The 282,163-nt window shown below is 40.6% G+C and overlaps 3 protein-coding genes, 1 long non-coding RNA gene and 3 other non-coding genes across 10 annotated transcripts; 3 read left to right on the top strand and 4 right to left on the bottom strand.

Moving 5' to 3' along the window:
- Positions 1 to 13,319: 13,319 nt before the first annotated feature.
- Vcpip1 (valosin containing protein interacting protein 1) lies at positions 13,320 to 39,763 on the bottom strand. Its single transcript, XM_027398871.2, has 3 exons — positions 36,923 to 39,763; positions 25,481 to 25,567; positions 13,320 to 16,060 (listed from the first exon to the last, which is right to left on the bottom strand). The coding sequence occupies exons 1-3, from the start codon at positions 39,627 to 39,629 to the stop codon at positions 15,189 to 15,191; spliced, it is 3,666 nt and encodes a 1,221-aa protein (XP_027254672.1). The 5' UTR covers positions 39,630 to 39,763; the 3' UTR covers positions 13,320 to 15,188.
- LOC113833804 lies at positions 21,424 to 21,527 on the bottom strand. The gene has a single exon (XR_003481954.1). It is a non-coding gene; the product is annotated as a U6 spliceosomal RNA (small nuclear RNA).
- Positions 39,764 to 80,083: 40,320 nt separating the features above from the next.
- On the top strand, positions 80,084 to 80,188 carry LOC113833809. Its single transcript, XR_003481958.1, has one exon. It is a non-coding gene; the product is annotated as a U6 spliceosomal RNA (small nuclear RNA).
- A 16,759-nt stretch (positions 80,189 to 96,947) lies between these two features.
- Positions 96,948 to 213,453, top strand: Sgk3 (serum/glucocorticoid regulated kinase family member 3). 4 transcript variants are annotated; one of them, XM_035440021.1, is made up of 19 exons: positions 96,978 to 97,077; positions 132,393 to 132,500; positions 133,252 to 133,379; positions 174,694 to 174,913; positions 179,148 to 179,231; positions 180,694 to 180,766; positions 181,314 to 181,389; positions 183,070 to 183,157; positions 186,106 to 186,155; positions 189,055 to 189,112; positions 191,942 to 192,025; positions 192,126 to 192,257; positions 194,322 to 194,434; positions 194,528 to 194,564; positions 196,619 to 196,705; positions 198,511 to 198,606; positions 200,844 to 200,999; positions 202,967 to 203,056; positions 211,569 to 213,453. In XM_035440021.1, exons 4-19 carry the CDS (start codon positions 174,818 to 174,820, stop codon positions 211,737 to 211,739), a joined length of 1,491 nt encoding a protein of 496 aa, XP_035295912.1. In that variant the 5' UTR covers positions 96,978 to 97,077; positions 132,393 to 132,500; positions 133,252 to 133,379; positions 174,694 to 174,817; the 3' UTR covers positions 211,740 to 213,453. The 4 variants fall into 4 exon arrangements, with proteins under 4 accessions (XP_027254667.1, XP_027254670.1, XP_035295912.1 ...); XM_027398867.2 differs by lacking the exon at positions 133,252 to 133,379; XM_027398866.2 differs by lacking the exons at positions 132,393 to 132,500; positions 133,252 to 133,379 and having other exon boundaries at positions 96,948 to 97,077.
- Positions 213,454 to 223,592: 10,139 nt separating this feature from the next.
- Positions 223,593 to 256,524, top strand: Mcmdc2 (minichromosome maintenance domain containing 2). Its single transcript, XM_027398865.2, has 14 exons — positions 223,593 to 223,690; positions 223,781 to 223,911; positions 223,984 to 224,043; positions 227,040 to 227,235; positions 227,861 to 227,983; positions 228,090 to 228,194; positions 229,718 to 229,843; positions 231,304 to 231,541; positions 236,474 to 236,679; positions 243,446 to 243,612; positions 244,860 to 245,039; positions 247,711 to 247,853; positions 252,228 to 252,337; positions 256,328 to 256,524. The coding sequence occupies exons 1-14, from the start codon at positions 223,597 to 223,599 to the stop codon at positions 256,492 to 256,494; spliced, it is 2,046 nt and encodes a 681-aa protein (XP_027254666.1). The 5' UTR covers positions 223,593 to 223,596; the 3' UTR covers positions 256,495 to 256,524.
- Positions 256,230 to 258,707, bottom strand: LOC103163253. The gene is made up of 4 exons (XR_003481926.2): positions 258,579 to 258,707; positions 257,387 to 257,502; positions 257,106 to 257,163; positions 256,230 to 256,951 (listed from the first exon to the last, which is right to left on the bottom strand). It is a non-coding gene; the product is annotated as an uncharacterized LOC103163253 (long non-coding RNA).
- On the bottom strand, positions 257,246 to 257,326 carry LOC113831028. The gene has a single exon (XR_003481961.1). It is a non-coding gene; the product is annotated as a small nucleolar RNA SNORD87 (small nucleolar RNA).
- Positions 258,708 to 282,163: the final 23,456 nt, after the last annotated feature.

Below are 282,163 nucleotides of genomic sequence, written 5' to 3'. Positions count from 1 at the left end.
CCCCCAAAATGAATAAGTGTGACAAGGGGAAGACGTTATCTGCAGACTTGCGTGGAATAGCAGAGGAGTGGTGCTCAAGAAGCTTAACTACGTACTCCATCTACAAAGGGGGTGGGATGCTAGGCGCCGTGGGCGGGGGGGGGGGTGAAGGAGCCGGGAGCTCCGGAACTGCCCCGGAAAGCTGCAGGAATCTGGGAATCTTGCATAAGGAAAGGAGCTTCTTGCAGTTTCAACTTCTCTAACAATTATGAATTACACGGTTAAAGAAGCACACAGGAGATTATTAACTACAGTAACTATTAGACACGGTGAAGAGCCCAAATTTGCAAGGCACCATGCTCTACTGCATAGAGTGCTGACCCACAGGTTAATATTGTAACAAACTGACAGTTTTGCTATTTTGAAACCGTACGCATCGTCTTTGCAAATCAGAGATACAGGTGCAAATACAAATCAAGATGAGCTTGCAGTTTGTTACCATCAGATAGATAGCACTTGCTTTAAACAAAACCAAACAAACAAAAACCCTTCCTTTTTCCCCAGGTACAGATTCTGGAAAGGAAAAGCACTTTAAAAATATTATCTTCTGGGTTACTTAGTAACTTCTAAAGAGAGAAACTAATTTAGAAATTAATATTTTTGAGGTAAGGTGTTGTTATGTAGCCCAAGCTGACCTCGAACTCACTGTGGAGCCCAGGCTGGCTTCATGATCTTCCTATCTCAACTTCTGTCAGGGCTAGATTATGGAGTGCGATGGCAAGCTCCTCCTCTTAGTCTTCAAATGTCATTTGGAATCAGTGCGTTCGTATTTCCTCTTGGATCACACATTATTCCATTTATATTCTAATAGGAAGCAAAACTGATATGTTTAAGTTATGATCCAGTTTTAGACCCTCAGACTACCTTTGTAAAACTTGGAGGCAAGTGTTTCAGATTTTGAAGTAAAATTGATTCCCATCGTTTTTTATAGAGAAACGTTCTAAAAAAAATAGTATTACCTTTGTATGCTATTATAAAATCTATTTTTAAAAAATCTAAAAAAATACAAAATCATTTAAATCTTATAAAATTGGATGAAGTATGAAATTAAAATAGTTCACAGCCATTTGTATACACTAGCTCAAATGTATCAAACAGATTTGAGCGGTTTTCTTTAAAAGTAAACATCTAGCCGGGCATTGGTGGCCCACGCCTTTAATCCCAGCAGAGGCAGGTGGATCTCAGTGAGTTCGAGACCAGCCTGGTCTACAAGAGCTAGTTCCAGGACAGCCTCAAAAGCCACAGAGAAACCCTGTCTCGAAAAACCAACAAAAAATAAATAAATAAAAGTAAACTTCTAGGGCTGGGAAGATGGCTCAGTGGGTAATGCCCTTGCCATGCAAATGTGAGAGAGGACCGGAGTTCCTATCTCTAGAACTTATGTGAGTCGGGATCAACGAGTATGTGTCTCCGTAATCCAGAGCTCCTATAGCAAGGTTGGAAGTAGAATACTTGCAAGTTCTCAGGTCAGCTAGACTGCTTTCATGTAGTGGTGAACAAGACTCTGCCACAAAGTGGAAGGCAAGGATCAACGCCTAATGTTGTTATCCTCTGACCTCCACATTCAAAGTGTGGTGCACACACAAGCTCACATGCACACACACACACACACACACACACACACACACACACACACACACACACACACACACACACGATTTTAAAAATAAACATCCAGGGGCTGGAGAGATGGCTCAGTGGTTAAGAGCACTGACTCTTCTTCCAGAGGTCCTGAGTTCAGTTCCCAGCAACCACATGGTGGCTCACAACCACCTTGAATGAGACCTGGTGCCCTCTGCTAGCATGCAAGCAGAAGACATAATAAATAAATAAAATCTAAAAATAAATAAACAAATAAACATCCAACACACGCATTCCCTTGGACGACCTGCCCTAGGCATCGAGGAGAAAGCACGACCCTGCCCAACACCTACCCTTTCAGAGCCAGGCAGTTGGGCACTATTATGGTGAGCAAATATATGGTGGGGTGTGAGAGAGGTAGGGTGGAAAGCGGCAGATCTGAAGAGGTGAAGACATTGAGGAGCGAGGTGACTTACGTGGCCTACTTGCCACCTTGAGCCATGGTGATGTCTGGGTCTAGGCTGCTACCAAGGGCCATGCCTGGGTCCGTGGCCCTGCTGCAGTCATGGTCTGTTTTGATGTTCATGGCTCCTGTTACCACCTAGAGGTTAGGGCTGCACAGAGTTGTCATCACCTCTCACTGGCTCCAACTCTAGGGAGAACTGGCCCCGCCCCTCACCGGCTGCTGCACTCGGGAGAATGGGCCCTGCTCCTTCTCACCTGGGCAGCACAGTAGAACTGACCCTGTCAACGGGGGGGGGGAGGGGGGGATGAGGATGGGCAAGGGTGAGCTGGCCTCGAAAACGTGAGCGTGAGAGAAAACTGGCCATACAGCCGTGTGAGCAAGGCAGCGATGCCCTCTCACCGCCACCTCTGACTACTAGCAGATGAGAGAGCTGGCCTGGAGGTCAAGAGAGCAGGAGAGCTACCCGTGCCCCTCACCAGCTACAGCAAAATGACCCCTGCACCTTGCCGTTATTGCTGGCCCTGGTGATGTAGGTGTGAGTGAGTCAGCCCTGAGGAGAACTGGCCCCGCCTCCACCCCTAGCTCTTTGCTGAGTAGGGTGAATTAACTGTAGCAGTGCTGGAGAGCTCACCCTGGTGGTGAGGTTGGGGGACAGCTGGCGGGCTGACCACCCAAGCCCAGAAACAGGGCTATGAATTGGCTCACCCCAAAATCCACCTCATCTATGATCTGCTGGAGTACATGAAGGGGCAGCCCAGTCCTGCAGACCCAAAGCTGCAGGATCTCCATGACACAGGGCAACAACAGGATATCCAAGGGGAGTTCCAGTGAGGGCCCAGCATCAATAGTGTAGCAGAAACCAAAGGTATCAAACAATAACTCTGCAATGAACACTTGAAAGTAAAGATGTATGAACTAAAAGATATACTGTGTGACTCACTGTATTTTTCACTTTTTTTTTCCTTTTCTCTTAAATTTTATTTTATAGAGGGGTGGCAAGGGCAGAGGAAGTATACGAAGGGATGGGGAGATGAATAGGATGAAAATGAATACTGTGAAAGACACAAAGAATAAATTAAAGTTTAAACAAATAAACATTCAGGGATTTTTACACTATTAAAGAACTCTCAAAATGCAATGAGAAGAATAAAGCAATTAAAATCTACAAAAGATGACTAGACCAGTTTGACAAAAAAGATGTAAAAGTGAGCTGAGTGTGGTGGTTGTAATTTAGGAGTTGGAAAGCAGAGGCAGGAGGATTGGGAGTTCAAGACCAGCCCAGCCTGAGCTAAAAGAAACCGTGTCTCAAAAAGAAACAGGTTAAAAAATGAAAGAAAGAAAGAAAGAAAGAAAGAAAGAAAGAGAAAAGGGGGAGGAGAAAGAGAAAAGTAACAAGCACATATCAATGTCTCACTTCATTAAATCATTAGAAAACTGAAAATTTCAACCACAGAAAAGCCAGAAATGTACCCCCAAACTAAAAAGGCCAAGGCAAAAGGTTTCTGAGTTCTAAGCCAACCTGAGTTACACAATGCAGCCTCGTCTAACAATATGTAATAAAAATACAACCACAATGAGCTACTACTATCAAAAAAGAAAGGTGCTGGTGAAGACAGAACTTGCCTGCTTTGCTTGTAGGAATGCAGACAGTCTAAGCACTCTGGAAGGCGTTTATAATGTCTTCATTTATACTTTTTTTTAACAAACTGGGACTGGCTCCTCTTCCAGAGGTCCTGAGTTCAATTCCCAGCCCACATAGCAGCTCACAATGGTTTGTAACTCCAGTTTCAGGCCTGATGCCCTCTTCTGGCCTTCATTGACATTGCAGTACAGGCAGAGAGACAGAGAGAGAAATGCCAAGCATGGTGGCACATGCTTATGATCCCAGCTGAGGCAGAGGATCTCTGTGAGTTCAAGGCCAGCTTAAACTACCTAAATTCCAAACCATCCTGAGGTACACAGTGAGACTGTTCAAAAAACCAAAACAAATATTAACACAGGAGATCACTTTCTTACTTCCTATTCCTCAACAGCTGACAATGGTTTGGACAGACAGCCAATAAAAAGTCCTTCAAGCTATCTACATACTCACATTCCAGAATAAATTTGTTGTTCATCTTCTCTGGGAATTTTTGTTGTTGTCATGGTGGCTTTTTGAGAGAGAGTCCTCATAAGTTGGGCTGACCTCTGATTGCCTCAGCCTTCCCAGGACTGGGATTGCAGCCTGGCAGACATTTTTATTATGAAAATAGTGTTTAAATGCTTTACCAGGGCTCAGAGCATAGTTCACCTACAGAGCAACTGCTTAGAATATGTGATCAAGCCGGGCGTTGGTGGCGCACACCTTTAATCCCAGCACTGGGGAGGCAGAGGCAGGCGGATCTCTGTGAGTTCAAGGCCAGCCTGGTCTCCAGAGCGAGTTCCAGGATAGGCTACAAAGCTACACAGAAAAACCCTGTCTCGAAAAACCAAAAAAAAAAAAAAATGTGATCAACCTTGTTCCATCACTAACACACACACACACACACACACACACACACACACACACACACACAGTACAAGCTTTACTAATTCCCTTTCTTGTAATTGTTAAGTCAATTCCTCCCCCAAGAAGATGTACCAATAACTTAGGTGCACCTTCTTCCCATCTTCTGTGATGAAAGACCAACGTCACCCAAGATTTGCTGGTTTGAAAAGCTGTGGTTAATGTAGTACCTACAAGGCTAGACTTCCATTTCTGTGAGGAGATCTTTGTGTTTTATTTACAGTTAGTTCCTCAGTCTTTAAAATAGGAACATACCCAGCTATCAATAAATGAAATTAATGAAGACAAGTAGGTGATAGTCAAGCATTTGAATATGGATGCACATAAGAATTGATAAAATATAAATTAAAGTGCATTTGAAATGCCATGTTACAGCTACTGCAGTCCAAATTTTCCCTAAGTTATGAGAACAGCATTTAAGTAATTCCCTGATAGTGGTATTAAAAACTTATATAATTCTTTTAGAATGCAATAATGAGCAAAATCCATAAATCATGCACAGCCTTTGACAGATATTTTAACTTAAGGGCACAATTCAGTTGAGGAAAAAGAAGATGCATCTGAATATTTATAGTAGTGTATTTCATTATAACCCCAAGTGAGGAACATTCACACTTAGAGACTAGCTTAAATGGTTGTTCAGCCAATAAAAGTCATATACAATTGAGATTCTATTAAATTCCCCATCTAAGTCCTTTCCCACTATTCACATGCATTTGTCTTGGATAATCATAACAACCCCAAGAAGTGTAGGTATTATTATTTTCATCTATTTTATAAACCTGGAAAATTGGACACCCAAAGGTTAATTTGTGCAAGGGCATCCAGTGGCAGACTAGAATGAGAGCCAAGCTTCCACTCTTAATACTTTAGCATATATGGGTGCTCAGCTATAAATATAGTGCACATGAGGTACAAAGATAGCAAGGGGCAGTGCAAAGGGATAGAAACGGGGCTTACAATAAGTATGGTATCATTTATATAAATACACACTCGTGATGTAGTGAGCACATGTCTATCATGTAGAAAACGGTCTATGGACTACATAAACTGTTAAAGGTATTTAACTATGGAGAAAAAAATCAAATAAAGCAAGAGAGGCTTTAAAGTTTTTACTGTATTTTTTATATCACCTTGCTGAGCCAAAAATACATAATAAAAATATAACATTTACTAAAGAGCCAAATAACATTTCATAAGAAATATATGATGATAATCTTAAATTGAAAAGGAATTTCCTAAATGAAACTTAAGTCAGACATTTTGTTACTAGTTCACTGCTTAAGAAAAATAAGAAAAGGTGAGAGACACTGGTATGGGGCTATAACTGAATGTCTCTATAATCCTTCTATACTCTTTCTATAATGATGATGAAAGAAATCAAGAGGTGGTTTTCTGGACTGGGGATGTTGACTGGCTGGTAGAACAATTGCCTAACATGCATGAAGCCCTAGATCTAATTCTCCAGCACCACATTATAAGCAGATACATGCCTGTAATCCCATTACACAGGTGGTAGAGGTAGGGCAATCAGAAGTTCATCTTTGAGGATATAGTCTGAGCTACATGAAACCCCATTAAAAAAAAAAGTAACACTGAGGGTTGGGTTCCAATCCCTAATTTGATTCTTGCTTTATGTCTTTGCTTACATGTGTGGTGGGAATGTGTTTGCATGTATATAATTTAAATACATTGGATATATTTAGTAACAGAGATACATTTTGATTCCAAAGCTCATGTATCTGAGTTTTCATACACTCAGTAAAACTCTCATTATCTGCTAGTTTTCCTTTTCCCTAGCAACCATCTTATTACTCATTTATTTATTCATGTGTGTATGTGTGCAGGCCCACGCATGCATGGTCCATGTGCCAAGTTCAGAAGACAAGTGGCAGTCCATTCTTGCCTGCCATGAAGGTCTCCTGGGATTGAATTCAAATCATCAGGCTTGGCAGTGTGCAGCATTCCCACCGAGTCATCCTGCTGGACCCTAAAGATTGGATTCTGACAAGCCTTTCAAAATTCCCATCCTTCTCCATTGTCACTACCTCCTTAAAGGAAGTGATGGGGTCTACAGTGTGGCAAACAAAAGCATCCCATTTTGTAAAAATAAAAAAAAAATTAATTGTGGGAGGGGGGTATGTTTAGTGTCTGTGGAAGGCAGAAGACAGTAAGCCAACAAGTATGGGTGCTGGGAGCCAAACACAGTTATTCAAGAATAGTACCCATTCTTAACCTCTGAGACAGCTCTCCACCTAATTCCACTTAATGTTGCTTGTTGGACTGGCCTTATAATTCTTTGGAAGTGTTCATTCTTTAAAAAAAAAATTATGCATACAGTGCTCTGCCTGCATGCATGTATACCTGCACACCCCAAGAGGGTGCCAAATATGATAGATGGTTGTTGGGAATTGAACTCGGGACCTCTGGAAGAGCAGCCAGTGCTCTTAACTATTGAGCCATCTCTCCAGCCCAGAAGTGTTCATTCCTGACAGTTTGCTTTTTAAGTATGATAATAATTCTGTCTCAGCTAACAGATCACCTCCCAGGAAGCATTCTCTAATAATTAGCAGGTCAGCTTAGTTCTTCCTGTAGTATACCACAGCATCCAGCTCTTCTTCGAGTCCACTTGTTTTACTGTGTTTTTCCTTCACTAAAAATGTGAGCATAAATTAGGGAGTGCATATGCTCATACAAGCTTATTATTCCTTGAGTCTTTTTTTTTTTTTTGCAGACCAGTGGTTCTCAACCTGTGGGCCCTGACCCCTTTGACAAACATCTCCAAAAATATTTACAATTCGTAACAGTAACCAAATTACAGTCATGAAGTAGCAACAAAAAAAAAATAATTTTATGCTTGGGGGGTCTCCATAACATGAGGAACTGCATTAAAGGATCACATTAGGAAGGTTGAGAACCACTGTTCCAGACAGGCTGGCTTCACATACATGATGTAGCTGAGAGGCTTGTAGTTCTGATCCTAATTCCATCTCCCAAGCATTGGGATGACAGGTGTACACAACATGCCTAGTTTTTGTGGTGTAAAGGATGAAACCCAGAGCTCTGTGCATGCTAGAAAAGAACTCTACCAACCAAGCTACATCCCCAGATCTATTACTGTTTTTGCACAGTACCTGACATGTGATTTCACAGGAATTCTAGAAGAACATAGAGCATACAAACTACACTTTGAGAAACACAAGTTTTGGAGAGCCTTCCTGCCAAAGCAAGTGACCTATCTAGCAAATCAGTAATTAATCTAGGACTTTTGAAATGAAGGTGTTACTTTTATCTCACTACTGATTCCCAAATTTACCCAGATTAGTCACTAGTTCTTTTTCTATAGAACTTCCACATTTAGAGGCAAGAAAATAAATGCAAAATAGGAACTCTTTAGTAGAAAATTGGGCTTCAGAAAGTAAGCTAGCAGGAAATGAAATTAAAGCCATGTTCTGAACTTTGAAATGAGTTCATACTAGATTGGTGAACACAAAATTAAGCTGGATTTAAATAATGTTTAAAAGACTAGAGCCATTATATCTTACTCCTTTGCTAAATTATGAATGTAGCATTGAGAGTAAGAGCTGTGTAGTCATAAACATTTGGGTTTATTCTAGATGCTACCCAGTTCTGCCACTTAGCTAAAACATTGTTTTGTGACTTTTCCTAGGGGGATGTGAAAAAATACCTATTAACTGCAAACAGCACCAACGACAGACCTAAGAAAGGATTTCACCCAAGTCTAGCTTGGTGAAGAGAGTCCTTGGGTTTACTTACAGGAGCATGGGTGAGAAGTTGATTACAGGAGCATGAGCCACTATAAATGCTTGCATAGCCTCAGGGAAGGGAGTGGCCTTGTGTCCTCCATCACACTATCTCAAGAGCACCTCTTGGGCTTCAGTCAAAGCTTTGAGACCCAACCAATTTCTATGAGGAAGCCAGACTTGTAAGGATTATTTCAAGACAGAACTGACCATGTCATGTCCAGAGACACAGTTCCACAACTCTTGGGTAACCCACCTAATCTGTGTAAGCTTGACTGCCAAGCACAAAGGACTAAGTCAATTGTTGTGTGCTAAGTGTTTAAACTATCATCCAAATCCAGTTATAATTGTGGTCTTTACTTGACTGCACCATTTACTTGACCATAATCACACAAGAACACATGGAATTTGTCTTTCAGAACTGCTTCACCAGTTCATAGAGAAGTGTGGTTTTTGACAAATACTTGTTTTGAATTAATGGTTATAGCATGACTATACAATATCCTAATTCCACAAATCAAAAATAAAAATTAGTAATTTTACAGGCAGACCACATTTCATCTATGTAAAACCAAAACTGGTATAATCACACACACACACACACACACACACACACACACACACACACACACACACACACACACACAAATGCATACACACACGCACACACACAAGTATAAGTGAAGACTGGTTTCATTCCAAAGAGCATGAATTGGAAGAACCTGTTTTTCACTTTCCATATAGCATAGTGTAGAAAAATCAATTGACTAACTTCAATTTTTCTCTGTACACTTTTAATTATTAGAAACAATCAATTATTCAGTCAGATTGTACTTCTTGGGGAATGACAGCCAGTCAATAAAAATAAAACCAGTAATGAACTATCTTAAGTGGAATGTTTATCTTACTTTATTTACTGAAGGTTTTGAAAGCACTATCTTGATGGTTGGTGACCAATGGCATGTACATAGAAGACCTCAAGTCCAAGTGTGACTGCAGCCTCAGCAGAAAGCAAAGGTAATTATTAGTTCCCAGTGCCTGCTGCACTAGCACTACTCTCAGCAAGTGCAGCTATGGTCAGCACAACATAAGGAGGAACAACTGTAAACCCTCAGGTTATGGCAGAAATGGGCCTTTAGGATCTCCATAGCTTGTCTCTGTCACAGTACAGAATGTCAATTCTCCAGATTCTCGGTAGTTGATGAGATCATAAAGCCCCAGAGAAATTTAAGGATGTAAAAACATCCAGTCTCTACTCATTAGTAACATACCACAAATGCAACAAATTCTAGATTTAAGAGAATAAGTAACACACATGCCCTATATGGAGGGCTGCACTTCACTCCAGTGGCAGGTGAACTCTATCACAACTTTGAAGCATACTCACAGCAAGTGTCTGAATGTACACTTGCCAGGCATGGTTTTCATGTTTAGGTAGTAAGTCATCAATCCTCACAACTCTAGGAGTAAACACCATTATCATCCCAAGAAGAAACTGAAACAGGTTACACAGTAGGCAGTATGCTAAGACTTGCACCTGAGTCTGGTGTCTAGGGCAGTTTTAACCACTGTGACACAATAAATAGTAAATAAGCTAAAACTTAAAAGTAAGTGGACAGTTGACAGGTAAGCTACAAAAATAAGGAACGTAGTGCTATTTTCTGTATTTTCTTTCATTTCCTCATCATAATAGTACTTTTTCAAAAACACAAACTTTCTATTAGAACACAACTTGTTTTTGAAACATTTAGTAAGCATTACAGGCCCAACTTTCTAAAGAAACTTTGCTTGTTTTTTTTTTTTTTTCCTAATTGGATCCATTTCATCTAATACTAAAATCTGCATTAAGAAAAGAAATTACAGTTCCTATGTAATTCATATACGGACATTTAAAAAACAACTTTATTATGTTAAGAATTTTCTATAAAACCGAACTATTCGTTCATGCATTATGATATTAAAGTATAATTCGAGGAAACTAAAGAACATTACTTTAAAAAGCCAATGTGAAGTTGAGGGAGAATCAGTAATATATTATTAACTTAGTTTTATTATTAATACAAAACTTCAAATACTGTACAGTGAGGTGTGCTCAAGAACACTATATTGTTATACTGTTACCAATTATTCATTCTCAATTGTAATATATACAAACAATCGTGAAATCAAAGTGATGTCTAACAGCTAGTGCCTTATGGATGATATAGCATCTATAACACTTCACTGCCAAGTTAAAGTACTTGCTAGGTTTTTTTTTTTTTTTTTTGTCTAAATATTTACACTATTAGTGCTTGGTTTTAGTCTAAGTAGCATTTCCCTCCACAAAGGAAACTCTCCAATTTTTAGGACTAGTGCTTAAAGTCAAACAACCCTGAAAATACTGACAAGCTTTTCAGTCCTTTATTGCTCTACAACAGGCGTAAAGGCTCCAGGAGGGAGTTCTGCATTCTAAAGAAAAGTATGCAATAGCTTAAATTTTAAAATACTAGTAATTGATACAAGCAGATAACATCAACTAAAACTTTTTCTTTACTAGTTTTTCCTTTTCTTTTACAAGAGAATAGTCATTGTATTATACTACTACAAAAAAAAAGTCAACTCCATAATTAAAAACTTTAAATGTCAGATATACAAGTAATGGCATTTTATCCAATAATTCACAATTTTTTTTTTTTACAGTTTCTGCTATTTTGGAACAAACGTTAAAATTTCCACGATTTGAGTATCATTAAATATGATCTGAAACACTTGGCATCTCAAAGAATGGCAGAACTTGCAATTAATTCTGTGATGTTAGTGATCTATCTCCCCTTTACTATTTTATTCTTTAAATATACTTTTCACCACTATGGCCTATTTTCATGAGTTGTTCTTGTTTGAAAAAAATAACTGAATTGTGAAAAGCCTCTGTATTGTACAGTTTTGTTAAATGACAGTCTTGGAAAGCAGAACATCTAGCCAACCTAGAACATACATCTATTTCTATTATAAAAGGTAACTTTAAATATACTTTAAAGTGAGTGGGATTTAAAGCAATTTTGCAAGAGCTCCGATTTTATAAGAATCTTAAGGTGGAGACCTTGCTTTTAGATCCAAAAACAAAAAACCACAAGTTTTGCACACTTGAATATTTTAAGTTTGAGCCAATCGATTGCTGAAAAATGAGGATAAAACTTTATTAATGCTCTGAAATAAAAAATATACTATCAGTATAGTGACAAGATGAGTATAACTAAAGACAGAACTTAGAAGTTTATTTCATATCTAAATGTTACTTATTAGTAAGGTCCTAAATATCTAGAGAAATGTTCAGCAGCAGACAGCAGGTAACTACATAAAACAATACTTATTTGCATTTGGTAGCTAACATGTGATGTGTCAAAATAATTCTCCAAAACTGTTCAATAACAGGAATTGCTAGTAAACGATCTTCCCTGAGGTAAGAGACCCTATGTAAGACACTGTTAATATCCAATTAAGATAATCCTTAAAATAATGACAATAAAAACCTGTAAGAGCAAGTTCCAAGACAGCCAAGGCTACACAGAGAAACCCTGTGTCAAAAAAACCAAACCAAATCAAAAAACAACAACAACAACAACAAAAACAAACCTGTAGCCAGGTGGTGGTGGCACATGTCTTTAATCCCAGCACTTGGGAGGCAGAGGCAGGTGGATCTCTGAATTCCAGGCCAGCCTGGTCTACAGAGTTCCAGAACAACCAGAGACAGAGAAACCCTGTCTCAAAAAAAAAAAAAAAAAAAAAAAAAAAACAGAAACAAAAAAACCAAACAAACAAAACAAAGACCTGTATGACCTGTAGGGCTAGTCTCACAGGTACATTCCAGAATGCAATCTCAACTGCAAGTAGTAAAGCTTAATTGTAAAAACCAAATTAAAAACCATAGGAAGGTATAAAGTAAATTTCAAACATTAGCATTTGCTAAATTTCTCAGGCCTTTCCTAATGATTTCCAGTAAACACCTGAAACATAGTTTAAGGGATGGGAGAGGAATGGGCTATCTAGGCTTGCTCTTCAGTTCCTGAGTAACCATTCCCTTGGAGCTAATTGTATACTAGTCATAATAGTTGGCAGTGTCTTATTTCCTTTCATTTGAACCATTGTTCATTACCAGCTTTCTGGACATACACTACCTTTAACTGCCTGGACTTTGGGTCATAAACTCAAACTTGGTATGATTACAGAATGGATTACTGAAGAAAAATATTTACATTTCTTCAGTGGAACCCTGAAAATATAACTCAACTGGTTTGAATTATGTCATATGAGATCACAAGCTATTGTGCACCACTGAAGCAATACAGTGGTATCACAATGGTTAAAAAAAAAAATCAAAAAAAATCATCTACACTTACATAAATACAAAGATGGTATTTGACACAAACTCTCTCAGAACTTACCCCAAACCACTAATTATCCCATTCAAATTTCAACTGATTTTAAAATATGTTCAAGTATTCTAATGAATTCTCAAGCCTGTTTTTTGTTTGTATTTTTTTAAATCAAGGGAGAACCCAAATTGTTACTTATACCCAGTTAAGTTTTAACTCTAAATACCAATACTGTCACTAGAGACAATGAAGTATTGTCAGAGATTAAGCCCATCTTCTAACGTTCACATGTGCATAATTTACACTAAATTCAAGTATTTACTAAGGAGATAAAATTTGTTTCTAGCCAGGCATGGTAGTATATGCCTTTAGTCCCAGAACTTGGGAGGCAGAGGTAGGCGGATCTCTGTGAGTTTAAGGCCAGCCTGGTCTACACAGTGAGCTCCAGGCCAGCCAGGGCTATATATAGTGAGACCGTGTCCAGAAAAAAACAAAATTTGTTTCTGATATTCTAATGCTTTGAGATCCTGCCAGTTATTAACTAAACATACCAAGCCACAGAAGAGCATCTGTTAAAGCAGGGCAGTTATATAATTTATTTGAAGCAGTACATTTTCTGTTTATTGAACAGTTTTCTTGTACTTAAACCAGGAAAAAAATTTTAAAGAATATTTCAGTGGCTTAATAAGCCTAAATGATGATAGTGGTGAGTGAAGTGATGGGGGAAGTGGTTTTCGATTTTAAAGCACAGCTAATTGTTAAGAATTTGATAACTCTTTTACTTCATGCAAAACTAGTATACAATATAAAAGTTCTAAATTTTCCTAGTATTTTGATGTGTGAAAGTAAATTTAGAAATGGATGGAGATAAAATATTGCAAAGCATGTGATATGATAAACAGTAATCCAGAGGGGTGTGTGTGTGGTGTGGTGTATTGTACATTATCTTAACTTCAGCTACATTTGTAAAATATCTAGAGTTTCCATTCCTTTCTTTTTCAACAAAGTGGGGTAATTAGAAAAGACCAAAACCTCCCTTTATCTAGAAAAAGTTAAAAGTACAACTTACATCCCTTTCAAATGAGCAGGTAGAGATTTTTAAACACCTGACAATGTATTTTCTGACATATAGTTTTGTAGAATTGCAAACAGTTCTGCATCTGTTACATGTGCAAACAGAGACAGCCAGGCTTTGAATGCTCTAAGAGATTATATTAACATACATTTGTCTTTCATTCATTCAAATTCAACTTAATTTCAGTAAACAAAAGAAGATGATGGGCTGAAATACATTTACAAATACAGATCTGCAGAACAGAATACAATAGTGCAGTACCAATCTTAGGAGTATACACTCTTCGTTTAAAGAATAAGCATGGAAGCTGCTTCACGGAAACTGGCACTGAAGAGTTAATGAATGCAATGTTTAAGCAAATGCTCAGTTGCTCATGGTATGTTGCAGTCAACTATGCACCCAACCTCAAGTGAAGCCAACAAAAAGAAAATCTAAAAAAAAGGAAACATTTTTGGTTCAAAGGGACTCAGAGACATTTAGCATATACAGGCTTAAATACCACTGTGTCAAAACTGTAGAACAATGTAACCCATTCATAAAGATAAATTCTCTATTACTCTGACATACTTGGAAAGTTAAAAATTAACTACTACTACCATTATTTTTAAATTTTCTAAAACAAATTGTAATTCTCTTTTATGCAAGATTTAAAAAATAATAGGTGAAACTTGACAAGGCCAGGATTAAAAAAAATAATGGCAACATATTATCACCAAGAGCACACAAGTGGCCCTATTGGCTCAGACCAACTAACTGAATCACACTGACTTTATCATACTAGGATAGATCATTCTTCCCCAACTTAGCTCAAACCAGGAAAATGTTGTATCATTACACTCTACTGTCAGGATATTTTTGCCAACAATAGCTGTCTCTATAATATTATAACTTTTTAGTCTAATTAAGTATTTTATGTATCTTAAGATACATTTAGTTCAGGTAAACTTGAAATTGACATTCTTATGACACGTAGGATGGCTACCTTGATGACAACATGTACAAACTCTCATTTTCTTTTCAATTCTGGTCTTTGCAGAAACCAAACATTTAGCAAGAGATTTTTCATGTCTAAAAATTAAGACTTTCATGGAATTAAAATGACAAAGAACTTCCAATGAACCACATATATGGAAGAAACTCTTTCAACAGATCTAAACTAATTTACAAGAATTCAGAGCCAGCCTGGGCAGCAGTATATTAAAAGCTATTGCCAATCACACACTTGCTATCATGCACTGAATAACAAGATATAATCTTTGAATTATATACGTACAAGATTTTTAATGACTACTCAAGTTATGTGGCCCAGCCAACAAATATTACATATTCACAATAAACATTCTGCCTTTATTAGCCTCTAATTAAATCAAGAGTGATCCATTGGCTCAGTTGTGTTAGTCGTCTCAGCATCTTGACTATCCATCTCTTCAGGTTCCTCCATGGAATTTTCTTTTTGTGCTTTTGGCCTTGTGGCAAATGCTGCTCCCAGTGAATCTGCCACACAACTATCAGTTGTTTCAGTATTCAAATTCTCCGTGCCACCAGTTATAGAAAAAGATTCAGGCAAGCCAGTCTGAAGACTCCCGGGCCTCCCAGAAGAACTCACAACTTCTACTTTCCTTTGAGAAAGATCAGATGGTGTCTGCTCTGTACTTTGATCCCGCAAGTGCTTGTCCATTGAAGCCTGAATAGAAGAAACCATTTCCTGCAATTTTTTTCGCTGGGCCTCAACCACATCAGGATCAAGCTGCCTGCCGTCTCTCATTGTTACTACTCCAGGAGCTATTCGAATAAGCTCACTGTTACTAGGAGCAGCTGTGAACACAGGAGGTTCTGTTTTAATGGAACTATTACTAAAATCTGTCCCTGTATTATGCTTTCTTACAGCCAGAGTTTCCCTAGCTCTGGGATCAATGTGTGGGTTACTGGATGCAGTTCCTAGAGAATGCCCCTTTCCCTGAAAGGCAGTTACATTGTGAAGTTGCTCAGATTTCTTTTTCACTACTCCACCACTACCTAGTTTTAATAACCCATGGGAGGGGCTTGATTCCCTACTTCTTGTAGTAGACTCTGCTCGAACCTGACTTACAGCCTCTTTAACTAAATCTTCAACATCAGGACCAATGGGGAAATGTCCTGCAGCATCGACACACAACTCCAGTCTATCTTCAGAAGCATTATAAACAAAAGTTTTGCCAGGTAGATGTGGAAAAGTACAATGTTTGCCATCAGCCATGCCTAGAGAAAAGAAAAGACATTTAACATATTAAGATCTTATTTATAATACTACCAAAAGCATAACAAAGATATTTATGGCCAAAATAGTGAATTTCTGACAGCAAGAAATAGATGAGCAGCTTTCAAAAATTATTTGCTTGAAAATAATTTATTTATTCTACTATAAAAAAACAAAAACAGTAAGACCTTAAAGTAATTCTCCCAGAAAATGGGGAATATATACATGAAATTATTATCCTATACCAAAGTTAGGAAAGGAAGTTTAAACAAACATGTGAATTACAAAAACCAGCTACAATGTAAGCCAATAAGAAAATGTAATTTTATTTACTAAAATTTAAATTATTTCAATCAAATATTAATTTCAATAGTAGGCAAACTGTCAATTAATAAAAATCCAGGTAGAAATTTCTCTTGATATGCTTCTGGCATCATCAACTTGAAGAAAAAAAAATTGAAGGTGCCAGCCCTATTATAACTCAAGAGCAGGGAGCTGCCACCAAGTACATCCTCAGGTCCTGCCAAACCATACAATGAAAGAAAATATTCAAGTCAGAGATCTGGTCTAAGTGGCTTTTTAAAAAAAACAAAAACAAAAAACAGTGTTCGTGCCTTTAATTCCAGCACTCAGGAGGTGGAGGAAACAGGAGGATAAGGTGTTCAAGGCTAGCCTGAATGAACTTCCAACAACACACTAATTCACCACTTCTCCCCACTTTCATTCATGTGGACTACACGTGGATATTCAGAAATGAAAGAGCTACAGGTCTGTTTAGGCATTAAAGGACAACAGGAAATACTATAAACAACTTTATTCCACTACATTTGACAACATGGATGAAATGAACAGATATGTTGAAGAGATAACCTTAAGTGTACTACCTGTTGATGCATAACATATTGCCATTATTGCTCTTTTTATATAAATATATACATATATATAAGCTAATTGAAACTCAAATATATGAATCCAACGTGTTTCAGTGAATGCTCACCTGTGCATGCAAATTTGATTTCATCTTTAGTAAGTAGTAAAGTTATATGCTTGTCAAAAACAAAAAAAGTAAGTGACACACTGGAAGACAAATGTCACACAATTTCAATTTTATGTGTAACCTAGAAATGATGAACTTATGGGAACAGAGAGCAGAATTGTGGCTATTAGGCTTCAATGTGGGACTTTTAACAATGGGGAAACGATTGGTTTAAGGATATAAAACTGCAGTTGGACAAGAGGCATGGACTCTGTGATGTCTTGAGGTCTACTGAGAGCATGATAAATATGGTTGATAACAATATGCTATATTTTAAAAGTTGTGAGATAGTATACTTTAAGTGTTCTCAAAACAAAAATGATGAGTATGTGTGATAAAACATGTTAATTGGTTTAATTTAGCCATGCCATTGTGAACATACTGTATTGTATATCATAATTGTGCATGACTTTATTTATGAGCTAAATAAAAGAATGGGGGAAAAAAAAAAAGAGAACTACCTATTACAGAAATTAAATTCACAGTAAAAACCTGACCAACAGGAGGCTGGAGAGGTAGCTTAAGAGCTTAGTGTGCTTTTTCCTCTTTCAATTCCAGTGGCTCCATTCCCCTGTAATTCCAGCTCCAGGGGATTCAACATTTCTTCTAGCCTCGGAGAGCACCCTTACATATATGGCATGCACACAATGAAATATACACATATATGTAGAAAAATTTAAAATATACAAAATAAAGTAAATCTTAAAAAACAAAACTGCCCAAGGATCCCTTCTTGCCTCTTCAATACACGTGTTACACATGCATGCATGCAAGCATTTTAGTAACTTAAAAAAAAAAGTAAATCTCTGTGTTTCATTTCTAAATTGTCTATACATTCACTGAGATCACAGGAAAAAAATTCCAGCAGATTTTTGTTGTTGTTGATATCAATAACCTGATCCTAAAGTTTATATGGATTAACAAGGACCCAGAATAATACCCTCCCCCCAAAAAATTATTTTCAGGGAAAACAAAGGAATATTCACACTGATTTATTTCAAGAATCACTATAAAAATACAATCAAGTCATGGCACTAGAAAAAGGAGAGACAAAACACAGAAAAAAAAAAATCCTCTACAATTAGACCTACAGTCAATTTGCTTGAGTTTTTGTCTGGTTTTGGGTAATTTGATGGTTCTAAGAGCTGAACCAGGGTCTTACTCTAGGCAGCTGTTCTACCACTAAGTTATAGTCTCAGCCCTTTCTAATTTTGAGACAAGGTCTTGCTAGGTTTCCCAGCTAGGCTCTGAACTTGCAGTAATTCCTGAGTGCCTCAGCTTTGAGCAGCTGCTGACTATAGATCTGTGCCACCACACTTGGCTTCAAGTGACTTTTAAAGCAAATTTACCAATATAATTTACTCTTTAAGGCATCAAAATAAGCTAACATCTGTTCAACGATGTTCACAGCAGCACTATTTGTAGTAGCCAGAAACTGAAAGCAGCCTAGATGCCCCTCAACAGAAGAATGGATAGATAAAATGTGGTACATTTATACAATGGAGTACTACTCAGCGGAAAAAAGCAAAGCAATCTTGAAATTTGCAGGCAAATGGATGGAACTAGAAGAAACCATTCTGAACGAGGTAACCCAATCATAAACAGACAAACATGGTATGTACTCACTCATATGCAGATTTTAGACATAGAGTAAAGGATTACCAGCCTATAATCCACACTGCCAGAGAAGCTAGTAAACAAGGAGGACCCTAAGAGAGACATACATGGTCCCCTGGAGAAGGGGAAAGGGTCAAGATCCCCTGAGCAAATTGGGAGCATGGGAAGATGGGGGAGGGAGCTAGGAGAATGAGAAGGGGAGAAGGGGAGGGGTGCAGAAGACATGAGGGAACAGAAAGGTTGAGTCAGTCGAGAATAGAAGATAACAAGAATGGAGATATCATAATAGAGGGACACATTTTAGGTTTACAGAGAAATCAAGCACTAGGGAAATGTCTGGAGATCTACAAAGATGACACCAGCTAACAATCTAAGCAACAGAGAGGCTACCTTAAATGTCCTCCCCTGATAATGAGATTGATGACTGACTTATATGCCACCCGATAGCCCTCATCCAGCAGCTGGTGGAAGTAGAAGCAGACACCCACAACTAATCACTGAACTGAACTGGAATCCAGTTGCAGAGAAGGACCAGTGAAGAGCAAAGGGGTCCAGAGCAGGCTGGTGAAACCCACAGAAACAGCTGACCTGAACTTCGGGGAACTCTTGCTCCCCAGACTGATAGCTGGGATACCAGCGTGGGACTGATCCAGACCCCAGGAACATAGGTTTCAGTGAGGAAACCTCGGAAATCTACGGGACCTCCTGTAGTAGTTCAGTACTTATCCTTAGCATAGGTGTGGACTTTGGGAACCCATTCCAAATAGAGGGATACTCCCTGAGCCAAGACACTGGGGGTGGGCCTAGACCCTATCCCAAAGGATATGATAGACTCTGATGACCCCCTATGGACGGCCTCACCCTCCCTGGGGAGCAGAAAGGATATGGGATAGGTAGGGTTTTAGTTGGGGGTGGGGGTGGTGCTAGGGAACTGGGATTGACATGTAAAACAATCTTGTTTCTAATTCAAAAAAAAAATCTGCAAAGACAAAAAAAAAAAAAGAAAAAAAGAAAAAAGAAAAATAAAAGAAAAAAGAAAAACCAGATGCTAAATGGAATAAAGGGAGTGGTGACCTCCATGGTGTTTCAAATGTCAGGGTCATGGGATACCTGCAAAAGAAGCAGCAGACTGGGCATGGAACCAGTCTAAGGGAGGTTAAGTGTATTGCAGTCAACAAAGCTGAAAGGAGTTTGAGATCTGAAGAGGCCTTTGACATCAAAGAGATACAGAATTTGGAGTTTGCTCTGCTGCTTTTCAGTCTTGATTTAGTCTAGTATTTTCTCACTATGCTTCCTTTCTTTCCTTTTAGAATAGCAATATATATTTTGTAGAATTATAAAAAAAAATTTGCTAACCACTCATTAATGATATGTACATAAAACAGTAAAAAATAAAAACCATTTAACATTGAGAGGGAAAAAAAGAAGAAAGCAAATACATCAAAGGATTAATCAATGTCACTTTATTTGAGAAATGCAAATAAACTACTGTGGGCTCGTGCTATAAGTGTATTAAAAGTTTTGTTTTGTTTTCTTAAGAACAAGAACTGAATCCAATGATACAATTTCATCTTAGTGTGAGAGGCAGAGACAGCAGATCTCTAAGTTTCAGGCCAACAGTCTACATAGCAAGTTCCAAGTAGCTAGGGATATACAATGATACCCTGTTTCAAAACAAACAAACAAACAAAAAACAAAAAACAGCTGGCACTGGAGATGGCTCAGTGGTTAAATGTGAGTCACTCTTGAAGACCTGAATTTGATTCCCAAGACCCTTGTTAGGTGCATGTAATTCCAACTCCAGGGGATTGGAAGTGTCTGACCTCCTATGGCACCTGCACACACATGCACAGACCCATAAACATGCACATAATTTAAAATAATAAACTTTTCAATTAAAAACAAAAACTGGTAGTGCTTGCCATCAAGCATTAGGACCCAAGTTTGAGCCCTCAGAAACCATGTAAAAGAGACAGGAATGGTGGTGTACTCATATAACCCAAGCATTAGGGCAGCAAAGACAAAAGGATCCTTGGGACTCACAGGCCAGCCAGCCTAGCCTATCTGATGAAAGACCCTATCTCAAAACTCAAGGTAGGCAGCTCCTGAGGAACAACATTTCAAGTAGCTGTCCTCTGGCCTCCACATGCAAACACATGTGAACACATGCCCAAACATACAGTGTACCTCACATATACACAAACACAAGCACATACAGACCCACACAAAAGTGACACTACCAAATGCCAACACAGATCTAAAACAAGTGGAATTTTCATATAGTGCTAATAAATGAAAAAATAGTCTAATCACTTTGGAAGATAATGTAGAAGTGTGTGTGGGTGTGGGGGGGGTGGGGAGTGGGGGGTTGCACACGTGTCATGTGGAAGCCATAGGTCAACACTGGCTTTCTTCCTCTCATTCTCACCTTGTTTTTTCCAGATAGGATTCATTCCATTAATCCTACAGCTCACTGATTTGTCAACACTGTCTGGCCAGCCAGCTGCAGAAATACTTCTGTCTCTACTAGGACTATAGGCATATGAGTTATGCCCTGTTTTTTACATGAGTGCTGGGTATCTGGACTAAAAGTCCTAAACTTAACTCATGTAGCAAGTACTTTACACCAACAGAGCCATTTCCCGAGTCATGGAAGTTTCCTTTTCTTTTTTCTTTTTTAATTTAAATTAGAAACAAGCTTCTTTTACATGTAAAAATATGGAACGCTTCACGAATTTTCCTGTCATCCTTGTGCAGGGGCCATACTAATCTCTGTATCATTCCAATTTTAGTATATGTGCTGCCGAAGCAAGCACGGAAGTTTCTTATAAAAGATATATACTTACCATGACTTTATAGTCCATTAAGTATTTACCAAAGAGAAATGAAAAACTTGCATGGAGCCAGGAGCAGTAGCGCATGCTTTTCATCCCAGCACTGGAAAGGCAGAGGCAGGTGAATCTCTGAACTCAAGGCCAGCATGGTCTACAAAGCCAGTTCAGGACAGTCAAGGCTATATAGAGAAGCCTCATCTCATAAAATAAATAATAATAAATAAATAAAACAAAAATATGTAAATACAAAAACTTGTACAAAAATGATAAATGTTTATAGGGACTAGATTCATGGTAGCTAAAAACTGAAAACAGTTCAAACATCTTTTGGTTGAGGTCTTTTTTTCAATTTATGTGTATGTGTCTGTGACTTTATGCTCCATATATAAGGAAGGGTGTTTGTGGAGGCCAGAAAAGGGCAACAGATTCCCTGGAGCTGGAGTTACAGGCTTGTGTGCTCTGCCCAAAGTGGGTGTTGGGAACTGAACCTGGATCCTCTCCAAAGAGCAAAGAGCATTCTTAATCAATTGCTGAGCCATCTCTCCAGACCCAATTATTAATTTATTATTTAATGTGCTACATACATTCAACCAGTGAAATATTATTCAACAATGAAAATGAAATTAGCTTCTAATACTAATACACTAAAACAGAAATGAGACACATACATTGCCCTTTTTTTTTTTTTCTATGCTATGTCCTACACTGCCTTGGGGCTTTGCTAACAAGATGGCTATTTGACCTCCATATGCAAAATAAAAAATCCCTTATATAATTAAAAAAAAATCAGAAAAAGCATTTTTCTCCCTAAAGGACAGTGTGATAAATATTTTAATTATAGTGAGCTGTAAGGTATCTGTTACTATTCAGTTCTAGTACTGTACTGCAAAAAGAACAACAGGTAGTATGTGGACATGAATCTACATGCCAACAAAACTTCACACCTAACAGATGTGACATGTCCCTTGGGCTAGTTTACCAACAATGTTAGGCAAAAGGAACCAGGCACAAAAAGTCACCCTGATGCAATAAGAAAAAGGAAAATAAATGAACTCGGAAAACAAAACAGTGGTTGCCAGTGTGTGGGAACTAAAAAATGGGGGTTGGCTAAAAATCTGATGTAATAGAAAATATTCTGTGTTTTTAACTAGGTAGATGCATGACTGCTTATTCCTCAAAATCCATATACAGGGTATAGAGTGAATATACAGGTTCTGAGAACTTCTAATCCAACAATCCAAAATCCATAATGTGTCAAAATCTGAAACTTTCTTTAGCACAAAATAATGCCACAGTAGAAGATTCTATACTGCGAAACTGGCTTTGAAACACAAAATGACTTATGGACATTATACAAAATTATCTGCAGACGATGTGTTTAAGGCAGGTATGAAACATGAATTTTTTACTTGAGTTCCGTTAACAAAATAGCTCACTGTGTGTGTGTGTGTGTGTGTGTGTGTGTGTGTGTGTGTGTATTGCATTAGGGACACTTCTCTAAATCCCCCCAAATCAAAAAATGCTTTTGGTTCCACATATTCTAGGTATATGATACTTAATTTGTACCTGTATCCCCATGAAATGTGAATTTTACTCTGTATAAAACATGTCTCAACAAACCTGTCTCTGGACTGACAAGACGACTCAGCAGATGAAGTGTTTCCCAAACAAGCTTGACAACCTTAGTTCAATGCCCAGGACCCAATGACCCAATGTGGAAACAAAGAACTGACTCCTGAAAGTTATCCTCTGACCACAAACAAACAAGTTGTGACATGTGACACCGTACACACTTAAACACACACTCACTCTCTTTCTCACACACAAATCATATACATAATAGTAATAAAATTGTTTATAATACTAATAATTCTGTCTTTTTTAAAAAGATATTCTTTGCTTCAAATGAACTGAAAGAAGAAAATATTTGCTTGATATTTAAACACTGACAATTTGGGTGAAATTAAAATATTTCACATTATATATACACATTAAAAGTATTTAATTATGAAATTATATATCAGAGATTTACTTCAAAATAGTCCAGTCGAGAAGAGAGTTGAGACATATTAATAATTGTGGAAGCCAGGTGGCAGGCGCATGGTGCCCATAGAAACACTCTTGCTACTTTATATGTCTGAACATTTCTATAACAGCCTAGTTTGGATTTGTTTTGCTTACGTGAACACCACAAAATTTTGTACTTAATGTCTATAAGGCTAGGTAAGAGAAATCATAAGCTAAACCAGAGTGATAAATTTGAAGCAAAAAGTACTCATGTTACATTTCTGCAAAAATATAGAAGCCTAAATATGCCATGCCAACTTCTCTCCCAAGTTATTAAAATCTGATAGGTATAACTACACTAACATAAAAGTGTATTTATTTTTATACACAAAGAAGTTAAATGTAAAAACAAGCTGTTTCCCAAAACTTAGAAAGCAATGAGATTTGCCAATCACTACCAAAATCAAACAATCAAAATACTGTATTATCTAGTTCTAGGACAGTCACAAGCAGTATAACCAGATTCACTTCTTGTGGATTTCACAACTTGTATTCTTTAGTCATTAAGGACCAAAACAGGAGCAAGAAAGCAATACAAAAATTTATGGCACCTGCCTTTAATCCCAGTACTCAGGAGGTAGAGGCAGGTGGATCCCTGTGAGTTCAAGGCCAGCCTGGTCTACAATGCGAGTTCTAGGGAAGGCTCCAAAGGCACACAGAGAAACCCAGTCTCTAAAAACAAAACAAAATTATTAATTATACTGCCGAAAACATACCTGACTACATCAGGATAATAACAAGGCACATGGTAAAGAAAAATATTGTATTTAAAAATACACACACATGGGGTATGGGACAATGCATCAATCAGTGAAGTTCAATCCCCAGAACACACTTAAAATACCAATGCTGGGGAGACTGAGATAAGTGGATCTCTGGTGCTCCCTGACCAGCTGGCCTACTTAGTAAATACCAGCCCATAAGAGACCTTAGCCAAAACAAACAAACAAAAAATCACTGTGCCTATAGCACCTGAAGAATGATACCTAAGACTCTGCTCTAGCTTTCACTCACGTATATATGTACCCTCCTCACACACAAGCATGCATATACTTATACACAAGGCTGGGATGTAGTTCAATGGTGGGATGCTTACACATGCACACACCACATACATGTGGCTCAGTGGTAGAATACTTGCCTAACATGTGTGAAGTCTTTCGTTCAATCCTTAGTACAAAAGAAGAAGAAAAAGAAAGAAAGGCCTCTCGGGCTGGAGATGGCTCAGTGGTGGAGATCATGTACTGTCTTTGCAGAGGATCCCAGTTCAGTTCCTAGCACATATGTCGGGCAACTCAAAGCCCCCGTAACTCCAGTTGAGGGGATCCCAACACCTTCTTCTGTTGTCTGAGAGCACCTGTACTCATATGCACATACACATGTATATATACATAATTTAATAATAAAAAGTGGGTGTGCCTCATAATGTTGTTCAGGCTGGCTGAGAACTCCTGGGCTCAAGCAGTTCTCTTAATTATCAACACCCCAACTTGGACTATAGGCATGTGGTACTAGGCCCAGCTGTCAAAATATTTAATACGATGCCCAGGTGTTAGTATCTTTAAGAAAATATCATTCGACTGTTCTTTTAAAGTATTATTACATTTTACTTATTTCATGTATATGCATGTGTGTACATAGGTACACATGTGCCATGGTGCAAGTGTGGAGGTCAGAGGACAACTGTGGGAGTTGGCTCTCTCCTTCTACCATGTGGGTCCCAAGGATTAAAACTCAGGTTGTCAGGCTTGGCGGCATGTGCCTCTATTCACTGAGCCATCTCGCTGGGCCCCTATTTGAACATTCTTCATTTTGTAATAGCTTAAATAGAAACATTATTCAAGAATAAAGTCAGAATTTAACTATACCCATAGTTTTCTTCATAATATTGTAGAATACACCACCCTGTTGGAACATGTGAGGAAGTCCCTTTGCATAAGACCATACATCTTCTCCTGAAAGACAAAAATAGATAAAATGTAAGCACAGACAAAAGAATGCCATCTTTGCCTCAAACAGAGATTGCAAGGCCAAGATCCAGAATGAGTATAACACAGATAAGATACAATGGCACACTAGAAAATGGATGGACTACATGAAAGTGGGAGCTATTACCAAATGCTGTCAACAAAAGAGCCTAGTCCCTGTGTTTGAAGGCTCATGTCACTTTTCAAGACACCATAAAAATCTAAATTTTTAATAAATTCCTTCAGTTTTTAAACATAGGAGCTAAGAAAAATAACTTTAAAGCTGCACAAACCAATACTGAGTATATTAAACAAAATATATCTGAAGTCTCAGAGTAGCTCAAGAGAGACTTGCTTGTAAACTCTGAGCAGGAACAGAAAAATTATTTTAAATATGCATTTTTAACTAGAATATAAAATTGTATGGTGTGTGTGTGTGTGTGTGTGTGTGTGTGTGTGTGTGTGTATTAAAAGTGAATAAAAAGAAAAAGAAATGGCCAGGGAGAAAAATAAGTAGGCAGACGGAATATAATTAACTTTTGTTATTCTAATGCTAAATAAAAAAAACAGAAATTTAAGGGGAAAAATATTAAATGTACCCAAAACACTCTTTAAAAACCACAAAATATTAAAAAACAAACTACTATTCATAAAATAGATCAAGAGGTTTCAAATACAAAACCAAGAACAGAACTGGAGTGCAATTTACAATAAAACACACACTTAGCATGCCCAAGGCTGAGGTTAATCCCTAGGAAAAGGGGGGGGGCATGGGGGGAAAGATTTTTCACATTTGAAAGCATCAAAGAATGAAGGAATAAAAGGTCATTTTTGTTTGTGAAGTATGGCTATGCCTATGTACTGCTTCTTTATGTTTTTTCTATCTGCTGAAGAACACAGGATTTCTTTACCAAGAAAGTTAGTTCACTTTAATAACAATAGCAATAATGGGTCACGTTTGTCTTTCTTACTAGAAAATTATACTATTGGAATTGAATTTTTTATGGAATGCACTGATGATACATACTAATTACTTACATGTTTACCATCCTTTCCCATACCATAAAGAGGGAAATGAAGTTGTATAACAGCTAAAGTTATTTTCAGAAAACCAGTTAAAACATAAAATTTTAAAAGCCTCGTTTTGTCATTTGTCTTCAGTTAATCAGAACATCCAGTTATACAAATACTTTATTTACTAATACAATACTAATCAATTCCCCCAAATACAAAAATATTAATAATTCTGGTAGAAGCTACTACACTGGTAAACTTGCCAAACTTCATATAGAAAAATTATTTCTATGGTGATGACCTTTCATTTAATTATAGTCATTTTTATCCTAAATGATCATAGTTTTTCTAAAATACTCAAGGGTATTAATTTAATTAGAAAACATCAAAAAGTATGGGGTAGCAGAGTTTGGGAATAGTTTTGTTTATTAGTGGGATTTTTGCCTAGTTTTGCTTTTTGTTTTGGGGGGTAAGAATCTGAACATGTGCCAAAGTGAGCTCCTACACACAACACTAATGAGAAAAATGTCACATTTCTTAGCATTTCATACTCCAGACTATGTCTTATTTCAGCACACCATGTATCTGTTTTCATCATCTCCCTATAAAGGCTATACAGACATTATTTTCCTAATCAGCCCCACTCCCCATGACATTTAAATAGCATAGATACAATACTGTACACACTATACTGTTTATGTAGTATTAGTGTCAAATTTTGTACATTAAGGGTAAGGTTTTTTTCACTAACGACCAAGAACTAATTTTTACCCCATTAAGAGAAATACTGCCCCATCACTGTTTGATTAAATAAAGTATAAATGCCAGCTAAGCCTCTATTATCTACCTATCTCTGAGCTGAGAAGTCTTTTTTTTTTTTTTTTTTTTTTTTTTGAGACAGGATTTCTCTGTGTAGCTTTGGAGCCTATTCTGGCACTTGCTCTAGACACCAGGCTGGCCTCGAACTCACAGAGATCCACCTGCCTCTGCCTCCCGAGTGCTGGGATTAAAGGCATGCGCCAACAACACCTGGCGAGAATTCACTTTTATAGTTTCTTTTACTATCATCTCTCTCCCTCACAAGCAAATAAGCTTAGAACAAAGCTTACATAATTACCCCAACATCACACAGCTAGTATGTGGCTGAATCCTGTGTATCAATCCAAAGTTTATAATACCCCTAAAATTAAACATCCATTAAGAGTTCAAATCATGTTAAGACAAACATCATGGCACTTCACAGTTCTGCTTATAAATGTGTATGGCATCAATTAGCTAAAGAAAAGAGACAAATTGCTTCCTTTAGTATATGAATACCTCCAATCAGTTATCTTTATTGGTTTTTAAAAAAAAAAAAAAAAAACAAAGGAAGGGGACTAGAGATCAGGATCTTTGTACAAGTCTACCACAGTCTCATAAAGCACTCCATGGCATCTTCTCCATCTATATTACTACTGTCTCTGTCTCCTGCCTACACTACTACTTTTCAACTATTCCCTTCTCAACTGGTTTTCTTTTGAGTCTTGTCCGCCCCAACTCCCTTGTTCATGCAGTGTTAAATCACACACTGAAGTGAAGCAGTCCAAAGATAATCCTCAGCTACACAGAGTCCCAAGGACAATGTCTAAATAAGAAAAAAAAAAAAAAAAAAAAAAAAACAGAAAAGAATATAGGTCAAAGCACAAGATCTCCTTTTCTATAATACAAAAGGCAGTCCTTCTCTACCAATCTCACACCAGACCTTACCTTGAACTTTTGTTGTTTTAAGACAGGTTTCACCATGTAGCTGAGACTAGCTTTGAACTCCCAGTCATCCTTTCTCTTCTTCCATCTCATGAATGCTGGAATTACAGGCATTCACCATCAACCTCAGTTACCTCTACCCTGACTTTTATGAAGCAACATAAAACTGTTCCAGTTTCCTAAAGGACAATAGCTGTTACATATTCCTTAAAAGGCAATTTAAAGAATAAATTTAAAATTCAGTAATAGTTCATCTGGTAAAGGCACAATTAATAATAAGCTGAGTTCAACCCCTGGGCCCACATGGTGGGAGGAGAACCAACTCCCCCAAGCTGTCCTCTGGCTTCCACACATGTGCTGCAGAGCATGTGCATGGTTGCACACACACACACACACACACACAATAAAAATAAAGAATAAAATTCTATTTAAGTGACACTTCTCTACAATTCCTCGATTTCTTCTTCTAAACGAGAAGGATTTCAGATTCAGGGAAAGGTCAGTCAGTGGCCTATCAGACTTTCTATTTCCAGGCCCTGGCACACAGCTGAGCAACTGCATTCCTAATACTGGTTGAGCAAACACATTGAATGAATACCACAAATGAGGCTTTTTTCTGACTGGAGAGATGGCTCAGCAGTTAAGAACATTGGCTCCTCTTCTACAGGACCTGGGTTTGAATCTCAACACCTACTTGACAATTTACAATCAGCTGTCTCTAGTTACAATGGATCTGACACCCTATTCTGGCTTTTGTGGGTACCAGGCACACAAGTGGTGCACATATACATGCAAGCAAAACACTAATGCGCAACATTGGGGGTGGGGGGTTTCCTTTTAAGCAATGCCTAAAAACAATTCAGAGGGGGAAAAAAATTGAAGTAGGGTAACTGTCCCTCTGGGAGCACTGGATCTGTAAAATGTAAGCAAGAGCACTACCTGTTTTCAAGATTCTAATAAGTCAAACTTGGCGAAAACAAAAAGCGGCTCCATCTCATTAGAGATACTCTCGAGGAGTATTGTGGTGAATCTGAATCTTCCATTATATCAACACATTTTACTGTGATAGTCCTCCAACTAGCTTTAGAGTCAGCTATTTTTCACACTACAACAGTAAAATATTTCTAGTTGATGTATTATATGTGAAGACACAAAAGTGCATACACCACTACAAATAACCTCTTTCCACAGTCTTCTGGAGTCCTTCCTACAGCCTTCAGTTCTCCTCTCTAAACAGAAGCTATATGTATTATAGTATGGTTTTCTTCTCACTTGGATTTTTTTTCCTATTTGAGAGATGATTTTTAATTTTTTAAATTTATGTTAAAAAGATGTTTTAAGAATATATATTCCTTTTCTTTTTCAGATTTATTTATTTACATATATTAGTGCTCTATCTACATGTAAGCCTGCATGATAGAAAGGGAATCAGATCCCATTATAGATTTTTTTGAGCCACCATGTGGTTGCTGGGAATTGAACTCAGGACCTCTGGAAGAACAGCCAGTGCTCTAAACCAGAGCCATCTCTCTAGCCCCAAGAATATATATATTTTCTAACAATAAAACAGAGTTGAAATGAATTTTTAAAAGGTTATAGAGGCCGGGCATTGGTGGAGCACGCCTTTAATCCCAGCACTCAGGAGGCTGAGGCAGGCGGATCTCTGTGAGTTCGAGGCCAGCCAGATCTCCAGAGTGAGTGCCAGGATAGGCTCCAAAGCTACACAGAGAAACCCTGTCTCTGTCTCGAAAAACCAAAAAAAAAAAAAAAATGTTATCATAGGCAGGCAAAATGGCTCAGTGGCTAGAGGCACTTCCAAGCCCAAGAACCTGCATTTGTTCCTGGGACCTACATGGTAGAAGGAGAGAACTGACTCCCGCAATCTGTCCTTTGACCTCCACAGGGACACAGGTGCACACACTAATATAATTTATTTTGAAAAATCATCATTCCAATTTTCTAACTGTAAATATTTCTGAAGGCAATTTGGAGGAAAGTTGGGAAGGGAGGGATACAGATAAAATAGCTACTAGGTATTATAATATTGCTGGACATGAAGAATAACTTTTTTAAAAAGTTTTTTTGTTGGGAGGCAGAGGCAGGCGGATCTCTGTGAGTTCGAGGCCAGCCTGGCCTCCAAAGCCAGTGCCAGGATAGGCTCCAAAGCTACACATAGAAACCCTGTCTTGAAAAACCAAAAAAAAAAAAAAAAAAAGTTTTTTTGACCCAGTTTGGCTTAGAAATCTCTATATAGCCTAATCTGGCCTCAAACTCACAGAAATCCTCCCACCTCACCTTAATCGTGCAGTGACTGTAGGTGTGCACTTACAAATGCCAGGCTTTAAGAGGAATAACCCAATATTCTACAGTATGGCATAACTATGTTTGACAACAACTAACTGTTTATTTCAAAATAATTAATAGAGAAGTATTTTAATGTTCGCAACGCAGGAAATGATGTGTCTGATGTGATAAATACACCAATATCCCTGATGTGGTCATTATACAGTGATAAGATGCACTGAAATATTACATCTTACCATATAAATATATTCAGTTACTATGCCAGTTAAAATTAAAATATATTAAGTAAAAATTTGAAGTTTCTCCTTGCAACTTGAAAACAAACTGAAAACTCTATCATATGAGTTACACACACACACACACACACAGACAAACACAGACTGCATGGAGGCCATGTATGTGTGCAGAGACATGGAGGTCAGAGGAGGACAGCCAATGCCCTGCTCTATCACTGTCTACCTTGTTCCTTTCAGACACTTCTCTCACTGAACCTAGAGTGTAAACAATCCTCGGAGCTCCACCCACCACAGCACTGGAGTTATACTGAATATTCTTACCCACCTACTCACCTCCCATATAAAATATATTTTAAAGACCCAAAAGAAATACTTAAAACTCTGAACTTGAGGTGGCTCAGTGGATAAATGCATTTGCTGACAAGCCTTCGAACCTGAGTTTAATCGCTGGGACGCACATGGTAGAAGGAAAAAAACAATTCACACAGGTTTTCCTCTGACTTCCATATGTACCCAGTAACACATGCACAAAATGAATAAATGTAATAAAAAAATTTTAAACTTAGTGAACTGAAAATGAAGCTTTTGTTTATTTTAGAGACAAAGTCTCATGTCACCCAAGTAAGCCTCCAACTCACTACACAGCTGGAGATGACCTTTTATTCCAGATCCTCTTCCCTCCACCTACTCAGTAATGAGCTTACAAACCAGGCATGCACCAGCACACTCAGTTTTATGCATTGCTGAGGCTTCACGAATGCTACACAAGCATGTTATCAACTGAACTATATTCCTAGACCTTAAATAAACAATTTGAGTAAATCTGAATTAGAATGAAGTTGCTTCTATTAGAGAGAATGCTCTCTTGCTCCTCCTAGGGATCCTCCCATTTAAACATTTGCTTTTATCAACACTCAAAACAATCTCTAAAGGTTATGTTTTGGTTGTTGTTGTTGAATTACAAGCATTTAGTTGAAGGGCAAGGTTTCAAAACCTACAGAAAACAATCTTCAGCATTCAGTTCTCTTTTATCAGTTGCTGAACGAGGATCAAACTCAAGTCTTCAGGCTTGGCAGCAAGTGCCTTTACCTGCCATCTTGCCATTCTAGTCAAAACTATTTCTAAGAAACATATCCCTGTTTCTACTTAATTCTCAGTCCCTTAAGTAAATCAAGTTTACCATTAAGTGTTAAATGATGTATTTATAATGCACATACATGGACCACAAACCCAATCATGTACAGGAATGTGCACACACACAGGAGTCTGTGTGGATATAATGATTAATTAATTTTTTTTCCTGGAAAGTACATATGTTAAGGACTACCAAATCTTACTTTATATACACTGGAACTCTTTAGAAGAAAATAACTAAATAAAATATATCAGTGGCTAAGCAATAGAAAGTGATTACTCTTCAAAGTATAATTACATAAATCATCACCTGTATTGTATAAAGACATATCTATATACATCAACATCATATTATGACTATTCTTACTACAAATGTACTACATATGAATAAGTAGAACCATCCAATGGCACATGAGGAATAACAATATAAACAAGCATGATCTAGATTTTAAACTTTCACCCAGCATTTGAAGAAAAATATAAAGAAAGAATATAGAGATCCAATGTCACCTTAAAAAAAAAAAAAAAAAAAAGCAACTGAGTTCTCTTTTGATTTTGGAAAATCCTGAGGTATTACGATGGACTTATATCTAAGCAGAAACATGTCTGCTAAGCATGCATGAGATCCTAGATTCAGCCACCAGTACCACCTTCATCAATACATTAAAAAAGAAATTACAAGTGTTATGAGGTTTTTGGGTGCTGGGGATTGATCCAAGTGGGCCCTAAATTTTAAAATTCTATAGTAAGAAGTCACAGTCCAGCCAGGCATTGGTGGCGCACGCCTTTAATCCCAGCACTCAGGAGGCAGAGGCAAGCGGATCTCTGTGAGTTCAGACCAGCCTGGTCTACAAGAGCTAGTTCCAGGACGGCCTCCAAAAGCCACAGAGAAACCCTGTCTCGAAAAACCAAAAAAAAAAAAAAAAAAAAAAAAAAAGTCACAGTCCTTTCAGGAAGAAAAGCAATACAATAAAATCCAACAAATGTTTCCATTTCTCAAAAGTTTGTAATAAACTGACATAAAATCACATTTTAAGTGAACTACAGACAAATCTTGTTTTTCACCTAAACCTATCTTACTTTGTGATAAAGCCATGATAATCAGAAAATAAAATAGAATACTAAGAAAAAAGAATTCTGGTAGACCATAGCTACCACAAAATGGTACAAATAACTAACTGGTCTACAAGGGAATATAGTAACATATTTTACAAAGCCATAATTGGGTTGATTTAAGCACTAAATGAAGATGGCTGCCTGTAAAAATTAAGTTCAATAAACCCCAGTGGTCTGGATAAAATGGATTAAAAGTACATATGAAATATCGCAGGAAAAATATTAGTGTATTTTATACTGGCATCATGATTCAAGGCAAATGTGACTAGTCCCATGAATTCCCCATACTGCAGACTATTATTTTGTTGATATAAACAATACAAAATCTATTTAATAACTATTGATCTTAAAAATAAAAGGAGGTAAGGTCCTACATTCAACCCTAGCACCACAAAAACAATAAAAGCTCAAAACAGTCCTTTTCTCTGCCTCATGACCTCCATGATATAAATTGTTGTGCCTTAACACACCCTCCCCACCGTGATAAATTGAACCATCGGAAGCTATGAGCTAACAAACAAACAAAACCACCCTCAAAAAAAGAAAAAACACATTCCTGGCTATAACAAGTCAGCACATTTCACCAATACAATCTCCAAATATATGTATGCTTTTTTTTTAATGCTATGTTATATATCTTTGGGGTTTATCATTTTTATGTTTTAATGAAAGCTATAAAAGCAGGAGGCTCCCTCAGCAGATACCCTCGTGATGATTTGAATGAGAATTGTCCCCTATAGTCTCTAGCATTGATAGATTGGTTCCCAGTTGGTGTTTCAGTAAATTTAGGAGGTGTGGCCTTGCTGGAGGAATTATGTCACTAGGTAAGGGCTCTAAAATTTCAAAGCCTCTTCCTGCCATTCCCAGTGAGCTTTCTACTTCCTTCGGGACATCTTAAAATGTGAGCCTAGTAGTGGTGGTACATGCCTTTAATCCCATCTCAGCGCTGGGAAGAGGCAACTGTGAGTTCAAGGTCAGCCTGGTTTACAGTTATTTCCAGGACAGCCAAGGCTGTTACACAATAAAACCTTGTCTCAAGAGGGAAAAGAAAAAAAAAAAAAAAAAGTGAGCTCCTGCATCCTGCCATGATGATGATGGACTCTTATCTCTCTGAAACCATTCTATTAAGTTGCCTTGGCAGGTGCTTTACCACACAGCAGCAGAAAAATAATACATAAGTTCACAGAAGGCAGGAACTGTGTCTCATTCATCTTTGTACCTCTGACATAGTCTCAGGCTCACAGCATACATTCATTTTGATGAACTAATCTGTGTTCATTCACTCAGCAAGCATTTGCTTGCTATCATACAAAGTAAGGTATTCATTAAAACAGGTTATACTGTCCATGTTTGTAAACTTCAAATCCAGTGCAGGGAGGAGCAAATAAATAAACAAACAAACAAGATCATTAAGTTTATAATATGTGTTATAAGGAAAATGAGGAGGATACAAAAACAAAGGGGCTCTACTTAGAATAGTAAACAAAAGTCTCTCAAACCTTTAGAGGACATATTCAAGACTACTAGTGAGAAGATACATAAGTAAGTACTGTAAAGCTTGATAAGCTATTTTCTAAACAAATATAAAGGCAGCTAATTTCTGCATTTTGAAATTTGCATTTTCCAAACAGCTCCTGTTGTTTTCTAGCATCACCAATCTAAACATCGAGTTACTAAATACTCTCTATTTTACATATGGTCATATGATTTAACTATTCCAAAACTAGTATTTTTACAAACACATTACTTTTAAAGAGTACCTTCTCTACATAATTAAAAAACAATCAGAGACAGATGAGTACTATTTAGACAGGAGCAGCTACTGTCATAGTGCTTTGCTTGTTTTGGGTTTTGATTTTGTTGTTGTTGTTGTCAACATTGGAGACAGTGTTGCTATGTAGTCCAGGCTCAAGAGAAGCTCATGATCTTCATACCTTAGGTTCCAGAGTGCTTGGAATGCTAGGATTACAGGTGTGCATCCACATACCAGGTTTGTGTTATTTTTTAAAGCAGAAGTAGCTCAAATTAGCAAAATATACCTATATACTTAAAATTCTGTGTTGGCAATAGATATGTACATATAAAAAAATCTGATGGATTGTGGATAACAATGTAAATATTAAAAGTGAAGAGGATTAGAACAGAAGGTGGTATCTTGGGAAACTCATTACAATCTAAACAGTTCTCAGAAAATTGGATGCAGGAAGCTTAAATCGATTTTTTAAAATAATTATAAACTGATATTTTTAATAATTTTCATTATAAAATATATTACCAGTTTGGGTGGTAGTGGTGCACGCCTTTAATTCCAGCACTCAGGAGGCAGAGGCAGGTGGATCTCTGTGATTTAAGAGACCAGCTGGTCTACAAAGTGAGTTCCAGGACAGCCAAGACTACACAAAGAAACCCTGTTTTGATAACCAAAAGAAAAAGAAAGACATTATTATCCTGTTTTAAATTTGGGAAATTGCCAGTCTTAAAATGTTTTCTGTAATATGTAGTTTTATCCATTTTGTGAGGATGTTATTTAATTTTTTCAGAGTTCTAAGAATACTTTACCCATGCTCATATCAACTACAAGAGATATTTTCTACATGAAAGCATCTGAAGTACTGGGGAGTTTGCATGAAATCACTAAGTAAGCAGTAGGACCAAGAATCAAATTGTGTCTTCTGATTCCAAAGATCATACAGTCATTCCTCTATTCCATGCAGTTTCTTAACAACCACGGCATCAGAAATATGGAAATACCTAGGTCTGCCTGCCAAACTAATTCAACAATATCAACTTGAAAGTCTGTACAGTTTTTAGATCTCCCATTAACTAGTAGGCTCCCAACTTAATAAACCAGTAATAAGGAATCTTCATTATAGTAACCCAAGGCCAAACTCACTACTATTTAGTAGTCTGAGAAAATAGAATCAAAAGCCAGCACCTTTCTAGCTGAAAGTTTAGTCTTAGAAAAATTAAGGCCCCTCTAACATTTAACATTTAAATTTTACTTCATGCTTAAAAACTTGTGTAAAGCATGCTAACACCGACTCAAAAGACAAAGGGTAAGCAAATAATGGAAGAAAAAAAAAAGAAAAGATGCACCTATCCCAAGTCATCTAAACATTGAAATTATGTATTTAACTGATAGTGTACTTTCCTTCAATTTATACTAAATTATTAAAAAGCAACTCTTAACCCCATTTCTATCTTTGTTTCTTATGAGCTATTCACTGCAATTATGGCAGTGTCACTGGACCATGAAATTAAACACAACCCAGTGTACACATAAGGAAAACATGATGAAGGAAAGGGAGAACAGGAAATGGAGGAGATAGGCTATTAGGTGGGAGTGCAGACTATAAACACCAGAAACTGCAATTCATCAAACAGGAAGTCCTAAGATCACATGACAGGCAGGAAAATGAAATTAAAACTAAGTGAAAAAGGATCAAAATATAAAGGCCTAAGAGCTCAGGCAAGGAGAAAAAGAAAGGGCATTACATAGATACATTTGTTTTTTAAACAATTTTTAAAATAAATGCTATTTAAATATCTTGATATATTTAAATAAATAATCTGGGGACAACTGAGGAACTACTTTCATTTTGCAGTTATACTTTCCTAATATTCACTCAATAATCATATTAATATCTACTACCAAAACACTAACGAAAATAATTTTCTCCTAATGTATAGAATCAAGGATTTATGGTAACCACAGTTTTTTTCTCCCCACAACAAAAAAAACTCAGTATTTTATACTTGCACCCATGACATACCATCAGACTTCAATTGCTCTTACCCATTAATGTTGCTAAAAGACACAAGGAGTACATTTCTTTGTCAGCTTGCTCCTGAAGTTCCTTGGATGACAGTTTGCCAGTAACAGCAATCTCATCTTGTTTCACAGTGTGGGCTGAGTGTGCTGCAGCGGACTGACCACCTTCTGCTTTGCCTTTTAAGATCTCTATTGTAATTCTGTCACCGTGCTGTAAAGGAACTGGCTCCTTTTCCATTCCTGCCTGGGGTGGCACTAACTCTTTAGGAGGAAAGCCATATCGAATACACTGTAAATACGGAGGAATGTTGAACTCTCTGGCTATACTTTCCTGAAGTTCAAAAAAGGTTGTTGAAGACTTAAGGGTAACCATGGACTGTCGTCCGTCATTAGTTGTTATCCGAATCTTCTTCTCCTTAGAAGTTGTAGGTGAGTAGGGAGCCTTGGTGGGGGTGGCAGGTGCAGATGATGGCCCATCACGAATAGTACTTGGAGAAACAGTTCTGGGCTGCCCCTTTTGCTCTTGTTTTAATTTCTCTGTTTTCCGTTTCTGCATTGCAGAAGCTTGTTCTGTGATGTTCTGTTGAATAGTTCTTTCAGTTTTACTCATGTTTAGTTCTTCCTTGTGCAAAGTTTTTGTTTTCTGTCCAGTAAGAATAATTTTAGTTGGTAGCTGAGATTCTAATTCTTGTCCTTGCACATCTCCAACTCTCTGAGCATGAGCACCATCTATATTTACAGGAGTGTAATCGTCAGGATTCTTTTTTGCAGTCTGATGCAATATAGTGTGGACAACTTTCTGAACTAGGATCTCACTCCCAAATTCACCTGGAAAGTGCTTGGTAACAAGTTTCATTGCAACATCATAAACATTACTATTCAAAGATGGATCACTTTCATACTGGAACCAATATACTGTTTCTCTGACTACTCTTCCTCCCCATTCCAGAGTGATAGGAAAAGCTTCTGGGAGGTTGTCATATTCTTTCCCTTCCCAAAAGTGTTTGAATCCACAACCACATTTGCCACCAGTAGACCTGGAATTAGTTCTGTCTCCATCCAAATACACGATAGAGCCATCGCCTCTGACTCTTCGCACAGATGTGCCATGGCACCAATTACAGGCTGTTAGATTACTCAATCCATAGTCTGGTACCAGAACATCTTTCACTGGATCATATGAACAAACCAAATTGTTTAAGGGAAAGCTGTAATTTTTGTCAGGCCTCAGCTGCCCATGAGTACTTTTTGCCAGGTTATACAGTTTCCCTCCTGGAGCCAACCACTCAGGAGGGACATGAAGTTCCGAAAGCGCACCACAGAGCAAACACTTGTGAAGGCGATTATCCATTACTGCTTTTTTAGCAGCTGCTGTAACTTCCTCAGGCTGAACTCCTATCACTCCAGTCCTTCTGTAGAAATATTGATGTACATCAGCAACCAAACTAGGATGGATACCATGTTTGTCCATAAAGACTTCTTCCATAGCAGCAACCAGCCTAAGTAAGTACTTATCTTGCAAACTTCTGTCTCCTCCAATAACACAACCACCATCCTCCTCAAGTTTGATGTACTTCTTAATAAGATCCTGAGGCACACCCCATGCTTTAGGAAGCAAATTCATGGGCAGTTTGGGCAAAGCAGTCCCTTTTATGCCTACCAAGGGAATATAATGGTTTCTACCGGAGCTACTCCAAGCAATACAGATTGGCTTGTTCAAATGGCCATCTCTCCCAGTGCATTTTTCTGCAGGGATGAGCCCAGGTAGAAAGGTGGCTGAATAATCACCAGAGCTTCTCATGCCACTGAGAGAATCTAAGAGAATGATGGGGCGATGTAACACATTGGCAAGGCCAAATATGTGGATGTTCCTCAGGCCTAAGGGGACACCTTCAGGTGGCACAAACAGAGGATCACACTCATTGATAATGTCCTCCCACTCGGCAGCATCAATGAAGTCATGAAACAGGGCTTGATATTGCGCCAGGTGCTGCTGAAAGTGCTGCTTAAGATTCTCCCTCAGGGCATGCCAGAAGAGCTCTCGGCCTACTAGAGCCCGAGACACAGCATGCACCAGGCAGTGTCCATCCCCATCCACATGCACTGGAATGAGGCATTCCTGACTTTTATTGGCCCGTTTGATATCCTCGAGAGTGTCGTGCAGATACAGGAGGCTTCCGGAGCGGTCCTTGCCGTAGCCCACTGTGTTGACGTGCTCTGGTTCGATGAGGAAGGCACGATCACCCAGTAACGCGCAATCGAACAGTTCGCCCTGGTTCATGTCCCGGAGAAGCTTGGCCCGGCCCGTTTGTTTGTCCATTCCATAGCGTGCCAATATGGGCGACAATAATTTGCAGTGGTAGTTGGAGAGGCCCATCACCTTTACGAGTTCCGTGTTCTTCTTGGGTGCTCCCGTCACCCCGAGCAGCGCGTTCCGCAGCAGATTGTGCAGCACCACGTCCGGGTCGGTCACCTCCTCCACTCCCAGCAGCTGTTGCTGCTCGTGCCGCTGTCCGCACTCGGTACACTCGATGCTGACAGAACCGGAGGCCGGGAAGAACAGGCGCGCCTGGCACTTGGGATCCGGGCAGCTCCCGGAAAGGATCCTCCGGTCCCTTCGTTTCGAAAGGCCCCCCGGAGTGGCCGCCGCCGCCAGCGACGACGAAGTCTGCGGAGCCTCGGGGGGAGGAGGCGGCGGCGGCAGCGGAGGCGGCGGCGGCGGCTGAGACATCGCGCTCGGCTCTCGCTCGGCGTCCCCAGCGACCCTCAAAGGCACATAGCCAGACCTCGGGCGGCCCGAAGAGGTCTAGTGCAGGCCCAGGGCAAATGGCTTTCCTCTCCCTACCAGTTCCTCCTCCTCCTGGGCGAAGGCGGAAGCGCCGGACGTTGTTTCTCTTCTCACTTCTCCACTGCCTTAGCCGTTGCCCCGAACGTAACGGCCACCACCCCACCCCGCACTCACACTCACTCACTCTCGCTCTCTCCCTCAGACACAGACACACACGCCCTCACGGAGACTGCGCAGGCGTCGCTTCCTCTCTGCCCTCTGGGAATGAGAGTCTTCCGGCTCCTCTCTCGAGAAGGAGTGCTAGGAGCTTCCGTCCAGAAAGAACTTCAAGTACCATGATGCAAAGCGACGTGGTGCGCGAGGGGGAGGAGGAAGAGGAAGGCATCGGAAGGTGGGGGCAGAAAGGAAGATGATGACGCGCGGGGATTGCCGGTAGTTGTATTTTTAACTGGGTTTCTTTTGTAGTTTATTCCCCGTTCTGTGGCCCAGGCGAAAGAGTCAAAGAGACCACATTTCCTAGGATGCTGTGCGTGGTGTCCCGCTGCTCTTTCCCCTTGGGCAGAAACGAGTTTGCTTGGTGAAAACAAGAGTCAAAAAGAATGGTGTGGTAGAGGGTCTGAAGTCCACAACCACTTCAAGGGTTGGGGAGTGGAGAGGCTATAGGGCAAGAAAGGAAAAAAACAATCCCAGTGGTATGCGGGGCTAGGAAGTGGAATTAAATGATTTGTTTAATCCAGGATAGAGGTCCTGGATTAAATGGGAAAAGGATTAAGCGGGGAAATGAAGCTTTCCATGGGGCTACTGGGTTCTTGTTTTGTTTTTTAGTATATTAAATTTTCAAATACTCTCACGAAAATCGGTAGTATAATCTTTTTCTTGTAAGATTTAACTCCAAAAGGTTAACGTTGTCATCTTTATCATTATTATTACCACCTAGCTAGCAGTGCGGTAACTGAGCTTCACCATATTCGTAGTTACGTACTCCGCTGCTATAAATTAAAGCAAATTAAATAGAGAAAAATAACAAGAAAATGAGAATCAACTGACCAGTAGCAAAATCTGGCCTTGTTGGTTAGGCCACGAGGAATTTAACTTAACCTATTTTTAAATATGCATCGTTTGGACACTGAACAGCACTTCACCAAAAAGCTAGATTTTAAGGTGTTAATATCAAGTCACCTTGAGACAGATTACCTCCTTGGCTCCAGAAAACATTTGTTTTTCTGAATCATCAGTAATTGGGAAAACAGTTGCTTATAGTGCCCTGGGAAGGCTGACACATGGAGACGTCCATCACATGGCCAACCTGGGCTATGGAACAGGAACTTGACAGAACAAAACAAAACCTTTATAGAGAAAGTATATTCAAGAATAAATGAGGTCTTAGTGAATTAGACTTGTAGAGTACTCTGGAAAAGATGGACAGTCTTTATTACTGTATAAAGGTAAAAGGGATTAATAAGTACATGGTAGTTCCAAATTTAAGCAACCAACATAATCAAAACCAGCACTCCAGAAAGAGCATGTTTGGGGGCAGCGTGGAAATTTACATTCTGAGCAGGGAGTCTGGCTGGTGAGTCTGGTGATGGGAGAATGAAAGCTTGAGAATTACTGCTTGCCAACTTGAAAGGACACTTTTTAAAGAAAGCATCTTATTGTATTTGTCTTTTTTTGTTTTTTTGTTTGTTTGTTTGTTTGTTTTAGAACTCACTACATAGACCAGGTTAGCCAGGAATTCACAGAGATCCACCTGCCGCTATCTCCTGAGTGCTAGAACTAAGGGTGTATGCCACCTGCCTGGCTTCTTAAGTATTAAGAGAATGGCTTGCCATAGAATGTTTAGAAAATAAATCTAAAAGAAAGGTCAAGTGGTCTGTTAGCAGTTACAGATCACCATCATTAGGTTTCCTATGCATATGTAATATATATGTATTATATATTATATGTACTATTTTTTTTGAGATAGAGACTCATTAGCCCAGGCAGACCTCAAATTCACTATAGTAGAGGATGAACTTTTTGTCCTCTGCCTACACCTCCCAAATGCTGAGATGTAGATACCTAAGTTATACAGTGCTGAGGACTGAAACTGGGGCTCACATATGCCCACCCTTGCTCTCTTTCAAATTCATGATTTCAACTGATGCATCTTTTAAACTGTATGTTCTTGATGTTAAATAAATATATAATTCTTTTCTCTGATACTCAGGATAATTTTTACTCTATGTTTATTTCTGCTCACTTGTTTTCTTGAAGTTGTCTGATTATTATTTCAATTAAAAATAATGTAAAAAAATCGTGGCTTCTTTATTCATTAATTACTGTTACATAATATATTTATATACACATATGTTTCTAAACACACAAATAAAACCTGGCCAGCCTATATAATGTTATTGTATGTATCTTTTCAAGGCTGACCATTTGGTATTGGATATCCAATCAGTGTACTTTTCCCTAGGGAAGTTCTTTCTCTTCCTCTCCTCTTCCTTAGTTGCCTGTGGTTCCTTGTGTAGGCTTGAGGTCCACAATGCTTATTGTTATTTTTAAAGAAGCCAAAATTGTTTAATGATAATAATAATAATAGCTATTAGCATCTTTTTCCTATTTTATTAATTAAAATCTTCGTTTATTTTACATCTGATCAAAGCTTCCCCTGCCTTCTCTCCTCCTGTCCCCCCACCTCCCCCTCTAACCCCCTCCCCATCCATGCCTCCTCCATCTCTATTCAGAAAGGGGCAGGGCTCCCATGGGCATCAACAAAGCATCATCAAGTTGAAGCAGGACCAAGCTCTTCCCCTGCATCAAGGAGCTCAGGGACTCTATTTACCATCAACTGTACATTAGTCTTTCCATGTATTTAGTTAACATTAAAATATCTTTGAAACAGATACTATTATGATCATTTCTATTTCAGAGATGAAGAGACTGAGCAACAGGAGGTTAAGTACTTTACTGCTCATAAGGGGCATAATTAGGGTTAAAAGCAAAACCATCTGCTAAAAGAGCCTGGGTATCCAATCACACACATTTAACATAGAAATAGGCATGAGCTGGAGAGATTGTGTGGTGGGTAAAGGCACCCACTGGCAAGGTTGAGTTTGATCCCTGAGGTCTCCATGGTTGAATGTGAGAGCAGACCCCATAAGTTATTTTCTGACTTCCTTATATATGCTGTACACGTGCAAGGTTAAACAAATGTAATAGGAGTTGTTTCAAAGCTGTATCTTTTTCTTTATTTGTAATGCTGAAAATTGAACCTAGAGCTCCATGAATGCTAGAAACAAACTGTACAACTGGGTTTTTGTTTTGTTTTGTTTTGTTTTGTTTTGCTTTTTTGGTTTTTCGAGACAGGGTTTCTCTGTGGCTTTGGAGGCTGTCCTGAAACTAGCTCTTGTAGACCAGGCTGGTTCAAACTCACAGAGATCCGCCTGCCTCTGCCTCCAAAGTGCTGGAATTAAAGGCATGCATCACCAACACCCAGCTGTACAACTGGTTTGTGACCCCAGGTTTCTTTTTACTTTTTGTTTTGAGACAAGGATCATGTGATCTGGAACTCATTCTATAGCCCACACAGACCCTTGAGCTTTCTGTCTCCTGCCTCTGCCTGGAGATGCAATTACAGGCTTGTGCCACAGTCATAGATGAGGGTTTTTGTCTTGTTTTCTTTTGCTAAGACAAGGTCTCACTATATAGCAGCAGACCATCATTCTTGACCCTCTAGCCTAGGCTGGCCTCAAACTCAGTCTTTCTGCCACCACATTGTGGGTGCTGGGATTACAGGTGCAACATATGGCTGAAGATGAACCCCCACCCCCACCCCCCCACCCCCACCCCCACCCCCACCCCCCAAAATAGATTCTCTCTGTGTGGTCATAACCGGCTTGGAATTCAGTTTGTAGATCCTCCTGCCTCTGCCTCCCAAGTGCTGGGATTAAAGGTATGCACTATTGTGGGGGGCTTGAAGTTGAATCTTTAAAGTTTATAAATTGAACAGTTTACAGTTCAAATTAGCATTAATTCAAATATTGAGGGTAAGTAACCAATGCCACAGGGCTGCTTGTTGCTGCACTTGTATTAATTTTCCTCTTCTCTTTCTTCCCCTTTATAGAGACCCTAACGTATACTTTCATAAGAAAAGAAAATAAGGTTTAAGAGTTCATTTAACAGGTGCAGCTTAATTCTAATAATAATCTTGAGTTTTTCTCGAAGATCCTCGTTTCTCCTCCCTCCTCCTCCCTTCCTTCTCTTCCCTCCCATTAGCTCTGCTCCTTAAACAGTATAGTATGTTCTTCTTTTGCGATTATTTAAAATCACAGCAAGATGTATTTCACACTTTTTTGTATCTATACTTGCATAAGAAATATTTTGATGGATAAGAGCACAGGTATAAGCCCAAATACATTTAACTCTGCAATTAATGTAAATCCTTTTATATTATTTTATTTGTTTATTTATTTATTTATTTATTGGTTTTTTGAGACAGGGTTTCTCTGTATTGCTTTGGAGGTTGTCCTGGAACTCTCTCTGGAGACCTGGCTGGCCTCGAACTCACAGAGATCCGCCTGCCTCTACCTCCCGAGTGCTGGGATTAAAGGAGTGCAGCATCAGCGCCGGGGCCTTTTATATTATTTTAACATTTGAAGTATATCATAATGATGATATATCAGAAGTTATGTGCAGTTTTGTTATGTGTTATTTGGGCATGCAGCAAGTTCATAGAGAACCTGTGTATGTCTTGGTTTACAGCATCAGTACCAAGTCTCAAAGGGTTAAGTCAGAGAGTGCTTCCAATAGAGCTTCAACCGGTAAAATGACAATACAGGGACTTCTTTTGCTTCTTTCCAAAAGAACTGCACTTTCTTACTCAAATATTGTTTTGTTTTGTTTTGTTTTGTTTTTAGGGTGTGCACCATGAATCATATGGAGATTGGTAGGCATGATGCTGAAGGAAAGATTCTGTAGTCAAATCAAACTAAATTAGTGTGGGAGTTTGAAAGAGAAATGCCCCCACAGGTTTGGGTAATGGAACACTGGGTCCCCAGTTAGCGGAGCAGCCTTGCAGGTGCAAGTAGGTTCCTGGGGACAGGTGTTGACAGTTTATAGCTGACTCACACACACTTCCAGTTTGCGCTCTCTGCTTTGTGTTAATGGTTGATTGCTCAGCTTTCCTACTCCTGCCACTATGTCTGTTTACAGCCATACTGCCCCCTTGTCATGATGGACTTTTATCCCCAGCCCAGCCCCCTCGCCCCGCCCCGGACCGCAATCCAAAATAAACTCCTTTCTTCCATAGTTGCTTTTAATCTCGGTGTTTAATCACAACAACCAAAAAGTAACTAATGAAATTAGTTCTGTTTGTTTTCCACTGTAGTACTTCTCAGAACCTCTCTGTGCTAATGAATTTTGACTTTGCAGAGAACAAGGGATGACTCCAGGATGTCTAAAGATAGGTGGCTGTCATGTGTCAGCTTTAAGAAGCCAGGCATGGTGACTTGGTCTATAATCCTAACACTCTGAAGGCTGAGGAAGGAAGACATTGAGTTCTAGGCTAGTTTGGGGTATTTAGAGAATCTCTGTCTCCAAAACAAACAAAATAACAACAGCAACAAAAATAGTAAAACTGCACAAGGGTCTGCATAAGATACTGGACCACGTCCTACAGACACATTTGCTATTTGTGCACATTGTTTAGAGTGTATATTTTATGGCAATCTTGGGTTGCTGATAGGTATAGATAATTGAGGTATTAAAGTCTAAACCATTTCTTGGCACGAATATTGGTAAGTAGCGTTCCCCCATGTCTTTGGCTCTAGAGCTATTTTGAACTCACATCAGAGGCACACATTTGGAAAACTAAATACAAATTGTGTCCTTTGTGCCAAGATCAGTTCATGCTGGCTCATATTTTCTTGTAAGTTACATGAGAACTTTTTCCATTAATATATATTTTTTGAATTTTTGAGACAGGGTTTCTCATTGTAGCCCTGGCTGTCCTGGAACTCTCTCTGCAGAACAGGCTGGCCTGGAACTCACAGAGATCCACCTGCCTCTGCCTCCCAAGTGCTGGTATTAAAGGTGTGCATCATCACCAGCCTAGTTTTGTTTTCCCTTTTAATAATGCTGCGCAAAGAGTTTGTTATCACCAAAGTTGCTTTTGTAATTCTGTTATGATTTAATAACTATTTTCTATATTCAGTTCCTCGAAAGACACCTTTAAGGAAATAGAATTTTAGGGTAAATTTCCTAGAGAATTTAAAAGCTTATATTTTGTGATGTTTTATAGAAAGAATGCTTAAATTGGCAGTTCCATCTTGCATGCGAATAGGAGAGCAATCATTCATATCTTCCTTGGCACAGAAGAATAATTTAGAATACATTTTCATGACTGGTATGTTTAAAAAAATCATACTTAAAAGTGAATTCATCAATTTATCTCTTTGTTTTATGTATATGTGTTTATATCATTTTAGTTACAGCAAGTTATTCATAAATGACATTATTGAAAAACTGGTTGTGTTCTATAAGTATTAACAGATATCATCTGCAAAGGTTATAGAGATTGAACAAACTCCAAGATGTCTACTTGGAGAAATACAACGTACTTTAATAAATTCTCTTGAAGTATTAATTTCAATGGTTTGATATTGAAAATTCTAAAATATTATGCAAAGAACAACAAAGAATAAAAAAATCAAATAACTGCAGTTCCACCCCCTATGTGAATCTACCTTCACAGATGTCTTCTCGATTTGGGAGACAGAGCAAAATTGATGTGTAGGACAAGTGTGGAGGGGTGGCTCTGGCAGCAGAGCGGGTGCCACATGTGGTGATTAGAAACCCTGGCTCTGAACCCACCTGTCTGGAGTCCTGGCTCTGTCATTTAGTGCCCAACTGAACTAAGGCAAACTTGTTTGTCCTGCCTGTGTCTCATCACCTTCATTGATAAAATCCGGCCTGTGTTTCATTATCTTCATTGATAAAATGAAGGTGTTCACTGTGAGGGTTGCAGTGAGTATTAAGTCAGTGAATTCCTGTATAGTGTGCTTAGCACAGAATCTGCACTGTGTTGAGGCTCAACCATCATATGGTCATTGTTGTTAGATGTGTGTGCAGAGGTGGGAGAAGAAAAACACTCATGAGTACTCACTGCATATCACAGACCTTTATGATTTCCCCCTGATCTTAATGAGGTAGGACTTCTGTTTGTTTGTTCGTTGTTCGCATTTGTGTGTGGTGTTGTTTGAATTGCTTTCATTCCAAGTTTTTGGTTTCCTTTTTGTTTTGGTTTTTCAAGACAGGGTCCCAGTGCTGGGATGTTAGGCCTTTATTATTTCCTTTTTATACAGACAAAGAAACTACAACCAGGGAGGTTACATATTGAAGAGCAAAGTTTCTCATTAGATCAGTTTCTAACAAATATCAAATACTAAAATTGCCTGACCAGGAGACAGCAGAATACAGGAAACAGCTGGACCCGGTAGCAAATAGCCATAAATCTGGCACCTGAGAGGCTGACGCAGGAGGATCATGAGTTCAAGACCAAACTCAGCTACCTAAACTGTACCAAAAACTAACAATAAAATGGGTGGGACAGAGGTGCTTGGATGCAAGTCTATAAAGCACACGCTCTCCCAGAACCGCTTCATGGCATTTAAGATGCAAGAAAATGTGAGCCCAATCAGCCAATCCAACTGTTTTAAGTGTTGATTTTGGTTTTTGCAGATGTTCCTGTCTTCTTTTGTATACACTAAAATTATTACTGACCTATCAGTTTGTCTCATTTGGGTTGGGGGAGCATAAAGGGCTCTTTAGCTGTCCTATTCTGGAAATTTCAGGGAGACTGTGAAGACCAGGTATGCTGGCCTTCAAATCCCAGAATACCATGAGGTGGCTAACTGGAGAAGACCTTCCCCAGGGGATTTTGAAGTTTCTGCTCTAACCTTGAGAAGTTTTGAGCGTTTCCTACAGGGTGGCTTTTCACCTACTCATCTGTCCGGCATGACTCATCCCCATTCAGCTGTGCTCATCATCGGCGACACAAAACCTGGTGATGTGGATTCAGACAGAGAAGGCAAATTTCAGCCTTATCACTCACTAGGTGTGCAATGTGGAACAAATTGTCTTCTATTTGGGTTCACCACCCTAGTAAAACTGGATAAATGAAACCTTTCCAGAAATGAAAGTGAAATGAGGCAGCAAAAGAGAGAGGGAGCTGAGCATAAAGCCACTGACAAATTCATTCCAGGCCCTTTTCCTTGTTGGGTTGTGGATTTGGAGTAAGTGTTCGCTGTGTCTTTATCTGATTATTTATTCAGTGTGTGTGTGTGTGTGTGTGTGTGTGTGTGTGTGTGTGTGTGTGGTGTGTAGGCATATTCGTACCGCAGTGCACATGTGGAAGTCAGAGGACCACTTTCAGTCAGTTTTCTAGCCATCACAGGTTCTGCATCAGACTAGGTGGCCAGGCTTGCGGGGGCAAGTGTCCTTAACCTGCTGAGCCACCTCATGTCCCTTTTATTCACCTTTAGAACCTTTCTGAATTAGTGCAGTACTTTGCTTACAGTGAAATGTGTACATCTTGGCTGCACTGGCATACATGTGCAGGAACTGAACAAGTAAACATGTCTTAGAAGTTTTCTTGTAAGTGTTCATTATCTCTGCATCCTGTCATATAAATAGAGAAAAAAAAAAGCCCCTGTTGTTTACAGATAATAAGTCATTGGGCCAGAGCTGCAGAGCTGGACGGTTACATCCAGCTCCTGAATCCTGTGTGCTTAATGCCTTAGGGAGGAATGCAGGCCTGAGGGTACTTTGTCCTGTCCACAGGTGACCTTGTGTGCGGTGAACAACAGCTCAGCTCTCCTGACCCAGTGATTCCTTTTAAGGACACCTGGCTAGATTTATTTTTTCCTTTTAAAGCATGTGATATTTAAAACATAAGGGGGATAATAGAATACCTATTTATCTAAAATTAAGATCTTGACTGCATGAATTTTAAAATTTTTGACACACATGGACATAGAAAATTTTTTTTTTACTTAATTTCAAACTTTTAGAAAAATTGGAATAGGGGCCAGAAGTGGTTGTGTAAGTAAGTAAAGGTTCTTTCTGTACAAGCCCAACAACTTGAGTTCAGTCCCCAAAGTCTTTGTAAAAAGAGGATAGCATGGTTACACATCTATAATCCTAGCACTTCTACACATGATGGGAGGTATCGAGCAAAGAAAGTTCATGGGCCAGCTAGCCTGGATACAAAGCACATCGAAACAGCAAGACACTCTGCCTAGGAAGCAATGTGGGAGGAGAAAAGGGGCTCCAGAAAGTTGTTCTCTGACCTCCACAGGCATACTGTGGAAGATACATACCTACACACACACACACACACACACACACACACACACACACACACACAGTATACATTTTTAAAAGAAAAAGTAATATGATGAAAGCTTCCCTTATATCCATCACAGGTTCCCTGGAGTTAGTGTTCCCCTGTTTATTTTGTCTTTGTCCCTACACCATATGTGCAGACCTTTTCTGAACCACTTAATTTACAGGCATGATGGATTCTACTACTACCCTAGTCCTATTTCCTAAAACAAGGGTATTCTCTCTATAATCGTAGACCCAGTTTTTAAAATCCAAGAAGCAAATGTTAATAAAAGATTTATCTAGTCTACAACCTCTTCAGATTTCCCCAATTGTCCCAATAATGTATTTCATGGCTACAGAAAGTCCTGGCTCATGCATTGCTTCCTATCCTGTGTCTTTAGTCTTCTTTCTTCTGAACAGTTAGCACTTCAGTTTTTATCTTTTGTGACCATTGACCTTGTGGTGCTGGTGGTGTTTGTTTTGAGACAGAGTTTCACTGTGTAACTCAGGTTGGCCTTGAATTGGTAATCCCCTTGCCTTGGAGAACAAGGCAAGGATGTGTGTTATGTACATATCTATGTGTGTATGTATTAATAAATAAATATATATATATAATATAAATATATATTTAATAAGTATAAATATATATTAAATAATACATTATATTATATTTAAATATAAATATATATATTTATATATATGTATGTATGTATCACAATGCACAGCCCAATGCCAACATTTTTATAATACTCAACAATTACTTTTGTAGAAAGTTCTGATTTCTTTCTCTCCCTTTCTTTCTGCTCCCTTTCTCCCTCCCTCCATGTCTCATCACTCATCTCCTGTCTCATGCCGTATTTCTTTTCCTTTGTCAAAGAACCTGCTATCTTATGTGCTTTCATCCTTTTACCTCCATGTCACTAGATTTACCATTATTGAATTTTGCTGTAGATTGAGACTTGCTATGTGGCACTTTTCTAAATGTTCCATATAATCTGGGAATTAATATGTTCTTTTTAATTCTTTAAATGAGTTCTAGTGTCTTCTGCATACATACTATGTATGTAGTGTTGAGTTTTGAAAATAAATAAGATTGTGCAATTCTACAAAAGTTTATAGTTAGACTTTAATTTGTTAACCATCTTACTAGAATTTTGTATGTATTCTGTGTTGAGAACATGGTGTTCAGCTCTCCCCATATTGTGCACTGAAACACTTTTGCATGTCTCCTTAACTCTGGGCTCCCTAGCTTCACGTGAGAGCCCCATGCCCCTCATCTGCCTCCTGTCCCCTGACTCCTTGGCCCAGTAATGAGGGACTGTGATTCCTTCTCTGCACTTTGAAGAGCTAAACTGCAGGTTGGGCACTAACTGAACAGATGGGCATCACAGACCGAAAAATTAATTCAGACACACAGAGAACCACTGTGGTCACCTAATGGCCTATTAGTGAGTATTCACTTAGGAACCTAATTGCCACTTATTTCCCTCTGGTACTTCTTCCAAACAACTCTTCCTTTTTCCTCAGCCTTGCTTCTTCTAAAACTAGAGCCAAACTTTTGGGTAGCATTCACCAAATTCCCTCTTCCTAATACTTCAACAAACAAACAAACAAACAAACAAACAAACCTTTATTTTATGTGTTTTGGTGTGTGGCTGTCAGCTGACCTAAAATTGGAGTTACAGACAGTTGTAAGCTGCAGTGTGGGTGCTGGGGATTGAACTCAGGACCTCTGGAAGAACATCCAGTGCTCTTAAAACTGAGCCATCTCTCCAACCCTCTTCCCAATACTTTTAAGCTACACTTCCAGTGTTATCTTGTGACACAGGATTGGAAGCTTAGTGAGCTGATAAAATGGAGTGTTGTTGGCTGTCCTGAAGTAAATAAAATATACATGGAGATTCCAGACATGAAACAAAAGGACAAATTGTAAATGGTGGTGCATGCCTTTAATCCCAGCACTCAGGAGGCAGAGGCAGGCAGATCTCTGTGAGTTTGAGGCCAGCCTGGTCTATAAGAGCTAGTTTCAGGATAGCCCCCAAAGCCACAGAGAAACCCTGTTTTGAAAAATCCAAAAAAGAAAAAAAAAAAACATTGCTGATGAAAAGAGCTGGACTGTAGAAGGAAGAAAACAATGGGTAGAGGAGGGTGTCTAAGAGAACATCATGACCAGCACAGGGAAGGTCACGGGCCTAAACAGACCTTGGCCTCTGAAGATCTGAAAGAAGCCAGCAAGGCTAGGCCAGAGGCAGGAGGTAGCAGAAACAGCCAGCTCCCACAGGAACTTCTAGTTATATTTCAGAAACTCGGATCCCTTGAAGGATTTTAAGCGGAGAGTAAGACAGCAGGATTTGTGTTTTTTAAATGTAACTGTAGCTAGTAGATGGAGAACGACCTTCTCTGGGTAGAAACAGGCATTCAATTTAGGGCAACTTTAGGAAAAAAATTTGAATAACTTTAGATTGTATGTCCTCATTGTCAGGAAACGTATAGTCATAGCAGCAAGTGATAACCTTTGCAAGTCAGGTGTGGTGAGGCATATCTGTTATCCCAGGACCTGGGGAGCTGAAGGAGGAAGCCAGCCTGGGCTATGTAGCAATACCTTATCTCAGAAGAAAAGAATTTTCTTAAACATTTTTTTTAAATTTTGAGACATATAAGAACTCTGATTGCTTTGATTCCTAGTATTAAGTGTGCAGACGTTGGCTTCACCTGCCTGCACCATCTTTGTCCTTTGTCAAAACACTTCAAAGCACATCCAAGATACATGTAATTTTGTCCTTTGCTAAAGTAACCATCCGTCTCTGAAATGTGATGATCTTCTGGGCCTTCGAGGTGGCCCAGTAGTGAAGAGCACTTACTGCTCTTTCAGAGGACCTGAGTTTGTTTCCCAGCACCCACACCTGGCAGCTCACAGCACCTTTAATTCTGGCTCCAGAGGACCCAATAAATAGCCTCTCCTGATCCCTGGGGGCACCTGCAACTTTCATGCATATGCCCACAAACAGATATACACATACAGTTTTTAAAATTTTTTCATAAAATATGAACAATTTCTTATATGACACAATAGTGTCATAAAACTAACTGATTAGTAAGGTCTAATAGCCAGTTTTTGTTTGGATTTTTTGGGGGGGGTTCAAGATAGGGTTGCTCTGTGTAGCTTTGGAGGTTGTCCTGGAACTTGCCCTTGTAGACTAGGCTGGCTTTGAGCTCATAGAGATCCGCTTTCCTCTGCCTCTCGAGTGCTGGGATTAAAGACGTGCGCCACCACTGCCCAGCTATTGATTTTATTTTATGTATGTGAGTTTTGTCTGCATGTATGTATATGTACCACATGTGTACTTGGTGCCCACAGAAGTCAGAAGAGGATGTTGGATCCACTGGAATTGTAGTTTCAGATGGTTGTGAATCACCATGTAGGTGCTGGGAATTGAACCCAGTGTTCTTAACTGTTGATCCATCTCTTCAGCCCCTGAAGAAAACTTCTTCAATGGCTTTGAGGGGAAAAATGGTTTAAGCCATGACTTAAATTAAGAACTTAGGGCAATTAAAAGTATCACCCAGAGAAAGTCTAAGGTGGGAGCCAGAGCTCTTGACCACTGAGCTATCTCTCCTATCCACAACCAAATACTGGTGATTCTCTCAAAAAAATGTCCTTTTATAGTTGTTTACTCTGGATAAAAATAAGTCCATAGATATTTTAATATATTTAACCCAGTCCTCTCATCTATCTTAAAATTTGTATCATTGACATAGAAACTAAAGTGTCCTGTAAAATGTCTCAACACTTCATAATACAAGATCTTAATTTAATGAGCTATAGAAATAGTCCCTGAAAGTATATATAGAGAGAACAAACTTTGTTCTAAGTTTGGGTCTTAGCTTGAAACTGCCAGTAAGTTAGACCATTTCCGGAACATTCTTTGAAGTATCTGGCATACAACACTGCCAGCCCTGCCTAATGAACCATAAAACTCACCACACTTGGCAAAGCTGTTTAATAAGAATATGCCTAGTGCTTTAATACTTTTGAGACAGGTTCTTATGTGATCTAGGTGGACCTCAACCCCCAAGGACAATCTCTAACTTCTGATCCTCTGCTCTACCTCCCAAATCCTAGGACCACAGATGCACACCTCCACACAACATTTCCATGGTACTGGAGAATCAACTGAGAGTTTTGTGCACACTAGGCAAGCATGTTACCCATGAGGCTACATCCCCACACCCTAATGTTTTAATGATGTCATCCACTCTTCTTGGCTTCCCTGACCTGCTTACTCACTGTGGTCTATAACTGTTATTAAATACCAGAGTCTGAAAATAGCCCACAGCTTCACGAAGCATCCTTAAAACATTAAGATGATACTTCAGTTTGCTAACTGTGGTCTTCTTAACCTCTGAAATTAGAAAATTAAAAACAGTTGAATTGGGGGCTGGAGAGATGGCTCAGAGGTTAAGAGCACTAACTGCTCTTCCAGAGGTCCTGAGTTCAATTCCCACATGGTGGGACACAACCATCCACTATGAGATCTGGTGCCATCTTCTGGTGTGCAGATATACATGGAAGCAGAATGTTGTATACATAATAAATAAAAAATTAAAAAAACAGTTGAATTGAAGGCAGTTTCAGTGAAAACCAAATTATTTTTCTACTTTAAGAATATACATACAAGCTGGGCAGTGGTGGTACACGCCTTTAATCCCAGCACTCAGGAGACTGAGGCAGGCAGATCTCTGTGAGTTCAAGGCCAGCCTGGTCTACAAGAGCTAGTTCCAGAACAGCCTCCAAAGCCACAGAGAAACCCTGTCTGAGAAAAACAAAACAAAACAAAAAAATAAAAAAAAATCAAATTGATTCAATAAATCCAGATTTAATAAACAGAACAAAGCAAAGAACACTCCCAGGCGACTCCCAGAAAGACCGGAGATACAGCATGTGGCAGATCTATGGGCCAGCTCTTAAGTACCCCGTGAGCAACCTTGAGCAGTTCCAGAGGAGGAACTGCCAATCTGACTTTCTCAGGGATAGGGTCTGGAATAGGAGTGGAGCTGGATGGAGCTTTCCAACACCCCTACAGAATGAGTTCCAGGATAGCCAGAGTTATATAGCGGAAACCTTGTCTTGGAAAGGAAGGAAGGAAGGAAGGAAGGAAGGAAGGAAGGAAGGAAGGAAGGAAAAAAAGAAAGGGAATATACATACAAAAAGAAACTAGCCAAGCAATGTGTGACATCTTCACCTCAATAGATGTCCTCCCTAAGATTGTGATTGCTTTGCTGTGATTGGCCTCTGTAGCCAATGGTGTAGGACTTCATGCAAGCAGTAACTAGAATCAATGCAAGGGTTTTGGCTCTATTGCTTCAACACATTGTCATATGATGAGCACTATTACAAAACTAAAGTAAAGGAATTTCAAAATAGCCATTCGTTTCATTTACCAATGTGTTGATTCAAAGCAAGGATTTGCTTATAAAGCAAGTGCCGAGTTTACAGAGAACTGGTTATTTATCTTCCATTGTATTATACCCAACACATTCTGGGGTTTGTCTGGGCTCTACCACTTCCTAGCTGTACGGCACAAGACAAATCATTTAAATGCCACAATATCTGTGTTTTCATGTAAAATGGACATAACATAGTTATATATAGGCCTTTGGAATAATAGATGAATGATGGATTTATAATGTGGCTTAGGGAATGTTTGCTAAATCAAAACCTAAACCTTGTAGTAGTTTGAATGTAATTGGAACCCATAATCTCATAGGGAGTAATACTATTGGGAAGTGCGACTTAGTTGGAGTAGGTGTGGCCTTATTGGAAGAAGTGTGTTACTGTGGGGGCAGGCTTGAAGTTTTCTATGCTCAGGATAGTGCACAGTGTCTCAGTCTATTTCCTCTTGCCTGCAGGATGTAGGCCTCTCAGCTATTGTCTGCCTACATACTGTCATGCTCCCGCCATGATGATAATGGACTGAACCTCTGAAACTGTAAGCCACCCCAATTAAATGTTTTTCCTTTGTAAGAGTTACCGTGAGCCGGGCGTTCATGGCATATGCCTTTGATCCCAGCACTCAGGAGGCAGAGGCAGGCGGATCTCTGTAAGTTCGAGACCAGCCCTGTCTATAAGAGCTAGTTCCAGGACAGCCTCCAAAGCTACAGAGAAACCCTGTCTCAAACACCCCCCCCAAAAAAAGGGTTACTATGGGATATTAAACATAAAGCAAAGGATAACCAGGCTACAATCCACAGCTCCAAAGAAGCTAGGTAACAAGGAGGACCCTAAGAGGGACACATGGATCACCCTGGGAAGGAGAAATCGATGAGATTTCCTGAGTAAACTGGGGGTAGCAGTAGAGGGGAGGGAATAGGGGATAAGAACATGAGATATTAGGATGGCCAAGTTGGGGGAGGGACAGAGGGCAGAGCAATGAAGGAGATATCTTCATAGAGAGAGTCATTTTGGCATTAGGGAGAAACCTGGTGCTAGGGAAACTCCCAGGAATCCACAAGGATGACCCCAGCTAAGACTCCCAGCAATAGTGGAGAGAGTGCCTAAACAGTCTTCCCTTATAATCAGATTAGTAACTACACTAATTGTCATTATAGAGCTTTCATCCAATAACTGATAGAAGCAGATGCAGGGTCCACAGCCCAGCACTGTGCTTGGCTCTGGGTGTTCAGTTGAAGAGAGGGAGGAGGGATTATATGAGCAAAGGCAAGGTGGGAGGGTCTAGATCATGACAGGGAAACCCACAGAGACAGCTGACCAGAGCTCATAGACTCTAGACCAATAGCTGGGGACCAAACTAGGCCCTCTACATGTAGGTGACAGTTGTGTGGCTTGGTCTGTTTTGGGGCCCCTAGCAGTGGGACCAGGATCTATCCCTGGTGCATGAGGTAGCTTTTTGGAACCTATTCCCTATGTTGGGATGCCTCCCTCAGCCTTGATTGGGGGGGGGGGGAGGCTTGGTCCTGCCTCAACTTGATAGCAATGATTTGTTGACTCCCATTCTGAGGAGTGGATGGGGGTGGGGATAGAAAAGAGGTTGGGGGAGGGACCAGGAGGAGAGGAGGGAGGGGAAACTGTGCTTTATATGTAAAATTAAAAAAAAAAAAAAGAGTCGCCATGGTCATGGTATCTCTTCACAGCAATAAAACCCTGGCAGTATTTTATAATTGCACATTTGCTATTTTGAGGTAAGATACAATTTGGAAGCTGGGTTCCTTGAATCCTGCATCAGTCTATTACTCAGCTCTCACTGTGTCATGCTGGAATGAATTTGGCAGCCATTGTATGACCTTCCCTTATCCAACTGATAGTCACTCCCACTACCTGAGCTCTTTAGAGTTATCATACCCTGCCTTGTATTACACTTATCTGTGTGCAAATATATACCTCCTCCTAAACTCTACTTTTAAACATGCATTTGCATGCATTTATGGCATGTATGTGGAGATCAGAGGACCATCTATAAGCATCAGTTCTCTCCTTCTATCTTGTGAGACTCAGGGATCAAAAGGTCATTAAGTGCCTGTTTGCTTCCTGTTCCTTGATTTAAGAAACCCTGACCAAAGGCAACTTGGGGGGAAAGGTTTTATTTGTCTTACATATCCCAGGTCACAGTCCACTGGAGGAAGCCAAGGCAGGAAGCAAGGGCAGAACACCGGAGGCAAACTGAAGCAAAGCCCATGGAGAACTGCAACTCACTGGCTTGCTTCTCATTCCTTGCCCAGCCTGCTTTCTTATACAGTCCAGGACCACCTGCCTAGGAGTGGCACCACCCACCCGCAGTGAGCTAGGCCCTCACACATCACTTACTAATCAAGAAAATGCCCTATGGACAGCTGGGCATTGGTGGCGCACATCTTTAACCCCAGCACTTGGGAGGCAAAGGCAGATGGATCTCTGTGAGTTTGAGAGGCCAGCCTGGTCTCCAGAGCGAGTGCCAGGATAGGCTCCAAAGCTACACAGAGAAACCCTGTCTCAAAAAAAAAAGGAAGAAAGGAAGGAAGGAAGAAAGAAAGGAAGGAAGGAAGGAAGGAAGGAAGGAAGGAAAAGGAAAAGGAAAAGGAAAAGGAAAAGGAAAAGGAAAAGGAAAAGGAAAAGGAAAAAAGAAAGAAAATGCCCTTTGAGCTTGCCTACAGGTTACTACAGGTCAGTTTGATGACAGCATTTTCTCATTTGAGATTTCCTCTTCCCAGATAATCTTAGTTTGTGTAAAGTTGACATAAAAACTAACCAGAACCAGGCCACTGGCCTTGGGAGAAGGCACTTGTAATTGCTGAGCCATCTCTTCAGCCCTACCAAAGTTATCTTTGAGAGTAGAGGTCACATCTTATTTATTTAATTTCTTGGGATTAGAACAGAGCTTTTTAATACAATAAAAATTAATGTTTATTTAATTAGATTGGCTGATGTCTCTTCATCCCACAATTATCATAGAATATGGGTCTAAACTGAATGTTTATGTATCTACTCACCAACCATTTCCTGAGAAAATCATATATGTCAGATATTATTCATAATGCAAGACATTGCCTCTGCTCCCATGGAGTTTGTGGTATTTGTTGTATTTAACTTACAGATCATCTTCGATAACAGTGTTTGATGATTTGGAGGTTGCAGGGGTCCTGTGGGAAGGACAATTGCTATGATTCCTCAGAAGTCAACTAGGCCAGGAGCTAGACTAGTGCTCTGCTTCTGCATAAATGAGACCCTCACATTAGTCCTCTTTACAGATGAGGACTTAAAACTTGAAAAGATTAGGTAACTAGCCTAGAATCGCAATGGCTAGTAAATGAAATAAGTCAGTCTCATAGCTTTAAGCAATATTACTCAATAGTGGATCAGCAATGGAAATTGTGACCAAATATTAGAAAACATGTCTGATAAATTATAAGAACCTCAATGACACAATTGCACAACTCACAAGATATATAAAAATCTTCCAACAGGACTAGGTAGGGCTTGGGAGATGGCTTGGTGGCTGAGAGTGCTTGTTGCTCCTCCAGAGGACCTGATTTTAGTTCCCAATTCCCACATTGGGCAGTTCATAACTACCTGTAACTCCAGCTCCTGGGGATCCGATGCCCTCTTCTGACTTCTGAGGGCACCTGCACTCACATACCCCACCACCATCACACACACATAATTTAAATAGAAAAATAAAATCTGTTTGTTTGTTTGCTTTAAATGGGGACTGGATATCGCTTAGTGGTAGCGCACTTGCCTGGCACATATGAGATCAAGGGTTCAATCCCCAAACTGAAAACAAACAAAAAACAAAGACAAAAATTGTTTTAAAGTTTTGGGGAATACTGATTTCTGTACTCTTGTGACAAGTCTGGTTCACCATTCTGGAATAAAATGCTGACACTGTCCACATCTGTAAATCCCTAGATCTTTCCTTCTAGTTCCTGTGGTTTCCCTTCTTGTCAGTAGTATTTACACAATATAATTTTAATGGCAATGTTTCCAACATTTTACCTCAAATGTTGCAGTCAAAAGTAACTTCCAAATAAATGAGAGACAGGGGCAGATAGATGTGTTTGTACATTCAAGCACATGTATGTCATTTCCCAGGAAGGCCATCAACTTTCATCAAGATAGGGTCTTTCTTGGACCTGCAACTCACCCAATTAGACTACACTGATTAGCCAGCAAGCCCTACTTTTTTGTTTGTTTGTGTGTTTTGTTTTTCGAGACAGGATTTCTCTGTGTAACAGCTCTGGCTGTCCTGGCACTCACTCTGTAGACCAGGCTGGTTTTGAACTCACTGAGATCCTCCTGCCTCTGCCTCCCCAGTGCTGGGATTAAAGGCTTGCACCACCGCCTCCCAGACAAGCTAACATTCTTATGTGGGTTCTGGAGAGGAACTTGGATCCTCAGGTAATCTGCCAACTAAGCCATCACCCCAGTCCTATATTTTAGTGCCATGTTTTAATTCATGCGGGGGGGTTTGTTTTTATTTTTAATTACATGTACGGGGAGGGGGGGTATGTGCAGGTGCCTGAGGAGAGCAGCTTCATTGGATTGATCCCTAGAGCTGGGTTCCATGCAATGGTGAACCACCTGGGAACTTAACTTGGGTCCTCTGCAATAGCAGCAGGTGCTCTTAACTGCTGAGTCATCTCTCCAGCCCCCTTCATTATTTTTTAAATTATGATAAGGTACATGTAAAACTAAACTTATTGGCTTAACTTTAGAATTTGTTTTTCAGATTTATTTTATGATTGACTATTTTGCCTACCTGCATATATGGGCACCATGTGTATGCCTGGTGCCTGTAGAGGTCAAGGGAAGGTGTCAGATCCCATGGAACTGTAGTTACAGATGGCTGTGAGATACCATATAGCACTGGGAATTGAACCTGAGTTTTCTGCAAGAACATCAAGTACTCTTTTTTTTTGTTTGTTTGAATTGCAAACAAGATTGAATTAACATGACAATCCCAGTTCCCTTCTCCCTCCCTTCCTCCCCTACCACACCCCCAACTAAAACCCTACCTATCATATGTCCTTTCTTTTAATCTTCACCTGACTCAACCTTTCTGCTCCCTCATGACCTCTGCATCCTTCCTCTTCTTCCCTTCTCTTTCTCGTAGCTCCCTCCGCCCTGTTTCCATGTTCTCAATTTGCTCAGGGGAACATCAAGTACTCTTAACCACTGAGCCATCTCTCCAGACACTGGCTTAACTATTTTTAAGTGTATGGTTTAGTAGTAAGTACATCCCCAGTTTCCGGAAAAAAATTTTTTTCAGTTCACTAAACTGAAACGTTATAGCCACTGAATAACAATCCATTCTCCTCTTTCTCCCAGCCTCCTGCAACTACTACTCTACTTTATGTGCCTATGAATGTGACTGCTCTAGGACCACATACAACTACATACATACTGTATTTGGCATAGTGACTAAATGCAATGTGGTATTCTAGACTGTATCTTGGAAGAAGAAAAGAACATTAGTGGAAAGAGTGGTGAAATCTGAATTACATCTGTGGTATACCAACATTAATTTCTTTTGTTTATATACCATGACTAAATAAATTGAACAAAGGGTATGACAGTTAACATTATCAACAGGATCTAGAACAGTGGTTCTTAAACTGGGCCACAAATCCTCCTTGGGGTCCCATATCAGATTTATAAATTATGATTTATAATAGTAGCAAAATTACAGTTATGAAATAACAATGAAATAGTTTTGTGGTTGAGGGTCAGCACAACATGAGGAACTGTATTAAAGGATCACACAGCATTAAGAAGGTTGAGAACCAGTGTTGTAGAATTACCTAGGAGATAAGCACACCTGTGAAGGATTAGCCAGTCTCTGGGCACACCTGTAAGGTAACATCTAGATTTTATCAGTTGAAATGAAAAGACCCACCCTGATGTGGGCAACAGCATTCCATGGGTTAGGATCCTGAGCAAAACATAAAAGAGGAAGCCTGCTTAGCACAGCACTCATCATTTTCTGTTTCCTGACTACAGGTGCAATGTGGCCAAATGACTTAAGCTCCTGCTGCCAAGACTGTACCCTCCAGCTGTGAGCCAGAATAAGCCCATTCTCCCTTAGGTTGATTTTGTCATGGTATTATATCATACTGTCTTAGGGTTTGTATTGCTCAGAAAAGACACCATGACCAGACCAACTCTAATAAAGGAAAGCATTTAATTGGGTGGCTTACAATTCAGAGGTTCAGTCCATTATATTCATGGTGGGACATGGCAGCATGCAGGCAGGCATGGTGCTGGAGCTAAGAGTCCTACACCTTGATCAACAGGCAGCAGGAAGTGAACTGACTCACTGGGTATGGCTTGAGCAGCATATATGAGACCACAAAGCCTGCCTCCACAATGACATACTTCCTCCTACAAGACCACACATCCTAGTAGTGCCACTCCCTTGGGGGGTCGTTTTCTTTCAAACCACCACACAGCCACAGGAAAAGTAACCACTATAAGGGGCATGTGGAAACTGTACTATTTTACAACCCTTCTCTAAATTTAAAACTATGTCATAGGCCAGTGGGATGGCTCACCCAGTAAAGGTACTTGTCACCAAATTTGGTGAACTGAGTTCTATTTTTTGAACCCATATGGTAGGAAAGACCCCTGAATATTCTGAACTTCACATATGTTCTATGTTTGAGCACACACACACACACACAGAGAGAGAGAGAGAGAGAGAGAGAGAGAGAGAGAGAGAAATAGAGAGAGAGAGAAATAGAGACAGAGACAGAGACACTAAATTTAAAAAAATTTTAAAACTTTTTTAAAGATTTTTTTTCCCCTTCTGTGTTGAGGATTAAACCCAGGGCCTTATTATGCATATGAAGCAAGTGCTCTACCACTGAGCTACACCCTCAGTCCTAAAGGAAAAGCAATATTTATTTATTTATTTATTTATTTGGGTTTTTCGAGACAGGGTTTCTCTGTGGCTTTGGAGGCTGTCCTGGAACTCGATCTGTAGACCAAACTGGTCTCAAACTCAGAGAGATTTGCCTGCCTCTGCCTCCCAAGTGCTGAGATTAAAGGTGTGTGCCCCCAGCTGAAAAGTAATTTTTTAAAATTAATGTTCTCTTTCTAAATTTTTAAAAAATTTCTTCTTGGTGATTATCTAAAGGAATTTTATGGTTATTCCATTATGCTGTCATTTCTCAAATTGATTTTAGTTCCCTTCTTTTGGAATTGTCTTCAAAAGTCCAAAATTAAGATTGTAGTATCAGGGGCTGGAGAGATGATGCTAAGAGCACTGGCTTCTTTTCCAGAGGTCCTAGTTCTATTTCCAGCAACCACATGGTGGCTAACAGCCATCTATAATGAGATCTGGTGCCCTCTTCTGGCATGTAGACATACATGCAGGTAGAACACTGTATACATAATAAATAAAACTTTTTTAAAAAAAAGATTGTATCAGAGCAGAAGTCTGAGAACTCATTCATGCCCATAACCTGGCCATTTCAGGGTTGTACCATGTATGTAATTTATTTACTCAGTTTCAAGTGATTATTATTTGAGGTATGCTCCAAATGTCTCTTTCATAAAGCTGATGTGTATTTCTACCTGGCTTCATTTGGGGAATATTTCTGTACTTTAAATTTCAGATAATGGAATTACTAGCTGGGTGTGGAGGGCCATGTCTATACTCCCAGAACTAAGGAGGCAGAGCCAGGAGGACTGCTGCAAGTTCAAGGCCAGTCTGGTCTGCATAGAGGGTTCCAGGACAGCTAGGGATGAATAGTGAGAACCTGTCAAAAATAAATAAGTAGGCCAAAGAAAATACATATTTAAAATATTGATGTAATCCTTCCAGCATGACACCCACAAAAGATGTATGATTCCATAAACAGCTGGTGGGTGCACACCAACATCAGATGCAATTTATCCTGTACAGTTTGTCATTCGGCAGGCAGACCAAAGTGTAGTGACTGGGAGTGGACCTTCCCAGGGGGGAAGTATTTTACTGTGCACACATTTCAGAATTGCTGGAGAATGGTGATCAGTTTCATTTACTTTAAAAAAATTCTCTGAAGCAAAATGAAACTTATCACCCGCCCCATTCACTTCTGGTCACCCACTGTACTGTGCCTGTGTCCCTCTGGTGTACCTCTGGGGACCAGTGAAGGAAGCAGTTTTCCTCAATTTCTGTTTCTCTGATCAGCACTGATGTAGGACTAGGCTTATTTGTGTACTGACCATTTGTTTTCTTAGTGAATCTCGGAGGTGGTTTGAATGAGAATGCTCCCATAGGCTCAGATATTTAAATGTTTGATTCCCAGTTGGTGGACTGCCTAGGAAGGATTAGGAGGTGTGGCTTCGTTGGAGATGTGTCACTGGGGGTGGGCTTTGAGGTTTCAAAAGCCCATGCCAGGCCCAGTCTCAATCTCTCTCTGCCTCCTGCCTTCAGATCAGGATGTAAAGCCCTCGGCTCCAGTGCCATTCTTGCCTGCCTGCTACTGTGATGCCCACCATGATGGCCAAAGACTTTTTCCCTCTAAAACTAAAGCAAATCCCCAATTAAATGCTTTTTAAATAGGCTGCCTTGGTCATGGTGTTTCTACACAGCAACAGAACAATGACCAAGACAATTGCCTGTAGTACGAAGTTTTACTCTTTGGCCTTTTGAGGGGACCCACCACCCAGCTCTTAAATAACTCACACATGGAGGCTTATTCTTAGTTATGAATGTCTGGCCTTAGCTTGAGTTGTTACTAGCCAGCTTTTTTTAATCTTAAATTAACCCATCTACCTTTTCCATCTGGGCTTTTATCTTTTTTTCTGTATATCTTACTTTCCTTCTTATTCCATGGCTGGTGGGTGGTTGGGTGGCTGGGTGGTTGGGTGGCTGGGTGGCTGGGTGGCTGGGTGGCTGGGTGGCTGGGTGGCTGGGTGGCTGGGTGGCTGGTCCCTGACATCCTCCTCTCCTTGTTCTTTTGTTGCTCTGTTGTTCTTTCTCATTTCTCCTTCTATTTATACCTTCTGCCTGTAAGCTCCGTCCATTTAGCTCTTTATAAGACCATCAGGTGTTTTAGACAGGCAAAGAATCTCAGCTTCACAGAGTGAAACAAATGCAGCAAAAACAAAAGTCACACACCTGAAAATAATATTCTCCCACAATTGCCTATTCATACCTTTGTCCCCCACACCTTGGTTATTTTCTCGTTTTATTTTTTAAATATATTATAAATAATAATCCTTTGTTACACACAACTGCAAATATTCTCTTTGTATACCATTGTTTTGTTTTGTTTGAGATATAGTAGCCTTGTCTTGCCTTGAACTTGCTGTGTCGCCAAAGATGGCCTCAAATTCTGATATTTCTGCTCCTCCCTCCCAAGTCTCGGGAACACAGGCACATGTCACCACACATGGCTCATCTTAAAAACTATTATTATTTAAGATTTATCTTTATTTTTTGTGTGTGTGCTTGCTGGCTGTGCCTGTGGACAGCAGAAGAGAGTATGGGATTCCCTGGAGCTTGGGGTGCCAGAGCCTTGTGTTGACAAGGACTTTGGGAAAGAACCTGATCCTCTGAAAGAGCAAGTGCTTTTAACCACTCATCTCTCCAGCCCCTAGTCTGGCTTTCTGAGGCAGGGTTTTGTCTTGTGGCTTTGACCAGCCTAGATATCCACCATGTGGAACAAGATGGCCTGAAACTGTCAGCATCCCCATGCCTCTGCCTCCAGGCGTGCACCACCACACCCAGGTGTACGATGGTTTTCCTTCATTGTGCTCTCTTTTGCCGAATGGAAATTATATTGGTGGTTAGGGGAGGGTATGGATGAATTTCTTACTCCATTTAATTCATTTTAAAATATATATATAAAAAAACACTATGTGGGAAATCTCCAAGAGTGAAGTCCTCTTTTCTTCTCTGGGTGTGAACTGATACCCAGGATCAAAGCAGAGGAGAAGGAAGTCCACGGGACCCTCCCTCCCATCCTGTCCAAGCTGTAGTTCTTACATATTGTTGTTGCTGCTCACTGTTAGCCTCTGGGGCTCCTAGGGGAAAAGAAAACAGGTAAGGCCCGGTAGGTTTGAGCACAAGATGTTACATCTCTATGTATCCAGCCCTTCTGTCATTTCCTTGATGGCCTCCTGCCAGGCTCAGAAAGTTCTTCCCTAGCCAACATTCATTAAAAACTATTTGTTTCTATACACTTCATAAATAATTTCAAGTTTTTTTTTCTTTTTGGGTTACAGGAGACATTTAGATTTTTAAACCACCAGCAATTTAAAGAATATCCAGTTATCTCTGAGATGTTTTATCTCCCACTAATCTGAAATACCACTTTAAAAAGATATGAGGTGTTTGTTTTTTTTAATGTACATTAGTCTTGGAATATTTTCTGGACTCTGCCCCATTTCCTACTTTTTCCTGTCTTAAAAGCCAAGACTTGTTTCATAGTAAGTTTTTAAAAATTGTTTGTTTGTAGTTTTGAGACAGGGTAGCCATGGCTAGCCTGGAACTCACTATGTAGACCAGGCTGACCTGGAGCTCAGAGGCCTTCCTCTGCCTGCCAAGTGCTGGCCCGCTATGTTCAGCTCATGAGTTATTTTTCACAACTTTATAGATTTTTCAAATATGTATCCTCCAGGTAAACTAGAATAATCAACTTTTTGTTCATTTGGGTTTTGTTTGTTTCTATTTGTCTCCTGAATATTGGGTTTAAAGGCAAATACCACCATGCCCAGCCTAGTAATTAACTTTTCAAATGGATTGTGAACATTTCTTTTATTAATTAAAAAAATCTTTTACATTTATTTATTTTGTGTTTGTGGGTGTGTGGTAAAATTGTGTCATGGTACATGGGTGGAAGTTAAACAACAACTTGCACAAGTCAATTTTTTCCTCCCACCACTGCTTCTGGGAATTGAACTCAGGTCATTAGGCCTGGCAGCAAATGCCCTTACCACTGCATCTTGTCAGCCTCTAAAGATACCCAAGGGAGGCAGGAGGATCTCAAGACTAGGCCTGAACATAGTGAGATCCTGACTCAAAAAAGCCAAAGCCAAAGCCAAAACACTCCTGCTCCTGTCCTGGTTATATTTTGACAATTTGATACAAACTGGTGTTATCTAAGAAGAACCTCTCTTGAGACTGTGCCTCCTCAGATACCTGTAGGCAAGTCTGTGGGGGCATTTTCCTGATTGGTGTTTCATGTGGGATGGTCCAGGCCACTGCTTAAATAAACCCTTTCCTCCCCAAGTTGTTTTTGGTCACATTGTTTATCATAGCAATAGAAACCTTACCAAGATACCCTCCACCACCACCTCAAAATAAACAAACATCAGAAGAATGTTTCTGAAGAAAGGCAGAAAGTTTGTAGGGACTCTGTTTTCCCCATATCAAATGTTCTTGGGTTTTCTTGCAACCAAGGCTTCCTTTTCTCTATTTATTCTAATTTGTATCTACAGTAACTTATTATCAGCCTGCATAAAAGTATGTTGAGTTTGTGTTTACATTGACTGGCTTTTTGTCTTTAATGACGTAGTTTTATAGTAAATCATCATGGCTGCTCTAAAAAACCAAGTTGTCCAAAGGTGAGGACATTGTATACGTAATCTCATTTAGTTCCCATTTACATTCCAATGAGATAGCCAGACATGTTGATACAAATCTATAATCTCAGCATTCAAGAAGCTGAGGCAGAGAGACAGGGAATTCAAGGCCAGCCTGGGTACATACTAAGACCCTGATTCAATAAGAAACATGACAATAATACAGTGAAATTTGGACATTTGCAAGCACTCAAGTTTATACATTTGTTTACAGAAACACAGTAACAAAAGGAAACCTGTCACATTCCAAATCAGCCTTTTTGTTGTTGTTTTGTAGTCCAGGTTAGCCTCAAACCCCCCTAGTCCAGCTTCAGCCTCCAGAGTTCTGAAAATTTGAGTGTATGCCATCCTACCTACCTCCCTAAATTTTGTTTGGGAAAAAAATGTCTTTATCATGTTAAAAAAGAAAGCATCCATATGTGTTCATTTATTTTACTTTTTATTGAGACATACTATTCATGATTTTTGCACTTAATGTATGAAGTTCATTATCCTAATTTATTACACATATATAATGTATAATAATTAAATCAGAGTAATAGGTATTTCTAATTCTTAATTATTAAACTCCACTTTTTCAAGGACTTTAAGTTAAAAATATGTTTTAAATTTTTTCATCAAATATTAATTTATTCATCTTTGATGATGTATGTTATTTTATTTAAATCTTTTGGGGAATTTCATACACAAGCTCTGGGTTTACAGCACACTGTAAGGAACTCTACACTGTAGCAAGCTGGAGAGCTGTACGCATTGGCACTCTGGCCTCCAGGGGGCACTCTTTCCCTTTTAATAGCGTCGCTCAAGCGCTCAAGTCCCTGGAGTACTGATGAAACCAGGAAAAATACTCACAGAGTGCTTCAGACAAATCGACTAATGAGTACAAAGAAGCTCATACAGCTGGATAATTTGGCACAATGAATGCAGTGCAGGAATTTGACACTGAAAAAGAATTCTTCCCTCCCTTTCTTCCTACTACATACACAAACAGAAGTGTACCCACCCCCACCCCCAATCCCACTCACCCCCAAGTTTAAAACCCTCATAATGTACCAATAACGTCTTCAACCAAGTCAGTTTTCCACTCACTGGCTCTCACTCACTCAAGATTTAAAAGTCTAGTTTCACACGAGAGTGTCCAAGCTCTGGGTTCCATTTCACTATCTGCCTCCCTCTTAGGCAGCAGACCTTAAGCATGCCAGTTCCCCTCTCTGAAAAGACTACTAAAGTCTGACCTACAAAGGTTGCATTGGAATCTTTGAGAAAGAGAGAGAGAGAAAGAAAGAGAGAGAAAAAGAGCACAGTTCCCTGGGTAAGAATAGGCTAAGCTCACTGCTTTCTCACTTGTGTAGAAGCAATGTGCTCCCGAAACTTAGTATTCCCACACTGTGAAGCAAACCCACTGTTGGTTCATGCTATGTCTCCCCTGAAGTCCTGGGGCAACAGAGATGGACACCAACATACCAACACTCATGTTTTGTTGTTTTGCTGTGCTACGAATAATGAAATTCCTTTTCTGACTCAGGGAACTCCCGTTGAAATGGAAGGAAAGTGAACTCTGTAGCTTCATTGCTTTCAGATGTGTGCTTGTGTGCTTTCAGTTGACTTGAAAAAGTGTTAATTTTGGAGGTCACATAGCTGGGCAGTATGTCTAGCCTCCCACAATTCCACAGTAGACAACACCTTTGACATTTTTGTTATAATGATAACAGTGGCCTTGATTACTTCTCAGGGACTAGAAAGCTGTTTGTTTGGGCTAGAAAACACTTTATTTGGGCTTGCCTAAGTGTCTAATACCTGCAATGTGATGCCAGGAAATTACTGACTGCACCCTTGAATCATGCCAACATCACTATTTTCTGAATGTGCATACCCTGGGAAGCCAGGAAGCTTGCTTGCTAGCACATTCACAGACCACCTACTGCTTTGCTTCTCTGCCAATTTCCAAGAGTCAAGCCTTCAGCTGTCACGCTTGTCTCATAAGTGTCCCCACCCCTATCCTCGAGGACTTGGGTCTACCCCTTCATGCTCAGCTGTCCTAACAATAAACTTCCTTTTTCACCAAACCTCATTGTCTCGGGGACTGCATACCATGTGGCCTGGTTTGATGACAGTGTCTTCCACTATCATCCATGAAATAGTAAAAGGCTACATTGTGGGCTTGTAAGTAGGATGTAATCAAATTCAGACCTGATACTCTGATTTAGCCAGTGACCTCACCAGAAATGTTCGAGACCTACATGCACAAAAGAGATCCACATACATACTCATTCTATGGGAGGAACTTACATGCCAGTTATAATTCTAGGGGTTTTTCGAGTATACATTCACTTATTCATGAGATAGAAACTTCTAAAATTCCCATTTCACAGATGGGATGAAGAGGCACAAAGATGTTACATTTGCTAGACTGTAGCTTTCCCAGATCTCACAGTCCATTAAGTGTCTGAGGCCCGGTTCCAAAGAAAACAAATACCCACAACCTGGACCCACAGCTTCACTGATCCACTGACCTGCTCGCTGTATTAGCAGTTGGGGAGGAAGAAGAGAAGGTGTGTGTGAGTGTGTGTGTGTGTGTTGAGGTGGAGTTAATCCTCAAATATTTGAGATGATCTGTTTCAAACTTTTAATACCTAGTTCACAATGATACAGTTTTATTTTATTGTTCTTCTTTCCTTCCCGCCCCCCCCCTTCTTTCCCCTCTCCTTTCTGTGACAATGTCTACCTTACTATTTAAGCCCAGGCTAGTAGGCTAGTCTTGGGCTGTCTATCATCATACCCAAGCTTCCAAATTGGTGGATTTATAGGTATGTGCTACTCTACCTGGAATTCATCATTGTGTGTGTTTGTGTGTGTGTGTGTGTGTGTGTGTGTGTGTGTGAGAGAGAGAGAGAGAGAGAGAGAGAGAGAGAGAGAGAGAGAGAGAGAGAGAGAGAGGTGTCTCACTGGCTGGAACTTGCTAACTAGGCTGGTTGGTGAAAGAGTCCCAGGGATCCTCTCATCTCTATCTCCCTAGAACTGAGATTACAAGTGAATGCCACTGTGCCTGGCTTTTATAAAGGTTTGTCTTTTCACTGAGTATGATGACTCACACCTTATAATCCCAGCACTTGGGAGGCAGAGGCAGGCAAATCTCTGTTAGCTTGAGGCCAGCATGGTCTACAAATCAAGTTCCAGGACAGCCAGGGATGTTACACAGAGAAACCCTATGTTGAAAACCAAAAAAACACCAAAAAATGTTTTTCTTTTGGGGGACTGAACTTAGGTCTTAATGCGTGCATGACAAACACTTTACTGCTGAGCCACACTCTCAGTCCTCACTATATTTTTACAAGAGCAACACTTTTAGTCATACTAATAAACGCTTTGGTTTGGCATGTTGTATTTGGCTTATTAGGATTTAGTTGAGAAAACTGGCACCTATATTCAGACTATATAGGCAAAAATGCTTTCTCCATACAAAAATTTGCAAAGAATATTTAAAGCAGCCTTTTATGGTTTGAATCTGAAATGTCTCCCGATATATGTTCATGTTTTAAACTCTTTTTCCCCAGCCTATGCTACTATTTGGGGGAGGTTCTGGAATCTCTAGGATGTGGGACCTAGGCTTGTGGAAGCAGACCCCTGGGAGGGCTGTTGAAGGCTGTAACCAGCTTTTGTTTCTGTCATCCTGTTTCCTTGTCCCATGATTTTAATGGCCCCCACCACATGCTGAGACTAGACCAGTGGAGCTGCTGCTCTGGGCTTTCCTTGGCCCAGGGGACTGGACCTTTGAGCCACAATCAAGACTTTTCTCCTCAGCTTCTGTCAAGTTTTTTGGTCACAGTGACATGTTATTCATAATTGCAGAAACATGGCAACCTCCAGGATGTCCTCGAGGGGGTAAATGGGTAAATAAACGGTGGCATGTCCACAGAACAGAGTATTTTTCAGTACTGAAAACAAATGAACATTTAAGCCATAAAAAGATGGGGGAGGTTATATCTTAACAAAGGGAAAGTAGCCAGTCTGAAAAGGCCGAGTACGCTATGGATCCCAGTGTATGGTATTTGGATCTGTAGGGACAGTAAAAAGATTTCGAGCTGAACAGAGGGAAGGACAAGTAGGTATGGAAGGGAAGAGGTTTAGTGAAGCATGGCTATTTTGCATAATGCTATAACAGTGGGTACATGCCATTATACATGTGTCCAAAGCCATAGACTTCATAGCACCAACAGTGCTCTTGAATGTGAAATGTGGGATCTGGGTAATAATATTTCAATGTAGGTTTATCAACTGTAACACATGCCCATGATGGTGTAAACATTGATATTGGGGGAGGTTGTGCCTGTGCTGTGGGGGCCAAATGTGTATGGGAATGAGAGTTCTTTACCTCCTTCAGTCTTGCTGGGCGCATGACACTCCTAAAATAAATAAATAAACAAACAAGCAGATAAATAAAATGTGCTTTTAAATGCCTTAAAACTGCAGAGTACTTTAAAACTTTGCCAATGGTGTATGTTGAGCTTTTGCTGTTCCCACTCTGTGTGTTAGCTCTCTGCCTCATTCCCACAGTGCTAGCACGTGGACGTGTCACAGCTCCCACTTGGCCTCTGTTACTTTGCTCCATTGTCCTTTTTGGAGTGTCTCCAGCCCCGTTTCTACTTTTCTGTTGTGCTGGGGTTTAAAACCACGGGGTTGCCCATGCAAGGCAAGTGGTCTACCACTGAGCTAAACCCCCAGCCCTCCATGCCAGTTTCAGTCTAGTATTTGCCTTCTCCATGTCCTCGTTAGGGCACAGAGCTTCTGCTGGAGAAGGGTCGCGGTGCTAGCGATGACGCCTCCCGTACAACTTGCAGTGCTAAGGATCACAGGTCTGGCGGTGATGCCTCCCATAGGACTTGTAGCGATCACATGCGCTCATCCATCATCTTCCAGGTAGTTCTGTGTTTCTCGGACCAGAACTTTCTCCCTCACAGATCTGCAAGTGTTTTACTTTGTTTGACTTTCTTTTCTTTTGAGTTATGGCCTCTTTATGTAGCCCAGACTGTCCTTGAACTTGCAATCTTTTCACCTTAGCCTCCCAAGTGCCGGGACTGCAGGCATATGCTGCTATATTTAGCCTCAAGTATGTATAAATTCTATCTGAAATCTTCTTTTTGGTATTGCCTAATTTTGAATGTTTCAAAATCTTATGTCATTTCTTCCTAAACGAGGCTTCACATTCAAGCCCTAACATGGTGAGAAGGGAAAACAATTTTGGTCCATTTTTCCCCCTCTTCTGTTTTTTAGCAGACTTACAGACTATTTTCTGGATTAGTACTAATTCTTCCTTGTTCCCCGTTAGTGGTCTCAAATAGGTAAATTGTCCTGATAAATGTGGTTTGTTTGGCCTACACAATGTTCTAAGAAAAACATGGACTAGTTCTTTGCATTTTGAAATGTTTATATAACAATGTACATTTTTGGCTTTAATTGAAAAATTAGTAAGCATGGTGTGATGGTTAATTTTGATAGCTTGAGTGGAATTTGAGTCACTTAGGAGATGCAGTCTGAGCATGTCTTTGAGGGCATTTCCAGAGAGGTTTCACTGGGCAGTGAGGACTCTCACCTCAATCAAGGCCCCAGCATTGGGTAGAATCCTAAGCTGAACAAAACTGGAAAAGGAGGAAGCAGACCAAGTAGCAGCAGCATCTGTCTCTGCTTTCTGACCCCTAACAAGATGAGAGCAGTTGACTCGTGTCCTGCTGCCAAAGCTGACCTGGTCTTACCACCATGCCCAGTCATTACGGATTGTCTGTCCCTCTTTTAATTAAAAAAAAAATCATTGCATTTAGCTATTTACATTTATTTTCTCACTGTGTGTATTTTGGTAAGGGCATATGCATTCCATGACACAGTGTGTGTGTGGAAGTCAGAGGACAGCTTTCAGTCAGTTCTTTCCACTTTCCACCATGGAAGTCCTCAGTATCCGAGTCAGTTCAGCAGGTCAGGTTCAGTGGCAAGTGCCTTTATTCACTGAACATCTTGCCTGCTCATCCTTCCTTTCTTGAGTTGCTTTTGTCCAGCATCTTGTTGAGTATTTTATAGCAACAAGAAAAGTAACTAATATCCCTGGTAACAATGGGTCTATGCACTTCCACAGTGATAATTTGCTGCTAGCTGTTTCCCCAAGAGAAGGTGTGAACTTTTTGTTTTTCTGTAACCCCCCCTCATCCCACACAACTGCCACTTATTGAGACTACTTGTCTAGTTAGCATTAACCATCTCACGTTTACCTCTCCTGACACTAGGACTAAGCAGTGCCTTCCATGTGTTTTGAGTCATTTAAATTCAGTTTATAAACTTTTCTACATCCCTGATGGGAAGCCTTTTGCCCAGCATAGCTGATTGCCATGGGAGGCTCTGGGGTTCCATGGAAAGAGCAGAGCTGCAGGTAGAATGGATGTCACTCTGGTGCTTCCCTTGTGTGTGACTGACTTGAGTAAGGTCCTTCACCTCTTTGGTCTTCAGTTTCTTTATCTGTAAGATGAGGATAATGGTGGGGTGGTTGTGAGGGTGAAAGGACAATGGTGAAGGGAGGCAGGAAGCACCCAGAGAGTGAGAAACTCCTTTCACAAACCCTGAGATCTCAGGAAAAGGCAGGGTCACTCCTGTTAGGCTTTGGTGCCAGCAGCTCATAATGCATGCATAACGACACGCTCAGATGTCTGGATACACGTAAGGAAAAGATACTATGCTAGATATCACGTAAGTAGATTTCATTTTCTATAATGGTTAGGTCCCTCCACCAAGCAGCCATTATGGGTTGAACTGTTTGGTAAAAGCACTTCTGCTATTCTTTTGTTTAAGCTGCAGCTGCTGATATAAAGAAAGGAACAACGGATAAACAACCCACGTGGAGTTTATTTACCAGAAAAGGGGGGAGAGGGGGATGGGTAGTCAGCCAACCCAAGAGGAGCCAAAAGGAAGAGGGCGAGGGATGGGTGGCAGGACCTTTTAAAGGAAAGGTTGCATATGCGCACTGGGGTTTTGCACCTCACAGGTTGCAATGCATGGCGGGTGAGTGCCCCGTTGTTAGGGGGCAGGGGCAGGGTCATCCAGGTGTATTGTTCTTACAACTTCTACTACTTGGATGGCAATCTTATGCTATAACAGGTCAAATTCTTACAATAATATATATTTTAAAAACAAAATATGGTGACTTCTTAATGTCTCCCACTCTGTGAAATGTTTAAAGACATTTTTCTAGTGCTGGAGAGATGGCTCAATTGGTAAAGTGCTTGCAGCAACATGATGATCTGAATCCAAAATCCCTGCACACACATAAAAAGCCAGGCACAGTAGACAGTGCCTATGATCCCAGGGAAGTGGAGTCAGGAAGACCAAGGGACTTGTTGACCCAGGAGTGTAGCCTACTTGATTTACTCCTGGCTCTATGAAACACCCTATCTCTAAAAGAAGATGGAGAGAGGAGGACACTTAACATCATTCTCTGGCCACCACATGCATGTGCATAAATGAGCACACACCCCAACATGAACGAGCATGCTCACATAACACACACACACACACACACACACACACACACACACACACACACTCTTAAAGAAGGATTTCCATATTATTTTCACTTGTCTACACCTTTCAAAGGGCTTCTGGTATATATAAACATACACATTGACACTACTTTGTTTTCTATTTGTCACAATAATGAATGGCCACAAATGTAGAGGCTTTAAACAATACCAATACTAGCAAATACCCAAACCAATAGTACCAATAGTCACCGATCTTACCAACAATGCCAGTCTTACAGCTCAGTAGGTTATGGTATGTCTGGCATGAGTGTTCTTGAACTAAAATCAAAGTGTGTTAGGGCTGTGATGGGGGAAGTGCTTTTGTGTATGCGTTTGTCTTATTGGATGATAAAATAAAGTACTGTTTGGCCAATGAGGCAGGAAGTTAGGCAGGACTGAGTCAAGGAGGATTCTGGGAAATGTATTAAAGAAGTGGTGATCTAGGCAGGAAGTGACATAGCAGAGAGACTCAAATATAAGCAAGGGCAAGAAGGAAGTCATCCCCCTTTTCCCTTCTCTCTTCCTCCTGGTCTCTGCTCTGGAATCGCCATCTGATCTGCTGGCAAGAGAGGGCACCAGCAGAAGGTGTCCTTGATAAGATGTCTTATAAAATATATAGATTTATGATAATTAAGACTGAGCTGCTGGGCAGTAGTGGCACATGCCTTTAATCCCAGCACTTGGGAGGCAGAGGCAGGTGGATCTCTGTGAGTTCGAGACCAGCCTAGTCTACAAGAGCTAGTTCCAGGACAGCCTCCAAAGCCACAGAGAAACCCTGTCTTGAAAAACAAAAACAAAACAAAACAAAAAAGACTGAGCTAGCAGATGAGAAATCCTAGCCAAGCAGCATTTGTACCTAATATAAGTGTCTATGTGTTACTTGGGACTTTAACATGATGGCGGGCAGAACTCAGGCGGCCTGAAAGAAAGCACCAATGTGGTGGCAGGGCTCTGGTGGATGGAGTAAAGACTTACTGTAATAGGGCTGCACTCTTTTATTGAAAGACCTGGGAGTGAATTCATTTGCTTTCTCTATATTTTTTTTCCTTTTTTCTTTCCTTAAACAGCCCTCACTCTCTAGCCCTGGAGGCCTGGAACTCTCTATACAGTCCAGGCAGACTTGAACTCAGAGAGATCCGCTTGACTGCCTCTCCAGAGTACTGAGTTTACAGGCATGTGCCACAACATCTGGCCATCTTTCTAGCTCCCTGATATGTGACCCAATTCTCCACCTTAAAAGGAAGCAACTCTCTGACTACTCTTCCTTAACTTTTATATTTTTTTCTTTATAAAAATGTGTGTTTCAGCTGGGTGCATGCCTTTAATCCCAGCACTCAGGAGGCAGAGGCTGGCAAATCTTTGTGAGTTTGGGGCCAGCCTGAAAGAGAAAGTTCCAAAACAGCCAGGACTACAAAGAGAAACCCTATCTTGCAACAAAACACACACAGATGTATGTTCTGAGCAATTTTCAAGTTTTCATGCCAAGTTTTGGGTTCTATCATGGCATCCGTTACACATGTTATCAATCATTTTGCTTCTTCGATGCCCTCTTCTTTCTTCCCTCTGTACTCTCGGCTGATGCCCTTTATTCCTCCTGTGAGTCCATCCTGTCACTTTCCATGTGTAATCCATCATCTCCTATGTGTAATCCACCACCCCTTATGTGTAATCCATCACCCTCTATGTTTCTTACCCTCCTTAAATCTCTTACTCTTCTTCATCACAATCCCTTTTTCTAATTTTCTCTCTCTGTGTCTCTCTCCATCTCTGTCTGTCTGTCTGTCTGTCTGTCTGTCTGTCTGTCTCTCTCTCTCTCTCTCTCTCACACACACATACACACACACACACACACACACACACACAAATTTAGGTCCTACACATGAAGCTAAACACATGTTGTTTGTTTCTCTGAAATTCATTTATTTCACTTAATGATTATTTGCAGTTGCATTAATTTTCCTGAAAATGCCACAACTTGATTTTTCTTTGTGGCTGTTCAAAATATCATAGTGTATATGGCCACATTTTCTTTATCCATTCATCTGCTGATGGACAGCTAAGCTGGTCCCATTTCCTTTTTTTGTGAATAGTGAAGGTATAAATATGGGTGTGCAATCTATGTTACCTTGGAGGCCTTTGGGTATATACCAGAAGTGATAATACTGGGTCATATAATAATTCTATTTTCAGGTTTTTGAGGAACTTACATACTGATTCCCATTGTGGTTGCACAAGTTCGCATTCCCATCAGCAGTGAACAAAGGTTTCTCTTTCCACATATTCTCACCAGCATTTGTTGTGATTTGTTTTCATTATGATAGCCTTTCTGACTCAGTGAGATGGAATATTGTTTGTTTGTTTGTTTGTTTGTTTTTGGTTTTTCAGACAGGGTTTCTTTGGGTAACAGCCCTAGTTGTCCTGGAACTCACTTTGTAGATGGGGCTGGCCTGGAACTCAAAGAGATCCGCCTGCCTCTGTCTCCCAAGTGAGTGCTGTGATTAAAGGCGTGCACCACCACAGCCTCCTGAAATGGAATCTTGAAGTACTTATATTGCATTTCTCTATTGCCTGAGGATGCTGAATAATTTTCAAGTGTTTACTGTTCATTTGTACTTCTTTTCAGAACTGTCTGTTCAATTTATGGTCCATTTACTAATTAGATGATTTGGATTTTGGCAATTAATTGTTGAAGTTCTTTATATATCTTGCATATTATCCCTTGTGTGATGAGAAGTTGACAAAGATGTTTTCCCTCATTCTGTAGGCTGGTTCTTCATTTTGGTGACTGTTTCCTTTGCTGTGTAGAAGTTAATTTCATGTCATTTGTCAATTCTTTTGTTTGTCTGTTTTCTGAGACAGGGTCTCTCAAGATAGTCCTGGCACTGCTACGTAGACCAGGCTGGCCTTAAACCCACAGAGTTCTGCCTCTGCCTCCCAAGGGCTGGAATTAAAGGCAAACACACCCAGCTGGCTGCATTTGTCAATTCTTTGGATTTTTCTCCTGTGTTATTAGAGTCCTGATCAGAAAGTCTTTGTGCCTTTATCTTTTTTTCTTTATATTTTAAAAATATATCCTGATTAGTTCCCTTCTCTTCACTCTTCCTAGTTTCTCCCCACCTCTCCACCCATTCAGATCCCCTCCCTTTCTGTCTCTCATTAGAAAGGAACAGGCTTTTAAGAGACAACAACCAAACACGGCAAAACAAAATAAAATAAGATAAAACAGAAAACCATCACATTGAAGTTGGACAGGACAAACCAATAGAAGGAAAAGAGTACCAAGAGCAGACACAAGAATCAGAGACCCTGTTTACATACTCAGGAGTTGCACAAAAACACTAAACTGGGCTGGGCGTTGGTGGTGCACGCCTTTAATCCCAGCACTCAGGAGGCAGAGGCAGGCAGATCTCTGTGAGTTCGAGGCCAGCCTGGTCTCCAGAGTGAGTGCCAGGATAGGCTCCAAAGCTTCACAGAGAAACCCTGTCTCAAAAAACCTAAAAACAAACAAACAAACAAACAAAAAAACCCACTAAACTGAAAGCTGATAGATAGATAGATAGATAGATAGATAGATAGATAGACAGACAGATAGATAGATCGAGCACCTGGTGCAGACCCACGAAGGCCCTATGCTTGATGCATCTATCTCTGTGAGCTCATAGGAGCCTTAGCTCAGTTGATTTAGAGGTCCAATTTTTTTTCTGGTTGTCCTCTATTCCCTCTGGCTCTTACACTCTTTTTGGGATTCCCTGCGATTTGAAGGGATTTGGTGGAGACATTCCATTTAGAGCTGTGTGTTCCAAGGTCTCCCTCTCTGTGCAATGTCTGACTGTGGGTCTCTATATTTGTTACCATCTGCTACTGGAGGAATCTTCTCTGATGGCCTAATAAGGCACTGATCTATGAGAATTGTACAATATCATTATGGGGTCATTTTACTGCTTTTTGTTTCTTGTTTTTTTTTTTTCCCCCCCCCCCGGTAGTATTTGGCTTTACCCTAAGTCTCTGGCCTATCTGGCCTCTGTTTCTTGATCACCCAATGGTTCCCATCTCATAGTGTGGGCCTTAAGTCAGATCATACATTGGTTGGTTACTCCTACAAGTTTTGTGCCACCACTGCCCTTGTGTATCTTGCAGACAGGACAGATTGTAGAACAAAGGTTTTGTGGCTGGGTTAGTGTTTGCATTTCTCTTTTGGTAGCCTGCAGAACACCTGCCTGTCGTGGCCCGGCTTGTCTCAGCTTTAACCCGAGACAACCATGAAGTGGGGGTGTGTGAACTTGGAAGCTTCTAGGAACGCAACAACGATAAAGACCAAACACAGGCATCTTATCATCTTTAGAGAGCTCTCAGTTCCATGTTTTGGAACTAGAGTCATTTGTTTATTAGCCATCTTTTCTGGTGTCCCTTAACCATCCTGCTAGTGAAGGAACCGGCTTCCCTTTTGGCAGCCATAACAGCCGAACACGTGCTTGCCATAAACCTGCCTTGGTCACATAGAGGTCAGATGCCTGTCTCGTGACAAGGAACCCATCAGAAGTTAGTCACTAGAAAGTCAGATGCCTGTCTCGTGACAAGGAGCCAATCGGAAGTTAGCTGGTGGCGCTATGCTTTACGACCCTGGGTGTGCTTTACGGACAAGCGCACGACAATGACGTAGAGAGCATAGCAACCACCCTGGGAGGGCCTATGAGCCATAACAACCAGTTGACCAATCAACACAGGGCAAGCCCTCCAAGCCTGGAGGCACACCAATCGTGAGCCTGTGCGTACCCCTAGACACTCCCCTTACGCTGCCCTATAAGATCTTTTGGGAGACGCTAGGAGCCGTCTTTTCTAGCCGTCCGCCATGGCGGGTGGGTGAAAGACCCGAGCTAACATGGGGTTAGTTCGTTAAATTACAATAAAGCCTCGTGCAGTTTGCAGCAAGCTCTCGAATCCGCCTGGTGATTGGGGTGACCGCGAACGTGGCCTGGGACCCCGAATACTTGAGTTTTCGGGGGTCTAACACTAGTACCACGAGGCAACCATTTCTCCTTTTTTCTCCCTCTCCCCATAGCCTGCTGGGCTCCTAACCTTCGGTCCTAACTCCCATACCACCCTCACCTCCTCCCAGGCGAGGGCCTATTCAGATGCTTAGGCACATACAGATGCAAAAAGGAGGCACATTACCCTCAGGCCAGGTAAACAGTTACAGCCTGGTGTTAATTAACAATACAATAGTGGGCCGGAGTTTCCTGGCCCAATATTCGGTCCCCCATACCTACCTGTACCAAAGACACTAGAACATAAGGGAAAAGGTTCTAATTTTTACATGCATTATGTGTTTGTGTGTGAGTGTGGGTGCATAAACATGTCACAGCACATGAGAGGTTAAAAAACAACTTGTGTGAATTTGTCCTCTGCTTCTGTAATGTGGGTCCTATGGAATCAAACTCAGATTGTTAGGCTTGGTGGCAAGTGCCTTTACCGAGATGTCCTAGAGTGTCTACATGTTGAAGTCTTTCACCTCCAACAGTTCCAAAATTTTAGGTTTACATTAAAGTATTTGATCCATTTTGAATTGATTTTTTTGTGCAGGGTGAAGAGATGAGTATCTAATTTCACTCATCTATATGTGGGAATCCAGCTTTTCTAGCACCATGTTTTTTCCTTCATTGTGTTTTTGACATCTTTGTCAAAAAATTAGGTGGCTATAGCTGTGTGGTTTGTTTCTGGATCCTCTATTCTATTTCAATGGTCTACAGATCTGTTATTGTGCTTGTACCATGTTATTTTTGTTATTGTAGCTCTATAATGTAATTTGAAATCTTATATTGTGATATTTTGAGCATTGCTTTTTTTATCAAGTGTCTTAGCTATTCAGAGCCCTTTGTGCTCCCGCATGAATTTTATGATTGCTTTCCCCAGTGCTGTGAGGGACTCATTGGAAGTTTGATGGAGATTTCTTTGAATCAGTAGATTGTTTTCATTGGCATAGTAATTTTCACGACACTACTTCTGCCAATCCATGATCATGGGAGAGTTTTTCATCTCCTACTGTCTTCTTTACATTCTTCTTTTCATTCTCTTAAAGTTTTCAGTTTTACCAGGTGTTGGTGGTGCATGCCTTTAATCCCAGCACTCGGGAGGCAGAGGCAGGCAGATCTCTGTGAGTTTGAGGCCAGCCAGGTCTCCAAAGTGAATGCCAGGATAGGCTCCAAAGCTACACAGAGAAACCCTGTCTCAAAAAACAAACAAAGCAAAACAAAACAAAAGTTTTCAGTTACAGAGCCCCCTTTCTTCCTTGGTTTTATTACTATTTTTTTAAAAGCTATCGTGAGAGGGACTGCCCAACCCCCAATTTCTTCCCTGTTTAGCAAATTAGCTGTTAGTATATAGGAAAGCTACTTATATACTTGCTTTGGCAGCACATATACTAAAAGATTGGAATGATACAGAGGAGATTAGCATGGATGGAGTTCAAGAATGCAGCAAAAATTCATGAAGTGTTCCATATTAAAAAAAAAAAAAGAAAGGAAAGCTACTGACTTTTGTATATTGCTTTTTTCTTCTTCTTTTACAGTGGTGGGGATTATACACAGGATCTCACACAAGTTAGGTTATGACATCTCCTTTTCCTGGCCCTTAGCTCCCTTTCCCATTTTTTTTCTTTCTTTCTTTCTTTCTTTCTTTCTTTCTTTCTTTTTTTTTGGGGGGGGGCCTTATAATCACTGGGACCAGGAATAATATCTTTCTTTTTTTCTTTTTCTTTTTTGTTTTTCGAGACAGGGTTTCTCTGTAGGTTTGGAGACTGTCCTGGAACTCTCTTTGAAGACCAGGCTGGCCTTGAACTCACAGAGATCCACCTGCCTCTGCCTCCTGAGTTCTGGAATTAAAGTCATGCACCACCACTGCCCAGCCAAGTTTTTGGTTTTTCAAAACAGGGTTTTTCTGTGTAGTTTTGTCTGCCCTGGAACCCATTCTGTAGACTAGGCCTACCTCTGCTTCCCAAGTACTGGGATTAAAGGCATGTGCCACCACCTCCCAGCCTAATCTTTCTTTCTTATTGACAGCTGGTAGACAAACTTAAGTTCATATGCATCTTCTCGTTCCCCATCTAAAGTTTCTGAACTGTTAGTTACTGCTTGCCTTTAAGGAAGATAAACTGGCCAGGCATGGTTGTACATGCCTGTAAACCCCTCCACACTGGAGGCTGGAACAAGAGGCTCAGGAATTCTAATTACACAGGCAGACCTGGCTTTTGAAAATAAGTAAAACTAGCACAAGTTCTTCTAAAGCTGAGAACTTGGGCTTTGCTTATTTGCAATCTAAAAGTAAACAAACCACAGGAAGTCGTGTGGTCAGTCTCTTGCCTTAAATACCCCCAAACCACCACTTTTCATTGCTATTTAGGGAGAAATACAGGATTCCACTGTGATGCACAAAGACCTGTGTTCAATGCCAGCCTGGGTGATATAGGGAGTGCAAGGATTCTGCTTTGGGCATAGGTAGAGTGTTCTTTTCAGTGCCTTAGTTTTCATTCTTGTCCACTTTTTCTCTCAGATGACTGCTTTTCAGTGCAAATAAGTAGAAATAGAATATAATTTGCCTGTTACAGACTGACATGACACGTGAGCAGACAAAAATCTAAAAGAGGTAACAACCACCAAAGAAAATGCCATAAAACCTTTAGACCATGCAATACCAAGCTTGAAGTGACAGCACACAGTGCGAACAATGCAATAGTTAGAAATACAATGTAGCAACAGCTACTCTCGTAGAAGCAATCCTCACACCACCAGGGGAAACTGAAGGTGCTTTCTACATTCTTTCAGTTGTTTTAAGCTGTGTGGAGGACCTAAAATCCCCTTAAGACTAGGAATGTAGCTCCGTGATAGAGTACATGCTTCGTACATACAAGGCTCTGCATTCAATCCACAGCACATAAGGAAAGGAAAGAAACTCCCTCGAAAACACAGTGCATCGCTGAGTCTTGCAGCTTTTCTGTCTTAAGGCATTGCTTTGCAAAGGAAATGCTTGTCCAATCAGCAAAGTTTCTATTCACACGACTGCCATACGTCACTTTGAGGATACCTGGAAGGAGAAAAGGTCATAATGCTTCTTTCAGACTATGTGAAACTAGGTAAGTGTTCAAATGATTAGTTTCATATTCAAATCTTTGAATTTAAGTAGCAGATCCTTGCTGTTTAAAGGGCTGTAAATGGAGCAGAGGGAGGGGCACATGAATCTGTGGAATTTGGTTGTGAGTACAGTTCCTTATCACTCATACTGAACAAGATGTTAAGTACGGTTTGAAGATAATTATTGTACTTTTTATTTCTTTTCTTTTTCTGAACCTAAATCAAGTCTCAGCAACTATTGATTGATAGACAGTACAAAAGACATTGCAAGCCGGGCATTGGTGGCACATTCCTTTAATCCCAGCACTCAGGAGGCAGAGGCAGGCAGATCTCTGTGAGTTTGAAGCCAGCCTGGTCTACAAAGAAACCCTGTCTGGAAAAACAACAACAACAACAACAACAACAACAACAAAACAAAACCAAAAAACAAACTTTATGAAGATGATGGAGGTCTGTAAAGAGTAAAATTTTTTTTAAATCCTTTAAAGAAATGGAGGAAAAGACAACCCCAAAAAAAAAAAAAATGGAGAAAATCAATAAATCTCTTAAAGAATGTCAAGAAAACCAAGAAAAAACAGTTGACAGAGACAAAACTGTTCAAGACCAGAAAGTGGAAATAGAAGCAATAAGGAAAATACAAACTGAGGGAATTCTGGAAATGGAAAACCTGGGTAACCAAACAGGAATTACGGATGCACCATCAAGATATAGAAGAGAGAGTCTCAGGTGTTGAAAATACGATAGAGGAAATAGATTCATTGGTCAAAGAAAATGTTGAAACTAAAAAATTCCTGACATGGGCTGGGTGGTGGTGGCCCATGTCTTTCGTTCCAGCACTTGGGGGGCAGAGACAGGCAGAGCTCTGTGATTTCAAGGCCAGCCTTGACTACAGAGTGAGTTCCAGGACAGGCCCCAAAGCTACAGAGAAACCCTGTCTAGAAAAAAAAATTCCTAACATAAAACATCCAGGAAATCTGGGATACTATGAAAAGACTAAACCTAAGAATAATAGCAATAAAAGGAGAAGAATCCCTGCTCAAAGGCCCTAAAAATATATTCAACAAAATCCTAGAAAAAATTTCCCAAACTAAGAACTTACCAATAAAGGTATAAGAAGCTTACGGAACGCTAAATAGATTGGACAAGAAAAAAAAAAAAAAAAAGAGGTTCCTACCACCACATAATAGAATCAAAACATTATCCACTTATGAGTGAGTACATACTATATTTGTCTTTCTAGGTCTGGGTTACCTCACTCAGGATGATATTTTCTAGTTCTGTCTATTTGCCTGCAAATTTTAGGATGTCATTATTTCTTACCGCTGAGTAGTACTTCATTATGTAAATATACCACATTTTCTTTATCCATTCTTTGGTTGAGGGTCATCTAGGTTGTTTTCAAGTTCCAGCTATTACAAATAATGCTGCTATGAACATAGTTGAGCAAATCCAGCCTACAATCCACGACCCCAGAGAAGCTAGAATCCTCTTCCAGAAACAGATGCAGAAATCCACAACTAACCATTGGGCTGAGCTCCTGGAGTACAATCGACGCAAGGGAAGAGTGATAATATGAACAAAGGAGTCAAGACCATGATGGGGAAACCCACAGAATCAGCTGACTCGAGCTCTCGATAGATCACTGACTCAGGTCTGACAAATGGGGAATCTGTATAAGACTGAACTAGACTCCCTTAATATAGGTGACAATGGTGCAGCTGGGGCCACTGGAAGTAGGTCCAAGATCTAACTCTAGTGCACAAACTGACTCATTCTATATGGAGAGATACTGTCCTGCCTCAATGAGATGATGGGACAGATTTAGTAGACTTCCTAGGAGAGGCCTTATTCTCTCTGAGGAGCAGATGGGAGGTGATGGGGGGGGAGTGGAAGGAGCAGGTGGGGAGGAGGGGGCGAACTAGGATTGGAATGTAAAAAATAAATTAATAAAAAATGAAAACACTAAACATACAGAATAAAGAAAATCAAAGGTTGCAAAGAAAAAAAGGCCCAGTAACATATAAAGGCAGACCTATCAGAATTACACCTGACTTTTCAATGCAGACTCTAAAAGCCAAAAGAGCTTAGATAGACTCTTGCAGACTCTAAGAGACCATGGATGCCAGCCCACACTAGTATACACAGCAAAACTTTCAATCATCATAGATGGAGAAAACAAGATATTTCATGATAAAGTCAAATTTAATCAGTATCTATCCACAAACCCAGCTCTACAGAAGATACTAGAAGGAAAATTCCAACCTAAGGAAGTTAGGCATACCCACAAAAAAGGTAATAGATAATACCACACCATAGGGAAGTACACACACACATACACACACACACACACACACACACACACACTCTGCTACCACCACCACCAACAGGAATGAACAATCACTGGTCATTAATCTCTCTCAGTATCAATGAACTCAATTCTCCAATAAAAAGACACAAGCTAACAGAATGGATATGAAAACAGGATCCACCCTTCTGCTGTATACAAGAAACACACCTCAACAACAAAGACAGACATTATCTTAAAGGATTGGAAAAAGATTTTCCAATCAAATGGACTGAAGAAGCAAGCTGGCATTGCTATCCTATTATCTAACAAAATATACTTCAAACCAAAATTAATCAAAAGAAATAGAGTGTCAGCATTGGTGGCACAGGCCTTTAATCCCAACACTTGGGAGGCAGAGGCAGGCAGATCTCTGTGAGTTCGAGACCAGCCTGGTCTACAAGTGCTAGTTTCAGGACAGCCTCCAAAGCCACAGAGAAACCCTGTCTCGAAACATCCCCCTCACACAAAAAAAGAGAAAGACATTTCATATTTATCAAAGGACAAATCCACCAAGATAATATCTTAATTCTGAATATATATGCCTCATATACAAGGGCACCCACAAAGAAACATTACTAAAGCTTAAATCAAACATAGAACCCCACACATTAGTAGTAGGAGAACTCCATTCTCACCAATGGACAGGTTGTCCAGACAGAAACTAAACAGAGAAATAATGGAACTAGCAGATGTTACAACTTAAATGGACCTAACAGATATGTATAGAATGTTTCACCCAAACACCAAAGAATACACCTTCTTTTCAGTACCTCATGGAAACTTTTCCAAAATTAACCACATACTCAGTCATGATGCAAGTCCTAACAGATACAAAAGACAATTGGACTAACCTCCTGTATCTTATCAGATCACCATGGATTAAAGTTGGAGTTCAAGAATACAATTGCAGAAAGCCTACAAGCTCATGGAAACTAAACAACTCTCAACTGAATTACCACTGTGTCAAGGAAGAAATAAAGAAACAAGTTAAGGGCTTCCTAGAGTTCAATGAAAATGAATGCACAACATACCTAAACTTATGGGATGCAGTGAAAGTGGAGTTAAGAGGAAAATTCATAGCACTAAGTGCCCAAATAAAGTATTTGGAGAAATTTCATACCAGTGACTTAACAGCACACCCAAAAGCTCTAGAACAAAAAGAAGCAAACTCACTCCAGAGGAGTAGAGGACAGGAAATAATGAAACTGAGGTTGAAATCAATAAAATAGAAACAAAAGAGAACAATAAAATAAAAAGAATCAATGAAACAAACGGTGGTGGTGGAGCATGCCTTTAATCCCAGCACTGTCAGTTAGAGACCAGCCTTGTCTACAAGAGTTAGTTCCAGGACAGCCTCCAAAGCCACAGAAAAATCCTGTCTTGGAGACGCCCCCCCCGCCCCCCCAAAAGAAACAGTTATTTGAGAAACTCCACAAGACAGACAAACCTTTATCCAAACTAACCAAAAGACAGAGAGGGAATATCCAAATTAACAAAATCAGAAATTAAAAGGAGGACATAAACAGACACTGAGGAAATCCAGAGATAATCATTAGGTCATACTTCAAAAACCCTTACTCAACAAAATTATAAAAATCTAAAAAAAAAAAAATGGACAAATTTCTTGATAGATACCACATACCAAAATTAAACCAAGATCAGATAAACAATTTAAATAGGTCTATAACCCCCGAAGAAATACAAGTGGTCATTAAAAGTCTCCCAACCAAGAAAAGCCCAGGCTTCAGCACAGAATTCCACCAGAATTTCAAAGAGCTAATACTAGTATTCCTCAAATTATTCCACAAAATAGAAACAGAAGGAACATTGCCAAATCCTTTCTATGAGACCACAGTCCTGATACCCAAACCACACAAAGAAAGAGAATTACAGACCGATTTTCCTCATGAACATTGATACAAAAATACTCAATAAAATACTGGCAAACTGAATTCAAGAGCACATCAGAAAGATCATCTACCATGATCAGATGGGATTCATCCCAGAGATGCAGGATGGTTCCACATAAAAAGTCCATCAATGTAATCCAACATATAAACAAACTGAAAGAAAAGAAACATGTGACCATCATTAGCTGCTAAAAAAGCCTTTGATGAAATCCAACACCCCCCTCCTTGATAAAGGTCTTCAAGAGATCAGGGATACAAGGAACGTACCTAAATATAATAAAAAAAAGCAATAAACAATAAGCCTACATCAAATTAAATAGAGAGAAACTCAAAGCAATTCCACTAAAATCACTCTCTCCATATTTATTTAATATAGTGCTTGAAGTTCTAGCTAGATCAGTAAGACAACAAAAGAGATCAAGGAGATATAAATTGGAAAATAAAAAGTCAAAGTATCACACTTGCAGATGGCATTATAGTTTGCATAAGTGACCCCCAAAATTCTACCATCTGTACTCCTACAGCTGATAAACACCTTTAGGGAAATGGTTGGATATAAGATTTATTTAAAAAAATCAGTAGCCCTCTTAAACACAAATGATAAAAGGACTAAGAAAGAAATCAGGGAAATAATACCCTTCAAAATACCCACAAACAATATAAAACATCTTGGGGGTAACTCTAACCAAGCAAGTAAAAGACAAGAACTTTAAGTTGGAATAAAGAAATTGGAGAAGATACTAGAAAATGGAAAGATCTCCCATGTTCATGGATTAGTAGGGTTAACATAGTAAAAATGGCCATTTTACCAAACAATCTACAGATTCTACACAATCCCTCTCAAAATTTCAACATAATTCTTTGCATACTTTGAAAGAACAATACTCAGCTTCATATGGAAAACCAAAACACCCAGCATAGCCAAACAACCCTGTACAATAAAGGAACTGCTGGAGGTATCATCAGCTCTGATCTCAAGCTCTACTACAGAACTATAGTTATAAAAACAGCATTGAATTGGCATAAAAAGACAATATTGATCAATGGAATCAAATCAAAGACCTAGACATAAATCCACACACCTACACACACCTGTTTTGTTTTGTTTTTTGTTTTTTTTGTGTGTTTTGGTTTTGGTTTTCGAGACAGAGTTTCTTTGTGTAGCTTTGGAGCCTATCCTGGCACTCGCACTGTAGATCAGGCTGGCCTCGAACTTACAAAGATATGCCTGCCTCTGCCTCCCAAGTGCTGAGATTAAAGGTGTGTGCCACCAACACCTGGCCAAACACCTGATTTTTGACAAAGAAACCAAATGATACAATGGAGAAAAGAAAGCATCTTCGACAAACGGTGCTGGTCTAACTGGATGTCAGCATACAGAAGAATGAAAATAGATCCATATCTATCACCCTGCATAAAACTCAAGTCCGAGTGGACCAAAGGCCTCAATATAAATCCAGATACACTGAACCTGACAGAAGAGAAAGTGGGAATACCCTTGAACACATTGGCACAAGAGACCACTTCCTGAACATAATACTAATAGCACAGACACTAAGATCGACAATAAATGGAACCTCATGTAACTGAAAAAGCTTCTGTAAGACAAAGGACATTTGTCAATAGCACAAAACAGCAGCCCACAGAATGGAAAAATATCTTCACCAACCCCATATCTAACAGAAGGGCTAATCTCCAAAATATATGGAAGAACTAAAAAAACTAGATATTAAAAAACCAAACAATCCAATTTTAAAATGGGGTACAGTTTAGGCAGAGTTTTACATCGTGACTGATGGTCACCTCTGTCCTGCCAGCCACTCCCAAATAACCACACAGAGACTTAATATTAATTATAAATGCTCTGCTGATAGCTTATGCTTGTTCCTAATTACCTCTTACAACTTAAATTAACCCATTTCTATCTATTTACTTGCTGCTGAGTGGCTCATGGCTCATTGCCTCATTTTGTTCACATTCTGCTTTCTTCGCTTCTGGCTGGTGACTCCAGAGACTCTTCTGATTCTGCCCTTCCTCCTCCCAGCATCCTCTCTCCCTGAAAATCCTGCCTAGTTATAGGCTGTCAGCTGTTTATTAGCCAATCAGAGTAATATACATAGTCATACATATTCATACATTTGTACATATTCATGCACAAAAAGATTGTTTCACAGCAGTACAGACCTAAGCAGAGAATTATCAACAAAACAATCTCAAATGGCAGAGAAACAGTTAAAGAAATGTTCATCATCCTTAGCCTTCAGGGAAATGCAAATCAAAACTATTTTCATCTCATGCCTCTCAGAATGGCTAAGATCAAAAACACAAATGACAGCTTATGCTGGAGAGGATGTGGAGCAAGGGGAACACTCCCGCATTGCTGATATGAGTGCAAACTTGTTCAGCCGCTGTGGAAATCAGTGTGGCTATTTCTCAGAAAGTTGGGAATCAATCTACCTCAAGACCCAGTGATGCCACTCTTGGGCATATACTCAAAGGAGGCACATTCACACCACAAGGACACTTGCTCAACTATGTTCACAGCAGCTTTAGTCATAATAGCCAGAACCTGGAGTTAACCTAGATGCCCCTCAACCAAAGAAAGGATAAAGAAAATGTGGTACATTTACACAATGGAGTACTACTCAGCTGTTAAAAACAATGACATCAGGAAGTTTGAAGGCAAATGAATAGAACTATAAAAAAATCATCCTGGGTGAGGTAATCAGACCCAGAAAGACAAACATGGTATGTGCTCACTCATATGTGAATATTAACTGTAAAGGATAACCAGGCTATAATCCACAGACTCAGAGGAGCTAGGTAACAAGGAGGACCTAAAGAGGGATGGATGCATAGATCTCCCTGGGAAGGGGAAATAGAGGAGATTTCCTGGGTGGGCATGGGAACTTGAGGAATGGGTGGAGGAGAGTGCTAAGATAGATGATTGGAAAAGGGGGCTTCTGCCTGACCTGATGCAAGGGAAATTTCCATAAGTCTACAAGGGTGGCCCCAGCTAAGACTCCTGGCATTAGTAGATGCCTAGCCTGAACTGGCCATCCCCTCTGATTGGAATGATGACAATCCCAGTTGTTATCTTAGAGTCCATCCAGTGACTGATGGAGGCAAATTCAGAGACCCAAGGTCAAACATTGGGCAGAGCTCTGGGGAATCTCCTTCCCTGCTAAGGAGAGGGAAGAGGGATTATAGGAGCCAGGGGTGTCAGGGACATCACAGAACACAGAAATGGCTAGCCTGGCTCATGGGAAATCAGAGTCTGAACCAACAACCAGGGAGCCTGCATGGGACAGACCTAGGTCCTCTGCATATATGTGACAGTTGTATAGCTTGTTCTATTTGTGGAACTCCTGACAATAGGAGCAGGGGCTGTCCCTGGTGCTTTGGCTGGCTCTTGGGAACTTATTCCTCATGCTGGCTTGCTTTTCCCAGCCTGAATTCAGAGGGAGACACTTGATCTTAGGGCAGACTGATAATGCCATGCTTTGCTGATGCCCATAGTAGGCCTGCCCCTTTCTGAGTGGATACAAAGGAAGGGTAGATTGAGGGGAGGGAAGGGGAAGTGTGGGGAGGGAGTGGGAGGAGAGGAGGGAGGGGAGCCTGCAGTTGCGATGTAAAGTAAATAAATGAGAGAGAGAGACAACTGCGAGCGAGCAAGAGAGAGAGAGAGAGAGAGAGAGAGAGAGAGAGAGAGAGAGAGAGAGTGCATGCACACACCTATGTGCATTTATTTGTTGGGTAGCATGTTGCACACAGGCACTATCACAGAAAAGGTAAAGAAATCTGGATTGCTTGGATTTTTTTGTCAGAGAAAAATGCATAATTCATCTTGAAAGTCAAGTACTCTTTTTAGTAATAACAGCTAGAGCTTATGTAACACTTATTATACAGAGATTTCCATATATTGCTGTCTCTCTGTATCCATGGAAGATTGGCTCCCGGACCCCCATGGATACCAAGATCTGCAGATGCTCAACTCCCTTATAGAAAATGATATTTAAAATAGCACTAAAGTGGCATAGCTGGGCATGGTGATGCGGTCCTGTAATCCAGCACTCAGAAGGCTGTAACAAGGGGATCCTGAATTCAAGGCCACACTGAGTTACATAGGGAGTCCCTGTTTGAAATAAATGCAAGGACTGGAGCTGACGCTCAATGGTCTTGTCTAGCACAAAGGTCCTGGGTTGATTCCCAGCATCACATTTTTTTTAAAAAGGTATAACATTTGTACATACACCAAATGTATGTTAGCATATACTTTAAATCACCTCTGTATTACTTGTAATATTAAAACAATGCAGATAGTTGTTATATTTGGGTAATAATAAGAGAAACGTCTTCATATTTGCTGCAGGCAAAATCTATTTTCTCAAATATTTCGAACAGAGGGGTGGAAACTGTAGACATGGAAGACCCGCTGTATATATTAATTCCATCTTCAGAACAACTAAAATTAGTCCATACCATTGTTATCTTCACTTTACAGATAATGATCTGAATGTGATATTGGTAATTTTCCTAGGAATTCATAGCTGGTGATGGCAAAAATTTAGTCAAAAGGTCTTCTCTCATAGATTACATCCTGACTATAGTTTCGCCTCCCCCCTACTCCTACCAGCCACCCCTCTACCTTCCTTCTTTCCCAGATCCACTACTCTTCCATTTTACTTCAGAAAAGAGCATACTTCCCTGGAAGATATGAATCTAACATGGCATAACAAAATATAACAGGTCTAGATACAGGTATCATGTCAGGGTTGGGTGAGACAACCCATTAGAAGGAAAAGAGTCCCAAGAACAGGCAAAAGAGTCAGACAGCCCCACTACCACTGTTAGAGCAACACCAAGCTAACAACCATAATATATATGCAGAGGACCTATGTTTGCTTTGCTTTAAGACAGGATCTTGCTATGTATCCCAGGCTAGTTGCAATCCTCCTGCCTCAGCTTCTCAAGTGCTGGCTGGGAGTACCATGCCCAGGTAGTTGCTTTGTATTTTTTTTTTTTTTTACTACAAATGCCTTGAGTATTCTGCTGGAGATAAAGTTTTCATGATTGTTTTTCAATCTCACCATGCAGCCATTAACATTTTAATGGAAAGGTCTCATTTCTACAAAATTAAGCATATCGATGCACTCTTGTACTACATAAAATGGCAATGAATGAAGGTACCCAGTTCATCTCACCGCCAACCTGATTGGATTAAAAAGTATCCGGAGGCATCAATGAAGCATACCTATGGATCTGTCTGTGAGGTAGTCTCCAGAGAAAATTTCTTGGGGGAGGGAAAACCCACTGGGAATGTGGATGACACTGCCCTATAGTGGTCGGGAGCTCTGTACTTCATAGACGGAAGAAGCCAGTTGGGACAACGCTGTTCTTTCTCTGCTCCCTGGTCTTCCCCACTGACCAAGCTACTACCTCTGCATGGCTTTCTCTATTACCTCTGCATGGGTTCCTCGCCATGGTGGATTATATTCCTCTAAACTGTGAGGCCAGATGAGAACTGCTGTCTCCTCAGCTGCATTTTATCATGAGCCCAGTGACTAAAAAAGTAATGATTACAGTACCTCATTAAACCTTTCAAGTTGTGTCCTCAAGTCACCAATATAATGTGGTTGACAAAGGCCTGTGAAGTATGAACATGCTAGTGTGAACAAAGTGTGTTTCAAGAATGAAGCAGCATTTCACTTTTGTTTTTGAATGAAAAATATGCATTGCCATACATCCTTCCTGAACTGCAGTAGACTGTCTTGTGCACCATGGAATGTGCACTTTCTGCTTTCCACCCTGGAAGAAATTTGCTGAAATTCTTTAGCAAACATGAAGAATATGAAGTAAATTCCAGGAAAACACAGCATTAGTAAAATAGGTGCAGAAGAACTCAATGGGTTAATCAAAACAAATTCTTTAAAAATAATCTGAAAAATGAAAGGTCAGAAGATATAAAAATCTGACACTAATGAAATACAATTGCAAATGCAGTATGAACACCCTCAACTTGTAAGCATAAGGAACTATCCAAGTATTTACAGAGTTCCACATCTTATACTGGACACCCCATTGAAAATTAGATAGGAATGTGGAGAATTGGGAAAAAGTTATATGAGAGTCATAAAACATAAAAGCTGTGAGAGATGCCAAAAGAACCAGTGTTCTGGGTTATCTTGGCAAACCTAGACGACTTGAGAGTCTTCCAATGTACAAGAGTTATAATCTCTTCAGGTCTGCTTACATCCTTGATATATCTGGTTGACAGACAGATTGCTCAGAGAACTGGCTGAGGAAGCAATGCATCTCTTTCAAGCCAGTGATTATTAAGCCTTGGTTTTGAAATGGGTTCACTCATTCATTAGACATAACTCAACATAAATAACTGAGTCACTAAATGAACAGTATTTAAGAAAAGCTATTATTTCCCACTGATAAGCAACTAAAATAATAGTTATCTTCAAAGTCCACCTGGCAGGTTGGAGCTCGGGACTAATAATTCTTTGAACACAAAAATGCTGACAGAATGTATGTAAATAAGTTACTGCCAACTATTAACAGACACTTCTGTTCATGATAGCGTAGTCAAATGGAACAGAGAGAATAAGGGGAAAAGGAATCACTTTCTTCTTGATACTCAGAACAGATTAGAAGACAAGATTTCTCTAGTAGGAAAATATGATAGTTTTACTTTAGATAATTGTTAGTATAATTTAAAGTAACTTCTTTATTCTATTTATTGAAAACTTGACATGAGCAGTTTAATAGCCCTGAACTTTTAGCACATCCTCTTGGGTTTTTTTTTTTTTTTTTGACTCTAAATACTACAGAAAGAGGTTCCTGTGAACCGAAATGCCTTAAAATGCAGCATTTCCTTAATTACAAGGCATGCTTAAACTTCAGACACTTCCCATAAAATTTTGAGTTTGAAGCTGGCTAATTTGGTCTAAGAAATGAGAATGAACTGTGGGCCTCCCATCTGCATCCTTCAACTCCAAATTAGCACTCAGTGAACCGTTTTCCAGATCAAAGAAAAAGTTAACTCAGCTCTGTTCCGAGGAGGCACTAACAGGTTTCCGTTCCCTTCCCATGGGTCTATGGGTTTTTCTAGCTATGTCTTATGTTGCTTTATGTTATATTAAAACTGTTTTTGCTCAGAAAGCTAATGAAGTCCTCGTTTTTCCTTCTCCATACTTACTCCATTTTACATCAGGCTTTTCTTTTATCTGTATTCAAAAGAAGTTCATGGTTAGGACAATGTCTTAAACTATGCCCCCCACAAAGTGGTTTTCTTTTATTTGAGGCTGTGGGTGCTATAACTGGAGAATATACTGGAAACTACAGCAACAACTCATGATGACCGACCCACTTCAGTAGATGAGTCTGTAAGAGGACTACAGAAAAGGGACTCTAAAAGCAGTGTAGACAACAGCACTCAGGACATCATTGCTCTTGTAACTGTTGGTCATGGTTACCTCTTGACTGGACATTCATCTGCCATAGAACCAACATTGGCCCCAACTTCCAAAACCAGTTAACTGGCAAAGAGAAGTCATTCAGGTCCTGTAAGCCATTTAATCAACTGTCCTCCCTAAAGGAAGTTATTTTTCTTCTGTTGAAAGTCCTAAACCTCTTCAAAGGTTATAACAAAAGAACTACAAATACTACAGGGCCTTTTGGAATATAAAGATTAACAATCCTCTCAGATTAGGAATCATTTTAGAGAAAGAAATGATGAAAACCCAAGTGATCATTTCAATAAAATATATTTTAAAAACCTCTGAGTAAGTAGTTAAGGTTTTAAAAAATATACAGGTTAACAATTCAAATTATTATCAGTTTAATTTTCCAAAATTCTGAACATATCTTATTATTTCTATTTTCTACTAGTGTAAAGGAACACCAGCCAAGCATGGTGGTGCACACCTTTAATTCCAGCAGTTGTGAGGTAGAGGCAGGTGGATCTCTGTGGGTCCAAGGCCAGCCTGATCTACACAGTGAGTTCCAGTCCAGACAAGGCTACATAGTGAGACCTTGTATCAAACAAAACAAAAGACCCTAAAACCACAGAGTGGGTACTGAACAGACATCTACTGGGCTCATGGCTCTGTAGCTGGTACACCCAAAACCGTGGTGTCAGAAAGTGGTGAGGACCTTTATGTTGTTTCATTGCATAGCAGAAAGTGGAAGGGAGGAAAAGGTGCGAGCAAGAGGCTCAAACTCACATTCATAACAAATCCACTCTCAAGATAACTCACTCTCAGGATTGATAGGAAGTCAACCATTCATCCATTCATAAGGGTTCATCCCTGTGACCTCATCACCTCTATTAGGCCACCCTTATCAACTAACTGTACAGTGTTGAAAATTAAGTGTCCACCACATAAAATTGAAAACCCCTGTTCAGCTGTATCAATCAATCAATACTAGGCTGTAGACATCATGATGCACTGTCATATCTGTTTTGAGGATGGAAAGGCACCATCATCATCTAACTAATGAAACAAAAGGTGAATGATTTGCCCAAAGTCCAAAGTGAAAAACATAGGCATTAAACCTGGGCCTGATTCCAAAGTTTGTTTTTATAATCTCTACTCTACAGATAAAATAGATAAGCAAAATATTTGCCTCATGTGCATGAACAGAGCCATGTTTCCAAAGAAAATATTAACACCTACACTTTGAAAAAAATCTTTGCCTATTTTAAAATTTGACTTACATAAAACCTTTTAAAAAGACAGAAATATCATCTAGATATTTAACCAAATAGTCAACAGCTTTCATAGTTTAAACTTAAATCATTAACATAATGGACAATGGGAATGAGATCTATATCATTAGAAGAGAATATGATTAATTAAAGGGACAGTTAAATAATTTTTAAGGGCTGGGAATGATCTCAGTGGTGCGCCAGTGTGCACACAAAGTCCTGGACTTCATCCCTAGCACCAAGTCAAAAAGTTCATTTTAAGGGTAAGAAACATGGCTCAGCCAGTAAAGTGCTACGAGCATGAGGACCCGATTTTGGATCCCATGCACAAGGTCAGCTGTGATGGTACATACCTAATCCCACTGCTGGGGAGGCAGAGAAGGGACCTCACAGGACAGCCAGTCAAACCCACCAATGGTGAGCTCCAGGACCAGCTAAAGACTCCATTTCAGAAACCAAAATGGAGAAAAACCGGGTGAAACAACTACTGCTGACTTCCAATCCATACACAAGCTCTCATGTGTGCCCCCTCCCCCACCAAACACAAACAAAAACAGTTAAGTTGAAGTGAAAAATCTTAATAGTTTGATAATATACTTATCTCTTCTTAGTTTTTTGAACAAACAAGCTTTTAGATTGCAGATTTCAGATTACAAAGGCCCATACCTGACTTCCTGTCAATCAAATGTAATTCTTCCTCTTTATTGTCTTAAAAATGTTGTCAAGAGTGCTCTTGCTCCCTCCCACACCCTCAGGGAGTGAGTGTGTGTGTGTGTGTGTGTGTGTGTGTGTGTGTGTGTGTGTGTGTGTGTGTGTGTGTACTAGTTCTTTATAGCAGGAAGACAAATTTGTTCTGGAAATGCTATAATGGTTTCCATATGTGTTTTCTTTTTCTAACGTCAAAATGTGGTGATAGTTAGGTATTTATCTTTTAAGTGAGAATGATATCATTCCCCTTGGTGTTTATTGACACAAAACTTCCTTTTGTCCAAGAAAATTTTCAGTATTGTGAATATGGCTTTAATTAACAGATACACTGATCACTTGTTCATCTCTTCACAGAGAAAGTCTGTACTTTATTGTGTGGACTGCTTTGTGAGCAGACCATAGTGGAACATAATAAAGGACCACTGGTGACGTGTTGTGTTCTGTGTACTGTACTTTCTTGTCCATTTCCGAATGCCACTGAGAATCACTGTTCAGTAAGTTCTGTGGAAATAGTACGTTTCAAAGTATAAAGGAATTTGGATTCACAACCTATTTTAAGAAGGAAAAGGCCACATTTCAGCGTGGGCAGTACACATAACTAACTATTCCTACCTTTATTCCTGAGGATAAATCTTTTGAGTATCATTTTGAAATATAAGGAATTGCCCTTTGAATTTAGGGAAGTCACTCATTGATCTCAGTTCCTCTAATTATTTGTTCACAGATTTGTGGCAAATTTTCTGGAATCGTACGATTTAAAGTATAGGTCGATGCTGCAAAATTCTGAAGCATGCAATGCAGATGCAATCTTTACACAGTTGTTGGGGTTTACTGGTATGGGACAAAACCTAAATTACAGTGGTGGTGTGGGAGGGCACTCTAGTTCAAAATCTTTACTCCACAAACACCGAGTCGTGTAATTCTTAGTTCCCCATTCACAAACGACGTTTAAAAACGTAGCTTCTGTCGTTAAGTGGATAAGCGCCAGCAGCAGAATGTGTTGGCCAGATTAAAAATAGTCGTTGATCTAAAATGATGCAGAGAAAGGCAAGTTCTCGGTACACAGGACCTGCCAATTTGTGAGAGCCCTCGTCCATCTATACACACAGGTCAAAAATCTGCTGACTTGGGGAAAGTGGAGAAAACTGGCCAAATAACGCTAAACGAAGCACAATGGCTCTCCACGTCGTTCGGATACTTCTTTGGCTTCTGCAAGCGCCCGGCTTGTAGCAAGACGCAGCCTCCAGTCCGTCTCGCGACGGTCCTCCGTCGCTCGGGCTCCCGGGGTGGGCCAAGGTCACTTTCTTGGCGGCCCTCGAGCACTCGTCCGCTGAGCTCAGAAGCCCGGCGTCTCCTCCTGAACTTTGCACCCCGCGTGACCAGCGCGGACCGGCGAGCAGCTCGCTGCCACCCGCGCGGGTCCCGGTCGTCCCCTCGCGCCGCCCGCCCGCCCGCCCGCGCTCCGCGGGAGGAGCCGCCGTGACGCGGCAGGGAGGAAACGCCGGCGCCCGGCCGCGCCGCCGGGAAGGAGGAACCTCCAGCGCGCTGGGCTCCGCGCCCGGGCGCCCGGACGCCGCGCAGTCCGGTAGGTGCAGGGCGGGTGCACGGGGCCGCGCTGCGGGGTCTGGGCCAGGCTCTCCCGGGCGCCTGGAGCCCGCCACGGCCGGGCGCGCGGTCTTTGTGTCCCCGAGGCGAGTTGAGCGCCGCTGCGGGGAGCCCAAGCGCGTGGGTGGACGCGGGCAACCCGCGCGGCCCCTGAGCTGGGTAGCGGGCGGGGAAGACTGGAGAGCCCACCTGGATGCGGACGTGGGTTACCTGCGGGAACCCGCGTGGGGCGCCTGGGGCCCGGAGGTCGCCGGCGGGATTAAGTGGCCGTTCTGATCGATCCCACAGGACTAGAACGCATCGCCACTCTTGCAAGTTCTCAGATTCGAACCCTTCGGGTTTGTTTTCAACTGGTTTAATCCCTGACATGTGCCACCTTAAAAGCGCCCTGAGGTTTTCGGTGATGGTTCTTTGATGAAAGAATAGAAAAGAGAAGGGATCCGTCTCGTGAAACAGTCTTTGACTTAATTGTTCACCGAATGCTGAACATCTGCAGGAAAAGACTATGTAGGGTGTACTTGATATTCAGGAATAAGTACAGAGCACTCAAGCCTCAGTACTTTTTGTCGGGGTGAAAAACAAAACAAAACAAACCCCCAAACTGCCTGTTAGGTATTTTTATTCTTCCCTCCTCACTAAGTTGAGTGTTTACCCAACAGGCCTGGAAAGTGCCTGCTTTATTTACCAAACACAGCTCTTACTATGAATTGGGCTGTTTCCTAAGTGCTTTATAAATATTACCTCAAATTCTTGACTCAAAATGTTAAGCGATAGCGGTTGTAGTCACGAAGAGGCCGTGCACACTTTAGTTCCTTCAATGTCATAGAAAGAACTGGAGACATTAGAGGAAGTTTCAGACATATTTTAGGAATGGGTGTGCCTTCTGCCCCCTAGGCTACCACTCCCCTAAGACAAGTTATTACCCCTCATTCCCTGTGGGTGCAAGCTTGGAGACCTGCTAGCAGGTCTCAGGCCAGATCCCACAGAGCTTCAGAAAGGTGGTCTTTGCCCTTCACCATCCTCAGGCCAAGGCTGACAACTCAGGCATCAAAAGTTCCCTTTCTTTTAACTGCCATGGTGCTGAGCCTAGTTTGTTTTTAAAAGGAGCTTTGTTTCAAATTTGTTTGACAATTCATGTGACCGTGGCTGAGATGGGCGCATCTGTGTATGTTTTTGTTTGTACACATTAACATAAACAGTGTTTGTCGATTTTCTGCAGTTCATTGTTGGTAGCACTGAGTTGGTGGATGTGTCCCATAAGGTGTCCATTTTGTGATTGCAGCTTGTATATAAAAAGGATTCCCCCCCCCCGGGGTGGGGGGGAATAAAATGACCTTTTCAAATGAGTTTTGTAGGCCTGGTGTCTAGATAGCAAAGGCCTAGAATGGAGAATAAGTAAGGTTGACATAGTTTTTGTCATTGTGGTATTATAAATGTAATATCAAAATCTTTTTATTGTGCTCCCTGTCTTTTGGTTCTTTTCCTTCTTGTAAATTTTCATTTCCTGAGAGATAACTAAATGAGTTGACAATGAAGTGTCAACTCCCTCCTCTGATGTGATTTGTGGTAGGTATCACAGGACATTGGTGGTGCTTATGAATTAACTTCAGCCAAACACCTAACAATTGCATGGTTTGCAGAGTGCCTTAGACATCCTCATTTGTCTTCAGAGAGACCTGTGAGGTCAGTAGCCACTTTAAAAAAACTCCCCTTTGCACAAGTAAAGACACCCAGGCGGAACACTGTTGATTTGCTTTAAGCACTGTTTGCAGAGCTGATGGGAGGATGAGCTCAGATGAGTAGGTGTACAGCCGGACAAAGCCTGGCACGTGCAGGCCTGTAATAAATATTTGTGGAATGAATGTCTTCAGATAGCTTGCTCTTTCAAAACATACCTCCCAAAATGCCGTTGTCATTGATTTGTGCTGAAGTGATTTCCAGGTCTAATCCAGCGCCTGTCTTATTCCAAATAGTATCTGATCCAGTACCTTTCCTATAAAAGGGACAAGGGTGTCACTTAGACTCAGGATTTATCATCTCTAGTTTTTTTTTTTTTGTTTGTTTTGTTTTTAAAGAAATTAGCTAAGTGGTTGTTTTTCTTTTCTCTTTTGTCAAACACCCTTCCTGATGTTTTCAGTTTCGAGGGGGTTTAGGTTGGACAAATGGTGTTAGTGACTCTGCCGACATCCTTTTATCACCTGTCTCTAAGCTACTCGGAATTTTGATTGAGTTCAAATACAGTGATCAAAGGTATTTCTCTCTCTCTCTCTTTGTCTGAAGTGTTTGATATGGTGGATGTTTTTATGCTAACTACTTTAGTATAAAGTGTCTTTTTAAAAAGCCAAAAAAAAAAAACCTTCATTTATTTACATCCGTTAAACATGGCCCTTGGCATCCTAAAGTATGTGGTCGCCAGATGGGTTATCTTCAGTTAGAGAGGAAAATATGGCGGTTACCTAGTAGTGGACTTGAGAAGGGCAGTGGGATGACGTGAAATAAAGTGTGGCCTTTCCCACGGGAACATTAGGTAGAAGGAAAACCTTAATGGAGCTGATTGAAGTCGGTAACCTGTCAACCCTCTGTGTGGGAGTGGGATGAAATGCTTCTCAAACCTGCCTTGTTTAGAAACCACCATTACCTTTTTCAGCCTTCATGTGTTCTCTCTTGATGTAAATTGCGGACTAAACTGCAGATTCATGAAAGTCGAGTTATGTAACGTGTTATTACTGACAGAAACAGCTCCCACACTCTTTTAAATGAAGCAGTGTCTCTGTTTTTCTTTACCTGTTCCAATCCTTATAGTGGAAGCTGTGGTCCTGGTTCACCCTCCCCCAGCCATTTCTCTGAGAAACATGATAAACCTAAGAACTGCTGAGAGGCCCCATCTTTTAGTTGACAGCAGTGCACTTTTAACACTAGCTCTGAGTTAATTGCTGTTTCTGAGAAGATGTAGAATCATATGTTGAAGGCCAACTCGAAGTGTCAACCTGTGTGAGGCCAAGGCTGAGGGCTTCCGAAAGAATTAGGGCAGTGTATAGCAAGTCATGCCTTTGTTCAGTTTCTCAAATCCATCCCTTTTTCCCAAGGGTCCTGTAGATAGTCCAAGTTTATCTCTGTGTTACCACAATTCTCTTTAAAACCAAACTGTATATTGCTCAGTTGGTAGAATGTTTGCCTAGTATTCTGGAGGCCCTGGATATGATCTCCTTTGTTGTCAAACAAACAAGCAAAACCAACAGTAAAAGCCTAGTAGGGCATGGTGTCCCATGCCTGTGAAGACTGGGCATTTGAATCCTCAGTTGTTCCTGAGGGCAGTCTGGACTACAGAACTAGACCCTGTGTCAGAACCAAACAAAATAAACCCAATGCTGTTTTCCTTGTGTGGGATTATGGGTGAGTTTAAGAGGCCATGGTATGAAGGCAGTTGTTCCAGGGTGAGAGAATGATCTTTTGTAAGGTGGAAAATAGGTGTGTGGGTGAAATACGAGATATTAGTGAGACTTGAGGGGAGATTCCTGTGAAGTACAGCTTGGTTTCCACCGTGGTAACAAATATAGGAAAGACCTAAAGGGTACTGACACCTGGGAAGTGCTACAAATGTCTACTGGCATGGTAAGTTTTCAAGGGGAGAGTTGCTATAAGGTGAAGTGTTCTTACAGGTCGGTAGCTCGCTCTCTCTCTCTCTGTCTCTCTCTGTCTCTGTCTCTCTCTGTCTCTGTCTCTCTCTCTCTCTCTCTCTCTCTCTCTCTCTCTCTCTCTCTCTTGGTTTTTAAAGACAGGGTTTCTCTATGTAATAGCCTTGGCTGTCCTGGAATTTGCTTTGTAGACCAGACTGGTATGGGACTCACAAAGATGCGCCTGCCTCTGCTTCTTGAGTGCTGGGATTAAAGGTGTGTACTACTACTGCCTGGTTAGGTAGTTCTTTCTTTAGGTCATAAAGTGAGGGCTTTGCAGATAATTTGAAAATGGCTTGAAACATAAGATTGAGGGTGGATCTATATTTTGTACCTTTTTAAGGGTTTCCTTTTTGAGAATGTCTATCCTGCTGAGATGTCATTGTTTGCCCTGTGAGTTTGCACTGATTTTAAAGAAACAGCTTTGCTTACACAGCATGAAGTAACTAGTATGGTTCAGGTTAACTGCTTCATATGTGTATACATATTGTGTATATGTTTGTGTGTGTGCAGGTACATGTATATGTGTGTATGTGTGCATGAGGCTAGATGCCAACCTCAGGTGTTATTTCTCAGGAGATGTCCACTTTGTTTTTTAGACAGGGTCTCTCACTGTGAACTTGCCTGTTAGGCTAGGTCAGCCAGCCAGTGAGCCTCATAGAAGCCACCTGTCCCTAGGGCCGAAATTGCAAATGCATGCTCCCATTCCCTGCTTTTAACATGGATTCTGGTCATCAAACTCAGGTTTTCATGCTTGCAAGGCAAGTACTCTACCAACGGAGCTATCTCCAACCCTGCACCCCCCGGTTTTGTGGTATATTTTGCTAAGTGAGCTAATACCAAGCATTCTGTTCTCTAGCTAAAATGTATTTTATAACACTCATCTATAAGACATGAGATTCTGGGGTTGGAGAAATTGACAGGTACTTGCTTTATGGTCCCGAGTTCGAATCCACCCACATAAAAATGTGGACATGGATGCACATCCCTGTAACTCCAGCTTTGAAGACAGGTGGATCCTGAGACTGGATGGTCAGCTAGCTTACCCAGAAAGGCTAGCTTCCAAGTCAGTAAGAAACTGGCTCAAACTAAATAAGCAGAAGTGAGAGAGAGAGCCTGGCTCAGGCCTCTGTGTGAATGTGCACAAGTACACAATGTCACAGATTCACATCCATGCAACACACACACACACACACACACACACACACACACACACTCTTGGATTCATGGTTGGGACTGTATTAACCAGTCTCCACACTCTGGGATGTTACTTCCTCCAGTTCAGTGGTATGTCATTAGGACTGGTGTAGTTTGCTTGTTTGAATTGAAAATGGGAAAGAAACTTATTGCTGTCATTTGGCCTTTTACTTTTTATTTGTTTTTGAAATGGAAGGTCTCACTATGTTGCCCAATGGGGCCTCCAGCTCCTGGCCTCAAGTGATAATCCTGCCTAGGCTTCTTGATTGCTGGGACTTCAGTCATATGACCACCATGTCTGACATTATTCTGGTTTTTAAATAAAAGTAGATTAAAGCTGAGCCAGGTGTGGCAGAGCATTCTTGTTATCCCAGGGTTTGAAAGGCAGAAGAAGCAGGTGAATTTCTAGAGTTGCAAGCTAGGTTGGGCTGTGCAGCTGTATAAAACTGAGGCTACCTAATTTTAAATTTCTGAGTTTCCAATTCAGCATTTACACATGTAGAGAAACACGTAGTGTAGGGCAAGAGTATAAGTAGTACACTCATGTATGAGATGTAAGGCATATGACCAGCTTGGGAACTTTGTGAGATTTCCCCCATGCACATAGGCATGTCAACTGGTATGGTCATTAGTTAGGTTATTGACTGAGAAATAAAAGGGGCTTAGGATAAAGATAACCTTTATTAGAAAAACACCAGCCAAAAGCAAGTCAGAGTGTGCTAGGGGCAGCAAGGCAGGCAGGCCAGAGAGAAGGGACTCCCATGTGTCTTGCAGCTCCTTAAAACCCTGTCATGCATCATCCTGACCTCACCTTGACCATGCCCTGACAGGCGTGGTCAGGCACACCTGTAGCCAGCTTCTAGTAGGTGTGGCTTACACTGTCCCCTATAGTAGGTCTTGCATATGCAACCATATTTGGAGAATTTATAGTTACAGCATCCCAGTCATGTCTAGAGGACACTGTCTTACAGGTAGCACCCAGGTCTTCTGGCTCTTATAGTCTTTTCATCCCTCTTCCACAATGTTCCCTGAGTCTTGGGTGTTGAAATTACACATTGTAGATGTACCAATTGTGGCTGGGCTCCCACAGTCATTTATTCTCTGCATTTTGACCAGTTTTAGATCTGTGTAATAGCCTCCATTTGCTGCAAAAATAAAGAAGCTCCTCTGGTGAGTGGTGAGAGCTCCATTTATCTGTGGGTATAAGTATTTAGACATTTAGATATTGATTTAGGAAAATAGTAGTGATAGGTTCCTCTGGGATCCACAATTTCTACAGCTACAGGTTGTTGGCTAAGTTTCCAGTCCTAGGCATGAATTCTCATTTATTGAGTGATCCATAAATCCAATTAGTGAGCTGCGGTTACGCTCAAGATATAAATGCTACTACTGAACCATTGGGGATATCTAGCTGGGTCAATGCCATAGGTTGCAGGATTCTTAGCTGGGTCGGATAGCTTTTCTTCCTTGGTAGTTTGCATGAACTTCTGACACCTTAAGAGCTAGTTCTCAGGGAAGTGGCTTCCAGCTGGCTTCCTCCAAGTCCTGTGTCTGAAGTATGTGGTGTCTTCAATAAATTGAGACTTACCTTTAAGTTCTGGGAGGCAAGCAAGAATAATGGCAACAGCCTACTTTGTTTTGGGAGTCTCTTGAGCCTCCCCTCCCCCATCACTTTGAAGGGAGGTTTTCCTTTGCCTGGCACTGGAGTTGGATTTTGTTTGTTTTAATTATGTGTATATGTGTAATATGTACACATGAGTCCTGCTGCCTTCGGAGGCTAGAAGCATCAGGTCTCCGTGGAGCTAGAGTTACAAACAGTTGTGAGCCATCCGTGTGTGTGTGTGTGTGTGTGTGTGTGTGTGTGTGTGTGTGTGTGTTGCGATCAAAGCAGGTCTTTTGCAAGAGCAGTACACAGTGCACTAGCATGTTTGTTAGATAATCTATAGCTCTCTGGGGAAGAGGAATTGTCACCTGGTAGTGTGTAACTCCATTTAAACTATATATTTACACACACACACACACACACACACACACACACACACACACACATACACACACACACACACACACACACACACACACACACACGCACACACAAACACCCAGTTAGGCCCTTGCCTTTTTCCTGTTCAGAGCACCTGTGTCCTACTAATTCCCTCTCCAGAGCTACTTCTCTTTCTTGCCCCATGTTCCTTTTTTCCTTTGCGGTAAGAGAGAAATAAGAGAGAAATGCAGCATTTGTCTCCCTGGCTCTGAGTTGCTTCTTTCTGTATAATATTTTCCGGTTTTGTCTATTTACCTGCCTATTTTGTTTCATATTTTTTTATAGATGGATAGAATTCCATTGTACAAGTTCACCGGTCGATGGACATCTAGGCTGCCACTCCATATCCTAGCTATTGTGAATAGAACAGCAATGGACATTCCCCAGAGAGTGTCTCTGTAGTAGGATATAGAGTCCCTTAAAAAATTTTTTTTAGGACCAGTTGTTGGTGGCAGAACATAGGGGAAGTTGTATTTCCTCTAATGCCCATCTTCTCCTTTCTCTCCCCACCCCTGCTTCTTTATTCTATACTGAATTCCTCGAGCCTCCTCTTTTCAATTCTTTTTTTCCATATCTGAACTCTCAAAGATTTCTTTTTGAAATCACTGTGTGGTGAAAATGGCTGATCACAGTGCAAAAACTGGGTCTTCACTAGACTCTGTGATCTTTAGAATAGGTCTATTTCTTTAAAGCAGATTCTGAGCTCAGTGGTTTGAGTGCTTGCTTTGCCTAGCATGTACAAGGTCCTGGGCCAACCCCTAGTACCATACCTCCATACAGATCCTCAGCTTACTGATTTTCCATGCTCACTGTGACCTGGATCCCGTAGGGCTGGCTGCCACATGGATACTCCACCTAAAACCTCTGCACAAAACCCTGGAGAGGGAAGGTGATGGGGGGCGGGGGTGGAGAGTGGAGGAGTAAGAGAGCCGAGGAGAGGGGTGGGACACAACCTCTCAGCGTCTACCTTCTCTCATAAATTGTTATAGTTTCAGTTATGGCTTCCAAAAACACACACAGAAATCCTAACTCCTAGAAGCCGTGAATGAGATTTTCTTTGGAAATAGGGTCTTGGCAGACATGATCTAGTCACAGTGAGGTCATACTAGAGTTGAGTAAGCTGTCATCCAGTATGACAGGGGTCCTTCTAAAAGGAGAGACATGAGGAATATGATGTGAAGACAGTTGGGGGGCTGCCATGTGCTAGCAGAGCAAGAGAATGCGTGGTGCATGAGCACAGCAAAACCAAAAAGGTGTGTGTGTGTGTGTGTGTGTGTGTGTGTGTGTGTGTGTGTGTGTGTGTGTGTGTGCGCGCGCGCATGCGTGCTTGTGTGTGAGTGTGTCTATCCTGGAAGTCACTCTGTAGACCAGACCAGGCTGGCCTCAAACTCACAGAGATCCACCTGCCTCTGCCTCTGCCTCCTGACTTGCTGGGACTAAAGGCGTGTGTCACCATGCCTGGCCTAGGCTTTTATTGTATGTGCATGCACATACATGTTTTCTGATATGTTTGTGTTTTGTTTTGTCTGACATTCTAACTCCATAGCTCAGGTTGTTCTGAAAATCCTTATAAAACCAAGACTAGGCTTGAATTCAGGATAATTCCCCTGCCTCAGCCTCTCAACCTCTCAAGTGCAGGGGATTCCAGGTGTGAGCCACCATTCCAGGCACTCGGCACCATTTTAAAAACATTTAAACAGGCTTGTCTTGCTGGAGAGAGTCATGCTTATGTAGCAAGTGAACGTCAGAGATTCCATACACCTTTGCATCTGTTACTCACTGTGTTTCCTGGCCAGCTGCCATGCCCCAAACCTGGCTGACATTCTTGGAAATTTATACTACTGCTAATACGGAGAATGAGTGGGAGTGTGTGGACGGATTGACAAATCCACCCAAAGTAGCCTAAAATGCACGTCCTCGGATGGGTCATAGGTATGTGTTATGAGTGCATCTAAAACATGTGATAATTAAGAAAAGCAATGATGGAGTATCTACAGATAATTTACTGTAATCACTAAGAGAAGCAGAAATGGATGAATTTGAACCAAGGAAAAAATGGCTGTTCTGAGGTTATTAGAAGGGAAAGCAGCTGAACTTGAGCTGTTTAAAATGTTCTTCTAGCCGGGCGTTGGTGGCCCACGCCTTTAATCCCAGCACTCGGGAGGCAGAGGCAGGCGGATCTCTGTGAGTTTAAGGCAGGCCTGGTCTCCAGAGCGAGTGCCAGGATAGGCTCCAAAGCTACACAGAGAAACCCTGTCTTGAAAAACCAAAAAAAAAAAAAAAAAAAAAAAAAAAAAAAAGTTCTTCTAAGCATAAGCACATTGTTTGAGGTAATTGGTCTGACAGTGCTGCCATCATTGGTGGAAACACATTACCTTTGCATTTCTTATGATCCTATATGGGCTATCTTGGGGCTCGGGGGTGGGGTGGGGTGGGGGGTGGTAACACCTAGTAAAAGCTCATGCACACATCTTCCTCTTTGCATACTGACACCCTTAGTTTTTCGAGACAGCATCTGCGTTGACATCTCTTAACTTCCTTTTCATTCTGCCAGTTTGTGTCCAGAGTGATCCACACCTGCCCCTCCAGCTCCTGTGTCTTCCTCTTTGCTCAGGGTTCTGTCCCTGCCTTTCTGTCTCTCTCTTCTTCCTTTCTCCTCTTCCTAGCTTTTGCATCAATTGGTTCTCTCCACCTTCCTTCTCCATTCACTCTTCATTTTGATCTTGGGCAAAAAAGATGCTAATTACAGGGGGATGTTTAAGAGAAGGTCTTTAATAAGGAAAAGGAAAGCTTTTAGTTTGCAAGGAAAGGTAGACATTATGAAGAATGAGTGTTTTCAATCTTCAAAGATCCAGATAATACCCAGTAATTCCTTTCAAAATACCCATACAAGTTTCCTACCTCCTCACCACTAAATAAGCTGTTTTTCTGTAAGCATTGACATGAACTAAGAAATGTGAAACTATTTATAAATTTTTCTTTAAATCATGTTACTGCAACAACATCAGTTTGTGAGGTTTTTTTCTTTATAAAAAATGTCAGGCGTTGGGGCTGGAGAGATGGCTTAGAGGTAAGAGCACTGACTGTTCTTCTAGAGGTCCTGAGTTCAATTCCCGGCAACCACATGGTGGCTCACAACCATCTGTAATGAGATCTGGTGACCTCTGCTGGAATGTAGGCAGAAGACTGTATACATAATAAATAAATAAAATCTTAAAAAAAAAATGTCAGGAGTAGCTGGGCGTTGGTGGTGCATGCCTTTAATCCCAGCACTCCGGAGGCAGAGGCAGGCAGATCTCTGAGAGTTCGAGGCCAGTCTGGTCTACAGAGCGAGTTCCAGGACAGGCTCCAAAGCAATACAGAGAAACCCTGTCTCGAAAAGAAAAAAGAAAAAAAAAAAAAGCATATAAATGGGTCAAATAGAGTGTTTGGTTTGGAAAGATAACACCATGATACGACTCATGTCTATTTAGATAATACATCCAAAGTTTAAGTATCTGGTTTAAAAACTACTTTCTTTGCTGTTGGTTTTCAAATAAATTGAAGATTAAGGCTATCCCAGACCAAAGGATATTTAACTTTAAGATGTGGTATATCAAGTTTCTGAACACTTGCCCTCCAGATTTCCATCAGTACCTACATACAGGTGAGATCTTGGATCCACCTGCTCCAGGTCCTGGCTGGAGACTTGCACGACTGCAGGTGGTGACCCAGACAAGTAGCTGTTTGCATTCTGGCATCAAGTTGCCTGTAAGGATGCCTGGGCCAGATGTTTGAGGTCCTTCTCCCAAGGCGAAGCTACTTAAACTGCACAAGAGTGAAGACTTACTTTTTATAAACATTAGTAGATTTTAGAAGTAGCAACTTACAACCCACACTGCTAGAGAAGCTAGGAAACAAGGAGGACCCTAAGAGAGACATACATGGTCACCTGGAGAAGGGGAAAGGGACAAGATCTCCTAAGCTAATGGGGAGCATGGGGGGAGGGGAGAGGGAGTTATAAGAAAGAGAAGGGGAGAAGAGGAGGGGAAAGGAGGACATGAGGGAGCAGGAAGATCTAGTCAGGGGAAGAATAGAGGAGAGCAAGAAAAGAGATACCATCATAGAGGGAGCCATTATAGGTTTAAAAGAGAATTCTGGCACTAGGGAAATGTCCAGAGATCTACAAGGTTGACTCCAACAATCTAAGCAATAGTTAAGAGGTTACCTTAAATGCCCTTCTCCAATAAAGAGATTGATGACTACCTTAAATGTCATCCTAGTCCTTCATCCAGCAGCTGATGGAAGCAGACACAGACACCCATAGCTAAACACTGACTCTGGAATCCAGTTGCAGAGAGGGAGGAGTAATGAGCAAAGGGGTCAAGACCAGGCTGGAGAAACCCACAGAAACAGCTGACCTGAACAAGGGGTTGCTCATGGATCCAAGACTGATAGCTGGGAAACCAGCATAGGACTGTTCCAGATCCCCTGAAAGAGGAAGTCAGTTTGGAGGGCTGGACAATCTACGGAGCCACTGGTATTACCCCTAGTACACAAATGAACTTTGGGAGCCCTCTCCACATAGAGGGATACTCTCTCAGCCTAGACACACTGGGGAGGGTCTAGGCCCTGCTCCAAATGATATGACAGACTTTGAAGATTCCCCTATGGAAGGCCTCACCCTCCCTGAGGAGCAGAAAGGGGTTGGGATAGGGGGTTGGTGGGGGGCAGGGGAGGAGGGTAGGGAGAGGGAACTGAGATTGACATGTAAAAGAAGCTTGTTTCTAATTTAAATTTTAAAAAATTGATAGATTTTGAAAAGATGTTTTGATGCAGCCTCCCAACAGTGTGCTACTAAAAATTGAAACATGAACTACTTGTTTGGACTGGGGCATTGTAAGAAAACATTCAGAACTAAGACTACTATTTTTTATGGATCCTATCTTTCTTTCTTTGAAAAAACTTAGTTATGTGTGTGTGCCCACCCACACATGTGTGCACACGTTGTGTGCCATGTGGATGTCAGAGGACAACTTGCAGGAGTTGGTTCTTTCTTTTTGCCTTGTGGGACCTGGACTCAAACACATAATATCAGCTTGGCATCAGGCACCCTTACCTGCGGAGCCATCTCACTGGCCCTGTGTGTATTAGCTCCTTCAGTGTTGCTGTGAACAATATGCTGGACGGAAATGATGTGAAAGAGGAAATATTTGTTTTGGCTTCTGGTTTCAGAGATTTTTGGACCATCATAGCCGAGAAGACATGGAAGGAGCATGTATTGGTGGTCCAGAAAGCAGACAGTGCAGCTGGAGCAAAAGGAGGATATAACCTTTAAAGGCATGCCCCTTGTGAGCTACTTCCATCAGCCAGGCACCATGTCTTGCATACTCCACAGGCTTTGGAATAGCCCCTCAAGTTGGGGGCCAAGCATCATCTAAGACATGAGTGTAATTGGACATTTCTTGTCCCAACTTCCTGTTCCCAAATACCTGGCAACTGCTTCCCAAATTACCACACAGAGGCTTAATATAAATGATATATGCTTGGCCAATAGCTCAGGCTTATCACTAACTAGCTCTTACATTATAAGTTAACCCATATTCCTTATTTACGCTCTGCCATATGACATGGCACATTCATCTCCTGTTCCCTATGCATCTGGCTGGTGACTTGACTCCACCCTTCTTCCCATCATCCTTAGTTTGGTCCCCCAACTCTGGCCTAGTCTTCCTGCCTGGCTACTGGCCGATCGGCATTTTATTAAACTAATAAGAGTGACAGATCCTTGCAGTGTACAAGAGGTTTATCTCACAGCACATGAGACTCCAGGGAGCGTTCCATATTCAAACCATGGCTTTGTTTCCCTTTCATGTTTTCAAGTGCTGTGTCTATAATTCGTTGTGAAGCCTTCCATTCTGATACTGCAAATAAGGCCAAATGTTGAGTTATCATTAGGGTGTTAAAGGAAGCATTTGATTGACATCTGCACTATTCTGCTGACTGTGTATTTACTTGTTTCCTAATATAGTTAGTAAATACACCAGCATAAATAGTGAAAATATACTTTATCTTTCTCCATGATAGCTGATGTTATTGCCATGTATATAGTTTACCTACTTAAGAATATGTAGGTTTGGTGCCATAGGAAAATGAAAGCCCTTTTATGCTTATTATTTACATAATTCTTCTTCCCCTTTGAATGGTATACACTAGGCCAAATGTTTTCTATCATCACAATCTTTGTAATTTTATCCCTTATGGTCTCTGTATTCCACCTTTCAGAGAGAAAAAAGAAGGCAATAAGTGTTTGCTGGGGGCAGAGCAAGATCATTTTATTAAAAAGCCACAATAGGGCTGGACAGATGGCTCAGTGCTTAAGAGAACTGGCTGCTCTTGCAGAGGACTTGGGTTTGTTTCCCAGCATCCACACAGTAGCTCACAACCATCTGTAAGGACAGTTCCAGGGGATGAAACTCCCTCTTTTAGCCTCCACTAGGCACCAGGCATGCACATTCTACATAGATACACTTGCGGGCAACACAGCCATATACATTTTTATGAAACTTAAAGTCACAATAACTATGGGTTTGGTAAATAGTTTTATTTATAGATCGACACACTGGGCATAGCAAGGACACAAAGGCTGCGGCCCCTATTGGCATGGGGCCAGAGCCCATCCCTGGTATCAGCATCCCTGCGGTCCTCCTAGCTTTATTCCTTGTTCCCCTGTGCCTGACAACAGGAGTAAAAGCTAACCCCCTTCAGCATAACAGGCAACACTAACCCAGAGATGACCTAGATGACCTTCTTCTGATGAGGTATCTAGTGGGTTTGAAAACTCATTCTGTATCTTTATTATTCTGAGATAGTTTTAATGCTTTAGTTAAGAAATAGGCAGGATTTTAGGAACTCTGACCAAAGATGTATTAAATATATTATAATTTCTGTCTACTAGAAAAGGACTTAAAATTCTGTATTTAAAAGCTGGTTATTTGATACCTTGAACTATCAGAATTTGAATGCTATTTGCCAAACATTCAGACTCTATTAGTAACCAATGTCTGTTAAACTTGAAAACAACAAATACCTTTGTGTTCTGAAACCACTCAGGTACCAGCATCACTTATATTAGTGATCACTTTGACTTTTTGGTGGGGAAGGATGGCCGTTAGCTTGACAGATATGAGATGAGCTTCTAACATGAAAAATGATAAACATTTTAGGTCCCAAATCTCCTGTACTTTGATATATAATAATTCTGTCTAATAAGACGTGTTTGCATTTCCGGGTCAAGAGGGTACTGATGTCGTCAAATTGTATCCCAAAGTTGTGGATAGAAAAGTTAATCCTTAAGGCAATGTTTTTTTTTTTTTAATTTTATTAGTTCAAATTAGGAACAAGCTTGCTTCAGATGTCAATCCCTTCGCAATGTTTTTTTTTGGGGGGGGGGGAGATTTTTAGGAAGAGGTGTAGATTGAAGGACTCTGTCCTCTCAGATCGGATTAATACTGTTTTAAAATAGTACATGGAAGTGGATTCGTGCTTTTCTCTCCAGTACAGATGGAGGGTTGGATCCTCCCCATCCTTGTCCCTCTCTGCTGCATGGTAACATAGCAAGCGGGGCCCTTCGGATACAGGCATTTGGACTTGGACTTCAGACTCCTAAAATAGTTACAGTTCTGTTCTTTACAATAGGCTCGATTTCAGATATCCTATTATGATGGTACATGGCTAGCAGACATGAGGAGAAAGATGCTGAGAAAATACAAACCATTTCAAAAGCTTGGAAAGATGTTAGAGTAAGTAGAGGATGGTGGTGTGTATTATACCCACTCTGTAAAAGTGGCTTCATTTAGATATAGTTCACATGCCATTAAGAGTATCTTTCAAACCACAATTCAGAGAGCCAAGGATGGTTGTACCTGCCTGCAACCACAGCAGTTGGGAAACTGAGGCAGGACAGTCTGTAGTTCAGGTTAGTTTCTGCTACACAACAAGTTAGATGTGACCTGTGCTACCTGAGACCGTTTCTCAAATGACAAACAACAGTAAAAGCCCTCAGCCAGTGGCTTGTTCAGAAAGTTGTACAATCATCACCTCTACCCAGTTCCAGAACTGTGGTCCCCCAGGAAGAAACCTGGACCCATTGTTCTTAGCCCTCTCTCTCTACACCCATAGATTTTCCTGTGCTGGCCATTTCATAAAAAAATTAAACCATGCAATATTCTGTGTTCTGTTACTGGCTTTCTTCACTTAGCACGACGTTTTCAAGGTTCATCCATGTTGAAGCAAGTGGCGCTTAATTTTTATTGCTGAAAATATTTTGTTGTGTAGATACACTTAACTATGTTTTGCTTATTCGGTATTCCACTGGAGAGCATTTGGGTGGTTGCCATGTTTTAGCTGTTTGGAATAAAGTCGCTGTGAATATTTATGAGTAAATCCTGTGTGGCCATATGTGTTCACTTTCCTCAGATGTATACTAAGAGCTGAATTGCTAGACCATATGTACTTCTTTGTCTAACTTTTTAGAGGAATTCACAAACTATTCTCCAGACTATCTGTTTGACTTTATAGTTTTCTTGTTAGTGTATAATGGCTCAGCATTCTTTTTTAAAGATTTCATTTATTATTAGTGTGCGTGCGTGCGTGCGTGTGTGTGTGTGTGTGTGTGTGTGTGTGTGTGCGCGTGTGTTCCACAGTATACAGGGTGTGCATGTGAGGGTTAAAGGAAAACTTTGTGTGGTCATTTCTCTCAGTCTACCTTTATGTAGGTTCCAGGGATGGAATTCACGATGCCAGGCTAGTGTGGCAAACAGTTTACCCACCGAACTGTCTTACAGGCCACAGGAGTTTGGATTTCTTCACATGCCTCCAACACTTGTTACACAAGCTCCTATTTTAGTGGATGTGAAGTGGTATGGTGGTTTTGGTTTTCAGGGCCGTAATAACTTAAAGCTGTGTGTCTTTTCATGTTTTGCTTCAGCCAATTATAAGTTTTCTTTGGAAAAGTATCTATTCAGAATCTTTGTTCATTTGAAAAGTTGGGTTATTCATCTTTCCACTGGATTTTTTTTTTTTTTTTTGAGACAGGGCCTCATCTAATTTAGTTTTTAAAACCATCAGTGGCCCCTCATCCAGTGGCTGATGGAAGCAGAGACAGACATTCACAGATATACACTGAGCTGAAATCGGGAATTTAGTTGAAGACAGGGAGGAATGAAGAGCGAAGGGTTGGAGAAACCCACAGGAACAGTTGGCCTGAACAAGGGAGAGCACATCGACCCCAGATGCTGTCTGGGAGGCCAGTACAAGACTGATCCAGACCCCTGAACATGGATGTCAATAAGGAGGCCTCTGCACTCCAGAGAGCCTCTGGTGGTGGATTAGTATTTTTCCCTGGTGCAAGGAGGGACTTTGAGAGCCCATCCCATGTGAAGGATTACACTCTGGCCCTGGACACATGGGGAAGGGCCCAGGACCAGCACAGGAAGATTTGTTAAACTTTGCAGAGCTCCCGTTGAGGGCCCTACCCTGCCTGAGGAGTAGTGGGTGGATGGGATGGGGGGTAGGGTGGAGGTGGGGGAGGAGGGATGGGGGTGAGGGGAGGGAGAGGGAGAAAGGGCTTACATGTGAAACAAGCTTGTTCCCTAACTAGAACTAATAAATAAATTAAGAAAAAAAATCAGTGGCAAGGCAGTGGTGGCACATACCTTTAATCCCAGCATTTGGGAGGCAGAGGCAGGTGGATCTCTGTGAGTTTGAGGCCAGCCTGGTCTATAAGAGATAGTTCCAGGACAGCCAGGACTACACAGAGAAACCCTGTCTTAAAACAAAAACAAAAACAAAAACAAAAGCCCATCAGTGAAGACATTTGTGTCTGGACTTGTCTTTGTGTAGGGTTTCTCTGATTCCCAGTTCAATCTCTTTCCTTGCTCTGTCTTGTTTCTTCTTGAGTTAGTTTTGCTAGTTTGTTCTATTGATGTGTGCCAGTTATCTGACCGGTTGTATGCAGTTGCTCATGGCCTCCTTTTTAAGCTTCTTTTATTCCTCTGAGACTGGCAGTGACATTCCCTTTTCCTGAGTAGCCTGCTCTTAGTGAGGTAACTCTTCTCTATTCTTTCTGCTCAGTGTAGCCAAAGGACCCGACCCCCCCCCCCCCACTGGACCAGCTTTTCTTTTTTTTTTAATTTCCCCAAGACAGGGTTTCTCTGTATTGCTTTGGAGCCTGTCCTGGAACTCACTCTGTAGACAAAGCTGGCCTCAAACTCAAGAGATTCGCCTGACTCTGCCTCCAGAGTGCTACGTTTAAAAGCGGACATCTCGACCTCCTAGCTCAGGCCCAACTTCTAACGTTTTTGTTTGTGATGTTTTTACCTCTCTTTCACTGATTTGTGTTCTCATATCTCAATACTTCCATCTGTTTACTTTCGGTTTAGTTTACTCTTGTTCCTTCATTTCCTTTTTTGTTTTCTTGAGATGGAGGTGTTAGACTGGCCCTGAACTCCTGGGCTCAAACGGTCCCCTTGCCTGGGTCTCCTGAGTAGCAGGGACTGTGGGTGACTGGTAATACCCCTGAGTCTTTTTTAGTTTTTTCTTTTAAGATTTACTTTTATTTTGTGTGTTTGCGTGTTTGCCCCCATGTGTATATGTGCACCACACCCGAGCCTGATTCCCACAGAGCTCAGAGTGGATGTCAGAGTTCCCTGAGCCGCAGTTACAGATGGCAGTGAGCAGCCATATGGGTGCTGGGAACCGAAGCCAGGTCCTCTGCAAATGCAGGAAGTGCTCTTAATTGCTGAGCCAGCTCTCCATTGCCCTGTTTAGCTTCTGAAGCTGGAGAGTTAGGCTACTGATTTGAAATATTTTTTTAATACAGGAATTTATAGTTACATGTTTTTCCTATGAATATATTATTAACTCATCACTGGAATTTGTTGTGATTTAAAATATTTTCTAGCTGTCTTTATGATTTCTTCTGTAAAACAATTGGTTGCTTAAGAGTGTGTTTAATGAGTTTACCTTATTTTCTCTGTTGTTACTTTCTGATTTAATAACACTGCTCTCTGAGAACACACCTTGCATGATTTTTGGATTTTTAATTTTTGGAATCTATTTATGACCTGACATCTGGACTGCTGCGGAGGCTGGCAGGTGACATGTTACATCCCCTAGGTCTAGCTGGTCAGTCATATCTTTCCTTGATGATCCTCTACCTCCATGCTTCCCTTACTACTTACGACAAACTGTTTTAATAGTTCATGTTGATTCAACTGTTAAAATTCACTTTGAAGATAAAAGGCTCAAATGCAGACTTAACAATATTTCAATTAGCTATTTAATTTTTTTCTTTTTATTTATAGCTGGGTGGTGATAGTGCGTGCCTTTAATCCCAGCACTTGGGAGGTAGAGGTAGATGTATCTCTGTGAGTTCCAGGCCAGCCTGGTCTACAGAGCAAGTTCCAGGCCAGCTAGGGCTACAGAGAGAAACCCTGTTTCAAATAATAATAATAAATAAATTTTACATTTTTGTTTTTGTTTCTCAAAACAGGGTTCCTTTCTGTAGCCTCAGCTGTCCTGGAACTTGCTTTGTAGACCAGACTGGCCTGGAACTTACTGCCTCTGCCTCCCTAGTGCTGGGATTAAAGGTATGTGCCACCACACATGGCAATAAATTTTACTTTTAAATATTATAATTTGACTGCAAATTAAATTTGGGCTGTTTGTCAGGTCTATGGTTATTCTGTGTCTGCATTATAAGATTTGTTAGTAAAATACATAGGAATTGTTTTAAGCAATGTTGACCCCATCTCAAGTAAATTACCATTCTTATGTTGATCAACTTAATTTGAAGTATTGGGAAATACATTTGCTAATGACATTTCCAAAGCATAATATCTTCATCCTGACTAAAGTTAGTAAATAATTAAATTGTCTTACTTGCTTCATTGTGATATTGTTTGGTTTGCATCTATGAGAATTCTATAAAATAGATGTCTTTGAATATTCAATGGTAGAAAACCTTGTATGAGATCTGGCTGTTAGAAATGATTTATCAACATTGAGTACAGTAAATTTTTTTTCTCGGCCAAAACTGTTTGGATATGTCAATGTTATGGATAATGCACTTATAAAAACAATATAATTTGACTTTTTCTTCTATGACACAAGACATATTCTTTATTAAAAATAAACTAGTGTTTTGAAAGTATAAAAAGTTAAATATCCACATTTTGATTTTGTAAAAAAAACTGTATATGTATTTTGCATGATCTTTCCGTTAATAAGTTATATCATATAATAATATTCATTTAGAAGGCCATTGGCCTGAGGAAGAATATGGAGTCACAATATAGAGACAAAATTCTAGAAGGCCTATATGGAATCTACAGCTGGAAACATCATATTGTTACCTGGGATGAAATAATAATGTAGGAGAAAGTATAGATACCAGACAGCACCTGTAGAAGAATCAATCAGGATCGAATTGTGGGGGAAAGAATATAGAACATGAAGAAGGAGTTAGCTATAGAAATCTTTATAGGTCTTGGCAAGGAGGCTGTTACTAAAAAATGCAGTTCCAAGCAATCTAAATCTGTTTCCATCTCTGGAAGGAAAATGTCTGAGAGAGAAGTTGGCTGTTGACACACATCCTTTTCACTAGTGTGGTTACTACAGTAACTGAATTACAGCTTTCCGTTTAGATCACACAGCAATACTCTTGGCGGCACTGAGTGTCTAAAGGAGTGAATGTGATTATAACTTAGGAACTGACCTATGAAAGAAATGATGGCTGTGAAAATGGTTGGTCCAGTGAAGAGCTTGCAGATGTTCCCTGACAAATGCTGGTGGATATAAACCTGTCTGCTGTTGCACATTGCATAAAGCCTCACCTGGGGAATTCAGACGGCCTGGGCGCTAGTATTTGATCTGCCCCTAACTTGTAACCTTTAGCAAGTGACAGTTTTTTTTTTGTTTTGTTTTTTGTTGTTGTTGTTGTTTTTTCTATAAATAACTCAAACTTTTTCCACCTCTCAAATTCTATGGTTCTGTTAAATTCTTATGAAAAAACAAATGTGAAAGATTATTCTTTTAATAAAGATGGAAGTTTGTTGTTGTTATTTTCAACTTTTGCAGTTTTAACTAGGCTATGCTGCATGAATAAGATTCTTGATAGCATTATCTAAAGCCAAGCAGTGATTTATTTGAAAACAAAGGGTTTCTTTGCAGTGTCATTTAGCTTGGCATGGCCATGAATCCAAGAATTATTCTACAGGAACCAGAGAACAGTAATGCAGTTGTACTTAAACCAGAGTTCCACACAGCCATTCACCAGAAATGAACTGAGGGGAACGGCTACTTCTGAATTTGCAAAAGTTCTAAAATGTACTGGTGGGGCTTGCTGCAGGAATCACAGTAAACAGGCGTTGGGAAGTGTGGTTCTGATCATCCAAAGCTGTCAGAGAAACTGCTGCATTTGTTGTGTTTACTTGGGGCAGTGTGGTCTGTGTGATATTAAAATGCCCACGATGACATAAAGGTTAGAATTTTTACTATTTGAAATGTGTGTTGTGACAGAGAATGGATCAACATGTTTGATGCCCTTTACTTTTTTTTTTCCCCGAGACAGGGTTTCTCTGTGTAGACCTAGTTGTCCTGAAACTCTCTCTATAGACCAGGCTGGCCTTGAACTCATGGAGATCCTCCTGCCTCTGCCTCCTGAGTGCTGGCATTAAAGGCGTGCTCCACCACCACCCAGTGGCCTTCACTTTTCAATGAATGTCTTCAAATGACAGTTGATGGATTCTCATATAGGTAGTATGTTTTGTTAAAAGATTGTTGGAGTTGTCAGAACAAAACATTTGTTATCCATTAAAAGAATTCACTTTTAAGTCAGGTGTGGTGGCACATGCATGTAATCCTAGCACTTGGGAGGCTGAGGCAGGAGGAATGACAGCTTGGAAGGCAGGCTGAGCTTCTTAGTGAGGAGTTTGCGCTTCATAGAAAGATCCCATCTGGGAGAAAGAACAAGACACATTGAGCACGTCGCAGGTGTCCTGGGCAGACCAGAGGACAAGCTGTCAAGTGTGCTGGGTCATATTTCTGCATGGAATGTTTAAACAGCCCAGCCCTTTTATTTTGTAGCTGTTTTGGCAGTTGTTTTGCAATTGAATACAGGGTCTGCTACTCAGGTGTTCTGCTGCGCTGTCTATCATCCTGTCCCCCGCCCCGTTTTTAAAGTGTTGAACCCGGGTCACATGTAGCCCAGGCTGGCCTCAAACTCATTATGTAACCCAACATGACTTTGAACTCCTGATTCTCCTGCCTCCACTTGGGAAGTACTAGAATTTAGGTTATGCAGCACCATGAGTGGCTTTATGTTCAGCTTTAAAAAGAGGAAAATGGAAGCCAGGAGTTGGTGGCCCATGCCTTTAATCCCAGCACCTAGGAGGCAGAGGCCCGTGGATATCTATGAGTTCAAAGCTGGTCTGGTCTACAAAGCAAGTTCCAGGGCAGGCTCTAAAGCTACACAGAGAAACCCTGTCTCAAAAAAAAAAAAAAAAAAAAAAGAAAAAGAAAAAAGGAGGGGAAAATGGAAACAGATTGTAATGCATGAATTTAAGTAAGGAATAGTGGCTATGAGACATTAGCATTTTTTTCACAAGCATGCACAGATGTAGAAGAACATATATAGCCCTCCTAAAAGGCCAGCTTTTCAATCCTTGATGGATAAGATGGCATATATTGTTTCCAAGGAAACTGGTTCCAAGACTTGCTTTGTTGTTGTTTTTATGATTTTTTGTTTTATGTGTATGTGTGTCTGCATGTGAAGAGTATGTTGGATCTTGGTGGCTGGAGTGACGGGTGGTTGTGGGTGCTGGAACCAAATTCAGGTTCTCCTGAAAGAGCAGTAGTGCCCTTAACCATGGAGTCACCTCTCCAGTCCCAGACCTAAGACTTCTTAATGGCTACAGAACCCTAAAGAACTCAAGTCTCATATATAAAATGGCATGATATTGCACGAAACCTACATACATCTTTCTATGTGCTCTATTTACTTATTATTGACCAGGTCTCATGCATTGCAGACTGGCCTGAATTCACTGTCTTGGCAAGGATCAGCTTGAATTTATTGTTCTCTTATCCATCTTTACCATGGGATTACATGCATGTAGTAATTTTACAAGTGTCAGGGATTGAACTAAGTGCTCTACAAACTGAAATATACCCATAGCCTCCATGTTATGTGCTTTAAATAACCTCTAGGTTGTTCACTGATAATATCTAATGAATTCACATATGAAATAGTTGTTATGTTATATTATTTAGGGATTGATGACAAGTATGTAAAGTCTGTAGATGTTCAATACAACATTGATTTAACCATGATAGGTTGAACTATAGTCTGCAAATGAAATATTAAATGATCAAAGCAAGAGGCTACAACAGGGCGAGTTTATGCATTACTTCGTTTGGATGGTTTCAGCATTATGTTTGGAAGTATAGGAAACAGATTGTTTTTTGGAAGTTCCTCAGGAGTGTGAGGGGGGTGGTTATGCACATTTGTGCTGGAGGTGAAACCTTGACTTGTATAATAGACATGTGCTCTTCCACTGAGCTACATCTCAGCCCTCTGGTTCCAACTTTGATATTTCTGTCTCTAATGAAAGAATGAATCATTGGGGGCTTGTGATGTCTCAGTGAGTAAAGGCACTTGTCACCAAGCCCGATAACATGAGTTTAATCCCTGAAACCCATACTGTGGAAGGAAAGAACCAATTCTTGAAAGTTGTCCTCTGATCTCCACATTCGCTGCCTGTCATGAGTGTGCCCACCCCACACATATGCATACACATACCCCAAACAACGTAATGCATTTTTTAAAAAGGAATGAGTCTTTGGACTGTGACACTTAAAAGAACCTTTATCCAAACATTGGTGTAATCATATGTAAACCCAACACACATTCTCTTTAAAATTTATATACTGTAAGATGACCCAAGTAGAGTGACTGTCATTGGCAGGAGGTGCTATGTATAAATGTGGCCAGGTTGGCTCATGATTCGTAACCTATTTTTAGTTCCTCTGAGAGATTATCCTTAGCAATAATTAAGAATGGAGGTATACATTTGCCAAGATTTTAGTTAAGTGATGGCTCACCCATCTCTCATAAGTTTATTCACCTATAGAATGGACACAGTAATGTGACAGGCTGCACAGGAGTCTTAAGTTTAAGATTAATATTACTTGGAAAACATGAGGTAAGTGTTCAGTAAATGTCAATAATAGTCTTGATTTTTCTTTGTGTGTTTCTTTGTGTGTTCGTGGGTTTACACATATTGTGGGTGCCATTTTACATGCATGTGAAAGCCTTGGGTATTGTTCCTCAGGAACCACCACATTTGGGAGATGTGTATTTGGGTGTCTGTGGGTGTATGAATACATATGAGTGTGCAAGTACACGTAGAAGCCAGAGATCATTCTTGAGCACCAATCCCCAGGTGCTGCTAATTTTTGTTTTATAAAGCAAGGTCTCTCACTAGGTCTTGATGATTAGGTGAAGCTAGGTGTCTAGCCATCCCCAGAGATCCTGTCTGTTCACGCCCAATGCTGGAATTACAAGCATGTGCCACTTTGACCAGTTATTTTTACATGAGTAAATATGTAGCTACTACCTTTTTATTGCTCAGTTTATTTATTTAGGAAATGTCTTGGAACTTGCCAAGTAGGCTGTGCTGGAATCTACCTGTTCCCTCACTCCAGGGCTGAGATTTACAAGTGTGTACCATAATGCTGGACTTTTAATGTTTTTTAAAGATTTATTTATTTATTATGTATACAGTGAGTGCTCTGCCTACATATGTCTACCTGCAGGCCAAGGAGGGGACCAGATCTCATTACAGATAGTTGTGAGACACCATGTGATTATTGGGAATTGAACTCAGGACCTTTGGAAGAGCAGACAGTGCTCTTAACCTCTGAGCCATCTCTCCAGTCCTGCTTTTAATGTTTATAAACTTGGTAAACAACTTACTGAAAATTATCTTCTCAGCCTGCCACCTCCGTGTGTGTGTGTGTGTGTGTGTGTGTGTGTGTGTGTGTGTGTGTGTGTGTGCGCGCGCGCGCGTGCATGTGTGCGTTCCAGTGTGTGTGTGTGTGTGTGTGTGTGTGTGTGTGTGTGTGTGTGTGGTGTGTGTGTATTGCTGAAGATCAGGCTCAGAACTTTGCTCATCCTGAGCAACTACTGTACCACTGAGTAACACCTCAAACTCCTAATAATATTTTGTATTGTAGGAGAGAGTTAAAACAGGATCTTGCTTGTATTTCTGAGTGCTCTGGTGCTCAGTGTGTATCCAGGATGGCCTTGAATATACAGCAGTCCTCCTCCTCCAGTCTTCTGGGTGCTAGGATTACCATTCCCAAGTTCTTAATAATACTGTTTTGTTTTGTTTGAGATATGGTCTCATGTAGCATAGCCTGACTAGTATTCACTGTGTAGCCAAGTATGTCTTTGAATTTATTCTCTTGCCTCTAGTTCTCAGGAGTTAGGATTCCAGGCACAGGCCATCATACCAAGTTACCTAATAATAATTACTGTTTGTTGTATTTCCTGCCTTAACATTGTTGTTCTGTTAGTTGTTTCAAATGAAGACATAACACAACCTTTTCCTTTTTATGTCCTATTAAGGTGTAAGAAAGAATTTTGGATCACAGGAAAGGACAGCACTTTCTTTAAGATGAGTTCCAACCTAAACATAAACATGGAAAGACCACATCCCCTGATGTTAGGTACCCAGGTGTCTGTTCCCTCTCTTTGGACTGTGTTACCTGTGAATAGATGATTAACACTATTCTGTGAATTTACCTGTATCTTCTGCTAACTCCCAGATCTATGTACCATGGTTGGTATTCTTTATCCTTCAGACTGATGTGCCAACTACCTACTACTAGATAATTGGCTATATACAGTGCAGCCTCACAGGCCACTTACATTACTGTATACAACAAAAAACAGGTTCTGCGATGGTAACTTAGTTAGGACTGTGCTTGTCCAGCAAGCACAGAGCCCCGAGTTTGATCCCGGATTTGAGGGATGGGGGACATGAGACTCAGAAGTTGGGCTATCCTACATAGCAATTTTGAGACTACCTGGATTGCATGGGACCCTGTCTCAAATTAAAACAAAATGAAACAAAACAAAACAAAACAAAACACAAAAAAAACAAGCAAAACCAGGGCCACATTAAACGAATATCTTCAGTGTGGGAGATCTTTGCCAACTACATAATGGAGGATTGTCAGGATCTATAAAGAACATCAGAAATTAAATACCAAGACCCCAAACCATCCAGTATATGAAAGAGTTAATAAATTGAATAGACAGTTCTCAAAAAACAAATGCAAGTGACCAATAATATTTAAGATGTGTTCAACATCCTTGGCCATGGGAAAATACAAAATAGAACTCCCTTTGACAACCCATCTTTCTCCAATCTAAGTGGCTATTATCAAGAGAAGAAAAATAACACATGCTGCCGAGGCTATGGGGAAAGAAGAGCCCTACTCACTGGTGGGAATATAAGCTGACAAAGCCACTATAGACCTTAGTGTGGACATTCCTTGAAGAGCTAAAAAATAAAACTTCCTACGTTCCAGCTGTAACATGCCTAGATTTCCATCTGTTCTCTTTCTACTATGATTTCTTGAAACTCCCAGTCTTCTGCATCTTGCAGAGGCTCCCTCGAAAGAGATTTCTCCATATCCAACTTTGATAACTCCCCATTCATTCTTCATTCTAATTTTAGTAAGCTAAAATGAGGATTTGACTATTGCCATTCCTACATACAAATCTTAACTTCTTCAATATCAAACCTAAGGTTCTTAGCCTGGCTTGTCAGGGTTATTGTGATCCTTTCAAGTTTGCTTATCTGTTAGTCCTAGGCTCATATCCTCAGCTTAAACAATAGTAATTACTTCCACATACTCTATGCTAATGATTGTTTTTTATTAGTCTATAAGGGCAACAAGAGCCACCTTTCTTGCTTCCTTAACTTCTTTTCCTCCTTTCTTTGCCTCCTAAAACTGAAACCCTTGCCCCTCTCTAGTTAGTATCTCCACTGTAACCACTGGGTGTTTCTATCCTTCTATACTGTTGTATTGGAATTGGAGCTTTCTGATGTGTTGGTACCATCAGAAAGAAACACATTCAACAGACTTACGTCTAGGAGTGGAAGTCTTGGTTGTCATTGAAATTGTTTATTTATTCCGAAGCACTAACAGAGAAAGGGGACTAAGAAAATATGATTTGGTTCAATGAGACTAGTAAACTCAGCCCCTTCCAGTGCATTCCCTTCTGTTTTAAGCATTCTATATTTCCTTTACACTATGTGAATGCTAACACTATGTCATGGGTCAGCTCCCAAGGCTTTTTATTCCTTTCATTATGAGTCAAGTCACAGTTTATGGGTTTTATTACTGTTGCTGCGTTTATTTTTGTTTGTTTTTGGGGCTTTTTTTTTCATGCAGGGTATTGAATCCAGGGCTTCATGCATCAAACCCTCTCCCTCTGAGCTATACCTCCAGTCTCTGAAGTTCTTTGATTGTAATAACACAACACACAAAACATAATAAACCCCCAAAGACACTTGTTAATAAATACTACATTTTACCCTTGCAAACTGAGCATTTGTGGTGTAGTCATCTGTTCACCCCTTAAAATGCATGCTAAAAAAAAGGAAAAAAATTTTCCATTCTATCCTGCGTTCCAGTGGAGACTAATCTTCTTAAAGCTCTATATTAATTGCATGCCTATGTTTCTTAACTGACAATAGCTCTTTATTTGTTCAAGCTGAAAGTCTTCACTGTACCTCACCTTTTTATAATTTTATGATCAGCCCTTCTACAGAGTCCATCTGCACTGTTAGGTCAGTTTACATCATAGAGACTATAGATTGGTTCTCTGTTAGAACAGACTCTGACTGTTCAAATATAGGTTATTAGGGTCAGGAAGCAGATTTTAACATTGTATTTTTGTGCAATGAGCATAAGCTTTATATCTAGGAAGTATTTATTGAGTGCCCACCATGTACAGCACTTTATCAGTGAATGGGGGCTTCAACCATAATGAAAATCAGCCTGTATTATGATAAAGTGTGAGGGGAACCTTGGTGGATCCATGGCAGGTGAGGTTGACTGAGGTAGGGACCAAACAAGTCAACTTGACAGAGCTTAATGAGAAGTTGTATCAGACAGGGAAAGTGGCTGGGGGGGGGGGTGTTAAAGAGACACAGAGACAGAGAACAGAAGAGAAGAGGGAGACAGGAAAAGTCCTGTCTGCCCCAGGGAACAGCAGGAAAGAGAAAGGGAAGGGGAGCATAAGTGCCTGGGGTCTTTTTTTAAAAAGGGTCCTTTGCATCTGCATACAGACTAGTAATCATGAAACCTGGGCTGACCAGAGTACTGCCTGAGTGCATTCTGCCAGGTGACTGGGACAGGCCAGCCTGAATAATGCCTGAATCCTTACTGCCTGGCCTCTGCTGTCTTCATAGTTTTCATCTAATTGTGTAGGGTGTGTGTGTGTGTATGTGTGTGTGTGCCTGTGTGTGTGTGTGTGTATGTATGAGCATGTATGTATGTTTGTGCATGCCAGTGTGCAGTTCAGTTGTGTGTGTATGTTTGTGCATGTGTGAGCGTGTGTGTGTGTGTGTGTGTGTGTGTGTGTGTGTGTGTGTGTGTGTGTGCATGCTTGCATGCATGCATGTTCAAATGTGTGTGAGCACTCTCGTGTGAGGAGGCCTGTTGACATCGGGTATTTTCTTTGATCAAGCTCCATCTTCTATATTGAGACAGGGTCTCTTGCTGAATCTAGGGCTCAGCAGCTGAGCCCAGAGTTCACTGTTTCACACAGCTGGTTGTGTAGCAAGTGACTTGCCCATTGAGCCATTGCCCTAGCTTGGTTTTGATCTAATTTTGAGGGCAGATAAATTAGGCTTAAAATGCTGGAAAGTGCCTAAGGAGCCCATAGCAAGAGTATGTACCTAGAACTGTGGCACCAGGGTAGCTTCTCAAGTTTTTTGACATTTAGTTTGCTATCATTTGTCAGGAAGTACAATATAGGTTGAAGGACCAGTGTGTCCAAAAGTCTAATGTGAAGGAAGCCTGGGCCCCTCAGAAAAGTGAAGGAAGTCTCAGTCTCTCTCTCTTTCTCCCTCCCTCCCCCTCCCCCTCTCTCTTTCTCTCACTCTCTCAAAATGTATTTTTAATTATAAACATGTGCTGGTGGAGCCCAGAGGTGTTGGCTCCATTGGATCTGGGGTTATAGGCAGTTGTGAGCTTCGCCAGGTGGGTGTTGGGAACCAGACTTGAGTCCTTGTCAAGAGCAGTCCAAGCTTGTGGCTGTGAAACCCTCTGTCCAGGCTGGATGCCAGGTACAAGGAAGTATCTTGGTTACCTTAGTTTGATAGTGAAGAGTATGTCTTCTCTGAGGGACACACTTGCTTTGACATTACCCAAATCAACTCATCCTTTACCTCCGCACAATGTTTAGGTGACAAAAATTCAACAGAAGAAAATGAACTTGAGTTGGTTTGCCAATTATTCAGCTTTATTTCTAGCTTCATGATATGTTTTACACTTAAAACTTAAATTTATGTAATTTCCATGCACATAAAATTCACGAATAAGTGATCATGAGATGAGTGCTGAGTTTGCTGGCAGCCTGCACCTCACACTCCCTGGGCCTTACCGCTCGCTGATAGAGCAGCCTCTTGAGTGCGTTTGTCTCCATTTCCTTCCCCTGTCGTCTCTGCTCTTTATTGCAGTATGAACTTGGGCCTCCTGTTCTACCTTTAGTATACCTTTTGTCTCTCTGGTTTTGAACCTTTACCCATCCACCCTTTACCTGTGTCACCCTTCTCCCCACTCACTGCCTGTCAAATATGATTGTTTATTGAAAGCTCCATTCAAATGCTTTCTCTGATGTCTATAGTTTCCTTACTGTACATTTAACTCTTCCTGTTCTCTACCTTAGTATATTTTCTTTTTGATAAAATATGACAGTCTTTTGCAGTGTTTTTAAAAATACAGATCACAATTCATTACTGAGTCATGAGATCAATTTAGGAGTTTGGACCGGTATTAAAAAGGCCTGAATTAGATAGACCAAAGTAGAAAAATGTCAAAGTTTGGTATATATATGCTCTCATTTCATGGTATTTCATCCTTGGGCTGTGTCACCCTGTAAAATGTTTGCTTGTGTTACTGTGGGGCTCAACAAAACAATTGAGAAAGACTTGGGACTAGCTGTGGACCAGTGTGGCCCACCTCTTCGGCTTACATGTTTAGGGACAGAGACTCATCACTGAGCCTGTCCACTTCATGTCATATCTATTCATCCTAAGTGTTCATTTTCTTTGAACTTGTATCTCTTTCGAAATACAGTTGTAATGTGCCATGCCGTCCCCCACACGCCTAGGAACTTGAAGTCTTTCAGTTCTATTTCTAGGAAAGCTTTCTCTGAGAATACCCATCTTCCAGGTCCTGTGTGTGTGCTGTCCTCCTGTTGTCATCTAGAAAATTCTCAGCTTCCCACCGCTGCTCCCTTCGCTCATCCTGTTATCCTGGGTTGGGCACATAGTCTGATGGCTTCCTCAGAACGTGTGCATGGGAAGTAAATGGTTTTGTATGTTCATACTGGGCATAAAGTCCAGGCTTCACTCATACTGGGCAAATACTCTACTCCTGAGGCTTACTGCTGTTCCACTGTTTTCTACTTCCCACTGTTGCCACTGAGAGATCATACCATTTTTATTTCTCAACTTTTGCATGTGACAGTTGCTTCCTCTGTGGAAACTTAAGATCCCTCTGTACTTTCTATTCTGAATTTTTACGCTGAAAATTTTCTATCTTATGATGAAGAACATTTCTTTGCCATTATGCTGGAATTCATGTTGCTCTCATCTTGGAAGTTTTGACAATTTTATGCTTACCATTTGATTAATTTACAAGAGAAATCTCTTTCTTTCCATAGTTCATGATAGAAGTTGTAATTTTTTTCTCTGCTGTGTCTTCTTTCCCTGTTGTCCATCTCTGGGTATTTTTGTTGTTTCCTGGAAGACTTCCTCACCTTTACCTTCCATATTTTCTGTTTTTTTTTTCTTAATTTCATTATTAATTCCTAAGAGTTGTTATTCTCTGTACTTCTTTATTATTTCATTTGTAAAATTCTCTTGTTCTTTTTCATGAATGTATCTTTTATTTCTATTAAGAACACTTCATCAGTTTCTTGCTGGGATCATGCTAATAATCCTCTTTGTATGATTCCAATTTTAACACATGTGCTACTGAAGCAAGCCCAGCTTTTTTAGTTTTTAAGAACGAAACTTTTGAGGACTGGGGAGATAACGCAATAGTCAAGTGCTTGCTACTGATGGGGACCTGAGTTCAGATCCCTAGCTCCCAAGTAAGGAGGGCCACCATAGGATACCCTATAATCCTAGCACTGGGGAATCAGAATCAAGCAAACCCTGGGGCTTGCTGGCCAGCAGCTTAGCCTACTCCTTGAGCCCCAGGTCCCAAGGTAGAACAGGTCTTAAAAAACAAGGTGATGGCTCCTGAGAAACAATACCAGAGGCGCGCACACCCACACACACCCACGTACTTGCCCACACAAAACAACTTTTAGTGTTTTCTAGTATTGTTTCTTATTCATATTTTAGGCTCATGGTCATCAGGGGGTGAGGCAGAGGGATTAGCAAAGGTTGAGCCAGCTAGGGAAACTGAAACTGTAGTTGTTTGAGTCAACAAAATTGAGAGGCCTTGTGATAACTGGAAGTTGATTCAATGTAGAGGCTTATTGAAGCAAAAAGATCCCAAAAAATCCATGATGATAGAGCTGTAACGAGACAAATGCCAGAAATCATTTAGGACTTGATTAGAGAAAAACTCATTCTTCCTTGTGTGGAACTGGATCTGCACACGTAAATGGATTGCTTTTCCTTGTAGCTAGCAAACTGAGAAATATAATTGAAGTTGCTTCAAGGTATACCTAACCTTTTAAAACACACACACACACACACACACACACACACACACACACACACACACACACACACAAAACTGTATTTTGTGAATAAAGCTTTTGAGATAAAAATAGATTGATTTTATTTTTTGTGTATGATATTTGTATGTATATGCACCACGGGCATTCCCGGTGCCCACAAGAGTCAGAAGAGGATGTGGGATCTACTGAAACTATAGGTATGAATGGTTGTAAGCCACTGTATGCTTACTGGGAATGGAACCCAAGTCCTCTGGAAGACTAGTAAGTGCTTTTAGTAGCGAGCCATTTGCAGCCCTGTATTGTATCCTGTTTTATTTATTGTAGCTTGTTTATTTCATTTGTTGTTAGTGGTTGGGTTCTTTGGGTTGGTTTTCCTTGGGTGCCCAGGTGGCATTCTTAAGAATGACAGTCTAAAAGAATGTGTTGAAAACTTAGTAGAGGCCTTGTGTTTCTGAATAGTAGCTTGTTTTAGCCAGTTTCATGCTATTGTAACAGAATAGTGGAGATTGGTTAATACAGTTCTGGAGTCTCAGCGTCTAAGAATAAGGCTCTAGCCACTTTACTGTCTGCCGAGTGTCTGGTCTATGCTTCCAAGACAGTGCCTTGAATCCTGTATCCTCTGGAGAATAGGGACAGTTTTATAAACAGTTTAAGCTTTGTGTTTTGAGACAGTGTTTCCCTGTGTGGCCCTGGCTGTCCTGGAATGTGCCCTGTAGACCAGGCTGGCCTCAAACTCACTGAGATCTGCCTGCCTCTGCTGCCCAAGTGTTGAGATGAAAGGCATGTACCACCATGCCCAGCCTTTTGTTTGTTTGTTTGAGGCAGGCTCTTTCTACACAGCCCAGGCTGGCCTACAATTTGTGATCTTCCCGCCTCCATCTCCCAAGTCATAGAGTTTATAGGTGTGAACCACCAGCGTGGCAGCCCCTTCTTTCCTTCCTTCCTTCCTTCCTTCCTTCCTTCCTTCCTTCCTTCCTTCCTTCCTTCCTTCCTTCCTTCTTACCTTCCTTCCTTCCTTTTTTTTTTCCAGTTCTGGGGACTGGAGCCAGGGCTTCACGGTGGTGCTAAGCAAGAGGCCAGCGAGCTATAGCCCCAGCTCCAGAACTGTTGTTCACTGGCAGAAGAGTGGAAGGGGGTGAGCCACTCAAGATTTCACCTCTGCTCTGCGCCTTTCTCAGTCTTCCATCAACTGCCTGCTTCAAATAGCATAGCTTTGTGTCTTTGTATGTGCGATGTGACTTTTAAAAAAATATTATTGTTATTATTATTGCTGCTGTTAAGTTTATGGATGTTTTGTCTGCATATATGTCTGTTTACCACATGCATACCTGGTGCCTGCAGTGGCCAGAAATGGGCATAGGATCCTCTGAAACTGGAGTTACAGATGGTTGTGAGCTGCCATGGAGGTGCTGGGACTTGAACCTTGGTTCTGTGAAAGAGCACCCAGTGAGCTATTCTCCAGCCCATGACTTTTTGAGGAGTTCATATCTGGTTATCCCAGATACAAAGGGCAATGACAGACCAAAATGCTTCTGCCCATGTCCAGCTTGGCAAATCAGCCAGTTCATCAGTGTTCGTTATGGAAGCACAGACAAGCGACAGTCCAGCTTGCTGCTGACGGGGCTCTTCTCCCCAGCAGGCATTCGTGCTGCAGATGCCCAGGAGAGCAGAGAGGCCTCTTTAGCTTTCCTCTTCCTTCTACCTGAGAATGTTTTTAGGCCCAGTGTCAAGAATGTCCTTGAGCCGGGCAGTGGTGGCGCACGCCTTTAATCCCAGCACTTGGGAGGCAGAGGCAGGTAGATCTCTGTGAGTTCGAGACCAGCCTCTAGTTCGAGGAGCTAGTTCCAGGACAGCCTCCAAAGCCACAGGGAAACCCTGTCTCAAAAAAAAAAAAAAACAAAAACAAAAACAAACAAACAAAAAAAACCCCAAAAAACCAAGAACGTCCTTGAGTGTAATCATAGCTCTGACCCTGGAGGGTACAGCCACACAGCGTTGGTTTCCCATTTGGAGAGAAGCTTTGAAAGGACAGAAGAGAAGTCCCTCCTTAAACTTTCAGTGGGCAGGTTTCTGCATAGAGCGCTCAAACAAGCAAACAAAAAAAACAAAAACAAAACAACAACAAAAAAAAACAAGGGAAGTGGAGAATGCTGAAACCTAATTAACAGACATCCATGTGCTTCTGAAGGTGAAGTCTTTGTAGGGTATTCATTGGTGTGCCAACGGACACAGAAAGAGGCTCACATAGATGAAAGTTCCACAAAAGCCAAGTTTGTTTTTGTCCCTGTTGTTTGGATTTTGACAGGCCAGTGCTTGTGGGTCTCCCAGGGCTAAGTCACATACTGGGAGCTGTGAGATCAGGGGAGGGCTCTACTTGAAACACACTGAATGTGGCGTTGTGTGTATTTTGAGTTCTCATGGTATTAAGGTGTGATGCCTGGTTTAAAAATAGACTGTTTTCCTAACCCCTAATTTTTTTTCTTTATGAACATATGAGCAAAGTTTTCCATCTCAATAATTTCTATAAACTTCGTACAGAGGAATTACTTACAAGTAAAAGGCGATCTTTGTAAACAGCTTCAGTTTTCTTAGTGCACAGCAGAGTTTTAGAAACAAGAGCTGATAGGACAGTGTGTTACTGAAGAATATTGTGGTGTGCATCTTCATGTTCTTTCTCATGTCTGTTTACCATAAAGCTGAAACATTCCTTCATATTTTAAAACTTTAGCCACTTATAAACTTATTTTTTGTGTTTAGATTTTTTTTTGTTAAAAGTGAATATAAGATACATGCTGTGGCATAGACCTATAATCTTAATATTGGAGAGACTGAGGCAGAATGGGAAGTTCTAGGCCAGTCTAGGCTACATAGGAAGACTGTGTCTCGACAAAGCAAGTCAGCAGTGTGTGTTTTCAGCACACAGCACACAGGACACAACAGTATGTTCTCAGCACAGCACACAGTATACAGGACACAATAGTGTGTTTTCAGCACAACACACAGCACATGGGACACAGGACACAACAGTGTTTTCAGCACAGCACACAGGACACAGGACATAGGACACAACAATGTGTTTTCAACACAGCACACAGTACCCAGGACATAGGATACAACAGTGTGTTTCCAGCACAGCACACAGCAACAGATAGGATGCAAGTCTCTATGTTGGTCAAGTCTGAGCTCCATACCTGAACTGGGTTTACTTGCTAAGGACATGAGTTTGGACAAGTTACCTAAAGTTTCACTTTCTACATCAAAGTACATGAGGATGTCCTCAGAGAACCCGAGGAAGGTATGAATGACTTCCATGGTCCTTTGCACCAGTCTTGGCTCTTTATTATATGCAAAATAATCAAACACAGTGACTTTTTTATCTGATGTAGTATATTCTGCTGCATCAAAGCTGCCTGCAAAGTCAGGTCTAGTGGCTCACATCTGTAATCCCCAAACCTTGAAGAGTAATGCAGGAGGGTTGCTGTGAGTTCAAGGCCAGCTCGAGCTAAAAAGAGAGACTTTGTCTCAAAGAACAATTAAAGAAAACAAGCAAACAAAAAACTATCTGTAAAATAGTTACATGATCAAAAACATTATGAGTCTTAGAAAATTTAATTTAGAAATAATTTTGGTAAATTTGAGAAATGCTGCCCCTGAACTAATGCTTGCCTATGCTGAGGGATTTCTAAAGAATTGATTCTTGTCTGTTCTGAATGATCAGTCTACAGAAACAACAGTGAGTTACTGGAGGGAAATTCCAAATTTCTGAAGTAATTTGTCCGCTAAGGCACTCAGACTTTGGGTGTCACTGAGGGAATTTATAAATGTGCCAAGCTATGATGGATTCTTCCTGCTTATGGTAATGGATTGTCAATATTCCTGCTCATACTGGGCAGTGTGTTTTCCCTGCCATTATTGCAACCATGTCAGCATCCAGGGACTTGCTTCCTGCTCACTCTCTGGCAGGGGAGGGACCCACAGGACCAGCCCAGTGGCACTCTGACTTGCATTTACCTCCACCAACACTGATACTGAGATCAATAAGCTCTGACATGCAGAAGGAGCATGCTCATCAATTTTAATTTTGAAAATTGCCCATGTCCTGTTGTCATCAATTTGTCTGGATTGCTTTTACAAAGACAGTAGACTCATCAATTTGAAACATGTCATGTCAGTGTTGGCAATCAGGGACTTCTGATTCTCCACTAAATTATTTCTTGAGAAACTCTAGATATTCCAATTGTCATTACAGAAGAAGGTGGCAAAGAAGGTGTGGGAGGTGTAATACACAGGTTCATTTGCTATTATTCAGAAAGTAATTCTCTTGTATGCTTTTGCAGACCACCACTTTTGATAACCCTATGGCAAAATAGACAAAATTTGATTCATGATAGAAGAATTCTTACGAGTTTCTTGCATTTGGAACACCGATATTCTAAACCGCAGTGGTAAATATTAAGTAATTCTATTGCTACATGGGTCCTTTTTATTTTTTAAAGTATTTGTGTTTGTGTGTGTGTGTGTGGGGGTACCCAAGGAGAAAGAAGAGGATGCTGTATCTGTTTTGGTTTTTTTGAGACAGGGTTTCTCTGTATTGCTTTGGAGCCTGTCCTGGAACTTGCTCTGTAGACCAGGCTGGCTTTGAACTCACAGAGATCCACCTGCCTCTGCCTCCCAATTGCTGGAATTAAAGGTATGTACCACCAATGCCCTGCCAAGGATGTTGTATCTTGGAAACAGAATAACAGGCTGTCACCAAACAACCTGCTTTGGGTGTTGGGAACTCCTGTGCTCTTAAAACTGGAGCCATCTCTCCTGCTTCTTCTATTGATACATGTTTTATTCAACTAAAAATTCCCACTTGTACTTTTTAAGAGAAAAGACTTAACTTAGATTTGTATTGTTTAAAATGGTTTTGGGGGAGTTGTTTTGTTTTTAGACAAGATCTTATTATGTGACCCTGATTGTCCTGGAACTCACTTTGTAGGCCAAGCTGGCCTTGAACTCACAGAGATTCACCTGCCTCTGCCTCTGCCTCCTGCATGTTGGGGTTAAAAGGGTATACTACCAGGCCCAGTTGTTTAAAGTGTTTTCAAGCGCTGTTTTTGCAAATTTGTTTAATTTTAAAATTTTACATATAAATCCTAGTTCCTCCTCCTCCTCCTCCTCATCCTGCTCCCTCTACCTTCTCCCCATCAGCGCTCCTCAGAGAGGGTGTGGTTTTCCATGGAGAGTCAACACAGTCTGTCCCATCACCATCAAGAGGCCTGACCCATGCCCTTCCCCAGTTTGTGTACTAGGGGTAGATCCTGGACTTACTGCCTCAGGTCAGTTGTTTCTGTGGGTTTCCCCATTATGGTCTTGACCCTTCAAGTTCACTTTGTAAAAACTCTTATAAAACAAAACCACAATGAACATTCACAGTAAATATATACAGTACAAAGAATAATAAAACACTCATCCACCCACAGTCTGAGATACAGAACATGGCCAATATGTTAGAATCCCCATGTACCTTTGACCAAAAAGGTTTTCAACTTAAGCAACTAGCCTAGCAGTTTCACTGTTATGTTTATCAAGGGATAAGTATCAGAAGTCAGTAGCTTTTACTAGTCAGAAACCAATAATGCAACTGTACATAAAGAAAAGTATAGCAAGGTTAGTAGTGCACAAGTCACACACACACACACACACACACACACACACACACACACACACACACACACACTGTTAGCCTTTCAAGTTTATTACACTAGTGTGTATAATGGTTGTGCACTCTGGATTTCCTCCTTTTTCTCCTACATAATTTATTTTCGCCCCTATCTGGGCCACACATCTATTTGTTTCCCTGTTAACAATGCAGTAAGAGATGAGATTCAGTCTGACCCTGAAAGAGCTAGCGTTCAGTGCAAGGCGGTCTACGGTCTGCGTACATAAGCGGTTCTCGGATAGCCTCCTTTGTTATGCACTGTTCATGTTTAGTCTTAGGAAATGAGAGAATGGAGGAAACACTCTGCTTTTGGTGTGTTAAAAACACCCTTCTTCTACTTTAAAATACAAAGTAAATTTAAGTAGTTTATTTACACGTTGAGTTTAGAGGTTGTTTCTGTACATATATTCTCAGAGTTTAAAAGAAAAAGAAAATTTCTTGTTTGGATTTCATTTTTTTTTAAATAAGAGGTGTTTTTCTTATTGTCTTAAATGTTTTTTGTTCATTTGGTTTGGTTTTTGAGACATGGTTCACTATGTAACTCCGCCTGGCCTGGAACTCTCAGTGTAGACTAGGCTGTCCTTAAACACTCAGAGATGCACCTGCCTCTGCTTCCAGAGTGCTGATATTAAAAGTGTGTACCACCATATCTGGCTCTTAAAAAATTTATAATGAGTTATCTTTCCTTAAACTTTTATTCAGAAAATATTTAGTATCATACTTAGATTTATGCCAAATAAATATATATATATATATAATATATATATATATATATATATATATCACAAGTAATCTCTGATAATCAACTATCAATTATGGTGAGGTTCTATGAGTACCAAGTATCCGATAGATTTGGCCACAAGGAGAGCACTATGCCATATACCAGCAGGGTAGACATTGATGTCACTGTGAAAGAGTGAATGATGGAGATGGAAGAGAATTCGGCTGGGATGGACTCTCCACTGAATAAGTCTTTCTGAGCATACAGTATAGTGACAACCCACCTAAGACTGCAGGAAATTTTCAGGACTTGAGTCTTTGGATGTTAGAAATTATTCAGTGAACAAGCCGGGGTAATTAGACACATATGTATCAGACACTTCACTAGGCTCTGAAGATGGAACGGAAATAGATGTGCAAAGGTTATTAGGTGACAGTGTGTGTCCTATTTGCTTTCTGTTGCTGTAGCAAACCACTCAGCCAAAAGAAAGCAACTTGGGAGGAAAGGGCTTATTTTATTTTACACTTCTGGGTCACTATCCATCATTGAGGGAATTCAGAACAAGAAGCCAGGGCAGGAATCTGGAGGCAGGAGCGATGGAGGAATGATGTTCACTGCCTTGCTCTCTGGTACATGCTCAGCTAGTTTTCTTACAGAGCCCAGGCCCATCTGTGTGGGGAAGGTGCTGCTCGCAGTGGTCTGGCTCCTCCCACATCTGTGGTCAGTCTCTCATAGACATGAATGACCACAGCTCAGTCTGATTGAAGCAATTCTTTCACTTACCTTCCCTCTTCCCCAGGGGGAATCTATATTGTGTTAAGCTGAAGTAGGGTAGAAGTGACTTAGGGGCCACTGGGAACCTCTGTGTGGAAGGTGGTCAGAGAGAAGACATTGGGAGAAAGTGAAACTAGAAATCAAAATGTAGGCATGGGGGTGGGGAGAGCAGCTCAGGCAGAAAAATGGGGGGGGGGGGTCAGGGTGTGTGGTTTTTGGAGAAACATGGTGGCCCTTTTCAGAAAGCAGAGAGGAAGTAGCTAAGGGGGCCTGCTAAGAGCCAGGTGTCTACACCACAGCTGTGTGGGGATGTGGCCTCTGTGAAATTGGGATGTTACTGGGGGAGGTAGTGGAGGAAGGCCTGTGGGGAGTTGGAGAAGAGTGAGGAAATCACAGTTTTTGAGGTGATCAGATGAGATCTAATTAGGTGAAAAAGATCTGAAAACCATGAGGCAGTAATCATACAGATGGCATCACTGGATGCATCCGCTGGCTTAGCTGCTGATTATATTATGGGTACCGAATTTAATTATCACAACCATCACAAATGTAGGTATAATTATTCTACAGTATTCCCATAAACCCGAAGCATGAGTCAGTTAGGATACATAGTTCCTAAGAGATGCAAGCCAGGATTCCATAGATCCTGCAATTCTCCAGGCTCCTCTCTTTCCCTTTGTGTTTAATACATTTCTATGTGACCTTTTGTTGTACACTATTATGATGTGTGATGTTTTACTTTTTTGCTTTTTGGGAGGCCCACCACCCAGCTCCCAAATAAATCACACATGGAGACTTATTCTTAACTATGAATGCCTGGCCTTTTTTTTTTTTTTTTTTTTTTTTAAACCTAAATTAGCCCATCTATCTTTTGCCTCTGGGCTTTTCCTTTTCTATTCTTGTATACCTTTCTTTCCTTCTTACTCCTTGGTCTTGCTGTGGAGCTGAGTGGCTGCCCCTGCTCACCTTGTTCTCTTGCTCCTCCTCTTCCTCATTTCTCCTTCTATTTATCCTCTCTGCCTCCAGCCCCGCCTATCCTTGCTCCCACCTCGATATTGGCCATTTATTAGACTATCAGGTACTTTAGACAGGCAAAGAATCACAGCTTCACAGAGTTAAACTAATGCAGCATAAAGTCACGCATCTTCACATCATTAGACAAATGGTCCACAGCATAAACAAAAGTAACACACCTTAAAATAACAGACTACCACACCTGAATTCAAATCAAAGCCTCGTCTGGCCGCCATATGAGTGCATTTAACACACATATAAATAAATATAATAAGCATAGGAAATTATTTTCTAGAAACCAAAAATACTTGAGTTAAAAACATGCTCAGTGTGTACTCCAAGGATTTGATACCCTCCTTCAGAGACACTTGCTCATCCATGTTCATTGCTGCTCTATTCATAATGGCCAGAAATTGGAAACAGCCAAGACAGGCATGTGCCCACTGATGAACGGATAATGAAGATGTGGTAACACAGGGGAACATTATTTAGCTGTTAAGAAAAATGAGTTATGAAATTTGCAGGTAAATGGATGGAACTGGAAACAATTATCCTGAGTAGAGTTACCGAGACCCACAAAGACAAAAACATTGCATGTTTTCTCTTTTGTGTGGATGTTTAGACTTCAGATATGTGTGCTTCAATTAGAATACCCACAGAGCTAGGTAGCTAGATGTGGGGGGGCGGGGGACGGACGGGACGGGGGAGGGGGGAGGAATGGGACTCTTCCAAGGAAGCAGAAGTAGAATAATGTTATGGAGAGACAAAGGGGAAACAATAGGAGGGTTAAATAGGCAGGGAGGACAGGGTAAGGGACAGAATATGCAGAGCAACAACTAACACCAAAAGCCATTTGAAAAGACTTTTTTTGTCTTATTGATCTTTTGCTTCTTTATTGTGATTTCCATCTTTGTGGGTCTTGTGTGTGTGTGTTGTTAATGTGTTTTGTTTGTTTTAAACAGAGAAAATGAAAAGAACATAAAATTGAGTAGTTAGGGAGAAGCTGGGAGGAATCGAGGGAGGGAAAAGCATGATCAAAATATATTGCCTGAAAAAAATCCTTTTTTATCAAAATATGTTGAGAGTTAAGAAATCTACAAAAAGGAAAAAATGGCCTCATTGCTTGTTAATATAAACTAAATTTTATGGAAAAATAACTGTTACAAAGCTAAAAGAAATTAGTGGTTAGTTTTAACATTTACAAATCCCTTTAATATCTGCTTATTAGCTACTACTGAATCCTTCTTGATATTGTATTTACAGTACTTCAGTGTGTTGTTTGGACTGGGGAGCATAAAAAATGATCATGCCTCAGAAGATGTAGAATTGGAAAAGCTATTTTAAAGGCCTTTAATAAAATTGTAGCTATTTTCCCAAGGCTTGGTAAGTGGTAGACTTTTGTTGTTGTTATTGTTGTTTTAATTTGGTTTTTTCCAAGATTTGTTTTTAAGTGTTAAGTGTGGGTGCTGGAGGAGGCCAGAGAGAGAGTTAGATGCCCTGGACATGCAGTTACAGCTGGGAACCAAACTTGGGGCCTTTAGGAAAGCAGCAAGTCCCCTTAACCATTGAGCCATCTCTTCAGCCCCATTATTCAAATTTTTTTGAGACAGAGTTTTGTTATGTGAGTCCAACTTACTATGTAGCCAAGCTAGTTTTGACTTCCTGCCTCTGTTCCGAAATGCTAGGATTACAGATGCCTACCTAATAAATAGTATTTTCTTAAAATTAGGAGCTACAGCCAGGCAGCTGTAGTGGCTCACACCTTTAATCCTAGCACTCGGGAGGCAGAGGCAGGTGGATCTCTGAGTTTGAAGCCAGGCTGGTCCACAGAGTGAGTTCTAGGACAGCTATGACTACACAGAAAAAATCCTGTTTAAAAAGAAAAAAGCAAGCAAACAAAAAGGAAACAATATAAATCATTAATCTATGTAAATATTCTCTTACTCAGTCACATTAAGGTTACTGGCCATGGTGTTAATTTTGTAGTAGTACCATTAACAAATCAAGCCAACCTGGGTGACTTAAAACAACTGACATTTCCTCTCACACTGACTTTACTATATTGTTTGTTATTGTTCTATTGCTTCGAAGAGACAGACACCCTGGCCAAGGCAGCTTAGAAATGAACGCTCTACTGGGAGCTTTCTTACAGCTTTGGAGTTAGTCCATGAGTATCCTGGCGGGTTGTGTGGCAGCAGGCAGGAAGACCGGCATGTTGCTGGAGCTTACATCCTGATCCATTGGCAGGAGATAGAAAGAGTGAGACAGGGCCTATCCTGGGCTTTTGAAACCTCAAAGCCCATCCCCAGTGACACACCACCTCCAACACCACTACACCTCCTAACCCTTCCCAAACAGTTCCACTACCTGGGAACCAAACATTCAAACATGAGACTAGGAGGCCATTCTCATTCAATCCACCAACACCTGTGCACACATCTGTTCAATCTTGAGGTCACTTGTAGTGTTCAAAGGTTAACATTGAGATACCTCAGTTGCTTCCTCTCCCCTCCCTGTTTTTTTTTTGAGAAAGGGTCTCTCACTGAATCTGGAGCTCATGGCTACAGCTAGGTTGCCAGCTAGCCAGCTTCTGGGTTCCTCCCATGTCTTCCCCAGCTCTGGTGTTACAGTGACCTTGTCTGTGGATTCTGAGGATGTGGACTCATGCTCGCACAGTAACCACTTTATTCACGGATCCACCCGCCTTGTCCCTATTCTCTTACAGTTCTGCAGGCCAAGGAAGCCTGAACTCAACAACTGAGGGATGGCCTATTCCACTTTTTCCAGTGTCTAGTGTTGGCCTTTCCTCTGTGTTTCTCTGCCATCTCCTTTTCTACTCCTTGTAAGGACACTTGTCATTTAGGTAATCTGGGGTGTTCTCATTTTCAGATCCCTTTGAGGCCACCATACAACCTATTAAGTCACTTGTATTTTGAGTGGATACTGATGCCTGTGTGGTCTTATAATTCCATGCATTAGTCATCTGGAAAGTATTAGTTCATTGATTTATGCAGATCTTTCCAATGTTGATATATTTCATTGAAAAATACTTTTAAAACCACTGATTTTAATATCACTGAGTGTATCAATACATTTCTCTTGGTGGGGTGTGGGGGAGCAGATAGGATCATGGTGGCAAGAAACAGATTTTCCAAAACACTAAGTTTTGCTGGAAAGCTTGAGCAATATCTGCCATTGCCAACAAACACATTATTTCCCTTGATGTGACAGTCTTCATTTGTTCATTTTCAAGAAAATATTTGCTAAATACTAGTTGGCAAATGCCATTGTCTGCCAGTCATCTTTTCAAGTAAATCTGGGGTTTTATGCTGAAGTAGTTAGTTCAGCTTGCCCACAGTCACGTGAGGGCTTTTCCTGCAGTCAGTAGACCTCAGTATGGAGTAGAAGTATGTTATGTGCATGCCCTGTTTTGTCACACAGAATATTAAGATCAAGGTTAAAAATTAATAATTTACATTGCTCTACTTGCAACATTCTTTTTCTCTTTCTTTCTTTCTGTCTGTGTCTGTGTTTTAAGATAGTGGTGCTAAGGATTGAAATCAGGGCCTCATATGCGTCAGGCAAGCACTTAGCCTCTGAGCTTTAGGCCTAATACCTACCTTTTAAAAAAGATTATTTCATTTTTAATGGTGTGTGTGTGTGTGTGTGTGTGTGTGTGTGTGTGTGTGTCCATGTGTCGAGTGCTCGTGCCAGCTTGAACTTGCTTACGTGCTTGTGACTATGTACACATGAGTTCATGTGTTTCTGGAGGCCACAGGAGGGTATCAGACCCTCTAGAGCTGGAGTTGAAGGTCATGGTGAGCCACCTGATCTGACGATCTGAGTGCTGGGAACTGAACTTGGACAGTATGTGCTCTGAACTGCTGAGCCGTCTATTTAGTTCCAAAACCCACCCTTTTTACACCAAGTATGTAGCCAGGAGGAGTGCAGTGACTCTTGGTGGGAAACCAGAAGTTCTTATGACTGTTGTTTTACCATCAGTGGAAATGTAACACAGTAAAAAGGGCAAACAATGTCTTAGAATTACTAAAAGATAGCTTGACTTTACAGACTACCTGAAGAGGTCTTAGGGTCTTCCAGAAGTTTGTGACAATATTTTGAAGATTGCTTAGTATTATATTGTTCAGTTCAGAGCTAAATCATATGTTGTTTATTTACTTTTTAACAATTATGTGTATTTTTATGTCACTAATAGGGCTGCTGTCTTAGAAATAAAATAAGTACATGGCTCAGATCTGGTGGCTAATGATGGCAGTCCCAGTGCTAGGGAGGCCGAGGCAGGAGGACTTCTGAGAGACCGAGGACCGTTCCAACTACAGAGTGAGACCCTGGCTATGGTTTTGTTTTAAGGAAAAGTAAATAAGATATATGCATATTTCTAAAAATTAAGAAAGAAAAGCTTGATACAGGTGTGCTTAAAATGAAAAGTAGTTGTCTGCTATCTTACAGGAAATCTCAAACATTGGAAAAGTAGTCTGAAGTATATAATTAACTCTGTAAACCTACTGCAATTTTAACAGTGATCTAAATATAGCTGCTTCTGCTAATTGTCCTCCCCACTCCCTGCTCCCTACACACGTCATTTGGAAACTAATCCAGACATTAGTTATTTTTCACCCATGTTTAAGCATTATCTTTACATTCTACACTCTTAAAGAAACAGTGCCACATTAGAAAATCATTTATTCTTGCCGGGCGTTGGTGGCGCACGCCTTTAGTCCCAGCACTCGGGAGGCAGAGGCAGGTGGATCTCTGTGAGTTCGAGACCAGCCTGGTCTACAAGAGCTAGTTCCAGGACAGCCTCCAAAGCCACAGAGAAACCCTGTCTCGAAAAACCAAAAAAAAAAAAAAAAAAAAAAAAAAAAAAAGAAGGAAAGAAAGAAAATCATTTATTCTTAATGTCACTGGATGGATATCTAGTCATGTTCAGATTTCTCCCAACTGACTCATATTTTATGAGCTTTTGTAGTCTGATCAATAGCCGAATAAAACCACATAATACAAGCAATAGCTCTTTTTAAGTCTTTTACACAATTCACTACCTTTCTTTTCTCTTTACAATTTGCATAATGAAGAAATGAGGTCATTTGACCTGAATTTTCCACCGAATGTTTCTGTTCATATCCCTGTGTCATTTTCCTTTGCTTGTGACCCTGTTTCCTATAAAATGGAAGATAAATCTAGAGTCGTAATGAGATTTAGGTTCAAAATTTTGGGAAAGAGTATTTATAATTGATGTTTTATCCAATTAGGAAGCAAAGGTGTTCAGTCAGCTGTCCTTTTATGATGTTCGTAGCCATTGGTGATCACTATGTACGCATAATAATTAGTACATTAATTTAATGGAAAGGGTTTTATTTTTGTCCTTTTTGGGTACCTGTGATTGGGCCCAGGGGCTTACTGATGCCAAGCAATGCTTTACCATTGAATTCTATCCAGCCTGTCCCTCTCTTCTTTATTCACTAGCTGCAATTCTTTTAAGAACACAAACCCTCCTGTTGACATTTTCTTCATGTGGCTGTCTGCCTTGGGCTGCACTTTTTTTTTGTTGTTGTTTTGTTTTTTGTTTTTTGGAAACAGGGTTTCTCTATGTAGCTTTGGAGCCTATCCTGACACTCACTCTGTAGACCAGGCTGGCCTCAAACTCATAGAGATCCACCTGCCTCTGCCTCCCGAGTGCTGGGATTAAAGGCGAGCACCACCACCACCTGGCGGGGCTGCACTTCTTATTGTAAGGCAGAATGGAAGCTTGATTCTGCTTTTTTAAACCAATTTTCAAAATAACTATTTAGTTCCCTAATACCATCTAAAATTAATTTCTTAGTTGTTTTCTAAGTTTCTTAGCATCTTTATAAACTTCTGAATTTATTCATTTGTTTGTCAGAGGCAGAGTCTTATGTAGCCTCAGAGCTGTCCTTCGAACTACTAACCTTCCTGTTTTCAACCCCAAGTGCTGGGGTTGCAGAAAGGCTTCTAGTGCCAGCTAAAATGCCTGGTTGTAGGACATCAAGGTAGTTATGTACTTTTTTTTTCTTTTGTGTTTGCTGATTTTTTTTTTTTTTTTGAGACAGGGTTTCTCTACATAGCAATGGCTGTCCTAGAACTCACACTTTAGACCAGGCTGGCCTTGAACTCACAGAGATCTGTCTGTCTCTGCCTCCCAAGTGCTGGGATTAAAGGTGTGCTCCACCACTGCTCATAATATTTTCTTAGCCTATAGGACAAACAAGTTCTCTGTATGATAATAACGCTATCACCACACCACTAATGTGGTTACTTAAATAGAACTTAATAAATGTGCATCTTATTTTTTGGAAGTCTTACTATCGTAACACTGGCTGCAACTCACTGTGTAGACCAGGCTGGCCTTCATCTCATGACAGTCCTCCTGCCTCTGCCTCCTGAGTTTTGCAGATTATAGTCATATATCTATTTTTAATTCATGCACAGCCTATTTTTAAGCCATTTAAACGAATCCTTTAATTAAGTCTGTCATAACAAAGTCCCGCGAGGAGAATTCTGAGTACTAGTGAGAAAACTCCAAGAAAACAAAGCAAGAGTCTCATGACCACATTGGGTGGTTGTGTCTGTAGTATGTCTCTTTTAATAAAGTCTGAATATACAACATTTTAAAAAGGAAGATGAGTAACAGTTAACCATGAATTAAAAACTACTGGCCATATCATGTAAATCATTTTAGACAAATTTAAGCCCAAGGGTCTACCCTAAATTCCAGTATCATATAAAATTACTCAGTACATTGTGAATACAGCACATTTCTGTATATAAGATTAATAGAAAAATAACTGATTTCCTAGGGCTAGATTCCTAGGGCACAGATTCAGTTGGACGTCAAATTTAAAGATTTGTGTTTCCTCCCAAGAGCAATATCTAATTGTTTATCAAATTTTATTTCCTCTGGACCACTGCTAAATGGATCTGGAATATAATTATAGTATCTCAGTAATTCTATTTATAGAATTCAGTCTCTTCACTGTAATAGTAAAATCTATGTATATCAGCATACATTTAAAGCAGTGTACATATATTATTTTTATAGAAATTATTGAAATAGTAGAAAGTAACATCAAGAAAATTATATTTTCAGAATTCTTTCATTACAAAATTTTCTGCATCTTTTTATTGAGCTGCTATTACAACCAGCTTAAAACTATGGACTGTGGGAATGATAAGATGAATCACATATGGCTGTTGATGACACTTGTCTAAGAGAGGGTAAACAATCACAGATCACTAAGGTGGAAGGCAAGAGATGCAGTTAAAATGTTGATAGGAATGAGGAAACCTCCTGAAGGTGACTGTATTTAAATTATAGCTTGATGGCTGAGCAAGGCTTTCATTTGCAGACAACTGAGAATTATTTTGTATATGAAGGAAAGCTGTGTTTTGTTTGGAGCCTGCTGTCCATGCAAGGAGTAACATCATGTTGAAAATACAGAAGAGGAGACTGACATGAGAGATTCCTTTTTCAGCCCTCAGTGGGATGTTGTTAAAGTATTTCTTTGTTTCTTTCCTTCTTCTTCTTTTTTTTTTTTTTTTTTTTTTTAAGATTTATTTATTTATCATGTATATAGTGCAGGCCAGAAGAGGGCACCAGATCCCATTACAGATGGTTGTGAGCCACCATGTGGTTGCTGGGAATTGAACTCAGGACCTCTGGAAGAACAGTCAGTGCTCTTAACCCCTGAGCCCTCTCTCCAGCCCTCTTTCCTTCTTTTGTGATGGAGTCTTATGATGTTGTCTATGCTATAACTCCTGGGGTCATGTAATTCTCTTGCCTTTCAATTTCCCATACAGCTTGTATACTATAGATACACAACTCTGCCCTCAGCTAATGTGTGTGATTTAAAAAAGAAACCCAATTTTTAGATTTGTTTTATTTCATGTGTATTGAATCTGTACATTACTTTTGGTAGGAATGCCATTTTTACTATGTTGACCCTACCTATCCAAGAACATGGGAGATCTTTCCATTTTCTGATATCTTCAATTTCTTTCTTCAAACACTTGAAGTTCTTGACATACAGGCCTTTCATTTGTTTGGTTAGAGTTGCCCCGATATATTTTATGTTATTTGTGGCTATTGTAAAGGATGATGTTTCTCTGATTTCCTTCTAAGCCTGTTTGTCATCTGTATATAGGAGGGCTACTGATTTATTTGAGTTAATCCTGTGTCCTGCTACATTACTGAAGGTGCTTATCAGTTGTAGGAGTTCTCTGATAGAATTTTTTGGGGTCACTTATGTATACTATCATATCATCAGCAAACAGTGAGTTTGAGTTCTTTTCCAATTTGTATTCCTTTGATCTCTTTTTGTTGTCTTATTGCTCTAGCTAGAACTTCAAGTATTATGTTGAATAGACATGGAAAGAGTGGACAGCCTTGTCTTGCTCTAGATTTTAGTGGAATTGCTTTGTGTTTCTCTCCATTTAGTTTGATTTTGGCTGTTGGTTTGCTGTATATTGCCTTTATTATGTTTAGGTATGTTCCTTGAATCCCTATTCTCTCCAAGGCTTTTATCATGAAGGGGTGTTGAATTTTGTCAAAGGCTTTTTCAGCATCTAGTGAGATGATCATGTGGTTTTTTTTTCTTTCAGCTTGTTTATATGGTGGATTACATTGATGGATTTTCGTACGTTGAACCATCCCTGCATTTCTGGGATAAATCCTGCTTGGTCATGGTGGATGATTTTTCTGATGCGTTCTTGAATTCGGTTTGCCAGTATTTTTGCATCTATGTTCATGGGGATATTAGTCTGTAATTCTCTTTCTTAGTTGTGTCTTTGTGTGGTTTGGTATCAGGGTAACTGTAGCCTCATAAAAAGAGTTTGGCAATGACCCTTCTGTTTTTATGGTGTGGAATAATTTGAGGGGTATTGGTATTAGATCTTATTTGAATATCTGGTAGAATTCTACACTGAATCCATGTGGGCCTGGCTTTTGTTTTTTTTTTTGTTTTTGTTTTTGTTTTTTTGTTTTTTTTTTTTTTTTGGTTGGGAGACTATTGATAACTGTTTCTATTTCCTTAGGGGTTATAGAAATATTTAAGTTGTTTATCTGTTCTTGATTTAATTTTGGTATGTGGTGCTTATCTAGAAAATTTTCTGTTTCCTTAAAGTTTTCCAATTTTGTGGAGTACAGGTTCTTGAAGTATGACCTGATGAGTCTCTGGATTTCCTCAATATCTGTTGTTATGTCCCCCTTTTCGTTTCTGATTTTATTAATTTGGATATTCTCTTTCTGTCTTTTGGTTAGTTTGGATAAAGGTTTGTCTATTTTGTTGAATTTCTCAAAGAAGCAACTCTTTGTCTCATTGATTCTTTGCATCGTTTTCTTTGTTTCTATTTTATTGATTTCAGCCCTCAATTTGACTATTTCTTGCTGTCTACTCCTTCTGGGTGAGTTTGCTTCTTTTTGTTCTAGTGCTTTCAGTTGTTCTGTTAATTCACTAGTTTGTGTCTTTTTCCAGCTTCTTTATGTAGGCATTTAGTGCTATGAACTTTGCTCTCAGCGCTGCTTTCATTGTGTCCCGTATGTTTGGGTATGTTGTGTGGTTATTTTCATTAAATTTTAGGAAGTCTTTTATTTCTTTCTTTATTTCTTCCTTGACCCAGTGGTGATTCACTTGATCATTGTTCAATTTCCATGTGTTTGTGGGCTTTCTGAAATTAATGTTGCTATTGAATTCTAACTTTAAGCTGTGGTGATGTAATAGGGTACAGGGGTTTATTCTAATTTTTTTGTATCTGTTGATGTTTGCTTTGTTCCCAAGTATGTGGTCGATTTTTGAGGAAGTTCCATAGGGTGCTGAAAAGAAAGTATATTCTTTTTTGGTTTTTCGAGAGATAGGGTTTCTTTCTATGGGTTTGGAGGCTGTCCTGGAACTAGCTCTTGTAGACCAGGCTGGTCTTGAACTCACAGAGATCCGCCTGCCTCTGCCTCCTGAGTGCTGGGACTAAAGGCATGTGCCACCATCACCCGGCCGAAAGTATATTCTTTTGTGTTTGGGTGGAATGTTCAGTAGATGTCTGTTAAGTCCATTTGAATCATAACCTCTGTTAATTCCCTTATTTCTCTGTTAAGCTTCTGTCTGGCAGATCTGACCAGTGGTGAGAGGGGGTGCTGAAGTCTCCCACTATTAGTGTGTGGGGCTTGATTTGTGATTTAAGCTTTTTTTCTTTCAAGACAGGGTTTCTCTGTGGCTTTGGAGGCTGTCCTGGAACTAGCTCTTGTAGACCAGGCTCGTCTCGAACTCACAGAGATCCGCCTGCCTCTGCCTCCCGAGTGCTGGGATTAAAGGCATGCGCCACCAACGCCCAGCGTGATTTAAGCTTTAATGTTTCTTTTACAAATGCAGAAGCCCCCTGTGTTTGGGACATAGATGTTCAGAATTGAGATTTCCTCTTGATAGATTTTTTCCTATGATGAATGTGAAATGCCCTTCTTTATCTTTTGGATTGATTTTAATCTTTTTTTGATTGATTTTAGTTTAAAGTCTGTTTTGTTAGATATTTAGGATAGCTACAACTTTTTTCTTAAGTCCATTTGTTTGGAAATTTTTTTCCCAACCTTTTACTCTGAGGTAATGTCTGTCTGTGAGTTTGAGTGTGTTTCTTGTATGCAGCAGAAGGATGGATTCTGTTTTCGTATCCAGTCTGTTAGCCTGTGTCTTTTTATAGGCGAATTGAGACCATTTATGTTAATAGATATTAGTGACCAGTGATTGCTAGTTCCTGTTATTTTTGTTTTTGTTATTGGTGATGTCATTGTGTGTTCAATTCCCTTCTTTGGGATTTGCTGCCATAAGATCATCTACTTCCTTGGAGCTGGGCGGTGGTGTGCTCACCTTTAGTCCCAGCATTCGAAAGGCAGAGGCAGGCAGATCTATGTGAGTTCATGGCCAGCCTGGTCTATAAGAGATAGTTCCAGGACAGCTTCAAAAGCCACAGAGAAACCCTGTCTTGAAAAACAAAAACAAAAACAAAAAGATCATCTACTTCCTGTGTTCTTGTGGACGTCGGTGATTTCCTTGGGTTGGCATTTTCCTTCTAGTACTTTCTATAGGACTGGGTTTGTGGATAGGTATTGTTTAAATTTGGTTTTATCATGGAATATCTTGTATTCTCCATCTATGGTTATTGAAAGCTTTGCTGGGCAAAGTAGTCTGGGTGGGCATCGATGGTCCCTTAGTGTCTACATAACCTCTGACCAGGACCTTCTGGCTTTTGTTGTTTCCATTGAGAAGTCAGGTGCCTTTATATGTTACTCAGCCTTTCTCCTTACAGCTCTTAATATTCTTTGTTTATTCTGTATGTTTACTTTTTTAATTATTATGTCTATCTAGAGGAGACTTTTTTTTTTTTTTTTTTTTTTTTTGGTCAAGTCGATTTGGTGTTCTGTAAGCCTCTTGTATTTTCATAGGCATATCCTTCTTTAGGTTGGGAAAGTTTTCTTCTGTGATTTTGTTGAATATATTTTTTGTGCCTTTGAGTTGGACTTCTTCTATCCCTATTATTCTTAGGTTCTGTATTTTCATGGTGTTCCAGATTTCCTGCATGTTTTGTTTGTTAAGGATTTGTTGGATTTAAAATTTTCTTTGATGAATCTGTTCCCTCCAAATTATCTTCAATGCCTGAAATTCTTTCTTCCATCTTCTATATTCTCTTGTTTGTGCATGCATTTGTGGTTACTGATCATTTACCCAGACATTTCCAGAATTCCCTCTGTTTGTGTTTTCTCTGTTGCCTCTATTTCAGATTTCATTCATATCTTGAATTGTTTCCTTCACTTTGTTTGATTGCTTTTTCTTGGTTTTCTTTAAGGGGTTTGTTGATATCATCCAATTTTTTTGTTTGTCTTTCCCTCCATTTTTTAAGAGAAATTTTCATTTCCTCTTTCATCTCCATAAAGTTATTTTTTATGTTGTTTTCTTCTACTTCGTCTGTGTTGGGCTTTCAGGTCTTGCTGTTGTAGCACCACTGGTTTCTAGTGGTGCCTTATTGCTGTTTATATTGTTGAGTGTGTTCTTACCTTGTTGTCTATGCATCTCTTCCTCTAATCAGTATAGGTGGAGTTTGTGCTTCAGGGGATCTCTCTTTCTCAAATTGGTATAGTTGGGGGCTGTGGCTCCATTGACCACTCTTTCAGGCACAAGTAGAGCAGAGCCTCTGGTGAACACTCTTCCTGGTGGAAGTGGGCCCAATACTCAGGTGGTCACTCCTTGATGTACAGGTGGGGCTACAGTTCCGATGGATGCTCCTCCCACTGGAGGTGTAGGTGGGGCTGAGGGTCCAGTGGTCAATGTAGTAGTGGGGTATCTCCAACTGAGAAATGGATGCTGGCTGGGACACAGGTGCTCTTTCCCAGAGGAACTTTTTGTGATAGTTTCTGGAAGCTACTGCTGGAAACCATTGCTGTCGTTTTACCTGGTGATCACTCCTCGCTTCTGGGCCTGAGGCTGGGGCCTCTCTCTGACACTGCTCTGAGGTCTAGGGCTCATGGCTCCCTTGACACTCACTGCTCTGGGCCTGAAGCTGCTTCCTGCCTGGGATTCGGGCTTCTCACTGATGCTGCCCTAGGCCTACCTCTGATAGTGCTGCTACAGGTCTGAAACTCAGGCCTTCCTCTGTCTGATGCTGCTTCTGGGCTCTGGTGCTGCTTGAAAGAAATTTTTTTATACAAATTCTCTCATTTTCACTGCCTTTCTAGGGGTTAGGTTTACATACATGTTTCATCCTCATGCAATTCACTTGAGTCACTGCACATTACTTCATCAGGACACTCACAGTGGCTCATGTCCATCATTCAGGACACTCATGGTGGCTTATGTACATTTCTGCCCTTTCAGCCTTTGTGCCACTAAGATCAGACATTTTGTTTAGTTATCTGCTATAAAGTCCACAGTAGATTATTGTTATTTTAAGACAGTTGTTGCCTTTATGGGAATTAAATTTTTTAATATCACATACACTTATCTCTGTTGCTATTGTTTCTGGTGGTTTTCATTCCTGTAAAGATATGTGCTTCCAAAAGTTTGGGCTCCTTTTCTTTGTGTGAAGGGATTTCTTGAACTTTCTGTATGAGTCTGTTAGCTAAGAATTCTTCCAGCTTTTGTGTATCTGTATTCATTGAGTTTGGCTTTCATCAAATGTGGGTAGGTGTCAGCCACTGTTGCTTCAAATGTCAGCTTTGACCCCCTTCCCTATTTCATCTTTTGCAGGGCATCTAACTATAGGTATCCAGGCTGCTTATTAATGTTACCCACACTCTTTAATTCTATTTTCTTACATTTTAATTCCTTTTCTCCATGTGGTTCATTTTAGGAAGTGTCTCCTGTCCAAGTACGGGCTAATCCAAGTCACTACTATTTTGTACTGTTTCAGTTCTAAAAGTTAGATTCTGAAATTTATTCCTTCCTTATTTCTGCTGAAAATTTTTATCTCTATTACCTTTATAAACTCGTTTAATATCTTATTCCGTTAATTTGAACATTTGTACAGTGTGGCTCTGTTTGAGTGGCTGGCTTCTCTCATCATCATGGTTTATACTCTGTGTTTCTTACAAGTCTTATAATACTGGATTCCAGATACTTAATATTGACTATTGGATGTCAGATATTGTAAATTTTGTTTTATTGTGTGCTCGTTATTTGTATTTTTGTATAATTGTGCTTGAATTTTAATGGGATATGGAGTTAACAATGGAAAGCAGCTTGTTCCTTCAGACCATACTGCTATGATTTGCTTATTAAAAATGAGAACCAAACAACATTTGGATCAGGGCTAACTCCTCCCTGGAATTAAGGCAAGATTGTTCTGAGTACTCTGCCCCACTGAGCTGTCAGGTTTCTAGTTGGACTGATTAGAAGAGCCACTATTCCTGGCTCTCTGAGTGACCAGTATGTCTGAGGTGCTCTGAGTTGCTGTGTTTAGTCCAGCCCTCACATCTCCTCACACACTTTTATCATCTGTACTGTGAAGGGCTCCAGGACCTCTGGGGATTCTCTGTCCAGTTAACTGGATCTTATGCTTTGTCGTGTGAACTCTGCACATTCTTCCCAATTTATGTTTCTAGTTCCTCAACTCAAGGCATGTACTTGAATGTCCCTACTGGCCTGTGAGGTCTCAGAGCACAGTAAATTGGAATAAGCCCTGCTTGTTTTTCTTCCCTGAAGGATTGTGTGCCTTCATTGCCTGATATTAGCATCTTGGAAGCTACTAGTTTATATATATTATCTGCTCTTTTTCTTGTTGGCTCATGCAGGAGGGGTAACCTGGTCCTTGTTAACCTATATTAGCTTGATTCAGAAGCTCCCAAAGCTCCACTCTTAATGGTCACCTTGCATTTTGGTAAGAGGAAAAGTTCTAAGAGTTTGTGTGTGATACCTCTGTATACTCATGCTCTAAACTGAAGGTGACTTGTAACTCAAATTAATAAAAGACCCAGAGACTGATATTGTTTTTTTAAGGCAGTTGTTGCCTTTATGGGAATTAAATTTTTTAATATGACATACACTTATCTCTGTTGCTATTGTTTCTGATGATTTTCATTCCTGTATAGATATGTGCTTCCAAAAATTTGGAATGAAGATCAGGGATGCAAAACAGCTGGCCACTAGCTTCTTACCTCTACTTCAGGCTGAATGAGCTAATCCTGTCTCCAGGAGCTCTCACCAAGCCTCAGACTATAACCTCTCCTCAGCATGGGTGGAGAATGAATGCCTCTCCAGACTACTTGCTCGTGTCTTTCATACCCCTCTAGTGCCAAGATTAAAGGTGTGAGCTATAATTCTTTCTAAGACTGATTCAATCTTGTGTAGATCTGGGTGGCCTTGGAGTCACACAAATCTGTCTACCTCTTAATCCAGAGTCATAGGATTAAAGGTGTGCATCACCACCTCCTAGCTTCTCGCTGCTGGGATTAAAGTTGCGTGTCCCCCACTGCCTGATCTCTATAGCTTGAAGCTGACTTTGCTTTTCTGAATCCTCAGTCAAGCTTTAATATATCATAAATAATATATAACCACAGTGACTGCTGTCAGATTACCTGTTTAATACTTCTTAAACCTCCAGAACATTGTAACAGTTTGTTGTTAGTAGTGACTTTTGGATTATTTGGACCAGGCTTCAGAGCTCAGAGGACTCCTTGTAAAGTGCCAATGACATTTTTAAAGTACAGGGGACCATTGACAGGTTGCAAACCAGTTTTCACTCTTGCTTGGTAGTTGGTTCCACTTCTGTTGTCACCTGGGTAAGACTGCAGTTAAGGAAATGTACTAACAACCATAATAATACATAGTGTTCCCTGAAAAGGGGAACTGTAAGTTTCATTTCTGGAGTGTTGAAAACCTTCCTGGTCCAATTCTGAGACATGCTGTGTGATTTTTATTTTAGCCTTGAGAATTTTGCTGAAATCAAAAGGGGATGACATCTTTATCTTACTTGCATGGGGAAATAAAAAAGATCAAGAGTTGAATTACAGCAAGGGAAAAGAGAAAGCTTAAAGAATGTTGACAATAATCATTGACTGACTGACCCATGCTTTTGAAGCATTTGTGATGGTTATATCACTTGTTCGGGTCATGGAAAGGAAAAGTGCATAAAGCATTTTCCTTTTTTTGCTGGGTGTGGTGGCACATACCTTTAATCCCACACTTGGGAGGCAGAGGCAGGAGGATCTCTGTGAATTCTAGAGCAGCCTGGTCTACATAGTGAGTTCTAGGACAGCCCGGGCTATGTAGAGAGACCCTGTTTCAAAACAAACAAACATAAAAGAAACCCAAACTATTTTCCTTTTTTTGTGCCCTTGCCATTGGAACCAGCTTGCACACTACCACTGCTTTTTATTTTTTATTCTCTCCATGAATCTCAAGGATTTAGTCTTCAAAACAAGTCTTATTTATTGCTTGCTTATTTATTTATTTAATTGCGTTGGTGTTTTGCCTGCATGTGTGTCTGTGTGAGGATGTCAGATTCCCTGGAACTGGAGTTTCAGACAGTTGTGAGCTGCCATGTGGGTGCTGGGAATTGAACCCTGCTTCTCTGGAAGAGGAGCCAGTGCTCTTAACTGCAGAGCCATCACTTATTTTCCCAATTTTATATAAGTCAAGCATATACTATTGACACTCTTAGCTTTTGGTTACTGTGATATGACTAGTGTTTCAGCATCATACTTTTTAATAATGACAAATAGAGAATCTTGTTGCTAGTAACTTGAAAAATTAAATTGTAGTTGGATATAGAATTTTAGTTAGGCCTCTTGATATTGAAAATCAAAACTTCTATCAGCATTTTCTGGGGTCTGGAGCCATTTGCTAAATAACTTACATTTTAGTTTGGAGATAAACATTTTGAGTTACAGAACAATACAAGGCAGCCCGATGACTACTGGGTTGAACATTGTAGCAATTATCCTAGGTCTGGAAGTTAATTGTATCAGGACAAAGAAGATTCTCTGGGCTAAGAGACTGCTAAGGTCTATTAGCTACATGCTGTGGGTATTGTCAAGGAGCCAGTCTGTCACTGGCTGATGTATATACAAGACAAAAGCTGGGGATTTGCCAGAAAGTAGATTAGGTTCAGAGCAGAGTGGAGACCTTGAGTTACCTGAATTTGTGCTTTTTACAAACATGGCGGTGAGAATGGGGAAAAGTCATTGAAGACACTCTGAGATGGGGGAAGTTGAGGATGTAGAGACCTCTGTGAAGAAGACAGAACAAAGGTTTGATCTTGGACAAAAAAGTATCATTGTTATTATCACACAGGAAATTCAGGATACAGCCTGAATGGAGTAGATCCCAGAAGCTGCCTGGTTTATTCTGTTTTTAAGTGTCACTTACTTTATGAACACTGATGGGCCATTCCTTCTATTCATTCTTCTTAGAGTTGGGCCTAGTAGGACCAACTCTGTAAGGGCATTTAGAGATCATGAGGCCAACGTCATTTTATTGATATGCAAATTGAGGGCTTTGTATTTTGTGACTTCCCTGTAGGGTACTGAGTGTGGCTGTCTTGGCATTCATTTCTGAAGTTCTTGAAGTAGAGATTATTGTGTGTCAGTTTCTACTATTTACAGTAAAGTGAACCCCATTTTGCCCTGCATTTATTCAATTGCCATCAATCGAATGAGTTGATTCATGTCATTTTTAAACTTAGATACATGCTTTCATACTTAAGACAATTGAAAAACCCTTCCTTTCTTTTATCCATATACCTAATCAAAAACCATATAACACATTATGGACATTCATGCTGTCAAAAAAAAAAAGAAAAAAATAGGTGAGTGAGCATTTGGATTGTGGTTCAGCAACAAAGCACTTGTCTTGCTTGCATGAGGCCCTAGGTTCAGTCCCCAGTACTGAAAAATAAATGCACTTATAGATCTTAATTTGCTTTTACTTTACTAATCTAGACTTGAGCCGCACTAAGTTCATAAAAGGATTGTTCGTTCCAGTGAGCCCAGCAGTTTTTATAGCCAGAGCAGGGCTGAAAAGGGGGAATCACAGAAAAGGGGGATTAGATATTTTTGAAGTTGCTTTCCTAATATGGTGGGCACGGGGAAACTGAAGATAGAGTGATAACTGATTGATTAACAGCAGGTCACTTAAGATTAATCTTTATAACAACTAAAGGGTTTAAATGGCAGAAGGATTATTGGCCTATTTTTTCAGAAAATTTCTGTATTTTTCGTTTTCCTGTCTGAGACGGTGAGATAATTTTAGTGCCATTCAGTGAGTACATTTGATTTTTAGTTCAGTCTTTTGGTGCCTAGTACAGGAGCTGAGTCTAAGACAGTTCTCTGGCAGATTTTATTTAACTAAGCCAAACTTGGTTTGGGTGTGGCAGGTCTGCCCTCTTACATGTGCCCGAGATTAATTTAAACTGGGGGTGATGACTCTTACCTGTGGCCAGTGCCCATAATTCCTTCCTCCCTTCTTTGCTTCTCCTAGTCCCCCTTGCTCTCCAGGGTGCCCTTGAACTGGTTATGTAGCAGAGGATGACCTGGAATATGATCCCTTTGCCTCCACCTCCCAAGTCTACTCTATCTGCCCATCCACCCACCCATCCGTTCCTCCATCCACCCATTTACCCATCTACCATCAGGGTCACAGGTAGTCGAGTTTGTCCTTTAACTCACTGAGTAGACAAGCCTGCCTCAGCCTCTTGTAAGTGCTGATTGCCGACTGCCTGTGCCACCATGCCCCCCTCCCTTTATAGTTTAAAAGGAAACAGGAGATCCTGAGATGGAGATTAGTAACGGAATTATTTTCTTTGCCCCTCTGAATACCACCCTTCCCCAATGACTCTTCGCACGTGGAACACTGAATTCGCGTGTGCCTCCTACTTTGACCGGGTGGCTAAGTGAGCCTTGTCACTCTAAAGTCTCACCTTAGCTGGACCCTGGAGAAAGAGCTTTGTCTTTTCCACCCCAAGCCTCTTCACTTGAAACCTGTAGGACTTTCTTCTCTTCCCTGGTCTTGGGTTCCTCCCTTCCTTCCACACCACCCTACATCCCCAGGTTCAACCCCCCACAGCGGGGGGAGGGGAGAAGAGGGAGCAGCAGGCTTTATTTACTTGGGACCTCTGGTGATGCGGTCTGCGGAAACCTTTGTCAGGCGCCAGGTGACTGGCGGGGGCGGGACGCGGATGTGGGCGGGGCGGTGACGGGGGCGGGACGCCCGGCGCCCCGAGGGCAAGCGTTGAGGCCAGCCGGGCTAGGGTGGCGCAGCTGTGTGGCGCTTCCAGCTTGCCACGCGCTAGGGCTGGGTTCCCGGAGGTAAGCGTGCTCCGGGGAGCACAGTGGGAGCTGGGTGGGCCGGGTGACCGCAGGTGTGTCCAGGCTGTCCCCCACACCCCGGACTTGCATGCGGGACAGGGCCAGTGGGCGGGCCCTGGAGGGACTGGACGCAGACCTCCCACCGGTCCTGCGGGAGCTGCGGCTCTGGCCACCGCACTTGCTCCGGAGGTAGGAGGCTAGAGTGCTTCTACACACGCCCTTCACAAGCCCCCAGAAACCTCAGGTAGTGTACAGATATTTGTTCCTTAAAACACACGGCTGGGGCTCGGTTCAGGACTTTTGTCTTGGGGTTGCCCGCCGGAACGGAAAGGTGCGACTAATAAGGGACTGTTAAGAGGACCCCAGGGTTCCAGTAGGGAGCAGGACTTGGAGATTAGCGCGCAGGCTTCTAAGTTGGAATACCTGAGCTCCGGTGTACTTATTAACTAAAAAACTTGAGCAGTTTGCTCAGCTTTTGTGCGCCGTGGTTTTCAGGTATGTAAAATGATGGTGCTGTTACTTGTAATATTCCTGGATTGTTGTGAAGATTGGGTTAATACTAGTGCCTGGCAATGCATATTGGTTATTTTCGCTCTCTGCATTCTGATGAGCATGAATCTGTAAGGTTGTCGTTTCTGGGAATCCAAGCCTCTCCTCACATCTGTTGTCTGAAGTGCTTGGTAGATCCCTTTGAGGCAGTGTTTGTGAACTGAGAACTGAAGGTTCTTTTCTCTAGGACTAAGGGTAGTCTGATCACTTTGTTTCAAATCAGCTCCTCCCTAAACGTTACTAACACCTCTTTTTCTTCTGTTGTGGTGCTTGGAATGGAACTCCCCTCACCCCTCACCCCCCACCCCCAACATGTCTGCCCATGAACCAAACTACACCTCCGTACTCGTAAACCTTAGTTTTGAAGACTATTCTAAAGGAAGGATGGAAGAAGATACTTTTTTTAGGGTGAGTGCAGCCTCATTTTGAGAATCGGTAGATTCGTTGAAAAGCAATTCTTAGGACTTGATGCTAAACTTGCGCTGTTTGGGACGAATGCTTATTTTGAACTGTGCTATTGCAAGAGTGTATAAACCAGAGCACCCAAAATAGGTGCTCCATCGTCCAAGCAATAGATTAACACATAGAAACAGGATGGAAAGAGAGCTGGAAGCCGGATGTGGTTACAAGCGTGGGCTTGTAACCTTTGCACTTAGGAGCCAGACAGGAGGATAGCCATCTTGGGCTTCATAGTTCAAGGTAAGACCTTGTCTCAAGCAAAACAAAACAACAACAAAAAAAAAAAAAAAAAAAGGAAAAGAAAAAAATTCTGAAGTCAGTCCTGCTGGTTTTTACAGATGAGGATGTGTCCAAAGACAGACCCAGAACCAATGAATGACAGAGCTTAGATCTCAGCCCTGCTGATCAAATTATAATACCAAAGGAAGATTGATCCTCACAGTTCTCATGGCAGTTACTGTTTTTATTTTTGACAGTTTTATGGTGCTGTGGATTTCTTCTCTCAGCAACATCCTGCTTGGTAGTTTAATTGCATGATTCATAATCATTCTTCAGCACCTTTGATTTAAATCACAAGTCTGGAAGTTGCTGCATCAATTATTGCTTGGAGGACAAGATGATTGTCTGAAGCTTTGTACAAACATGTTCTAACAGTGCTTTTGTTTTTCAAAATGCAGTTCGTTTCTCTGTGTGCAGAAGCTACAACCAACTTAAATAAACTGACCTGGTTGACAGTTTGTTATCACTGTTATTGGAGAAGTTTTCTCCATTGGGTAGGATACAGTCAGGAAGTGATACCCATAATGCTAGCCCTGAAATGTGAATGGAGAGGTTATGTGGCAATGTAGCTGCTAACTTCAAAAGCCTTTCAGAGTAAACTTATTTTGAGATACGATGTGTTAGTTGCTGACTTCCCGGCTCTGTACATTGCTCACTCCCTCACCTCTGGGTATTTGTTCAGATGTTCCCTTCGTATTTAAAGCTGCATCCAGCCCCACATTTCCTATAACATATACTTACCTGCTTATATAATTATGCATCTGCTGTCTGCCTCTAGAGGTTCCATGAGGCTAAGGGTGCTTCCACTTGTGTTACCTGCTTTGTCCCAAGTGCCTGGAAACAGTACTTGGCCCAAGAAGATACTTCCAGCACAGCTTAAAATCACACCAGCTAATACACCGACACTTGCCTTGCCTGCCCCTCTTCTCTTCTTTCAGTATTCCTCCTTGTTGCCCAGGAATAAACCCTGACACAATGTTTAATTCCCCCCTACCTTGCTCATTTGTAGCTATTAAGTTTTTTCCAAACAAGCCACTCCCATTGTTGTTGAGCCCTCTGTTCTGTTCCATCTAATACACCTACAGACTTGAAGTTCCCCTTTTTGAAGGCTTTCACTTCACTTTGCACAGTGAGAAGTGAAGTTGCATTCATCTTCCTCCTACATGGCGATCTCAAACACACTTTTTCAGCCTCTGTGTCCTACAGATAGATAAAAACAGTGATCCCAACTTAGGCTTTTAACTATGCAGTAAGGTTCCGGTGGCAATGCTTTGTAAAAATCCCAAGATGAGTATCAATTGCTTTGTGATGGTTGTTTGTGTTAATGACTTGGTTGCTTTTCTCAATGTGAGCAGGCATTCAGAAAAACTGATTTAGTAGTTCTTCCCTGGTTGCGCTGAAGACCTCTGCTGCCCTTTCTGTTTAGAGTGCCCCGGCCCCTGACCAGCCCATGCCACAACACCCCCAGATACTGGATGAGTTTAGTTGGAGTTAGTTTGCCCTTTCTCACATTTCTGGTGGTAGCTTTCCCAGAAATTGAACAGTCTTCTGTGACTTGTGATTCTTTTTAGTGTTTTTCTTTTACTCTGTTGCTGTATCGAAACAGGGCATGATGTATGCATAAAGAGTTTCCATATCTTCTTTATATTTTTCCAGTTACCTTTAAAGGAAACAAGAAGCCGGTGTATCTGCTTTTTAAGTAAATGTGAACTCAAGTTCTAATAGACCTTCAAATCATTAAAGATGGAGCATCACCACTTGTTTTGCAAGTAGGGTCTTGGAAAGATGGCAGGGAAGTAGAGTAGGAAGTAAAAAAGATAGTAATGAAAACATTGTAGGTTTTTAAGGGAGTGAGTGTAGGGAGAGCAGTATGCTTTGGTGCATAACAGGCAGGCAGATGTTTTTAAAAATGTATAGTGCTAACCTCACTCAGGAAGTTGTTGGGACAGGGCAGACTGCATAGGGTACCATCTGCAGTTTTGGATTTTCTTGTGGAGTATTTTGTTTTTCTCTCTCCAGGCACACATAGTCCTGTTTCTCTGCTTTGTTTTCTGAGCTGGGTGGGATGGAACATTCTCTTCTGTTTGGCTCTGACTTAACACAACGTAATATTTCTCTGTGTCTGGCTGTCTCCTTCCCACCCTTAGATACACACCTCTGTGTAGTCTAGGTTGTGACGTTCCAGTCCTTCCGTTCCAGCCTGTGAGTGCTGGGATTACAGGCACACTGTGCCTGGCTTTGTTTTTAATCTTAAAATATGTGCATACCTCTTTTTAAGTCTGTTTTCCTATATGTTTGGAGAAGATACATCCCAGAGTTTTTAATGTTATTGAAGGAGTGTGGTCGCTCTGGGTTTGTTGTTGAAGCTTACAGTTTTTGCTTGATATCAGCATTTGGTTTAACAAAGTCGTGCATGATTATACAGTGAAAATGTGTCTGTGTACATATTCCAGTTGAGTCATTGTTTTTATTTTACTTGTGATACTTTCAGAAATAAACTTGATTCAAGAATTTATTCTAAAAGCTGAGATAGGAGGATCTGGATTTTGTGACTAGCCTGAGAAAGACCTTTTTTTTTTTTTTTTTTTTTTTTAAGAACTTCAAACATTTCTGCAATTCAATTGTTATCTCTTTCTGTTGTATCCCAAACTGAGCTGGGCTTTTCTGTGTTGGGGTATGCATTAGCCTAACTTTGTTCTTGAGTTTTAATATGTAAGCAGACATAGGTCTGAATTTATTTCCCCATTCCTAGAATGAAGCTTGCAGTTACTAATGCAGAAAAGAGTTACTAGGGAAAACTATGTTGTAAAGGTCTTAGTTTAGACATTTTACAGCTTTAAGCTAAAATTTTATGTTTTGCTTTTGCTAGTGGTATTAGTTAGTAGGTCAGGACTTGGATCATGTGCTGTAATTTCATTAAGTACTATAATTTAAACATGTAATTGGTTATAATTAGTGTGCTTTTGGGACCATCTTCAAATGTGATAACCAATAAAGCTTACTTTCAGGAGAAATTTTAAAAGAAGATTACTCGTTCTGGAGTAAATTTGAGGCCACCCTGGTCTATGAGTTCCAGGACAGGTTCCAAAGCTACAGTGAAACCCTGTCTCCTCGAAAAACCAATAAATAAATTAATAATACTACCTAAGCGTTTGTGTTCATCCAAACACTCCTTGTTTCTGAGATGTCTTTATTAAGGGTGTGATGAACGAACGATAGATTGAGGCACACTCCAATGAGACATCTAAGGCACACAGGAAGCACATGAAAGTATATCTTGAGTTTTGAGGGAGTTTTATTAAGATACCACAGCCTACTGGTGTGTATGCTGAAGGGAGTGATGGAGTAAGGAGGAACAAAGTGCTGATTCAGAAGGATGTCCAAGCACTCACTTACAAGGTTATGGTTATTAGAAGATCTCCCAGCCCACTGTATCAGCCGGAAATTCTGGGCATATCTCAGATTTAGCCGTGAGCTATTGTGGGAGGAGTGGGGTGGAGGCAGGTTAGAATTGAAGCAGAGATAGCAGAGAAATCTCAACTGGTAGTTGTTGAATTTGTGGTGTGTGTGTGTGTGTGTGTGTGTGTAGTGGTAGTTGTTGAATTTGTGTGGTTTGTGTGTCAGTGTGTCTGTCTCCTCTGTCTAAAATCTTCCAGTTTCCACAGTCACAAACCAGCCTTGTTTCAGTCCTCCCACTCTGCCAGTGGTTGCTGTCTTCCAGGTATGTCCTTGAAGTTCTGTGTGTGTTCACATATGCCTGCAGAGCATCTGAATGGAAAGGCTTGGAAGAACAGTGCAGCTCTGTTGTAACTGGGACCCCAAGACACAGTGACCTTGGGAGGCTGAGAAGGACAGGGCCCAGCCTTGCCACCACTGTCACAGTTCCCCTGTGGGTTCTGGATCAAGTGCAGGTTGTGCATCATGGAGAACCTTAGAGTCTTCCTTTCCTGGCAGTTCTGATTCTAGCGAGGAATACAAAGGGCCCTCAGTGGCTGCTTTGCTGCCTCTCTCGACCTGTCTGTAATAAAATAGTCAGTTTCAGGGAGTAGGCAGGCTCATGTGGCTTCCGCTGAGGCTCTTGGACCCTTCTCAGATTGGTAGATGCATACTTTTCATTGTAGTTCCAACTCTATCACTTTTCACTATCAAAAATCAGGATGAATAAAGTTGCCTCTAAGAAAATATAACAAATTTAGGTAAAAAATGGGACAACTCTGTGATTACAGAAGAGGGGAAAGTTTGAGGGGGTGGAGCAGGCAAGGGAGGAAGGATGTGTTAGCAAGGAAAACAGGAAAGGTTGTAACTGATTCATCCTGCCAGCCCTGGGAAAGGGAGAAGGTTACTATGTATCTTTCATCAGGATCCCGTTAGGTTTTAAAATCTCTGCTGGGCAACCTAATTTACAGATGTGACAAAGACTGGCTTTGTTTCTGTGGAAACATTTCAGATGTGTTTGGAGCCAGCATCCTCAGAGGCAGAAGTACATAAAAAACATGTATATGATTCTACAGTAGACTTTAATATAAGTAACCAGTCGGTTTGAGGTTAGAGGGTGTTTTAAATGTAATTTTAAAACCATTGATCTTGTTTCCTACTTAGGAATAATCCCTCCCCTGCCCCCAACTTCCAAGGTAAACTAGTGTATGCTATATTTTTCAAGTCTCTCACCTTCCCTGTATCCAGTTTTAGCTTCCTAGTCAAATTAGGAGGTAGTATGGAGATTTGTCATTTGCCCCTAGCCATCACGTGTGCGCCCCCCCCCCATTATTACCATCTCACACTACCAAGGTTCACTTATCAGTTGATGAGCACATCATAATCACCCAAAGTGGGTACATTAGGGTTTCTCTTTCAGTATATCTTGTATGAATATGTACAAGTTGTAATGCTGTTTTCCGGTTTAGTGTCATACAGATTACACCTTTAAAATCCTGTACTCTGTCTTTTTCTCATGCACCCTGTTGCCCTTGTAGCCACTTACCTTCTTATTGCCTTGACTTGGATTTCAGTTAGATGAGACCTCAGAGAAAGGGGCCTTTCAGTCTTGCTTTTCTTGGTGATGTGTGTTTAAGGTGCCCCCACCCCGTTCTGTTTAACTTCAGAGCTCATTTGTTTTTAGCACTGAAGAATATTCCATTGTCTAAATGCATCACTGTTTATTAATGTGTTTAACCACCAAAGGATATCTTGCCTCTTAAGTTTGGGCAGTTATGAATAAAGCTGTTCTGACATCCATTCATAGGTTTTTGTTGTTGTTGTTGTGTGTGTGTGTGTGTAAATTTTGAACTCAATTAAGTTTTGTTTGTTCTTGTTTGTTTGAATGAGGTTGTTTATTAATCTAGCATGTTTTCTCTCACCACCTTGTTGTCAGCTGCCGCCTATTCTATCCAGATCCCTCTGTCCCCAAGGTGTTAGTTTATGGGCTCCATCGTGGTTCTTTTCTAGTATTTTCAGCTCCTGGTTGGGCCACACCCCCAAGAGGCTCTACTGATGTCCTTTCTGTTGGTCATGGAGCTAACTCTAGCCTGCCCTGAAGGTACAGGTGCTGCACTGTGGAAGCAACTCATGTGTAGAACCAGTTTTTATCATGGGAATAGAGCTCTTTATGCTTGGCCAGCTTGACCGTGCCACCCATTTTGGGGACTTTCAGCTTCCTGGACTTTCTGAGAAAGGCTTCTGGTCTATGTACTCTACAGTGATTTACAAGTGTCTGCTGGTTCTTGTCTTTTACATTCATTGCAGGCATTGTGTGGCCTCAATGCTGCCAGCCAGGGAAAACGGTTGGGCTTTTATTATTACTATTAAATATTTAATATGTGTGTGTGTGTGTGTGTGGTGTCTATGCACATGTGTGTGCAGCACCTAAGGCCAGAAGTGGATTCAGGTCTCTTGGGATTGAGGTTTTGGGCAGTGTGCTGGAAACTGAACTCGGGTCCTTTACAGGAGCAGCAACTACTCTAAACCATCATGTTTTAGTCTTTTAAAGACTCCATTGGAGTGTCTTCCAGAGTGGCTCTGCTGCTCCTCTTCCCCTCCAGCAGAGAATAGGGATGCCTGTTCTTCCTCACAGCATTTGGTGGTCTACAGTTGGCCATTCTAATAGCCGTGTATCTTTTTGTTACTTCTTCTCCCTTCTACTCCTCTCTCTTCTCCTTCCTTCCCACCCCTCTGCTATAGTGGGACTGTATGCAGGGCCTTGTGTGTGCTAGGCAAGCATCCTCTCCCCACTGTGTCCCTAGGATCTCTTGTTTTAAACTTGTATCTTTCTGACAATACATTATTAAGAGCATCCTTTCAGGTGCTTATTTGCCATCTGTAAATTATCTTTTGTTTTAAATTATCTTTGTGTGTGCAGTGAGGGAAGTGTTGTGTGACGCACTGTGTATGTGGAGGTCAGAGGATAGTCTGTAGGAGTTCAACCATGTGGGTCCCAGAAATGGATCTAAAGTCCTGACATCATGAAACTTGGCGTCAAGTCTTGTTGACCAGCGTGTATCATCTTTAGTGAGAATGGATGTTAAGGTCTTTGATCCATTTTTAAATTGTATTTTTTAAAAACCCCTTTTAGGCACTCCTTGAATAGCTTTTCCAGTCTGGTGGCTTGCCTTCAATGTCTTCATATTCATTGGATTTGACCTGTCATGTTGTAGCTACAGAGTCCTAACCATATCAGAGGCCATCTAGATTTTCTTCCAGGACTTTCCTTGTTTTGCATTACACATCCAAGGGTTTTCTTTGGTACCTTCCTGTGTCTTTTAGCTCCTACCTGTGACTATCATGGTTTTCAAATACCAGTTCCCTGTTCTGCCATGCTTCAGACACTCATAGCTTTTCAGTCTTAATCCCTTGCCTTTACAAGACTCTCAGTCTCTGACCTCCTGCTTTATTATTTAAGAATGGATGCTGATAACTCATGAGCGTGTCTGCCTTTCAATATGGTATGGTTTGCTAGGTACTGAACCAGTCATTAAGATCCATGAAGAAATAGGCTTCAGAAACTGCATTAATGGTGGGGTTGGGGTTTCTCTAGCCCAAACTAGCCTCAATGACCTTGACCCTCTGATCTTCCTACATCTGCCACAGGAATGTGCCGGGGAAGATTGAACCCAGGACTGCACAAACACGAAGGGCAATCAGTCTACTAGCTGAGCCACAGCCCCTAAAACTATGCTCATGTAGAGGTAAAAGTAGAACCACCTTTGATCTTTTTACTTAAGAGACTTTTGTCTTACCTCAAACAGAAACAGAGTGGTCCAGGACAGTCATTAGCATATAATAGACAAGAAAATGGAGACTCTGGAGGGAAATGCTTTAGAAGCATAAATGAATGTCCATATATCTAGGCACTGTTTAGATGAACAAAATTTTAACACAGAATTTGAGCATATTTCTAGTATAGAGTTTCACCCATATGTATATAATCTAAAATAAAATCTTTAAAATAAATAAATACAAATAAAAAGATAAACTACCTCTGAAGATGGAGACTCCTGTTCCATCTGGTCCCACAGCCATTTAGCCCCAGATAAACACATGGACACTATATTAATTATTAAATTGTTTGGCCAGTTGCTTAGGCTTCTTATTGGCTAGCTCTCTCTTAAGTTTTATTAACCCATTTCTATTAATCTATGTATATTGCCAAGAGGATATGGTATGTTACTCCTTTGGCAGCATGGCATCTCTCTTGTGGCTTCTCTCTGCCTCTCCCCAGCCTTCTCCTAGTCTGGTAGACCCACTTATGCCTCCTGCCTGGATACTGGCCAATCAGTGTTTTATTCATCAACCAATAAGGGAAACTTATATACAGAGAGTACCCACACACACACACCAGACCTCTCCTTTACTGAAAGCATATAGCTGGGTGGTGTTGGCGCACTCCTTTAATCCCAGAACTGGCAGTGGGGGGTAGGAGGGTTGTGGGGGGGGTGTAGAAACAGACAGATCTTTATGACTTAGAGGCCAACCTGATCTACAGACAGGGCCAGAACATCCAGGGCTGCACAAAGAAACCCCCTCTCAAAATAAAAAAACAAAACAAAAAAAGAAGAAAAGATAATATGCTTTTGCTTTATACTTATTTTTAATTTTTAATAATTTTATTGAGAATTTCATATATATAGTATATTTTGATCATATCTATGTCCTTCTTTTCCTCACCCCCCAACTTTCCTCAGACTCTTCCAAAAACTTGGGTTTTGTTTGTTTTGTATATTTTTTTAATCATGAGCTGACTACAATTAGTGCTACCCAACATACACATGGATTGGGGCTGACCACTGAAGTATGGACAGTCTATCAGGGCCGTACCACCAAAGAAAAATGACTTTTATCTCAACAGCCATCAGCTACCAGTGGCTCCTCTGCTAAGGATGGGGCCTCATGGGTTCTACTCCATCTGTTGACTGCCTTGGTCTTGTTCAGGTCTTATGCATAAAAACTAGGGCTGCCGTAAGTTCATGAGTGCAGCGGCAGCCTTATGTCTAGAAGATGGCACTTCAGAGACTTTCCCCATCCTTCAGCTTCCACATTCAGGAACATGCTAAGTCTGTCCACTCTCTCCTCAACATTCAATGTAGTAGTTGAAGTCTTAGCTAGAGCCATAAGACAACTAAAGGAGAGGTCGGTAGTAAGCTTCATTTTATGCTGTGATTTGGCATCTAATGACTTAGTCTCAATTGAGTCATGTCTCATTTGCCAGGGCAGACCAGCTGCCCCCAAGAACAACTGCAGGATGGTCTTCAGCCTTTCTGGCAGAGTGAAGGCACATCCCTTTCCTTACTGTTGTTGTTATTTATTGTTGTTATTATCTGAAAAGCTACATACTGTTGAACTTCCCCCAAACTTGCCATTTTTTTTAAAAAAAGGATTTCTTTATTTGTATTTCATGTGCACTTGTGTTTTGCCTGCATGTATGTCTATGTGAAGTTGTTGGGTCCCCTGAAACTGGAATTACAGGCAGTTATGAGCTGCCATGTGGGTGCTGGGAATTCAACTTGGGTCCTCTGGAAGAGTAGCCAGTGCTCTTAACTGCTGAGCCATCTCTCCAGCCCCCAAACTTGCCATTTTTATTCCCACATGACCAAAATAGCTTTTCCTATTCTTTGCCAGTTGTGGTGTGTGTTTGCTTGTCAGTTTCCTTGTCTGTTTTCATTCTACTCTGTTCAGTGTGTGATCAGAGGGTGCTTCTGTAGAATGTTAACTGCTTGACTTTTATGAAATAAATAAGAGTTAAAGCCATGCAGTGGTGGCACACACCTTTAATCCCTGTACTCTGGAGGCAGAGGCAGGTGGATCTTTGTGAGTCGTGAGTTCCAGGACAGCCAGGGCTACACAGAGAAACCCTGTAAAGGAGCCTTGTCTCCCAGCAGCCACTTCCCAAATTACCATGCACAGGCTTATTGTATTAATTATAAATGCTCTGCTGATTGCTCAGGTTTATTGGTAACTAGCTCTTAGATTTCAGTTAACCTATTTCCATTAATTTATGTATTGCCACATGGACTTGGCTTTACCGGTCTGCTGGCATCTTGCTTCTTGGGCTCTCATTTCTTCTGAAGCCACCCCTCTTCAGTTTGATTGTTCCGCCTAACCTTATTCTGCCTTGCCATAGGCCAAGCAGCTTTTATTATTAACCAATGGAATTAATACATATTCACAGTGTACAGAAGGATCAGATAACAGCAAAACCCTGTCCCAAGAAACCAGAGAGAGAGAGAGAGAATTAAATTCATAGTAAAATTAATGTTACTTTTTCCTAATTCTACTTTTACTACTTACAGGTAAGTTCATGAAAGACAGGCATGGAGGCATGCTCCTGTGGGCCCAACTACTTAAGCTGAAGTAGTAGGATCACTTGAGCCCAGGAGTTCAAGACCAGCCTGGGCAACATAGCAAAATCCTGTCTCAAACCAAAACAAGAAAACAAACAAAAAGTTCGCAAGTCTTTTCTCCATTAGTTCCTGTAGGACACTGTGGACTGTATGTACATATTGTGGAGACAGTGTGATAGGTAGATAAAACCTCCAACATCAACTGGGTTTAAATCCTAACAGTTACGAGTGGAATTTACCTCTTATAAAACTGCACACGAACTTGGGCCATCCAGACTTGCCCAGAATCATTTTTGCCTTTACCATACCAAGTGGGATGCTGCTGCACATACATAGTGGTTTGATTTGGTGACTCAAATAGTGCTCCATTCATTTCCTGTTCCTGTTCCAGTCTCTTGGATGTTCACAGAGAAATGTCTAATCTCTTTCCAGGCTGAGTACCAAGCCGAGAGCCAAACAGGCAGTAGCTGTTGACAAATCCTAAGGACCAATAGTTCTTACTCTTCTCTTGATGCTTGTCTGAGACGCCTTAAGTCATCCTTGCCTGCTGTGTCATTTCTAGCTCTGTTAGAGTGTGACCAGATGCTCAGGAGCTAGGGCAGCTTTTATCGTTACAGTACCTTATAGAGTAGATGTAAAATAAAAACTGGCAGCCCTCTGGGTTTCTGAGCAAGTAGGACAGAACAGCATATCCAGACATGAAGTCTGGGTTGTTTGCTCATGTCTCAAAGGAAGCAGTGTAGTCTCTCACTTGAGACAGGACATCCTGCCTCAGAGCAGTGACATGCTAGAGAACCATCATCATAGCAGATCCCAGAGTTTCTGGGACATTTTATCCTATGCCCTGTGTCTGTGGCTTACATAGATACCCAGAGTGTTTGCTATTTCTTGTTCACTGGGGCCAATTAAGCTAATATCATCAGTGTGGTGGCCTTTGGTCCCTCTAGAGTCTCTACCATATGATGACAATGATGCAAATGTAGCTCTCTGGTATGACAGTGAGTGGTAGGGACTGCCGTTTCTGTCATGTGATAGCAAACTGTATCTCATTGTCTTTACTAATGGCGTTAGAGGAACATTTACCAGGCCACAAGCCATACACTTGCTATCAGGGGTTCTCCTAACTGTCACCATCCCAACATACCTCATCTCAGGTTGCCTTTGGAATTTGTAGCACTACCTGTTTAGATTTAGACAACCATAGTCATGTTCCAAGATTTGTTTTGGCTCTGGCCCAGGTAAGCAGGCAGTTTAAGTGGGGATATGAAAGGATTCAACACTTCTGATTCATCAGTTTTTGATAGCGATGCTGATTTCTGAACTTAGAAGGGATGGGAGTGGAGTATTCTTTGTTGCTTTTTTAGTGAGAATAGAATGGTCAACCCTGAGGGTTGTGTGCCAGGAACAAAATGGGCAGTAGCTGCTGAGGAACTCTAAAGGTCAGCATTTTGCTCCTCTCCGGGTGTTTGTCAGGGATTTTGCCAGGGCCCAGTTTGTATCAGTCCCACGCTACAGAGGCTATCTATTCCGGAATGATATCTTTGGGGCTGCGATCAGAGCCAGCCGAATAGCCCTGGGTCCATCCCTGAGTCAAGGGTGGAGGGGTACTTGACCAGGAAACTCCTAGCTACCCAACAGCAATAAAGATGAGACACAGACATTTGTCAACTCAGGAGGGCTCTCAGTCCATGCTGGAGTCTGGAGTCCATGGTTTATTCAAGCATCCTTTTAAATAGCTTTCCAACAGTGGGAGTGACCACAGAAGACATCTGCTATCGTGTGTAAAGCTGATATCAAATATTTCCTTTAATCCCAGAGGCACCCCTAAAAACTGCACGTCCTCATCAGCTTCTCACCAGTCCCTAGGCATGTATATAAGCTCTCAGAACAGGTGTGGGCACACCTAGGGCCTAGGTCTGTTGTTATGCAAACTAGGAGACATTCTAAAGGACATCTAAAGACAATGTGAGATTCTAGCTCCTGGGATAGAGTTTGAGGCCTGCATCTGAAATACCATAATTGATATTTTTTGGACCCTGACGGGATTTCCACAAGGCTCTTTCTGCTGTCATAGCTTTTTGACAAGGGTCCATTAACTGGGATTTGGTTATACATACTCTTATGTATGTTTCTAATAAAATTCTAGGACTAGGGAAATAGACAAAAGGTAAATATGTGGTTGCTTTGGAACCACTGAGATTCAAGGGCCAATGTCATCTCTTCTTGTGCCATCTTTAGGAGCCCCAGTCTGACTAGTGGAGCACATTTTGGGTCCCCAGAGATTAGTGTCAGTTCACAGATGGTGCTCAATAACATTTGGAAGGGTTTTGTCTTTCCCTTTCTACAGTCTACAGTTGCTATAAACCCTGAGGTGGTGGCAGGTGACTCTTGGGAAAGGCCTTGAAGAAAGATCAGCAGTGCACACTTAGGGCCTTTTTCTTTTCTTTTTTTTAATGTACATGAGGTTTTTACCTGTGTGTTTGCCTGTGTGAGGATGCCAGATTCCTATGGAACTGGAGTTACAGACAGTTGTGAACTGCCATGTGGGTGCTGGGAATTGAACCTGAATCCTTTGGAAGGGCAGTCAGTGTTCTTAATTACTGAGCCATCTCTCTAGCCCTGCTTGTAGCCTTTGGATGGGTCGTGATAATCTTACATTGAATTCAGTGTGTTCTCAATTTATCTTAAGCTTCTTTGTGAGCTCAATTGGGTTATGTGATAATAAAGAACAGTGAGAACATGAGTGAGGGGATTGGTATCTCCTTGAAGAACAACTCAAAAGGGCCACATGGATCAATGGGGATGGGAGACACTGGATATCTGGATGTCCCTAGAGGAGTTCAAGTAGCTTCACTGAGCTTCGAAGTTCAGTTCAATTCAGATGGCCTACAAACCTGTGGGATTGTAGGCCATCATTCTGAGTCTCACTCCTGTTACTCAAATGCTTACTGCATCCATCACCCAAAATCTGCTTTGTAGCAAGTGCCCTGTGCTAGCATCTCAGACTGCAAGGTTGCATGTTTAATTGCTCTTCACCAGTTACCATTACATTCTAGCTTTTATTCTTAGTTCTATCTGCTGGCAGTTATAAGAAATTAAAGACTATAAAGCAGCCACGTTCAACTAGTCATTTGGTTTGTGCATACCTTCAAGGACAGCCGGAACTAACCCCAGCCCTTGTTACAATTTCATCAGCCACTTGAATTTCTAGTATTCTGTCATCTATCTGTACCTGACCTGTGACACCTCACATGTCATTGTGCCATCTTCTCCCTCCATAGAAAGGCTATCACTTATTAATATGTGTCCTAATTTTTATATCTTTTCCCTTTTTACTAAACATAGATTCTTTTATCATTCAGTGTTTCTGCATTGCAGTTTCCCCTCCCTCTACTCCTTTCAATTCCTTCTCCCCTCCTCTCCTCTCCGGATCTACTCCCTTTCTGTCTCTCATTAGAAAAAAGAACACGCTTCCAAGATAACAGCCAAACATAACAAAATAAAATATAATAACACCAAAACCATCACATTGAAGTTGGACAAGGCAAACCAACAAGAGGAAAAGAGCCCCCAAGAGAAGGCACTAGAATTAGAGACCCACTCACTCCCACACTCAGGAATCCTATGAAAATACTAAACTGAAAGCTATAATAAAAACTCAGAGGACTTGCTGCAGCCCTGTGCTTGCTGCTTCAGTCTCTGAATTCATAGGAGGTTTGCTCAGTTGATTTTGAGGACCTTGTTCTCCTGGTTTCTCATCTGCTCTGGCTCCCACACTCTTTCTGCCTCCTCTACTTCAGAGTTCCCTGAGCTCTGAGGGGAGAGAATTGATGGAGACATCCTATTTAGAGCTGTGTGTTCCAAAGTTTCTCTCTGCATGTCTGACTGTGGGTCTCTGTATTTGTTCCTATGGCTGCAGGAGGAAGCCTCTCTGATGATGGCTGAACACATCACTGATCTGTGAGTATAGCAGAATATCATTAGGAGTCTTATCACTACATTTTTTTCTTTTGACTAGTAGTATTGGGTTTTACCCTAAGTCTCTGGGCTATCTGGTCTCTGTTCCTTGATCACCCAAATGGTTCTGGGTATGGTTTCCATCTCATGAGGTGGACCTTAAGTCAGATCAGACACTGATTGTTCACTCCCACATACAAACTTTGTGCCACCATTGCATATCTTGCAGGCAGGAAGATTGTAAATCAGAGGTTTTGTGGTTGGCTTGGTGTTTGCATATCTCTTTTGGTAGCCTGCAGAGTCTTTTACCGTACTATAGACACTAGGACATGGGAAGGTTCTGTGTGGGCACCAGACTGATCACTTGATGTTCAGTAAGTTGTGTGTAAGTGCTGTCTTCAGCAGTGGGGCCTTGCTGTCAGTTTGTGGAGAGCAACTTACTGTCTTGGCAACAGACTGGGTTGTTTGGGGATTTCCATGTAACCCATTGGCCAGCAACTCAATTGAATGTAACCCAGTACCAGTACTGGAAGCTTCGTTTGGTGGCAAGAAGTGGCCGTCTGGGACTCCATTTCCCTCATTATTTAGAGACTTTATATGTTAGGAATGTCCACTATACTAGGTTTCCATACCACCCGCAAATGCTCTTCAATACTAGCTGTCTGTCCCTGCATTCCCTCCCTCAATGCCATCTCCCTTCCCCCTTCCCACCGGATCCTCCTGTTCCTATCTGCCCCACCCCTCCCCCAGTCCACCCATAAAATCTATTCCATTTCCCCCTCTCAGAAAGGTCCATGTACATCGCCTCCCCACCCCCAGTCCCTTCCTCTATACCTAACTTCTCAGGGTGTATAGATTGTAGATTGGTAATCATTTATTTAATGGTTAGTATCTACATATGTGAATACATACCATATTTATCTTTTTGGGTGGGTTACCTCATGCAGGATTTTTTTTTTCCTAATACCATCCATTTGCCTGCAAATTTCATGATGTCATCTTTATAACTGAGTAATTAATATTCCACTGTGTGAATGTACCACATTTTCTTTATCCATTCTTCTGTTGAGGGACATCTAGGTTATTTCCAATTTCTGCCTATTATGAATAGAGCAGTGGTGAACATGGTTAAGCATGTGTTTCTATGGAAGGATGAATCATCCTTTGGATGTATGCCCAGGAGTTGTGTAGCTGAATCTTGAAGTAGATTGATTTCATCTTTCTAAGGAACCACCATATTGATTTCCAGAGTGGCTGTACAAGTTCGTACTCCCACCAGCAATGGAGGAGTGTTCCCTTGCACCATATCCCCTCCACTTGTGTTTCTGATCTTGGCCATTCTGACAGGTGTTAAGATGGAATTTCTTTTTTTCTTTTTCTTTGGAGACAGGGTTTCTCTGTGTAGCTTTGGAGCCTATCCTGGCACTCGCTCTGGAGACCAGGCTGGCCTCGAACTCAGGGAGATCCGCCTGCCTCTGTCTCCCAAGTGCTGGGATTAAAGGAGTGCGCCACCAACGCCCAACAAGATGGAATTTCTTAAGTTTTGATTTGCATTTCCCTGATGGCTAAGGATCTTAAACATTTCCATAAGTGTTTCTCAGCCATTTTAGTTTCCTCTCTTTAGAATTCTCTGTTTAGATCTGTGCCCCATTTTTTTATTGGGCTTTCTGGTTTTGGGGTATCTAGTTTCTTGAGTTCTTTATATATTTTGGATATTAGTCCTCTATTGGATGTGGAGTTGGAAAAAAGCCCTTTCCCAATCTGTAGGCTGCCACTTTTGTCCAAATTATGGCGTCCTTTGCCATGCAGGAGCTTATCAGTTTCAAGAAGTTCCATTTGTTATTGTTGATCTTAGTGTCTTTTTTTGTGTTCTGTTCTCTTAGTCTTCCCTGTGCCAATGCATTCAAAGCTACTCTTCACTTTTTCTTCTATCAGGTTCAGTGTATCTGGTTTTCTATTTCAGTCTTTTTGATCCATTTGTAGTTGAATTTTGTACGTGGTGATAAATAAGGATCTGTTTGTATTCTAGTTTGTATTTCTGGCATTTTGTCAAAGATCAAGTGTCCATAGGCATTGAATTTATGTCTGTCTTCAGTTCAGTTCCATTGATCAACATGTCTCTTTTTATGCCATTACCATGATGGTTTTTTAATTAACTGTATCTTTGTAGTACATCTTGAAATCAGGGATGGAGATACCTCCAGCAGTTCTTTCATTGTTCAAGATTGTTAACCTGTTTTTTTGTTTGCTTGTTGTGTGTGTGTGTTTGTGTGTGTGTATTTCCATATGAAGCTGAGAATTGTTCTTTCAAGATCTGTGAAGAATTGTGTTGGAATTTTGGTGTGGATTGCATTGAATCTGTAGATTGCTTTTGGTCAATTGGCCATTTTACAACTTATACATGAGCATGGGCGTGTAGGACGAATAATAAAAACCCAGAGACAGATATTGGGGTTAAAGCTAAAGATCAGAAAAGCAAACCAGCCAGCCACTAGCTCTTCACGCTACCTCAGACTGAAAGGGCGATCCTGTTTCCACAAATACTCAGATTGAATTCGACTGCATCTGTCTCCACCAAACCTCAGACTGCAAAGCTGTGAGCGCCTTTCTCCTCCCCCTTAATATTCCTGTGTCTGCCATATCACTCCTGTCTCCACCTCCCTAGTTCTGGGATCAAAGGTGTGAGCTCTGTTTCTCTTTTAGACTGATTCACTTTCCTGTAGCCCAGGGTGGCCTTGAACTCACAGAGATCCATCTGCCTCTGTCTCTTGAGTGCTGCGATTGATTACAGGTATGGCCACTACTGTAAGGCCTCAATTGCTAACTAGTGTGGATAGCTTTGCACTCTGCTCTTCAGGCAAGCTTTATTTGTTAGATCATAGACAAAATGTCACATTTCCCTTTTTTGTCTAAAATAGAAAAGTATAACTAATATAAGAAAAACTATATATATACAGGCAGTCCATTTGCATTTGACAAATTCAGAGAAAATACTTCATATCTATCATTTCTTGGTGAGTTCAAAGGGTTGTACCTAATTCATTTTCTATTCTAATTTGCATTAGCAAATTATCTTAATGTCTCTCAACCTTTTACAATTTAACACCTCTTTAGTAAGTTTCTTTTCTGAGTCTGGTAAACAAGGAAAACTGTAACTGTAATATCTAGTCTTCAACTCCCTCAGAGACCTGAGAAGAAATTAACATTAACTGAGTGAGTAGGAAGTACAAACAAGCAACTTCCAAAAAAATGTGAGAAATGACAGAAACAGATGGATGCCAAGGTTCTTCTGTAATATTGGGGCATCCATCTTCAGCCTAAAGGTCTAGAATATTTGACAGACTTTTCTGTGAAGCAGGGTTTTTGAAGGACTGTCCTACCTTATCTTGGCAATGATTAGCAGTCACTCTGTTTTGTGTCCTGCTTGTCCAGTTTGGACAGCATACTGTCAACAGTCAAGGCACTTCTTGCCCAGTGGCTTACTTTTGCCATAAAGAACATAAACTCCATGTGGAGTTTCTTCAGAGCCCATCATCTTCTCTGTAGTATGTTGGTGCTGCCAAGAGCAGACATGTCTCATTGTCATAAAAAAACAAAACCCACATGGGGGATCTTTCCATCTTCTGATATCTTCTTCACATTCTTTCTTCAAAGACTTGAAGTTCTTGTTATACAAGTCTTTTACTTGCTTGGCTAGAGTTACCGTAAGATATTTTCTATTATTTGAGACAATTGTGAAGGGTGTAGATTCCCTGATTTCTTTCTTAGAAATTAGTCTGTCATTGTACATAGAAAAACTACTGATTTTTTTAAAATCAATTTTGTATCCTGCCACTTCACTAAAGGTGTTTATCAGCTGTAGGAGTTCCCTGGTGGCATTTTTAGGGTCACTTATATATACTATCATATCTTTTGCAAATTTTATCATGAAGGGGGGTGGATTTTGTCAAAGGCCTTTTCTGTATCTAGTGATATGATCATGTGAGGGATTTTGTTTTTCTTTCAGGCTTGTTTATATGGTGGATTATATTTACTGTTTGTTGTGTTTTGAACCATCCCTGCATCTCTGGGATGAAACATACATGCATGCATGCATGCATACATACATACATACATACATACATACATATGTGTGTTATTGTGTAGCGTGTGAGTGTTCGTGAAAGGTCAGTTGAGGGCATCTGATACTCTGCAGCTGGAGATACAGGAAGTTGTGAGCCAAGCTGGTATTAAGAACAGCCAGATCTCTTGACTGCTGAGCTATTTCTGTGGCCTCATAATGTTATTTTTTTTAAAGAGTTTATTTATTTATTACGTATACAACATTCTGCTTCCATGTATATCTGGACACCAGAAGAGGGCACCAGGTCTCATAACGGATGATTGGGAGCCACCATGTGGTTGCTGGGAATTGAACTCAGGACCTATGGAAGAGCAGTCAGTGCTCTTAACCTCTTAGTCATCTCTCCAGCCCTCATAATGTTATTTTTAATTGGTTTGCTAATTGTGTTTTTTCCTATTGTTTAAGGTTCCATGATGGAGTTTGAACATTACATCAAGAGGCTTCATATTTTGGATTAGTTAATTGTATTTGCCCTCTGCTGAGGACTTTGAAGCTTCAGATTTAGTTTCTGTGTCCTTCAAAGCATTAAATGCAGAGCGATTGTATCATGGACTGCAAGGAGAGCTGCCCAAGCGTAAGCATCCCCAGCTCTGATGAACATAGAGAGAAAAAGAAGAGGTTCACGGTAAGTGTGTGGCCAGAAGTCTAAGAGAGTAAGCACAGTGAATGTTTCCACTTCACCTGTGTTCTTCCCTAGCCAGGAATCCGCCTCCTCTCTTCCACGTGTCCATGTTTTACTTCTTTTGAATGAGCTATCCCCAAAGCCCTCTTGGCTACTGTAACAGTACTTGTCCTTTTTTAGTGCATATTTGTGCCTATTTACCTGTCCCTTTGGAGAACTTTATGAAACTCACACAGCCTCTTGTCATTTGAGTACATCTATCTATGTATGTAGACACTGTCTGTGCACTGTTAGCTTTGTACACACTGTCAGGTGTGAGTCCATGTTAAGGATTGAAATTTTCATAGTGTCTTATGGCATTTAGTTACTTTCCACCACATTTTAAAAATGTTTCCCTCTTCTTTTTTCACCTTAAAGGTAAAGAAGGCATTTCTTATTTTGTTTTTTAGTGCCACAGTATTTGCTGGAGGGCTTTATAAACAGTAGGTACAATGAGTATGTGCTTGTAGTGCTATCAGTGACTGGTAATGGAAAAGAAGCTCTTTAAAATCTTTATTTGCATGTGTATGTGTTCATGTAGTATATACACACATATGGGCCAATAGAGCACAGAAGTAGTAAGGAATCCTCAGGTGTCTTCTGTTACTCTATGCCTTTGAGGCAGGGTCTCTCCTTGAACCTGGAGCTCATGTTTTCTTGGTTACTAAAAGCCACATTACCAAAAGCAAATCTATCTCTGCCTTCCCTCAGAGCTTGGATTACAGATGTGTGCAGAACACAGCCTGCTACATAGTTCTATGATCCAAACTCTGTCTCCATGATTGCATAAGCAGTCTTTTCAGTTGATTTCCAGTTTCTTTGTGTGTGTGTGTGTGTGTGTGTGTGTGTGTGTGTGTGTAAGTAATTTATATATAGATTATAGTTTGCTTGCATATATGTCTGTATACTGACTTGTGTTTAGTGCCCTCAGAGGCCAGAAAAAGGATCCCCTAGGATTGGAGCTACAGATGGTTATGAGCTGTCGTGTGGGTGCTTAGGACCAAATCTGGGTCCTCTGGAATGACCTCCCATGCTGAGCTGTCTCTCCTGCCCTACAGTAGGTCATCTTGACCTCTGAGCCACACACCCAGCTGAGAACAGGCATGACCTATTAGTATAGCGAGACACACTATTGTGCTTGGTCCCAGTACTCCAGGCAGGATATGTAGAGATTTCCTGCCCTTCTCTCTCTCTGATATGGTCTTCCCTGTAAGTCCCCAGTTGCTGTGTGGTGTGAAGAAATTTGTTTGATGTTAGCTCTATTTAGCACTTAATTCCACCCAGGTGAAAATGCCCAGGCTGTCTTACTCTGTCACCTTTCTTGAGCACACAGTCTTAGGGGATCTACATTTTGGTTTATAGAAGGAAGGATGTCTACTTTCAAAGTGTCTGTTGAATAAATATCTCTCTGGCTTCCTTCTTGCCATCCCTGTATATCTGTGATGTTCTAGTTGTTGACTTCCAATTCTACAAATTACCTATGAGTGATGTGATACAGCCTAGAATTCTAACCAGTGTTTTATTTAGCCTGCCTCTGCCATTGCTTGGGTGATGAGACTATCTTCTGTTGGTATCACTAGGGCCTCCTTGGGGCACTCCACTATTACAGAGCCTTTGTTCTCAGTAATGCTCATAAGACCCCTTTTGGACCATCACTAATCTGTAATGAGTGGGTCACTGAATCCTTACCACTTGAGCCCTGTGACAAGTGACTTTCAGCTCAAATCCATGTCACATGGGAGTTGAGAAGAGCTTTTTGTTTGTTTGTTTTTTGGTTTTTCGAGACAGGGTTTCTCTGTATTGCTTTGGAGCCTGTCCTGAAACTCACTCTGTAGACTAGGCTGGCCTCGAACTCACAGAGATCCATCTGTCTCTACCTCCCAAGCACTGGGATTAAAGGTGTGCACCACCAACGCCCTGCAAGAACAGCTAAAATGTTAAATACTCTGACTACTATATCCCCCTTATTAAGCTGCAGAGGTAACCCCAAATGGTATCTCTCTCTCAAGGCCCTAGATGTGGAACAAGAAACAGTTGCCTGCCCTGTTCTCCCTTCCTAAATACACATTCCTGCCTTGATAGAGAGATTGGAGTGTGTATCTGGCTGTTTATCTCTCCCCAACCTCTAGGTTGCGAAGTGTGTGTATCTGAGTGTGTGTGAGAATGTGTGTTTTAACAGCAATATCTTAAACAGTACATACTTGTTAATACATTTATATAAGTGTATTTTTAGCAATGCCACCTTGAAGGTCAGCAAGGACTATTATGTCTTGGATAAAATATAGAGTGTATGTAATATCTTTCTTCCTTTTCTCTTTGTTCTTACCTTTGGACTATTGTGTTCTTCAGGGACTTTGCCTGCCATCAAGTTTGGCAGACATTCCTACAGTGTGGACAGTGGATTAAGTTAGGTGTCCTTTGTTCTTTTCAAGGAGAGATACTTGTACACATTCTGTGAGAGTTGGGAGGCCTCAGCCAGGACCTGGTATTTCTGTGCTGTGCCCTGGTTTTTCAGAGTCCCTGTGAAAGTCATGTTGTTCATTTACTTCCTTCAGATGTAAAAATGTTTCCTGATTGGAGGCTTTGTGTGCATGTAACCACTTGAAATACAAAATAGCACCTTCACACTTCACCCTACCCCTTTCATTTTCTGTCCCACTTGCCTTACTTAATATTTAAATAGCCATTTTCACTACTTAATACATTTAGTCTTTTTATGGATACCTTGCCTGCTAAAATGCAGGACACTTGAGGAAGCTCCCCTCCCCCCCCACTCCCCGCTTGTTTCACCAGACCCTAAAATAGAGATAGTGTAGGTTTAGTAAGAGTTTCCTGGCTGGAGAGATGGCTCAGAGGTTAAGAGCACTGGCTACTCTTCCCTAGGACCAGGTTCAATCCCCAGCACCAACATGGTGGCTCACAGCCGTCTTCAGCTGCAGTTCTGGAAGATCCAGTGCCCTTTCATGGCCTCCAAGGGCACTGCATATGCATGGTGCACAGACGTGTGTAGGCACTCTTACACATAAAATGTAAAATACTAAGAATCTTATAAAGTAGTCTTTTAATTTGAAAGTTTCTTTTGGTTTTGCACACTTTTTTTGTTGTTGTTGTTGTTTAAATTTATTTGTGTGTGTGTGTGTGTGTGTGTGTGTGTGTGTGTGTGTGTGTGTGTTTTGCTCCAGAAATTCTCTGTCCTCATAAATTATTATAGAATGTGGAGTTGTATTCTGAGGCTGTCTTTGGGCTGAATTATGAAAGTTAATTCTGTACCTGCTGGTGATTTAATACCAGTTCTGATATGTAGGGGGAGGAAACGATACAGCTTTTAGTCAAAGTTTTATGGTATTTTGATTAAGCAAGTCAACATTTGACTGGCATTTTCTCACATCTAAGTAGGGATTATGATTCTGCTTGTTTCATAGGATTGTTGCTTATGATTAAAGAAGGCTGTATGTAAAGATACTAGACACATTTGTAAGATGGCATTAGGAAAATATAAGGATGCATTTGTATTTGAAAAATACAATGTAAAAGATCATCTGGAAGAAAAGAAGTAGGAGATGAGTGTTCACTGTGGGCCAAGCATTGCTTTTCAAAGTACTTTGTAATTTCAAGGCCCTCGTAAACTGATACATAAGAAAATGGTATCAGTTCTATAATTTTTTTATTCTTAGAAAAGAAAATATGAGGCAAGAATGGCAAAGAGAATTCAGTAGCTGATCCTGAGCACACACATTCTCATTCTCTCTCTTATATGGCTATTCTCTGAAACTAATAGAAAGTTCATAACAGTTTAGTGCTGTATTTTGCTGGTGTGAATAAAATACTCTATTTTGCTGTATTTTACTGGCTACATAGTCAAATGCTCCTCTCTTGAATTCCGTGTGATAGGCTGTTCAGGGTTATAGTTTGCGTTATTCTGTGTGTGTGTATGTTTTTAAAGCTTTGTTACAAAGGCATTTACATAAAGTTTAAAAGTCCTGTGTTAAATTATCCAAAAGTAAAGAATAGTTAACATTGCTAGAACAATAACAAAAACTGACAAGATGAAATGTGGGCTTCAATTGGTGTGTTTTTTTCTGTCTTGGAGAATCATGTTACCAGTTACCAGTTTCATGAATATGAAGACAGTTTTTACATATTTAAATAACCAATGGTTTCTTTGCAGTTAAAATTATATCTTTTTTTATTTCCACAGGTTTATAAAGTTCTAGTCTCTGTGGGCAGAAGCGAGTGGTTTGTCTTCAGGAGATATGCAGAGTTTGACAAACTTTACAATACTGTAAGAGACCATATCATTTCTTTCTTCTTCTTTTTCTTCTTCTTTTTCTTTTCTTTTCTTTTCTTTTTTTTTTTCACTCTGTAGAATAGGCTGGACTCAAACTCAGAGATCCACCTGCCTCTGCCTCCCGGGTGCTGGCATTAAAAGTGTGTGCCACCACTGCCCGGAGAACTACATTTCTGTTTAAAGCTAAATACTTGAGAAAACTCCCACGAGCTGAGAAATTTATTTGAATGAGTAAATCAATAGATATTACTAAGCAAAAAAGGGGAAGGGATCCTTCAAAGGCATCTTAACTTAGAGTCTTTCTGTGAAACGTGGAAAGACAGTTCCGCATGAACAGTGAGATAAGATGAAGAGCTCAAGGACAGGGTCCAACGACATTAGGTACAAATGTCTGTGCCAAGTAATAACGGTATTCATCAAGGCAATACTGTTTCAGATCTCAAAGTGTCAGCTACACATTTTGTCAGTTCTGGGTTTCAAGTACTAACAGGTTGAAATGAACATTGCCTTTCCAACGGTCCACTGCAGTTCGAAATCTAAGAGACCATCAGCTGTCTGACTGAAGCCATTTTTATTCATAAGCCAGCTATTAAATAGTTCACAAACGTCTGCAGTACGATACCAAGGCCATTGAAAGGCATTGGGCCAGATTCTGCCAGGCGCTGACTCTGGTTGAAGACATTGTCTTAAAAGTCTTTAGATGCTCAAACCATGTCTTTTGATTCAGAAGCCTGGATTAGTAGTAATTATGTTAATTACTACTATAATAATATTATATTAGTAGTAATTATATTAATATAAACAAGAAAACAGTAAAATATTGCCAGGTGATGGTGGTGCATGCCTTTGATCCCAACACTTGGGAGGCAGAGGCAAGCATATCTCTGTGAGTTCCAGGACAGCCAGGGCTACAGAGAAACCCTGTCTCAAAAAAATCAAAAACAACAAAAAGAAAATAATAAAATACTATGACTGTCTTCAATTACTGTTACAAGACTGTTTGTTTCATGTTACGAACCAGCCCATTGTAATTTGGGCAAAATGAATTCCCTTTCTCTGAAAAGTTGTTGCTGTAGACCACAAAGCATATTTCTTGAGGTAAAAGGTGAGTAGCACCTGCAGAGCCTGGATACCATTTCCAGTCTTAAGTGCTTAACTAATTTACCTTCTTTAACTGCACAACAAGAAGCTCAGTTAGCCTATCCCCATTTTACAGACCCAAAAACCCTGGCACAGAGATGTTAAATAACCTGTTCAAGGTCGCATACATACTAAACAATTTATGGGACAAAATAGGATGATTAGTTAGTCTGTGGCATTTTATTCATGTATATTAGTATTATATGTCATGTCATACTTAAAATCTACCTTATAAAATTTCCTTAAGATCATATTGTGTTGTGCAGGCATAAATAGATTTAGAAGTCAGCTCACAGAATGCTGTTTTTATATTCAGTTAAAGAAACAGTTTCCTGCTATGGCTCTGAAGATCCCTGCTAAGAGAATATTCGGTGATAATTTTGATCCGGGTAAGCAAATGCTTCATGGGTTGACTACTGCACTCTGGGTGAAGTTTGGTGGCATAGGTCGTGGGTTCATTGAAGACTATAATTGTTCAGAACTTTTTGTTTTTAAAAAACGAATCTTGCTATGTAGCCCAGACTGGTGATCCTCCTGCCTTAGCCTCAGGAATACACTGCTGCTGCACCTGTTTTGTCCATGAGCCTATGATGTACAATTTGCTTCTCTGCTAAGAAAATGTCTCTATGATGTGCTAAGGATAGATGACAAATGGTTCTCCAGTGATAGGCAGCTTCTAGTGTCATGCTCCCTGGCCTCTGACTGTGAAGCCGTAGTTTCCTGAAGTTTCTACAAAAGCTCTTGTCCAAGTTCAGGTTGCATGTGCGGATCTTCAGTGTTTAAGCATTTATTCCTCCCTCAATAGCAAATGGCAGTTAAGGACTGGCTTCTTAACCAGAGTTTACCGCTTTGTGCTTGCTTGTTCTTCTATAAATGTTTCTTGATAAGTCCGTAGGCTGACAGAAATATGACTGCCAGTGTGCGTCTCTCTTGCAGATTTTATTAAACAAAGAAGAGCGGGGCTGAATGAATTCATTCAGAACTTGGTCAGGTATCCAGAGCTTTACAACCAGTAAGTACTTTCCCTTTTTTCTAAAGGGACAGTGAAACCAAACCCAAAAGTCTTGATTAAACTTCAGGAAGAGTCTGTACTTTCTGTGAAATGTTACCATGTGTGGACTTTCCTAGAGCACTTTGTCCTAGTGCTTTTTATCCACTTTGCCTTCAGCTCATACTTTCCCTTCCTTTTGCACTTGTATAATGTCTTAGCTGGGTTTCTATTGCTATGACAGAACGCGTTCTATGATATAAAACAAGTCAAGGAGGAAAGGGTTTATTTCGTCTTACAACCCTCAGGTCACACTCTGTCACTGAGGGAAACCAGGGCAGGAACTGAAGCAGAGGCCGTGGAGGAACACTGCTGACTGGCTTGCTCCTCAACCTGCTTTCTTGTATGCCCAGGAATACCTGCCCAGGAAGCACCACCCCAGTGAGCTGGGCTCACCCACATCAATCATTAATGAAGAAAAGACATTGCAGATTTGTCTCTGTGAAGCAGACACTGTGAAGGCACTTTCTTAATTGAGAATTCCTCTTCACAAGGAATGTGGCTTGTTTCAAGTTGACGCAAATACCAACCAAGACATAGAAGTTTTATGGATTACTGTTTAAATAAATTTGCATTATATAGTTAAAACATCTTGCTAATTGTTTAATACTATATTTATCCTCATTATCTGCTACGTCGTTAGGATTAAGCTATGAGTGTCATCCATATGTTCCAGAAGCATAGGCAGTTTCACTCTGATCCCCTGTCTACCCACTCTTCTGAGAGTCTCTGAGCCTTGCAGGAGGCAGGGTGATAATATAACATCCCATTTGTGGCTGAGCACTCCCCTGGCTTAGTCTCTTCACTTTGATCACTTGTGACAACAAAATTTTTTGTATGCACATATACTTTATAAGTAACTGTCTTCTGTTCAAGATAGAAGAAATTTCCAAAATCCTACGAACAAAAAAACAAGTAGGTTTAATCTTAGTTTTTAGCTGACATTGTCTTTTTAAAAAATGAGTCACTTCGTATTTTCTAGACCTCATCTTTTGTTGGAAAAAAAAAACAACTTAGTTTTTATTTTAATATCAAATTATCTTAAAATACAGCATATAAAAGAGTAAGATGCCAAATAGCAAGTGTAGCATTGGGCACATACTGTGTGCTTATTGCTGCTGTTAGGGAAACACACTTTAAAATGGCTTTACTATCCATAGGGATGCATGCATATGACCCCATAGGAGCAAGACAGAGGCAAGAGCATAAGAAGGTCAAGGCCACTTGGGCTATATTAGACCCTGTCACAAATAGCTTTGTTTCTCCAAGTATTGCCAAACTGCTCTTCAGGAAGGTTGCCTCATTCTCCATCTTACCAGCAGCACATGAGCGTGGCCCTTCCCACTTTGAGTTCATTCTATCATTCTGATTTTGCTAGTTAATGAATGTGAAGAGTATCTCAGAATCAGTTTCTGTTTGACTTACCTCTTCTGTGAACCCTCTGTTTGTATCTTCACCCGCTCCCTTGTTGCGTTCCCTCGTTTTAAAATCGGAACTTCTTTATTCCTGTTATAATAAGGAATAGTACATTTTGTAGTTTTCTTGCTACAAATGCTAATATAGTGGTTTCTGCTTCATTTCCTTTTTAAAGGGAGACGGGATACACACATGCTGTCAGAGTAATACGGTAATCTTTGTTTTCAGTCCAGATGTCAGAGCATTCCTTCAAATGGACAGCCCCAGACATCAGTCAGATCCATCTGAAGATGAGGATGAAAGAAGTGCTCCGAAGGTATCAGGGGCGCTGTGCTTCTTAGCAGCAGAGCAGCTGTCTTACCTTAGACCAGCATTGATTCAGAACAAAGTATACATGTCTGTTCTAGGCTTTCTGCACTGCAGAGCACCTAGAAACAGTGTTGTACCATTTATTGACTATTCTTGCCTTTTTTCTTTTCATGTGTATGTGTGCGCTATTGTATGATTTATATGTGGGGACGTGTGTGGAGGCCCAGGGTTGATACTGGGAATCTTCTATAGTGCTCTTAGCATTTTACTCTATGAAGAGGGGTCTGACCTATACCTCACCAACATGGCTAATCTTGCTGTCTTGCTGGCAGTTTGCTGTGGGGATCCCCATCTCCACCGTCAAGGCTAGAACTATGGGTGAGCCACCATGGCCACCTGACATTTATATGGGTTCTGTGGATCCAAACTCTGGTCCTCCTGTTTGCTCGGCAAGTGCTCTAACTACCGAGCCATCTCCACAGCCCCCAATCACTATCTGTTAATGAAATACGTAGAAATTGCATTTTCATAGTAAAAAGTATAGTGCAGGTTACTCTTAATATTGAGACTAAGTAGAATAATTGTGGAGGTCAGAGGACAACTTGTGGGAGTTGATTCTCTGCTTCCATCAAATGGGTCTCCGGGGAATCAAAGTCAGTTCATCAGGATTGGTGGCAAGCGCCTTTACTTGCCCTACTTAGCTATCTCACCAGCCTAATTACTAACCAAATGAAGTTCATAGCTTGAAGAGTCCTTGTAGGTGTCTAGCACTAAACCCCTTTAGTTTATTTTTAGAAAAAGTGACTTTAAGGAAATTTGGGGTGGGGTATGTGCCATGGCATGTACAACTTTGGGAAGAGGGTTCTCTCCTTTTGCCCCATGAGTGCTGGGGATCAGACTCGGGTTGCCAGGTTTGGCAGCAAGTATCTTTACTCACTGAGCCATCTCACCAGCCCTAAGACCCCTTATTTTATTTTGTTTATTCATTGTAAAGATTATCTTTATTTTTTATCCATATGGGTGTTTGCCTGCAAGCATGTGTGTGGTGCCTCTGGAGTCCAAAACAAGTGTCAGATCCCCTGGAACTAAACTTAGAGATGGTTGTCGGCTGCCCTGTGGGTGCTGGGAAATAAAACCAGGTCCTCTGGAAGAGCAGCTGGTGCTCTTAACCATTGAGCCATCTCTCCAGTGCCTGTCACCCCCTTCAATTAAGGAGAAAGGTATAAGTCAAAAGAAATCAAGAAACAGAGTCTCAATTAGTTGTCAATAAATTTTACCTTTCAGTGCAATGGTTGAATATTATCTCTTAACATTTGATACAGTGAAATACTGTCTAATTTACATTTGACTAATTGTCACCCTTTCAGGGACATGCTCCTCTAGGAAAATCATTACCAATTGTTAAATATTAGCTATATATTACTATCAATCAGGGAATAAATTGCCCATTTTGTTTAATCCACACTTTTTACATCTATGTAAGAAAAATCCTTTTAAAGGAAGTAGAGTTATCAGATTCTATAAAACAATATATTATTTAATCCTAAAAGCTTAATCTCATGTTAAATTAAACTATAGCAAATTGCATTCCATGAACCAGGTTATTTACAGATTGATTAGCCTTGAATTTCACTGTTATGATTCATGTATTTCTATCTCTGAGAATTGAAAATTTGTTGTGTAAAAGTTTTTCATATGGAGGTGTTAGATAGGAAATAAGTTAGGGTTAAGACTTTAAAGTTAGCTTTAATGTTTTTTAAATAACAAACCTACTTCCAAACTTTTGAAGGATGAGAATGTCTGCCATTTATTTTTTATAAAGTACTGTGTCTCCTAGAGGTTATAAATCTGAACTCTGAGTAAAAATACAAGTTTACATGGAATATTCTTGTGAATGTGAGAATTTACTAAACACACATGCGGATCAGTTAACTTCCTTATGTATAAAGAACTTCAAGTGGATTTATGGGAAGCAAATTTCACTCACACTTGGCTTTTGTGAAAGTGCCTACTATGTGATGGGTTTGAGGCTCGGAGGAAGAGTGTATGTCAGAGGCACTGCTTTGATCCTTGTACCTCCAGAGAAAACAGATGACAGGATCACTAAACCCAACTTGTGGAATTGTGAGTTGAGTTCAAGCTATGACTGAGCTAGGATCTGTTAGAGTTAAACTGCTTTGTGGTGTAGCAGTTAAGTAAGGATTCGGTACTGAGTTAATCCTGGTCTTATTGGGTCTACAGTTTTGGAGCTATTCACTTCCAGGATCAGAGAAAGTCCTGTTGTATTTAGAGATAATTCTACCAGGGGCTGAGAGAGAAATCAACTTGCCAATGGGTGTACCTGAGTTTGGATCCCTGGAACCCAGAGGAGAGCTGAGTCATGACAGCATAGCTCTAGCACCCAGGGTGGAGACAGATCCCAGTGCTCATGGCCCAGCCATTCTGACTGATGCTCCAGGCTCAGAGAGAGACTGTGCTTAAAAAATAAGGTGGAGAGTGACAGAGAAAGGTGCAATCAATCTTCGGCCTCCACTCCTCACTCAAGAATACCTATATTCATAGTCATCATTACCATCATCCTGGCTTCAAACTTTTCTTTAATATTTGAAAAACAATCTGCTATAGTAACCAGTATTTAAATGTAAAAATGATTCCTCGTAGTGAAGTGTGTTTTGTGTTTTCAGTGCTTGTTTCCTAAGCAGCTTTGTCTGTTGACTTCCTCCATTTTCTAACTCTTGAGTGTTGTTTCTGGCTTGCCTTTTTTTCTTGCAACAGCTCTCGGAACTTATCATAACAAAATCGACTGCTTATATTGATTATATTTCAAGAATTAGGACTTTAGACTTCTTTAACATCTATTGCTGTCTATGGTAGTTGTATCATTTTATGTCAAAGCATCCATTGTCTGATTATGATTGACACTAATGAGAATACTGTTTTTCCCTCACTGAATAGCCACATTCTACCTCACAGAACATCAACCTGGGACCAACTGGAAATCCTCAGTAGGTTTACTTTATTTCAACTATTAAGAAGTGCTTTTTTGAGAGTGTGCATTTATGTGAAGCTTAACTGGGGGGCCTGTAGAATGTGTCAGTAGTTACAGTGAATACAATGCTGTCATGTGCTTCAGCGCTCTAGCTGTTTTAAACTCTCTCTCTCTGTGTGTGTGTGTGTGTGTGTGGTGTGACTCACATGCCATGGAACATGGATGGGATAGATGGAAGTCTGGGAGTTGATTCTCTCCTCTTACCATGTGTGTTCTTGGTATAGAACCCACGTTGTCAGGCTTGGCGGTAAGCACCTTTACCCATTGAGCCATCTTAAAAATGGCTGTTTTAAAAGCTGCAGGTTGATCTTTGGAGTCTGTTTCGCCATTGTTACTTCTCTTGCTTTATTTTCGTGTAAGGAAGATCAGCTGACTGTTATTTATGGGACCATGGGTCCTACTCGGTGTCATGGTGGGGAGGGGGAGAAGGAAAAGTGTCCTCACAGACCCGAGTGATGCTCTTCTCAGGGTTGTGCCCTGGTTGTCAGCTAGCTTGTTCCACAGGAGTTGTGATGGATATTAGGATGTTTAAGACTTTGTTTTTCTACTTTCCCACATGTGCTTAAGCGTTAAGGGAAACATTTTGGAGAATAGTCTGAAAAATGATTGAAAGCAAGATTGTCTAACATAGGCTTTATTTCTCTTGTCACCTCCAACAATTCCTTAAAAACCAATGCCTAGAACATTCAGTATAGAGTACTCAAGACTACCTCTAACAATTTGAGGAGAGAGAATATAGACAGGAGAAATGATCCAAGAATTGGGACCAAGGACCTTTCAGTACCATTGAATGAGGGAGGAGCGTCAGGGGAACTAAGAATATGGTGTCATGAAGTCAAGGGAAGAAAATTGTGTCAAGGGGAAGGTGTTTTAACACTGTCAATGTGGCCAATACGGCAAATAAGATAAAGATTGAAAATTGACCATTGGATTTGATCAATCATTGGTGAACTTCATGAGCTGTGCAAGGAGAGAGTTCACAAGAGCCTGAAAAGGTCATCAAGATGGACAGTTCAGCAGCTCACCAAGGAACTCCCCCTGCATCAGGGGACTGCAGGAGGCTTGGCTCGTGACTGGAAGAGGAAGTTGAGTTTTGAGCATTTTTTTCCTACCATTCCTAGTATTGAGCAGAGTGGCATTGTGAAACGAACATGTGTTTTCAGTTAGGGTTCACCACAGCAGTTAGGTGGGGCCTGGTCCTGTTCGCTCCTGGAAGGACTTACTTGTATTTCCGTGGTCACATTTGCTTTCTTTTGTTTAAAACGTTATTTCACTAAAGAACAAAATAGTCCAAAGAACAGGATTTTGTAGAAGAAATACACCTATATTTAGTTAAGTATTTTATGTATCCTTCTTACTTCATTTTTAGTGAACATATAAAGAACATAGTAGTGATTCTTAGGACATTTTGATGTATATAGCATTATGCTTTGTTGATACTTGTCCCCACAACATAACACACCTACTTCCTCCATCTCCTTATTGGCTCCCTTCCTCTCTGCCAAATGGTCCTCCCTCTGATTTTATGTCATTTGTATGTGTTTATGTACATATTGTTAAACCTTGGTTCAACAAATGAAAGAAAACTTATTTTGTCATTTCTTCTGTTGCTTTTTTATTCACAGTTCCCTTACCTTTAGATCTGTGCCTCTTCCTTCATAGTTGTTTTGCTTTTACATTCTCTGTGTGAGAGAGAGAATGTGTGTATTTAAATCTAAGTTATGCATATAAGAGAAAATGTGTGCCATGTGCCTTGCTGAGTCTGGGTTATTTCATTAGTGCATTCTTGTTAATCTTTACCTGTTTTAATATTTAACTTGGACCTAGTGTTAGGATAAATGTGTATGAACAGACTTTAAACCTTTTTCTGTTTCATTTCTTTTCTTTGTGTGTGGTTGTGTGTATGTTGTGGCATGTGTGTGGGTGTGGAGGTCTAAGGACGGCTTGTAGGAGTCAGTTCTTTGCTTGCACCATGTGGTTCCCTGGGATCAGATTCAAGTTATCAGGCTCCGTGGCAAGGCACAGGCACCTTTACCTGTGGAGTTAATCAGATCAGCCTTGTTTTTTTGGTTGGGTTTGGTTGGTTGGTTTTGTTAATTAACTGACATTTCAAGTAAACAAAGTGATCTGTCTAGTACAGCTTAAGAATTCAGCCTGTTTGGGAGGAAACACTCTTAGCTACTTAAGTTCAGCATCCTACCTGCTACCATGTGCATTTGCCAACATAGAGCCAGTGCTATTTTTATCTGCTAGGCCAAAATAAATAAAAAGGCAATGTTCCCTCTGGTGTTTTGTTCCTGGCTTCTCTTCATTGCCATTCGTGAAAACAATCCAGAGAACTCTTTCCTATAATAAGGAACTTAGATGTGAAACACTGGAGACTTCTCCCCACCAGAAAGCTTTCTTGGCATCTTTACTAGGTGCTGGCAACTAGTATCTTGTTTTTCAGAATTCCCCAGTACCAAATACTACTTGAACTTACATAGTTTGGTTTCTTCACAAGTGAAAGTGGTTAGGTTTGTGTTGAATACAACTGTCCTAGAAAGAAACTACTTCGTGAGATCTATCTGTATCTATATATTATAATGCATATAAAGGCTTATCTCCATTTTTTTCTCTTAGAATAGTATTAAGTATCTCTTAGATCTTAAATGGGGCTTAAATAATTTAGTTGGGAAGGAGATCCTATTGCTCTTAATAAAAGCAATGGACTAGTATAAAAGCTCAGGAAATCCTGCCCATGGATTTTGTTCCCCCACATTAATTTGTTAACCTAATGAGGTACAAGAAATGTTTAAATGTTATAGCTTAATTTCTTGAAGACTCATTTTTTTGCTATTGTTAATTTCTTTCAGTGCTAAACCAACTGACTTTGATTTTTTAAAAGTTATTGGAAAGGGCAGCTTTGGCAAGGTAAGGGTTTTATTTTTAATGTTCCCATTCCATGATTAATCACTTAATGAGTTTCTGATTTACATGTGTGAGTCATTGGGCTTTTTTTTTTTGCAAGATAGGGAGTTAATATTCCTTCTCTGCCAAGTCTTGACAGAATTCTTAAGGAGACAAGGTGTGTGCTGAAATTCTAAGATGAAGTGCATTTGTTCAGTGTGCATTTATTGAGAACTTAGTGTGTTCCAAATGTGTGTCAGGGCTCTGTTGAGAAAACTGACTTAGTGATGCTGACAACTTTCGGGGGGAAGTAGTCTGTTGAGAAATACACTCAAGTAAACATAAATAGTAATGGGGCTGTGCTGAAATGAATGGGGTGAAGTGACAGAACAGCAGGCAGTTGGGTTGTCAAGAAGAGCCTTTTTGAAGGTAGCCTTTTTAAATGGAGGGTAGAAAGATTGAAGTAAGCATCCCTGTGAATCATGGAGGTAGGAAAAGCTGTGTGAAGATACTGCTTAACCCCCGGCATCAGACCCATTATAGAACTTGACAGTGTCCAGCCATGCTGGGAAGCTCAGGTTTCAGAAGTGTCATAGGTGAATTTATCTGAAGCACCAAATATATATTTCCTTATATTTGTAGCTTTGGGGATCTGAGTTGCTGAGGGAGCAGAAACTGAGCACACTATTATTTGTGTTTGTTTATTCATCAGATACATAGTGATCACTTGTTACAGGCTGGGCATTGTGCTCATGTAAGCAGCAGAGTTAGAAATGGATCTACTCTAGGTAGTTACAGTTTATCAGAATGCTACAGGAGGTCTGCCATTAAAAATACAAATGCTGACAGAAGTCAAGGAGTTAGTGCCTATCAACCCTGGACAAAACACACACTCTTCCCCCCCTCTCTCTCTCTTCCTCCCCCCCCTCCGTGAGTTCAAAGCCGGCTTGGACAACATAGCATGATGTCATCTCAGAAACAGCAGAAATAAAACTACTGGGGTTTTTGTTGTTTTTTGGAACTCTGTTTATGCCTAGAATCAACAGGAACTGGCTCTTGAATGTAATATGAAATGTAAGATAACTATTCATCTTTTTCTGTGTGGATATGTGGCTGATATTACAGTTTAACTCTGTACCCAATAACACTTACCGATCTACAAGACCACCTTCAACATGTAGCTTGCATTCCCATATGAACAAATCTGGTTTTAGATGTTACAATTTGTAGTTCAGTTTCTAGAGTTTATTTTCTATTCCATTGGTCTACTTGTTTATCCTGGTACCAGTGTTGTATTGCCTTGACAACTATAGCCTGGGAGCCAACACAAGCCTATCCTTCCTTCTTCAGGAAGATATTCTGAGCCCTTTCCATGTCTGTATAAATTTTAAAATCATGTCTATTACTACAAAATTTAGATGGAACTTAATTTGGATTACATTAAACCTGAGATCAATTTGGGTGGGGGGGAGAATTAAGTGTCATAATCTATGGACATGGTATAACCTTTTCAATAAATAAACATTTAAAAATCTTTCTCAACATTTTATAATGTCCTATATAGAATTTTATACCTTACTTATTTAAATTTGTCCTTTGGTGTTTCTTTTTGGACTGTTGAAAACTTGTTAGTTATTGATAATCAGTGTATTTACGACCTGTGACACACTGAACAGGAACACGTATGCACTAGGAAAGGCATATGCAGGCGTGCACAAAGCATCATTATTCCATTTGCTGATTTTCTTCTAGTTTTTCATCTGTTGTCAAATTTGTCAGTATACTAAGTAAAGAAAACGTTGAGGGAAATCAGTCCCTTCTGAGTGCTGTAGTCTTTGATGTATGCTCTTCGAATGTGTTTAAGATGAGCCGATCAATGTGTCAGAGAAAGAAGGGTCAAGCAGGTGGGAGTTACCAAGAAAAGGGAGAGAAATTAAGGAAGGAAGGAAGATTGCTCAGCTCAGTGCTGTAGAGAATATAAAAGTGAGGAATGACAAAAATGCAGTTGGGCAATTGCATCCTAAGGGTGTTTTGACTCCATCTTTATGAATTCCAAACATTTTAAAAATCAATCGACTTATTTTGGGGAGAGCTTTCCATAGCATGCCATCTCACACACCTTGTGTTAATATGGTGCATGTGTCACAACAGACCATTGCTGGTGTTGATATTAACACTCATGCATCGTTAACTCAGATTTTGTAGCTTTTATCTTCTCTTTTTCCATCCAGCTACCACTTGACACTTGGGTTTCATGTCTGCTTGGGATCTTCTTGGCTGTCACAGTTTCTAGACTTCCCTTGCTTTTGATGACCTTGACAGTTTTGAGGTCTAGTGATCATGTGTGTTGTAGGAAGCCCCTTTGATGGACTGCTCTGATGGTTTTCTCATGTTTGGACTGAGATTATAAGTTTGGACCAGAAGACAATTGGAGGTTCTAGAAGTAAGCCACATCACTAGTTGATGTGTTAAGCCTGCCTCTGCCTCCCTAGTGCTGGGATTAAAGGCGGGCGCCCGCCAGCCCTATTTTCTAAGCAAACTCTAAGTCTCAAGGCTGACACAATACAGAAACTCCTTGAGTAATGTGTATTTGAGTGACTTAGTAAAAATCTCATTGCCAATTTATTAAGTAACAAATTATTTCTAGCTATTCAAGTAATCAGTACCCTTTTTGTCTTATTAAAATGTCTAAGAAAAAGTAGAATTACAGAAGTGATCTCATCAGTGTTCAATCTTCAAAATACAGGTGCCTGTGGACTTGCCTTTTAGAAACTTTTTAAGAAGCAGTGTGTGTTGACAAGGGAATACCTACAAAGATTGTAAACTCTTCAATTGTTTGCAAATCGTTAACAGGTTCTTCTTGCAAAACGAAAACTGGATGGAAAATTTTATGCTGTCAAGGTGTTACAGAAAAAAATAGTTCTCAACAGAAAAGAGGTAAAAATAAAATAGCTCTTGTTTCCCCTGAGCCAATTTTCTTTATTAGCACTTGTTTTCTGGTATATAATACAAATCGATATTTTGCCCTTTTTTCCAGCAAAAACATATTATGGCTGAACGAAATGTGCTCTTGAAAAATGTGAAACATCCGTTTTTGGTTGGATTGCACTATTCTTTCCAAACAACTGAAAAGCTTTATTTTGTTCTGGATTTTGTTAATGGAGGGGAGGTGAGTTTTATATTAGCTGTCTAATATAGAGAATAACTAAGAAAAAATAGCATGAAATCCAAAAGGTTCTCTCATAAATTTTGAACTGACAGCGTTTGATCAGCAGCTGTTTGTAGAGTGAAAACTGAATTCAGCAGACCACATACCATGCAGGACACAGAGAAGCTACAGGCACCGTGTGTGGTTTTATAGTCAAATTTGTATCACAGGAATGAAAACTGAAATGTTAGAATAAAACACGATGTGTAATTTAGATAATGACTGTTTCAACTATTGCCTGTGAAAGCTAGCCCAACACTTTATTTTCTAAAATGATCACACTATTAATTGGTGAGGTGACCCCTCCCCATAGTGAAGCCAGTGTGGGAATACTTGGTGTTGTGTCATCTGCCTAGTGCCACATAACGTATTTCACTATGTTAAAGATTCTGGCAAGATCTGTTTCAGTGAAAGGATTTTGTTGCTGTTGTTTTTTGAAACAGTGTTTCTCTGTGTAACCTTGGCTGTCCTGGAACTCACTTGTAGACCATATTGGCCTAGAACTGAGAGATCCGCCTGCCCCTGCCTCCCAAGTGCTAGGATTAAAGGTGTGCACCACCACTTCCCAGAAAAAAGGGATTTTTTAAAAGAAAAAGATCATTTTAATCACAGAGTCCCCTCTTTTGTAAAGTCTACTGTCTTTGAAAGGAATCATCTATCCCTCCGTCTCAGTAAGACCCTTTCAATGACTGTACTCTAACTGTAGAATAAAGGTAACAAAAAAGAGAGTGAAATATAAAATGAGTCATAGTCAGTAAAGAAATTGAAATTCTTTGTCAGTGTTACTATATATATTCCATTCAGATTGAAGGCAGGCATCTCAGTCACAAAGCTCCCTCTTCCCTGCCTCCCTGTTTTTGAAATACTCATGGGAGCCATCTAAGGGGCTGAGGGACCACATTCCTCCTTCATCTGTGTTTTCTTCATGGTGCGTTAGGACTTTGCTTTTGGATCCTCTCTACACAGTGGTTGTTCAAACCTGAGCAGAGAAAGTGGAAGGAGGCAGGCTTGTCATCTCCAAGATGAGATTTGCTAGGATAATTGGAGGTGGGGGATGATGAATTACTGTAGAAGGTGCTGGTGGGCGTAGGGGGGATAAATGTAGCTGGCAGTGGGTAGGCTGGAAATAAAGACCAGGAAAAAGGGTAGAGGCGAAGGATGGTTTCACTCTGTATTCTGTTGTTGATTTTTCTCTTTTAGGGCATTGTCTTGTTTTCATTGTTTTTGACAGGGCCTTGGTATGTATGTAGTTTTTTTCTGACTTGGCACTTCCTATGTAGCTCTAGCTGGCCTTAAACTTGTGGCAGTCTCTCTGCCTCAACCTCCTGAGTTCCGGGCTTAGAGGCATGTGCCACCAGACCTGGCTCTTGTTTGTTTTTTGTTTAGGGTCTCACTAGATAGCTTAGGGGTAAGCCTCAGACTCAGGCACGCACCACTGTCCCCAACTCTCCTACTTTTCTTGCCATCTTTCCTCCCTGATAGTCATATAATCGTGACATGGCTTATGGAGTTTTTGTGTACTGCTTATTCTCTTCATTAGAGCCAAGTGGAAATACAAAAATAAGTGATGGGATGCTGGGCAGATCAGCCTTCCTGAGCTAGCTTCCTCATTGATTTCCTGCCTCAGGATTATGGGGAAGATTAAATAATACAAGTATATAAAGACCTCAGCATAGTGCTTTGGATTTACTAAGCCATCTACAGAGGCCTAGGATGCTAATTATGTGGCAACACCAGAATGGTAGGTTTTCCTTAATAAGCTCCTCTAAAGTGGTTATCTAGAATGGTATGGAGACGGTCACATTGAGCACTGAGAGGAGTATATGGGAGATGGGAGAAGTTGGTGAGGGCGATCAGAGATGCATGTTTGAAGACAGACAGTGCAGTAGCTTCTAAGAGTTAAACAGCTGGAGATGAGAGAGATGAACACAGCAGCCCTGTGCTTTTGTGTTCAAAATATCAAAAACAGCATTTCTGTGCAATGCCACATGTAACTGATGCCAACAGCCTCCATTCCTTTTGCAGTTGTTCTTCCACTTACAAAGAGAACGGTCTTTTCCTGAACACAGAGCGAGGTTCTATGCTGCTGAGATCGCTAGTGCCTTGGGTTACCTGCACTCCATCAAAATAGTGTACAGGTGAATCACTTGTTTACATTACATGGAAAATACCTCTCAAACATTTTATTTCAGGCAATACTCAGATTTTTCTCTTCTTCCACTTTGATATAGAGACTTGAAGCCAGAAAATATTCTCTTGGATTCAATGGTAAGTGTTACCTTCTTGAAAAATCTTGTAGTTTTGTTGTTGTTGCTGTTATGCATGGTAGGAAAAATGTCCTAGAGTGTAGACTGAGTTTCTTTCCCCCCGGTCCCACAGCCATTTAGCCCCAAATGAACACACAGAGGTGTCTATTAGTTATAAACTGTTGGCCAATGGCTCAGGCTGCATATTATTGGCTAGCTCTCTTAATTATTAACCCATAACTACAGTATTTCTACAGGATTTTCTCTTACCAGAGAACTTCCAGAGTCCTGTCTTCCCAACAGCTACATGGCATCTCTCCTCTGGTCTTTTCTCTGATCTCTCCCCAGAATTCTCATCTTATAGCCCCTCCTATACTACCTGCATGGCTACTGGCCAATCAGTGTTTTATTCATCAACCAGTAAGAGAAGCATACATCCCCCATCACTAGAGGTTCCACACTGTATGACTACATTTCTGTAATATTCTTGAAGTGACATTAGGTTTGGGGGAGTCCTGTTTGTGTTCATAAGGGGACAGTGTTGAAAGAAGAGGACCCACAAAGATAAAGGACTAGCACGGGGTCCCCTTGTGATGAAGTAGTTCTCTATCGTGACTGCTGAGTGGAGCTACAGCAGTACACATATATTGCACAGCACTACACACACAGGGTTATGCACATTCAAAACAGAAGCACCAAATAAGGTCAGAATTATAGTTAGCAGTTTTGTACTAATGATGGTTTCTTGCTTGACATGAAAGAAACAAAATGTCAGCTTCGGTGTAGGCTGGATGAGGTTACACTCTATACTGTTTTTGTTTTTATAATTATTTTAAAAATCAAAAGGTCTCAAAATTATTAGTTCAGGTCCAGGGATATAACTCAGTGAATAGAATGATTGACTAGCATGCAAGAAGCCCTGAATTCGCCTTACTGAGGAAAAACTGGGCACAGTTGCACATGCCTGTAATCCCAGCACTTGGAGGTGGAGGCAGGAGGATCGTTCGTTCACTATATCCTTCACTGCATAATAAGGATAAGGCCAGCCTGGGCTATATGAGACTCTGTCTCAAAAAAAAAACTAAAAATAATGGGCTGGCAAGATTGCACAGTGGGTGAAGGACAACTTGAGTTCAACCTCCAGTACCAATGGTGGAAAGAGAGCCAACCCTTAAAAGTTGTCTCCTGAACTGCACAGGCATATACTTCTCTTTCTCTTGATCTTTTGCACACACTTCCCTGTCTCTCTTTTTCTCCCTTGTGTGTTCTCTCTCTTTCTCAATAAACATAATAAATAAATGTTTTTAAAAGGTTAAGTGGCTAGAGGGATGGCTCATCCCTTAACTTAGTGGTTAAGAGCACTTACTCGTCTTAACAGAGGACCCAGCTTTGGTTCCCATCATCCATATCAGGTGGCCCACAAACACCTGTATTTCTTTTCTTTTTTCTTCTTTTTTTTTTTCTGAGACAGGGTTTCTCTGTGTAGCTTTGGAGCCTATCCTGGCACTCGCTCTGGAGACCAGGCTGGCCTCGAACTCACAGAAATCTGTCAGCCTCTACCTCCCGAGTGCTGGGACTAAAGGCGTGTGCTACAAACACCTGTATTTCTATAGCTGTGGAAGGTCTGATGCCTTCTAGTAGTCTCAGGCATTGGCCTTCAAGTGGTATATATAGACTCACCCAGGCACACATACATACACATACAATGTAAATGGAGTTCTTAATTGGTCTCAGTAATAAAAACCCGGAGTCAGATGTAGAGGGGAATGCTGAGAAATCAGAGAGAAGAAGGAGCAAACCACAGCCATACCTTACCTCCTTAGTGTCTCAGCAGACACTTAAGTGAGTTCCTGTTACTCCCTGCTTATATCTTGTTTCTGCCCAGGTACCTCACTTTCCATTTGTCTGTAGAGACCTCCAGACCTCTGTGGTTAGGTAAATGGCAAGCTCCATTCTCTGACCTTCAGACAGGCTTTATTTGTACAAGCAAGATACCACCATAAAAAGTTGTTACGGTGTAAAGCTTGTGAATTCATGTCTATGCATTGCTTTATCTCACTGCCCTGTGTTTGTTAGGGGCATGTTGTCTTAACAGATTTTGGGCTTTGCAAAGAAGGAATTGCTATTTCTGATACCACCACAACCTTTTGTGGGACACCGGAGGTAAGAAATATGTCTGATCATTGATATAATTTATAAACTATAATACAAGTCACACACTGAATATACAAAAGAGGCAAAATAAAACTTACTAGATATTCTAGCTTTCTGGGGATTTCGAGTGTATAGTGGGCATTTTTCACTCTGGTTGTGAAATGCCACCAAGACCCTTTTGAATGATCTAGTAAAGATAACATGCTTAATTTTTTTTAGTATTAAAAGTATGCCTTGAACGTCTTTAAATGTTTAATTGCATTTCTAATCTTTCTAAAAAGAATTCAAATAAGCAAAAATGTCCTAAAATTCAGTGGGGATAATTGCACTATACTTCAAATATGCTGACTGCATTGAGTTGTACACTTTAAAGAGTATTAAACAGTACAGAAGTAACTTACTACAGCTGTGTTTAAAATGAGCTGTATCCACGGCTCAGCAATTAAGAGCACTTGCTGCTCTTGTGCAAGCTTGGGGTTCAGTTCCCAGTATGCTCTATGTGGTTCACATCCATAAATTTCAGTTCCAGAGTATCACACACCCTCTGCTGGCCTCTGAGGGCACTGCATGCATGTGGTGCACATACATAAATGAAGGTAAAATATACACACGTAAAAATTAAATAAATCTGCCTGGCGTTGATGGCGCATGCCTTTAATCCCAGCACTTGGGAGGCAGAGGCAGGTAGATCTCTTTGAGTTTGAGGCCAGCCTTGTCTACAGAGTGAATTCCAGGACAGGCTCCAAAGTAATACAGAGAAACCCTAAAACAAAAAGAAAACAAAAATCTAAAGATAGTTTTTAAATTAGCTTAATAGATATGGGAAAAACATTTTGTAATTGTGTAGTGATTTTTATTGACTTTGGTTAATTTTTAATACGTGGTTGGAATATTATGTTAAAGTCATTTATTTAGTAAGAAAATAAATCAGTATATACGAAAGAAACTCACAAATGAGAATTTACCAGACACATCCCATTCTTTCATCATGTTAGGAGAAATAAAGGTGTATTTTATTTTTAATAGTAATCCTTATAGTTTTCAATCTTTCTGTATACATGTATTGTGCACATATGGAAATGTCATATAACCTTTATTAATATATGTAATGTATGTGAATTTGTGGTGAGGTTTTTGTTTTTTTAACAAAGTAACAAGCTTTCTAAATTTGCTTGGGAATTGACTACTATGAATCTTAATAATAATTCTCGGTATGAAGGGGAAAAATGAGTAATTGCCAAATTAAGAAAATTTGTTTTGAACCTGAGCGTGGTGGCAGGGAGCTCCTTTGAGCTAAAGAGTCCAAGGCCAACTGCAGAAATGCAATGAGAGAATGTAAGCACAGATGAGCTCTTTAAGTAGCAACATTTTCAGTAATAAGCAGATGGATTTTTATTTATTTATTTATTTATTTTTTGAGACAGGGTCTTATTTATCCCAGGCTGACCTCCAAGTCCTGATCCTCACATCTTCCTTCTCAAATTCTAGGATAACAGGCATTTACTGCCATTCCTGTCTAAATTCCAGAACAATAAAGCCAACAGAAGACTTTCTGCCAACACATACTCGGCATTATGGTCTTACACTTTCAATCTTTTCTTAATGGCCTTAACTCTGGATAAAGTTCTGTGTACTTGATTTTATGTATTCCAGTTGATGTCACCAAAAAACCACTGTGACAAAATGAGAATGTACAACTCATTGAAAATCTAGATACTATGTCTTTAGTATGAGTAACAACACCTACAATTTGTTGGCTTTATCGATTCCTAAATTCTGCCTTTCATTCACTGAGTTTTCTTATTTGTCTGTAGTACCTTGCACCTGAAGTGATCAGGAAACAGCCCTATGACAACACTGTGGACTGGTGGTGCCTGGGCGCCGTTCTCTATGAGATGCTGTATGGGCTGGTATGTATTTCTACTCTTTATTGTTCCAGTGCACTACTGATAATATACTAATGAATAATCTCAAAGATGCTGGCCTTGTTAAATAAATCCAAAACCATGTTAGGAATACGCACATGGAAGGAAACTTTATTTCTTTTGTGGGGGGGAGAGTTTCAAGACAGGGTTCCTCTGTGTAACAACCCTGGCTGTCCTGGAACTCACTCTGTAGACCCCACTGAACTGGAACTCACAGAGATCTGCCTGCCTCTGCCTCCCAAGTACTGAGATTAAAGGTGTGCACCACCCACACCTAGCAAATTTTATTACTTTAAAACACCAATATACTGTTTCTGTGTTTCTTTAGTCACTTCTCTTCTTCTGGCAGTTTTAGAAATAGAAACCTAGTCGCCACGTGTTGGTGGCCTACACCTTTAATCCCAGCACTCGGGAGGCAGAGGCAGGCGGATCTCTGAGTTCGAGGCTAGCCTGTGCCAGAATAGGCTCCAAAGCCACAGTGAAACCCTGTCTCGAAAAACCGGAAAAAAAAAAAAAATAGAAACCTAGTCATAACATTGAGTTTACTTGTTTTCTTTCAGTTTGTTTATACCAAGCATCACCTGCCTAATTTCAAAACAATGGAAATACAGAGTTTTCATTTATTAGCATACTACTATGTTTTAAACCTTTGGGTTTTAGCCTTTCTGTTTTTGTGGGATACCGCCTGTTTCCCTTCTCTGAAACCATCATGGCTTAAAGAATTCACTGAAAAAAAATTATGCTTACTGTGTAATTATGCTCACAGTTTTCAGTAAGACACTTAAGGCAAGCCAGAGCTATTTGTCAAGTATGTGTGTGTGTGCTCGTGCGTGTGTGCGTACACACAGAGACAGGCCAGAGCTCTCAGTAGTGGGGTTATAGGCATTCCTGGAGATCTGAACTTAGGTTCTCATATTTGTGCAGCAAGCACTTTAGTGATTGAGCCGTCTCCCCAGCCCCTAAATTTTACTTTTCTTTGTATCTTTGAGTGTTTGGGGTTGCTTTCCAGATACATGTTATGGTCCTCTAAGTAGACAACAACCCCATGCAGTGACCTCCAAGGTGGCAGCCAGTGCTGGTTCTAAATACACCATCATCAGCTAAGGAGACAAAGAGACAGAGAGAGAGATAGAGACTCCTACAAACATGGAGCTCAGTGAAGTTCAGCATATTTTAGATTCCAAAGAATAATAGACACCGACAGCACTGTCCTTCACTCAGCTGTGGATGGCTTGTTAAAAGCTACCTTTTAAGTAATGCTAGTGACAATGGATGTCAGATAACCACTTAATACCTTAACTTTATTTAGGCACTAATTGTCATCTAGACATGTCAGAAGAATCCTTTGTATTTCCTTGAAGGACTTTGAAGTATAAAATAAGATTATATTTTAAAAGATAAAATTTTTTCTTATAAAAAAACTGACAGGGCTATAAAACTTCCTTAACTTTAAATATTATTTTTATTTCAGAACTTTTAGCTAGATAATTAGCTGTAAGACATTCTCCCAATTCTGTAATCATTGCATGTACCTATGAAGGAGCACTGTATTCAGGTCTCTACTTTTTTGATGACTTTATTCTTAAATTTTAAATCATTTGATATTTGATCTGTCTGGAATGCCTATTTCCAGTGACCCTGTTGTCATACCTATGTGTCTTAGTCACTGTTCTATGACTGTGAAGAGCCACAATGACCAAGGCAACTCTTATAAAAGAAAGCATCTAACTGGGGACTTGTTGACAGTTTCGGAGGCTTGGTCCATTATCGTCATGGTGGGCAATATGCACTGGAACAATAGCTGAGAGCTAGATCATGGTCCACAGGCCAAGAGACACTGGGTCTGCCTTGGGGTTTTGAAACTTCAAAGCCCACCCCTAGTGACACACTTCCTCCAACAAGGCCACGCCTCCTAATCCTTCTAATTCTTCTCAAATAGTGCTACTCCCTGATGACTAAGCATTGAAATATATGAGCCTATGGGGTGATTCTTACTCAAACCACCATACTATTTGTCCAGTCATTGTTTTCTGTAAAACATGGTATTACAAGTGTGTAACTTAAAAGCAGTCTATAAAGAGCTACAAAGATCCACCTGCCTCTGCCTTCCAATGGCTTGGATTAAGGTGTGCCACCTCACTCGGCAGTCCAGCATGCTTTAAACCATTTTCACACAATTCACTAACCTCTGTTGCTTTATTTTGCTTTTTTTTTTTTTTCAGCCTCCTTTTTACTGCCGAGATGTTGCTGAAATGTATGATAATATTCTTCATAAGCCCCTAAACTTGAGGCCAGGAGTGAGCCTCACGGCGTGGTCCATTCTGGAAGAACTCCTAGAAAAAAACAGGCAGAATCGACTTGGTGCCAAAGAAGACTTTGTATGTATCATATTTCTGAGTACCAGTTGTTATACTTATTTAAAATGTGGAGATAAATCCTTATTTATTTGGTATTTAGTGAAATAGTTGTTATTGCAGAGTTGAGGGGAGACAGCATTCTTGTCCCCAGTTTCCAGTAGTGTTTATGAACTTTAATTTAGTTCTGTTTTCACTGGATGTTAGTAAACGTTTACTGGACACCCAGGCTCCAGATTTTGTACTCTGCTACTTGATTTTTATTTGTGATAGTTTATCTTCCCATCTTCTTTTTATGAGGTCTTCTACCAAATTTCATATTTTACCAACTGTATATGTGGTGGGGGATGAGGGGGGATATGACATGAATGAAATATCCCTTCTCTGTGCTGCAGGACTCTCACTTGCTTGACCAGACTTAACCTCTTTAGGGTCTCGTGTTTGTTGGGAGCATTCTCCCTTTATTGTCTGGTTGATTGTTATGTACCTTCCAGACCTCAGTAGTCAGGTAGCATTTTCTTTGTGTGTGTGTATGTGTGTGTGTGTGTGTGTGTTTTAAGAAATAAAAGCTTACTTTGTACACTGTGAGTAGCAGCAGACAGTAATGAGAGAGCTGCCCAGGACCAAAGAAATGGCTCAGAGGTCGAGTGCCAACTCCTCCACAGGAGGATCAGTTTGATCCCCAGCACACACCCTGGGCGGCTCATAAACACCTGTAACGTCAGCTTCAAGGAATCTGACACCTCTTCTGACTCTGGACATGTGTACACACACATGCACGTGTACACATGAACACACACATATGTACACACACTAAATAACCTAAATCTTTTTAAAAAATTGCCTACTTCAGACATTGCTTTTTTTTTTTTTTTTTTTTAAAGATTTATTTATTTATCATGTATACAGTGCAAGCCAGCAGAGGGCACCAGATCCCATTACAGATGGTTGTGAGCCACCATGTGGGTTGCTGGGAATTGAACTCAGGATCTCTGGAAAACAGTCAGTGCTCTTAACCCCTGAGCCATCTCTCCAGCCCCTTTTTTTTTTTTTTTTTTTTTTTTATTAGTGGGACATGTTGCCTGGCAGGTTGGTACTATAGCACACAGTGTCCCAGACATTGCTTTAAGAAATCTTTTTTTAACCCAGCAAACTGTGTTGGTAGGATGGCACTTTGGAACTTCTGTAGAGCCCTGATAGTAAGAGCTAGAACAAGGTCTGTGCTGACTTGGGGTGTGTTTGTGGGGCAGAGGAGCCCTGGACTTGGCTTTCACTTGTGCTCACTGCATCAGACTCTGCTGGCTTTTTTACGTGTTTTCGGATACTAGTTACTTATTCCTGCTTAATAGTTTATTCTTTCTGTAATACTCTCATTCCCACATTTTAATGCTGATCGTTTAAAACCCTTGAAATATGTAGGACAGAACAGCTGACCCTGTTTTACCTGTGGGGAAACGCCTGTGGAAGGAAGGAGCATTGCTTAAATACAAGCAGCTAATTCTAAGTCTTTCCAGAGTGTGACCAGGAGTGGCATAAATACCCATTAAAAAGCTGAGTGGCACTTCCAGAGAAACTAGTAAACAAGGAGGACCCTAAAAGAGACAAACTTTGTCCCCTGGAGAAGGGGAAAGGGTCATGATCCCCTGAGCAAATTGAGAGCATGGGAAGAGGGGGGAGGGAGCTAAGAGAATGAGAAGGGAAGAAAAGGAAAGATGCAGAGGTCATGAGGGAACAGAAAGGTTGAGTCGGGAAGAAATGAAGAAAGGATATGTGATAGGGTTTTAGTTGGGGAGGTGGTAGGGGAGGGTGGGAGGAGAAGGGAACTGGTATTGTCAAGTAAAACAGTCTTGTTTCTAATTCAAATAAAAAACAAATGGTGAGAAAAAAAAAAAAGCTGAGTGCCCAAATGGAAATAGTTAACCCTTGTACCTACCATTCTTCATCGAGTACTTGAGGTTTTTGTCATCGTTAACTTTTTTTTAATTTTCTAGCTTGAAATCCAGAATCATCCTTTTTTTGAATCACTCAGCTGGACTGACCTCGTACAAAAAAAGATCCCGCCACCATTTAATCCTAATGTGGTAAGTCTGTATTTTCCTAAAACAGTGAAACAGAAAACCATGATTTTTGGAAATAGATCCCTGAAGCTAACCTCAATGAAAAGGAGTCAGTTCTTAAGCATTTGTGCAATCTGTCACTGAGAGTTTTCTAGCTCAGGGGTAGAGGACTTGCCTCATCTTCCCCAAAAGAAAAAAAAAAGAACAACGGCAACTTTAAGGTGGCCAATAAGATCACAGTTAGGTTAAGTTTCTTCTTACATAGTAATTATGAAATGCTTCTTTGCTAATGTCAAAAAGATGATCTTAATAAAGAGATGGAAATGAAGGTGGCTATTATCATTTCTGTGCATACCCACCAACATTCAAGTGACAATAATGGTATTTTTCTAGGGATGTGTGTGTGTGTGGAGGGGGGTCTCTGTATACATATTTGTGTGAGTATTTCTGTGTGTGCATACTTTGGGGTTGGAGGGGGTCAGTCCCTATTCTTACTTTACTGAAGAGGAAACAGACATACAGAGAGAAGGTGATCATATAAGGAATTGCAGCTAACATATAGAATTTGATGAAGGTTTTTGGTGTGTTTGGTATTGGTTAGTGTCTGTGTTTTTGAGTATGTTGGTATGTGGGGGTTTCTGGAGACTGAAATTGGTAAGCAGGTGCTCTACCACTGAGATAAATCCCCAGCTCTGAAATTATTTTTTTAAAGTAATTTATTTTATGTGCATTGGTGTGAGGGTGTCAGATTCCCTGTAACTGGAGTTACAGGCAGTTATGAGCTGCCATGTAGGTGCTGGGCCTTGAATCTGGGTCCTCTGGAAGAGCAACTAGTGTTATTTCTATTATAATTTTTGTTTTTCGAGACAGGGTTTCTTCCTGTAGCTTTGTAGACCAGGCTAGCCTCAAACTCATAGAGATCCTCCTGCCTCTGAGTGCTGGGACTAAAGGTGTGCACCACCACCACCCAGCTATAATTTACTTTTTTAATTATGTTATATTTTGATCATGTTTTCCACTTCCCCAGGTCTTCTCATTATCCGCCACACCTTCCTACCCACTCAACCTTATCTTCCCCCTTTCTTTAAAAAACCGTCTACAGTCAGCTGGGTGTAATGGTACACACCTTTAATCCCAGCACTCAGGAGTCAGAGGTAGGTAGATCTCTGAGTTCAAAGTCAGCCTGGTTTACAGAGGGAATGCCGGAGCCACACAGAGAAACCTTGTCTCAGAAAAGAAAACAAACACACCACAAGAACAAAACAAAAAGCAAAATACACACGCGCGCGCGCGCACACACACACACACACACACACACACACACACACACAAATGGAACAAATGAAAATCAAAATTAAGAAGCCAGAGGCCAACCAAATAAATAAATAAATAAATAAATAAATAAATAAATAAATATGCTCAAAGCAAAATGAAACAAACTCTACAAAATACCATTGAGTTTGTTTTGTGTTGGCCAACTACTCCTGAACATGGGACCTGCCCTGATGGGTGTGTAATATACCCAGAGAGATCTGGAGGAAACTGAATTTTTTTCCTTTGCCAGTGGGCATCAAATGGAGATAGCTGTTGGTTAGTGGTAGTAACCCATGTCCACTGACCCCTCACCATGCTGGGACCCCATCTGACTCGAATCCGTGCAGGCTCTTTGCATGCTGCCACAGCCTCTCTCCATTCATATGTGCATCAGTCCTGTTGTGTCTGAGAGACACTGTTTCCTTGTAGACATCCATCACCTCTGACTAGTACAGTCTTTCTGCCTCCATTTCCACATATATCCTTGAACTTTGGCTGGGGGGTTGATGAAGACATCACATTTAGGACCGAGTACTCGCTCCAAAGTCTCTTACTCTTTGCACATTGTCCAGGCGTGGGTTTCTTTGTTAGTTCCAATCTCCTGCAAGAAGAAGCTTTTCTGGTGATGGCTGAGAAAGGCACTGATCTATGGATATAGCAGTATGTTGTTAGGAGTCATTTTATTGCTACATTCCTTTAACAGACTAATAATATATTTTCCCCTGGTGTTAGTATTCCTCCTAATAATAGTATATCATTTCCCATGGCCTATATAGTCTCAAGTTCTTGCACACAGTTTAGCAGTGTCAAGTATGGTTTCCATCTCGTGGAGGGGCTTTACATTCAGTCACAGTGGTTGGTTGTTCCCATAACATTTGTGCCACTATTACACCAGTATTTCTTGCAAGTATGTCACTATTGTAGGTTGCAGGATTTGTAGCTAGAATGTATTGAAGATTGTATTGAAGATTGTCTTTCTCCCCCATTAGTGTGTAGAGTACTTTTAGTACCATGGAAGTTCAGTAGGGGTGAAGGTTCAGTTAGATGCCAGCTTGACTTCTCTGTGCCTTCTGTAGGGCTGGATTGGTAGATGTAAATTATAAATTACTTAAATTTGGTTTTATCATGGAATGTTTTTCTTTCTCTGGGCTGGCATCTGTTGTCTCTTAAGAGTTTTAGAACATCCGTTCAGACCCTTCTGGCTTTCAGATTCTCCATTGAGAAGTTGGGTGTTATTTTAATAGGCCTGCCTTTATATGTTACTTTATCTTTTTCCAATGTAGCTTTTTTTTAAAATAATTTATTTTATTTTGTATGCATTGGTGTTTTGCCTGCATGTATGTGTGTGTGAGGGCAGTGGATCCTGGACAGTTGTAATCTGCCATGTGGGTGCTGGGAATCAAACCTGGGTCATCTGGAAGAGCAGCCATTGAGTGCTCTTAACGACTGAGCCATCTCTCCACCCCCCATTGTAGCTTTTTTATCCCTTCTTTGTTCTATACATTTAGCATTTTGATTATTATATGTTATGGGAATATCTTTTCTGGTCCTGCCTGTTTGGTGTTCTGTATACTTCTTGTACCTTGATAATCACCTTTTCTTTTTTTTAATTCTTTCATACATGTTGCCCCTCCCTCCTGTCTTCCCAGTCCCTCTTCCCCCCTCTTATTTCCTCCAGATCCACTCCTCCTCCTGCTCTGTTTCCCTTCAAAAAAGATAAGATCTTCCGGGAATATCCACCAAACATGGCCTAACAAGACACAATAAGATTCAACACAAACCTTCATATCAAGGCTAGACAAGGCAACTCTTGTAGGAGGAAATGGGTCCCAAGTGCAGGCAAGAGTGAGAGATAGCTCATTTGCATGGTTGGGAGCTCTACAAGAACCCCAAGCCACACAACCATAAGGTATATGCAGAGGACCTAGCTTAGACCCATACATGGTCTGTGACTGTTCCTTCAGCCCCTGTGAGCCCCTAGTTGTACCCTGCTTAGTTAATTCTGTGGGCTGTGTTCTCTTGGTGTCCTGACCCCTCTGGCTTCTACAATCCTTCCTACCACTCTTCTTCAGAGTTCCCTGGCTCAAACCTAGTGTTTGGTTGTGAGTCTTTGCACCTACTCCCACAAGTTGCTGGATGATACCCCTCTGGTGACAGTTGGGCTAGGTACCAATATTTGAGCATAGCGGAATATCATTAGGAATCATTTTATTGACTTTTTTTTTTTTTTTTTTTGCCAGTTGTGTTTGGTTCTATCCTGGTTCTCTGGGCTGTCCTGCCTCTGATTTATTGCTAGGTTGAGCCTTGCCTGGTTACAGAAGATGGCCAGTTCAGGCTCTGTATCTCCTATTACTAGGAGACTTCACTAGAATCAATCACATAGAATCAAGGGAGTTTCCACTGCACTAGGTTTCTACATCACCTCCCAAAATGTTCCCCAGTTCCAGTGATCTCTCTCAGTACTCTTTTCCTCCACCCTCCCCCACCTGATCCCTCCTGTTTCCGTCTCCACTTGCCATATCTGTTCTATTTCCCCTTCCCAGAAAGATCCAAGGATCCCCCCTGCTCCTTGAGTCTTTCTCATTACCTAGTCTCTGTGGGTCTGTAGATGTAAGTACATACCACGTTTGTCTTTCTGGGTCTGGGTTACCTCACTCAGGATGATTGTTTTCTAATTCCATTTTCCTGAAAATTTCATGATGTCACTGTGGTGATACAGTGTTTAGGACTTATTAAAGCTTGCCTGAGAATTCAGAAAGCAAAGTTCATCCGCAAGCTATAGAAACCGGGCATACACCTTTAATTGCAGAAGCCAGAAGCCAGGAGGTGGTGGTATATACACCTTTAATCCTAGGACTCTGGATAGACTGTGAATCAAAGGCCATCCAGATCTACACAAGAGTGAATCAGTCTAAAAGAGAATTCTAGCTCACACCGTTAATTCCAACATTAGGGAAGAATATAAGTCAGATGCCAGGTCTCAGAGAGGCATTCAGTCTCAAGCCCTGCTTGGAAAGGTTACATCTGAGCCCATTCAACCTGAAGTAGAGGTAAGAAGCTAGTGGCCAGCTGCTTTGCTTTTCTGAAATTCAGCTTGAAGCTTGAGCCCCAATATCAGTCTCTTGGTCATTTATTTATTTGTGTTACATGTCATTGTTTTAATAGCTGAGTTATATGCCATTATGTAAATATACCACAATTTCTTCATCCATTCTTCAATTGAGGGGCATCTAGATCATTTGCAGTTTCTGACTATTCTGAATAAAGCTGCTATGAACATAGTTGAGCAGATGTCCTTGTGATTAGTTAGGGTGTCCTTTGGGTATACCCTCAGGAGTGGTATAGTTGTGTCTTGTGGTAAGTTGATTCCCAGTTTTCTGAGAAACCATCACACTGACTTCCAGAGTGACTGTACAAGTTTGTACTCCCACCAGCAATGGAGGAGTGTCCCCCTTGGTCCACATCCTCTCCAACATGACCTGTCACTTGTTTTTTTGATCTTCGTCATTCTGACAGGTGTAAGATAGAATCTCAAAGTAGTTTTGATTTTCATTTCTCTGATGGCTAAGGATTTAAGTCTTTCTGGACCATTTGAGATTCTTCAGTTGAGAATTCTCTGTTTAGATCTGTTCCTCACTCCTCCTGGGGAGGTGGTTCCAGACAGTGTTTCTCTTGCGTAACAGTCCTGGCTGTCCTTGAACTCACAGATCTCCATCTGAATTTGCCTCCCAATTGCTAGGATTAAAGGTGTACACCATCATTGCCGGGCTTGTCCCCCATTTTTAAATTGTATTGTTTGGTTTGTTGATATCTAGTTTCTTGGGTTCTTTGTATTTTGGATATTAGTCCTCTGTCAGATTTGGGATTGTTGAAAATATTTTCCCTTTCTGTTTTTCCTATTGACTGTCCTTTGCCTTACAAGAGCTTTTCAGTTTCATGAGGTCCCATTTATTGTCCATCTTAGCATCTGTGCTAATGGCTTTCTATTCAGAAAGTCGTCTCCTGTTCCAATGACTTCAAGGCTATCCTCACTTTCTCTTCTGTTGGGTTCCATGTGTCTGGTTTTATGCTGAGGTCTTTGAGCCACTGGACTTGATTTTTGTGGAAGGTGATAGATATCAATCTTATTTGCATTTTTCTATCTGCTGCTCTAATTAGACCAGCATTATTTGTTGAAGAGAAACATAAAAAGAACTCAGCACTTCATGGAACATTCTCCAAAATTGATCATATACTTGGTCACAAAGCAGGTCTCTAACTGCAGGTTTTTGGTTTTGGAGACAGGTTTCTGTGTGTAATCATGGCTGTCCTGGAACTCGGTAGAGCAGGCCGGCCTCAAATTCAGGTTCACTTGCTTGTGCCTAAAGGAGAATGCCAATGACAGTTGGCTTCGCCCTCATTCTTCAGATTGGGGAAATTCATCTTCTATGATTTTGTGGAAAGTGTTAAAGTGTTTTCTGGCCGGGTGGTAGTGGCACACGTCTTTAATCCCAGGCAGAGTGATCTCTGTGAGTTCGAGGCCAGCCTTATCTACAAAGTGAGTTCCAGGACAGCCAGGGCTGTTAAAAAGAGAGAAACCTTGTCTTTAAAAAAAAAAAAAAAAATTCTCTTTGACTTGGGTTTCTTCTCCCTCTACACATATTATTTTTAAATTAGTCTTTTAATAGTATCCTAGATTCCCTGCATATTTGCTTCAGGTTTTTTTGGTTTTTTTTTTTGTTGTTGTTGTTCTTTTTTGTTTTGTTGTTTTTGTTTGTAGGTTTAACATTTTCTTTGACTGAACTAACTCACTCTTCTACCTTCTGTTGAACTCCTTCATGTTTGGTATTAAGTTGGTGTTGTGTAGCAAGGCTTTTCCTGGGGAGGTGCAACACACACATCTACTCACCCAAGATAGAGATCCCATGACAGACCAAACTACAGATACCACCAAAGTTCAACTCGGTGAAGCAGTAAGTTCTATTGGGGTTACTTACAGGAATATGGTAAAGGGTCACTTACAGGAGCAGAAATGAGTCAAACAGCTGCATCACCAAAGCCCACTCGAGCATGGGTAACATCTCACAAAATCTGGGAACCTGGAACACACTGCACTGCACAGCCTGCAGGCAGCTCAACAGGTTGGAGAGTATCCCTTCCCGAGGCTCAGTTGGTCTAAACCTCTTGGAGGCAAGTCGGTGATTTCTGCTTCTTCTGGGTGGCTTGTTTGGCCTCCAAATCTTCTCTGAAGCTTGGCTTCTTTATTTTGAGAGGGAGATGCCTACTGAATTTGATCAGTTTCAGGGACTTCCTGAAGCTATTTTGAGTTGTTTACCTTCCTGTTTAAGGAGTTGCCCTGTAGGATGGAATGTTTCAATCTGAGAGGAAACCATTACATAGCACTTGGTGGGGCTTACCTCTGAGGTTATTTTTTGACATCCTAAATTTTTCATTTGCGGTTTCATTTCAGTTTGGGTTTTCTTCGGATTCTTTTTTGTTGTTATATTTTACTTTTCTGTCTAGAGTTATTTTCATTATTTTATTCAACTGTTTGCATTTTTACAGACTTCATTAAGGGAACTTACTCATATCCTATCCTCTCTAAGGTTTTTATATTCATAATTGCGCTTTTGAAGTCTTTGACTTGTGTGTCTGCCATTTGCCTTTTCCAGGGCCTGCTGGGTTTTGGTAGAGGCACATTGTCTTTGCTTTTTTTGTGCTGGAATCCAAGCATCTGAGTTACAGTATTCAAGGGTCTTCTTGGAGTCACTCTCTGCTCTTGGCACTGTTGGGTGAGAGTTCTGTCCTTTGGTTGCTGTTGCCCTCTCTGGATCCTGAACAAGTGTGGTGGCTGTGGGGTCCCTGGCAGAGAGTACCTTTGCTAGTCAGGGGGTAACAGAAAGGAATGGACGTGGGCTTGGAGGAAAGGCACAAAGGGTTGGTGTGAAAGAGCTAAGCTGCATCTGCACTAAAAGGTGGCGTCCTCAGGGAATGAGGTTGGGTGGGAGAAGGGCCTCCTGCAAGTAGACTGCTATAGAACTAAGAGTAAATCTGAAAAGATCGTAATGGAGGACAAGAAAGGTATTGAGTCCCAGCGTACTGGGGTCCATTACACAAAGTAATGGAGACGGGCTTGAACAGAAGGTTGAGTTAGTGAAAAGGCGCTAAACTGGGTCTACCTGCAGCCAGTGCTCTTAGCCACTGAGCCATCTCTTCTGCCCCCCCCCCTCCTTTTGTTGCTTTTGGGTTTGTTTGTTTTTCCCAAGACAGGGTTTCTCTGTGTAGCATTGTAGACCAAGCTGACCTCAAACTCAGAGATCCACCTGCCTCTGTCTCCTGAATGCTGTGATAAAGGCATGCACCACCACTGCCCGGCTTCTTCAGCTCCTTTTAAATTCCTTTAGTTTCTAAAATCTTGAATGCTATAATCCCTAGAGACCTTTACTCTGAGGGAGGTTTTCTTATATGGAAGAATTTAGCATCTCAGGTTCATTCCCTGTTCTCTGATTAATTTGTAGACTTACAGTACTAATATCCTGAGGTTATTTTCTCTTCCTGAATCCCTATCCCTTTCTTGACCTGGACCTGTTAAGGAAATCCCTTTCCTGTAGAGCAGAAATAGCCTGGAGGTTTAGCATGCCTTTTACCAGAACATCACTTGAATTTGTATCTCAGTTCCTATCTGTAAATGTAGTTGAAGGGAAAGGTTGGTGTCATCACAGTGAGTGAGAAATACTGCCTTGGAGCTAAGCATCTGCCTTGCTCATCTTACTGTCCCATCAGCTGATCCCTCAGACCTTTCCAGCTAAGGTTGTCCTCACCAAGAGCTTCATGACCATCTCTGTAGCACCACAGAGCTGCCATTCACAGCTTTGCTTAAAACAGCCTCACTCCTCCAGGAGAAAGTGTCACCTCTCCAAAGTTGATACTGAACAGGCAAGCTCAAAGTAAAACACTGTCCTGGAGCACTTCCTGAGCTGTGTTTCTGCCCTTAGGGATGGTGATGTATAGAGAGAAAGGTGGAGTCGTGTGTGTGTGTGTGTGTGTGTGTGTGTGTGTGTGTGTGTGTGTGTGTGTGTGTGTGTAAGCACATGCAACCTTGCTATGCTGGCCTTTCTTACCTTAATCATCTCCCTACTTAACAGTAAAATTTTTAACATGTCAAAATAAACAAATTTCACCTTAATAATAAGTTGATGACAGAAAAGCAAAGGTAAATGATCCTGTATTTTTGGTGTTTTAGGCGGGACCGGATGATATCAGGAACTTTGACACAGTCTTCACGGAAGAAGCAGTTCCCTATTCTGTGTGCGTGTCTTCTGACTATTCCATAGTGAATGCCAGTGTTCTGGAGGCAGATGATGCATTTGTTGGCTTTTCTTACGCCCCTCCTTCAGAAGACTTATTTTTGTGAACAGTTTGATGTTCAGAAACCATTGGGCAAATTCAAGCTTGCAGAGGAGATGGAAACGCCGATTTGTGTGAATATATTCAACTATGTATACCAGTGCCTCATTTTTACATGTAATGTTGAAAACTATGAAATACGTATTTTCTGCTGTAAGCAAGAAATAGGGCATTTCAAAAGAGCTGAGTTTTGAACTGAAATTTGTATTCGTTTATTAAGCTTATTTTTAAACAAAAATTTTAAGCTATTATTATTAGCATTAACCTATTTTTAAAGATAACTTTTTGCTATTGACTGTTTTTTCCCTGTTAAGTTTACACTAACACATCCAAGATAGACTGTTTTTGATAGTCTGTTACAGTTAAGATAAGATGCATTATAATTCTATGACTTTTATCATAGCAGAACTATGCAAATGGTACATGGTGGTTTAAGGTGAAACCCTGTCTTCTCATGATAAGTCACTATTTGAAATATGCTTCTTGGTGGGAATCAAATGCAAAGGCAGGTTAAACATTCTGGCTGCTTGTGGACATTAACAGCTAGCTACTCACTTGCAGCCCCTAGAAGAAAACAAAAAGAAACCCTTTGCTTTTGAAATACTCAGTTCTTGTCCATGCATCATTTTTCCTCTCGAGGAAAAGAAAATAGTTAATGGCTAGAAGTGTTGAGCATTCCCAAGGAACTGAGAATTAATAAAATGCTACCAGATGTCTTTTAGTGGTGCCAAAAATAAATGTCTCTGTCATATATTTATATTATAAATGTTTTCTATTTATGTTCCTTTTGACTCTGGAGGTTTAGTAGACTGTTGAGTGGGTCTAAACCTTGGTGTCTGTTTTTGCAAATAGCTATTTCAAAACTGCCTTCCTAATCGATCAAGTTTTTAAAATGACAGGGAAAAAAGTAGCTTTCTATAATGTTTACCTAATTGTGAATTAAAAAAATAAAATAGCAAATCTGGGTCAGTGTAAATGTTATGTCCACCTGCTGCACTGTAACAAAAGGTAACAGTAATTTAGCAGATACATGTTCAGTATTCTTTTGGTAGTGACAGGGATCAGACATGCCCAAAGCCTCATGGACTCTAATAGGAGTATTTCCTATGTCTGAGGTACACACCTGCCTCTGCTATCCTTATGCATCTTAGAAATAGTACAGAAAACTGACCATAAAATTACATGTCAACTAACATCTACATCTGTAATGGTAAAAGATGTTAGGTACAGAGAAGCTATTTACAAAGGGGTGCTTAGCTTGGGACCCTAGTTCTGGAGGACAGTTCTTCAGGTCCTTCAGAGAACAGTATCATGAGCTTACTGCTCTAAGAACAAACTTCCTTGCTTGTGTTGTCTTGACAAAGATGACAGAAACATTTCTCACCAATACCCTTCGGCAGAATGGGGATAGGCAGTGCTTGGCTTTGACAGGAGGTATTTATATGCAGGACACTGGACATTCCTTACAGGTGAAATGTTCCCTCTACACTGTACATATTTGATTTGGGGCACTTCTGTAAGCTCTAATAGTTTTTTGTTGATTATAAATTGAGACAAAAATTGTATGTGTATGATTTTTTTACTCCTATATCCTTTAATTAAATTGCCAAAAATTAAAGTGCAATATTGTATTTTTAAGAACAAATTTTAGATTTTTGATGTTTCTTGGATCACAAGAAATACAGATCTATGTAGTATAATAAAATTATCAGAAAAATTAATGATCAACATTTAATTGCTGTTGTTATTTGAAATTAAAATTGTAATGGTTACAGTAATCACTAAAGTGAATTGTTTTTGTGTGAAAGAAAAGGTATAAAACTTAGTCAAATCATTTGGGTAGACATGAATTACCAGGTTATTTTATACTGGCATATATATATGGGTCAGGAAACAAAGTTCCAAGTTTATCTTTTCTCCCATACTGTAAGGTTTCTATTAAACATTTGCCTTTTGAACAGTCAACTATTTCATGCTAACTACCAAAATAACCAAAGGTCTAGATGAGACTGGTTAAAATGGGGAAGTCAACTCCACTTGCCTGTTTGTTTTATTTTAGGAATGTCTCTGTAACCCAGCCTGAACTCAAAATCAGGACCCTTTTAGCTCAGCTTCCTGGACCAGGGATTATGGCTTGTTAATTAGAGCTTGATGAATTGGGGCCTTTCTTTCTTTCTTTCTTTCTTTCTTTCTTTCTTTCTTTCTTTCTTTCTTTCCTTTCTTTCTTTTTCTTTTTTCTTCCTTTTCTTTCTTCCTTTCTTTCCTTTCTTCCTTCCTTTCTTTTTCTTTAATCCTCTAAAGGTAATTTTTACTTCCTTGTTTTGTTACAGATCATTCTCCTCAGGGCAGTAAAGGTTTGTTGATGGTGGAGGCCTGTTCTTCATAGTTGGGTTAGGAATGTCTCTGTAACCCAGCCTGAACTCAAAATCAGAACCCTTTTAGCTCAGCCTCCTGGACCAGGGATTATGGCTTATAATTACAGCTTGTTGAATTGGGGTCTTTCTTTCTTTCTTTCTTTCTTTCTTTCTTTCTTTCTTTTTTCTTCCTTTTCTTTCTTTCCTTTCTTCCTTTCTTCCCTTTTCTTTAATCCTCTAAAGGTAATTTTTACTTCCTTGTTTTGTTACAGATCATTCTCCTCAGGGCAGTAAAGGTTTGTTGATGGTGGAGGCCTGTTCTTCATAGTTGGGGTTTCCCTGCTGGAGCTTGGTGAGGTAGAAGAGGCTTTTAGTTTCCTGAGGGACAGTCCTCTACTTCCCCAGGGTCCCTCCTCCAGTATTTTCCTAGGGATTATGTTGCACCCAAGAGTTTGTGGGAACACAGCCGTCAGAGCACAGTATTATGAAGCCATATAGTGAGCTTTGATGGTCTGAGTACCTTGTAGTAAGGTTTTGTAAAAGAAATTAGCAGGCAGAATAAATAACACCCAGATATTTAAGAATACTGGGAAAGGGCTGGAGAGATGGATCCAGAGTTAAGAGCACTTGAGTTCCTGCAGAGGTCCTGGATTTGGTTCCAGTACCCACCCCATGGCTCACAATAACCTGTAGCTTCAGATCTAGGGACTCCAGCCACTTTTTTTCTGGATTTCTTGGGCACCAGGCATGAATGTGGTGCACGTATGTACACACACACACACACACAATGAAAACAAATCTCTAAATTTTTAAATAATATTTGGGTTCTTTTCTACTTTCCTTATTTATTAAACTAACATAAGAAAATTGTTCTTAACTTCATTGATAGAATGTCACAATTTTTTCTTTTTAGTTTCATGGAAAATTATACAACTATTGATTTGCAGTCTTTTAAACACATTCCTTTTTAAACACATTCCTTAGTGGATAAACAGACCTATATACAAATAATTTTCCAAATGCCGGGCATTGGTGGTGCACGTCTTTAATCCCAGCACTTGGGAGGCAGAGGCAGGATGATCTCTGTGGGCTCCAGGCCAGCCTGGTCTCCAGAGCGAGTACCAGGATAGGCTCCAAAGCTACACAGAGAAATCCTGCCTCGGAAAACAACAAAAAAACAAAAACAAAACAAAAAAAAAATTCAGGCTGGGCAAGGTAGCTGAGCAGTAATGATACTTGCCACCATGGCTGATTACCTGAGTTTAGTCACTGAGACCCACATAGTAGGAGAGAGCCATCTTCTAAAAGTTGTCTTCTGACATCATGTGCACCCCCTCATACATAAATATAATTTTATGAACATTTTTATTTCATTTTATTTTATTTTTTGGTTTTTCGAGACAGGGTTTCTCTGTGTAGCTTTGGAGCCTATCCTGGCACTCGCTCTGGAGACCAGGCTGGCCTGGAACTCACAAAGATCGGCCTGCCTCTGCCTCCCGAGTGCTGGGACTAAAGGCGTGCGCCACATTTTTTATTCTTTAATGTGCAATTTTACACAAGTAAATCGCCCAAGAAAGGGAAAAAATGCACTGTTTTCAAATACAGTTTTTGAAAATTTAACCAAAGTTGCAACAGTAGAGAAATAAGTCAATAGTAAACCTAGAAGCCAAGATACTGAGAATTATTCTACAGCAGTAAGGTAGTCAAAGAATCTCACGGACAAAAACATGGTTGCTATAAGATGAATGTTTAAGGCAGTAACTTAAGTCACTCTTTAGCCCTCCCAACCAGGAGAAACAGACACATTTGGTGATTTTATAAATCCTGTCTATAACTTGGTTGACTCCTCATGGGAGCCCTTATCCTTTGGGAGGGGCAGATGGGGGGTGGTTTGGGATGAGGGAAGGGGATGGAAGGGAGAACTGTGGTTGGAACATAAAATAACATTTAAAAAAAATAAAAATTTTAATAATCCTGTCTGAATTTAATAGTGACATCTAAATTTTTATCTTAAATTCTCTTTTGCTGGAATGTACCTCGTAGGTTCGTCGTTTCTCACACCTACTATACTTTGAGTAATTAATAAAGATAGGTATTTTTACTTTAGTTTTGGTTAAATATTTGTGGGAACGCCTGCAATCAGTTGTCACTATTTAAATGTTTTTATGCTTTAAAAGTTAACTCATGAAATGCAGAAAGAAGGGTGAAATACAGTTCTACCAGACCACACATATGACCAGTTGAATCACTGTTGGGCGTTTTTAGTTCTTTCTAGATAATAAATGCAGCCTTACTGTTAGGTTTTTTTTTTTTTGTGATCCAATGGTAGCAATGAGTTATGCAAAAATTACAGCTTATGGGCTGGCAAGATGGTTCAGCAATAACGCTAGCCACCAAGCCTCATGAGCTGAGTTTGACACCCAGTAGCTATATGATGGAAAGAGAAGTGACACCTACAAGTTGTCTGTGATGTCCATGTGTGCTCTGGCATATGCTTTGTTAATTACAGCATATGATCTGGGGGTATTGCTCAATGGTAGACTGCTTGCCTAGTATCCCTGAAACCCTGGGTTCAATTCCCAACATGTATGTGTACACACATGTGCACATTAGTTTACTTTGTTACTCTATTGATGTTGATCGATAATATTTTATATATATATGTATATATATATACATATACATACATACATACATACATACATACATATTTGCCTGTATGCAGGTGTTACTCAGATACAGAAGAGGAGTCAGGTCACCTGAGACTGGAGATACAGGTGCTTGTGAACTACCTGACATGGGTGCGGGAAGCCAAACCCTGGTCTTCTGGAAGAGCACCAAATGATCTTAACCCCTAAGCCATCTCTCTAGCCTGATTGTTAATCTTAATTGAGAACATTATCACAAGTACAGAAGAAAAAGAGTCTGAGGTACATTTTGATGGATGGTACAGTGGCTAGATGATTTTACCAGTTAACCTGGGTTTTTGTTTTTTAATGTATATTTGTTCCTTGAGAATTTCATACATATATAGAATGTATTTTGGCTTTATCCAAACTCCACTCTGGCATCCCCCCATTTCAGACTTGCCTACAACAGAAATGTACCTCTCCCAGCTTCATGGCTTTTTTAACTAACCCACTGAGTCCAGTTAATAAAACAAATATATAATCACTGCCTTTTGATCCAATTGCTTGGTGTCTTTTGATCCAGATTGTTACTTTTCAGAGTAACTTATAATTGTATTTTAAGTTCTCTGGGATTTCCTCTAATTCACTAGATTCTATAAGCTGTGTGTGTGTGTGTGTATGTAAGAGAGAGAGACGCTAAGCGAGTGTGTGTGCACCACATATGTTCAGTAGCCTGTAGAGACCAGAGAAGGACATCAGATCCCGTGGAACTGGAGTTAGAGCTGGTTGTGATCCATCATATGGGTGCTGCAAACCAAGCCTGGGTTCTCTGCAAGAGCAGTAAGCACTCAACTACTGAGCCATCTCTCCAGCCCCCAGGTTGATGATCAGGCAGGAGTGACGTATGGTAGAACTGAGTTCAGAAAGTAATTCCTTAGTCTAGAAGCTCCAAGCACATGGTTTAAGTTCTATATTATCCCCTGAGTAGGATATTAACTGGGAGAGCAGTTACGACTGATTTTTATTCCCAATGTACAATGTCACACTAGTCAATGAATAACTCTGCCCCTTGACTTCAGTAACTTGGGGAATAGACAGCAAGGATGGTATGGAATAGGCTCAGATGTTAGTTAATAAGATTAAGAGTGAAAGAGAAGTGGGGTGGATAAGAACAAAGATTAAATATTTAATTTGAAAAAAAAATAAAGTCCAGATAAGTAAAATAGCTGGGAAGGGAAAGTTGGAATACTGTTAGGGTCCACAAATGTTACAGATTGTTAACTCTATGGGAAGTTACAACTAAGTAAAAGAGGGAATGGGAAATAGATGTAAGAAAGTAGAGAAAACATAGATACAAGAGAGGGAGCTTCTGTGGGCTTATGTGGCTGAAGACTGTAGTAAAGAGCCCCCAAATAATCTTGACTATTAAATTGATGGGAAACATGAGTCTGATCTGTGGGAACTGTTCCGAGAGGTATAACTGAAGAGGGAAGATCCACTCTGAATGGGGGTGGCAATACTTGTAGGCTGGTGTCCTAGACAGGACAAAAGGATAAAACGTATGAAATACCACCATGTGTCTCTTTGATTCCTGGCGGAAGACCCAATTAACTGCTTTGCACCTCTGCTGCCGCCACAGTTATACCATGCCTGCTCCCTCAAATTGAGCAGACATGGGCTGTCCCTCAAATCAAGCAAAAAAAAAGCTCGCTTTTTTTTTCTTTTTTTCTTTTTTTTTTTTCTTTTTTGAGCCATGGTTTAATCATTACACGGGCCCTTGGGGGGGGGGCATAAGAACACAAAATGAGTCGAGCAATGGTGGCACAAACCTTTAATCCCAGCACTTGGGAGGCAGAGGCAGGTGAATCTCTGTGAGTTCAATGCCAGCCTGGTTTACAGAGCGAGTACTAGGAGAGGCTCCAAAGCTACTCAAACAAACCCTGTCTCGAAAATATCATTTGCCCCTTTTTACTGTAGTGTCCTTAGTCCTAGTGATAGGAAAGAGATGGATAAGAGCCCTGCATCATCAATGCAGCAATGCACTGTACTGTACTTGTGACTTCCATTGCTTTGCTTTTCACTTACATGAAGAAAAGGAAATTGTCCCCCCAGATTTGGAATCAGTGTGTCAAAAGAAGTTTGATACACTGCCATGTTCAGTAACCTGAGAGTCAACACAAAACATCCAAAGTGGATATGCTGGTACATGTGACATGAATATGTGGGACATGCATTCTGTAGTAATATCCTCCTGATTGAAACCTGAAGAGGAAGGTTTGCTATGCCAAGTAAGTACACTTGAGCCAGCATGATTTTTGCTGGCTTTGTTGTTTGTTAAAAGTTTTACTGATCTTTAATTCTCAAACTATACAACTCATCCACTTAAAAATGCACTGTTAGCCAGATATAGTGAAATGTACCTATAAGCCTTGCACTTGGAAGCTGAGGTAAAATTGTGAGTTGAAAGCTTGCCTGTGCTACAAACTAAGTTCAGGGCCAGCCTGGGCTACAAAGTAAATGTAAGGCCATCCTGGGTTGTAGTAGAGAGACCATGCCTCAAAATCAACAATTGACAGACTTTATTATATTCACAATTGTGCAACTATTATTTTGTCAACTTTAGGATATCTCCATCATTTCACAGCAACCAGGTGAGCTGGAGGTCTAGTTCAGTGTCAGTTCCTAGCACTAAGAAAAAAAGCAATGAACAATGTGCTATCCACTTAATGGCATATTACAAAGGAAGACAGTTCTAATAGTAGAGCATGAGTGAAGACATTGTATGAAGTAGAATAAGAGGCACAAGACAACACATGCTATCTGATTCCATTCTTGAGTTCTGGAGTATCCAATTTCAAGAAGACAGAATAGTCATTGCCAGGCACTTGGGAAATCACTAAATGGTAAATGGAGTTTGGGGAAGATGAAAAAGTAATGGAAATATTGTTGCATTTTCAAGACAATGTGTGAACTTAATGCCACTCAGCTTCCACTTGAGAATAGCTAAACTGGTACATTTTGTTATGTGTATTTTACCACAATTATTGGGGGGGGGGAATCCCCTACCCAGTATCAGTCACCTTCTGTTCCCTTATCAAATCTTGGGTAATCATAAATTTAAGTCATGTTTGCCTATACTGGATATTTCATATAAATGGACTCACACAGCACATGACTTTGTGTCTTTCATCTTGCACAGTGAACTCTATTCTCTTTTTAATTCGAAGAATATTGTGTTGTCTTGTGTTGCTATACCAAAGCTATTTGACGCTAGTTGGACACTGGGGTATTCATTTCAGGACAGTTATGAGTAATAGTATGAGTTTACATGTGCAAGCTTTCCTGTGAACACATTTTTGTTTCTATCGGAATTAGCCCTTTGAGGGTCTACCTTGTTTCCAACGTTCACCGTGCTATTTTGCATCCCTGCCAGCAGAATTTGAATTTTTTGTTCTTACACAGATACCAATCGTCATTGGACTAGATAACAAAAGCAAAGGTGGCTCCATCTCTTTCGGGGAGTGAAATGGCTGCATTGGAGTGGTACAGGGAGACTAGTGCCCTGGTTACAGAAGGGCTGAGGTCCCAGCAGCCCCCGCGCGCGCGCGCGCCCACCAAAAAACGGTCCCTCAGGGGATTGCGCGTGCGCAGGAGGCCCGCTGCAGACCACGTGTGCAGACCACGCAAGTCGCGCGGCCAGGTGGGTCTCGTTCCAGAGGTGGCCAGAGTGGCCGAACTCCAGGAGACTGGAGAACTCTCACAGCTTAGTTCTGGGGGGTGGTCTCCTCAGCTCCTCGCGGTTCCCTCAGCCCTGACAGGAGGGAAGACTTAGAATTAGCCCCTTCGCCCTTGTCCTGTGTCCTTTTCTCCTCAAAATTCCCTATTTGTAAATGCGTTCATTTCCAAGACACGTGTGTGTGTGTGTGTGTGTGTGTGTGTGTGTGTGTGTGTGTGTGTGTGTGTGTGTGTGTGTGTGTGTGTGTGTGTTGTTTTTCGAGACAGGGTTTCTTTGTGTAGCCATAGCTGTCCTGAAACTCACTGTGTAGCCCAGGATGGCCTCAAACTCGCCTCTGCCTTCCAGGTGCTGGGATTAAACATGAGCATCTCATTCTTAGCAGACAATTGGGCTCCGTGACCATTTTATGAAGCCCCTGAACTCCAGACCCAGTTTCTTGTCACCCTCTTTCCTACCTGACTGTTGAGAGTCTGAGGCACGCACACCTGCTTCTTGAAAACTCCCCTGCTTGGAGGTGCTGAGATGGAACCTGGTCTTGGGCATCACAGCTGTTGTTTTCAAGTCCGGGCATTGCTGTGCAACTCAGACTACCCTAGAGCTCCTATTTGCCTGAGGCTACAGAGACTATCTTTGAACTGAACGTCCAGCTTCCTGAATGTGTGCAACCATGACCCGGCCTTGACTTAATATTTTCCTCTCTGTGTTGTACAGGTTGGTCTTGAGGTCCAGAATGGAGTCTTTAAAATTCTAGAATTCTCCGGGCAGTGGCGCACGCCTTTAATCCCAGCACTTGGGAGGCAGAAGCAGGTGGATCTCTGAGTTTGAGGCCAGCCTGATCTACACGGTGAGTTCCAGGACAATCAGGGCTACACAGAGAAACCTTGTCTCGAAAAAACCAAATAAACAATTCTAGAATTCATGTTCTCCATTCCATTTTCTTCCAAATACCCCGGTCCATCCATCTGTTAGAAAGAAAACACTAGTTAAAAATGGGTAATTGGCTGTTCGCCATTTCAAAGCATTCTTCACAGAAAAATCTAATTTCAAAAAAAAAATTAAAATGGACTTAATTCTGTTTTCAAAAACTTTGTAAATTTCTCTTTTCCTATATAATCATCTTACAAAACTCAGCCTCAGTCTGGCTTTACTCAACTGTTTCACCCAATGTCCTCCAACTACGGAAACCTGGTTTGGTTTTTCTTTTTATACAGGGGTTCTCTGTGTAGCCCTGGGTGTCCTAGAACTCACACTGTAGACCAGGCTGACCTCGAACTCGGGGATCCACATGCCTCTGCCTCCCAAATTCTGGGATTAAGGGTGTGCATGACCACACCCAGCAGAAGCCTGATATTCTAAGGATGTCAATCTTCAAAATTACTGATTCAGAGCCCGATGTAATAGAAAACAGGATAGGCCTACCACTTATTTTTCTGTGTAAAATGCCCTGAACTTCAGGTACTAAGTGGGTGAATTCAATGATGTATGACACAATGGGGGTATCAGCTGCTATCTTTGGAAAATTCTCCCCGTTTTAGAAATACTCATTGACTACAACCAACTTAATTTATGTATTTATTTTGGTGGTTCTGGGATTGAGCCAGCCTTATGCATGCTAGGCAGAATCCAGGACATCATTATGGTGTTTAGGGCCTCAGAGAAACTCACTTTATCCCTTCAAAGTAGATTGCATAGCTTCTTTGTTAGCTCACTGCCATCAACCAAGAGTCCAAAGCAATAGAAAAACATCATGGCCCATACACGAGCATGGCTCAGATTTTGTTAAGTATTTCACTTACCATGTTCTGTGGTCACTGACACAGTCATATTTCTATTACAAATTATCACATAGTTGTTTGCATAGATGCTTCACTTGCTGTACTCTTACAAATGATAGGATACTACATTTTGTATTCCTGGAGCCAAGAGAAAGTGGGCTAGCCAATAAATAATAGGAATCAAACAGTTGATAATGATTCAGTACATGTGTTTGTCTTTATTTCTGACTTCTCTAAATTGGATTCCTTAGAGACAGGTTCCAATCTTAACCATATCATTCCCAATAAACATCACAGTGACTGTGTAGCATACCTTGTTTCTAATCTGTGTTTTCTGCTCGAGTGAGTTTTTTATATCCCCCTCTCTACTACAGTTCAATGTTCTATGTTTGTCCCTGACAAAGATTTAAAGCTGAAAGAGGCTTTAATTGTCCAATGCCTTTGTCTTCTTCAGCTAAAGATACTGAGCCAAGATCAGCCAATTTCCCCAACAAACGCTGGGTCAAGAATCATTTCTCAGACTTTTTAAGTTGGTGCTCATAGACTACATTTACTATTTCTTTTGTTACATCTGTGTCTGTGTGTGTACATTCAAGTGTGAGAGATCAAAGGACAACTTGCTGAAGTTGGTTCCCTCCTTCCACCATGTTTGTCCCAGGGATCAAACTTAACTCATCAGACTTTGCAACTTTACCCATAACAAATTTATGAAACAATTTATGACACATTCATCCTTCAGCCTATGCTTACAGGAGATTATCATCATCTAAGATTATTCATTTCAATTTTCATTTTTGCAATATCTGAGCTAGAAAGACATGTGAGCATCCTGTTAAGCTTGTGCCCTTTGAACTCAGAACTAACTGTTGATTAAAGTGTTATTTGGGGATGGAAGTATGACTCAGTGGTACATGCTTGCTTGTGTGAGGTCTGGATTCAATCAAAAGGTTTTGTTTCTCCTTCAATTGGAAGGTTTTAGAGTTGGAAAGTTTACCTAGCTGTATTCTCAATTTTAAGTTTTAATAATTTGTAAGGTTTTTTTGTTTTTTTTTTTTTGTTGTTGTTGTTGTTTTTTTTTTTCCTGAGATAGGATTTCTCTGTGGCTTTGGAGGCTGACCTGGAACTAGCTCTTGTAGACCAGGCTGGTCTCGAACTCACAGAGATCTGCCTGCCTCTGCCTCCCTAGTGCTGGGATTAAAGACATGCACCACCACCGCCCGGCTAATAATTTGTAAGTTTTATAGAGGTCTTCAAAGTAAGCTTTGTTTCTAAGTTTCTTCATTCTTTATGTGGGTTTCATCTCTTGTAATCTCTACCAGCAACTGTGGTTAACTTGCTAATAGCAGAGAAGACTATCAACAAGGAGAAAATGACAAATCTGCAAATGAAAGAGGCAGCCCTTGTCTATCTCGACAGAAGTGGAGGGCTCCAAAAGTTTATGGATGACTGCAAGTATTACAACGGTATGTCAGCAAAGGCGGCTATTGAGAACCTTCCCTTCAGACAGGTTTCTACACACACCTATCCTTACTTTCACCTTTATATCTCCACAGATTCAAAACAAAGTTATGCTGTCTATCGGTTCAATATTTTAATAAACCCCTCTGATGTTGTCGAATTAGATGCTGAACTTGGAAACCACATTTTACACCATCCCTTGAAAGCTGCTCAAGTGTTTCAATCAGTAAGTTAAAGAAGAAATAATTTCCACATTACATGGACATTTGATAACCGGTTTGCTCATTTGAAATTACAGGTCTGCTTTGTTGCTGTTAAGACTCTCTCATTAATTGGACAATTACAGACTGAAACTCAAGTAAGTTTTAAAAACTCAGGCACAGATTTTCAAAATAAATCACTCTTTTCTCAAGTTCACTAATGAGTAAATTTTCTGAGGCTGGAGAGATGGCTCAATGGTTAAGAGCACTGGCTGCTCTTCTAGAGGACGTGACTTCAATTCCCAGCACCCACATAGTGGCTCATAGCCATTTATATATAATAGGATCTCATGCCCTCTTCTGACCTTCGGAACACTCAAACATAAAATATACATAAATAATTTTTTTTTTTTTTGGTTTTTCGAGACAGGGTATCTCTGTGTAGCTTTGGAGCCTATCCTGGCACTCGCTCTGGAGACCAGGCTGGCCTCGAACTCACAGAGATCCACCTGCCTCTGCCTCCCGAGTGCTGGGACTAAAGGCGTGCGCCACCAATGCCTGGCTTCATAAATAAAAATTTAAAAAGAGAGCTGGGTGTTGGTGTCGCATGCCTTTAATCCCAGCACTCGGGAGGCAGAGGCAGGTGGATCTCTGTGAATTCTAGACCACCCTGGTCTACAAGAGCTAGTTTCAAGACAGCCTCCAAAGCCACAGAGAGACCCTGTCTAAAAAAACAAAAATAAATAAATAAAAATTAAAAATGTATATCTCCCAAAGTTCAATATACTATTTTCTGTGTCAGATTTTTTCTTTTTTATATTTCTTTTACATTTATTTGTCATTTTTATTTATTCCGTCATTGGTGTCTACAGGACAGAGAACAACAGGAGTTATCCAGGTGCTCTCCTTCTACCATGTGGGCTCAGGGCACAGAACTCAGATCAGGCTGTCAGTTTGTGCAGTAAGAGTTCTAACTGCTCAGCCATCTCACAGGCCTCCGTGTCCAGTTTTCAATGCTGTATCAACATACCTGACAGAAGCTATTTAAAGGAGGAAGGATGTGTTTCAGTGCTACCCACATTCAGGACAGGTCTGCTTCCTAAGGCTACCCACCCATGTTCAGGGAGATGGGCTTCCCATGGTAAATCATCTCTCAAGAATACATTTACCAGTGTACTTTGTTAGGCCCTAGGTGCAACTAAACCCCAATAGACAGCCTACATTAACTACAAATATCTCAATTTGCTTCATTTTTCCATATTACCTGCCACTATGAAGAGTAAATACTTTTATAACTGTTTCAAAAGTAAAGAGATTAATTAAGACAATGGGCCTCCATATATCTATCATTCAAACTTAGTGATACAGTATATGTGCATCATCTATTTTTATCTGAACTATTTTAAAGCATATCCCAGATATTCTGTATCTCACCCACACATACTTCAGTATCAGCTCCTAAAAACTGTTGTGTTTTATGTAACCACAATGTCACCATCACCTTTCTTATTATCATCTAATATCTAGTCCATATTTTAATTTTTCCAATTCTTACCTGGAAAGTTTTTTAATTGTTGTTTTTATTTGTTTGTTTTTGAGCCAGTACCAAGGCCTGGATGAGGTAGTGCATGCCCTTTATAACCCCATCACTTGAGAGGCAGAAACAGGAAGTTCAGTGCTTTTAATTCATCTTCAGCCACACAGGGAATAAAGCCAGTCTGGGCAACAGTAGAGCCTATCTCAAAAAAAAAAAAAAAAAAAAAAAAACACCAAAAAACATAAAAATATTTACTTCTTTTTATTTTGTTTGCATTGGTGTTTTTGCCTGCATGTATATCTGTAAGAGCGCATCAGATCTCCTAGAACTGGAGTTACAGACAGTTGTGAGCTGCAATGTGGGTGCTGGGAATTGAACTCAGGACCTCTGGAAGAGCAGTGAGTACTCTGAACCACTAAGCCATCTGTCCAACCCGCTAATTAATTTCTTATGATACTATATATGCTATTTCCGTATGTCCTATGTATATCTAAAATGAGATGTGACTCTGAGGCTTAGGTCTAGATTCTACTCATTTTGACAACATACTACATAGTGTTATAAAGTCCACATCATAAGGATATAATAGATGCCATTTTTAGTGATGTCACAGTTAATCAGTTCAGATTGTTATGATCCCACCATTGTAACATCTCTTGTCAACTTTCACTTGATGGTTTTAGAATACCTGGAGCCTATTGTTTGATTAGCAGTTGTAATTTTTTAAAAAATTTTTCTAGTTTTGCCACCCTTTCCAAATTTATTATCTGAAATTATTCTGTAAAAGAAATTGTTTGGCCTTGGGATATAGCTGGGTAGGTAGCAAGAGCAAGGCTTTGATTTTAATCTCTACTACTAAAAAATGAAAATAAAAATAATTTATTTATCATCATTTATTTGGTTACTATGAAATACAATTTTTGGGAACATCAGGATAAATATTTAATTATTTTCCTTTTAAAAGTTTTGAAGAGTAATGATTTGGAAACAGGTAGCAACTATAATATTGACCGATATTTCTTTTCTTTTTTCCAACAAGAGGAATTGAACTCTTTAGTATGTCTGCCTCCAAACCTGACTACCTGAGTTCCATACCTAGGACTTATATGGTAGAAGGAGAAAACTGATCCCCAGATTGCCTTCTGACCTCCACATGTGTGCTGTGGTGTGTCTGTGTGTGTGTGTGTGTGTGTGTGTGTGTGTGTGTGTGTGTACAATAAGTAAATCTTTCAAAAATTTAAAGAAGATGCCCCAGTGCCATCTCCTATATTTTCTGTCCCAGACTTGGAATCACTGATTTCCTGCTGAAAAAATCTGATTCCTTTCAGTGAGAATTGAGATTTTGAGATCACAATTTGGGCACTAAAGTTTTCAATGTTTTTGGGTTCACTTTTTTTTTTAGTATACATTTCCAGATAATGAATATTTTTAAAAACAATGAGTTCATTGTGATACTTTTAATTAAAATGTTACAGGATTTGTATTTAAATTTCATGTTCTATCTGGTTTAATATTTGGTTCATAGCAACAATAACAAACTATATAGTATTCTTACTATATAATAAGCCAAGTCAAATTGAATTGCAAGTTTTATTAATATCCTTTTTGTGTTATCAGATCAACATTGTGCTGAAGTTAACGCATTTACCTCCCCTTCCAAGTTATAGTCTTGATCTTTGTGAGTTTCCACTTAATTATACATCTCAGAGATTTTATATGATGCAAGGAATTGTGATTGCAACAACAACTCTAACCAAGTACACACAAGGTGCAAGATTCCTCTGTTCAGATGAAGTATGCCCTCTTTCAAAAGGTCAGTGTTCAAATGGGAAGTGAAAAACCCAGCTGCTTCATCCCAAAGCATATTTACAATTGGTGACTAATCAAAGTGAGTTTAATAAGCAGTTACTTTGGTGCCTCCTAACGTTTGTGTGTTTACTGTGAATAATCTTGGGACAGTCTTTCCCTGCACTCCACAGTTTAATCAGTGCTTGTATTATCCCAAAAGAGCAAAGGAGAACTGTTTGCTCCTGTAGTTCCCTCTGTGCTTAAGATTTAACCTAGTCAGCCCTTCTGTAAAACATCTTCTTCATTGACCCTCAAAGCAGGATGACTTTAATGCTTCCTCTCTCCTCTCTAAACTCTACAAATGATGCCATATACTGAAATTACGTTTCTCACTGTCACATACAGAAATTGTGTATTTAAATGCCCATGTTACTAGTGCCTTAGCACAGTACTTGGAAAGGAACAGCCATGTTGCTAGCATTTGAGAGGCTGAAACAAGGGGATGGAGGGTTCAAGGCTAGCCTGAACTACACAGTGACAACCTGTCCAAATAAATAAACAAAGCATGCAATAAACACTAACTGATAATATTAAATGGTTAAAGATAATGAAATCTGAGAGCAGCTTGACTCACCACTGTTTTCTTTCAGGATTTCAGTATATAAGAGTCCATGTGCCTGGTGCTACCGAATCTGCAACAGTAAGAAATGACTTTTCGTGTAATCTGTGTTCATCTTCACTGGAAGAAGACAGAAAATTTAGAGTACTTGGTGGTAAAAAAAAAAATGCACTTATATTTGTGATAATTTTCAAAATAGTCTCTTGAAACAAAACTGAATATATATTCTATTAACAATTTCTTTTGTTCTTTACCCTAAGATAAACAGATAGTTGAAATAATTACCACAAAAGTGCTTCATGCTTTTCAAGGAGATTCTAAAAACCAGCCATTTAGGTTTCAATCACTTAGTATTTTCCTAAGAGGTATGTAATATTCTGTTTGAATTTAAAACAAATTGCTGTAAGATATGGAGTCTTGTTTATGTTCTCAGATTAGTAGCATACTGAAAGCTTAAGAATGGAAAGTCACCTTTTTTCTTTCATTTATTTATCCCTCATACATCACATTTGACTGCAGCCTACCTTCCCTACCCTCCTCCAGTTCCTCCATCTCCCCTCCCCCAGATCCACTCCTCCTCCATTTCCCTTCAGAAAAGAACAGAAAAGAACAGAACAGGGATAGCAACCAAACATAACATAACAAGTTACAATAAGACTTGCCACAAACCCTCATTTCAAGGGTGGATTAGGCAGCCCAGTAGTAGGAAAAGGGTCTCAAGAGCAGGCAAAAGAGTCAGAGACACCCCACATCCATCATCTTTATCAGGAGTTTCCAAGTTCCAGAGTCATGGTCTCTTTATAATAATGATATCACTTTGTTCTATATGTATGTGCTTTGTGTTTCTATCAGAATATGGAGCCAGATGTGATAGTGTGTGCTTTTAGTCCCATCATGCAGAGGCATTCTGTGAGTTCAAGGCCAGGCTAAATCTACATAGTAAGTTCCAGGCCAGGCCAGACAGTGAGACCCCATCTAAAAAAAAAAAAAAATGATGAGTAAGTACAAGGAGACAAGTGTCTGCCATGAAGTAGGACACAGCTCATAGGATCCAGCACCTAGGGAAGCTAGAGTTGTGACAGAAATGGAGCTTTACCTTTTCCTTTGTACTAAAATTTGAGAAATTAAAAGTATTCATTTAGAGTAATGACTCTTGTAATTCTACATCCTTTAATTGTTTTTTCATTGTTGTTTGGTTGGCTGGAGACATTCAATGCTTGTGTTCGGGTGAGAGAGGAGACATAAGGGAGAGAGGAAGAGGAGGTGTGTGTGTGTGTGTGTGTGTGTGTGTGTGTGTGTGTGTGTGTGTAGAAGTAGTAGTAGTATTTGTAGTATGTGTGCTTGTTCCTGTGGGCATGTACAGAGGTCAATACTGTAGATCATTTAGATCTCTTTCCACCCTGGTTTTGAAACAGAGTCTCTCATAGAATGTGGTGTTCATCCATTGGGCTGGGCTGGCTGGCCCATGAGCTCCAGGAATTGGCCTGTCTCTCTACTACATTTAGCACTAAGGTTACAGATGTGACCAGCCATACCCAATAAAGTGCATGGCAGGCACTTTGTGTCACCATGCCCAGTTTATTAACATTCTTTAGCATTTAATTGAAAGATGTTTTATCTTATATAGAATGGTATTTTTCTTCTTGACTGTATTATAGGTGAATATTAGTTAACCTGGTTTCTAGATCACATGCCTCTTGAAGCTAATTCATATTCCCTATAAATATTAACATATGTTAGTAATAAAATGGCCTTGGTTTCCCTTATTGGTCCATTGCATATGGCTAGTATACTAAACAAAAGTAAATACTTCACTACTAACCCAACTAGAATTGTCCAGATGTTTCATTTAGTGAATGCTATTTTCTTTTGTGTTTAATAACCATAGATGAACTAGTGAATAAAATGAAAATAGGAAATGAATATAAAATTATTGGAATTCCAGTCTGTGTCAAAACTTCACAAACTTCTCTCTGTGTAGAAGCAAATAGTATCACTCCTTATACAGCAAAAGGTAAGCTAAATCATATATTCTAACATATTTAAGTCCACCTATGCAGCCAACAGTGTTGCCAAGTGTGATTCACACATGTAACCCTAGTACTGGAGAGGCTGAGCACAAGCTTAAGTCCAGCCTGAGCTACATAATGAGATGTCACTCAGCTGGAATTATATAGCAAGGCTCTACCTCCAAATAAAAGTCAATAGCCAGTGAAACAAGCCCTGCATCCAAGTGTCATCAAGGAAGGAAATAAGGTGATTACAATCATGATGGGATTAAGGACCTTTCTTGAACTATATTTAACGTTGGCTTGTAAGTTAGCAATGAGAAAAATGTTTCTGACATTTTTCTGAGCATGGTAGTGCACACTTAACAAGCCTAGTGCTTGGTGGCAGAGGCTTGCTCAACCCGGAGTACACATAGTAAAAAAACAGAAACTCTTTCAGGGTACCATGACAGTCATTTCCTCCTCATTAAGGCAGTTCACAGTAACTGCTGTGGCCCGAGGAAGACATCGGTAAGCTGTGCCGTTTTCTTTCCTGGGTCCTGAAAAGAGAACAGGTAAAGGCAGGAGCCTAAAACACCACCTTCCGCGCCAGCAGTGTCCCTGGACAGTGCCAACATACTTTAGCATTACTTATCTACAAAATAGAGTGCAGCCCTGCCCTTCTCACTTGCTTCATACCTATATACGAAGGGCTGGTTAAATTTAAGTATAGAGTGGCGAGTTTAGAATCTGCAGTAATAGAAGCCCAACTTGAATTTAAGCATAAGTAAATTCTAGACACTTCAGCTTACCCAGGAGAGAATCCTTTCTTGAAGAAAGCAAGCAACATAAATCAACAGTTTGGTGACCATTTCATTGTACTTCACAACATACTGTTTTGTTAGCAGAACACAACTTAAATGTAGGTGGAAAACCTGATTTCTTGTGTTGAACTCTAGGAGTCTACAGATGTAAGTACCCATGTGTGACAAGAGTTAGGCTTAGATAGGTCTTCCTGTCCATGGACATGTGTGAGCAGAGGAGGTCTGTGCTGTGAGAGCAGCCCAGGCCAAGAGCAGGGACAGCCATGCTCAGCTTCTCCTCTATCATTTACCTTTCCCAGGAGCTGGATGGCGTCAGGGTGGAGAAAATTTGGAATGTTACAGTGTAGCACAGCACAGTGTTTTCCAAGTAGGAGAATATAAATCCTTCAGAGCACAACACCCCAGCCTTTGTGGGCAGGAGCAAATACAGCAGAACAGAAGCCCATCCCTGCTTGCCCCACACAGGCCTTCAAGGAAAAACAAACAATCTGCCTTCCCTTTAAAACTAATTCTCATGGGTGCATGAGGTGAGGTATGAAATGATGGACAAGCATGACCACAATCATAGCATAAAATTTCAATATGGTACAACTGAAGAACTATAGTTTGATAATATTTTGGACAAATGGAATCAAATACTTGTCACTTTTATTTTCTTTCAGTTCCTTCAGGAATTAGTGACAACTTCAGGTGTCTCCTGTCCTTGACTTCCAGCTCATGTTGGAAATTCACGGCAATACTTGCCAATATCTTTGCATCACAGATTGTTCCTCCTGGGACTTACAATTTGCTCAAACTCTGTTTGTTGATGAGTCTAGTACAGACAAGTGATTGCAACAAGGGCCCGGAAGACTTTTTGGATATTTTAATTATCACCAGTGACAGTCTGCTTGTAGATAGGTAAGATGTGTGCCATGAAGTTTTCAAATTATATATTGCTCACATATCTGTATGAATTCTTCCTACTGATATTACTATAAGATGATCATTTAGAATTCATCTGAATACTAAAGTGTTTCAATAGTTGTTAATAAAGTTTGAAACTTTTAAAACATTCAGTTCTAAAAAGAACTGAAATATTTGCTTTTAATATTTTAAGAATCTAACCTACAATTTCAACCCATTTCCCCAGTCAGACTGTACAAAAGCATCTTCCCCAGGCTTCCTTGCTCCACACTCTTTAACTCAGTATCTTGCTTTTATCCTTTTATTTGCAAATAATCTTCTGTCTAGGATTCGGCAGCCATTTTCTTATTTTTCTGACAGATTCCATTCAGTGATACAGGCTCCTTATATATAAGTAAAGCTGTGAGATTCTCTCCAGTTGTCTTTGGGGATGAGGATCACTTGCTAGCTTGGGCTAAGTGCCTACTTAGTGAGTGTCTCTAAAATGAAGTCACCCATTGCTCCTAAAGCTAGGAAGAAGCTTCTTAAGGGCAATTGTGAAGCAAATACATTGTAGAGTTAGAGATTTTAAAATTCAAAGTAGCATTAACTTATTTAGGTAGATAATGTTTGGCTAAAATTAAATCATCACTGGCAATGTCAATATGGTGTTAAATCCAACAGATTGTATGAATTTAATCTTGCACTAACCACTTGAAACTGCTTCTCTCAGTCTCACTAACTTTGGGGATTATCAAGCTTTTAAATTTTTACTTCTAGTGCATAGAAAAAGTTATTTTAATAAAGAAAAATTTGCATTTCTTTAATTGTAAGTAATAATGATGATTTGGGGCTTATTAAACACATTATTTTGTGAACTTATTTTTAATCACTATCAATTTTATATTGTATTATTTATCTATTTCTTATTAATTGGTGATATCTATTATAAACTAAAACCTTTTTTCTCTTTTCCTGTTTGTCATCAACCTTTGTTTTTTCTTATGACATTTTGGATTCTATGAGAAATTTGTTTATTTGGTTACTTGGTGTTAGATAAAATTTATATATAGTGATATAATCAGATCTTATCATTATTATTTTTAAAGGTTATTTGTATTTTATGTATATGAGTGTTTTGTCTGCATGTATGCCTTCACACCAAAAGAGGGCATTGGATCCCATTATAGATGGTTGTGAGCCACTATGTGGATTCTGGGAATTGAACTGAGAACCTCTAGAAGATCAGAATAGCCAGTGCTTGTAACTGCTGAGCCATCTCTCCAGTTTCCATTATCATTATTATTAAAAAACAATGCATTTTGGCAGTTTTTTCTAGTTTGCTTTACATTGCTGTGATAAACACCATGACCCAAAAAGCACCTTGGGGGAAGAAAGGGCCTCTTTCAGCTTACACCTTACAGTCCATCATTGAGGGAGTAAGGGCAGGAGCTCAAGGCAGGAGTTTATACTCAGGAACCAAAAAAGACCACTGATTACTGACTTGCTTTCTGTGGCTTGTTCAGCTACCTTCTTATTCAACCCAGGACCACCTGCCCAGGAGTGACATAGGCCACAATGGCTGGGCCTTCACACATCAATCATTAATCAAGAAAATATCTGCCAGACATGCTCACAGACCAATATGATGAAGGCAATTCTCAGGTGACAATAGTTTGTGTCAGGTTGACAAAAATACCCAGTGTATACACAAATGTGTACACTCTTATAAACCATACCCAAAATTAAACAATACTATAACTCTGAACATTTATTTCAGTCTTCCTTCCACTTCTTACCACCATAACATAATTTTCCTGTTCTTTTTCTTTTCTTCTTCTTTTTTCCAAGGCAGGGTTTCTCTGTGTAGCCTTGTGTGTCCTGGAACTCTCACTCTGTACACCAGGCTGGCCATGAACTCAGATTCACCTGCCTCTGCCTCCCAAGTGATGGGATTAAAAGGATGCACCACCATACCGGTCTAATTTTCCTCTTCTTGAACTTGACATTAACAAGCATTCTCTTTTGAGTATGGTCTATCTTGCTCATTGTGTTTTTAAGATTGATTCACTTGTATGAGTCAGTAGTTTGTCATTTTTATTGAGGAGTTTCTTAATATGAGTATGCCACAATGTTTTTATTATTCTCCTGATGATGGATATCTGGATTGTGCATGTTTGGGCTATTATAAATAAACTGTTCTAACTATTATCACTTTTTTTGTGATAGAGACCAATCCTAGGGCTTGGTATGTAGTAGACAAGCCCTCTACCACTGAGCCACCTGTCCATCCCTGCTGTAAACATTTTTATATAACTTTTGTGGCGTGTTCCATTTTCTTGTTGGATAGACCTGGAGTAGCATTTCTGGGATGTAAGGTTGATGCACTTTAAATTCTACAACAAACCACCAAACGTTTTCAAAGCTGTTTGGGCCATTTTACATTCCTGCCAACAATCAATGTAAGGATTCTGTTTGTCTCTGTCCTTCCCAATATTTGGTGTTGTCAGCCTTTATTACATGAGCCTTTGCAGTACAAGTGAAATGGTACCTCAGGATTCCACCTGGCATTTCTCTCATGTCTACTGAGCTACGCTGTTCTTCGTGTGTTTCCTGACCACTTGTATATCTTCTTAAATGTTTATGTTTTTCTCACGTTTTAGGTAAGTTGTTTTGATGCATTTTTGTCACATGGGCAGACTGACATTTCTACTCTGAAAGCTTGCTTTTTATAAGTTTCCTGAATCATGTCTGTAACAGGCAGGCACTTCAATTTTAAGGAAGTCCAATTTATTTTCTTTTATGTTTCATGCTTTCTGGGTTCCAGCTAGGAAATTTTTGCCTCCCTGGAGGTTGTAAAAATTCTTTGTTTTCTTTCTAGAAGTATAATATTTTGGATTTTTTTTGGGGGGGGTCTTTTCTTTATATTCAATTTAACTCCCCCTCCCCGTGTGTTCATGTTGTGGGAGAAGTGCACATCCCACAGAGTGCACATGGGGGTCAGAGGGTAACTTCGTGGTGGTATCCCCTGCAACCTTAGCATGTGTTCCAGGGACCGAACTCAAGTTGCCAGGCAAGTGTCTTTACCCACTAAGCTGTCTGACTGGCCCTTAAGTTAACATTTGTATATGAGGTGGAGTATAGTGAAAGTTGATGTTTTTCCTATGCAGTTTTCCTACATCATTTGTTGTAAGGTTTTCCTTTCTTTATTTAATGATTCTAGTACCATGTTCGATAATTAAACTAGAATGTAAAATCAAACAGTGTAAATCTATTTGAACTTTATTTTCTGTTTTGAATTTTTCGTTTTACACTTAGGCTAGTAGCATAGAGTTCTGATTCAGTCTTGAAATCAAGCAGGACAACATAGTAAGACCTTGGGCAATGATGGTGCACACCTTTAATCCCAGCACTCAGGAGGCAGGGTAGATGGATCTCTATGAGTTCGAGACCAGCCTGGTCTACAAAGTGAGTTCCAGGACAGCCAGTACTGTTACACAGAAAAACCCTGTCTCAAAAACAGAAACCAAAAACAAAACAAAACAAAACAAAACACCAACAAAAATGTAAATCTTGTATACAACCTTAAAAAAATCCTACTTTAAGTAGTTGAGGAGTAGAAATGAGCATTAGAATTTGTTTTAAAACAAAACAAAAACTCCCTGTGTGATTTTAAATGTGATCTACAGCTAAGAACCACTGCTCATTTCAGGCTAGAAATGTTCCTGTCAAAGTGTCCTATGTGTTACATACCTCCAGACTAATGGTTTTTTGGAATGATAATACACTGAACACATGTTCTGGCACCTGCCTGTCTACATCTGAGGGCACTACCTGTTCTTTTTTCATTGCATGCCTGTATCTGGTCATCATGGATGGGTGATCTTTTGTGATGATGCATACACTGAACACATGTTCTGGCACCTGCCTATCTACATCTAAGGGTCAGTAGTACCTGGGTCTTTTTACATTGCATAGCTATATCTGGTCATCATAGATAGTTGTATCAGAAAGCTACAATTTTTGTGGTAAGGATTTTAAAGATAGCCACATTAGACAGATTTTTCACTGCTGTGGTAAGCACAAAAGAGAAACAATTCAAAGGACAACGGGTTTATTTTTGCTCACAATGTTATTCTATCACTTACATGTTCCATAGCTATGGACCAAAGGTGAGGCACTAAGTGGTGGCAGAGGAAACAGCTCAGCTTTCGGTAGACAGATAGCAGAAGAAGAGAGACAGGAAGGGGAAGGAGACATGGTCTACTTTTTTCAGGGACTGTCCATAGTGAGCATTTACTTAAGAGACTCTATCTCCTATATCTGCCATCATATTATTGATCTATGGAGGTGAATCCATTGATTAGGATGGAGCCACTAGGATCTATGCACTTTACCCAAGCCCATAATCCAACCAACCCCCAACACACGAGTGCTAGGTAGATATCTCAGATTTATCATAACACTAAACTAAGGTAACATTCCCTTGAATTGGAGAGTTGAAGACCTTGAGGCAGTTAACAATAATATTAAGAGCAAAAAAGAAGATGTACCAAGAATTGTCATGACACAGACACCCAGGAAAAGTCAAGAGAAGACATTGACAAATCTTATGAACATATTTGGAATACACAAAAGAAATAATCTATAAAACAACCAAGATCCAGTTCAACTGTTACCTTGCTATAGTTTTCTCTGATTCCTTTCTAAGACGACATAATACTCCCCTCAGGATATTTTCAAGAAATCATTTTAGAATTATCCCATTATAAGTTATTTCTCTAAGTCTCTTTACACCATAAATTGTCCAAATAAAACACCATTTTTCATTTATATAGTGATAGGTAGACATTGGAACAAATTAAACTTAAACATGTTTTTTAGCATGTAATGAACTCTGAAAATCAATTTTTAAATATCATCAATGAATAATTTATTTTTCCCTAGACTTTTGAATTACAGCATGAATCTTGTCTCCCGTGGTATACGACATCCTGTGTCTACTGAAGTTTTTCCGACTGTGTCCAAAAATAAATATGGAACTGGAGCAGTGAGCATTCAAGCTGGCAGTGCTCTGCTAGCTAAGGGCGGTGTCTGCTTCATAGGAGACCTAACATCACATAAGAAAGATAAACTTGAACAGCTTCAATCAGGTAAACAATACTTTCTCAGGTTACTCTGCCTGTTTTAATCTACTCTTACCAGTACCAAGGAGTCATTTAACAGATGAGACAGTACCACATGGGACTTAAGAGATGAAAGTTAGCCAGGCGTTGGTGGTGCACACCTTTAATCCCAGCACTTGGGAGGCAGAGGCAGGTAGATCTCTGTGAGTTCGAGGCCAGCCAAAATCGAGACTCCAAAGCCATAGAGAAACCCTGTCTTGGGAAAAGAGGAGAGGGAGAGAGAGAGAGAGGGAGAGAGGGAGAGAGGGAGAGAGGGAGAGAGGGAGAGAGGGAGGAAGAGAGAAGAAAGTTAGACCAAACGTAATTTTTCACTTCAACTTTAGAAATAAAATAAGAATTTGATTTGCAAATGCATTGTTTTAGCATTTACTCTAGGTTCTAATACATGACTATCGTGGGCCAGTTTTGTTTCTTCTTGTCTTATTGCAGTATCTGAGACTTTTAGCACAATGTGGAAAATAGTTGTTCTGATCTTCAGGTTTCCTACTATTAAGTATTCATGCTAGCTGTGGGTTTTTTGTTGTTGTTGTTGTTTTAATTTGATGAGGAGATTCCCTTCTATTCCTACTCTGTCAAGATGTTTTATTATGAATCAGTGTAGGAATTAGTCAGATCTTTTTTCTTACATCTATTAATTTAATTATGTGATTTTTTTTGCTTTACTCTATTGATGTGATAGCTTATATTGATTTTGCTTTCTGTTTTTGCTGTTATTTTATAAGTATGAATGTTTTGCCTGTTCACCACACGCATGCCAGGTGCTCCCAAAAGCCAGAAGAAAGTATTGTATCCCCTGCAACTGGATTTACAGATAGTTGTGAGCCACCATGTTGGTTCTGTGAATCAAATCCAGATGTTCTGGAAGAGCAGCCAGTCTCTTAGCCACTTAGCCACCCCTCTCACTCCACATTGATTAATTTTGAATATTGCACCAGCAGAGCATGCCTGAGATAGATCCCGCCTAATCAGAGTTTATAATTGTGTGAATTTTCTGGAAAGGTGCAAAAGAGATGCCTATCTACATGGTGGACAGTGCCAACCTACCAAGGAATAACAGGTACAGTCCAGCTTGATAAGCAAATGCATTTATTAGAGGTCAGGCAGCTAACCTCACCAAAATCACTTCCCCAACACCTGTTTTATAGAGTTCTGAATTGAAAGGATGCCTCACACAGGACAGAAACCAACCAGCCCTAGTGTCTTTGGAAGCACTTGGTTCTTGTCTTTATTGGAAAATCTGAAGATGTTAGTAAACAGTCAGACCCCAGAAAGGAGGACTTTGTTTAGGGGGAGTTTGACACTTACAGTCAGTATACAGAACAGCTAAGTAGCAGTCTGCTACTTAGTCTTACTTTAGCGAGGTGTATTAGTTGCTTGTCCTGTTGCTGCAATACAATACTTAACAAAAGCAACAATGAAAGAAAAGGTTTATTTTGGCTCACAGTTCAGAGTATTGTCCATCCTGTCAGGGAAAGAAAGATGGCAATTCTAGGCACCACTTTGCATCCTTAGTCAGAAAGCACAGAGAGAGGTTTATACTCAACTTTCTTTTATTTTAAATATTTTACATACCAACCACAGTTCCCCCTCCCTCCCCTCCTCCCACTTCCCTCTGTTTTCTTCCCAACCCAACTCCCATCCAGTCCCCAGAAAGGGTAAGGCCTTCCATGGGTAATCAAAAAAGTCTGGTACATTAAGTTGAGGCAGGACCAAGCCCCTCCCCGCTGCATCAAGGCTGAGCAAAGTATCCATCCCACCATATGGAATGGACTCCAAAGAGCTAGCTCATGTACCAGGGATACATTTTGTTCCCACTTCCAGGGGTCCCACAAACAGACCAGGTACAAAACTGTTGCTCACTTGCAGAGGGCTGTGAGCTCCCACTAGCTCATGTCAGCTGTCTCTATGGGTTTCATAGATCTTGGTCCCCTAACCCACTTGGCCATATAGTCCCTCCTCCTTCTCTTCAACCAGACTCTGGGAGCACAACCCAGTGCTTAGCTGTGGATTTCTGCTTCTGCTTCCATCAGTTAGTAGATGAGGTGCTATGATGACAGTTAGGGTACTCATCAATCTGATTATTCCTTTCCATTTATTTATTTATTTGTGTTTATGTATAAATGTGATGGTTTGAGGGAGAATGGCCCCCATAGACTCATACCTTTGAATGTTTGGCTCCTAATTGGTAAACTGTTTAAGAAGAATTAGGAGATACAGTTTTGTTGGAAGAGGTGTGTCACTTAGGGTGGACTTTGAGAATTCAAAGGCCTGGCCCTGTCATACACTCTCTCTGCCTCCTGCCTCGAAGCAGAATGTAAGCTCTCAGCTTCTGCTCCGCACCATACCAGCCTGCCTGCTGCCATATTCCCAGCTATGATCATGGACTAACCCCAGTTAAATGCTTTCTTCTATGAGCTGCTTTGGCCATGGTGTACCTTTATAGCAATGAGACAGTAACTAAAATGTGAGGGATATATTCAAAATATAGAAAGTTTCCATAATTCAGTAATTTAAAAACAGAACCTCTTCAGTTCAGTGGTATGGTGCATGTAAGCATGTATGACTGCTGAACATCACTGGTCATCAGGGAAATAAAAACAAAATCACAAGCAGATGGCAGCAGGCATGAGTAGGACAAGTACCTACTTGAGAAGAGCCTAGAAATTGAGTTAGAACCCTGCTGTCTCCATCTTTAAATTTTTAAACAACTTTAGGCTGGAATGTAACTTAATTCATAGAATGTTTGCCTAGAAGACCCTAGGTTTGATCTCTAGCACCACACATAAAAACGAAATTTTAAAATAGCTTTTCCTTTGAAACAGTATATTGCAAGGAAGCTCAGTGAGACAGAGGAAACACATCCATGTGTGTATTAATAGTGTCCTGCCACCTGCTTAGAGCATTTGCAGTCTCTATGTAGCCTTCATGACACAATCTGCTCTTGCTTTGATTCTCAGTTACTTCTCATTCATTGTTGGTGATATACAGTCCAATCCCTCACTTTCCCTTCCCATGAACTACAGTCCAATCCCTCACTTTCCCTTACCATGAACTACAGTCCAATCCCTTCCCTTCCCTTCCCTTCCTTTCCCTTCCCTTCCCTTCCCTTCCCTTCCCATGAACTACAGTCCAATCCCTTCCCATGAACTACAGTCCAATTCATTACTATCCCTTACCATGAACTACAATCCAATCTCTTACCCTCCTTACTATGAACTGCAGTCCAATCCCTTCCCTTCGCTTCCCTTACCATGAACTGCAGTTCATATTCCTTACCACCCTTGACTGCCCCTTGGAATCAAATTTGATTCCTCTTTCTATGGGATTGCCTAATCTGAACATTTCATATAAACAAATCCTTTAATACCTACCTGGTCATCTGTGACTGCCTTCTTTCATTTATCAAAAAATAAGATTTTTTTAGCTTATTTCATCCATGTTTTAACATGTATCACTATTTCATGTTTTTAATATTACTTAAGATAAGTGTGGTGGCAGACATCTATAATCTCAGCACTCTGGAAGCTACTAAGGTGGAAGAGTCCTGAGTTTAAGGCTAGTCTGGGATACACAGTGAGTCTGAGGACAGCCTGTGCTACAAGCTAGACTCTCTTAAAAAAATGCACAAAAAAAAAAAATGATGGTGAGATGGCTTAGTGGGTAAAGATGCTTGATACCAGCCCAGCTGGTATCAAGTTTGATACCTAGGACCCACATGGTATAAAGAAGGAATCAGCTTCCTCGAGTATTCCTTTGACCTACACACACACACACACACACACACACACACACACACACCTAAATGAATAAATAAATGTAATTTTTAAAAAATACAAATGTATACATTCTTCAGAAGTTACTATTTTAATTTTGCACAATTTTGTGTCATTAACTGTGTGGTAGTTTGAACAAAAATGACCCCCCATGGGCTCATATATTTAAGTGTTTGCTTCTCTGCTGGTGGACTGTTAGGAAGGATTATGAAGTTTGGCTTTATTGGAGGAGCTGTGTTACTTCAAGTAGGCTTTCAAAAGCCAGTGTGAGTCCCCATCTTACACTCTTTGCCAGCTGCCTGTAGATCAGGATATAAAGCTCTCAGCTACCTCTCCAGCACCATGCCTGCCTGTGTGCTGCATGTATCCTTGTAAACAGACATTTCCTGTCCCAACTACCCAGACCCAAAAAACTCACTAAGGTGAATATGAATTATAAATGTTTGGCCACCAGCTCAGGTTTACTAACTAGCACTTACAACTTAAGTTAACCCATTTCTGTTAATCTATGTATTGCCATGTGGCTCCTGGCTTTACCTCTCCTTCAGCAGTTGCTTTCTAGGCGGCTTCTTATCATTCTCAGTTTGGCTTCCCCGCCTAACTTCCTGCCCAGCTACTGGTCTGTCAGATTTTTATTAATCAATGAGAGTACCACATGTTCATAGTGTAGAAAAGGAGTGTTCCACATCACATCCTACCATGAAACTGTAGGGAAGCCCCTAGTTAAATACTTCTTTTTTTTTTTTTTTTTTTTTTTTTTTTTTTTTATAAGAGTTGCCTTGGTCGTGGTGTCTCTTCACAGCAATGGACACTAAGACAGTACATTCATAGTTGTGTACATCTGTCATTACCCTCTATTTCCAGAATGGTTTGATCTCTCCAATACAAATTCTATACTCATTAAATTCTAACTCCCTAGCAATATTATTCCATTTTCTGTCTTTAGGAACTTATTGGCTATTAATAGAATTTCATTCATTTTAATGCTAAAAAATATTGTATTGTATTGACAGAAATCTTGTTTCTACTTTTTGCTATTGTGAATTATCTGCTATGGGTTTTTGTCTTAGTTACTTTTCTATTGCTGTGATAAAACACCATGACCAAGGCAACTTATAAAAGAAAGCGTTTGTGGCTTACGATTCCAAAGGGTTAGAGACCATTACCATTATGGTAGGGAGTCTATAGGGAACATTCTCATTCAAACCACCACAGTACTGGTGTACAAATACTTGTTTGAGTCCTAGACTTAGCTCCTTTGAGTGTATCCAAGAGTGGAATTGCTGGATCACTTTTCAGTTAACCATTGAACTGTTTCAAGAGGGAAAACACCAGTTGTACATTCCCACTAGTAATGCATAAGCGGTATGGTTTTTCTACATCACTCCTATTATATCTTATTTGTAATGTTCTAAGAAAATGAAGTATAAATATGAACTGTCACATAAAATACATTTGAAGGTAAAAGCTGTTCATATCAGTGCCTTTTTTTTTTTTTTTTTTTTTTTTTTTTTTTTTTTTTTGGTGTTTTGAGACAGGGTTTCTCTGTGTAGCTTTGGAGCCTGAACTGGAACTAGCTCTTGTGGACCAGGCTGTGCCACCAACGCCTGGTCATATTAGTGCCTTTAGTAGGAGTATTTTTTTCCTGCTTTTTAACAGCATGCTAGATTTTTGCTTTACATTGGGCTCCACAAATTTTGTAACTAGTCCTGCCTACTAGAATGGCAAAAAAGTTTCAACAGTTAACAAGAAAACTGTTGAGGATGTAGAACCTGTGAGTTCTCGTGCATTGGTGGGAGTAGCAAATAGTATGATCATTGTGAAAACTTCGTGGACAATTTCTATCAGGTTAAATATTTACAATTCAAGGGAAAGAAAAGTATAATGTGATAGTTAGTCATGACTGTACATTGAATGGGTTGAGACATACCCAAGAAATTAACAAAGCACGCTTCTGAGTGTGTCTGGAAGACATTCCAGAGAGGATAAATTAAGGAAGGAAGAATAAGCCTGTGTGGAGGTGGCACCTTCCCCTGGAGGTACCGAGCACAGCACTCTCTCTCTCTTTCTTGACTACTGTGATGTGAGCCACTCTGTCTATCATGTCCTCCCTCCGTGATAGACTAAAACCTCTAGAACAACAGCCAATTGAGCCTTCTCTTGAAGGGCCTATATGAGGTATTTTTTTCATAGTTACAGAAGTGTAACATGTGAACACAAAAAAAACTGTTAAATGAATTAAAAGATTAATTTGAAATCCATTTGTGAGTTAGAATCCTAAGAATAAGATTAAATCAGTAGATGAAATGCTATAAAGTGTGAAGGAAAGATAAAAATGTAAGATTTCTACTTTTTGTTTGTGTTTTAAGTGGTAGAGGGCTTTGGTGACTTTGGTTTTGAACATGCTGAGTTTGAAATACACTTTTCCTCAGTTATGGATCATATCATCTTTGTCTTCTGTTTTCTAACATTTTTAACCACATAAAAGGACATTACTGAGTTGGAAATGTGGCTCAGTTGAGTGTGTGCCTGGCCTGCACACAGCCCTGCTTTCTGTCTCAAGTGCTGCATACATTGTGCTTGGTGGCACAAACCTATCATCCCAGTACTTGGGAGGTGGACGAAGGAGGATCAAAGTTCCTGATTATGGTCAGCTATATCGTGAGTTTGAGGCCAACCTGGGTAAATGAAAGCCTGGACTGTGTGTGTCCTAGTCCTCAGCCTGTTCCACCCAGATGCTTAACCACAGTGTTTTTTTATGGCAGGTGCTGTGATTTTAGCACTGGCTTGTAAAACAATCTGTTTTAGATAGTAACATTTCATATGATATTTGTTATTGATTTGTAGACATGGAAAGCATCTACTAGAATAACAAAGTCTTAAAAGAGTGACAGTGACAACCGTTAGGGTATGCAACATCTGACTGGTAGATAACACGAGGGTCGTGTCTTCTGACGCAGTTTTGGAGAGCAGAAGCCTCACAGTGTTCATCCCAGGAAAGAAGTTTGGGGATGATGTCGACCAGCAAATGGCATTTCCCGTTCAGTGCAGCTTTTGGACTTTTGTTGATATGGATTCATCTTCAAGGAGAAACGTCCAAAAAACCAGTACTCTGATTGGCCAGATGGTAAGGCCTCTGACTATTTTATTGTTAGAATATTGTTTAGGAGAGATGACCTCTTCAGAGGTCCTCAATTCAGTTCCCAGCAACCACTTGGTGGCTCACAACCATCTATAGTGAGATCTGGTGTCCTCTACTGGCAGGTAGGCAAACACGTTGGCAGGATACTGTATGTGTAATAAATAAATAAATCTTTAAAAAAATATTGTTTTGGAGGCCACCTTACCGTAATCCTAGCACTTGGGATCTGGAAGCAGGAGGATTACAATTCAAGGGCAAACTCAGCTACATAGTGAATTTGAGGCCATCCAGGTCTACATGAAACTATCTCAAAAAGAAAAAATGCTTTTAAATGTTTCTCAGAGAACTGTTTCTTTGTCTTCATATTCTCCCCTTCCAACTTCTTCCTTCCTATATTTCTTCCTCTTCGTTTTTTAGGTAAGACTTCACAATATAACCAAGGCAATGTTGTAACTCATTATACAGCCCAGACTGGCCTAAAACTAGCAGTTCCTCTGAGTGATGAGCGCTGGGATGCAGACATGCACTATTATATCCAGCAATATGACTTCATAGTGTTTTGTTGTTAATGCATATATACTGTATCAGATATTACAACTGAATAACGAGCCAACTGTTTGATAATAGTTTTAATGTTTATTTTTTGTTTTGTCTGAGGTACATCTCCACTCCTAAATTTTCAATCATGAAAATTAGATGTCCAGTCAGTAGAAATTTGTTTGAATAGTCCTCCCCCCCCCCTCTCTCTCTCTCTCTCTCTCTCTCTCTGTGTGTGTGTGTGTTGTGTGTGTGTGTGTGTGTGTGTGTGTGTGTGTGTGGTCAAGGTTGACTCAGATGTCTTCCTTAATTACAGTCTACCTTAGTTTTTAAGACAGAGTCTCTCTCTGGAACTCACCAGGGGTCGTTGTGTCTCTGCTGCCTCAGCAATGAGAGTACAGGCCCCTGCTGTGCACTCAGCCTTTCTAATGGGTTCTGGGGCACAGAGTTCAATGCCCCTCATTCAGCAAGCATTTTACCGACTGAGCCCCGGAAGGCTTTAATAAACAACATATAATAAATACTCATTAAGAACTTTCTTAAAAAGTTGCTTCCCATAAATTTCACAATTTTTCAGAAATTACTTTAAACTCTAGCTAATAATGAAATAATCCCTAAATAGGTTAAATAATATAATGATCAATTTCTATTTAACTATTTCCAATTATTGTTTGTCTTACCTTTTGGTTATATAGGATTGCAGTTTGATTCCAGCTAATCTTGTGGAGGCATTTGGATTGTTGATTAACTGCAATGAATCATCTCCTTGCCACCCATTTCTTCCTACTGTGCAACATACATTAAAGAAAGCTATGGATCCCCAAGGGTTGTTTTATTTAGCTTCTAAACAGTTCACGACTGAAGATTTTGAAAAGGTAAAGGAAGATAAAATGCTTGCCCAGAATGTCTATTGCATTGTTTCTCAATTTTTTCATCTTTTATTTTTACATTTATTTGCACGCACTCACACAGATTTTTCATGTGTGTGGGCATAGTGTACCCCAGCATATACATAAAGGTCAAAGAATAACTTGTAGAATGCAGGTTCTTCTTCTACCCTGTGGTTTCTGGGGATCAAACTCAGGTTGCCAGGCTCGGGAACAAGTGCCTTTACTCACTGAGCCCCATTTCTTAATTTAAATAGAAGTTTATTTGGGCATTATCTTTTTCTTCTTCTAGGATTTTGTTTATCTAGTTCTGTTTTGTTTTGTTTCTTCTTGAGACAAGGTTGCATGTATCACAGGCTAGCTTTATTCAGAACTCACCCAAGGGTGATCATCTGCTTCTCTCTACCTCTCAAGGGCTAAGATTACAACAGGCATTGCAACCATGCTTAGTTGGTGTTCTTATACCAGTTTGCTTCCTGAACAGCTGTGTGAGGACACTTTAATGTTAAAATGTTAAGTTTATTATTTCTACTACTGTCCCAATATTCATAGCTTTAAAAAGATCAATGTTGGCCAGGCAGTGGTGGCACACACCTTTTTAATCCCAGCCCTCAGGAGGCAGAGGCAGGTTGATCTTTGAGTTCGAGGCCAGCCTGGCCTTCAGAGCTAGTTCCAGGCCAGCCAGTGCTACAGAGAAACCCTGTCTCAAATAAATACACAAATATTTTTTAAAGTCACTATGTTAAAATAGAATAATTCTATAGAAAATTAAGCTAGGCCATGTAAGCATATTTATTCACACTTCCTGACTATTGAATGTCCTTTTAAAGTAGTCTGTTATTTAATTGAGAGAGGTACATGAAACATTTGGGGGCAACTTAAGTGCTGAGCTTCATGTTGCTGTCTCCAAATATACATGGAATTCAGAATAGAAATATGAATATAGAATTCAAGAAAACTTTAGGAAAAAATGAGAATTTACCTGGGCATTATGAGATGGTAAAAAGAAATTTTATGGCAAGAATAGTGGGTGTTTTAGGCAGAAATTAACAGTAAAAACAAAGACACAGAAGTAGAAATTAATATATTTGGGAAGTATGAGAAAACTGACTTGTCTAGAGCAAAATGTATTATGGAATCTTGAGGCTTTATCAGTTTGCAAAAAGCCTTTAAGGCTCAGGTAGAAGAGAACAATTGTGAATTTTATTGTGGATATGAAATAGTAAAAATGGAAAATCTATTTGCCACACTGAAATCAAAGAGCATAAAATTTGCTGAGGACTCAGTATATAGAGAAGTGTTCTATCATTATCTCAGGAGGGCAGGAAGCCAGGCTGGGCAGGGTTAGGGTCAAGCTGTGAGGCAAGTGAGTGCTGGCATCTGGAAGACTCCAGGAAGCTCTGGAGCTCAAGAGACCCATCAGAGTTGCCTACCTTCAGACAAAAATAGATGTATTTCAAGAAGCTACTCTTAACTTCTGCATGGACACATGATATGGGCTGTCCTGAAGCAATCCCAGAAGGGGCTGACATCTGGAAAACACTGTTAACAACACTCTTGGGACAATAAATCCTTTCTAAAAGACAGTTGAGGTAGCATCATCATGCCACTGTAGAGTAAAATTTAGAGAGAGCTACTGTGTTGTCATCATCCAGTTCTGAGGCCTGGAGAAAATTGCAGAAGAACAGACAGGATACATCCAATCCAGGATATAGCAATATACTTCTTAAAGAGCTTATAAGTAAAATACAGAAAATAAGGATGCCAATGTAGCCCAGAACATTCCTTTCCTAGCTGTGTATGGCCCAGAGTTCAAACCCCACTGTACTAGAAAAATAGGTATAAACTATAATTAATAGCATCCTAGTCATGTTTGATCTTTCCTTGGGTCTTAGGAGTTTCTTAAAAAGGAAGAAAACAGCTAAGATTGTAAAGCCAACAAAAAACCTGAAAACCATGTGGTAAAATAAGGATCTAAGGAACTGGGAATTATAGACGAAGAAAGAACAGCAAGCAGACTCAGAGAGACAGTGTTATTTGCTATGTTTTAGAATCATTCTCCAGCCATTGGTGTGGCTCAGCTTGCTGTCCAGCCTGACCACCCAAGTTCAGTGCCCAGAACACTATACTCATTCCAGGGCAAATGCACACTGCACACATCCCCAGATAAACACGTGAACTTTTCAAAAAGAATTATCTTCTATCCAGAACTCCGAGTCATCAGGGCTCAGATTTATTGCAGTAACACAGCACCTCTAATTCACTGCCAGTGTGTAACTAAGGGCCCTTTGAAAAGATGGAGGGGTAGTGGGGGGGTTAGTTCTAAGGAAAATGAGAGAAAGTTATGAAGAAATGAACTGCCAAGGAATTAACCATTCAAAAGAGACATGAGCTTCTGGGAGAGGCAAGATCTTCCCCCATTGGAAACACCAAAATCAGCCAGCCGTTCAGTCCCGTGAGAGAGGCTATTCTAGGTAAACTCAAATATTTTTTACAAGAGGAACATAATGACTGTGCTCAGTGGATTGGAAATGGCCCAGATATTTACTTATATTTGATGTAAAAGTTACAGAAACTTAAAAATCAAATGCCAGTACACCTTGGAATTATGGGTCCATATTAAAACTAAATCTCTTTAATTTTTATATTTTTAACTTAGCTATTGGCTTTTGCAAAGAATTTGATTATGGAATTCAGCTTGGAGGCCGAAAGAATGATTCATGGCTATTACCTAGCGAGTCGTAGAATCAGAACAGATTCCATCCATGGGTCGAAGCTGTCAGCATCTGCACTAAAACACTTGTAGGTACTCACCTCGGGTTGTAAGGCCAAAACTGACTTTTAGATAGTTTAATTGACTTACTTTGTTTTTGTATTTGTCTCTCTGGTTTATGGTTGGTTGATTATTTGTCTCAGAAGAATTTAATATGACTTAATTGTTATATTTTAAGTCATTTGTACCACTAATAATTTTCCCTAATTTGTTTTTATTGGATCCTCCATATGAGATATACCTGAGAAAAGTGCAAAGATTTCAATGTAAATGATTGCTTTTTAATGTAGTTGTCTGTGTTCTGAGTATGTTATACTTGGACCTAAAGAAACTTTCCTATTAAGTAATTTATTTAATATTCATATGTGGATCCATTCATATGTCCACCTCCATTCCCTCCCCTTCAACTCCTCAAACCTTCCTCCCCAATAGAGACACTACATTGTTCCTTACACTTTATGTATTTAGCGTGGTGTCAAGGATTGAACACAAGACTTCTACATGCAAGGCAAGCCTTATTCCCAGACCTGTTACGTGTACTTTAAAATACTTTAATAAATACATTGCTATGTTTTAAGAAGTAAATAATGGATAATTCTTATAAAAGAAATTACAATCATCACAAATCCTAACACTATCTATTCCTATCTGTCCCCCCAGAGATAAAATCACAGTTAAGTTTTAATGAATACTTCCAGAATTATCTATTCAAATATCATCATAGGCTGAAGATGTAGCTAAGTTGGTAGAGTATTTGCGTAGCATGCACTAGTTCCTGGGTTCAATCCCCAATTCCACCTAAAATGGGCATGGTGCTCACCTATAATCTAAGCCCTAAGAAAATAGAGGCAGGAGTGTCATCTCTAGCTACTGAGTGAGCTCAAAGCCAGCCTATGCTAGGTAAGAACTATAGATTAAAAAAAAAAAAAAAAACAGCAAATATACATTTTTTCATGTGTGTGGGTGTGTGGCCATATGTAGAAGGTATGGATCAGCCTCTGGTATCATTCCTCAGATACCATCCACCTTGTATTTGAGACAGGATCTTACCCTGCCTGGCCTGCAGCTCACCAAGTAAACTAAGTTGGCTGGCCAGAATCCCCAGGGATCGGCCAATCTCTACCTCTTCGGCGTTTGGAATTACAGTCATGTACCACCAGACTCAGTTTTTAACACTGGTTCTGGGAATTGAACTCAGGTATTTGTGTTTGTACAGCAAGAACTTTATCCACTGAGCTACCTCCCTGAGCGTGTAAATGGGTGTGTAGATGTGTGTGTACACACTGGTTTTTGTATGTATGCAAATGCATACATACTTGTGTATGTGTAAACATGTATGGAGTGGGAGCAAGGAGGCAGAGTTGATGTCAGGTGTCTTCCCCAGTCACTCTCCACCTTGTGTTTTTGAAACAGAGACTCTGAACTTGGAGCTCATTTACTGAACTAGACTAGCTATTTCGCAAGCTCCAGGGAGCCTCCTTTCCCCGCCCTTAGCACTGGCATTGTAGCTCCCACAGCTGCACAGATTTCTTTCTGTGGGTGCTGGGGACTGAACCTGGGCCCTCATGCCTATGGAGCAAGCACTTTACCAAGACTGAACTCTCTCCAGCCCATTTAAGTCAGGATGTTAAACACAGACATAAGCATACAGATACATTTTATATTGATAATGAACACATTCTGTTTCCCCAAATGGAATTATACACACAGAGAAAGATTATCTAGTTCTATTTTAACAGCCACACCACAGTTCTCTGTGTTGTGATATGTGGTATTATGATGCTACCTTATCATAATTTATAGTCCCTTATAGGCCATTATTTCATTTGATATAGTAAAATATAACCTCAAATATAAAGATCAAGAGTAAAATAATCCAATAAACAAGTTAATGTAGCACTCTTGTTATAACTGCAATATAAAATAAAATAGATGAAGCACTAAGTATGGGTTTGTAAAAGGTAGATATGTTTAATTTCTTTCCTCAATTATATGGTTATTTAAATAAAGCTTAAAATGCAAAAGGTAAGCCATGGTAAAAATCAACTCCTTAATAAAAATTTTCAAATGCTAACCAGAATTATGTAATGAAGTCATAGTTATAATACTCAGATAAGGGGCTGGAGAGATGGCTCAGAGGTTAAGAGCACTGACTACTCTTCCAGAGGTCCTGAGTTCAATTCCCAGGAACCACATGGTGGCTCACAACCATCCGTTATGAGATCTGGTGCCCTCTTCTGGTGTGCAGATATACATGGAAGCAGAATGTTGTATACATAATAAATAAATAAATCTTAAAAAAAAATAATACTCAGACAAACTATATTGCTTCAGTTTTGGAAGTTCCACTATGTCATGCTGTCTTTTGTCTGTAGCAAGATAAGTTCTATAAACTCACTTTACAAATGACTATATCGACCCAAACATCAGGCTGAATTAGTTTTAGTATAACTCTACCTTTTCATATTGTATGGGAAAATGCTAGGAGTGGAGCCGGAGTCTAAGGACTAGTGTGGTAAAAGGGCCCTTACTACCCAGAAAACTCATGTCTTCAGTTTCCCTCTTTGATAGAATATTCATTTCTCCTATTATGAAGGTCCCAAACATATTTTCAGGATTTTAAATGAGGACATTAGGGTCACAATAATCAAATATATTTTAAGATATGTTGAGAGACCTTCACAGATTATAATTATGATCTTCATCTAGCAAGAAAAAGGTTAACAATAAATGTGGACTCTCCAACTAGGTTCCCAAGCTTTCTAGTAAAGTGTGAATGTGTGGGAAGAGGGGAATGCCACTTAATATGAGAAAGGCATGCATGTGATTTCATTCTCTTCATGATTAACATGAACAAGCATGTAATGTGACTTATCATTTTAGGCAGTATTAATAGAACATGTGTTAAGAGCAAGTGAATGATAATTCTACCTTACCTCTGACAGTCAAATGACAGACACACAGTACTACGTTGTAAAGGTTAACCAAATCTGGTCATAAGTAGTTAGAATATTGAAGAAATGAAAATTATGTTTCACCAGATGTGGTGCACATCTTTTACTAGCACTCAGAAGGCAGAGGCAGGTGGATCTGTGAGTTTAAGGCCAGCCCAGTAGCAAGTTCCAAAATAGCTAGAGCTAAATAGAGACCCTGTTTCAAAAAAAGAAAAAAATCATGACAGTGTGTGTGTGTGTGTGTGTGTGTGTGTGTGTGTGTGTGTTGTGTGTGTGTGTTTAGGCTGGAACCCAGGGACTCATACCTTTGAGGCACAACACTAGCCCTCATGCCACTACAGGTACCGAAATATTTACCTTGGAAAACAGAAACCACGGGGCAACTGTAAATGTTAACTGAGCTATCTGAAGAGTTGTCACATTTTTTTGGACATATTAACCAGTTTATTATAGGCCCAGCAGAGTAGGGAGACTAAGAGAGAAGAGGAACAGGGTTAATGGCTGACCACCATGGTCAGTCGCCATAAAGAGCATAAGAGAAGGGGAGGGGAGACGGAGAGGGGAGAGGGAAGGAGATGGGAGAGTGGAGAGGGTAAGGGAGGGTAGGGGAGAGTAGGGGAGGGTAGGGGAGGAGAGGAGAGGAGAGGAGAGGAGAGGAGAGGAGAGGAGAGGAGAGGAGAGGAGAGGGAGTTGTCACATTTTGATCTCTAGTTCCAGCAGAGAACTAGAGATCAGTTGGTGGAAACTACAACACTAATTTCAGCCCAGATTTATATAAACTTTGTAGGTTACAGAAATTTTTATCTTACTTAGTAGTCTCATTTTGTTCACACATTCAAAGTTAATATGTGCCAAAGTCATCCAGTCAGTAAATTCTACAGACTCAACTTCAGTTTCTTGTACCTCATACCTGTCTGATGAAACTAAAAGGAGGTATCTCAGGCAAGGAAAGCAGTTTACATGTTTAAAGAAGTCAGTCATTCGGGAAGTAGTGAACAGAAGTGTTTGTTTAAAGGTAATGAGTAGTTCAGGATGCCATGGCTAGAATTCGCTTCCGTGACAAGAACTTTGAACTGTATGATTCCATGGGGACTTTAGATAGATGAGGAGCTGATGGAAGCACCAAGCAGTTATATAGCTATACATCTATACATATATGAGAGATATTAGTTAGGCTTATTCCCCCTACTGTATATTGATTGAAGCAGAACTTGGGGCAGGGGATGTGGAATGCTAAGTGGAAGCCAATTTTTTTTTTTTTAACTTGCTTCTTCTGGCACAATTTATTTAAGTTGGTGGCAAAGAAATAGCTTAAAGGGAACAAACAAACAAAAACCAGTATGCTGACCTCTAACACGTGGCTCATGTCATGTCTTGTTCTGTTCCTGTTTAAATGTGTGATTTTTTTGTAGTATTGACATGTTTTTATTAACCTGTTTTCCTTTTTAGAGTTTCTCTATCTGAAGCTCATGCTCGACTGAACTTAAGGAATAAAGTGCTCAAAGAAGACGTGCTAATTGCAGCCTTACTGTTTGAAATCTCTCTCACACTGAAATATGGTAATTCACTAATGATTCCTAAATATTCCTAGCTTATTAAATTATTACCTGCATTTAAATACTCAAAGTAACAAATCCTTATTGTTATTAGATATGGCTTACTTGAATTCAAACACTTAGTGTTTATAGAATATATTTTTGTTTGTTCAAGACAGAGTCTCACCATATAGTCCAGGCTGGCTGTGATCTCAAAATCATACCACCTCAGCCTCTAAGTCCTGGGACTCCAGCTGTGTGCCATCATGCCAGGTGGCAGTGTCATCTGATAATAAAGACCTTATTATGATTCCTATTAAGTGATTTGTGAGACTAAGCCCCACCACAGGGTCCAGGTCACCTTTAACTTTCCATCTTCAAGCCTCAGCCACCACAGTGCTGAAAAGTAGCAAGCATTCCTAACACTGCAAGCATCCCTAACTGTAAGCATTCTTAACCTCTGCAAGCATTCCCTAGCACTGCAAGCATTCCTAACCACTACAAGCATTCCTAACTGTAAGTATTCCTAACTCTGCAAGCATCCCATACTGTAAGCATTCCTAACCTCTGCAAACATTCCTAACCACTGCAAGCATTCCTAATCACTGCAAGCATTCCTAACTGTAAGTATTCCTAACACTGCAGGCATCCCTAACCTCTGCAAGCATTCCTAACCCTGCAAGCATCCTTAACCTCTACAAGCATTCCTAACCACTGAGTGATTTCCTTCAGCCCCCAGACTAAGCCAAGCATTTAACCTATGATCCATGAATACTTCAAGCCCACAAGACTTATAAATCATTATCTACAAATTTGTGTGTCCTTTACAAAGGAGATAGATTGTAAACTTCATGGAGTAGGTTATAGAGTTAATGATTAGTAGTAGAAAAGATTGTCATCCTGAAGTAGTTTAGATGAAACACTGGTTCCAACAAATACTAAATAGTAGGGATATATATTTTTATTTGTCTTATTTTAAGGCCGTATTTTTCAAATCAGATACATCATTTTATATGCCATAAAGAAATGTGCTGCCAGCCAGGTGATGGTGGCATACACCTTTAATCCTAGCGCTCAGGAGGCAGAGGCAGGGACCTGATCTCTAAGTTCAAGGGCAGCCTGATCAACAGAGTGAGTTCCAGGACAGCTAGGACTACACGAAGAAAACTTGTCTTTAAAAAAAAAAAATAAATAAAGGAAGGAGGGTGTTGCTAATTTTATATAACTGTTAAGTATATTGAGATTTTGTGATAGTGAGTATCCTTGTGGTAGAATATAACTATGTTTCAACTATGTTGACACATTTAAGAAAGCATTTAAGGGAAGTAAAAAGAGATGTCTTCTTTAATCCCTTTAGTTGATGAATTTCAGTTAGGTGTTGGTGATTTTTAACTCTTAATTAAAACAGTGTTTAAAAGCTCCCTAAATATCATGTGGCAATATTTCATGTGGCTTTCATTTATTACTCATGCAACAGTATTACTTTATTAGTGATAAGGTTCCTTTAGGTATTTTCATACAAATGTCATTATACTTTCTTACTGTCATTACTAAGTCCCTTCCCCTAGAGCCCTCCCAATACCCTGTCCTCACACTGCTTCTTTCCCCAAAATAGTAAAGAGCAAAGAGGGAGAGAAGAGTAGGAGGCAAGCAAAGGAAAAACAAAGGACAAGCAAGATCAAATAAATATAAGGGAAAAGGGGACTGGTGAATGTAATGGAGAAGTTAAAAGACCAAGAGGTTATTGTAAAAAGGGTAAAAGATTTTCCAATTGTGACAGTTCAAAGCAAACTTTAAAAATGTAAGATGGAAAATAAAAACTAAAATATTGAGTCTTATTTTAAAAATCAGATAAAGTTCAAATACAACAAATCATAGTAGAGAGAAGGGAAACAAAGAATATAGGAAAAAGTATAAATTGCCAAATGGACAACAAGTACATAAAATATTAGATGGAGAAATAAAAATATAAAATATCAAGTAAAAGATACTGCTCAAAGTATACAAAAAAAAAAGGGAAAGACAAAGGACAAAAAATTGAAAATAGAAAGTCTAAAAGAGAAAGATGGTGTTAGGGCCCAGCTTCTGTGTCCTTGAAACTGGACACTGTCAGTCATGTGTGTGGGGAGGTGGTCAGCTGAATTTAACACAAATGAGATAACTGCTATTGAGAATATAAGACTTCACGAGTTAAGAAAAGTAAGGAGGCCTCTATAAGGAAGTTATTTTACCTCAAGGATGAAATATCCAGGTAGAGGGCACTACAATTAATTCAGAGAGATCCAGGGTGACTAAAACATTGCCAATCAAGCAAAGACCAGTCAAGTTATAAGGGAAAATAGGGCCAGGCCTGCAAGCCTCAATATGGTAGCTAGGGTTCTGGTCCTAGAACAAATGAGAAGAAACTCACTGTTTTAAGAGACCAAATATTAGGGGGTGAGGGAAAATGGTTCAGAGGTTGAGAACACTGGCTGCTCTTCCACAGGATCTGAACTCAATCCCCAGCAACCACATGGTGTCTCACAACCATCTATTATGACATATAGTGTCCTCTTCTGGCATGCAGGCAGAACACTGTACATAATAAATAAATCTTAAAAAAAAAAAAGACCAACTATCAATTATATTTTGAAATGTAATTGTCTGTGGTGAATCTTTGTTGTTGAGACAGGGTTTCTATGTAGCCTTGGCTGTCCTGGAACCTACTTTGTAGACCAGGATGGCCTCACTCAGAGATCCACCTGCCTCTTCTTCCTGAATGCTGGGATTAATGATGTGAACGGTAGAAATTGTGTGGACTGTGTTGTCACACTCTATGCAATTGTAATGGAAGCTTTGACTGGATGAAGAGTAGAAATTGAAATTAGTGAGAGATAGACCTTGGATGCAAAATCCTATAGACTTTGCAATCAACTAGATTAGGACCTGGGTGCAGGATGGAGGAAATAGTGGTAAGTGTTCAGGGTCCCTACCTAATGGGAAATTATATTGCTCTTTACCAAGACTAGAAACAATGAGAAAAATAAAATTCTACCAATCCCAATAGACAAAACAATTTTAGGATGAAAAGATGATTCAGTGGGTAGTCATGTACTGCAAACAGTGAATCAGAGTAGAAGATAAACCTACTTCCTCAAGCCGTCCTCTGATTTGTACACTCACCCACGATACATGCACATACTCAGAAAAATCTGGATCTTAGGCAAGTTCTAATCAAGAAAGATTAGGATAACAGAGATAGTATTCAAAGTCAAGGGGATGAAATTTCATTACTGCCATGTAAGAATTCCAGTGTTTAGAAATGTACTGAAGAAAACTGGTATTCTAGATGCCAAGAAAAGGTTTTCAAACTGAGTGGTCACTGGACACATGCTATTGAGATTTATGATTGCATCTGCTAAACCAGAGGCTGTAATGCCCATGATCAGAGCTGTTTGGAGCTGGAATAGGAGTGGATGTGTGGCTATGGAGACAGCCCACACAGATAACTGAATGTTGGAGATAAGGAACAAAATGGGGGCACTAGTTGGAGAGGATGTATGATGCAGGAAGGGGCTTTTTAAAATATAATTCTAAAGTATTTGATACACAGCAAACCAAAAATAGTACACAAAGTCATTACCACTGTGCATGCCGTCATAGGCTTGTAGTGGAGAGCAGCCTGTGGATGAGTGTAAGACCAACCAAATGGTGGGGAGTGATCAGAGGTTAAGTCCCAGGAGGTGAGGATTCCATAATACAGAGGACATGGGGAATGATCCAGAACCAAGTTGAGTGATGCATACTAAAGATTCTTTTATATTTAAGTCAGCCAGTTCCACCTTTAATCACAGAACTAAGAGGTAAAGACAAGCCAGCTATATTGTAAGAGACTGCCTCAAGACCAAAAATAAAATTTAAACTCAAAAGAGTCAGATTCAACAGTTCAGAACTTTTAAACCTTTATTTTTGTTCAGACATTTCCAGTTTTAGTTTGTAAGTCTCATTTACACTGTTATTCTGTTCTTCATTTAGGGGCCACAGCATTTTGTGTTGCTCCCAATGCACTATTTCCATTTGAACTGTACAATGAAGAATATTTAGAGCAAAGAGATCTCTACCTGACTCAGTGCCAAGAGCAGCTTCAACAGTTTATTGCCACATGTGGACCTGGGACAACTCTCTTTTCTAGTGATGAATAATCAATCTGAGCAAAGAATTACTTTCCACACCTCTACAAGCCTTGGTTAATGTATGAGGGATTATGAAGTGATGCTTCAGATATGTACTGTCTCAAGCTATCTATTAGAATGCCATTCAGAGTGAAATGTGGCTCCTCCATAATTATCAAATACACAAATAATCTAAGTATCTAAAACCAACAACAAAATTTTGTATTTCAGTACTAGTTTACACCAGTGTACAGCAGAGAACACGGCATTGTGAAAAAAAGTTCCATCCATGTCAGCCACCAGAAACCAACACTTTACCTACAAACACACCAGCTTGCGCTTGCTAATAAATTACTGCCCACTGCAATTAAAATTCTACATAATTTATTATTTATTAGTATCAAATAAAATACTAATTCTCATCATTTGCTTCTGTTCATGGTTTCTTGACCAATTCTTCATTTTACATCCAACATGTGTGCTGCACCTTCCCGAAAGAAAAAGAAAGGGACAGTCAGAACCCCAGGCATTCATCTTAACGACTTTAAAAAGAATACCAATAGACATTTCAAAAGGAATTGGCCCCAGTCCGGGTGGTATCATATACTGTTCAATCAAAAGATGTGACTGAGCAAACTTACCCAAAACATTGAAGTGTTTGTAAACATCACAGCTACTGAAGGGGCAGCGACCTACATGCTGGATTAAAAAAAAAAAAAAAAGTACACATTTCAAAAACAATTTCATCACATCTCAAGAATTCACATATAATCGATACATTGCTGGCATCTCAGTCTTAAGATTACCTCTTCAAAGAAACCCTCAGTTGGGTAAACGGCAGACAAATCATCATAGTGCCAGCTATTAAGCCACAGATCCTGTGTTGAATACACAAAACCACAAAGAAAAAACCCACACACACCTTAGTATTGTACCTTGTTGCTAGCAACTGTAGTCCTGGTGGCTTGTTTAAATCACATTCCTTTATTTGGAAAACATTTGTTCAGGCATCTTCACAAGAAACAGGTTTTGCTGCACCTAAAAATTAAACATTTGATTGTTAACTCATTTGAAGCCTGTAGGGCATTTTCTCAACTAGGTAATGGGGAGTGGGGAGGGCAGCCTGTTATGGATGGGGACACCTTTGAGCTGCCAGTCCTGGGTTAAGAAACTCAGCTGTCATCAGTCATGGACACAACATTTTATTCACACCCTTAGTGTGGCAGTAGTGGCTTAAGACAAGGATTCACTAAGCCCCAGGCCCTTGCTCATTAGTCTCAGGGCTTACAGGTGAAAAGCTAGATAATTACAGTTGTGTAAACCACACCTCACACTACAACACCAAAGAGTAGGGCAAGGGTCACAAATGGTCTACAGAAGTCCAAGACACTAACTCACTGAACCAGTTACTGGAGATGACTTATGAAGACCTGTAAAATTAAGACTAGAAACTTGGATCACTTTCTTGTCTTGAAATGCTTGAGTGAATAGGAAGCCAGAGTACCTAACTTGGTTTATTAATGCTAACAGGAAAGTGCACTCACTATGCTAGTTCTGAAATGTTGCGTCGTATTCTTCATACTTCAGAACTTAATCACTATTTCTTATAGCCAGCATCCCCACACTGTGGGCTTTCAAAATTCAAATATTGTTACAACTTCAAAACCTCTTTTAGAGCGCACTTACAAGATCTAAAATTGACGGTCTTATTCTCTAAGAAGCAATATTCCACAGCTCTATAAAAACTGTCCTACAGGAAAACAGGCCACCCACTAAGAAGCCTGAAACAGGTTGCACGGTGGCGTTTCTTGGGGACACAAAAGGGGCACCAGCCACGGTGCAGGCCCAGCGAAAGCTGCCGCCAAAAGCAGCCGCTCCTCCCCGCACTTGGAAGTGTCCTGAGGCGCAGGCCTTTTAACTAGGGGCCGCCAGACGCTGTTGTCCACCTAGCGAGTTCAGCTAAGATTTGCAGATTACTTAAAAGCACGAACGCGCGGGCACCCAACGGGCTGCGCCGACCAGGCCATGCGGCCCACCGTACCCGGCAAGGGACCGGCGCCGCCACTTGGGCGCCCCGCCTCGCCCCGACGGGGTGGGCACACAGGGATTCGCACCTGGAAGTACCCGAGGACCGGCCGGGTTCCGCAGCCCCGGGCCTCGGGCCTAGGCCGCCCGCCATGCTTCACGAGCAGTTTGCACTCCGGAGCGTTGCGCGGAAAGGAAGTGCGGAGTTTGCCGCAACCCCAAGGCGCTCTGTAGGCCCCGCCCCTTCCGGTTATTTTCCACCCGCCCCCCCTCCGTTTCTGGTGGGGCGGAGAGAGCAGGTTGTGGGAGTGAGTGAGGCTCAGGGATACCTTAGCAAGAGCTTTTTAAATGACTTTGCAAGCAACAAGTAATGCCTTAAAATAGGAGTCTCCAAGTCCTGGTGCTTAGCTTCATCTTCTAAATCCTTGGTATCTGCTTGGTCGTCTGAATTCTCACCTACTTCTGTGTTTTAAAAACTGTTGGTATTAGCCAACCCCATTTATTTATTTTTTTTTAAGATTTATTTTATGTATATGACTGTTTTGCCTGCATGTGTGTATGTGCACTACCTGCAAGCCTGGTGCCGACAGAGTTCAGAAGAGGGCACTGGATCCTCTGGACCTGGAGTTACATTATAGCCAGATCTCAGCCAATCTACTAAGTGTGTGTTGGGAACCCAAGCTTGGATCCTCTGAAGAGCAGCAGTGCTCTAAAGGGCTAAGCCATCTCCAGCCCACAGTGCGCACGCACGCACGCACACGCGCACACACACACACACACACACGTTGTTAACTGCTTTGATTTGTACCAGTAACACAGTTTCCTTAATAGTTGTAGTCACCTCCTGTCTTACTTAGGGTTTCAATGGCTGTAATGAAATACCATGACCAAAACCAAACTGGGGAGAAAGGGGCCTCTGACTTAGCATTCCACATAACTGTTCATCACTGAAGGAAATCAGGACAGGAGCTCAAGCAAGACAGAAACTGATGCAGATGCCATGGAGGAGTGCTGCTTAACTGGCTTTCTCTGCTTGCTTGCTTATAAAACCCAGGCCCACCGCCCAGTGGTATTCCCAAGTACAATGGGTTGGGCCTCCCCACATCAATCTCTAATTAAGAAAATGCTCTACAGGCTTGTCTACAGCCTGATCTTCTGGAGGCATTTTCTTAATTGAGGCTCCCTCTGTCTCAGATGATAGTAGTTTGTGTCAAATTGATATCAAACTAGCTACCACAGTTACAGTGCTTATGAACATACTATTATTTGCTATTGATTTTCTTGTTTTTAACTTTTTTTTTTTTTTTTTTTGGTTTTTCTCTGTGTAGCTTTGGAGCCTATCCTGGCACTCTCTCTGGAGACCAGACTGGCCTCGAACTCACAGAGATCCGCCAGCCTCTGCCTCCCGGTTGCTGGGATTAAAGGCATGCGCCACCACAATCTTATTCAGCTCAATAATTGTACTTGAGTCCTGGCTACAAAACAATAGGCTTGGTACCAGAAAAAGAAATGTTTATGATATTGTCTGAAAAAATACATAACAAAGTAAAATCACATAAATTGGTAAAAATAAGGCCATGTTTCCTTTAAAAGGAGCTGGGAAGATGGCTTGTTGGGTAAAGAGCTTGCTGTGTGCTGGGTAGTTTTTGTCAGCCTGACACAGATTCACCTGGGAAGAAGGAGCCACAATCAAGGAACTGCCTCCATCAGATTGGCTGTAGCTGTGCATCTGTGGGACATTTTATTGATTAATGATTTATGTGGGAGGGCCTAGCCTGCTGTGGATGGTGCCACCTCTGGACAGGTGGGCCTTGTAGAAAGCAAGCCAGTAAGTATCATTTGTGGTTCCTGCTTCAGTTCCTTCTTTAAATTCCTGTTTGGAATTCAATTATGAACTATGACGTAGAGTTGTAAGCTGAAATAAACCCTTTTCTCTCTAAGTTGTTTTTGGTCAATGTTTTACACAAAGCAACAGAGAAACAAACTTGGGCACCATACAATCCCGGTACACTGAGGATGTGGACACAGGAGGATCCCCGGAGCTGTGTAGATAGCCAGTGATAGAAAGTCTAGGTTGTAAAAGTAGGGTCCTATGGAAGTCCAGCTGACTTTGCTCAACAGTTACTGCTTAGCCACTACCTAGAGAGGGATGTTTGCTGAAACAACCTGTCTCCAAAGACAATTTGTCTTGCTTGAGCAAACAATTCCAGGAAGGAAAGACTGTAGCAGTTCTCATAGACTCTCCAATGTAGTGTCTGACCTTCACTATTGGAAATATAGTTTTATCTGTTGAGGTCAGACTCAGGGCTCTTTCTGTCTTCTGTCTCTTTACTCTGTGCTCTGAAATAGTCTGGCTTAATCTATGAGTTCCACATTTAGTAATACTCTGTCTCAGACAAATCTGGTGGAGAGTAGTAGAGGACTGCACCTGAGGTCCATTTTTGGCCTTCACACATGCAATACACACACACACACACACACACACACACACACACACACGCACACGCACACGCACACGCACACGCACACGCACACGCACACACACACACACACTAAATAAGGTGGAGAGTGGTTGAGGACTACACCTGATATTAATCACTGGCCTCTGCATGCGTGCACACAAAACATGTATACACATACACACTCTCACATGACTGTGTTAGATCATAGACCCTACCCACCCATCCAAATCGGTTCCCATCCCTTGCAGTCTCTCTTCAGACAGAAAGCTGATAGGCAACACCTACTCTGTCCTTGCAACACACTCCCACCCACCCACCCACCGCTTGCTCAGGTCCAGTATAACTTTGAATTACAATTTTACTGTCTTATCTAGTGTCTTCTGCCTCTGTAACTCCTATATTTTCTAGTCTAGATCACATGGTGTGGCTCTCCTAGCCACCAGAAATTTATAAGAGAGAAACTACCTTTGTTATTCTTGAACTGAAGTTTCTTTCTTCAGGACCCCACTGCCCTCTCCATGATATTGATGGTCCTCCTAATACATTTCTTTTAAAGGATAATTGTCTCAGCACTCTTCTACTATACCCAACAATCCTTTAAAAACACTGAAAAAAAAATTGTACAAAACCTGACATAGGAATTTGTCTTGGGCCCCAGATGCAAGCCATTTCTTCTGTTTGGTAGTAGCCTAATTCATAGACTCATTTTCCTTGGATATTGCTCCAATATAATGCAATATTCAACATGTATATCTATGTGAGCAGCTAATGTACGGTGTCGGAGGAAGTGAATTTGGAAGCTGAGCTGGTAGAAGCTAAGGCATAAATTAAGCAAGTTCTTAGTGCCACTTGGTTCTGGGCCATGTAGGAAAGTATTAGAGACAAACATGAACACGTGTTCTCTTCTACCCTAGTTCCTATGTGCCAGCTCCTAATACACTCACAGCTTTCTGGTGCCTCCTCCTTGCATATATTCTCAGGGTATTCACCAAGCTCTACTGCCAAGAGATAGCTGGGCCAGAGTTTAAGAATTCCTCTTTTCCCCCAGACAGAGTTTGAATAGGAATGGTCCCCATAAACTCACAGGGAATGGCACCATTAGGAGGTGCAGCTTTGTTGGAGGAAATGTGTCATTGGGGACAGGGTTTGAGGTTTCAGAAGCTCAAGCCAAGCCCAGTGTCTCACTATCTTCCTGCTACTTGTCCATCCAGATATAGAACTCTCTGCTCCTTCTCCAGTACAACGTCTGCCTGTGTGATGCCACGCTTCCTACCATGATGGCAATGGACTTGTTAGACCCCCGAAAACTCAAGTATCCGGGGTCCCAGGCCACATTCGCGGTCACCCCAATCACCAGGCGGATTCGGGAGCTTGCTGCAAACTGCACGAGGCTTTATTGTAATTTAACGAGCTAACCCCATGTTAGCTCGGGTCTTTGACCCACCTGCCATGGCGGATGGCCAGAAAAGACAGCTCCTAGGGGCTCCCGAAAGATCTTATAGGGCAGCGTAAGGGAAGTGTCTAGGGGTACGCACAGGCTCACGATTGGTGTGCCTCCAGGCTTGGAGGGCTTGCCCTGTGTTGATTGGTCAACTGGTTGTTATGGCCCATAGGCCCTCCCAGGGTGGTTGCTATGCTCTCTACGTCATTGCTGTGCGCTTGTCTGTAAAGCACACCCAGGGTCGTAAAGCATAGCGCCACCAGCTAACTCCCGATTGGTTCCTTGTCACAAGACAGGAATCTGACTTTCTAGTGTCTAGGGCAAGGTCATAGAAGCACGTGTTCGGCCGTTATGGCTGCCCAAAGGGAAGCTGGTTCCTTCACCAGCTTGGTGGAATATTATTGGCCCTTAGTCCTCATATCACCTTACCCCATCCTAAGATTCCCATACCCTACCTCAACCCTATATAAGTTTGTGCCTGTTGGAATAAAGCAAGATACTGCTTCGACAAATCTCAGTGTATTTCTCCCCTGTAATTGGGGGGGGGGGGCGGGATTCTGAGTCATCCATACTCACATCCTACTTAGCCCCGAGATGGGCTAGACCAGCCCTTCCCAAGCCCTACCTGCCGGAGAACCTGGTATGCTGGGATTAAAGGCAAGTGACACCACTGCCCTGCAAGAATTATATTTTTTAAATAGATTTTTAATTAAAATGTAATTACATCACTTCTTTTTTTCCCCCTTTCCTCCCACCAGCTCCTCAGAAATTTTTTTATATATTTATGTTGTGGAATAGAATATTTGTTTAACTATGTAAAGATGTACTGTATCTGTTTCTGTTGCAGAATAATTAACTATGACAAGATGGGTTGCATTTGCTTATGCTACATTTGTTTAACTATATAAAGGTGTGTTACTATTTCACCTTGCCTGCCTAAGGCACCTGATTAGTCTAATAAAAAGCTGAAGGGCCAACAGCTAGGCAGAGGAGGGATAGGCAGGGCTGGCAGGCAGAGAAAAAGAGGAGCCAACCAACCAGCCAGCCAGCCAAAGAGGAAGCAGGAAAGCAGGATGAACAGTATGTAGATGAGGTGAACAAGCCTCGGGATAGCACATAGATTAGTAGAAACAGGTCAACTTAAGTTAAATTTTTAAAAAAGCTATCTAGAAACAAGCCTAAGCTAAGGCTAAGCATTCATAAATAATAATAAGTCTCCATGTCATGATTTGGGGGCTGGCAGTCCAAGAAGACCTGCTACATATTTTAGTGTAGTTTCTTACTATATATGACTTACAAATATATTTATAGTCTGCATCTTTTCATTCTCTTAACAAATATTTTTGTATTAAGAAGACATTTATTTTATTATTTATTTTTGTGTATACGTATGTGAGTGTGCACATGAGTGCAGGTGCCTACAGAGGCCAGAAGAGGGCATCTGATATCCTAAATACATACCTAAATAAATACATAAATGAAAAAGAAACAAAAAGGAAAGGCCATGACTGCTCCTAGGTGTGGTGGAGGACAAAGTTTATTGTAGATAAAAGGGAGAGCATAGCCAGAGGCAGAGACATCTGGGAGAGTCCAGAGTGAACATGACCAGTCCACTCAACCATGTGAGGAGAGGGGAAGGGGAAGGGCGAGGGGAGAGAAAGAAACCAAGTGCAACAGCCAAGAGGGCAAAAGTTTAAAAAGGGGGTGGGTAACCAAAATGGCTGGATTATAAAGAGAAGAGCCTCTGAGGGCTCTCCAGAGTTCAGACCCTGGAGAGTTCTGGGGTAGATGGCAGGTTATGCCAGCCAACCCTTTAAGAGATAGTGACTGAGGGATGGATGCTGGGAGTACCTGGTGAGAAGGTCCATTTTGGTATGTTAAATAAGTACCTCAGGCCTTTGTTCCAGGGTCTGAGACTTAATATCCCAGACTTTTGGTTGATAAAAAATGATAAGGGGTAATCTATGACTAATTTCTGTTGACATTGGGGCTTCATTGTGGGAAACCCAAGAAAGCTGGAATGCTGGCCAAGGCCAGGAAGAGCAGCCTCTTTCATTCACTGTGCAAGCTCTTCAGGACCTTCTGGAGTTAGGGAAGTATAGGCCAAGTTGGAGCAGTCTATGAGGCTGGACCACCTGGGGCTAATCACTTTGGAGCAATCTAGGGGGAAGATTTTGAGGGGACATCTGCTGCTGGGGAGTTGCTGGAGCAGTCTGCAGTTGATTTGAAATCTGCTGGACAGATTTTAGGGACAAAAAGTAAAGTTAGAGAATTTAGAGGAGATTTTTCCTTAGGTATACTTTTGAAATGTTTATGTCCATGGCTCTGGTAATTTGGGGAGGGGAGTTCCAAGACCAGGGAAAGGTAGAGAGATTCCATCCTCAGGAACAGGTGGTAGGTGGGGAAACTTAGGCTGTTGGTTGACAGAAGTACTCATTTGGAACTCATTTAACTTGTGAGAGATGGGTTCAGGTAGATTCCCTGAAGTTTACAGGAATTTGTTTTAAGTTTACAAAAAGAGATGAAAGCTTTAGACAGGTTAGTAGTATCACTGTTTGTAATCTGTTTTGAAATCCACAATGTAGAAAGTGTAGAAATGGCAGTAGACTCACACCATTGTTGAGTCAGAGTAAAAGCTCAGGAACCAAAAAATGATTTGGGGTTAAAAGCACTAACACTCTTTCCATAGTGCTGGATATGTAGATTTGGAAGAGATGTTTTTAGCACAATGAGAAACAATTTTTAAGTCTATACTTAGAACACAACTGTCTTAGAGTTTCTATTGCTGCGAAGAGACACCATAACCATGGCAACTCTTATGAAGGAAAACATTTAATTGGGGTGGCTCATTTATCACAATGCCAGAGTTTTGGTACCAGATGAATGAAGAAGAGAAATAAGAAGGAAGGACAGGACTGCTCTGAGGTATGGTGGGGAGAAATTTTATTATATATATATATATATATATATATATATATATCATATATATTATATATATTATATATTATATATATAAAAGCATAGGCACAGGGAGAGTCCAGAGTGGACATGAACACAGCCATGTGAGGAGAGTGGAGAGGGGAAGAAAGAGGGGAGAGAGGGGAACCAGGTGCAGCAACCAACCAAGAGGGCAAAAGGAAGGAAAGGGGGTGGGTAACCAAGATGGCTGGATTATATAGGGAAGAGCCTCCGGGGGGTAAGGGCAGCCCAGTCTCTGGGCTGGAGAGTTCTGGGGTAGAAAGTAGGGTATGCCAGCCATATCCTATAAGAGGTAGGGCCTGAGGGATGCTTGGAGAACCATGAGTGCAGGTCTGCTTTGATATGTTAAGTATGCATCTCAGTCCTTTGTCCCAGGGTTTGAGACTTAACAGCCTGCCTTCTGGGAGTCTACTAAGGCTCTCCCAAGGCAGTAGTCTCCTCATTCTCCTTGGTCCTCTCCTGTCTTTACAATTTTTATAGCAAGAAATATACTTGCATTTGCTTTACCAACAGGTGGGGTTTTTTATTTTGTTTTAAGACTTTATTTATTTATTATGTATACAACATTCTGCTTCCATGTATTTCTGCACACCAGAAGAGGGCACCAGATCTCATTACAGATGGTTGTGAGCCACCATGTGGTTGCTGGGAATTGAACTCAGGACCTCTGGAAGAGCAGTCAGTGCTCTTAACCTCTGAGCCATCTCTCCAGCCCCCAACAGGTGGTTTTTAATGGCTCAAGATTCCGAGAGTGTGGTCTCAAATTACGTTAGCCAAGGGCTTATAAATGTAAAACCCACAAGACTATGTACTTCCCACCGTTGTCCATTGAGGGGTAAGCATACATCCTGACGTACTTCCTGAAAGGTTCAGGCATTAATGCTGACTCTCTCTACTTCTTTAAGAGACAGACCCCACCCCCTGACAACAGGTGATGTGCCTGTCATCGCCACATCACCTGTTATATATTAAGGACCTGCATGAGGACACTGTGCATGCGTGAAGCCTCAGTGCACATGCTCGGCTTTCCCTTTAAAGCTCATACCTGTCTCTCTTACCACCCCCCCTCTGGCCACTGACCATGGTGGTTAGCCATTAACTCCTCTCTCTCTCCTCTCTTATTTGATGTCCTGCTCTGTTCTATTTCTCGCTTGCTCGCTCTCCCGTGATATAATAAACTATCGTTAACGTATCTCCTGTTCTCATGTCTCATCTTGCGCCTTTTTTTCTTATAATTTAAGCAGAAATCTAACATTTCCTGCCTACTTCTTGCCCAATGTGATCAAGCACATCCTGTGCAGATGCAGCAACCAAGCTGGTTTACAGAAGTGAGAACATGTGGCTTGTTTTCTTCCATGAACAACAGCCCCAGTATCCCAGGAACTTATCTGCTCTCGTGCAAGAGGGGCTTACAGGTTAGAGGTGTTTTTGTTTTATAGATCTGTTAATCACAGTAATTTAACTTGCAACTTAGCTCTCGCCATCACAGCTGGCTTCAAGAAACGGCTCCAGCATTCTTCAGCAGTAAGCAGATCTGTGGGGATTGCTGGTCCATAAACTAATCAATTGCTGCCATGTGCAAATACACCTTAGGGGAACCAACACTCCCTGACTGAAATATAATAGAACTAAAAAGCAACTATCCATTGATAATAGAAGCCAGAATTTTAAAAGCTTGCTATTTTGTTGGGTGTAGTGCTACAACCTTTAATGCTCGAACTCTGGAGCAGAGGCAGGAGGATTTCTGTGAGTTCTAGAATATCCTGGTTTACACAGTGCTAAAGACCCTGCCTTAAAAAAAGAAAGGAAAGAAGGAAGGAAGGAAGGAAGAAGGGAGAAAAAGAAAGGGGGAAAAGGAGGTTATTAGTTCTAGAAATACATGGGGATATCATTTTTTTCCAGATGGCCAGAATCCATAATCGGTACTTCCACATGTAACTCCCATTAGTAAATTAATCCCTTTGGCCACCAGCCCTTGCTCATAGTAGTGAGTGACTTGAAGACCCCTAGGTCTTCTAACAGAACACTGGTGGGAATGGGTAGGAATTAGATGTAATAACCACATCCTTGTGCTCTCTCCTCTCAGTAGTAAGCATGTCAAAACAGAGTTAATGCAAGAGAAATATAAATGACCCTAGTTAGAAACGGATGACTTTCCTATATAAAGTCCTTTCACCCTCCAGCGAGATTATTTTTAATCATAATATTGACATTGAGATAATCATAGCATTTATATATTTTGTTCAATTTAAAATTCCAAATCTGTGAAAAAGTACATTAAATTGTCAGAAAGTAGGACATTGATCTGGAAGGAATTTGATGCTCAAATCCTTAAAGCCCATGGACTTTACTGGGATAATTTTGCTGAAAATTACCTAAATTACTTATGATTTCTGTCTGGATCTGAAACAGCCCTGTGGTTTAATTGTCAGGGTGAACCACAAGGACTTTCCTTCCCTGTTTAACTTGACTTTCATGTTAATAAGCTTTGAAAACAACTACTTAAATCCCACCATGAGACGTTCCCAGCGTAAGGGGATGTTTTAAAATTGTTCCAAGTAGGCAAAGGGACTTGAATGGACCTTTCCTTTTTGACGAAGAGACACATGTGGGAGGAATTGGCTCCTCTTTCCCCTCCCGTGTCATCAGTGAAAGGATGCCTGCAGTTGCTGCCTGTGTCTTCTGCAAGAGCAAAATGGACCTCAGAGAGCTAAACATCCTAGAAACCCTGCTAAGTCACTAGATGAACAATGTTTTACTAACCACAGAGCCACCAGGGCAGACTTCCTGCTATGTGAAATAATACAGCTTTTCTCACTGTTTAAAAAAAAATTATCCAAGAATGATTACATAGTCAAGAATGTAAGTAACTGAAAATTTTAAACTAAGGTTAAATTAAGGTTATTTATACCTCAATCATAGTCTAATATAAATTATGTCCTGCAATTAACATCCCATTAAACCTCCAGTGAGTTACCAAAAGGAATTAATGACTCTTTTCTCAAATTTTGCCAGCTTCCCCTTTAAAGGACAATAAACATGCTGTTCTCAGAAGTCTCTAAGGAAAAACTGAATGACTGACAAGGAGTATGCTAACTGGAAGGAACAGTAACTGGAGGGCATAAGACTGCAATTACAGCTACATAGCAAGTGAATTTAAATACCCTCCGTGTGTATATTTACACACATGTTGCCTTATATTATGTATATGTGTCAGAGGCCCCTGAGCCTGCCTCCCAGAGGGTGTCATACTTTGTGGCACCCTCTCCCAAGAACTTGGAAAACTTTGTTCACTGGCAAGAAATATGCAGACAGACACACCCTGTCCATCTACTTGTCAACCACATGAGGCATAAATGCAAATAGCAAGCACCCTTTGCAAGCAAAGCAAACAACAGGGCTACTGAGATTGCTCAGGCAGTAAAGACGATTGCCTAGTAAAGGGGCTTGCCCTAAGCAATCCCCTGAGTCCACATAAAAGTGGAAAAAGAGAACTTCCAACTCCTTCAAATTGTCCTCTAACCTCCACACATGCACCAAGGCATGCACACATGTGTGCACACACTAATATACTACTAACTTTTAAAAATGTAAAAAGAAGGAAAGCAAGTGTCTCCTGTTTCACGAGTCATCCATTTGGAGTTATTCGTGAAGCTTGCTGTTCTCGGTTTAACAGCATTTCACGTGTAGGTTCCTTCCCTTTGCTTTCTCAGTGATGAGTGTATTTAACATTTCTCTGTCAATTCCTGTTCAGCTTTCAAACTCAACCTGGCCACCAAATTCTTCTGGTTCTTTTCTTATATCGGGCTTATTTGAACATGATCTAAATTAATTTCCTATTCCTCAATAGAAGAAGAATATTAAGACAACTAAGTGAGACAAATTGTAAATCCCTGGACCTGGCAGATGCTAACGGGCATGAGGGTCACGGCACACTCAGACAGATGGCGGGTCATCATCACCACCACCCACCCACCACCCCACCCCCACCCCACTCCCACCCACCCCCACCCCACCCGTCACGGGGCACACTGACTGATCTTCCAAAAATATCCTTGGCAATAAAGTTTCTGCTAAAACAATAGCAACAAAAGCTGGGATGTGTCTCAGACATTGAGGACCAAGTATGTTTGAGCCCCGTTTTGATTCCCTGCATTGTGAATAATAACCAGCAGCAACACTGATTGGCCAAAATAAACCAGTGGCAACACTGACTGGTCCTAAAATCAACCGGCAGCAACACTTACTGGTACCAGCTCTACAGCCTGGCCTGCTTCTGACTCATTCCCCTCAGGTCTCATGGCCAGGAAGTGGTCTCTGCTGCTAGGTTGATTTGCATTTACTATGAAGTTGAAAGATAATCGCACGTATGTTTTTGTTTTGTTGTGTTTTTAATTACATTTTTTTCATGTTTTGAATCATCTGGTTTTGCTTTTTTTTTTTTTTTTTTTTTTTGGTTTTTCGAGACAGGGTTTCTCTGTGGCTTTGGAGGCTGTCCTGGAACTAGCTCTTGTAGATGAGGCTGGTCTCAAACTCACAGGGATCCATCCGCCTGCCTCTGCCTCCCGAGTGCTGGGATTAAGGGCGTGCGCCACCAACGCCCAACTTGGTTTTGCTTTTTATAAATCACAGCCTTCATGGATTTTGCCCAGTTTTTTGCTTGTCTGTTTTTTTTTTTTTTTTTTTTTAGAGTATGTTTCTTTTTCAAAATGATTTGTGGAGCTGAGCGGTGTAATCCCAGCACTCGGGAGGCTGAAACAGGCGGATCTCTGTGAGTTGTAGACCAGCCTGGTCTACAAGAGCTATTTCCAGGACAGCCTTCAAAGCCACAGAGAAACCCTGTCTTGAAACTGCCCCCCCTCAAAAAAATTGATTTGTGCTAATTCTTTATGTTCCTTACTCTGGATAGTAACCATTAATGAACAATTAGAAGCTTTGTAAGTGACCTTTGCTAATCTCTGTTATTTTTCAGGATATTAGGGGAGTCTTGAGTTGTTGGGGAAACTCTTATCTTTTCTCAGCATCCGGACAGCTCCGCAGTCACCGGCTCCTCTGTGTTTCTCCAAAGGGTTTCTGATGGTCTTCCAATCTAATTCTTGTTGTTTTGTTTTGTTTGAGACACTGTCATGTCATGTAGCCTTGACTGGCCTGTAACTCACAATACACACAAGGCTGGCCTTGAAGCCATGGAGACCCACAAGTCTCTGTCTCCAGAGTGCTGGGATTAAAGGTGTGCACCACCAGTAATCTTACTCTTACTACTTCTTTTGAGACGCTGATTTCCAAGTTGAGAATGATGTGACACTTATTCCTAGGGCCTTTGTGAGGACTAAATGAAACTGGCTGTTAAGGAACTGCCCATTTCCCCTTCACCCTTCCTTTCAAAGTAGCATGCCTACTTAAGAATTAACATATCTGAGAAGATGATGTCCTTTTGGATCTGTCTTACAAGCAGCTCAAAGAAATCTTAGCCTATAGCAAACAATGAACAATAACTGCCATAGTATTAAAGAAAAATCATAGACCAACAAATGGTTGATTAATAAACACACTGAGTGGTAACTAGTTCTCTCTCTCTCTCTCTCTCTCTCTCTCTCTCTCTCTCTCTCTGTGTGTGTGTGTGTGTGTGTGTGTGTGTGTGTGTCTGAATACACAATTACTCAGTCAAGATGTAAAACTGGAAGTTGAGGAAAATAAGGGCAGGGACATCACATAGGTTCTAAATTCAAAAGATCTGGGGGCTTGTACCTGATGGAGTAAATTAAAGGGATTTAAACAAGTTGGTCATATTTCCAGGGGTGTGTGTGTGTGTGTGTGTGTGTGTGTGTGTGTGTGTGTGTGTGTGTGTGTGAATTTTTCATAAATTACTTAGGTACGGAAACCCAGGGAAACTGTTGAGGATATACATTATAAAGGACTAGGTATCTACAGTACTTCTTCTTACATATGTTGATGAAGTGACTATTTCTGTAGGAAATTTTGAACACAGAGTTACTGTCAGCATGGATACACTTTACACACTGAGAGTCACTCATAAGTCACTACACATAAGGCAGCTCATATTCCAGCCACCCGGCAGTTCTCCTCTCTGCTCATGGATAGTGGAGAGTTTTTGTTTGCACTATCCTGGTAGGTGAAGTCCATCAGAGTGTTGTTTCTTTACTGTTGTTACTGATGTTGGTGGGGTTTTAAATACAGTCTCACTATGGAGCCCAGGTTGTCCTTGACCTCTTGACCTTTTGCTTCCATCTCACCTGTGTTGGGTTCTAAGCCTGCTTCCCCACCCCCAGCTTTGTTGTCTTTTACATTTTTTCCAACATAATATTTTTATTGATTATTTGGGAATTTCACATCATGTATCTGGATCATACTCATTTATTTCCCAGTCCTCCTATGTTTATCTTCCCACCCTTGTGACCTTCCCCGCACCCCAGCAAAAAAAAAAAAAAAAAAAAAAAAAAAAAAAAAGGAAGAATAGAGAAAGTCCATATACTCACTAGAGTGTGGTCGAACTCCCACCGGCCTGCCCCTTAAAAGAAAACTGAGTCCTTCCCCTCCAGTACCCTCAACAGAAGTCATCCAGTTGTGGAGAGCTACACTTCAGCATCCTTATCACAGTTTTAAAGAGTTATCTTTGAGGGCTGGAGAGATGGCTCAGAGGTTAAGAGCACTGGCTGCTCTTCCAGAGGTTCTGAGTTCAATTTCCAGCAACTACATGGTATCTCACAACCATCTGCAATAAGATTTAGTACCCTCAAGCCGGGCGTTGGTGGCACACGCCTTTAATCCCAGCACTCAGGAGGCAGAGGCAGGCTGATCTCTGAGTTTGAGGCCAGCCTGATCTACAAAGCTACACAGAGAAACCCTGTCTCTGAAAAAAAAAAATCTAGTATCCTCTTCTGGTGTGCAAACATACATGCAGACAGTACCCTGTGTACATAATAAATAATAAGTAAATAAATCTTTTTAAAAAAGAGTCCTCTTGGATGGCTTCCTTTTTAGTCTATTACTTTGTGGGGGGTTAAGGTGGAAGTAGGGGTTGTCCCAGAAACCTTCTATGTCACTCTTTCTCAACTGTGCATCTGCAGTCATTGATACCACTGCAAAAATAGCTTCCTTGCCTTGTACAGTCAGCAAGAACTCTGTTCCTGGACCATGAACTTCGTCGACAAGTTCTCCAGCATACCAGCATGGCCTCAGGGGAAGTACAGACCATGCAGGCTTTTCAAGGAGGTCTAATCCTGTAAATGGGTCTGAGTTTGCCCAAGTTCCAGGCTGCTGCACAGCACTCTGCTGACCCTAGCAGGCAATGATCTGGTCCTCCATCAACTGCAGCCTCCACTCACACCTGGCACAGCTGTTGTGTCTCTAGTTCTGACTCTCTCATGATGCATGCACCACTCCATTCTATCTTTCTCACCTCTCCACATACCCATTCATCACAGTGGCTTTGGTAACTGCTGCAGTGTGTCGCACAGTGTGTGTGTGTGTGTGTGTGTGTGTGTGTGTGTGTACATGACCAAACGGCTTTACATGCAAATGTGCATTGCAACAAGTCCAAGTCCTTGGTCTGATTCAGAGTTTCTGGTTTCTGACATACAACCAACACTGGACCACCATGGGGACTCTTCTGGGAAATCCTGATATCCTGCTGCTACATAGAATCATGGCGATCCTGTGGCTCTGGTTCTACAGGACCTGCTCCTTCACATGCTCCAGCAGCTCATAGATGGTATAGATATTGGGGTAGACTGACTCTAAGCACTAGATCTGGGCCTGCCTGGTAGTTGAGTTGGTCACCCTGGGTCCTCCTGCCTTCCCTCCCGCCACCAGGGTTTCTCTATATAGCCCTGACTGTCCTGGAACTCACTCTGTAGACCAGGCTGGCCTTGAACTCAGAGATCTGCCTGCCTTTGCCTTCCAAGTGCTGGGATCAAAGGTGTGTGCCACCAACGCCCAGCTTGTCTTTTACATTTTTACTTCTTCATTTTAGGTGCTTTTATGTAACTTTTCACAAAAAAATTAGCTGTCTGATTTCTATAAATGGCTTCTTTATACACTCTGTGGAATTTTTGTACTCATTTTCTTTCTTTCTTCTTCTTTTTTTTTGTATAGCTGGGGTCAAATGGTCATTCTACTTTTTAACTAGAAAGAAAATTATTTTACATGTCAATCCCAGGTCCCTCTCTTTCCCCTACTCCCCTGACCCCCAACTAACACCCTACCCATCCCATACCCTTTCTGCTCCCCAGGGAAGGTGAGGTCTTCCGTAGGAGGTCTTCAAAGTCTGTCATATTCTTTGGGATAGGGCCTAAGCCAACCCCCTTGTGTCTAGGCTCAGGGAGTATCCCTCCATGTGGGACGGGCTCCTAAAATCCATTACTATGGTAACGATAAGGACTGATCCACTACAAGAGGCCCCATAGATTTCCAATGTCTCCTCACTACATCCACATTCAGGGGGTCTGGATCAGTCCCATGCTGGTTTTCCTAGCTATCAGTCTGGGACCCTTGTTCAGGTCAGCTGTTTCTATGGGTTTCACCAGCCTGGTATGGACCCCTTTGCTCATCAGTCCTCCTTCTCTGCATCTGGATTCCAGTTCAAGGTTTAGCTGTGGGTGTCTGCTTCTACTTCCACCAGCTGCTGAATGAAGGCTATATGATGGCATATGAATTAGTCATCAATCTCATTATCAGGAGAGGGCATTTAAGGTAGCCTCGCCTCTGTTGCTTAGATTGTTAGTTGGTGTCATCTTTGTAGCTCTCCAGACATTTCCCTAGTGCCTGATTTCTCTTTGAACTTATAATGCCTCCCTCTATTATATTATCTCTTATCTTGCTCTCTTCTGTTCTTCCCCCAACTCAACCTCCCTGTCCCATTGAAGGGACCAGTCCCCCATTTCGGCAGCCATGACAGTAACACGTGCTTGCTATGACCTTGTCTTAGTCACTAGAGGTTAGGTGCCTGCCTCGTGGCAAGGAACCAATCAGAAGTTAGCTGGTGGCGCTATGCTTTACGACCCTGGGTGTACTTTACAGACAAGTGCACAGCAATGATGCACAGAGCATAGCAACCACCCTGGGAGGGCCTATGGGCCATAACAACCAGTTGACCAATCAACACAGGGCAAGCCCTCCAAGCCTGGAGGCACACCAATCCTGAGTCTGTGCGTACCCTTAGACACTCCCCTTACACTGCCCTAAAAGATCTCTCCGCAGCCGGTTAAAACTGTCTTTTGTAGCCAACCGCTAGGGTGGGTGGACAAAAGCCCCGAGCTAACATGGGGTTAGCTCGTTAAATTACAATAAAGCCTCATGCAGTTTGCAGCAAGCTCTCGAATCTGCCTGGTGATTGGGGTGGGGGTGACCGAGTTCGTGGCCTGGGACCCCAGATACTTAAGTTTTCCGGGGGGTCTAACACATCATGTCTTCCTCACCCTTCTTCTCCCCTTCTCATTCTCCTAGCTCCCTCCCCCCTCCCCCCATGCTTCTACTCATTTTCTTTTTGAATATTAGAATTGGTTTATATAAAGGAAACAACTCTTTCATTTGCCATTTTTCTGGTTTCCTTCCAGCTCTTTAGGTTTTTATCTTTGCATTTTGTTTGTTCTAGAAATGAGTCTGACTATGTTGCTCAGCCTGGCCTTGGACCTTTGGGCTCAAGGGATCCTCTTGTTTCAGTCTCCCCAGTAGCCAGTTCTATAGATGCATGCCACAGTACCCAGCTTAGAGCTCTTTTTATAAAAATTCATTTTATTATTTTATTTTATAATTTTACATATCAATCCCAGTTCCCCTCCCTCCCTCATCCCGCTCCCTCACCTTCTCCTCACCCCACCCCCCATCCACTCCTCAGAGAGGGTATGGCCTTCCATGTGGAGTCAATAGTCTGATCCACCCAGCTAGGCCAGGGGCTGTTTCGGGTAACGGTTCGGCGGCCCTGCTCAGAGACATCTGATGCCAGGGATATGTACACCAGATCCAAACTCCATAGCGGGACCAACACATCGGACATTGCCCAGGCCCAGGGAACAGTACCACCTCTATCTGTAAGACCTCAGGAAAGCTCAGGCTTCCAGGATCTTATAGCCCAGGACTGCGGCCACCCCAACCACCAGGCTGAGTCGAAAGCTTGATGCTAACTGCATGAGGCTTTATTGTTGTTTAACGAGCTAACCCCATGTTCGCTAGGGTCTTTGAGCCATCCACCAAGGTGGATGGCTAGCAAAGACAGTTCAGCTGCATACAGATTTTATAGGGCAGCGTAAGGGGAGTCTCTAGGGGGTACGCACAGGCTCAGGATTGGTGTGTCTCCAGGCTTGAAGGGCTTGCCCTGTGTTGATTGGTCAACTGGTTGTTATGGCCCATAGGCCCTCCCAGGGTGGTTGCTATGCTCTGTGCGTCATTGCTGTGCACTTGTCCGTAAAGCACACCCAGAGCTATAAAGCATACCACCACCAGCTAACTTCTGATTGGTTCCTTGCCACGAGGCAGGCACCTAACCTCTAGTGACCAAGGCAAGGTCAGACAAGCACATGTCCGGTTGTTATGGCTGCCAAAATGGGGAGCTGGTCCCTTCACATCCACAAGAAGAGGACAGACATCTGAGTATTGGATCTGTTTGCATCTACCAGAAGGGAACCTTGGTCCCACAACCACCAGGAGAGGAAGAGACTCCTGCTACACCCATCAGAAAAAAGGATGAGAAGAGGACAATGTAAAAGCACATTCAACAACAGAAAACCCAATATGACACTACCGGAGACTAGGAACAATACACCAGCAAGACCTGAACACCACAATGCATATGAACCAGAAGTGAATGACCTTAAAAACATCTTCATGAAAATGATAGAGGAACTCAAAGAGGACGTGAGAAAATCCCTTAAAGAAATGGAAGAAAAAACAAACCAAAAAATACAAGACATCAACAAATCTCTCAAGGAAACAGTTCAAGACCTAAAAACTGAAATAGAGACAATAAAGAAAGCAGAATCTGTGGCCGGGCGTTGGTGGCGCAGGCCTTTAATCCCAGCACAAGGGAGGCAGAAACAGGAGGATCTCTGTGAGTTTGAGACCACCCTGGCCTACAAGAGCTAGTTCCAGGACAGCCTCCAAAGCCACAGAGAAACCCTGTCTCAAAAAAAAAAAAAAAAAAAGCCACAATCTGAGGGAATGCTGGAAATAGAAAAGCTGGGTAAACGATCAGGAACTACAGACATAAGCATAACCAGAATACAAGAGAATCTCAGGAGTTGAAGATACACTAGGAGAAATAGACTCATCAACCAAAGAAAATCTTAAGTCCAACAAGTTCCTAACACAAAATATCCAGGAAATATGGGATACCATAAAAAGACCAGACCTAAGAATAATAGGTATAGAAGAAGGTGAAGAAATCCAACTCAAAGAAACAGAAAACATATTCAACAAAATCATAGAAGAAAACTTTCCCAACCTAAAGAAAGACATGCCAATGAAAATACAAGAAGCCTACAGAACACCAAATAGACTGAACCAAAAAAAAGGTCTCCTCACCACATAATAATCAAAACACCAAACATACAGAATAAAGAGAAAATATTAAGAATAGCAAAGGAAAAAAGTAAAGTAACTTATAAAGGCAAACCTATCAGAATTACACCTGACTTTTCCATGAAAACTCTGAAAGCTAGAAGATCCTGCATAGATATTCTACCTACACTGAGACCATGGATGCCAGCCCAGACTACTATACCCAGCAAAGCTTTCAATCAATATAGATGGAGAAAACAAGATATTCCATGGCAAAACCAGATTCAAACAATACATATCCACCAATCCAGCCCTACAGAAAGTTCTGGAAGGAAAATTGCAAGCCAAGGAAGTTAACTACAACCAGAAAAATATAGGCAATAGATAATCCCACTTTACCAACAGCCAAAAGGAAAAAGGGATAGAATCCCACACATAATTTCGACACCATCAACAAATCAAAAACAAACAAGAATGATCAATGGTCATTAATATTCACCAACATTAATGGTCTTAACTTGACTATAAAAAGACACAGATTAGCAGAATGGATTCTGTCTTCTTATCTTCTGCATACAAGAAACACACCCCAACTTCAAAAACAGATGGTACCTAAGAATTAAAGGTTGGGGAAAGATTTTCCAATCAAATGGACCCAAGAAACAAGGGGGTTGGGTGGGGAGCAATCCTAATATCCAACAAATTGGACTTTAAACTAAAATCAATCAAAAGAGATGAAGGAGGTCACTTCCTACTCATCACAGGAGAAATCCATTAGGATGAAGTCTCAATTCTGAATGTTTATGCCCCAAATACAAAGGCATCCACGTTTGTTAAAGAAACATCACTAAAACTCAAATCACACATAAAACCGCACACACTTATAGTGGGAGACTTCAACACCCCACTCTCGCCATTAGACAGGAACACCAGACAGAAAATTAACAAAAAAACAAAGGAACTAATAGAAGTTATGGTGCAATTGGACTTAACAGATATCTGTGGAACATTCCATCCAAATACAAATCAATTTACCTTCTTCTCAGCGCCACATGGAACTTTCTCTAAAATCGACGACATACTTGGCAAACCTCAATAGGTACAAAAAAAATTGAAATAACCCCCTGTATCTTATCAGACCACCATACTTTAAAGTTAGAATTCAACAACAACACGAATTACAGAAAACCTACAAACTCATGGAATTAAGTAACACCCAATTTCACAATCCTGGGTCGAGGAAGAAATAAAAAAAGAAATTAAAGATTTCCTAGGATTCAATGGGAATGCAGACACAAAATACCCAAACCTATGGAACACTTTGAAAGCAGTGCTAAGAGGAAAGTTCATAGTGCTAAGTGCCTACATGAAGAAACAGGAGAATAAGCACACTAGAGAATTAACAGCACAACTGAAATCTTTAGAACACAAAGAAGCCAATACACCCCAGAGGAGCAGATGCCGGGAAATAATCAAATTGAGGGCTGAAATCAATAACTAAATAAACAATTCTCAATAGAGGAATCTAAAATGGCTGAAAGACACATAAGAAAGTGTTCAACATCCTTATCCATCAGGGAAATGCAAATCAAAACAACTCTGAAATACCATCTTACTCCTGTCAGAATGGCCAAAATCAAAAACACCAATGACAGTTTATGCTGGAGAGGATGTGGAGAAAGGGGAACACTTCTCCACTGCTGGTGGGAGTGCCAACTTGTACAGCCACTTTGGAAATCTGTGTGGTGACTCCTCAAGAAAACAGGAATCAGTCTACCACAAGATCCAGCAATTCCACTCTTAGGCATATACCCAAAAGAAGCACATTCATACAACAAGGACATCTGTTCAACAATGTTCATAGCAGCACTATTTGTAATAGCCAGAAACTGGAAGCAGCTTAGATGCCCCTCAACTGAAGAATGGATAGATAAAATGTGGTGTATTTACACAATGGAGTACTACTCAGCAGGAAAAACAAAACAAAACAAAACAATGGAATCTTGAAATTCGAAGGCAAATGGATGGAACTAGAAGAAACCATTCTGAGTGAGGTAACCCAGTCACAAAAAAGACAAAAATATGGTATGTACTCACTCATATGTGGATTTTAGACATAGAGTAAAGGATTACTAGCCTACAATCCACACTGCCAGAGAAGCCAGTAAACAAGGAGGATCCTAAGAGAGACATACATGGTCCCTGGAGAAGGGGAAAGGGTCAAGATCTCCTGAGCAAATTGAGAACATGGGAAGAGGGGGGATAGCTAAGAGAATGAGAAGGGAAGAAGAGGAAGGATGCAGAGGACATGAGGGAGCAGAAAGGTTGAGTCAGGGGAAGATAACAAGAATGGAGATACCATAATAGAGGGAGACATTTTAGGTTTACAGAGAAATCAGGCACTAGTGAAATGTCTGGAGATCTACAAAGATGACACCAGCTAACAATCTAAGCAACAGAGGAGAGGCTACCTTAAATGCCCTCCCCTGATAATGAGATTGATGACTGACTTATATGCCACCCGATAGCCCTCATCCAGCAGCTGGTGGAAGTAGAAGCAGACACCCACAACTAATCACTGAACTGAACTGGAATCCAGATGCAGAGAAGGACCAGTGAAGAGCAAAGGGGTCCAGATCAGGCTGGTGAAATCCACAGAAACAACTGACCTGAACATCGGGGAACTCTTGCTCCCCAGACTGATAGCTGGGATACCAGCGTGGGACTGATCCAGCCCCCAGGAACATGGATTTCATTGAGGAAACCTCGGAAAACTACAGGATCTCCTGTAGTAGTTCAGTACTTATCCCTAGCATAGGTGTGGACTTTGGGAGCCCATTCCATATAGAGGGATACTCCCTGAGCCAAGACACACGGGGTTGGGCCTAGGTCCTATCCCAAAGGATATGATAGACTCTGATGACATCCTATGGAACGCCTCACCATCCAGGGGGAGCAGAAAGGATATTGTGATAGGTATGGTTTTAGTTGGGGGGGGGTTGTAGGGGAGGACAGGAGGGAGAAGGGAACTGGGATTGTCATGTAAAACAATCTTGTTTCTAATTCAAATAAAAAAAAATCTGAAAAAAAAAAAAAACCCAACAGTCTGTCCCATCACCACGATGAGGCCTGACCAAGACCTTCCCCCCTGTATCTAAGCTGAGCAAGGTATCACACCATAGGAAATGGGCTCCAAAAACTCCTCATAAACTGCCCAATCCACCCACTGTCACCTGTATTTAGAGGGTCTAGTTCAGTCCTATGCAGGTTCTGCTGCTGTCTGTTTGGGTCAGTGAGCTCTCACTAGCCCGGGTCAGTCGTTTCTGTGGGCTTCCCCATTATGGTTTTGACCCCTTTGCTCATATAATCCCTCCTTCCTCTCTTTGATTGGACTCTGGGAGTTTGACCTTGTGATTGTTGTGGATATCTGCATCTGTTTGCATCAGTTATTAGAAGGTTTGACAACTATGGTACACCTCAATCTGGTTACAGGGGAAGGCCAGTTCAGTCCTGTTATTCTTTTGCTTAAATTAGAAATTTGAGAGGGATGGACATGGGCTATAGAGAGCACATTAACCAGTTTATTATAGGGCAGAAGAGCGAGAGGGGGAGAGAGAAATGAAAGAACAGAGCAAGGCAGAGAGTAAGAGAGAGGAGAGAGTAAGAGAGAGCGTAAGTGGAGAGAAGAGTAAGAGACAGAAGAGAGGAGAGCTAGTGGTCGACCGCTGGAAACAGAGAGAATAATGCTGCAGGTTTAAATGGGGGAGCTCGCGCATGTGCACTGAGTCGCTACACAGCCCCGTAATGAGTGATATAGCCATGACGTGGCCACGCAACACAGGGTCTTTTAAGCTGCCTAGGTATCTGCCTGAACCTTTCAAGTCCCCCAATCCACTATTGCTTAGACTTTTATCTGGGGTCATCCTTGTATATTCATGGAAATTTCCCTAGAGTCTGGTTTCTTGCTAATCCCCAAATAGTTCCCTCTATCAAGATATTTCTTTCCTTGCTCTCCCTCTCTGTTCTTCCCCCAACTTGACCTTTCTGTTCCCTCAAGTTCTCCTCCCCACTTCCCTTTTCTTCTCGCCTCTCCCCTCTCACCCTCTCCTCTCCTTCCCACACTCCCAATTAACTCAGGAGATCTTGTGTATTTCCCCGTCCTAGGCAGATCCATGTATGTTTTTCTTAGGGTCCTCTTTGCTACCTAGCCTCTCTGGGGCTGTGGACAGTAGCCTAGTTATCCTTTGCTTTATGCCTAATGTGGTGAATTTATTTTTGAGTAAAAGTTACACATCTCTTCTTCACATGATGTCTAGTGGTTCTGTTCATGTGTGCGCATGCCTGTGGGGGACACAAAGGTCCTTGCACCCACAGAGCACTAGGGAGCCAGGGATGTTAAACACACAGGGGCCTCTCCTTAAGGGAGGAATTGCCTATTTTCTGCCCAGAAGGCTGGGAATGGATAATGTTAATAACCTAGTGACCTTTTTGCTCTCTGTGGAGACAGACCTCACCTAAATCCCCCAGAACATCTATGCCAGACTTTTTCTCTCCAGATCTTTATCTTTAGCTCCTAGATACTGGAACCCATCCTTAGGGGAGATGTTACATGTACTTTATGGCCTGCTGAACTCTGTGCTATCTCAGTCAGAGACCACACTAGATTCTAAGCTCTTTGGCTATAGATACCATCTTCAGAGTCACATGTACATTGCAAAGGAGTGTCTTTGTAGCCATGCCTTAAGCTTTATTGTGTGCCTGGAATTGGAATGATTGTTGCCTGGAAACACTCTCCCAGATTGTACTGTGTCCTTAATATGCTGACAGTGAACTGCTTGGCATCAGACTCCCCATGTCTGATTCAGGTTGACAAAGTCAATCTGAACTGAATTTTCTTTCTCACCTCTGCTTCCCGGCCTGGACAGCTGCTGGATTCCCCCCATGCTCCAGCTGCCATCTTTAACTCTTCAGCTAACAGAGCTTGCCTGACAGAGGAGACGAGCCTGATTTGCAATGAACTGCCTTTGTGCACTTGGACAAAGTTCATTTATGATAGCTGAGAGGAACTGGGAAGATGAAAGAAGACACCACACCAGGTGTCACACACAGTGAGACATCTGGAGCAAAGGTGATGTTTCCCAGCTGAACCTGGCGGGAATGGCACTAACTCAATGCCCTCAGCACCCAGACAGATAGTGGAGCAAGCAGCAAGGTAGGAGCCTGATGGACTTCAGACTGCCTAGGTTTGAATCCAGGTTCAGCCACCAACTAGTTAGAC

Source organism: Cricetulus griseus, chromosome 2, assembly GCF_003668045.3.
Source record: "Cricetulus griseus strain 17A/GY chromosome 2, alternate assembly CriGri-PICRH-1.0, whole genome shotgun sequence".
In the NCBI taxonomy this organism is placed as follows: Eukaryota; Metazoa; Chordata; class Mammalia; order Rodentia; family Cricetidae; genus Cricetulus; species Cricetulus griseus.
Note: the sequence above shows the minus strand (reverse complement) of the source record. Positions and strands in the feature narration are given on the sequence as shown.

Bases quoted from the DNA above. Each gene is read 5' to 3' on its own strand.
- Vcpip1 (XM_027398871.2), bottom strand. From the start codon at position 39,629: ATGTCTCAGCCGCCGCCGCCGCCTCCGCTGCCGCCGCCGCCTCCTCCC. The intron at 25,568-36,922 runs GTAAGAGCAATT...TTTGTCTTTCAG, and splicing joins TCTTTTAGCAACATTAATGG to GAGAAGATGTATGGTCTTAT. The intron at 16,061-25,480 runs GTATAGTTAAAT...TCTTTTCTCTAG, and splicing joins TATTATGAAGAAAACTATGG to GCATGGCTGATGGCAAACAT.
- Sgk3 (XM_027398866.2), top strand. From the start codon at position 174,818: ATGCAGAGCGATTGTATCATGGACTGCAAGGAGAGCTGCCCAAGCGTA. The intron at 192,258-194,321 runs GTGAGTTTTATA...TTCCTTTTGCAG, and splicing joins ATTTTGTTAATGGAGGGGAG to TTGTTCTTCCACTTACAAAG. The intron at 194,565-196,618 runs GTAAGTGTTACC...TGTGTTTGTTAG, and splicing joins ATATTCTCTTGGATTCAATG to GGGCATGTTGTCTTAACAGA.
- Mcmdc2 (XM_027398865.2), top strand. From the start codon at position 223,597: ATGACAAATCTGCAAATGAAAGAGGCAGCCCTTGTCTATCTCGACAGA. The intron at 228,195-229,717 runs GTATGTAATATT...TAATAACCATAG, and splicing joins ACTTAGTATTTTCCTAAGAG to ATGAACTAGTGAATAAAATG. The intron at 236,680-243,445 runs GTAAACAATACT...CTTCTGACGCAG, and splicing joins ACTTGAACAGCTTCAATCAG to TTTTGGAGAGCAGAAGCCTC.